The following is a 251,014-nucleotide window of genomic DNA, read 5'->3' as shown; positions in this document are numbered from 1 at the left end:
AGATGATGTAATTTTACATGCAAAACAAATTAATAATATTCATGGTTGATTCATACACTGAGAATACCAAACATTAGCAACACCTTCCTAATATTGAGTTGCACCCCCCTCCCTCAATTCATCAGGGCATGGACTCTACAAGGTGTTGAAAGCATCCTACAAGGATGCTGGCCCATGTTTACTCCATTCTTACCCATAGTTATGTAAAATTGGCTTGATGTCCTTTGGTGGATCATTATTGATACTGATGGGAAACTGTTGAGCTTGAAAAACCCAGCAGCGTTGTAGTTCTTAACACTAACTGGTGCGCCTGGCACCTACTACCATACCTCATTCAAAGGCACATAAATATTTTGTCTTGCCCATTCTCATCTGAAGATGATGCAATCTCAATCGCACTCCACACTGGCCTTTCCCACCTGGACAAAAGGAACACCTATGTGAGAATGCTGTTCATTGACTACAGCTCAGCATTCAACACCATAGTGCCCACAAAGCTCATCACTAAGCTAAGGACCCTGGGACTAAACACCTCCCTCTGCAACTGGATCCTGGACTTCCTGACGGGCCGCCCCCAGGTGGTAAGAGTAGGCAACAACATGTTTGCCACGCTGATCCTCAACACTGGGGACCCTCAGGGGTGTGTACTTAGTCCTGTCATGTACTCCCTGTTCACGCACGACTGCGTGGCCAAACACGACTCCAACACCATCATTAAGTTTGCTGACGACACAACAGTGGTAGGCCTGATCACCAACAACGATGAGACAGCCTATAGGGAGGAGGTCAGAGACCTGGCAGTGTGGTGCCAGGACAACAACCTCTCCCTCAATGTGAGCAAGACAAAGGAGCTGATCGTGGACTACAGGAAAAGGCGGGCCCAAGTCTCCAAGCCATAGACTGTTCTCTCTGTTACCGCACGGCCAGTGGTCCTGGAGCGCCAAGTCTAGGACCAAAATGCTCCTTAACAGCTTCTACCCCCAAGCCATAAGACTGCTGAATAATTAATCAAATGGCCACCGGACTATTACATTGACCCCACCCCCTCCATTTGTTTTGTACACTGCTGCTACTTGCTGTTTATTATCTATTGATAGTCACTTCACCCTTACCTAGATGTACAAATGACCTCAACTAACCTGTACCCCCGCACACTGACTCGGTATCGGTACCCCCTGTATATATCCTCGTTATTGTTATGTTATTGTGTTACTTTTTATAATTTGTATTTTTTACTTTAGTTTATTTGGTAAATATTTTCTTAACTCTTCTTGAACTGCATTGTTGGTTAAGGGCTTGTAAGTAAGCATTTCACGGTAAGGTCTACACTTGTTGTATTCGGAGCATGTGACAAAGTTTGATTTGATTTGATTTTGACATACACTATCCATGTCTCTAGGCTTAAAAATCATTCTTTAACCTGTCTCCTCCCCTTTATCAACACTGATTGAAAGGGATTTAACAAGTGACATCAGTAAGGGATCATAGCTTTCACCTGTATTCACCTGGTCAGATCTATGTCATGGAAAGATCAGGAGTTCTTAATGTTTTGTGTAGTGCATACAGACAGTACATCAATGGGGCCAAGCTTCCAGCCATCCAGGACCTCAATACCAGGAGGAAGGCCCGAAGAATTGTCAAAGATTCCAGCCACCCTAGTCATAGACTGTTCTCTCTGCTATCGCACAGTAAGCGGTACCGGAGCGCCAAGTCTAGTTCCAAGAGGCTTCTGAACAGCTTCTACCCCCAAGCCATAAGACTCCTGAACGTCTAATCAAATGGCTACCCAGACTATTTGCATTGGCCCCCCCCTTTCCCCACCCTCTTTTACGCTACTGCTACTCTCTGTTTATTATCTATGCATAGTCACTTTAATAACTCTACCTACATGTACATATTACCTCAATTACTTTGACTAACCGGTGCCCCCGCACATTGACTCTGTACCAGTACCCCCTGTTATTTGACTGCTGCTCTTTAATTCTTTGTTACTTTTATGTCTTTTTTTTGTTGTTGGTATTTTTCTATTAACTGCATTGTTGGTTGAGGGCTTGTAGTAAGCATTTCACTGTAAGGTCTACACCTGTTGTATTTGGCCATGTGACAAATAAAATTTGATTTGATACTTTTGACTTGACTTGCACCTGATATGCAAACAATCACACTGCATAGATGAGGTAAAGGAGTTAGCGCACATTCAACATATCTGATCAAACAAAGTGGATATCTGTCAAATCCATCATTATTTATGTATTATAACATGCCCACAATGTGGGTTAGTCCAATTTTGAAATATTTGGCTGTTTTTGCTGCATAACATGTAGAAGTGGCCCCTTTTAAGGTTTAGAAGAACTGACTGCTAAATGCTATCTCCCGTTTACATAAGCTAGTTAGCATAGCTAGCATGCATCCATCGGTGGTGCTAATCAGTCGTTTTTAACTGTACTAATGCAGTTTATTGGTAATGATGACATAAACATATGTTAGGGTTGACATCCATACAAGCATTATACTCAGATTTTTACCTCAACATAGTGTGAAATACACGTATAAACAACAGCCTAAATGTAGGTTAATTTTGCTGGGTGACAAGGAGGAGACTTGGGATCTTTCCCCACGAACCTTTCCCATGGCAATTCCATTTTATTGTTGTATGTTTTTATTTAACTAGACAAGTCAGTTAAGAACAACCTCCCTGGGCAAGGTGGGACGTTTGTGTGGAATCGCATGGCGCGAAATAAATTTTTACACCATTTTATATATTTTACACCATTTTAAAGACAAGACTCTCGTTAATCTAACCACATTGTCCGATTTTAAAAAGGCTTTACAGCGAAAGCAAAACATTAGATTATGTCAGGAGAGTACCCTGCCAAAAATAATCACACAGCCATTTTCAAAGCAAGCATATATGTCACAAAAACCAAAACCACAGCTAAATGCAGCACTAACCTTTGTTGATCTTCATCAGATGACACTCCTAGGACATTATGTTATAAAATACATGCATGTTTTGTTCAATCAAGTTCATATTTATATCAAAAACCAGCTTTTTACATTAGCATGTGATGTTCAGAACTAGCATACCCACCGCAAACTTCCGGTGAATTTACTAAATTACTCACGATTAATGTTCACAAAATACATAACAATTATTTTAAGAATTATAGATACAGACCTCCTTTATGCAATCGCGGTGTCAGATTTTAAAATAGCTTTTCGGCGAAAGCACATTTTGCAATATTCTGAGTACATAGCCCGGCCATCACGGCTAGCTAATTTGACACCCACCAAGTTTGGCCCTCACCAAACTCAGATTTACTATAAGAAAAATTGGATTACCTTTGCTTTTCTTCGTCAGAATGCACTCCCAGGACTTCTACTTCAACAACAAATGTTGTTTTGGTTCCAAATAATCCATAGTTATATTCAAATACCTCCGTTTTGTTCGTGCGTTCAGGTCAGTATCCATAGGGTGATGCGCGAGCGCATTTCGTGACAAAAAAATTCAAAATATTCCATTACCGTACTTCGAAGCATGTCAAACGCTGTTTAAAATCAATTTTTATGCTATTTTTCTCGTAAAATAGCGATAATATTCCAACCGGGCGACGTTGTATTCATTCAAAGGCTGAAAGAAAAAAAATAGAATTCTCATGAACCCGCATCTCTAGTGTCACTGTTCCCAGCCTGACCACTCACAAAATCTCCTGCTGTTTTTCGCCCAGAGACAGGAGAGACGTCATTCCACTTTCTGGCGCCTTCTGAGCGCCAATGGAAGCCTTAGAAAGTGTCACGTTACAGCAGAGATGCTGTATTTTCGATAGAGATGCCACAGAAGGAGAACAAATTGTCAGACAGGGCACTTCCTGTATGGAATCTTCTCAGGTTTTGGCCCGCCATATGAGTTTTGTTATACTCACAGACACCATTCAAACAGTTTTAGAAACGTTAGAGTGTTCTCTATCCAAATCTACTAATTATATGCATATTCTCGTTTCTGGGCAAGAGTAGTAACCAGTTTAAATCGGGTACGTTTTTTATCCGGCCGTGCAAATACTGCCCCCTAGCCCCAACAGGTTTTAAGAACAAATTCTTATTTACAATAACGGCCTACACTGGCCAAACCCTAACCAGGACGACGCTGGGCCAATTGTGCGCTGCCCTATGGGACTCCCGATCATGGCCGGTTGGACACAGCCCAGAATCGAACCAGGATCTGTAGTGACACTTCTAGCACTGTGATGCAGGGCCTTGGTCTGCTGCGCTACTCGGGAGCCCCATTGTTTTGGTCTTGGTCGAGTTTTATTGACCTCTACCGCATCTATAAGCAGCAGGAATTAGGGTTGCATTGAGTGAGGCAGGGATGAGTTTGTTTTGAACAAAGGTCATTTAATTATGCCTCCAGCCAGGGCCATTTAAAATTACATTCTAAATCCCTTTTAGCAATGTAGGATAATCTTACCCTCCCCAATGCATTAGGGGTGGAAATGTGCAACTGACATTGTATTACTGAGTGTCTAGGGGAGCAATTAATCCACTCCTCTGCCCATGCCCTCTTTACCACCCTCTTTCTCGTAAAACAAACTACACTGGACTGTAGACCATCAACACTTTCACTTCAAATTATTGTGATTGGATTAGTTAAAACAATCTCATGGTATCCTTGATTATGTCGCAAGTTGACAGATGAAAGTCTAAAATGAGGTAGGCTGCACAAATCACATCAACACTTTTTCCTTCAAGTGATGATAGGCAACTTTGCTCAGACTTTTCAAGAGGGCTCAACTGCCACATTTCAATGGAGGAACTGTGGGTCGTAGGCACAATTATAACCCAGAGCCCTTCTCACTATGATTCCAAATGAGGCACGCACAAGCATCACTGTAGTGGTTGTAAAAAGAGAACTTCAAAGAGTCCCGTCTCAGCTGAACTGAATCCCTTTTCGACAGCTGCACTTCGACGCCATACTGGAAAAACAAACAAGCCAATATACTGGATTTTAGATAAGACTATCAGAGAGACAAAGATCAGTGACACACAGCAGGTCATCTCTCAGGCATCATCTTGTGTTAGAGTATTTGAAAGACCAATAACAACACCCATAAATAGATGGGTGATGAGGGGATGGCATTTATTCTGTGCTTCTCAATGTCTCAATGTATTTAATATTGGGAAATGTACTTCGTCCACTACCAATGTACAGTAGAGCACTCACATAGGGGATGCATAGCAGCCATTACAGTATGTGCCAGATTGAACACCACATGTCGGGTATCACAGGGGAGAGACGAACTGTGAATTCTGTCCATTTTAAGTACAGGATAATTGGAAGAGTGCATTTTAGGTACATGATAATTGAATGGCCATTGAAGCACTGAAAGTGGGGCTAGAATGGGAATCATGTTGAGGGTTAACAGTAACACCACTATTCCTGCAATAAATGTCATGGGATCTTTATAGTGAGGGCTTGAGCTTGGTCGCTCCTGAACGACAGCATATTTCACAGGGCCGTGTCTCCATCACTAGCCTGAGCCGCTGATCCCAGCATCTGTCTGATTCAGCCAGGGGGTCTCCCATCCAAGCACCGACTAGGCCCAGCCCTGCTTTAGTTTCAGCTGTGGGATGCATGGACCAGAGTGGAATGGTTGTATTCAATGAAAACCTCATCCCACAGAGATAAACAATTTAAATGCTAATATTTGTCTTTGACTTGAGGTAATATTAGGAGTTTAAAGGTAAAACTTTCCATTGCTGATAACTGGTGCCTTATCTCCTCCTGCATACTTTTTAATTTAGTCAGTAATTGTGTTTCGACCTAAAGGCCATAAGCATTACTTCTCGCTAATTAGCCTTCATGACACCTCTAAGTGCCGCTATGACCTCTCCATCAGCTAAAGGGCTTGATGTCGTTCCTCACTGCCTGGACTGACAAGCAACCACTTACCAAAATAAAGGTATAGCTGTTTTGTTTCTTCAACCTATCCTCAAAGTTATTGGCCCTCTTATTGCAACCAAAATATACTTATTTCATAAAACTGAACACTTCTGTGTTTTAGCAAGAGGAATCATGTAAGGAAAAGGCTAAACCAGCTCAAACAAACATCAGTAGATCAATGGGCCTATTTAAAGCACACTTTCAAGATAGATCTAAGGAGAATTAAAGCTTTAATTAATCAGAACCTAGCATTGTGATTTTCTTCCTCTATGATTTAATATCTGCAGTAGGAGAAGGGGGCAGAAAGTCACACTCGCTAATTAATCATTCATACATTAAAACTTGGAGACGAACTGCAGCGCAGCTTTAAATGATTTCATAATACATTGATATTAATTTCATAATTATGTTAATTTTGTACTCGTCTCCAGTCTCTCTCTCGCCCTTTGTCCTTTTAAGTAAAATATATCCTAGTGTTCTAAAAGCTGTCACACTGTGATGCGTATCTAAATATGCACCCATTGTTCAGTAGCCTACAGGGTTATGTTATCACACAGCTAGGGCATGTTCGTATCCAAGCCCAGAGGACATCCCTAATGTGATTGTAGTCCTCTGCAATTGAGCACAAATCACATCCCTAGCCTCAGGCTCTCTCTCTCTCTCTCTCTCTCTCACACACACACACACACACAGTGTGCATCTCTCTCTCTCTCTCTCTGTGTGTGTGTGTGTGTGTGTGTGTGTGTGTGTGTGTGTGTGTGTGTGTGTGTGTGTAACGCTCAGGGGGGTCCTATACTCTTGGAGCCCAAAGTAATTATTGAGGGGGAATCATCCTGATTTGAATATGCTTAAGGAGTAAGAACCCGGGCTTGATGACGTCATAGTGGACTCTCCCTCCAGTGCTTTCCTTGTGTGTAAATCCACATTCTGATAAGCAACGTCAATGTATGATGCGAAGCTCTTCGATCCTTTTATTGCTCTCATCTTTCACAGTGTGCATCTTACTGACACTTGCCACAAGCCTTGTTTTAATGGGGAATTGCACAGGGAAGCAGTGTTTGTGGTCTAGACCCTTTGTGGGGTTAAGCAGGAAGCTCAAGCTAATGGTGTGCTTGGGGCCTCATTCTAAGTAGAGCTGAGGACGTAATTCTGCCAGGCTGCGTGCTATTAAACCAGTGAATGATAGGACAGATAAAAGATTTCCGCCTAAATAGACATAACCAAACATAATTATTTTTTATGATTTCTTTCCTCTTCAACAAAAGTGGGACAATAGCTCGGTCTTGAAATGACTGAAAGGCTTTCTAAATACAGTACAAGTCAAAAGCTTGGACACACCTAATCATTCAAGGGTTTTTCTTTATTTTTACTATTTTTACTAATAATAGTGAAGACATCAAAGCTATGAAAAAACACACATGTAATCATGTAGTAACCAACAAAGTGTTAACAAATCAAAATATATTTAATATTTGAGATTCTTCAAAGTAACCACCCTTTGCCTTGATGACAGCTTTGCACACTCTTGGCATTCTCTCAACCAGCTTCACATGGAATGCTTTTCCAACAGTTCCCACATATGCTGAGCACTTGTTGAATCCTTTTCCTTCACTGCGGTCAAACTCATCCCAAACCATCTCAATTCGGTTGAGGTTGGGTGATTGTGGAGGCCAAGTCATCTGATGCAGCATTCCATCACTCTCTATGGTCAAATAGCCCTTACACAGCCTGGAGGTGTGTTTTGGGTCATTGTCTTGTTGAGAAACAAATGATAGTCCCACTAAGTGCAAACCAGATGGGATGGCGTATTGCTGCAGAATGCTGTGGTAGCCAAGTGTGCCTTGAATTCTAAATAAATTACAGATTGTGTCACCAGCAAAGCACCCCCACAACTCCTCCTCCTTCACGGTGGGAACCACACATGCAGAGATCATCCATTCACCTACTCTGTGTCTCACAAAGACACGACGGTTGGAACCAAAAATCTCACATTTGGACTCATCAGACCAAAGGACAGATTTCCACCAGTCTAATGTTCATTGATCATGTTTCTTGGCCCAAGCAAGTCTCGTCTTCTTGTTGGTGTCCTTTAGTAGTGGTTTCTTTGCAGCAATTCGACCCTGAAGGCCTGATTTACACAGTGTCCTCTGAACAGTTGATGTTGAGCTGTATCTGTTCCTTGAACTCTGTGAAGCATTTATTTGGGCTGCAATTTCTGTGGCTGGTAACTCTAATGTACTTATCCTCTGCAACGGAGGTAACTGGGTCTTCCTTTCCTGTGGCGGTCCTCATGAGAGCCAGTTTCATCGTAGCACTTGATGGTTTTTGCAACTGGACTTGAAATTTCCAGACTGACTGACCTTCATGTCTTAAAGTAATGATGGACTGTCGTTTGTCTTTGTTATTTGAGCTGTTCTTGCCATAATATGGTCTTGGTCTTTTACCAAATAGGACTATCTTCTGTATACCACCCGTACCTTGTTACAGCACAACTGATTGGCTCAAACACATTAAGAAGGAAAGAAATTCCACAAATTAACTTTTGACAAGGCACACCTGTTAATTGAAATTCATTCCAGGTGACTACCTCATGAAGCTGGTTGAGAGAATGCCAAGAGTGTGCAAAGCTGTCATCAAGGCAAAGAGTGGCTACTTTGAAGAATCTAAAATCAACACTTTTTTGGTTACTACATGTATTATTTCATAGTTTTGATGTCTTCACTATTATTCTACAATGTAGAAAATAGTAAAAATAAAGAAAAACCCTTAAATGAGTAGGTGTGTCCAAACTTTTGACAAGTACTGTATAGTAGCAATGAAATTATAAAACACTATAAGATTTCAGATTTCTTACAACTGTAAATAAATAAATACATAGTGACAGTACAATTAACCAATATTGGCACTATTTGAGTGGCACAGAGACACCATTCAAATGTGTGCAGGCTCATTACAACTTCAGCTTTAATGACTAAGTGATTTCTTCCGTCTATGACCAAGAGAAAGTGGTATTTTTTCATGTTGAGAGCTCTAAACCCGGTTGAGAATATCACAGTGAGATGAAACCACAATGGCTGGATTCGCTAGACTGTTCCCGTTCATATGCCGTCTCGCAGGCTGGCCTCACTCGGTCTTTACTAGTTATCACAGCCATAAACCCCGCACATTTCTACAATGTATCTTCTTAAAATGTGATTTAAACCTAACCTTAACCACACTGCCTACCCCAAACCTTGAATTAAGACCAAAAAGCAACAAAAACAAAAATCCTGAATTTTTTTAACTCGTCACTTCTTATGCAAATGTAGGCTGTGAAACCTGACACTTTCCATACAGCTCCAGTAGGAGAGTGAAAGGGGAGAGCAGACAGATGATGCTTTCTGGCATTATAAGGCACAGGACCCTACGGCATTCACAGTGCGCTTTGTACACACAAATGTCAGTCAGAACCGGTCCAGAAGCGCTCAAAATCTAAGAGGTTAATTAACAGAATGGATGCCATTAGTGTTGTAGGTGATATTATTTGGCCTGTCTCTTTATAAAAGAGCTTTAAGAAGTGGTTTTGAATGTTTCCCTGCATTATTTTCGATTTAATTTCACTGCAGGCACAATATGCTCGCTATAATCCATGTAGACACCAAGTTTAATCACAGGCATAAAATAAAGCTAATAACAATGTTTCCTCCCCAGATAGCAAAGCACGCTTAGCACCAATCATTAAAGCACTGATTACCAAATCCTCTTCATCTAGAGAAATGGCCTACGGAAATTAGAGTAATATTATCCATGTGGTATTTCTTTCTCCTCATTGTTTACTGGAGCCCTCTTTCTTTCCCAAGTTGTGGAGAAACCACTGTAACAAAAGTGATAAAAGCCCATCGGTGGGACTTTGATCTTGTCTTCTTGAATATTCCCTGTGTGCCGACTCCAAAGATAGAACTACTTTTAACCATTAACGTGATAGCATCAAGTGCACCCTTCACAGATCTCTGTAAAGAGAAGGGCGCTGAATGAAGACATCAGGAGCAGCTACATTTATCAGATTTTCAGGAGAGATGCAGGCTCGTCGGGTATAGTAGGTGTGGTTTAAGAAGAGTGTTGAATAAACATCTGGTGGGAAATGAAAATATTCCCATTTGTCACCTTTCCTTGGCCTGCGTCATAGGCTACAACCAATCTATATCCTTGCTACAACACACCATGCTGGTTTCTAGTTCACATTTTTCTAAGGAGCCTGCACATCTGTGGTTTGCTATTACAAATGTTTGAGACATCAAGTAAAATTGTAAAAATTACTACAAGTAAAAAGTACTGATATGACATTGGAAATGACAAAATTACCACATAAAGCTGTATGATTACGATTTATTTCCGTTTGAAAATATACCCATAAATTTATCATATGAAAACATTTATACAACCTTTAACATTGTATCACACATTGACACGCACATCCCTGCATTTACAAAGAGTTGCCCTTAATACATCCTTTAATATATATATATATATATATATATATATATATTTTTTTTTACAGTTAAAACATTTCAACAAAAACACCACAACTTTCAAATGTCATCAATTAAGAAAGCCCTTTTAGCCCATGGGAGGCCTCGGGACATGCCAGCTTGAAGCATTGGGATAAAGAAATTAAGAGGGGATACAATACAACCCATAACTCAACGGGGCTGAGATTTGTCCTGTTCCAAGGGGGACATTGGTCAGTAAATCTTTGCTATTGTGTCTAGTCTAGTCACTGACCGTTTTTTAAAATGTTACATCAGGGGAATTTGCTGACAGGAAAATCTGCCATTGATTTATAAGGTAATAAAAGGGGATTTAACATACACATTTTATCACCTGTGGTCTTTTTCCAAGCAATAACCAACATTTTCAGCTGCTACTATTTCTTCAGCAAGAAGTTGTCTTGTGTTTTTCTAGTGATTTGAGCTGAAATCCCACTTAAAGTTGTAAATATCGTGTGTATAAATGTTCCTTGAGTTGAAGGTTGATTTGCTAACATCCATCTATGCCTATCTTGAGGTGGTACAAAGGGAAACAATGACCTAGTTGAAAATATATGCAACAGGTCTCTTGGATATTGTTTGGAGGGATTTGCATGTGCATACAAACATACGTTATTTTACTGAACAGTGACAATACTGTTGTTACAATGAATTAACAAATACAAAGGCAGATTAAACAACTTTGGACCCTATTATCCTTGATGATTACCCTTTCACACAACAAAGGCAGTACACATACACTCACGCCCGTGCACACGCACTCACACCTGCAGCTCAGATGGGTATTAGACACAATTTACTCCAGACATGGCAGAGCGATGATAGCTCCACTGTCATCTCAACTTCTCCCGTCACTCCAAGAGACTTCCTTTCTCACCTTTATGTCACGCGAGTCTACAACATCATTAGTCATTTCATCACCAACTAACACATGCCCAGTGGTGTATCACTGCATCACTGTCATATTGATATGTGGATTATATAGTATTATATCCAGTGTATTGTATGATTACATCATTTTATATAAACACATCCACAGTATCATTGATAACTTTTCTATCAACATGTCCACTGAATCACTAGATCATCTTCATATCAACACCACTACATCGGTACATCACTTCCATTTTCACGACTCCACTGTATCAAAGAAATACTTGCAAATGAGATGCACTGTATTTTGTTTGTTACTATCATATGAGTTGGTCCGTTTGTTAAATTAAATCATTTTCATGTTGACTCGTCTGGGCCCGCTTGTCTCAGTTGCCTCCGCTGCTGTCCCGTTCGATTTGCGGGGAACGTACTCCATGTCAAAGTTGCTCTTGTGCCTTCCCTTCCCACGACTCCATGCAAACAGGAGCAGGAAACAGAAGATGACCACGCCCAGGAAGGACAGGCAGCCCATTGCTGTGGAGATGATGATGGTCTTCAGGTCTATGGGGTTTGTCATATTGTACAGGACGGTGCCGTTGGCCCAGGTCCCGTTGGAGTCCGCCAGGAGTCCAATCTTGTTGGCGTAGAGCGATGTGTCGCTAATGCCCAGGCTCTTCACCGCCAGCGAGGCCGACAGGCTGGCGTTGCCCGCCGCATTGCTGGCCACACACAGGTACACGCCGCTATCGTGCAGCTCTGCAGCCTTGATCTCCAGGGTGCCGTCGGTATGGACCGTCACTCTACCGGTGCTTTTCACTGTGACATACTGTCTGTGTGGCGTCACCCAGGCCATGGAAGGCCGAGGAGCCCCGTCTGCAATGCAGTTGAGCCGAACAGGCTTCCCCTCATCTGCCAGCAGCAGCTGGGTGGTGTTGGGCCCAATCCGGGGCTTGGTGCAGATCACGTACCGTGTCACCAGCGGCTCCTTGAGGTCCAGCAGGGGTTTCCCACGGAGGCGCTCAGGGGCACTGCACTCGGGCTGGGGGTCAGGGAGCTGCAGAAAGGGTGGCTTCCGGCCACTCAGCAGCCATAGGAGCCGGCAGTCGCACACCAGTGGGTTCCCCCCCATGAGCAGCGTCTGCAGGCTGTCAGGGGACTTGAACACAGCTCGCTCCACTGAGTCCAGCTGGTTGTGGGATACGTCCAACACATGCAGTGCTGGGAGGCCCAGGAAGGCCAGGGGTTCAATGTAAACCAGTTGAGCTCCTCGCAGGTGCAACTCCTGCAGTCGCGGAAGCTGGTCTAGCACCCCTTGCTGGATGTGCTGGATGTGGCAGAAGGACAGGTTGAGGTGCGTGAGGTAGGGCAGGTTGCGTAGAGCATGGCCGGGGAAGGAAGACAAGTTGGTATTGGTGACAGAGAGCGTGGTGAGGTTGAGGCTGTGTAGTGACAGAGCGGGTAAGACTTCCAACCAGGGCCAATAGTCGATCTCCAGGTGGCGAAGACGTGGAAGTCTCTTGAAGGAATAGGGCTTTAGGGTGCCGATGCCCAAGTGGCGCAGGCGGAGTTCCACCAGGCTGTGCAGGTGCCCCAGGGCGTCAGTGGGCACCACAGTCAGGTTGCAGCGCTCCAGGGTGAGGCTCTGTAGGCCCAGCAGGCCCGTGAAGGCCCTCTGGGAGATGAACACCAGCTCATTGTCGCCTACCTCCAGGGACATCAGCCTCCGAAGGTCCTGGAAGCCATGGTCCAGCAGCACCACCAGCCTGTTGTGGCTGAGGTCCAGACTTGTGAGGTTGGCCAGGCCGGAGAGCACGCCGGCAGGGACCAGCTGAAGGAGGTTGCTGTGGAAGTTCAGCGAGCGCAGGGAGAGCTGAAATTTGAAGGAGCCCGGTTCGACCACACCAATCAGGTTATCGCTGAGGTCCAGATCCTCCAGTTGTAGGAAGGAGGAGAAGTTGTCTGGGGTGATGCTCCGCAGCTTGTTCTTGCTCAGGTCCAGAAGCCGGGTCTCGATGGGGATGCCCTCAGGGATGGTGGGCAGGCGCTTGCGATGGCAGCTGACTGACTTGGTCTGGGCGGAGCAATCGCAGCGGGCGGGGCAGCCCATGGCGCAGCTAGCCAGCAGTAGCAGCAGAGCCCCACCCAGAAGAGGGTGGCAATGGTACAGGGCGGAGCGCCGCATAACTTTTACCCACGCTGCCCTCTGTTACGACACAGCTTCGTATCCATGCAGACCACCATCACTGTATAGCCCTGCAACACAAAAACACACACAGGGAGGAGTGCATTAGAATACCTAACATTAATTATCCTGCAAAATAGCACTGTTTGTTATACAAAGCTTTACTGCCAACAAAGCTTTGCCCTGATGCTATCTTTCCCCCACCATGCATCACTCAATTTTCCATTTCTTGCTCTCTCTCCGTCCTTTCTCACCCTTTCTTTCCTATCACACTATCAACACTTTTCTTCTTTTATCAGCAGTATTTTTTTCCGCCCAAAGGAAGTAAACTGAAATTTTAATCAAATCAAACTTAATTTAAAGTGCATTAAAACACCAATACACTTTACGGAAAATGGGCAATAACATTGAGCTGCAACAGAGTGGGACAGCTGATGCAAAATGTAAATACTAATCAATGTGTAAGCAAAAGGTTGAACGGTATCTAGTGTGTTAAAAAATCAAGGAGCAAGTTGTTCTAAGGCTTGTGGCCAAGACTGACCCTGGTCACATCATAAAGACTAGGCAGAAACCCTATTGGATGCAAGGAGGTAGGAGACGGGAGTTGACCCAGGGGCAATTCTGTTCCCCCAGGAGCCACACTTTTAAATAGAGATGGATGAGAAAACCCCTCCTATAGACAACAAGTTGTTGGCATAGCAGATGGTCTGAGACGTTTACCTGAATGCATCTGTTTTGTATTCTGTTAACCTTGCCTATTATGGATCATACTCTGGCTATTCTGTCCACATTTTTTTAAAGAATAAAGCATAGGTTATATAGCAAAACACTGTAACGCAGTTTAGGATTGGTAGCAGCACACTCATTGTCAAATCATTGCAAACAAGCACAAAACACTGCAGAGGTGAGCAGTTGGTAAGCATAAATACAGATATATGTGTATATGCTGCTGCTGAGGTGAGTAACAATCCCTAAATAGATGGGCTGAGTACATACATACACACGTCATACACACACACAGCACTCACCCCTCTCCCCGACTCTGAACAGCTGCACTCTGGTGTCTTCCCTCCCATCCTTCTCCCTTTCCCACCCTATATATCTGCTGCTGCTTCTCTACTGTTCTCTCATCTTCTGGTCCTAATTTTTCACACCCCTTCCTCACTCCTTTTTTCTCTTTCTCTCGTCGTCATTGCCTGGGAGAAGCCCCATACTCTCCATTTTCCATTCCCCGCAGGCTGTGTTTTATCGATCGTGACACAGATCAGATGCCAGGAATGTATCCTTTTAACAAAGTGCAGGCCGTTGCCATAGCAACCACAAACCCTCCCTCCCATCCGCTCTTTGTGGTCTGCCAATCAAATTAATGAAAAAGAATAAAGGAAAAAACATGATTTGAATATATTTGATATAGTTGCTACATTAACTTGCAAGCATCAAGTTTACAGTCTCTCAACTGTCAGCCTGCCTGGCTATTTGTTGAGCTGTCTGATTGCCTATCCCTTTGCTGGTCTCTGGGTATCTATCTACCTTTCTTCAAGTCTGTCTGGGTCTTCTTATTGGTCTGCCTTTACCTATCGGGTACCTGTCTGTCTGTCTCTCTTGAGACTGTGTATGTGTGTGTGTCTGTGTGCCAATTAGTATTTTCGACAATCTGTCAATGAGTCTAAGTCTGTCTCTGGATCTGTCCATCTACCTGTCTCTATCAGTCTATCAAGTTACTGGTCAATACGTCTCACTGCTGGTGTATCTATTGGTCTGTACAGAATGTCTTGTCAATTAGTCAGTCTTTCTAACAGGATGCCAGTGTGCTTGGTCTGGTCTGGCACATCCTGACTCCCTTGGAGCTGTGCCATATTTGTTAGAGCCCTTTGGACCACCAGACTTGTTGGACAGTGGAAAACATACCTGAGAAGGCTGGGTAAGAAGAGAAGGGTAAGGAGTCATTCAGTAGGGCAGACCCAAAGGATATAGAGCTTTTTGGGATTATGTTTAGAATTGGATTAGAGACGCAGTGAAACTGTAGAAAATCTGACAGGCGAATGAGAGCCTAGGGGAGACGCATGAGTCACGGTGGGAGAGAGAGAGTGAGCGAGAGAGAGAGAGAGAGAAATGCAGACAAAGATAACAGGAAATATGTAAAGAAATATAGGCAAAGCCTGTGGTAGATTGGATGAAAGCTTAATTTGCTTGCTGAGTTCATTGGAGTTGTATAATGTGATTCATTCCAGCAACACAAGTGTAAAGACTTTTATAAGAACCTGCAGATACTTCTAGACTCTGAATTATATTACACACTATATATATATATATATATATATATATATATATATATATATATATATATATATATATATATATATATATATACTATATATACTGCTCAAAAAAATAAAGGGAACACTTAAACAACACAATGTAACTCCAAGTCAAGTCACACTTCTGTGAAATCAAACTGTCCACTTAGGAAGCAACACTGATTGACAATAAATTTCACATGCTGTTGTGCAAATGGAATAGACAACAGGTGGAAATTATAGGCAATTAGCAAGACACCCCCAATAAAGGAGTGGTTCTGCAGGTGAGGACCACAGACCACTTCTCAGTTCCTATGCTTCCTGGCTGATGTTTTGGTTACTTTTGAATGCTGGCGGTGCTTTCACTCTAGTGGTAGCATGAGACGGAGTCTACAACCCACACAAGTGGCTCAGGTAGTGCAGCTCATCCAGGATGGCACATCAATGCGAGCTGTGGCAAGAAGGTTTGCTGTGTCTGTCAGCGTAGTGTCCAGAGCATGGAGGCGCTACCAGGAGACAGGCCAGTACATCAGGAGACGTGGAGGAGGCCGTAGGAGGGCAACAACCCAGCAGCAGGACCGCTACCTCCGCCTTTGTGCAAGGAGTAGCAGGAGAAGCACTGCCAGAGCCCTGCAAAATGACCTCCAGCAGGACACAAATGTGCATGTGTCTGCTCAAACGGTCAGAAACAGACTCCATGAGGGTGGTATGAGGGCCCGATGTCCACAGGTGGGGGTTGTGCTTACAGTCCAACACCGTGCAAGACGTTTGGCATTTGCCAGAGAACACCAAGATTGGCAAATTCGCCACTGGCGCCCTGTGCTCTTCACAGATGAAAGCAGGTTCACACTGAGCACATGTGACAGACGTGACAGAGTCTGGAGACGCCGTGGAGAATGTTCTGCTGCCTGCAACATCCTCCAGCATGACCGGTTTGGCGGTGGGTCAGTCATGGTGTGGGGTGGCATTTCTTTGGGGGGCCGCACAGCCCTCCATGTGCTCGCCAGAGGTAGCCTGACTGCCATTAGGTACCGAGATGAGATCCTCAGACCCCTTGTGAGACCATATGCTGGTGCGGTTGGCCCTGGGTTCCTCCTAATGCAAGACAATGCTAGACCTCATGTGGCTGGAGTGTGTCAGCAGTTCCTGCAAGAGGAAGGCATTGATGCTATGGACTGGCCCGCCCGTTCCCCAGACCTGAATCCAATTGAGCACATCTGGGACATCATGTCTCGCTCCATCCACCAACGCCACGTTGCACCACAGACTGTCCAGGAGTTGGCGGATGCTTTAGTCCAGGTCTGGGAGGAGATCCCTCAGGAGACGATCCGCCACCTCATCAGGAGCATGCCCAGGCGTTGTAGGGAGGTCATACAGGCACATGGAGGCCACACACACTACTGAGCCTCATTTTGACTTGTTTTAAGGACATTACATCAAAGTTGGATCAGCCTGTAGTGTGGTTTTCCACTTTAATTTTGAGTGTGACTCCAAATCCAGATTTCCATTGATTATTTTTGTGTGATTTTGTTGTCAGCACATTCAACTATGTAAAGAAAAAAGTATTTAATAACATTATTTCTTTCATTTAGATCTAGGATGTGTTGTTTAAGTGTTCCCTTTATTTTTTTAGCAGTATATATATATATATATATATATATATATATATATATATATATACACACACACACACACACACACACACACACACACACATATACATATATATATATATATATACATATACACACACAAAAGTATGTGGACACCCCTTCAAATTGAGGGATTTGGCTATCATAGCCAAACCCGTTGCTGACAGGTGTATAACATCGAGCACACAGTCATGCAATCTCCATAGACAAACATTGGCAGCAGAATGGCCTTACTGAAGAGCTCAGTGACTTTCAACGTGGCACTGTCATAGGATGCCACCTTTCCAACAAGTCAGTTTGTCAAATTTCTGCCCTGCTAGACCTGCCCTGGTCAACTGTAAGTGCTGTTATTGTGAAGTTGAAACATCTAGGAGAAACAACGGCTCAACCGCGAAGTAGGAGGCTACACAAGCTAACAGAACGGCACCGCCGAGTGTTGAAGTACGTAAAAATCATCTGTCCTCGGTTGCAACACTCACTAACGAGTTCCAAACTGCCTCTGAAAGCAACGTCAGCACAATAAATGTTCATCGTGAGATTCATGAAATGGGTTTCCATAGCTGAGCAGATTACCCTGCGCAATGCCAAGCGTCGGCTGGAGTGGTGTAATGCTTGCCACCATTGGACTCTGGAGCAGTGGAAACACCTTCCCTGGAGTGATGAATCACACTTTTTCATGGTTCGGGCTAGGCCCCCTAGTTCCAGTAAAGGGAAATCTTAATGCTACAGCATACAATGACATTCTAGACTATTCTGTGCTTCCAACTTTGAGGTAACAGTTTGGGGAAGGCCCTTTCCTGTTTCAGCATGACAATGCCCTAGTGCACAAAGCGAGGTCCATGCAGAAATGGTTTGTCAAAATCAGCAGGGGATCAAATACTTTTTTCCCTCACTGTACATCAATGTCCGACCTCACTAATGCTCGTGGCTGAATGGAAGCAAGTCCCCGCCGCAATATTCCAACATCTAGTTGAAAGCCTTCCAAGAAGAGTAGTGGCTGTTATAGCAGCAAATAGGAGCCCGAATTTGGAATGAGATGTTCGACAAGCAGGTGTCCACATATTGTTGTTCATGTAGATTATGAGTGCACACTCACTGACTGTGTTATTGTTCAGAGACAAATCATGCCCACTATCACTACCGGTCAAAAGTTTTAGAACACCTACTCATTCAAGGGTTTTTCATTATTTTTTAAAACTATTTTCTACATTGTAGAATAATAGTGAAGACATCAAAACTATGAAATAACACATATGGAATCATGTAGTAACCAAAAAAGTGTTAAACAAATCTTAATATATTTTATATTTAAGATTCTTCAAATAGCCACCCTTTGCCTTGATGACAGCTTTGCACAAGCTTGGCATTCTCTCAACCAGCTTCACCTGGAATGCTTTTCTAACAGTCCTGAAGGAGTTCCCACATATGCTGAGCACTTGTTGGCTGCTTTTCCTTCTCTCTGCAGTCCAACTCATCCCAAACCATCTCAATTTGGTTGAGGTCGGGCCAGGTCATCTGATGCAGCACTCCATCACTCTCCTTCTTGGTAAAATAGCCCTTACACAGCCTGTTGGGTCATTGTCCTGTTGAAAAACAAATGATAGTCCCACTAAGCCCAAACCAGGTGGGATGGCTTATCGCTGCAGAATGCTGTGGTAGCCATGCTGGTTAAGTGTGCCTTGAATTCTAAATTAATCGCAGACAGTGTCACCAGCAAAGCCCCCCCCCCCCACCATAATACCTCCCCCTCCATGCTTACCGGTGGGAAATACACATGCGGAGATCATCCGTTCACCCACCCCACATCTCACAAAGACACAGCGGTTGGAACCAAAAATCTCACATTTGGACTCCAGACCATAGGACAAATTTCCACCAGTCTAATGTCCATTGCTTATGTTTCCTGGCCCAAGCAAGTCTCGTCTTCTTGTTGGTGTCCTTTAGTAGTGGTTTCTTTGCAGCAATTTGACCATGAAGGCCTGATTCACACAGTCTCCTCTGAACAGTGGATGTTGAGTTGTGTCTGTTACTGTAACTCTGTGAAGCATTTGGTTGGGCTGCAATTTCTGAGGCTGGTAACTCTAATGAACTTACAGCAGCAGAGGTAACTCTGGATCTTCCATTCCTGTGGCGGTCCTCATGAGAGCCAGTTTCATTATAGCGCTTGATGGTTTTTGCAACTGCACTTGAAGAAACTTTCAAAGTTTTTGAAATGTTCCGTATTGAATAATCTTCATGTCTTAAAGTAATGATGGACTGTCATTTCTCGTTGCTTATTTGAGCTGATCTTGCCATAATATGGACTTGGTGTTTTACCAAATAGGGCTATCTTCTGTGTACCAACCCTACCTTGTCACAACACAACTGATTGGCTCAAAACACATTAAGGAAAGAAATTCCACAAATTAACTTTTAACAATGCACACCTGTTAATTGAAATGCATTCCAGGTGACTACCTCATGAAGCTGGTTGAGAGAATGCCAAGCGTGTGCAAAGCTGTCATCAAGGCAAAGGGTGGCTATTTGAAGAATCTCAGTGAGTGTGCACTCATATAATTTACATGAACAAAAGTATTTGGACACCTGATCATCTCATTCCAAAATCAGGCATCAATATGGAGTCGGTCCCCTATTTGCTGCTACAACAGCCTCTACTCTTCTGGGAAGGCTTTCAACTAGATGTTGGAACATTGCAGCGGGGACTTGCTTCCATTCAGCCAAGAGTGGCTATTTGAAGAATCTCAAATATAAAATATATTTTGACTTGTTTAACACTTTGTTGGTTACTACATGATTCCATATGTGTTATTTATTTCATCGTTTTGATGTCTTCACTATTACTTTACAATGTAGAAAATAGTCAAAAGAAAAGAAAAAACCTTGAATGAGTAGGTGTTCTAAAACTTTTGACCGGTAGTGTAGTTTAATTTTACATTTTTGATATGTTTCACTATTATTTGTTTCAATGTTCATACAAGCAGTATACGACATAGTCTCAGAACTTCATCTCCATTTTCCATAGTCAACAATCCATATCCACTCAATTCCAGATCAGTTACATGACCAGCCAAATAGTGTTGTTGTTTTTGTTTTTTTTCTGACACAAGTGCACAATGCATGATAGCACAGGTAACCCAATTAGTTCATTAGAATGAATGTTCACCAGCCATGATTAATTATTGATTTACAAGTAATTATTTTGGAGATTATTATTCATTTTATTGATGTGCCTGGGACTTGCTGGAGGGTATTTATTAGACCCATGTTCTGCCTTGCGTGATGTAGCTACAGTTCTGGCCTCAAAGATATGCAGCAATGTGGTATCATCATACACAGTGGGGCGACTTCCTGCTTACAATAATACAATTTAAATCTGATAAGACTGACACTGTTAGCTCTTCCCATTTTGGACATGCCTCAAGAGAGGGTGCAAATCTGGAAAAGCCAATAGCAACCATCTTGGCAGATTTGAAGTTTGTTCTTGTTCATCCCATTCAGTGGTGGAAAAAGTACCCAATTGTCATACTTGAGTAAAAGTAAAGATACCTTAATAGAAAATGACTTAAGTAAAAGGGAAAGTCACCCAGTAAAATCCAACTTGAGTAAAAGTCTAAAAGTATTTGGCTTTAAATATACTTACGTATCAAAAGTTAAAGTAAAAGTATAAATCATTTCAAATTCCTTATATTAAGCAAACTAGACTGCACCATTTTCTTGTTTTGTTTAATTTACAGGGACACGCTCCAACACTCAGACATAATTTACAAACAAAGCATGTGTTTAGTGAGTCCGCCAGATCAGAGGCAGTAGGGATGACCAGGATGCTCTCTTGATAAGTATGTGAATTGGACCATTTTCCGGTCCTGCTAAGCATTCAAAATGTAACAAGTACTTTTGGGTTTCAGGGAAAATGTATGGAGTAAAAAGTACATCATTTTCTTTAGGAATGTAGTGAAATAAAAATATATATAGTTAAGTAAAGATACCCCAAAAAACTACTTAATTAGTACTTTCAAGTATTTTTACTTAAGAACTTTACGCCACTGATCCCATGAATGATGTCATATCGTTAAGTCTATCTTTGACTCAGTAAAACTGAGGTCCAATATATAGCTCTAGTCTCAATTGTAGCTATGAACAGCTTTCCTATTTGGTTACCTCTGGCTTTTGCTATAATTTAAAAAAATTAAATGTATTTGCCTTAAACAATTATTGTGGCCATGTACTGCAGAGCACACAATATTTATACAACAGTACTGTCTCTTAATATTAAGTTAAGCCCAATGGTTCCATTTAGTTAATTTCCTACCATAATAGTGGCATGTGTAATGAGATTATTGCACATGAGTGAGTTCACATGTATGCATTTTAGCGCAGCGACGTGAGCACAACCCATAACATGTTCTGCATGATAACACACATTTGCCTGGCTGACTTGGAGTGAGACATCATTGGGCTAGACATAATAATTGCTCGACATAATATTTTGTATTCACCTACTGTAGAATAGATTAAACATATGTGTGTGCAGAATAACTGCACATGTTTACTTACCAATTACTGAGTACTTAGATAGGTCATTTAACAACTGTTTAGAAGACTGGAACTTATTATTCATGCACTATACACGGAGTATACAAAACATTTCCATGTGATAGACTAACCAGGTGAATGCAGGTGAAAGCTATGATCCCTTATTGATGTCACTTGGTAAATCCACTTCAATCAGTGTAGATGACAGGTTAAAGAAGGATTTTTAAGCCTTGAGACAATTGAAACATGGATTGTGTATATGTACAATTCATTGGGTGAATGGGCCAGACAAAAGATTTAAGTGCCTTTGAACAGGGTATGTTAGTGGGTGCCAGGTGCACCTGTTTGTGTCAAGAACTGCAACAATGCTGGGTTTTTCACACTCAACAGTTTCCAGCGTGTATCAAGAATGGTCCACCACCCAAAGGACATCCAGCTAACATGACACAACTGTGGGAAGCATTGGAGTCAACATGGGCCAGCATCCCTGTGGAACGCTTTGAACACCTTGTAGAGTCCATGCTCGAAGAATCGAGGCAGTTCTAAGGGCAAAAGGGGGGGGGAGGTCCTAATGTTTGGTATACTCAGTGTATATTCTGCAGAGACAATGCAAGCATAAAAACCCTGATTTATACAGTTATATATATATACCAACTGTATGTGTGTATATATATATATATACACACATACAGTTGGTATATATATATATATATATATATATATATATATATACATATAAGTCGGATGTTTACATACACCTTAGCCAAATACATTTAAACTCAGTTTTCACCATTCCTGACATTTAATCCTAGTAAACATTCCGTCTTAGGTCAGGTAGGATCATAAAAGTGTAAATAAAAGTAGAGAGAATTATTTATTTCAGCTTTTATTTCTTTCATCACATTCCCAGTGGGTCAGAAGTTTACATACACCCAATTAGTATTTGGAAGCTTTAACTTCCTGACTGATGTCTTGAGATGTTGCTTCAATATATCCACATAAATTTCCTTCCTCATGATGCCATCTATTTTGTGAAGTGCACCAGTCCCTCCTGCAGCAAAGCACAACCCACAACATGATGCTGCCACCCCCGTGCTTCAGGTTTGGGATGGTGTTGTCCGGCTTGCAAGCCTCCCCTTTTTCCTCCAAACATAACGATGGTCATTATGGCCAAACAGTTCTATTTTTGTTTCATCAGACCAGAGGACATTTCTCCAAAAAGTACAATCTTTGTCCCCATGTGCAGTTGCAAACCCTGGTGCAAACATCGGGGTCTCACTGCGGTGGCAATCTGCGTTCTTCTTTTGGCGCGTCACGGCCTGCTGAAGGTGGACACGGACGGTTTCCCATGTCTCCTCCACGCGCCTGAGCCAGTCGTCCACCGCAGGAACCTCGGTCTGACTCTGATGCCAAGGGGCCAGAACCAGGTGGTACCCCAGAACGCACTGGATGGGAGAGAGGTTAGTGGAGGAGTGAGTTCTTGGCCATCTCGGCCCAGGGCACGAACGCCGCCCACTCCCCCGGCCGGTCCTGGCAATAGGACCACAGAAACCTACACACATCCTGGTTCACTCTCTCCACCTGCCCATTACTCTCGGGGTGAAACCCTGAAGTAAGGCTGATTGAGACCCCCAGATGTTCCATGAAAGCCTTCCGGACCCTAGACGTGAACTGGGGACCCCGATCAGACACTATATCCTCAGGCACCCCGTAGTGCCGGAAGACGTGTGTAAACAAGGCCTCCGCAGTCTGTAGGGCCGTAGGGAGACCGGGGCAGAGGGAGGAGATGACAGGACTTAGAGAAACGATCCACAACGACCAGGATCGCGGTGTTACCCTGTGAGAGTGGAAGATCTGTCAGAAAATCCACCGACAGGTGCGAACAAGGTCGCTGTGGAACGGGTAAGGGGTGTAGCTTACCTCTGGGCAGGTGCCTAGGAGCCATACACTGGGCGCACACTGAGCAGGAGGAAACATAAACCCTCACGTCCTTAGCCAAGGTAGGCCACCAGTAGCTCCCGCTCAAACAGCGAGTGACGTGTGGGCCCAATAGATCAACCGATCACGAATAGCAGACGGGACGTACAGACACCCAGCGGGACACTGGACGGGAGCGGGCTCTGCTCGTAACGCCTGCTCTATGTCCGTGTCCAGCTCACACACTACCAGCGCCACCAGGCAGGAGGCGGGGAGTATGGGAGTGGGATCCATGGGCCGCTCCTCTGTGTCATACATCCGGGACAATGCGGCTGCCTTTACGTTCTGGGAGCCTGGTCTGTAGGACAGGGTAAACACAAAACGGGTGAAAAACATGGCCCACCTTGCCTGGCGAGGGTTCAATCTCCTCGCTGTCCGGATGTACTCCAGATTGCGGTGGTCAGTCCAGATGAGAAAAGGGTGTCTAGCCCCCTCAAGCCAATGTCTCCACGCCTTCAAGGCCTTGACGACAGCCAACAGCTCCCGGTCCCCCACGTCATAGTTTCGCTCCGCCAAGCTGAGCTTCTTCGAGAAGAAGGCACAGGGGCAGAGCTTTGGTGGCGTACCCGAATGCTGAGCGAGCACCGCTCCTATCCCAGCCTCGGACGCGTCCACCTCCACTATGAACGCCAAAGAGGAATCCAGATGGGCCAGCACGGGAGCCGAGGTAAACAGAGCCCTCAGGTGACTGAAAGCCCTGTCCGCCTCAGCCGACCACTGCAAACGCACCAGGACCCCTTCAGCAGTGAGGTAATGGGAGCCGCTACCTGACCAAAACCTCGGATAAACCTCCGGTAGTAGTTGGCAAACCCTAAGAACCGCTGCACCTCCTTTACCGTGGTGGGAGTCAGCCAATTACGCACGGCTGAAATGCGGTCACTCTCCATCTCCACCCCTGAAGTGGAAATGCGATAACCTAGGAAGGAGACGGACTGCTGGAAGAACAGGCATTTCTCAGCCCTGACGTACAGGTCATGCTCCAACAGGCGACCAAGCACCTTGCGCACCAGGGACACATGCTCGGCGCGTGTAGCGGAGTACATCAGAATGTCATCAATATACACCACTACACTCTGCCCATGCAGGTCCCTGAAAATCTCATCTACAAAGGCTTGGAAGACCGATGGCGCATTCATCAACCCATATGGCATGACTAGGTACTCATAGTGCCCTGAGGTGGTACTGAAAGCCGTCTCCCTCTCGGATACGCACCAGGTTGTAAGCGCTCCTGAGATCTAGTTTGGTGAAGATGCGCGCCCAGTGCATTGACTCAATCGCTGTGGCTATGAGTGGTAGCACGTAACTATACCTCACACTGATCTAGTTCAGACCCCGATAGTCAATACACGGGCGCAGACCTCCCTCCTTCTTCTTCACAAAAAAGAAACTCGAGGAGACGGGTGAAGTGGAGGACCGAATGTTCCCCTGACGCAGGGATTCGGAGACATATGTTTCCATAGCCTCCGTCTCCGCCTGTGAGAGGGGATACACGTGACTCCTGGGAAGTGCAGCGTCTACCAGGAGATTTATCGCACAATCGCTCCGTCGATGGGTTGGTAATTGAGTCGCCTTCTTTTTAGAGAAGGCGAGAGCCAAAAAGGCATATTCAAGGGGAATGCGCACGGTGGATACCTGGTCTGGACTTTCCACCGTAGTAGCACCAACGGAAACCCCTAAACACCCCCCCGAGCACTCCCGCGACCACCCCGTGAGAGCCCTCTGTGGCCATGAAACAGTGGGGTCATGACAAACTAATCAGGGTAGGCATAGCACCACGGGAAACGCAGGAGAGTCAATAAGGAAGAGACTAATTCTCTTCTTGTGCCCCCCCTGCGTCACCATGCCCAGAGGAGCGGTGGCCTCCCAGATCAAACCTGACCCTAATGGTCGACTATCTAAGGCGTGAACGGGGAAGGGCACAGCCACGGGAACAATGGGGATCCCTAATCTATGGGCGAACGATCCATCTATAAACTTCCCAGCCGCACCTGAATCGACGAGCGCCTTATGCTGGAAATGCGGGGAAAACTCAGAAAAAGTGACATAGACAAACATATGAGCAACAGAGGGCTCTGGGTGAGAATGGTGCCGGCTCACCTGGGGTGACGCCAGAGCACCCTGCCTGCTGCCTCGATCCCCAGAGGAACCAACCCGGCACCGACCAGCAGTGTGACCTCTGCGGCCACAGATGGTGCACGAGCTGGAACCCCCTCCGGTCTCCCTGCGCACCGCCCCTCCCAGCTCCATAGGTATTGGAGAGGGGGTGCGGGGGGATGGAACCACCAGACCCCGATCTGAACGTCCGCGGGTAGCCAGCAGGTTGTCCAGCCGGATGGACAGGTCCACCAGCTGGTCAAACGTGAGGGTGGTGTCTCTGCAGGCCAACTCCCGACGGACGTCCTTGTGCAGACTGCAGCGGTAATGGTCGATCAGGGCCCTGTCGTTCCATCCCGTGCCGCCAGCCAGGGTCCTAAACTCCAGGGCGAACTCCTGGACGCTCCTCGTCTCCTGCCTCAAATGGAAGAGGCGCTCACCCGCCGCTCTACCCTCGGGCGGGTGGTCGAAGACTGTCAACATAAACGGCCTCTGCCTCAGGTGGACGAGACGTTCACCCACCGCTCTACCCTCAGGCGGGTGGTCAAAGACTGCCCGGAAGCGGCGGGTGAAATCCTCGAAGTGGTCCAACACCACTTCTTCTTCTCCCCATTCGGCGTTGGCCCACTCCAGGGCTTTCCCTGAGAGGCAGGAGATGAGGGTGGCTACGCTCTCACGGCCCGAAGGAGCCAGGTGCACGGTTGCCAGGTAGAGCTCTGGCTGGAGCAAGAACCCCTGACAACCCACCACCGTTCCATCATACTCCCTCGGGAGGGCGAGCCGAATCCCACTGGGCCCGGGTGAAGGAGGGGTGAGTGATGGTGAGACTGGTGGTGCTGATGGAGACGCTGGAGGAACTCCTCTTCTCTCCCAGCGCTCCATGGTTTGTAGAACGCGATCCATGGCGCTGCCGAGATGCTGTAGCATGGCAGCGTGCTGCTGGACTCGCTCCTCAAGCACTACTGCAGGGGCACCTGCTCCTGCTGACTCCATTCCGAGTGGGTGCGTGTTTCTGTCAAGGCTGTGTGTAACTGGTAAAAGGAGTCAGGCGCAGGAGAGCTGAGATGCGTGGACAAGGTATTTAATACAAGATAACACCAGTATAAACACAATACTACGGTGCGGGAAAAATACCGGTACCATGAAATAAACGGGCGTAATAACAAAACCCGGCAACAAAATACCAGCCGTCAGTAACAGCCTGAACAATAGCACAAACACGCACACAAACATGGGGGAAACCAGAGGGTTAAATAATGAACATGTAATGGGGGAATTGTAATGTAATGGGGGAATTGAAACCAGGTGTGTAGAAAACAAAGACAAAACAAATGGAAAATGAAAAGTGGATCGGCGATGGCTAGAAGGCCGGTGACGTCGACCGCCGAGCGCATCTCGAACAAGGAGAGGGACAAACTCCGGCAGAAGTCATGACAGTATCCCCCCCTTGATGCGCAGCTCCATCAGTGCGCCGACACCGGCCTCAGGGACGACCCGGAGGGCGAGGCGCAGGGCGATCCGGATGGAGACGGTGGAATTCCCGCAGCATCGAAGGGTCCAATACGTCCTCCACCGGCACCCAGCATCTCTCCTCCGGACCGTACCCCTCCCACTCCACGAGGTACTGAAGGCCCCTCGCCCGACGCCTCGAGTCCAGTATGGATCGGACTGCATACGCCGGGGCCCCCTCGATGTCCAGAGGGGGCGGAGGAACCTCCCGCACCTCAGTCTCCTGGAGTGGACCAGCCATCACCAGCCTGAGGAGAGACACATGGAACGAGGAGTTAATATGGTAATCTGGGGGAAGCTGTAAACTGTAACAAACCTCGTTCACTCTCCTCAGGACTTTGAATGGCCCCACAAACCGCGGGCCCAGATTCCGGCAGGGCAGGCGGAGGGGCAGGTTTCAGGTCGAGAGCCAGACCCGGTCCTCACTGCAGTGGCGGTCTGCGCTGGCTTTCAGACGCCTCACGGCCCGCTGAAGGTACACATGAGCGGCGTCCCATGTCTCCTCCGAGCGCCTAAACCAGTCGTCCACCGCAGGAGCATCAATCTGGCTCTGATGCCACGGCGCCAGAACCAGCTGGTACCCCAGTACGCACTGGAAGGGGGAGAGGTTGGTAGAGGAGTGGCGGAGCGAGTTCTGGGCCATCTCTGCCCAGGGTATGAACGCCGCCCACTCCCCCACCGGTCCTGGCAATAAGACCGCAGAAACCTACACACATCCTGGTTTACTCTCTCCACCTGCCCGTTACTCTAGGGGTGAAAACCTGAGGTGAGGCTGACCGAGACCCCCAGACGTTCCATGAACGCCCTCCAGACCCTTGACGTGAACTGGGGACCTCGATCAGATACTATGTCCTCAGGCACCCCGTAGTGCCGGAGGACGTGTGTGAATAGGGCCTCTGCAGTCTGTAGGGCCGTAGGGAGACCGGGCAATGGGAGGAGACGGCAGGACTTAGAAAACCGAAAACCTGCTCCTGCTGACTCCATAGTATTGGTCTGTAATTCTGTAATGCGATGCTACTGGCGGCAGAGAAGTCAGGCGCAGGAGAGCGGAAACTGATTTACAACGGTTGTGTTTAATAACCATAAACCATCGTCAACAGAATAATACAATAAATGCGTCAAACAAAACCCAGTAACTACCAGCATACCGTGCACAAGCACTACAACAAACAATTATGGACAAGGACATGGACATGGGGGGGAACAGAGGGTTAAATACACAACATGTCATTGATGGAATTGGAACCAGGTGTGATGGAAGACAAGACAAAACCAATGGAAAATGAAAAATGGATCGGCGATGGCTAGAAGGTTGGTGACGTCGACCGCCGAACGAACAAGGAGAGGAACCGACTTCGGCGGAAGTCGTGACACGTTTGACATTCTTAAAATAAAGTGGTGATCCTAACTGACCTGAGACAGAGAATTTTTACTAGGATTAAATGTCAGGAATTGTGAAAAACTGAGTTTAAATATATTTGGCTAAGGTGTATGTAAACTTCCGACTTAAACTATATATAGGTACTTTGCTTGTGTACATATGAGACCACATTTCAGGCATACTGTAATTTTTGCTTCGGAAATTGCAAACATCAATTTAAATGTCCTGCAGAGTGCACAATCATGTAACTAAACAAAAAAAGACTATACTATGGAACAAAGATAAATTATATAAAGAATGACAGTAAAAAGCTCTGGAGTACTTTAAATTAATTCTAGGCAAGAATGCAAACTCAGCTGCATCTTTCATTGAGGCAGATGGCTTGTTCATAACAAAACCCTTTGATATTGCCAACCACTTTAATCACTTTTTTGTTGACAAGATTAGCAAACTTAGGTATGACATGCAGAAAACAAAATGTTGAGAGTTAATATTCATGCATAATGAACCAAATAATGAAAGACAAGCACTGTAGTTTTGAGTTCCACAAAGTGGGTGTGGAAGAGGTGAATTTATTTTTGCTATATATAAATAAGGACTAATCGACAACCTGGATGGTACATTTCTGAGGTTGGTAGCGGAATACATTGTGACTCCTGTTTGCCACATCTTCAATTTAAGCCTAGAAGACATGGAGGGAGGCAAAGGTCTTTCCAGTACCCAAGAATAGCAGAGCATGTTTCATGTGGACCCCAGGAAGAGAAGCTGATGCTTTTGTAGCGGCTAATGGGGATCCTAATAAATACCAAATGTCATCCCGGTTATCATAGCGCTGCTGAGATTTTACAGTTAATCTGTACGCTTCTGTGCTAATTAGTGCTTGTGCATTCGCAACAATTAAACAGCTCCTTTCTGCAACACTGGACCTGCCTGCTCTCAAGCATTGTGTTGTAGAACAATCAACTCAACAGCCTCTCTCTCTCCTACAGCCCTGTAGAATATACAAGGTCTGTTGCAGACGGCTTATAATGCCCCTAGTTTTTCGATTCAAAAACACAAAGCAAATATTTGTCTGTTGTTGTTTTCTTGAGTGGATGGGTGAATAAGGGTTTTGAGCAAATTTCCTTAAAAGGTAACTTCGTGCTCAAAAGCAAGCAATGCATTAAACAGACATAAGAACTGCAAAAGTGCTCAGGGATGCTTAGTCTACCAGGACATGTTGACATGGGGTATACTGTGACATAACCACCTGTATTACCTGATGCAAGTAATTATGTCATGCAGTAGATCATACAGGGAGCTTGCACGATAGTTTTGCTATTTGTATTCTCTCCAGAGAGCGATTATGATAATTATAAAATAAACCAGGCTGTGTGTAATGTATGGTTGGAAAGATTGTGTTTTTTCTTAGGGTCCAGCAACAGGAAAATAAAACATTTTCCATGGTGTGTCGACTGGCATTACATTTTTCCCACCGATCTTGTCCGGATGTTCTGTTGAATGCCAGATTTATTTCCTTGTTTGTAAATCAAGTGTGACTTGAAGGACACTGCGTATTAGGTTTCGCTCTAATTTTAGTCTCAGAAGGTAGAACTCATCCATTTTTCATGGTGTATACCGCCACTGTTTCATAGAACCCACTTTCTTTCTAACCCACTTGAGGCTCTTCTTAAAAAAGACTCACACCAAAAGTTTTTCCACCTTTCTATATAAAACACAGAGTATTGATTCATACACTGTTAACAGAGCTATGTAGCATGACACAGCACTATAAAGGATGTAAAAGTCCTAACATGATGGTTAACTTTTATGAATATTGCCATTTGCAGCCTGAAACAGCAGTGAAATGTGGTAATATTTTGCCTTCTTAAAGGCTTTGTGTCTGCAACTGTCAACATAAACTGACACAGAAAGATGACAGAAAGGGACCATTTCAAAGGTTAAGTGTCAGCCTCTATCCAGAGGCCATAACAAATAAAGCAACTATTTAAAGTGCATTCTCTCCTTGTTGTAAACATTTTATGGTTCCCACAAAGCTCTGGGGAAACATTTGTAATGCCCACGTGGAAGGATGTTGCAGTTATGTGGTGCCATATACCATATTGATCCAAAACATTGACCACCCAAGTTCTCGGTTATGAGATTCAACAGTGGATTTCAGAGTAAATGAGAACAAGGGAAGCTTACCGGAGCCGTAAAACAGCGGGAAATATGTCATGGCTTGTTCATCCAATATTCATTGTTCCAACTCCTCATCCGGGTTCCTTTTTTCCCAAAATTTTATTCAAATGTTACCATGCATCTGCAAAAAAGATAGCTCAGATGTGCGAGTGCCTTTCGAATTTCCAACTCGTCATAAATGTAAAATGCCTGGCTGTGAATGTCTTGAGTGCAGTTATTCCACAAACCAAGTTATATTTGTATATCAAAATATGACTCTCTGATGGTGAATGTGTCACGACCTCCACCGGAGTCGGTTCCTTTCCTTGTTCGAGCGGCGTTCGGCGGTCGACGTCACCGGCCTTCTAGCCATCGCCGATCCACTTTTCATTTTCCATTTGTTTTGTCTTTGTTTTCTACACACCTGGTTTCAATTCCCCCATTACATGTTCATTATTTAACCCTCTGGTTTCCCCCATGTTTGTGTGCGTGTTTGTTCTATTGTTCAGGCTGTTACTGACGGCTGGTATTTTGTTGCCGGGTTTTGTTATTACGCCCGTTTATTTCGTGCTACTGGTATTTTTCCAGCACCATAGTATTGTGTTTATACTGGTGTTATCTTGTATTAAATACCTTGTCCACGCATCTCAGCTCTCCTGCGCCTGACTCCTTTCACCAGTTACCCACAGCCTTGACAGAATGTAGATTGAATGAATCTATGAATGAATAAATAATGACATCCATTAAATGCATTATTCCATGTAGTCTATTTCATTGTCACGAAGGCTTGAAAAAGCAATTTCAGCACGTCATTCATGTAAAATCCATGGATATTTACATTTACGTCATTTAGCAGGCGCTCTTCTCCAGAGCGACTTACAAATTGGTGCATTCATCTTATGATATTCATCTTTTGATCAAAATGTTGGATTGAGATTCATTGAAGTTCCAATGCAGCTGTTTTTATCTTAATATTAAATCATTTCTGGGTAACAATGAAGTACCTTACTGTAATTATTTTAAATCCAAATGGTCAAAAATAAACAAAAATAGCTTAGTAAAGAGCATGTCTGTGAGTGGCCTGAGTGGGGAGTGGAAAACTGAAAACTAGTTGTTATTGGCAGAAAGGTTTGGAACTCTCTTTCTTATTGGTCTATTAACTAATTTACTGCCTGGTGATGTCACCAGGCAGGCCAAAACCATCCTAACAAAACAGGCTGATATTTCAGGCAGTCTTTTCAAACAGCTCTAATGGCATTATCATAATTTTCACAGTATTATTCCAAACTCATAGTGTGGAAATATGTATAAAAACACAGGAAAATCACATTTTTGACTGCACTGGGCCATTCAAGCATTACTTTTCACCTGAAAGAACTACATAAGATGCTGACAACCCTCCTTTGAATTGTCACAATGGCTACCAGATAACAACAGGAAGTCCTTTGGAGCGACTGGCCCTGCTTCCCGGCATGCTCTTGTTTTATTCCTGAAGAGCCAGTTAGCATCCCTTCCTCTTCCATCAGACTCATGCCAAGGGATTAAGCAGTCCTCACTGGCACTGAATCATATCAAAGGATTAACACTCTCCCGTCATCAAATCATACCAAGGGATTAGCAGGTTATACTGTTAGTCACAGAATTTGTCCTGACTGGCTTCCATTATTCTCTGTGTGAAAACCACATTGAGTGGAGAAAGACCACCGCTTCTGTCATTTCTCTGTCACTGCTTGGCAGGGTAATACACAACTTTAAGATAAATGTTTCAGTTCCACTTCACTTGAAGTGGATGAATGCCCACAATATTCTGTTGTATGACCTGTAAAGCTGTTATGGAACTTGGCACTAGGATTTAGCCCTACTGTATGTTATTGGCCTACAGGTGTGACTGATGTAAAACTGAAGCAAGACGTTTAAATAAAGAATCCCTAAACTCTTTTCCAGAGTTGGGGAGTAACAGATTACATGTAAGGGATTACAAAAAAACGGTAGCTGTAATCCGTTACCCACAAAAATATTGTAATCAGATTACAGATACTTTTGAAAGAGTTGATTACTTCGACTATTACTTTTAAATTCAGAAAGGATGTTTGCGGGGGGAAAAAAATCAGACACTTCTCTGTTCTCAATGACATTCAAATCAGCATTGAAAAAAAGGCACAAGTTTAGATTTGTCCACCTGAGCAAGTCTGACCACAAGTCAGATAACACTATGATGACACACCAAATGTGTTTGATGGATCGCGGGAAAATAGCTTTGTAGGCTCCAGTCCAAGCTATGTCTTCCAATGGTGCGACTGCTGTCGGCATACAAAGATTATTCAACTTGAATAAACACTTGAAGTTAAGGATGACACAGTGGTGTAGTCTACGGCGATATGGCCATTACTTATTATTGATATCTACATAGAGCATTGATGTGAATCACACTGCTGCTCTCTAATTTAGCTATTTGCACTTTACGGATTGTGGATGGCTGTCCACACATCTAAATATGTATTTGAGCCCAATAGTGGTTGAATTCAAGAAGTTTAAGCTGCCTATCAATCATTGTTTTTGAAACCAGTGGACAGCCAGTGAAAAATGCACTCTTGCAACAGCTGCATAGTGCGGATGCCAACCTATGGAATAAAAGTGAGGCTTTTATTAATCAATCTAATTAATGCTGATTAAAAAATCCATAGGCCTAATGGATACATGCTAAAACTTGCACACTTTTGATGGATTTAAAAGCGGCAATCTGTAGTTGCTACATCCATTTTTGGATTCATAAATTATAAATATAGTACCAGTTAAAAGTTTAGACACAGCTACTCACTCCAGGCTTTTTCTTCATTTTTTACTATTTTCTACATTGTAGGATAATAGTGGACACATCAAAACTACGAAATAACACATATGGAATCATGTAGTAACCAAAAAAGTGTTAAACAAATACAAATATATTGTATATCTGTGATTCTTCAAAGTAGCCACCCTTTGCCTTGATGACAGCTTTGCATATGCTTGGCATTCTCTCAACCAGCTTCCTGAGGTGGTCACCTGGAATGCATTTCAATTAACAGGTGTGCATTGTTAAAAGTTAATTTGTGGAATTTCTTTCCCTAAATGTGTATGAGCCAATCACTTGTGTTGTGACAAGGTAGGGTTGGTAAACAGAAGATAGCCCTATTTAGTAAAAGACCAAGTCCATATTATGGCAAGATCAGCTCAAATAAGCAAAGAGAAATGACAGTCCATCATTACTTCAAGACATGAAGGTCAGTCAACATCAACTGTTCATCGGAGAATGGGTGAATCAGGCATTCATGGTCGAATCGCTGCAAAGAAACATATTTTTTCTTCAAGTAAAGTCGCAAAAACCCTTGAATGAGTAGGTGTCCACACTTTTGACTGATACTGTATATCCATTGATTCTTGAAGAAAATAACTTCTAAATGCCTCATGAGTTTAGTTCAACTGTCACACTCCATGAGAACCCAAAATATAAGCTTGTTTTACTCCCATGTTTGTAAACATTGTAAATGTAAACAAACACTGTATAGCCTCATAACATGGTTAAAACAATTTTGATATCATGGATGGTCAGTCCTTGCATCCATAGCTGTCTATTAATCTGAGAGTGGTTACATTTCTCCAGGCCCATCCCTCAGCTTTTACCAAAACAGAGGCGGGGTGGCCATTTTGTTATTGTTTCATCTGTGGATTTGCCCTTTAAACAGCTGCATATTATCAAGATGTCAAAGTGTCACTAACAAAAAGGTAAACAATAGGCCTATAGCAAATGCAGCATATGGCATTCATTTGTCACATGTAAATAGGACTTTTCAGTCGTGCTCAAAGCATGGCATTCCATGAGCACAGCATTTATTTTTCAACTCAATGAGACCAATCAGTCCTACATGACAACAAAATCATAAACAACAGAGTATGACTGGCTAATAAGTCCTTAGTTTTGGTGTTATGCTCAGGTAAAACATTTTGACTAATCTATACTTATATATTTCCAAGTCCTATTCTTGAAGATCAAGGGGCATAACATTTATTGGAATGACTGGAATTCTGATAGACTTTGGTTTTTAATGTAAAGATAATTTAATCATATTATTATATGTAGTAGAAAGCGATGGGTTAGAAGAAGCCTACATAACCAACCCATAAAGTAAAATGTAACATCCATATATGGCCAGCAACAGTATGTAAACGTTAACATTGATTTATCCTGCAATAGATGTTGTTTAATTGGTAACATACATTTTTGTCTTCTTCTAATGCCTCTTAAGGGGAAAGAAATTACAGAGTTTGGGTAATCCAAAGTTACATTACTGATTACAATTTTGGACAGGTAACCTGTAACTAACAGATTACATTTAGAAAGTAACCTACCCAACTCTGCCCTTTTCAACCTATTGTGCCAACCTGAATCATAACAGTTCTGGCTCAGATCTGTTGTTTTCATATTGTCCTTTCTCTTATGCTTTCATAAACTATTACTGCATCTGACTGTCACTGTAAATGTGTGCCTTAAGCTAAAGAAAAAACACCAATTACCACAGATCCAGATTTCCACCAGCAAGCCAGAAAACAAGCCTTGTTTCACTGTGCCTGAAAAATAACTGTTTGCTTTACAGTGAGTGCGTCTGTTTCATTTACTGTAATATGATCAAATTACTATGCCTTGTTGCTTGCCAAATATATCTGGTATTCACAAGATGTAGATTTGCATGGTAAATAGGATTCATAAAAATATAATAAGCATTAACTGTGGTAGCCATCTCGTTCGCCATGTACAGTATTTGTAGTCATGTTATAAAGTAATCTAGCGCCTAATTAGTTCCTCCTGATTAAGTTTTGGAAGATGGTAACTTAAGTCACCTAGTGATTATTCAAAAAGTTGGCTAGGGTCTGTTATGAGTTCTATCACGCTGGTCTTCTTTTGCAATGACTCAGTCATCTCTCTCTCTCTCCACAGAATTGTGTTTAATGCGAATGATCCAAGAATGAAAATGTTAAGAGGTGTGAAAGAAAAGGGATTGAGATGTGACAGGCACAGTTGTTATACGGCACCAGCTGCCACGACCATCATCTGTCATCTATTATGTAATTATTATGACAGTGTTATGTGGGCTTTATGACCCCCAAATAAAGTGTTTTGATACATTAAAATAAAGCGGTTTTTTCTGTTTTTCCATTTGTCTTTTTTTCTTAACCACTACCAGCCCCAAGTTAAGTATAATTTACAAGTAAAGTGAACTTTCCCTTTAAGGGTGTGCTGGGCACTATAAACCTTTAGATTGGGGAAAAGTCACACAACACTGCAGTGGATACATATTAGCATACCAGCATCTGATTAATCCCCAAAGCAGCTGACAATCCAAGTGACAAGGAATGCTAACACATTTCACAAGAATAGGGAAAAGTAACACACTTGCAACACTCCCTCTTCAAATTCTCACTGTCTCAACAGTGGCTTCCAGCTCCCTCTGCTCATTACTGCAATGCAATGCTCATAAATGTGTTCTGCCAAAACTCCCTCTCAAAGCATTCTCCCTGTACTTGCTTGTCAAATACTCACTTTCCACAGATTTACTCTACCCCACTGTCCCCAAAACTCGTTCTCTCTCCCAACAGTAACTCTGAATTCAGTCAACACTCCAAATATTTCATTTTCTCATCATTTTTTTCCTCTCATCTCTCTCCAGTATTCCATGGACCCAAATTTTACCTCAGATTAATCAGCTTGGAGAATAATGAGAAACATTGAATATTTATTCTGTTTGCAGAGAGTTTGGGGGGAAAACCTCTCTCGGGCAGCACCTATATAACAGTAAACGGTGGTGATGTGCAACAGGGACCTTGCCTCTGGGCAAAAAGTGGTCGAGTCAAATTTGTTTCCGTGTTATTACAACTTACTTTATCAACCTAATCGCATTGCATCAACGTAGCTAGTTCAGTAAATTTACGTGGAGTTTGTCTAATTTATATATCAACAACAAGTCAACAATAGGATTTCAAGGGTTGGTTTATAATGTATTCATCGTTACATACAGGTGGTTTAAAGAAACGTTATTTCCTGATATGGCCCTTGGATCAAATAAACAGCAAGTAAAATGAAATAGGTCACAGGGATTATAGGGCATGAAAAGTCTCTGGAACAGACTAATGTCGTCATTGTTTAGAAAAAAAAAACACAGAAGCTGCAGATTTGCCTGTCATCCACCCACACAGCCCATGGCAAGGACTGTGCTCTTGGACTTCATGTCATGCCAGGCCAGTGAGTTCGCTCAAAAAATGCTGTTAAGTAAAACTCGCAAGCTATGAAGGTCAAAATCTTGATTTGAAATGTAGGTTATTGCCTGTAGAGCTGTCATGAATGACATAATGCCTGTCATACTGTTGCCAAACAAGCACTTGGTATGTGTGCAACCACCACAGCACAGCAGGTAAATTCTGTTGGCACTGCAGTTAGCTTCCTGCCTCGGGAACTTAATGTTGCCGGTTGGGTAACCAACAACTTACATAATTTGCTTCAATGTGAAGTTGAATAACAACCTACACAACACTGCCTGTATAGCTAACTATGTCTTTCCTTGCCAAGCCATGCATGTTACTTAGGCGTGACAGTGAACAAATATGGCTGGGAGGAGTTCGCCAAAGCCCAAACAGATTTGGACCACCATGCTATAAAGGAATGGGTTCAAGTTGAAATTTTATGAGAAAATTCTAGAACCTGGGAAATCATGACTTCTGGAAGCACCCTCCAGAACATACAGTGCCTTCAGAAAGTATTTACACCCCTTGAGATGTCTTGTCACTGGCCTACACACAATATCCCATAATATTAAAGTTGAATTATGTTTTTTGAAATGTTTACAAATTAATTAAAATGAAAAGCTGAAATGTCTTCAGTCATTAAGTATTCAACCCCTTTGATAGGGCAAGCCTAAATAAGTAAAGGAGTAAAAATTTGCTTAACAGGTCACATAAGTTGCATGGACATTTTTTAATGACTACCTCATCTCTGTACCACTCACATACAGATAATTGTAAGTTCCCTCAGTCAAGCGTTGAATTTCAAACACAGATTACAACCACAAAGACCAGGGAGGTTTTCCAATGCCTCGCAAAGAAGGGCACCTATTGATGTATATATAAACATTTAAAAAAGCATACATTGAATATCCCTTTGAGCATGGTGAAGTTATTAATTACACTTTGGATGGTGTAATCAATACACCCAGTCACTACAAAGATACAGGCCTCCTTCCCAACTCAGTTGCCAGAGAAGAAGGAAACCGCTCAGGGATTTCACCATGAAGCCAATGGTGGCTTTAAAACCGTTAGAGTTTAATGGCTGTGATTGGAGAAAAATTAGGATGGATCAGCAACATTGTACTTAGTCCACAATACTAACCTAAATGACAGAGTGAAAAGAAAGAAGCCTGTACATAATAAAAATATTCCAAAACATGCATCCTATTTGCAACAAGGCACTAAAGTAATACTGCAAAAATGTGGCAAAGTAATACACTTTTTGTGCTGAATACAAAGTGTTATGTTTGGGTTAAATCCAAATACAACACATTACTAAGTACAACTCTCCATATTTTCAAGCAAGGTGCTGGCTGCATCATGTTATGGTCATGTTTGTAATCATTAAGGACTGGGGAGACTTTCAGGATAAAAAAATATCATAATGGAAAATCCTAGAGGAAAACCTGGTTCAGTCTGCTTTCCAACAGGCACTGGGAGATGAATTCACCTTTCAGCAGGACAATAACCTAAAACACAAGGCCAAATCTACACTGGAGTTGCTTTCCAAGAAGACAGTGAATGTTCCTGAGTGGCCGAGTTACAGTTTTGACATAAATCTGCTTGAACATCTATGGCAAGACCTGAAAATGGTTGTAGTAGCAATGATCAACAACCAATTTGACAGAGCTTTTAGAATTTTAAAAATAATAAAAATGGGCAAATGTTGCGCAATCCAGGTGTGGAAAGCTCTTACAGACTTACCCAGAAAGACTCACGGCTGTAATCACTGCCAATGGTGATTCTAACATGTATTGACTTAGGGTTGAATAATTATCTAATAAAGATACAGTACCAGCCAAAAGTTTGGACACACCTACTCATTCAGGGGTTTTTATTTATTTTTACTATTTTCTACATTGTAGAATAATAGTGAAGACATCAAAACAAAAACTTACACCTATGGAATCATGTAGTAACCAAAAAAGTGTTAAACAAATCTAAATATATTTTAGGTTCTTTGAAGTAGCCACCCTTTGCCTTGATAACAGCTTTGCACACTCTTGGCATTCTCTCAATCAGCCTTACCTGGAATGCTTTTCCTTCAGTAGTGGTTTCTTTGCAGCAATTCGACCATGAAGGCCTGATTCACGCAGTCTCCTCTGAACAGCTTATGTTGAGATGTGTGTTACTTGAACTCTGTGAAGCATTTATTTAGGCTGCAATTTCTGAGGCTGGTAACTCTAATGAACTTATCCGCTGCAGCAGAGGTAGCTCTGGGTCTTCCTTTCCTGTGGCGGTCCTCATATACTCGGAAGCAGTGGTTGGTGTGCAGGCCTTCGAAGTCCGACCAGGAGGCCGCTCCGTTTACCTCTTCTGCGGCGACGTTGTTTTGGGTCTGCTTCTGGGATTAGATCCATTGTCCTGGGTGGTGGTCTGAACAAAGGATCCGCTTTGGGAAAGTCGTATTCCTGGTCATAATGTTGGTAAGTTGACGTCGCTCTTATATCCAATAGTTCTTCCCGACTGTATGTAATAACACGTTAGATTTTCTGAGCTAACAATGTAAGAAATAATACAGAAAAAAACAAAGGATACTGCATACTTTCCTAAGGACGAAGCGAAGTGACCATCACTGTAAGCGCCATCTTGATGTCTTCACTATTATTCTACAATGTAGAAAATAGTAAAAATAAAATAAAAACCCTTGAATAAGTAACTTTTGACTGGTACTGTCTGTGTGTGTGTGTGTGTGTGTATGTATAATATATATATATATATATATAAAATACAGTTGAAGTCGGAAGTTTACATACACCTTAGCCAAATACATTTAAACTCAGTTTTTCACAATTCCTGAAATTTAATCCTAGTAAAAATTGTCTGTCTTAGGTCAGTTAGGATCACCACTTTATTTTAAGAATGTGAAATGTCAAAATAATAGTTACGAGAATGATTTATTTCAGTGGGTCAGAGCTTTGTGATGGCCACTCCAATACCTTGATTTTGTTGTCCTTAAGCCATTTTGCCACAACTTTGGAAGTATGCTTGGGGTCATTGTCCATTTGGAAGACCCATTTGCGACCAAGCTTTAACTTCCTGACTGACGTCTTGAGATGTTGCTTCAATATATCCACATAATTTTCCTACCTCATGATGCCATCTATTTTGTGAAGTGCACCAGTCTCTCCTGCAGCAAAGCACCCCCACAACATGATGCTGCCACCCCTGTGCTTCACGGTTGGGATGGTGTTCTTCGGCTTGCAAGCCTCCCCCTTTTTCCTCCAAACATAACGATGGTTATGGCCAAACAGTTCTATTTTTGTTTCATCAGACCAGAGGACATTTCTCCAAAAAGTACGATCTTTGTCCCTATGTGCAGTTGCAAACAGTAGTCTGGCTTTTTATTTACCCGTTTCCTCCAGCATCTTCACACGGTCCTTTGCTGTTGCTCTGGGATTGATTTGCACTTCTCGCACCAAAGCACGTTCATCTCTAGGAAACAGAATGCGTCTCCTTCCTGACCGGTATGATGGCTGCGTGGTCCCATGGTGTTTATATTGCATACTATTGTTTGTACAGATGAACGTGGTACCTTCAGGCGTTTGGAAATTGCTCCTAAGGATGAACCAGACTTGTGGAAGTCTACAATTTTTTTCTGATTTTCCCATGATGTCAAGCAAAGAGGCACTGAGTTTGAAGGTAGGCTTTAAAATACATCCACAGGTACTCCTCCAATTGTCTCAAATGATGTCAATTAGCCTATCAGAAGCTTCTAAAGCCATGACACCATTTTCTGGAATTTCAGTGAATTGTAAAGTGAAATAATCTGTCTGTAAACAATTGTTGGAAAAATTACTTGTGTCATTCACAAAGTAGATGTCCTAACCGACTTGCCAAAACTATAGTTTGTTAAAAGGAATTTGTGGAGTGGTTGAAAAATGAGTTTTAATGACTCCAACCTAAGTGTATGTAAACTTCCGACTTCAACTGTGTAAATATATATATATTTTTTTACAAATGCTAAAATTGTTCTTCTACTTTGACATTAAAGTATTTTGTGTACATTGTTGTTCAAAAATGTACATATAAATACATTTTAATCCCACTTTGTAAAGTCAAGGGGTATGAATACTTTCTCAAGGCACACTGTATGTCACTTCATGAGCTCTTATACCATAACAATGACAAGTTGTTCTATAGAGGAGCATGAAGAAAAGTAAAACACATATCCTGTCTCACATCTCCAATATATTGCTAGGTGATTTCAGTGTTGACAGTATTAAAATAGAACAACTCATGTACAAAAACACTAATACAAACAAGCTACAACGTGAAATCCCATTTATCCCATTCAGACCTTAGAGAGCTAAAACTACATCTCCCATAATGTAATGCTAGTATACGTCGCAGCTCAGCTAACCATCTGCATCACATAAAGACATGCTGAAAGTTACATGTTGCAATAGTCTCACTCCCTTATAACAATACCTAGAGCATTAAGCTTAGGATGCTTTATTTATTTAACGTTATGGACTTCTACACAGGAGTAATCTGCGACACATACCTTTCTCTCTCAGTGTTCTCAGACTGAGGAGACGGGAGCTACAGGTAGTACCAGGGTGTTAGTAGGTTATGTAAGCACCCAGATTAAATAAAATAAATGTAATTAAATAAAAACTGAAGATGTTAATATCATCCAGCTACTGTAGCTGCCTCCTTAACAGTAACAGGCAGTACTTGTAGCGCAACAAATTAAAATAGAAAACCAAAATTAGAGTACCTGGCGATCAGAGCGATCTGACTCCTGTCATTCCTATTCGCGGGCTTGAGCCACTGACCCTTAACCTGGATGTTCTGTTTTGCGTTGTGTACTATTCTAATAATTTGAAGTTTTATGGAAGTGAAACTGAAACTGAAAAAAAAGAGACGAAATCTGTCTCTCTATTCCTCTCTTGCTTCTTCATTTTAGAAGAAATTAATTTATTCAAGACTATTACTGTCCTTCTTGCTCTTTGAGTCAACCACTCACCACATTTTATACACTGCAGTTCTAGTTAGCTGTAGTTCATGCTTTCAGTACGAGATTAATTCTCTGATCCTTTGATTGGGTGGACAACATGTCAGTTCATGCTGCAAGAGCTCTGATAGGTTGGAGGATGTCCTCTGTAAGTTGTCATAATTACTGTGTAAGTCTATGGAGGGGGTGAGAACGATGAGCCTTCTAGGTTTTGTATTGAAGTCAATGTACCCAGAAGAAGATGGAAGCTAGCGGTCTTCCAGCTACACCATGGTTCTACCCTACAGAGTGCTGTTGAGGCTACTGTAGACCTTCATTGCAAAACAATGTGTTTTAATAAATTATTTTGGTGACGTGATTATATTAAGTATAGTTTTATCTAAAAATAATAACTTTTGAAATGTTTCACCATTTACATTTTTCATGAAATTCACTGAGGAGGATGGTCCTCCTCTGAGGAGCCTCCACTGGAACACACGTGTTGGTACATCTGACTTTTAATACAACCGGATGTAAACACCATCTGCCAAGTCCCTGACGAATGATCCATGTGGTGGGAAATATTAACATATTGAGCATAGGGAACATCTAGCAGTGGGGTTACAGCAACACCATCCTAGATGGGTTATTAAAAATGAAATAAGAGTGGGCCTCCCGAGTGGTGCAGCAGTCTAAGGCACTGCATCGCAGTGCTAAAGGCATTACTACAGACCTGGGTTTATTCCCGGGTTGTGCCACAACCGGTTGTTGGCAGGGAGTCCCATAGGACAGCGAAACATTGTCCCGGCGAGTCGTCCGGGTTAGGGAAGGGTTTGGCCGAGGATGGGGGGCTTTACTGGGCTCATCGCGCTCTAGCAACTCCTTGTGTCGGCCAGGTGCCTGCAGGCTGACCCCGGACGCCAGTTGAACGGTGATTCCTGCGACACATTGGTGCGGCTGGCTTCCAGGTTAAGCTGGCAGGCGTTAAGGAGCGCGGTTAGACGGGTCATGTTTCGGAGGACGCATGACTCCACCTTCGCCCCTCCCTAGGCCATTGTGGAGTTGCAGCGATAAGACAAGATTGAAAATTGGGGAGAAAATATAAACTTGAAATAAGAAATCTTAGTCTGTGAGCGGATTGCTCTGGTCCGCTCACGGCAGAAGATTTAGCTCACTGGAAAGTATCTTCCATATTCAGTTGTGTGTGTGTGTGTGTGTGTTTCGGGGGTGGGTATTCTGTACCAATTCAGGTTTCATGGCAGTCCAACTGATGTCAGTGGCACTATGGGTAGCGTACCTGCCGGTGAGAGACAAAATAGGCCCTTCGTGCGTACGAGTATGACCTTGCCCTTGTAAATCATCTGCACAAAAGTGTTTCTGAGTCAAACTATTTACCGCAGACAGGAGAACCTTGAGCTTGTTGAAAAGAACGTCTACGGAAGACCACATCTGCAATTCTAATTATCCCAGACTAAAGACACTACAGAGAAGCCTAGTCTCCCTGTCAGAACTACAAACCCAGTTGCCAATAACAACCAAACACCCCAGCTTCCCGCAGAGGAAGATGAGTGGCACAACTACTCCAGAGAACTGTGCTATGTAGCATGCCATCCATATTCACTGTACGAGAGAGGGAAATGCTTAAGTGTGTTGACAATCATCATTATTCTCATCGATCTGCCACTCCCTTGAATACAGCTCATATCCTTTCTCTGATGTGGCTGTCGACCTTTCTCAAAACAAATCCTTTGCGAACTGCATCTCTTGAATAAATGGCTGCAAAGAGAGGAGCATGAAAACAATGAGAGAACAATATGGACCCCCCCATCCCCCCTCACAAGAGATAGTTCTTTGCTCCTCTCTGCTCCTCTCCGTCTCAGGGGAACAAACACACCCGACAGGTTGCTGTGGTAACGCCTCACATACACTCTCACATCCCTGCGCGGGCACTGCCTCTTTACTGGAAACTGGGCTCCTCTCCCCCTCCATTAGCAGCTCCAGCAGACACACAGAATAGACAGACAGCAGGTCCAGGCTGGAGACCTCTTCAGTAGCATAGTGCATTTATAATTCAGATGGACTCCTCATGTTGAAGGTCAGGGGAGATGTGTATAAAGTTATTGGTTTCGCGAGCACTCATCCGCAGGGCTACGTCCACGATATCTTACCTTATCCACAAGCTTACAAAAGTGCGCTCATCCACTTGGAAGAAATACATACCCTCAGCTCACCTTGTCAGTACAGCTCAATAGATAAACGACAAGTCCCTGATCAATAAGTCTCATCCATTCAGTTCACCTCTTCCGCAGTTCTCATCCATGACGTGTTTCATCATGTTTCTCAACAATACAGTACACATCTACATAAGTCATCCCAGTTCCATTCATCCCATCCAGTTCATCTCATCCACAGACCACAGTCATGTCGTCAACCTGATGCATACTTTATCCATTCATTTAATTTTCAATTGTATCCCCCACTATCACACACGCATATACATACACACACATACACTACCACGGATACATATCCACAAAACTCACCTCATCCACAGAGCTATCCGCTCGGTCAACCTCATCCACACTCCTCATCCACTGATAATCTCACACAGCCTCCACCTCATCGACTAATTTCAATTCACCCAGTTTCCTCTCGCCCCTATATCGCTCATCCACATACCCTATCCACAACAGAATAAGACTACGCCTTTTCAGGGGGTTTTCAAACAAGAGAATGATGAAATCTACTACTCTCTACTACTGCCTATACAGTATGCGCAAGAGAAGACAGACTTTTAAGGGTCATGCCAGTGAAATTTTCCCTGTGTTAGAAATGTCAGTTACAGATTTGAAACAAGTGCAGTTGGTAAGAATTCTCCCCTCTGGAAAAAAAATACAATTCCTTAATAATATAGCATATTCTCAGTGACAGCTATAGTTTGTGTCTCAATTCTTACCTTAAAATGCTGCTCCTCATTTCAAAATCCATATTTCAGATTAGCTCACAGCCAAGCTGACACTTACACGCACACACAATCTAACGCACACACACAGCCTCGGAGTGCCTGCTCAATCCTCTGTGTGTCCCTTCCAATCTGCCCTTCATGGAAACAATATCCTTTTATCTCCCTCTCTCTTTGATTACTGCGCATTTCATCCCCACATTCGCACTCCTCCTGCCTCCCACTGTTCTAACGAAGCATCTCGAAAGCCCTGTATGACACTGGACCAGGCGGGCGAATCTGGGGAGATGAACTGAGATGAGGCTGAGAGAGGCTCTTCACTAGTGTGAGCTCCTTTGTTGAGAAGTGGCAGCGGTTCAGTTATCCCCTCGCTTTACTGATCCTCCCCCCCTCTTCACTCTACTCCTGCACATCACCTGTGAGCAGCCTTACCTCTGCGCTCTGAATGGGTGAAGAAAAACCTACAGTAGGGCTTTTACTCCTCCCCTCCCTCTTACATAGCCTCACTCTCTCTTAGCTTCTCTCTGACATCTGCTCAAACAGGTTTTTTACTCCTCTCCCTGGCTATCCCTTTCACCCCTTCCCATCTTGCTCTCTTCCATTCAATTTCTACTTTCGCTGACATCCTCCTCTAACTATATCTCTGGGGACAGTTGACTGGTATGTTCACAGTACAAAGAGGAGTCATGATTGCTGTGGAAATAGAGGGAGTAGGTAAGAGAGGGGTGGAAAGGCTGTGCTACTGATTCAGTTTGCTTCATTAGCATGTACAGTTGAAGTCGGAAGTTTAAATACACTTCAGCCAAAAACATTTAAACTCAGTTTTTCACAATTCCTGACATTTAATCCTAGTAAAAATTCCCTGTCTTAGGTCAGTTGGGATCAGCACTTTATTTTAAGAATGTGAAATGTCAGAATAATAGAAGTGAGAATGACTTGTTTAAGCTTTTATTTTTTATTTATGTAACCGAGTCAGGTTTGTAGGCCTCCTTGCTCGCACACGCTTTTCAGTTCTACCCACAAATGTTCTATAGGACTGAGGTCAGGGCTTTGTGATGGCCACTCCAATACCTTGATTTTGTTGTCCTTAAGCCATTTTGCCACAACTTTGGAAGTATGTTTGGGGTCATTGTCCATTTGGAAGATCCATTTGCGACCAAGCTTTAACTTCCTGACTGATGTCTTGAGATGTTGCTTCAACACAGCCACATCATATTCCAGCCTCATGATGCCATCTATTTTGTGAAGTGCACCAGTCCCTCCTGCAGCAAAGCACCCCCACAACATGATGCTGCCATCCCCGTGCTTCACGGTTGGGATGGTGTTCTTCGGCTTGCAAGCCTCCCCCTTTTTCCTCCAAACATAATGATGGTCATTATGGCCAAACAGTTCTATTTTGTTTCATCAGACCACAGGATATTTCTCAAAAAGTACGATCTTTGTCCCCATGTGCAGTTGCAAACCGTAGTCTGTCTTTTTTAATACGGTTTTGGAGCAGTGGTTTCTTCCTTGCTGAGCGGCCTTTCAGGTTATGTCGATATAAGACTTGTTTAACTGTGGATATAGATACATTTGTACCCGTTTCCTCCAGCATCTTCACAAGGTCCTTTGCTGTTGTTCTGGGATTGATTTTCGCACCAAAGTACGTTCATCTCTAGGAGACAGAACGCGTCTCCTTCCTGACCGGTATGACGGCTGCATGGTCCCATGGTGTTTATACTTGCGTACTATTGTTTGTACAGATGATCGTGGTACCTTCAGCCATTTGGAAATTGCTCCCAACGATGAACCTGACTTGTGGAGGTCTACAATTATTTTTCTGAAGTCTTGGCTGATTTCTTTTGATTTTCCCATGATGTCAAGCAAAGAGGCACTGAGTTTGAAGGTAGGCCTTGAAATACATACACAGGTATACCTCCAATTGACTCAAATGATGTCAATTAGCCTATCAGAAGCTTCTAAAGCCATGACATCATTTTCTGGAATTTTCCAAGCTGTTTAAAAGCAAAGTCAACTTAGTGTATGTAAACATCTGACCCACTGGAATTGTGATAGTGAATTATAAGTAAAATAATCTGTCTGTAATCAATTGTTGGAAAAATTACTTGTGTCATGCACAAAGTACATTGCCAAACCTACACTGCTCAAAATAAAGGGAACACTTCAAACAACACAATGCAACTCCAAGTCAATCACACTTCTGTGAAATCAAACTGTCCACTTAGGAAGCAACACTGATTGACAATACATTTCACATGCTGTTGTGCAAATGGAATAGACAACAGGTGGAAATTACAGGCAATTAGCAAGACACCCCCAATAAAGGAGTGGTTCTGCAGGTGGTGACCACATACCACTTCTCAGTTCCTATGCTTCCTGGCTGATGTTTTGGTCCCTTTTGAATGCTGGCGGTGCTTTCACTCTAGTGGTAGCATGAGACGGAGTCTACAACCCACACAAGTGGCTCAGGTAGTGCAGCTCATCCAGGATGGCACATCAATGCGAGCTGTGGCAAGAAGGTTTGCTGTGTCTGTCAGCGTAGTGTCCAGAGCATGGAGGCGCTACCAGGAGAAAGGCCAGTACATCAGGAGACGTGGAGGAGGCCGTAGGAGGGCAACAACCCAGCAGCAGGACCGCTACCTCCGCCTTTGTGCAAGGAGGAGCAGGAGGAGCACTGCCAGAGCCCTGCAAAATGATCTCCAGCGGGCCACAAATGTGCATGTGTCTGCTCAAACGGTCAGAAACAGACTCCATGAGGGTGGTATGAGGGCCCGACGTCCACAGGTGGGGGTTGTGCTTACAGCCCAACACCGTGCAGGACGTTTGGCATTTGCCAGAGAACACCAAGATTGGCAAATTCGCCACTGGCGCCCTGTGCTCTTCACAGATGAAAGCAGGTTCACACTGAGCACATGTGACAGACGTGACAGAGTCTGGAGATGCCGTGGAGAACGTTCTGCTGCCTGCAACATCCTCCAGCATGACCGGTTTGGCGGTGGGTCAGTCATGGTGTAGCATTTCTTTGGGGGGCCGCACAGCCCTCCATGTGCTCACCAGAGGTAGCCTGACTGCCATTAGGTACCGAGATGAGATCCTCAGACCCCTTGTGAGACCATATGCTGGTGCGGTTGGCCCTCGGTTCCTCCTAATGCAAGACAATGCTAGACCTCATGTGGCTGGAGTGTGTCAGCAGTTCCTGCAAGTGGAAGGCACTGATGCTATGGACCGCCCGTTCCCCAGACCTGAATCCAATTGAGCACATCTGGGACATCATGTCTCACTCCATCCACCAACGCCACGTTGCACCACAGACTGTCCAGGAGTTGGCGGATGCTTTAGTCCAGGTCTGGGAGGAGATCCCTCAGGAGACCATCCGCCACCTCATCAGGAGCGTGCCCAGGCGTTGTAGGGAGGTCATACAGGCACGTGGAGGCCCCACACACTACTGAGCCTCATTTTGACTTGTTTTAAGGACGTTACATCAAAGTTGGATCAGCCTGTAGTGTGGTTTTTCACTTTAATTTTGAGTGTGACTCCAAATCCAGACCTCCATGGGTTGATAAATTGGATTTCCATTGATTATTTTTGTGTGATTTTGTTGTCAGCACATTCAACTATGTAAAGAAAAAAAGTATTTAATAAGATTATTTCATTCATTCAGATCTAGGATGTGTTATTTTAGTGTTCCCTTTATTTTTTTGAGCAGTGTATAATTTGTTAACAAGACATTTGTGTAGTGGTTGAAAAATGAGTTTTAATGACTCCAACCTAAGTGTATGTAAACTTCTGACTTCAACTGTACCTGTGGCTTGAGCTTCTCTGTGGGTTAGCTACTCTACTGTAACTAGCTCTCTGCTTCTCCCTGAGGTGACAGACTGCCTTCGCTGCCTCCCTCCGAGCCAGCTGATACGTAGGGTTGGAAAGGGAGACCAAAATAGATGCAACATCCCACTGCCCTAGACTTAAGGAAATGGCAGAACTATGACATGACATCCATGCTGCCTTGTGAAGGAAGCATCATTTTAATTTTTTAATTACACCATAATGTGCAGTGGGAAACATCTAAGCTATTCTATAATTCAGGAAAATGCATGGCATGCATGATTTTCTATAAGTAGTGTATAACCTAAATTCTGTTCAGTAATTACATTTAAATACTTGATTTAAAAAAAGTAAACATTTTATCCCTACTGATTTGCAATTTTATACATAGCATACAATACCAATGCCGGTCTTCAATTAGCAGTTCAACAACAATGTACAGTTCCATAAAATAACATTCATGCCACAACATAATAAGCAGTATAATTATATCCAGCTTTAATCAAGTCAGAGCACAAATCATCCATACAATTACATTACTGAACACTGCCCTGGTGTTGCCAGCCCCATGCTCAAACCAACTGAGCTATGACAGTTCTGGTATTACCCACAGTGAACTAGTGTTGCAGTCTAGTAATTATTCTAATAAACCTAAATGGTGAGCTCTAATCCCGCTGGTCCCCATTAAGATGTAATTGCTCTGCAGATGTTAGGTATTTTCCCCCACACTTCTCCTCTTTTGGCTCAGCACCCTCTACCCAGAGCCATACACCTGCCTCTACCTATTGGACATAGTATATTTCCATTGTCACCTGTCTGCCCACTGTGCTGCCAGTTGGCATGAAAGATTAAATGGAAACTGTTAATCAGTCTGTTATTTAGTAGTCTGGCGAATCGTAAACTGTGTGGATCAACACAAAAATAAAGAAATGTATAGAACTATCTCTGGGGATGTGTGTCAGTCATTTACTTCCTTTGAGGAATCGTGGTCTTGTGGAGGATTGGCTAAGAGCTCTGTATGCACACATGTACAGGGCATTTGGAAAGTATTCAGACCACTTAACTTTTTTCCACATTGTTACAGCCTTATTCTAAATTTGCTCCAATTATTTTCCCCCCTACATCAATCTACCCACAATACTCAATAAATGACAAAGTGAAAACAGGTTTAGAATTTTTTGCAAATGTATAAAAACAAATGAAATACCTAATTTACATAAGTATTCAGACCCTTTGCTATGAGACTAGACATTGAGCTCAGGTGCATCCTGTTTCCATTGATTCCTTGAGATGTTTCTACAACTTGATTGGAGTCCACCTGTATTAAATTCAATTGATTGGACATGATTTGGAAAGGCACACACCTGTCTATATAAGGTCCCACAGTTGACAGTGCATGTCAGAGCAAAAACCAAGCCATGAGGTGAAAGGAATTGTCCATAGAGCGCTAAGATTGTATCGATTCACAGATCTGGGGCACGGTACCCAAGAACACAGTGGCCTCCATCATTCTTAAATGGAAGAAGTTTGGAACCACCAAGACTCTTCCTAGAGCTGGCCGCCCGGCCAAACTGAGCAATTCGGGGAGAAGGACCTTGGTCAGGGAGGTGACCAAGAACCCGATTGTCACTCTGACAGAGCTCCAGGCTTCCTCTGTGGAGATGGGGGAACCTTCCAGAAGGACAACCATCTCTGCAGCACTCCACCAATCAGGCCTTTATGGTAGAGCGGCCAGATGGAAGCCAGTCCTCAGTAAAAGGCACGACAGCCCGCTTGGAGTTTGCCAAAAAGGCATTTAATGGACTCTCAGAGCATGAGAAACAAAATTCTCTGGTCTGATGAAACCAATAGTGAATTATTTAGCCTGAATGCCAAACATCACATCTGGAGGAAACCTAGTACCATCCCTATGGTGAAGAATGGTGGTTGCAGCATCATGCTGTGGGGATGTTTTTCAGCAGCAAGGACTGGGAGACTAGTCAGGGTTGAGGGAAAGATGAATGGATCAAAGTACAGAGAGAGATCCTTGATGAAAACCTGCTCCAGAGTGCTCAGGATCTCAGACAGGAAACGACCCTAAGCACACAGCCAAGACAACGCAGGAGTTGCTTCAAGTCTCTGAATGTCCGTGAGTGGCCCAGCCAGAGCCCAAACTTGAACCCAATCTATCATCTCTGGAGAGCCCTGAAAATAGCTGTGCAGCGAAGTTGCCCATCCAACCTGATAGAGATTGAGAGGATTTGCTGAGAAGAACAGGAGAAACACCCCAAATACAGGTGTGCCAAGCTTGTAGCGTCATACCCAAGAAGACTCAAGGCTGTAATCGCTGCCAAAGGTGCTTCAACAAAGTACTGAGTCAAGGGTCTGAATACTTACGTAAATGTGATCTGTTTTTTAATTATTTTTTAATTATAAATTACAAAAAAAACAGTTATTGCCTTGTCATTATGGCGCACTGTATGTGGATTGGTGAGGGGAAAAAACGATTTATGAAGAAGGTTGTAACCTAAAATAAATGTGGAAAAAGTCCAGAGGTCTGAATACTTTGATTGCACTGTATGTGGTGAGTCAATAAAGTCATTACCTATGGCGTTAGGTAACTGCCAAAGGAAACAAGTAAATGAGGGATAAAGTATATTGAAAGCAGGTGAGTTAATTAAGCAATTAGGGTCATGGGTAAAAATGTCCCGTTGCCCATTATTTTGCTCACCATGGCTAGAAGAGATCTCAGTGAATTTGAAAGAGGGGTCTCAAAGGAGCATAGGGGGTTTAAAGTGTGTGTGTGTGTGTGTGTCAGTCACCAGATCTCAACCCAAATGAAACTTATGGGAGATTCTGGAGCGGCGTCTCAGACAGCGTTTTTTACCACCATCAACAAAACACAAAATTATGGAATTTCTCGTGGAAGAACGGTGGTGTCGCATCGCATCCCTCCAAGAGAGTTCCAGACACTTGTAGAATCTACAGTATGCCAAAGAGCATTGAAGCTGTTCTGGCAGCTCGTGGTGGCCAAACACCGTATTAAGACACTCTATGTTAGGGTTTCCTTTATTTTGGCAGTTACCTGTATTCCTAGGCGGTGTATGTGTTAACCATTTTCTCAGATGATTTCAGCTCATTAGATCTCCCTTATGTTTCATGTCTATGTCTAAGTCATTATATTAAATCCTTAAGTGCTTCTCTGATTATCCTTTCTATTCCCATAATCTCATATAACAAATCTTGCCATTAATCTTCACACTAGTGGGAGTGAAATGAAAGCTCCAACCAGACCCTCTGTAAAATGATCAGCTGTCATCCTCTCCACTATAACCTACAATACAAATACAGAATAGAATTACAGCAGCCATGAAGGTTTTAAATGATATCACTGAAGCTCTTGACAAAAAACAGCATTGTGTCTCACTTTTTAATTGATCTCTCTAAGGCTTTTGATACAGTTGATCATGCTATACTAAGGCAGAGATTGTCAAGTGTAGGTCTTTCAGAGCATGCAGTTGCATGGTTTGTTAACTATCTGTCTGATAGAACTCAGTGCACTCAATTTGATGGGCTTAGGTCTGTTAAATTGTCTGTCTTTAATGGTGTGCCCCAAGGCTCTGTACTTGGTCCTCTCTTATTCACTATTTATATAAATAATTTAGACAAAAATGTCCACTGTTGTGCCTCATCTCTTACAAAAGCTTTCCAGAACTTGCAAACTGCTTTTTATACTGTTCAACATACCTTGTGTCAATTTAAGCTTATCCTCAATACTGACAAAACTAAACTAATGGTGTTTTCTAAAGCAAGAAATAGACCTCTGAACCTTTCACCTATTACTACCTGTCAGGGCAAGGAGATTGAGGTTGTAACCTCATATAAATATCTTGGAATTTTGATTGATGATGGCCTCTCTTTTAAAATGAATGTTCAACAACTTACAAAGAAATTGAAGCTGAAATTGGGATTTTATTTTAGGAATAAGGCCTGTTTTTCTTTTGAAGCCAGGAGGCTAGTATCAGCTACATTTATGCCTTTACTAGACTATGGGGATATTTTATATATGAATTCTTCCGCTCAGTGTTTGAGATCAATTGACACCCTTTACCATGGAACTTTGAGATGTATTTTAAACTGCAAAACCCTTACGCACCACTGCACTTTGAATACCAGGGTTGGCTGGCCTTCTCTAGTCACTCGTAGGCTCAGTCACTGGTATACTTTTATTTACAAAGCCATTTTGGGTTTACTACCTTTTTATTTGGCCATTTTTATTGTTCAGAAATGTGGTGGGCACTCTCTTCGTTCGCTGGACTTTATCCTGCTAACTGTTCCAAATGTCCGAACTGAATTTGGTAAAAGGGCTTTTAAGTACTCTGCGCCATCGTCTTGGAACGCCTTACAAAATACTTTTAAACTGGAAGAACTTGAAGATTGGTATTTTTAAATCACTAATGAATGATCTTGAGACTGATTCCCTGACATGTCAATGTTTTTAATTTGCTGTTTTTGATTTTGTTATACTCTTGTGAATTCTATGGTTTTTACTAGAGTACTTGTGGTTTTTCATGTTGTTTGTCTAATTTTTGTAATGACTTGGCGCTGCCTATCTTGGCCAGGACGCTCTTGAAAAATAGATTTTAAATCTCAATGAGCCCTTCCTGGTTAAATAAAGGTTAAATAAAATAAAATAAAACTCTTTAAAAGGGAATTTTTCTTTTGCTTGTATGCTAATATCCGCAGTACTGACAGTAATGCCAAAGTACTAGGACTAATGAAATGTTTATGTACTGCTTTGGAATGAAGTATATGGTTTACTAATGGGTTTAAAAGTCCTCCTTATGTAGGTACCCTTGAAATAAAGTGTGGGTTTGTTTTTGTTGGCCTTTGTAATGTCTGTGAGTCAAATAAGTCTCCATGTCAAAATAACACCTCTGGACAAGACACCCACTGTGGGAGCAATGTTCTAAATTGTAGCCTTGCCCATTTGTGATTAGTAACCTTAGCAGAAAGCCTAAATGTTAATTGCCATCACTGGATCTGGTATACATTTTTAGGTCTAGTTTTATGTTGTGGATTTTGGTCTGTGGAGAACTGACAATCAAGGTCCCATACTGGTTGGTCAAATAAGCACCTATTACAATGACTGGCTGTGCTTCAAAATGGGGTAACAGCACCCTCTAGAGGGAAGAGATGCAACTTCAAGGTGACTTCAAAAGAGTAAATCACTGACCCTCACATTAAAGCAATTGGATAATACTTAAAACTCAAGTGTAAAACTCAGTTTATTAATGCATTGTGAATAAAATAACCAAATTCATAAAATATTGTATGAATGTTGAAGAGCGGTTATGAAAAGTAAGTAATAAGAATGAAACATGCCTGACAATGGCAACTTATTATACTTTTATGAAATGGAAAGTATTTGAAAGCTCTGATTTGGTGCCATGACAATGTTACAGTGAGGGAAAAAAGTATTTGATCCCCTGCTGATTTTGTACGTTTGCCCACTGACAAAGAAATGATCAGTCTATAATTTTAATGGTAGGTTTATTTGAACAGTGAGAGACAGAATAACAACAAAAAAATCCAGAAAAACGCATGTCAAAAATGTTATAAAATATTTTGCATTTTAATGAGGGAAATAAGTATTTGACCCCTCTCAAGCAGAAAGATCTCTGGTTCCCAGGTGTCTGAGATTAGGAGCATTCTTAAAAGGGAGTGCTCCTAATCTCAGTTTGTTACCTGTATAAAAGACACCTGTCCACAGCAGCAATCAATCAGATTCCAAACTCTCCACCATGGCCAAGACCAAAGAGCTCTCCAAGGATGTCAGGGACAAGATTGTAGACCTACACAAGGCTGGAATGGGCTACAAGACCATCGCCAAGCAGCTTGGTGAGAAAGTGACAACAGTTGGTGCGATTATTCGCAAATGGAAGAAACCCAAAAGAACTGTCAATCTCCCTCGGCCTGGGGCTCCATGCAAGATCTCACCTCGTGGAGTTGCAATGATCATGAGAACGGTGAGGAATCAGCCCAGAACTACACGGGAGGATCTTGTCAATGATCTCAAGGCAGCTGGGACCATAGTCACCAAGAAAACAATTGGTAACACACTACGCCGTGAAGGACTGAAATCCTGCAGCGCCCGCAAGGTCCCCATGCTCAAGAAAGCACATATACATGCCTGTCTGAAGTTTGCCAATGAACATCTGAATGATTCCGAGGACAACTGGGTGAAAGTGTTGTGGGTCAGATGAGACCAAAATGGAGTTCTTGGGCATCAACTCAACTCACCGTGTTTGGAGGAGGAGGAATGCTGCCTATGACCCCAAGAACACCATCCCCACCGTCAAACATGGAGGTGGAAACATTGTGCTTTGGGGGTGTTTTTCTGCTAAAGGGACAGGACAACTTCACCGCATCAAAGGGACGATGGACAGGGCCATGTACCGTCAAATCTTGGGTGAGAACCTCCTTCCCTCAGCCAGGGCATTGAAAATGGGTATTCCAGCATGACAATGACCCAAAACACACGGCCAAGGCAACAAAGGAGTGGCTGAAGAAGAAGCACATTAAGGTTCTGGAGTGGCCTAGCCAGTCTCCAGACCTTAATCCCATAGAAAATCTGTGGAGGGAGCTGAAGGTTCGAGTTGCCAAACATCAGCCTCAAAACTTTAATGACTTGGAGAAGATCTGCAAAGAGGAGTGGGACAAAATCCCTCCTGAGATGTGTGCAAACCTGGTGGCCAACTACAAGAAACGTCTGACCTCTGATTGCCAACAAGGGTTTTGCCACCAAGTACTAAATCATGTTTTGCAGAGGGGTCAAATACTTATTTCCCTCATTAAAATGCAAATCATTTTATAACATTTTTTACATGCGTTTTTCTGGATTTTTTGTTTTTTTATTCTGTCTCTCACTGTTCAAATAAACCTACTATTAAATGTATAGACTGATCATTTCTTTGTCAGTGGGCAAACGTACAAAATCAGCAGGGGATCAAATACTTTTTTCCCCCTCACTGTATAGGTTGCCATTGTTGTAGACTGTCATGATATGCTGCGACCGGTGATATACTGTAGGTGTAGCTACTACCGCTTATGGCTTTATACATTATCCAGCTCTACATGAAGTCCCTAGAGGCTACAGGATGGTTGTTACTGGATGGGCCAAAGAGCTATGGCAATTACAAGTGGCATAGAGAGAGATTATTTCCTGGTTGTTCCTGGGGTTGAAATGGCATATATTATATCATACTATATATAATATTATAAAAAATGATCCGAAGTCACAGAATAACTAAAGAATCATTAGTGCTGTTTCCATTGTAGGCAGAAGATCAAAACCAATCACTAATAAATGTATACTTTGCAAAAAAGCATCACTGTAAGTCAAATATAAAACCATTTCTAACAAGGAATGTACAAATAACAAGTTGCAAAAAGTACTCCACAATATAAAAACAGATTCTATTGAATTGCAAACCCAAAGTTTTAATCATGTTAACACAGACTAATTGATTCATGACATGATCAGAAAGTCTTGATTACATCCACTTGAAGTTTAGGGCCATAGCACAGAACAAGTTTAAAAATAGCTAAAAAGCTAATTGGTATAATAAATTAAAATGGCGTAACATAATTAAGGATAACAGCAATTACAATACTGTATAAGGGCACAGAGAAATGTTGACTTTTTAAATATCAAATTAATTCCCTGCCATTAAATAAATCAACAAAATAATTTTCTTTATAAGAGCACTCTGAACATCTTACATTTCTATGAAAGGTATTCATTTGCATTTTGAGGTTTGCATGTTCACCTGTGTGGCTATGGCAGGTGTCTTTGTGTGTGTGGGGGGGGTTTCCAGAGAAAGTAGTGTTGTGAAAGTGTTTCCTGATTTTAGGTCCAGGACGGTTCTGTTGAAGGTTTTGTATATAGTCATGAGTTTTTACAAGACTGTGTCACGCAGTCATTGCAGCTCCGTAAACAAATGCACCCACAATGAAATATAGACCCCCAAAAATTTAATAGACAAGGCACTTGGTGCATTTTCAGACCACAAACTTGTTTTTGGTGGTGGAGCCGCTCTTGGTGGCGGTGTCAGAGTGTGACTGGTAGCCAATGGTCATCTTGATGGGGATTCCCAAGCGCTCCTTATACACTCTCCTGTTGTCACACAGATTGCCATATTTGAAGGGAGGAGGTAGCAACAAACTTTTTGGTATTGGATCTTAGTAATTTAACCAAGCCCAAAATAATTTACAAATACTAAGACTATACACACTTTAGTAAGTCAGCACATTTTCCTGAGTCCTGATCAAAGTTGGAGTATTACTAACAAACATTGACTTCACATTGGTCTAACTTACCCGATGTGTGTTATGGCTTCCCTGTTGTCAAAGTCTGCCGTCCAGATGGCGATTTTGTCTCCTTTCGAGCGAATATTGACTACTGCTCCGCACACTTCGTCACTATAGTCATCAAAAGTCTCCCCAACAAGGCAGAGAAGCTGGACAGGTGAAGTGTCAGGAAAAATATGGATCCACACATTAACATTTCAGTGGCATCACAGAATTCCTTAATCCAGCCACAGGGAGAAGGTCAAGGTTGCATTTCATTCCAAATTGTCTGCGCGCCCACACACACACACACACACACACACACACACACACACACACACACTAACTCACGGTTTCTAGCCAGAAGCGGTCCAGGTCTTGTCTCCTCTGCTGCTTGCTGAGAGTGATCAGCCAGCGCCCTCCGCGCTTGTTCCGCTCATCCTCCCACATGGGCTCAATGCCATCCTGTCACACCAGAGAAGAGACACAGCTTTACTTGCATTAACAAGGCCATGGCTGAACAGTCCTGAACAACTTTCTTCCAGGTACAATTCTTAATTAAGTTGCAAAGATACCATGTAGTAACATGGAATAAAATGAGTTCCTTGTCTGCTTTTTGAAATGCAACAAACCTACCTTAAAGAGGGAGTAGTCGCATCCAGATATCAGATTGCTTGACAACTGAATATGATTATAGAGACTGAAATGACAAGATAATTTCGTAAGTACAATACACAATTGCAGTGTGTTATTGACAACTGAATGCTATCAAGATGATGAATGAAGACCAATTTTGGTATAATCGCAAATCATCCTTTTCATATTCATTCAATCCTTGTCATCACAAAACAAGAATAACTTTAGTCTTATTGATTCTTACGCCCAGAAATCTTCAACAGTGTCAAACGTGGAGATGAGGCAGAGGTTCGCCTGCCATGTTTTGGTCTTATCATTTTTGAAGAACCAAAGAGACCATCTGTTGGGGCAAAACAGAAATGGGATTTGCATAAGGTAAACACTGGCTAATTAAACGCATGCTAAACAAATGTAATCAACAGCCCATAAGCCTCAAAGCAAATCAGGACCTTATGGATGAGGGGAAAAACATTGACATGGTTCATTGCTTTGTGACATTCATTCAGTGTAAAATCCTTAGGCAGTTCAACTGCGCTTGACTGCAATATGGGCAATGCATGGTTGGTAATCACACACAGACAGCCTCAGCTTGGTGGTATAAACACTCATAAGCCAAAGTCACATCTTTAGGTTTGGGTCATGATACCACCACTGTGAATTCACCATGCCTGAGACCTGGGGGGATGCAAACTCAGAGGTAACACACAAGATTGAATTGGTGCTTTGCATTTGCAGCTGTGCAACACTGCAAACTGGTGGGATCTACGTGATACTTTACATCAGATGAATATCCACCACTCTTACAGAAAACTACTCCCCGGAGGCCTTTTGCAGGAAAAGTTTCCTTACAACGCAGCAGCAGCCTGTAATGAACAAGGATTTTTAAAGAGCAGTAGCCTGGGTCAGCTTACTTGTTCTGGAGGGGGTGTTTGATATAGCTCTCAGGGCTCACTATCTCCTGACCAGTCTCTGCTTCTTCTCCTCCTTCAGCATGTTGGGGATTTAAATTGATCTCCTAGTGGAAAACAATTTGAAAGAAGTAAGAAGCGTGATCTCGCAGGACTGTCATGCCTTGGGTCATTGGCATGTTTTTTTGTAGTTTTCTTTTATACAAAGCTGGGTTGATGGTGAGTATAGGTAACAATCAATGAAACGTGATGTTTGTATGCTTTTCCTCATGACCTCGGACGGAAGTTTCTTTTGCAACATATTGTATTTTTTCAAAACTTTATATAGACACTAATCACATAGATGGTCCAACATTATTTAACCTCTCTTGGGTAGGGGGCAGTATTTTGACGTCCGGATGAAAAGCGTGCCCGTAGTAAACTGCCTGCTACTCAGGCTCAGAAGGTAGGATATGCATATTATTAGTAGATTTGGATAGAAAACACTGACGTTTCTAAAACTGTTTGAATGATGTCTGTAAGTATAACAGAATGTATATGGCAGGCAAAAACCTGAGAAAAATCCAACCAGGAAGTGTGGAAATCTAAGGTTTGTAGTTTTTCAAGTGATTGCCTACACAGTATACAGTGACTTTGGGATCATTTTGCACTTCCTAAGGCTTCCACTAGATGTCAACAGTCTTTAGAACGTTGTTTCATGCTTCTACTGTGAATAGGGAGAGAATAAGAGCTCCTGGAAGTAGATGAGTGAGAAAATTACATGAGCTCTGTGGCATGCGCACACGTGGGAGTTAGCTGTGTTCCTTTTCGTTTTGAAGACAAAGGTCTTGTCCGGTTGGAATATTATGGAAGATTTATGATAAAAACATCCTAAAGATTGATTCTATACATCGTTTGACATGTTTCTACGAACTATAATATAACTTTTTTGACTTTTCGTCTGAACTTACTGCGCTAGCACAGCGCATTTGGAGTACTCGACCAAACAAAAAGGAGGTATTTGGACATATATATGGACTTTATCGAAACAAATGAACACAGCGGTTGCATTAAGGAGAAGTTTATCTATAATTCTGTGCATAACACTTGTATCTTTTATCAAAGTTTATGATGAGTATTTCTGTAAATTGATGTGCTCATTCACCGGACGTTTTGGGAGGCAAAACATTTCTGAACATTACACGCCAATGTAAAATGGGGTTTTTGGATATAAATATGAACTTGATCAAGCAAAACATACATGTATTGTGTAACATGAAGTCCTATTAGTGCCATCTGATGAAGATCAAAGGTTAGTGAAACCCCACCTCTTTAAGGAATATCTTTAAGGAATACCTGGGATAGGATTAAGTAATCCTTCTAACCCCCCCACCCACCAAAAAGATATAGATGTACTATTGTAAAGTGGTTGTTCCACTGGATATCATAAGGTGAATGCACCAATTTGTAAGTCGCTCTGGATAAGAGCGTCTGCTAAATGACGTAAATGTAAATGTAATTAATTTTAGCTGTATTTCTGGCTTTTGTGACGCCTCTCCTTGCTTGGAAAATGGCTGTGTGGTTTTTCTTGTCTTGGTGCTGTCCTAACATAATCTAATGCTATGCTTTCGCCGTAAAGCCTTTTTGAAATCGGACACTGGTTGGATTAACGAGAAGATTATCTTTAAAATGGTGTATAATACTTGTATGTGTGAAAAATTTAAATTATACGATTTTTGTTGTTTTGAATTTGGTGCTCTGCTATTTCACTGGCTGTTGGCGAGGTGGGACGCTACCATCCCACATGCCCTAGAGAGCTATCCACTTAAGATGAACGTGCGCAGGTAACCTACTTTTTGAAGTGATTTGTTTGACAATCAGATGAAAACATCATGACTGGTTGTGTTCATGACACATTAAAAGGTAATACATTTCCAAAGTTAAATAACCCTGCTCTAGAGGTTTAACTCTTAAGGCTCTATATGGTCAATCTGACGTCTGCAGTGGCCGTACAGCATTTACTGCAATGCGGACTCCGCAGAAGTCAGAGCAAACATACTTTTTGCTGTTGTGAAAGAAGTTGTCATGGAAGTGAGTTTGTGTTTATACAGGACCTCCTGCCCTCACATACGTCAAACAATTACAGTGCATTCGGGAAGTATTCAGACCCCTTCCCCATTTTGTTACGTTACAGCCGTATTCTAAAATGGATTCAATCTTTTTCCCCCTCAATCTACACACAATACCCCATAATGACAAAGCAAAAACAAGTTTAGAATTTTTTGCTCAATTAAAAAAAAAATGACATTCCTTATTTACATAAGTATTCAGACCCTTTGCTATTAGACTCGAAATTGAGCTCAGGTGCATCCTGTCTCCATTGATCATCCTTGATGTTTTTACAACTTGATTGAAGTCCACCTGTGGAAGATTTTATTGATTGGACATGATTTGGAAAGGAACACACCTGTCTATATAAGGTCCAACAGTTGACAGTGCATGTCAAAGCAAAAACCAAGCCATGAGGTCAAAGGAATTGTCCGTAGAGCTCAGAGACACAGATCATGGGAAGGGGTACTGGCCAACAGCAATCCCTACGTTGAATCATGGTGGTGGTAGCATGGGGATGTTTTTCGAGCGGCAGGGACTGGGAGGCTAGTTAGGATTGAGGGAACAATTTAATCAATTTCAGAATGAGACTAACGTAACAAAATGTGGGCAAAATGAAGGGGTCTGAATACTTTCCGAATGCACTGTATAATGGAAAAATAGAGTCAAAACAAATCAATAGGAAGTTGTTTTGAGAAATATGAAAGATCCGGAATGATTTTAAACCCCCCTTTTTTGGCACTAAACTACTTCCATAGCCTATATACTTCCATTCATTATTGAATTTTTTTACTGGTACTGGGCTACCTTCAGACAAACCTTGAGAATTGGGGGTGTCCTAGAGCAAAACACCTTTCCATGAAGGGGTCATATTAGTGTGTAGCCCAAACTGCTCGGATGCTACAGACAGAAGTTGGCAGATCGGTTGAACCGACTTTAGAAGCTTGTGGGGGTCGTAGAGCCAAACGGTGAACACTATCATGTTCGTGAGTCTCATCGTTCCATAGAGAGGTCGTTAATAGTTTGTTTGCCAAATTATTCGGACACAAGACGTTTGTGAGAACACTGATTTTAGGGATGTCTCCTGGTCTGACAAACACTACTGTAACTCTGCCACCCTCCACCGCTGATGTGGAAGTCTGACAATGGCGGATGCGGTGGATTGAGACGCAGCCCATGCAAATAAACATCTAGCTTAAACAGACATTTCTATGGGGATTGTTGTATTATGCTAATTATATTTCTGTGGGGACATTGACTCTAGGGGTTTTTAAATTGTCTTTAATATAAAGCCCATAAAAAATAGTATAGGTCCTATAAAAAAAAGACTCCCCGACTGTCATGGTATAATTCAGACTCTGGATGACGCTTAAGTGAATTTGCTGCTGTATGCTAATACCCTTACATAACATCCTGACCTTGAACGCAAACACTGTAACACGACTTTTGTAATTGATTTATTTGAACAGGGAAATGTACCAAACCTGAGCTGAAACATTTAAAAGAGTTGAACCATCATAATTACATTGAAAAAAATTCAACTTGCATCGATTTAAGGTTCAAAATGTTATGGCCCCCCGCCCCATTCATAATGTTCTGGGCACGTGCACAAGACGGAAGTACATGCCCGCGATTCATGCCAACCAAAGTCTTGCATGTGTTTACATGGTTTTGTGTATATATGCCAGGTGATAGAAATTTCAAAGGCTGTACTGGCACTCTAAAAAGTCTGGTAAATAATACTTTCCTGTGGATATTTTGTCTCAAATGTCAACCAGCAGAAGGACCAACCACACCGACAACCGGTAGAATAAGTTAAAATGTAATTTTTTTCAACATTCTGGCATGTAAGGGAACTTTCCATGTATTTGCAGTACTTTGTTTCCGAATGTATACCAAGAATGTACAGGTAACTGCCGAAATAAAGGAAACACCAACAAAGTTTCTTAATAGGGCGCAGGGCGACCACGAGCCAGAACAGCTTCAATGCACCTTGACATTGATTCTACAAGTGTCTGGAACTGTATTTATTTTTTTATGTAACCTTTATTTAACTAGGCAAGTCAGTTGAGAACACATTTTCTTTGTGTGTGTGTGTGTGTGTGTGTGTGTGTATATATATATATATCCATGAAAAATGATGGCAGCTGATTCATGATTTCGACTGGCTGAGAAATGCTGCCTGCCTGTCTGTCTAATCCGACATCTGACCCATACACGATCATTACTATGGGTAGGCTGGACAATAGAACGAGTCAAAATTCACCCAAGGCTGAAAAATGGCAAAAGAACATTAGCTAAACTGGAACACTAGCGTGAGCCCATTGCAAACGTTCGCAGAGCCTGTCTTGATTGGAGTGACACTTAAGATTTTTCCATTTAGCCTAAATTGCACCAAAAAAATGCATTCCTTTCTATTTTATCACCACAATTTGTTCTTAGGACGAAACTGAAAAATAACAACTTGTGTAGAAAGTAAACTTCTGCACCTCGATGGTGCCAAGTGTGCTTATGTCTGCATAACACCTTAGCTAACCTGTCTGGGGTATGTGGGACGCTAGCGTCCCACCGGCGGGACACACTGCCAACAGCCAGTGAAATAGCAGGGGGCCAAATTCAAAACAACAAAAATCTCATAATTCAAATTTCTCAAACATACAACTATTTTACACCATTTTAAAGATGAACTTCTCGTTAATCCAAACCACATTGTCTGATTTCAAAAAGGCTTTACGGCGAAAGCATAGCATTAGATTATGTTAGGATAGCACCTTGACAAGAAAAACCACACAGCCATTTTCCAAGCAAGGAGAAGCGTCACAAAAGCCAGAAATACAGCTAAAATTAATCACTAACCTTTGATGATCTTCATCAGATGGCACTCATAGGACTTCATGTTACACAATACATGTATGTTTTGCTTGATCAAGTTCATATTTATATCCTAAAACCCCATTTTACATTGGCGTGTAATGTTCAGAAATGTTTTGCCTCCCAAAACGTCCGGTGAATGAGCACATCAATTTACAGAAATACTCATCATAAACTTTGATAAAAGATACAAGTGTTATGCACTGAATTATAGATAAACTTCTCCTTAATGCAACCGCTGTGTCAGATTTCAAAAAAGCTTTATGGCGAAAGCAAACTTTGCAATAATCTGAGTACAGCGTTCAGACACGAAACCAAACCCGCCATTTTGTGGAGTCAACAAAACTCAAACATAATATTATAAATATTCACTTACCTTTGATGATCTTTGTCAGAATGCACTCCCAGGGATACCAGTTCCCCAATAAATGTTCATTTGTTTCGATAAAGTCCATATATATGTCCAAATACCTCCTTTTTGTTTGCGCGTTTGGTCGAGTACTCCAAATGCGCTGTGCTCGCGCATTAAGTAAAGACAAAGTCAAAAAAGTTATTTTACAGTTCGTAGAAACATGTCAAACGATGTATAGAATCAATCTTTAGGATGTTTTTATCATAAATCTTCCATAATATTCCAACCGGACAAGACCTTTGTCTTCAAAAAAGAAAAGGTACACAGCTAACTCCCACGTCAGCGCACGCCACTGAGCTCATGTCATTTTCTTACTCATCTACTTCCAGGAGCTCTTATTCTCCCCTATTCACAGTAGAGCATGAAACAACGTTCTAAAGACTGTTGACATCTAGTGGAAGCCTTAGGAAGTGCAAAATGATCCCAAAGTCACTGTATAGGCAATCACTTGAAAAACTACAAACCTCAGATTTCCACACTTCCTGGTTGGATTTTTCTCAGGTTTTTGCCTGCCATATGAGTTCTGTTATACTCACAGACATCATTCAAACAGTTTTAGAAACTTCAGTGTTTTCTATCCAAATCTACTAATAATATGCATATCCTACCTTCTGAGCCTGAGTAGCAGGCAGTTTACTACGGGCACGCTTTTAATCCGGACGTCAAAATACTGCCCCCTACCCTAGAGAAGTTAACACTAGAAGCCTCCTCCCTAAGTTTGTTTTATTCACTGCCCTAGCACACTCTGCCAACCCGGATGTCCTAGCCGTGTCTGAATCCTGGCTTAGGAAGACCACCAAAACCCCTGAAATTTCCATCCCTAACTATAACATTTTTCAGATAATATAGAACTGCCAAAGGGGGCAGAGTTGAAATTTACTGGAGAGTTAGCCTGCAGAGTTCTGTCTTACTATCCAGGTCTGTGCCAAACAATTTGAGATTCTACTTTTAAAAATCCACATTTCCAGAAACAAGTCTCTCACCGTTGCCGCTTGCTATAGACCACCTTCTGCCCCCAGCTGTGCCCTGGACACTATATGTGAATTGATTGCCCCCCCCCCATCTATCTTCAGAGCTCGTGCTGTTAACCTCTCTGGCGCATGTGGGACGAACTCGTCCCACCTACGTAACAGCCACTGAAATCCAGTGGCGCGATTTTTGAATCGTTAGAAATACTATTACTTCAATTTCTCAAACATATGACTATTTTACAGCTATTTAAAGACAAGAATCTCGTTAATCTAACCCCACTGTCCGATTTCAAAAAGGCTTTACAACGAAAGCAAAACATTAGATTATGTCAGCAGAGTGCCCAGCCAGAAATAATCAGACACCCATTTTTCAAGCTAGCATATCATGTCACATAAACCCAAACCACAGCTAAATGCAGCACTAACCTTTTATGATCTTCATCAGATGACACACTTAGGACATTGTGTTATACAATACATGCATGTCTGTTCAATCAAGTTCATATTTATATAAAAAAACAGCTTTTTACATTAGCATGTGACGTTCAGAAAAAGCATAACCCCCGCAAACTTCCGGGGAATTTACTAACAGTTTGCTAAATTACTCACGATAAACGTTCACAAAAAGCATAACAATTATTTTAAGAATTATAGATACATTACTCCTCTATGCACTCGATATGTCCGATTTTAAAATAGCTTTTCGGATGAAGCACATTTTGCAATAATCTAAGTACATAGCCCGGCATCACAGGGCTAGCTATTTAGATACCCACCCAGGTCAGCCTCCACCAAAATCACATTTCCTATAAGAAAAATGTTCTTACCTTGCTTGTTCTTCGTCAGAATACACTGCCAGAACTTCTACTTCAATAACAAATGTTGGTTTGGTCCCAAATAATCCATCGTTATATCCAAACCGCAACGTTTTGTTCGTGAGTTCTAGACACTATCAGAATGCTTCATCACGGTGTCGCGCATGGTGCATTGGCGTGACAAAAATGTCTAAATATTCCATTACCGTACTTCGAAGCATGTCAACCGCTGTTTAAAACCAATTTTTATGCCATTTATCTCGTAGATAAGTGATAATATTCCGACCGGGAATATGCATTGAGCCTAAACAGCCGAATTAAATTTCTCCTCAGGAGCGAATCGTGCACGCGCCTCATTCAAAGGTCCTCTGAGCCGCCACTTGCCAAAGCCGATAATGTGTTTCAGCCTGAGGCTCCCTCGTCAACCTTCAGTTATTTCCCGGGCTCTGAGAGCCTATCGGAGCCCTGGGAATTGTCACGTTACAGCTAAGATCCTTACTTTTCAATAAACAGATGCAAGACGCACGACTCCTTGTCAGACAGGGTACTTCCTGCTTAAAACCTTGTCAGGTTTTTGCCTGCCATAGGAGTTCTGTTATACTCACAGACACCATTCAAACAGTTTTAGAAAATTCAGAGTGTTTTCTATCCAAACCTGAACAATAACATGCATATTCTAGCTTCTGAGTTGGTGTAGGAGGCAGTTAAAAATGGGCACATATTTTTTCCAAAATTCTCAATACTGCCCCCTATCCCCAACAGGTTAAGTGACCTAAACTGGGACATGCTTAATTAACACCCCGGCCATCCTACAATCTAAGCTTGATGCCCTCAATCTCACACAAATGATCAATTAACCTACCAGATACAACCCCAAATCCGTAAACACAGGCACCCTCATAGATATAATCCTAACCAACCTGCCCTCCAAATACACCTCTGCTGTCTTCAACCATGATCTCAGTGATCACTGCCTCATTGCCTGTGTCTGTAATGGGTCAGCGGTCAAACGACCACCCCTCATCACTGTCAAATGCTCCCTAAAACACTTCAGCGAGCAGGCCTTTCTAATCGACCTGCCCCGGGTATCCTGGAAGGATATTGACCTCATTCTGTCAGTAGAGGATGCCTGGTTATTCTTTAAAAAGTGCGTTCCTCACCATCTTAAATAAGCATGCTCCATTCAAATTTTTTTTTAACCAGGAACAGATATAGCCCTTGATTCACTCCAGACTTGACTGCCCTTGACCAGCACAAAAACATCCTGTGGGGTACTGCATTAGCATCGAATAGCCCCCGCGATATGCAGCTTTTCAGGGAAGTTAGGAACCAATATACACAGGCAGTTAGGAAAGCAAAGGCTAGCTTTTTCAAACAGAAATTTGCATCCTGTAGCACTAACTCCAAAAAGTTCCAGGGCCACTGTAAAGTCCATGGAGAATATGAGCACCTCCTCCCAGCTGCCCACTGCACTGAGGCTAGGAAACACTATCACCACCGATAAATCCACGATAATTGAGAATTTCAATAAGCATTTTTCTACGGCTGGCCATGCTTTCCACCTGGCTACCCTTAGCCCGGTCAACAGCCCTGCATCCCCCACAGCAACTTGCCCAAGCCTCCCCATTTCTCCTTCACCCAAATCCAGATAGCTGATGATCTGAAAGAGCTGCAAAATCTGAACCCCTACAAATCAGCCGGGCTAGACAATCTGGACCCTCTCTTTCTAAAATTATCTGCCGAAATTGTTGCAACCCCTATTTCTAGCCTGTTGAACCTCTCTTTCATATCGTCTGAGATCCCCAAAGATTGGAAAGCAGTCGCGGTCATCCCCCTCTTCAAAGGGGGAGACAATCTAGACCCAAACTGTTACAGACTTGTATCCATCCTGCCCTGACTTTCTAAGGTCTTCGAAAGTCAAGTTAACAGATCACCGACCATTTCAATTCCCACCGTACCTTCTCCGTTATGCAATCTGGTTTCCGAGCTGGTCATGGATGCACCTCAGCCAAGCTCAAGGTCCTAAACAATATCGGTACAAGCTATAGGTACAATTATAGGTACAAGCTAATAACAAGGTATATATGCTATCTTATTGAACAAGCAGCTTAACTCAAATAACGATGTGTGCGCTAGGCATCTCTCTCCAGCTCGTTGTGCTGCTTGGCTGGCTAGCTGCTCAACGGTTTCCTCCAGATATTGCCACTGTTCTCGCACACACTGCAGTGCACACTGCCACCATCAGCTGTGTGTCTCCACCAGTTCCAGAAAGTCCCCTCCTTGCATACGTACTGTAAATATGATGAATCATAGATTGGCAAGGAAATCCTCTTCCTTTTCACTGTCCAACTGCATTGTCACGGAGCTGGAACCAGCAGAAGAGGATGGAGTGGCCTTAAAGCTGTATGCTGCTGTGGTGCCAAATTGCTGCAGAACTTCACTTGGTAGTTTATGCTGGTAACAGGTATCACCAGCCAGCTTCAGTCCATACCGAACCAGGAGTATGGAGTGGAGAGTGTGCAGTAACATTCTCTTTCTTAACTTTGACTTGACCACACTCATTTGGCTGAACAGCCGTTCAACCTCCACATTTGAGTGTGACAAGGAGAGGGCAGCGAGTGCAGCTTTGCACATTCCTTCAAATGGATTTGACCCGGAAGAGTCCGTGTAGTTCTTCACTTCACTCCAAAACTCGACTGTATTTTCAGTTGAGTCCCACCTAAACAGATTGATGTTTCTCCATTGGGGTGGCAGGTAACCTAGTGGTTAGAGCATTGGACTAGTAAGCGAAAGGTTGCAAGATCGAATCCCGAGCTGACAAGGTAAAAATCTGTCGTTCTGCCCCTGAACAAGGCAGTTAACACACTGTTCCTAGCCCGTCATTGAAAATAAGAATTTGTTCTTAACTGACTTGCCTAGTAAAATAAAAAAATAGATATATAAAAATGTTGGTAACAATTTTATCAATTGTTTGGGGCTGGTACCCCAGTAGCTCAGCTACTTTAATAATTTCAGTGGTGCCTTTATTGTGCTTTGGCGTTTCCTTAACACTGAACAAAGCCATGTTTTGCAAGGCGTCTAGGTTGTCTGGGAGCCTTGCCTGCAGCTCCTTGCTTAAAGCAACAATGTAGTTGATGCACTGTCTCCGAATGACCTTTTCGTCCTCTGGCGCAAGACTGAGTTGGTACACCGTGCTCTGGAAAAGGTACCCAAGGTATGGTGATGGACTGAGATGTCCATCAATGGCATCCTTCAGGACCTCAATTTTTGCCATAGGGTTGACTACTCTGCTGCAAATTGATGTTAAGAGGTGTACCAGACTGTCCAAAAGCTTGACAGGATCCGTTTACTCTCCCTCAACTGACTTCACTGCAACTTGTACTTCGGACAGGATTGATTTCAAGAATGTCAGGTAGACATAGTTTGTCTTGTCCATGTACATGGCGTGGAGTGGAGCAAATCTGCCATGTAGCAATGCTCACTGGCCTTGGTCAACTCAAAGTAGAGTTTCAGTTCTTCACACTGGCTCAATATACGAGTTACCGCAGGCTCAATCGATAGCCAACGTGTGGCACACACTTTGGTGATCTGCAGGGGTTTCTGGCCACAATTAAATGGTGGCATACACTGCTTTGTATGCCTCGCGCCATTTTGGGGAAATCGAAAACCAGTTGTAGGTTTCCCTGATTAAGTACTCAACACTCCTAGGGATGGGTTCTTTGGATGCTGCACAGACAGCCAATTGTAAAGACTGGCACACACAGCGGATGAGTACCAAATTGGGCAATGCACATTCTTCCTTTAAATCTTGTGCACCCCAGTCATCACAGACGCATTATCAGTGCCAATACCCTGAAGATTCTCTTTTTTAAGGTAATACTTCTCAAGAAAATCAACTACCGCCTTTGCTATTGATCTGGCATCACCCCTTCCAATTCAACCAACCCGAAAAATGTGGACACAGCGGTTATTTGTTTTTAGCTCTGAAATACCAAATCACCACACCCAGGAATTTCGAGACACTGACATCAGTGTACTCATCCAAAAGGAGACTGAACTTCTCATCCCCCACATCTGATGTTACCCTTTTGAGAAAATAAGGAGCCAGTACTCCCCTAATCATTTCTGTGCACTTGCTGCGGTGCATTTGGAAGTATGTTGCTGCCACAGAATCTGAAAAGGCAGCTTTGCAAGCCATACCTAAATGGTCGCATGCTAGCAGGGAATAATGCTCCGCAATGGCCATTGCCATAGTAGCTTCTGCGCTTTTGCAGTTATCCACTTTCTTAACCAACTGTGGTAATGTAGACTGCGTTGTGGAGTTGTACGGTTTTGATTTATTTATATGCTTTGCTGTTGCACAATGTTTTTTGATGTCATACATTTTTGCAAGCATATCTGATTTGCAGTACGCACAGTATGCCTGACAATCATCCCCAATTACTGGCTTCAGCCACCCTTTAAATTCAGGCACAGACTCCCACTCTTTTCTGTACTTCTGGCTGTACAATTTTGATTGAGACATGATTGATGTTGTAAGTTCTGTTCAAGATCAAACATTCGTGACCAACTATATTCATTGGGTTTGTCTCGTCGAACACATACTACTGCTGCTGCAGTCAGCCAACAAGTGTTGCAAACTCCTTTTCAGGGTAAGTTGCTAGAGGCAGGTTGATTTATTGCTAAATGACGTTGTGATGTCATTGCGTGATAACTTAAACAGTGTCATAACGTTACTCAAATTGACTGGCCATCTTAGCGAAAAATATGATTTGACATTTGTTCAGGTACAGACTCCCACTCTTTTCTGTACAACATGTTGATTGATGTTGTAAGTTCTGTTCAAGATCAAACATTTGTGACCAACTATATTCATTGGGTTTGGCTCATCGAACCCGTACTACTGCTGTTGCAGTCAGCCAACAATGATTTGCAATTTGCTGAAATTGCTGCAGGCCTGCTGCTGCCTGTGCACGAGCTGAGCGCCTGCTGCTGACGTCACTCACAATGCACTTTTGCAGCATGGCACGTGTTGTGACTGAGTGTGTGACAGAGTTAAAATCGTTTTTGTGCATTTTAGCGTTTGAGTCACTTTTCAAAAGTTGCTAAAAGTTCAAAATACATTTTTAAAAGTAGCTAAATTTGTTGCTAGGTGCTGTTTGAAAAAAAAATCCATCAACAAAATTGCTGATTTGGCGTCACTGCAGCCAACAATGATTTGCAATTTGTAGAAATTGCTGCTGTCCTGCTGCTGCCTGTGCACGAGCTGAGCGCCTGCTGCTGACGTCACTCACAATGCACTTTTGCAGCCAGGCACGTGCAAAAGTTACCAGGCTCGTCTGAAAATGGCATCACAGGACAGGTCTCATTGCCAAAAATAGCAAAGGACGCATTGTGACGTAGAACGTTCGGCGAAAATGCCCTAAAATAAGGCCTGTTTCTTTCGTGATTACTTAAACTACCGCAAGCAGCTGGGACATATGGAAATATTCTTAAACTGGGCTCCACGGCGGATGCAATGAACTAGTCAGGAAAAAAAGCATTGTTAAAAATGTCATGTGTCCAGCCTACGATGGGGCAATTGGAGATCTAATTTGACTATTGAAACAATATTGCAAATGTCGGAGAGACCGACAGCAAGGTTTATACAAATCTCTGCTGTTAAACTAAATGTTAGTCTAAAAGCAATGTGAGATAATGTCAAGATGCTTTTTATAGTGGATATCAAGTTTATAATTTGCCTGGCTGGGCTGATGAGACAGTGGATTGCCCAGTCAGATGGATCAGAGTAAATAGGCATTCTAACGTCAGAGATTTAGCCGGTGGTAACTTGTGGAATAGACACCGGCTGGAATGCGCTTTTAATCAATCAGCATTAGACCCACCCGTTGTATATTACCTGTATAGCTCAGTGTAATTTTATTAGGCAATCAGCTAGAGATAGCAAGCTAACTAGCCTGAAGTGGGATAAAAAGTCCCAAGAAAGCACAAGCTGACAACTACCTAGCGAGTTACACCATATATGATGCACTATTTATTTTATTAAAACATTTATGATCAAGCATATTTAGCAGCTGTCAACACCGTTTACCGAGCTTGGTAGCAAGCCAGATACTAGTTATTATTAAGGCTATTCACATAACCTAGCGAACATTCCCCTCTCACTTTGCCATGCTGCTTGGGTCGTGGCAGAAAAAGTTTCTACAACCGAAAATATGACCATAAACATGCATTTCATTCTAAGTGATTAGATTTGAGCTACTAATCCCATATTTGGAGTAATAGTGTATATTTTTGGGAAACGGATTCCGATAAACTTTATTAAATATTTTGGCCGGTAAGGGTACTCACCGGTTCCGTGGTCGCCATCTTATGATTCTTCGCGTAAACGTTGACATTCATTGGATTGACTTGGGGTGTAATTATTAGTCCAAACAGTTGCAAACAGTTTCGTTTTGCAACGAAAGCGATAGTTTCTATTGAACAAATTCAGGTAGTTCCCTCCCCGTTTCGTTCCGTTTGGTTCTATTTGGTTCCTAGTGAATCCACCCCTGTTCAACGTGACAGGTCTTCTTTGGGCATAGGTAAAAAAGTTTATTGAAATAAGTAATTTAAATATTGTTATTTGCCTACATTTTATTAGTGTAACTGTGACACGTAATAATAGTTATAAAAGAAGCGAATAAAAAAATAGAATATAAATATAATTGTATTGTGTAAACTAATCAGACATTTTATTACTTGTGCGCACAGTCAATACACAATCTTATTGTAAACGCCAACTATTTTGATGGTGAACACACAAATATACTTTATTTCAGCATATAAAATAGCCAGCCAAGGTCAGAACTACATGTTGATTTTCTCCTAATTATGTGCCCAGGCAGCGCTCGCGAGGTTCTCTCCAGCTGACAGATCGTCCAGTCCACTCCCCAGTCTCCACCCCTCCAGACTGCAGGCATGGCGGCTATCGAGGCTCGGGAATGCGAAACTGAAGGCTGTAGCAGCAAGGCCAAACTTCAATGTCCAACCTGCATCAAGCTCGGGATCCAAGGCTCATACTTCTGCTCTCAGGTAACATTCATTTTGTAATTCATTCAGTTAGTGAGGGGTCTGACATGATGCACAGCGGCCCAGCAATACATAATTCATCACGAGGTAACATAACGGCCCTGATTGAGTTTCCTCACACCCCTTTAGCTAGCCTAGCACATGAAGCTAACTTACAAGCAATTTTCTGCATAAAACCCTAACGTTAGCTAAAAAGTAACGCTTTGCAAATACATTATCTAGGAAGTCAATAACTAATGTTATAATCATGTATGAAAAATGCTTGTTATAAAGTTTTCTTTATGGGTTTACTAGTAAGTTTGTTACTAGCTAGCTACTAGCGTACGTTAAGTCCGTGAGTTTATCTGAGCATCAAGTTTGCGAAGTCTAACAAATGAACGTTAGCTGGCTAGATAGCCTAACTTGCTCAATGACATTGTTTGTTGCAATGAATGAAATGGTTAAATAGCTCTTCCTTGTTTGGCTAACTGAGGTATGCGTTCTACACGCTGATGTAACGTTAACTAGCCATATCCATTCATTTGATTTCTCTGCCCCTGGCCTGGCTGTAAACCACCTGTGGCTTGTTTGTGTGAAATGTTGAGCAACTTTGAACGTTGTTAAATGAATGCATACCATTACCAATGGGTAACTAAGAGTATGTTAGAATGGGATACAATCATTGAAATTGCCAAGGATGCAGGGCCAAGTGGCAGTTTAGCTGTGTACCATTAGAGATAAGGATAAAAGGCAGTGTAAGTAGTTTAAAGCTTAAACTTCTCTGGCAGGGTAGGCCTAGATTTTTTTTGTCTGATACAGATGGCTAGGTGGATCTGCTGCGACGTTCCACACAGACAGCTCTGTCAGAGCCTCTATCCCACCCAGAGCCATGAGGCTAGTTACATTCTAAGGGATATTTTAACCCCACTACTCTTTCCATATTCTATTGGTCAGCAAAGAAAATCCATTAATTGAACAACCGAGAGATTAGCCATGGCCAAATGGCCATTGACCTAGTTTTGAAAGAAAGTTATATCTTAGCCTTGTATGTCTTATTGCCAGTTCGACTAGCCTAAATGGCAGCGTTTTTCAATGACACTGTTGGAAATGAAAGTGGTTCATGTAACTTGTGAAATTCAGAGCCCATTGGATTCACTCCATCTGCCTTTAATATTGAGCAGGGATGCACAACTCCCAGTCGATATGAGGAATTGATTCCGCAATTAGGGCCAGTGAAAACCAACAACCAGCAGACACTGCTGCCATTGACACCTGTACATCCCTAGTGTACTGAGTCATGTATTTCTCTCTCCTCTCCATGTCCTCTCATTCAGGAGTGCTTCAAAGGGAGCTGGGCCACTCACAAGCAGCTGCACAAAAAAGCAAGTATGTATCCTCAGCAATATTATATCACATAGGCTTACTACCTTCCAAATCATTTTTCAAACAGACCACAATGTCCCTTCATGGCGTTTGTCATTGTTCCCTTTCTTACCTGACCTATCATCTGAAAGCCTAGAATAGGTGAAAGCCCACATAATTGCCCAAGCTTTTCCATCCTCTATTTTTTTTATGGTGGAATAGAGCAATGGTGTAGCCATTCAAAATGGATGAGACACTGCAATCAGTACAAGCCATTAGAGCAGGGGCGGACAACCCGAGAGGGCAGCAACACACCTGATTCAACGAAACAATGTCACCATTAAAGGCAATTATTTATTTTGTTAGTAGATTTGGGCATTTTACTGCTTGGTTGGAACAAAAACCTGTACCCACACTTAGTCCTCATAGGCTAAGCGTGCCCACCTGCCTTAGATGTTCACGTATACACACTAGACGATCTGTGATCTTTCACAATGGTGCCAAATCAGATGACCTAAATGACATTGTTTTTGCAGAGGAGGATAACCAGGATGAGACAAAGAACTGCGTGGAGACAGACACCAACACAGACCCATGGCCTGGCTACCGCTACACGGGCAAACTACGCCCTCACTACCCACTCGTAAAAACACCTTTCTTGTACATTTCTAAATGGTGCTGATATGAGATTTATGTAGGATATTTTTTTCTTAGCTACATAGTAGTTCAACTAATGTCACATAACATGATTAATAGACGTAAACCACACAAGCTTTGTGTAAGTTTACTCATTAGCCCCCGGGAGTTGTGTAATCATGTCTGTAATCGCTCCTCTTGTTGGTTGCTTCTGTGAGCTCCATATAATCAATCTCTGTTGTCATTGGTTCCCCCATGTAGACTCCGATGAGGACTGTCCCCAGTGACATCCAAAGACCTGACTATGCTGATCATCCACTAGGTAACGCTACTCCTCTTAGACTGAAACAGCCTCCAGTTGCTTTTAATTATTATGAAATCCTTTGGTGTCTATGTGAAAATCTTCTCAAAGCTAGTATTCTTTGTCATGAGTTGTATTGATATTGAAACATTACACTTTATCCAAGGAAAATTTACACTGTCAATACTAGAGGTCGACCGATTATGATTTTTCATACTAATTAATCGGCCATTTTTTAATTTTTATATATATATGAAATAATGACAATTACAACAATACTGAATGAACAATGAACACTTATTTTAACTCAATATAATACATAAAATCTTTAAAAATCTCAAATAAATAATGAAACATGCTCAATTTGGTTTAAATATTTCAAAAACCGTGTTGGAGAAGAAAGTAAAAGTGCAGTATATTGCCATGTAAAAAAGCTAACGTTTAAGTTCCTTGCTCAGAACATATGAAAGCTGGTGGTTCAATATTCCCAGTTCTTCAATATTCCCAGTTAAGAAATATTAGGCTGCTGTTATTATAGGAATTATGACGCGTCAACTATTTCTCTCTATACCATTTGTATTTCATATACCTTTGACTATTGGATGTTCTAATAGGCACTTTAGTATTGCCGGCCTAATCTCAGGAGTTGATAGGCTTGAAGTCATTAACAGAGCTGTGATAAAGCATTGCTAAGAGCTGCTGGCAAACGCAGTAATGTTTGAATGAATGCTTATGAGTCTGCTACTTCCTACCATCGCTCAGTCCGACTGCTCTATCAAATATAAAATCATAGAGGTAATTATAATAAACACAGAAATACGAGCCTTTGGTCATTAATATGGTCAAATCCGGAAACTATAATTTCGAAAAAGAAAACGTTTATTCTTTCAGTGAAATACGGAACCGTTCTGTATTTTATCAAACGGGTGGCAACCCGAAGTCTAAATATTGCTGTTACATTGCACAATCTTCAATGTTATGTCATAATTATGTACAATTCTGGCAAAATAGTTTGCAAAGAGCCAGGCGGCCCAAACTGTTGCATATATCCTGACTCTGCGTACAATGAACACGAGAAGTGACGCAATTTCCCTAGTTAATATTGCCTGCTAACATGAATTTCTTTTAACTAAATATGCAGGTTTAAAAAAATATATATACTTCTGTGTATTGATTTTAAGAAAGGCAAAAGATGTTTATGGTTAGGTACATTCATGCAACGATTGTGCATTTTTTGTGAAAGCGCCTTTGTTAAATCATCACCTGTTTGGCGAAGCAGGCTGTGATTCGATGAGAAATTAACAGGCACCGCATTGATTATATGCAACGCAGGACAAGCTAGTTAACCTAGTAATATCAACTATGTGTAGTTAACTAGTGATTCTGTTAAGATTATTTTTATAAGATAAGTTGCTAGCTAGCATTAAACTTACCTTGGCTCCTTGCTGCACTCACGTAGCAGGTTGTCAGCCTGCCACACAGTTTCCTCGTGGAATGCAATGTAATCGGCCATAATCGGCATCCAAAAATGCTGATTACCGATTATGAAAACTTGAAATCGGCCCTAATTAACCGACCATGCCGATTAATCGGTCGACCTCTAGTCAATACCCAGTACTATACCTAGAAATAGTGTTGTCGTGAAACCATCATATTGACTTCGATACCAGGTTTTGTATCACAATAGTCAATAACATCATGATACTCAAAACAAAAACGATGCCATGGATGACCGGGGAACAGTGGGTTTAGCTGCCTTGTTCGGGGGCAGAACGACAGATTTTTACCTTGTTAACTCAGGGATTCGATCCAGCAATCTTTCGGTTACTGGCCCAACGCTCTAACCACTGGGCTACCTGCCGCCCCAATATCATTACATTCAATGTTTATTTTTTTTATGTCGACATTTTTGACAGCCATGGAACAACTATACATTCATACAATTAATTTTACTTGGTTTTTACCAATCTAACAATATGGTATATCTCTTAAACTGGGTACATCAAGATGTAGCCTATGCCTATCCACAATACAGGTGAATGCATATTCAATAGGACTGTGTGCATGCATTGCGTTATTGCGCTTGTGCTGGCTGATTACATGGGTCTTCAGATGACAATCTGTTTCCCTTTGATTTGTGACTTATTTTATCAACAGCATTTGCCTAGAAGGAGCTTCTTTTACAAAAATGTGCGCTGTCTCATTAACAAGTAATGACTTCATGAGTCAAGAGTGGGGGTGGCCCATCGCAACACAGTCAATTCACTGAAGCAATAGATCATCTTTGGGAGAGATGTGAACAAGAGACCAAATAAGTGAATGAATAGTTTTGGTGGCAATTGGCTTTGAAATCAGCAGATTTTGCATTGTGGTTTGCACATTATCACAAAGTACAAGGATAGTGAATTTATGTTAGCTTTAGCTGTCATCTAGCAAGGAAAGTTAGCCTATAAAGCTGGAAGCTACTGATATCACTTGCATTGTAAAGTGTTCAAGCTTGTATGGACATAGTTTTGCGAACAGTAATTAACAGTTTCAACATTTCTACATGCAGTGTTGCATTATTCAAGTTTGTTAACTTCTCTAGGGTAGGGGGCAGTATTTTGACGTCCGGATGAAAGGCGTGCCCAAATTAAACTGCCTGCTACTCCGACTCAGAAGGTTGGATATGCATATTATTAGTAGATGTGGATAGAAAACACTCTGAAGTTTCTAAAACTGTTTGAATGTCTGTGAGTATAACAGAACTCATATGGCAGGCAAAACCCTGAGAAAAATCCCACCAGGAAGAAAAATCCAACCAGGAAATCTGAGGCTTGTAGTTTTTTTAATTGATTCCCTATTCAAACTATAGTGACTTAGGGGTCATTTTGCAGTTCCTAAGGCTTCCACTAGATGTCAACAGTCTTTAGAATGTTGTTACAGGCTTCTACTGTGACCTGGAAGGGAATGTCAGTCATTTCAACCAGCGTGCCATTAGATCATTCATGCGTGTGGCCGTCAGCGCGAGGTGCTTTCTTTTTCCTTTCTGAAGACAAAGGATTTGTCCGGTTGGAATATTATCGAAGATGTATGATAAAAACATCCTAAAGATTGATGCTATACATCGTTTGACATGTTTCTACAAACTGTAGTATAACTTCTTAGACTTTTCGTCTCAACAAAATGTGCGAGCATGGCGCATTTGAATAACTCGACTGAACGCGCAAACAAATGGAGGTATTTGAACATAAATATGGAGTTTAGCGAACAAAACGAACATTTCTTGTGGGAGTCCTGGGAGTGCATTCCGACGAAGATCAGCAAAGGTAAGTGAAGATTTATAATACTGTTTCTGACTTTTTTTGACTCCAGAACTTGGCGGGTAACTGTATAGCTTGCCCTTGACGGATGAGCTCTGTACTCAGAATATTGAAAAATGTGCTTTCGCCGTAAAGCTATTTTGAAATCTGACACAGCGGTTGCATTAAGGAGAAGTGTATCTATAATTCTTTCAATAACTGTTGTAAAGTTTATCAACGTTTATGATGAGTATTTTTGTAAATTGATGTGCTCATTCACCGGGAATGTTGGAGGCAATACATTTTCTGAACATCATGCGCCAATGTAAAATGGGGTTTTAGGATATAAATATGAACTTGATCGAGCAAAACATACATGTATTGTGTAACATGAAGTCCTATGAGTGCCATCTGATGATCATCAAAGGTTAGTGATTAATTTTAGCTGTATTTCAGTTTTTTGTGACGCCTCTCCTTGCTTGGAAAATGGCTGAGGTTTTTCTTGTCAAGGTGATGTGCTAACATAATCTAATATTATGCTTTCGCCGTAAAGCCTTTTTGAAATCGGACAATGTGGTTGGATTAATGAGAATCTTATCTTTAAAATGGGATATAATAGTGTTATGATTGAGAAATTTGAATTGAGGTTTTTGTCGTTTTGAATTTGCCGCCCTGCTATTTCACTGGCTGTTGAATAGTGGGACGGTCACGTTATTCTAGGTGGGACGGTCACGTTATTCTAGGTGGGACGGTCACGTTATTCTAGGTGGGACGGTCACGTCCCGCAGGTGGGACGGTCACGTCCCGCATACCCCAGAGGTTAACTTCAGTGCAGCATGATTGGGGCGCTAACATGATGCAGCCCAGACTCCCAGTGCAGGCTAGCAATGAGTAAGTGAAGGCACAGTGCGCACTATAATAAGAGGTCGGCTGCGCTGATAAACAGACTTGATCCGTGAGACACATTTGACAGAAGTGCCCAAAGTAAAGACAAATCTAGTGCCGAACCGTTTTTCATGATCTAGTATCAAAAAAGACCGGAACAACGCTTCCCAGAAAAGTATTGATGTTTCTATGTTTACATCTCACCTGACATACAGTATCAGTCATAGAAAATGGGTTACTGCCCAAGCCCTACATTCCACTAAAGCTGGTCATTCATGTTGTAACCATGGGAACCTCTAGGCTGAGCATCCATTCTGTCAGTCAGAACTGCGCGGGTAGGCTGTCTGCCTGCCTATCTCTTGGTAATCTGTATCTGCCTTGTAAATTCACCAAAAGTATATATTAGGCTATCAATGATTAATGGCTAATCTATTCTTCATAGCGCCAGTGAATTGAAGTTGAACATCAGTTTAATTAGGACTTCGTCATCAGATCAGTCTGCCATTTTAGTTGCAGCCACATCTAGGGTTGCACATTTTATTCAGAGGTAGAAACTTTCCATGGGAATTAACGGGAATATATGGCTATTAATATCATTTAAATGTAGATGTTTTTTGCATTAGATATATTTATCATATGAAGACAGAAACATAAGGTAAAAGGTTTATCATAAGTAGACATAATTGCAAATGATTAAATCCTTCCAATAGAATTTTAAAAAGCAATTTAGTTACGAATTCAACTTTAATTAAATGAGTTGGCTCTTCACATGGGAGGATTTCACTGAACAACAAAAGGGAATATTTAATGATCCATCGCATGTCCCAAAAACGTTTTCAACATCTGTAAAATCATAGTCGAGAAACTAAAGCTTTGGTTGTCTTCTTCTCAGGCTTCCATGTCTTCTCCCTGGACCTCGTCAATGTCCCCCTCTTGGACATCAAACTCTGAGGCCTCATCTTCACTGTCACTTTGCAACCCTGTTGAGGATGGCTCGTTATCAGGCTCAAAAAGCCTCAAATTTGCCCCGGATGGCCACCAATTTTTCAACCTTTGTATTGCTCAGCCTGTTGCGTGCTTTGGTGTGTGTGTGTGTTCCCAAACAAGGACCAGTTGCGCTCTGAGGCGGCTGATGTTGGTGGGATTTGGAGGATGATGGAGGCAACGGGAAAGAGCCTCAGATCCACAAAGTCTCTTCCACCAGGTGACTGATGAGATATGTTGGTACGACTGCCGTATTGCATCTTCATCCAAAAGCTCTTGCTTGGAACTGTACTTTGCCAGACTGCCAAGAACCTTGCTTTCATCCAGGAGTTTCAGGCTGCTTACCACTCTCTCAAAATGCATCGTCCAGGAGGATCCTTTTGATGGGGCTGTCCATATCAACAGACTGTGATATGACCATTTCTTGGAGATACTCCTTCCCCTCCAGGAGACTGTCAAACATGACAACACCACCCCAACGGGTGTTGCTGGGCAGCTTCAATGTGGTGCTCTTATTCTTCTCACTTTGCTTGGTGAGGTAGATTGCTGCTATAACTTGATCATGCTTCACATACTTAACCATTTCCTTGGCTCTCTTGTAGAGTGTATCCACTGTTTTCAGTGCCATGATGTCCTTGAGGTTCAGATTCAATGCATGAGCAGCACAGCCATTGGGTGTGATGTGAGGGAAGGACTCCACTTTAGACCAAGCAACCTTCATGTTCGCAGCATTGTCTGTCACCAGTGCGTCCAAGGTCATTGATGACTGCCTTCAGCTCATCTGCAATGTAGAGACCGGTGTGTCTGTTGTCCCTTGTGTATGTGCTCTTGTAGAATACTGGTTGAGGGGTGGAGATGATGTAGTTAATTATTCCTTGCCCACAAACATTTGACCACCCATCAGAGATGATTGCAATACAGTCTGCTTTCTCAGTCTGCTTGACCTTCACTTGAACTCTGAATTCTACATCCAGCAAATGAGTAGATAAAGCATGTCTGGTTGGAGGGGTGCATGCTGGGTGAAGAACATTCAGAAATCTCTTCCAATACACGCCTATGAGCATCAGAGGTGAACCAGTTGCATATATAGCTCGAGCAAGACATTCATCAGCATTTCTCTGACTACGTTCCTCCATTGAGTCAAAAAAAATCTGATTCCAGGAGGACCATGAGCTGTTGCTATCGATAAGGTGTCTGATTCATCATTTTCACCTCGAATAGAAGTTGAGGGACTTTTGTCAGAGGTTGCTTGTTGTGAGCGCTGAGGGAACTTTATGCACTTGGCCAGATGATTCTGCATCTTTGTGGCAGTCTTCACATATGATTTGGCACAGTATTTGCAAAGGTACACAGCTTTTCCTTCTACATTAGCTGCAGTGAAATGTCTCCACACATCAGATGGTGCCCATGGCATTTTCCTGTAAAGATTTGAAAAAAATGAGTTAAAATAAAAAATACAATTCCATGTACAGATAAATAGTTAAGCAGTTAGATTAAACAACTCCTTTGTAAGATCAATGTTTTAAAATGGAACATGTTTGGAAACAGGTGAATTAACACTCAGTTAGCAGGCTCAAGCAAGCTAAAACTCACATGGAAGCAAAAACTAACTAGCAGGAATTGTTAGAAATGATTTAAACACACTTTGCTGTTGGCTACTATTTACTAGTTAACAAAAAATGATGTATGTCATATAGAAGATATTCACCCCACCCAGTATTGTAATCAAAACTTACCAGAAAGCATGAGTCCTTGGCTCAGACAGTGTAGTAGTGTGGGCTCAATAGCATCTCATTAGTGTGCAAGATCTTGAGAATCAGCTGTGATGGAAGAATGCACTGTGCATGCAGAGAGTTGCAATTCCATTGAATTGGGGATAGTTTAAACAAAATATGGCAAAAGACCTAGAATTGCCTTGTGTATCCCACAAAAAAGGTTCACTGTTTAAGCTAACGTTTTTGATGAATTTAAGCAAAATTCCCAGGTTTAACTTCCCATGGAAAATTTACTCAAAATTCCTGAAATTGACCAGAAAGTTTCTGACCCTTTGCAACCCTAGCCACATCTTGTGTAAGGCCAGCCAAAAGAGCTCCATTTTGCTGGCAATTTCAATGTTGGAACATGATATGATGGGAACTCCATGCGTTAATTTGGCTATGATCCCACAACCTTTCTAAAGATGCAACAAGTACTCTCCTTTCAACTGATGTTACGATACCTGCGCTACCGTTCAAAAGTTTGGCATCACTTAGAAATGTCCTTGTTTTTGAAAGAATAGCAAAAAATGTTGTCCATTAAAATAACATCAAATTGATCAGAAATACAGTGTAGACATTGTTAATGTTGTAAATGACTTTTGCAGTTGGAAACGGTTGATTTTTATGGAATATCTTCATAGGTGTATGGAGGCCAATTATCAGCAACCTTCACTCCTGTGTTCCAATCGCATGTTCTTAGCTAATCCAAGTTTATCATTTTAAAAGGCTAGTTGATCATTAGAAAACCCTTTTGCAATTATGTTAGAACAGCTGAAAACGGTTGTACTGATTAAAGAAGCAATAAAACTGGCCTTTAGACCAAAGTTAGTCACTAACCTTTGATCGTCATCAGATGATCAAAGGTCATCTGATGATGTATGTTCCACAATACATGTATGTTTTGTTCGATAAAGTTCATATTTATATCCAAAAATCTCAGTTTACATTGGTGCGTTATGTTCAGTAAAGTTTTGCTTCCAAAACACCCGGTGATTTTGCAGAGAGCCACATCAATTTACAGAAATACTCAAACTTTGATGAAAGATACAAGTGTTATGCATAGGATTATAGATAAACTTCTCCTTAATGCAACTGCTTTGTCAGATTTCAAAAAAGCTTTACGGTGAAAGCACACCATGCGATAATCTGAGTACAGCGCTCAGCCACCAAAACAAGCCATACAGATACCCGCCATGTTGTGGAGTTAACAAAAGTCAGAAATAGTGTTCTAAATATTCACTTACCTTTGATGATCTTCATCAGAATGCACTCCTAGGAATTCCAGTTCCACAATAAATGTTCGATAAAGTTAATCTTTATGTCCAAATACCTCCTTTTTGTTTGCGCGTTCAGATCACTATTCCAAATGCACAAGGCGCGGGCACTAAGTCCAGACAAAGTCAAAAAAGTTCCATTACAGTTTGTAGAAACATGTCAAACGATGTATAGAATCAATCTTTAGGATGTTTTTATCATAAATCTTCAATAATATTCCAACCGGACAATTCCTTTTGTCTTTAGAAATGAAAGGGAACGGAGCTCGTGCTCACGGCCGCATGCGTGACTAAACTTAAGGCTTTCACCTGGGCCATCTGCTTAGTGCTCTTATTCGGTCCCCTTTCACAATAGAAGCCTGAAACAACTTCTAAGGACTGTTGCCATCTAGTGGAAGCCTTAGGAAGTGTAATCTGACCAAATGTACACTATTGGATAGGCAATCACTTGAAAAACTACAAACCTCAGATTTCCCACTTCCTGGTTGGATTTTTCTCAGGTTTTTGCCTGCCATATGAGTTCTGTTATACTCAGACATTCAAACAGTTTTAGAAACTTCAGACTGTTTTCTATCCAAATCTACTAATAATATGCATATCTTAGCTTCTGGGCCTGAGTAGCAGGCAGTTTACTCTGGGCACGCTTTTCATCCGAACGTGAAAATACTGCCCCCCAGCCCAAAGAGTTTAATAACTTTACTCATAACCCATTTCACATCAGTCACTTCCCAGTTCTGCTGATCTCTGCATTGCAGACTTGTCAAAATTAGAATGTAACCTAGATTTCTGGGCACTTCGAAATGTAAAAAATCTAGACCTCATACAGCTTGGCTGGGTTAAATATAACCATAAGCAGCACAACTGTCGATTTGCTTTGCTGTCCTTACCCATCATTAATTGCCAGACAGTCTGTTGGAGCTAGGAACAGAAGCATTAAGCTACACCTGCTAAATATGTGTATGCGACCAATAAAATGTGATTTGAGTCTGCCCACAGTGCTGTTCATTGTTAATGACATCGGATCGCTTCCTGTCGTCCTGAGTCTAGTCTACAGAGTGTGACCCTGGCTAGTGGGATCGTCTGCGCAATAGCATATTTGATCTACCCCTAGGCTTTCTCTGTTGGTTCAGAGTACAAACAACCCATTGTTGAACTGCAACTCAGTATTGTACACATTAATATTTCATCTCTGCAAACAAGTAAACGGGATGAATTCCTTTGTATATTACAGTAGATGGCTGTTGTAGCAGGTGCCTTTGTCTTTTTGCTAGCTTCTTAGCAAGGCTTTGGGTCTATAGCACTTGAACTCTGTCCAATTAAAACATTCTGTCCTTAATTGATTAAATTGAAATGAAATTGACTCCAACTCAATCCATTAAACGAGTTAACTTTACCCTAGAATAACGTTTTACCTCTGCTTAGTCTGTAGACAAACTGTAGCTTAAACAATGGCATTCCTTTATACATTTGCTACCTTCTGATAAAAGCGTATTCGTCTTGGTCGATCCCATGGTCATTCCCACTTTTTTTGTCTGGCTATGTATGCAAGTGCTTCTGAGTGTTTGTGAGTTTTAAGAGGGTGTGTTTGTGTGTGCTCGCATGTTTGAGTGGGATAGGCTGGTGTCTGAAGCTCTTTTCTACTCATCACTTCAGCAGCAGAAGTGGGTCTTATGGCAGGTACGTCCTACCCCACCCACAACAATCCCTTATCCCCCCCATCTGTGCAGCACATAACCACACACTGTCGCTGCTCTTGTTGTATACCTCTTTTGTTTCTTTTGTATGTCTCCATCTGCGAACATCAGGCAGGAAACGGAAGCATGGTCAACGATATTGTGTTTCTGCATGGCATTGTTTTCATTCATCTTTTGCTGCTGCATTAGAGCTATGGTCTGTATTTTATCATAGTGATGGGGGTTTTGTACAGTAATCATGTTGTCTCTGCTAAGTGGTTGATAAACATACTGATGTGGTTGTGGCTCATGCTTCAGTGACGTTACCTACACCGATTATGACGCTCATGTCAATGCTGTGGTCTATACATTGTATGTAAACATTGTTTGGTGTTGTGATCTGATAACCAGATAAAAACTGTACAAGAAGAATGACATGGGCCTTTTCAATGAAAATAGTCTAACCATGTGGCTCAACCAGAATAACTGTATGCCTATGTCAATAAAAAAGGCCCCCATGCCATAGATTTGTGGCTCTGAAATATTTCCATAGGAGTAAGCAATATAGAGAATTTCACTCGGCCGGAAAAGGATCCTTTCAGCGCTGCAGGTTTTTAGTGTAAGGGGCTGAGGTTGATTTGGAGCGCCGCTGAATTTAGATATGGCTTCAGGTCTGCAGATCAATATTATCATGCCCCTTGGTCGACTTGTGTAGGACTACATCCTTGTGACGTGCTGTGATATAGTGTATTCTTTTTCTTTCATATAGCCAGGTTAGGTGAGGACGTTTGGTGTCAACTTTAATTTAATGCAGTGAATCTATTCTGTTAGAATGTGGGCTTCAAAAGTTGTTTTACATAGGCAGCCCAATTCTGATCTTTTTTTGTTGTGTGTAAGTCTATGCTAGTAGATAGCGCAACGACTGGAAGTCTATGGTAACGCTAGTTAGCATTGGCTTGCAAACTACCTCGAACTTCCTTCATACTGGAGACCGAGACATAAAAATGATATCCACTAGTTCATCGGACTATGGGGAAGTAGACAAAGGGCCTCATTTGCCGAAAATGCCAAAGTATCCCTTTTAAGCTCTTTCCAGTAGCATAACAACTTTTTTGGGCAGATGCATGAAGTGGTTGAGTCAGTAGACTGGTAGTCCATTTTGTGTGAAAGTCAGACTGGACTGAGTGACGTTGTTTGACTCAGTTTAATGGAAAGCTGGTCAGGGTGAGTTGGTGTATGGATAGAATAGTGACGTTAAAATGAGGCCCGTATGCCCATTCTTTTCGCTTGTTTTTTTTTTTTTAAGGCATGTCTGAGTCGGAGCAGTCTTTGAAGGGCACTTCACAGATCAAGATCCTTCCTGCCGAAGACATCGAAGGCATGAGAGTTGTGTCTAAGGTAAATTATTCAATTGTTTTTTAACCTTTCGCTGTTGCAGTTAATAACATACTCAAACAGTTTTAAAAACAGTGGTTTTGAAATGCAAAGTCTATTTCTCTCTTTTGTAGCTGGCCCGAGAGGTGCTTGACATCGCTGCCCTGATGGTGAAACCTGGCATGACCACGGAGGAGATTGACCACACTGTGCACCTGGTAAAGACACTAGCCTCCTTTTCTCTTTCCCATCCACTCACTTTCTCCTGTCGCTCTCTTCCTTTTTCACTCATTCCTCCTCTCTCCCTCATCTTGATCGTTGACGTGTAAGTACTTCCTTCCTCCAGGCCTGCACAGAAAGAAACTGTTACCCCTCCCCTCTCAACTACTACAACTTTCCCAAGTCCTGCTGCACGTCAGTCAATGAGGTCATCTGCCACGGCATCCCAGACAGGAGACGTCTGGTGGATGGGGATATCCTCAACGGTAGGTTTCCCAAGGTTCAAAAAGTGGCTTCCTCATCTGTCCCTTCACCAGTTACTTACTTGAATTAACTGGACAGGTGAAATATAAATCCCCAGTTGGCATCCTCCATATTCTTTCACCTAATGTGTGTGTTCAGATCATTGAGTATGATGGGGTTTAAATAGGTGAGAGAGACTTTAGACTATTGAGATGCACATAGAGAACGGGCTAGTTCCCATTAGACAGACTGCCAAAGAGCTCTTGCTGACATCATGGTTTGACAAGAGAAATGGTTATTAGTATTGAGCAAGAGTCTATAGGACTTCAGCCAAAATGTAGCCTGTGTCCTACAGTGAGGGGGAAAAAAGTATTTGATCCCCTGCTGATTTTGTATATTTGCCCACTGACAAAGCAATGATCAGTCTATAATTTTAATGGTAGGTTTATTTGAACAGTGAGAGACAGAATAACAAAAAAAATCCAGAAAAACACATGTCAAAAATGTTATAAAATCATTTGCATTTTAATGACGGAAATAAGTATTTGACCCCTCAGCAAAACATGACATTAAAATTATAGACTGATAATTTCTTTGTCAGTGGGCAAATGTACAAAATCAGCATGGGATCAAATACTTTTTTCCCTCACTGTGTGTGTGTTAATATATATATATATTATCTCTGCTAATGGGACTATTCTCAAGAGAAAGATCCCATGAGACACTGACAAAAAAAACGGACTTACAGCATGGTTTGACAAGACAAGTGGTCTCATGAGCATGATGGTGCCCACTATCATGTACAGTGCATATTTTAAGTATTTATCCCTCTGTTACATAGTGTGACAAATTGTTTTTTTTTCTTCTCTTGTCTACACAAATATCCACATATGTCAAAGTGAAAATCAAATTATATGAATGCTAACAAATGAATAAAAATGAACAACTTCAATATCTTGGTTGTATAAGTATTCACCCCTTTGTTATGGCAACCCTAAATTAGTTAAGGAGTAACAAGTTGGACTCGCTCTGTGTGAAATAATAAGGGTAAACATGGTTTTTTAATGACTTCCCCTGTACCCCATTTATACAGCGTCTGTAAGGTCCCTACGTCGTGTTTTGAATTTCCAGCGGAGATTTAATATATAAGACCAGGGAGCTTTCCCAGTGCCTCATACAGATTGGTAGGTGGGTAAAACAAAAAGCAGACACTGAATATCCCTTTAAGCATGGTAAAGTTTGCACTTAATCTGTGGATGTTGTATGAAATGACCCAGACACTACAAAGATGGTCATCCTTCCTAACCCGAGCCAAGCCCTGCGTGACCCGACATTATACACAGGGCCTGTTTTTTCATCAATAACTAGGGTAGGGGCAGGGCTCTGGCATCACGAAGTGAATCACTAAAATTTAGAAACGGAGCCATTTGCTCGTGCTCTGCTGCGCAGTACACCAGACACTGGGAGAGGAATTCCCCTTTCAACAGGACAATAACCCAAAACAGAAGCTTACCAAAGAGACAGTATGTTTTCACGTAGCCTTGTTAGTTTTGACTTAAAGTTGCTTAAAAATCTATGGCAAGACTTGAAAATGACCATTTAGCAGTTATCCCGCAGCCAACTTGACAGAACTTGAAGAATTTTGTAAAGAATAATGGGAAAATAGTGCACAATCCAGGGATGCAAAGCTTTTAAATACTTACCAGAAAAGAGTCAAAAGCTCTGTCGGCCAAAGGCATTTCTTTTATATATATATATATATATAATTTTTTTTTTTTTTTATCTAATCAAGATAAAGCATTAATTTATTATAGGCACTGTATATATTTCTGCTAATGTTCAGCATCTCTTTCTCTCCCCTCGTGCAGTGGATATTACTGTGTACCACAATGGATTCCACGGAGATCTCAACGAGACCTTCTTTGTGGGAGAGGCAGATGAAGGGGCGAAAAAGCTTGTCCAGACCACCTTCGAATGCCTTATGCAAGCCATCGACTCAGGTAGGATCTCTTACCTGATGTCAGATAAAAATGAACTAGATTTATTTTTTTTAAATTGTGGCTGACCGGCTAGATTCAGTCTTATGTAGCAAAATAAAAAATTGTGTTTTTTACATTGAGTAAAAGTAGAGACTAGAAAATGGTATGTCATACACTGCAGTTGATGAACAATGGGAAAGTAATTGTACTTTTTAAAGTTGATAAACTTGTAACCTCACTTTTGAGAAAATGGCCCTTGAATGATACACCTACTGGAGAGCTCTTTGTCTACACACATTCAGAATCGTTCACAACCTTTTAAGCTTTAAGGATTCACATGTGAGGCTATGTACTAAACAACCAAAGATTTCAAGACTAAAGGTTGAAACTACGGGAGTGTTGGTAAATTTAATCTGGAGTGCCAGAGTGTGCTCTGGGTGTTTGGAAACCCAGTGTTGTCAGATTGACTGTTTGTAAATTGAGAGCATTTCTCTCTCGGAGCATTCAGAGCACACATTGGACACTCTGGATGAAAAGTAGGGTTGATCCGAGCTTTCTGACCTAACAGCAGTCAAGCACCCAAGCTAACGTTGGCTAGCTACTTTCAGCTACAAATGAGAGAACGGCTCACTCTGACCATTTTACTCGCCCTAGCAGAGCTGGTTATCCAGAGCGTTGGTGACTGCAATTGTGACGCTGGCAACTTTTTAATTACACTTTTTTTTTGCCAAAGTTTACTGACACCGGCCATATTCAACGGGTTCTGAGCATTTGTAAATTTGTCAGTTATTCTGCACTCTGGCACACTCGGGAGAGTGCTCAGAAATCGGCGTAGATGGCGAGTAAATTTACCAGCTACGTCTATCGACAGTTGTCACAGTGACATCATAAACATTCTATTGAAATAGTTTCTTGCATAGTGGAGTCTTGTTTAGACATCTAGCTAGCTAAACAATGAACCATGATCCCAACTCCTAACGTTACTACCCTGCATGATTCTGCAGGTAGCTAACCAACCAGGTTCAATGTTAGCTAGCTAACATTAGGCTATAACTAGCAATACCAATAATATTACAATACAGATCATACACGTAACGTTAGCTAGCTAGCCAGCCAGCTAACGGTAGCTAGCTAACAGTACACTTTAACTTGAAATGAAAATGCCTTTGTGACAAAATTATAAACTTGTCAAATCTGAAAATGGAGCTAGCTAGACTCACCTGTATACATGGGTGGATGCTTCTCCCTCTGTCATGGATTGCATGGTTAACCTTAGTTTGAAGATGTAATCCGAAAACAGGTGTTTTTATACAACATCCTTCTGTGTGCTCTCTTTTCGACGCCGTCTGCATATTTACAATCAAACCGCCAGAATTTCCTTAGCTATCATACTCTAATTCCACTGATTTCAAAACTCAGTCCTCCAGAAAGTGGGGAGCAACAGTTATGCAGTTCTACCTAATATCTTTCAAAAGCCCCGTTTCGAAAGGATTACCTACACATACTGGCCAGGTCATATTATAGACAGAAGCATGCTACATGGCAGGCCAATCCAAACTCATCTCTCGGCATGTTCAGCCGACTCATTGTCTCAGCCAACCATGGCTAGCAGGAAGGTTGCTGCCTTTTTCCATGGCTAAACCAACTAGGCTCGTAATTTAACAATTTTATTTGTATTTACAGATGGCATACAAGTTTGTTTTTAAGGCACATGAAAGTTCACATGTTCCAGAAGGCATTTCTGACAAAATGCATTTTGATAAATATAGTTTGCATTCAAATGTCGCTCCTGTGAAGTAGTGACACGCAACGTATGCCTAGTTTCCTGGAACGAGTCTCAATTAGGTCACTATCGCAATGTTTTTTTCCCCCCTCTTCCTTCTCTAGTAAAGCCTGGTATCCGCTACAGGGAGCTTGGTAACATCATCCAGAAACATGCCCAGGCTAACGGCTTCTCTGTGGTGCGGAGCTACTGTGGCCATGGCATCCACAAACTGTTCCACACTGCTCCTAACGTGCCCCACTATGCCAGTGAGTACCCCTCCGTCTCCTTCCACCAATACGCTTGTGAAATTGACATCCTTTTCTCAGATAACATAGTAGCCTACTTCAAATTTTATAGGTCACATACACGTTAATCCTCAAAGGATTTTGGGGGAAGATATATAAATTGGTGGGTTACCTTTCTTTGCAGAAAACAAAGCGGTCGGAGTGATGAAGCCTGGCCATGTGTTCACCATCGAGCCCATGATCTGTGAAGGTAAGGGTCCTCAGAGACATGACAGCAGATTTGGGGTGTAATTTTGTTTGTGTGTGCTTAATGTAATGGTTGGTAATTTTATACCTGTGTTTTAATACTGTACTTGTGTGCTTAATCCTGGCTACCTGTGTGTGTTCTGTGTAGGTGGTTGGCAGGACGAGACGTGGCCTGATGGCTGGACAGCTGTGACTCGGGATGGGAAGCGTTCCGCCCAGTTTGAACACACCTTGCTTGTGACTGAGACGGGCTGTGACATTCTGACACGCCGGCTGGACGACAATGGACGTCCCCACTTCCTCAACCAAATCTAAACGGGGGAGATACAGCAATGAACGGACTGTCTCCTGGGCAGCTCTCTTTGGTCCCCAATGTCATATCACACATACACACCTCTAACCTGAGGCACGCCGCCCGCCTGCCCCCCCCCTACCCCCGGCTCTCACCGTTCCACAAATTTAGTGTTGTTCTCCAAGATTTACGGGAAGTACTTGAATACATCTGATGATATCAACTGTGTGGATTGTTTTATCGAGGCTGTTTTAAAAAAGAAATGTCTCATCGGGAGATGAAAAGTAAAAAATAAAGTGTATTTATGCGCAGTAGCAGGTTTAATTTTTACCTTGATTGTGAGCTTTGATTCTGTTGACATATTTGACTGCAGAGGTGTGGAAAGGGTCATGCTTCAGTTTGACTCCTTGACCTCTAGACATGTGCCACCTTACTGTGTTGCCTAATTGACAGCAAGGCAGCTGGGTCCTATTGAGTGGCCAGATGTGGCCAGAGAGGGGAGCTATTGAGCTCAGTGTTTTGCTAAAGTGTGTAGTGCAGGTCTATTCAAACCTGGGTCCCGAGGTCTGCAGCACTGCTAGTTTTCTTTTCTCTCTTGTAGTGAACTAGTTGATTTAGGTTCATTGATTGACCACAATCTCCTTGCCAGGTGTCCCAAGTCCTGTTTGAATCGGGATGAAAGTCTGCAGTGCGACGGACCCCAAGGCCTGGTTTGGTATTGCCCTGGTGTAGCGCGTTGAGCCTTAATCTGTGTGAATTAAGAATAACCATGCCAGATAATGTCTAGGCAGCATGTCTGTTATTCTTGATATACTGTTGAGCAACACTCTTGAGTCTCCATTTTAATCCAGTCTTTCCAGTTTCTCTGCCAGCTTTTTATTTCTTCTATGATGGGAGTGATAAACAGCTGTTCTGTAGTTGTGTGTGTGTGTGCGCGTATATGCTTTTGTGTTTGAGTGTGGTGAGGACTGTATAAATGCCAAAGGCTCTATTGCAGCAGAAGTCTGGGTTTACTACAGACCTGTGAATTAATACCCTTTTTCAGAGTACTGTATTATTAAAATAGTAATAACATAATCACTGAAGTATTGATTGTTTTGCATTAGCTCAAAGTTAAGCGTTTCTTGTTTTTTACTTCCTATGATGTGCACGTTATGAGAATCTGACTGCAAATGACATGAAACTCGTTCACTAGATGCTTTCTCCCAATGCTATGCTCAATTATCCTGGCGACGAGGTTCAAATGAATTTGACCAGTAAGACAATCCTTTGAGTATCCTTTGATTTAATGTATTCAATTGAAATGGAGAAATAAGGAGTGATGTTATGGTTTTCAGAGCCGCCTCTTGAAATCTAACATTTCAGGACAACACAAATACTGCAAAGGAAACGATGAGAATGATTTACATTTAGTAAACACAAAATGGAAAGCAGGCTTTGTTGTGATTTTTGTGCAATGCCTTAAAATTTCCCAGCATGCATTATACTGAAGCCCTCTGATCCGTTCGAAGGGTGGTGTGTGGGTCACAATCATCCAGCTTCAGCTTATTGTTCATGTACTCACTGACCAGTTTAGGAACACCCTCCACACTTGTATATCCTATGGAATGCAAAGCATGACCTCAGTTCAGTCAAATGATAGACAACTGGTTAATAAATGATTGGATTATGTGGGGTAACAACTACACAGAGCTTTTGGCTCTCACTAACACATTAGACCCATCCCAGTTCCTGCCCAAGTTCATCCTGTCACCAGTTGGAATGGGTGAGAGATCTTTTGCCCTCCTGCTGACAACAGTCTGGAACAGTCACTTACACAGCTGTAACCTTGCTATCGTGCCGCTATGACCATTAGGTGTAACATAGTTAACATATGCTACAATTTTGATTACAACACTAGTGGTGGAAAAAGTACCCAATTTTCGAAAGTAAAGATACCTTTAATAGAAAATGACTGAAGTGAAAGTCACCCAGTAAAATACTACTTGAGTACAAGTCTAAAAGTATTTGGTTTGAAATATACTTAAGTATCTAAAGTAAAAGTATAAATCATTTCAAATTCCTTATATTAAGCAAACCAGTCAGCATCATTTTCTTTATTTTAGTTTACGGATAGCCAGGGGCAAGCTCCAACACTGACATCATTTACAAATGAAGCATGTGTTTAGTGAGTCTGTCAGATCAGAGGCAGTAGGGATGACCAGGAATGTTCTCTTGATAAGTGTGTGAATTTGATCATTTCCCTGTCCTGCTAAACATTCAAAATGTAACGAGTACTTTTGGGTGTCATGGAAAAAAGTATATAATCTTCTTTAGGAATGTAGTAAAGTACAGATACCCCCAAAAAACAACTTAAGTAGTACTTTCAAGTAGTTTTACTTAATTACTTTACACCCCTGCTTAGTTGAGCATTTGACGTTGTTAAAAAAAATCATAAAATTTGAGAAAAGCACTGTCCACTCTTTCTACACATTGTCAGTAAGATGGTAATTAATTCCCCAAACACTCAAGGGTGGTCTGTAAAGGTAGAATCCACTTCCTCACCATGATCCCCATGTTGCACACACATATGAAGGAATAATCCAAACTCCTTGGCCACCTTAAAACTGTGTTGAGGTCAATCCCGTGATCCTGGTCGCCTCAGCTGCTTTGCATCCCTTGATGGCTGGCAGGCCCAACGTGCCAAGGCCAAACACTGCACAGGTTGAGCCCGTCTCCACCTGTAAGGACATCGTTGGGAATGGAAATCACCAAAAGAGACTAGGTGAGAGTTTTGTCCTGCTATACACAATCAGTTGGCCAGACGTATCCCCTTATGGGAGAATTGACTGAATGAACCCAGCCTATTTCTACAATTTATTGTCTTAAAGTCTGATTTTAAACCTAACTGTAACCCTAACCTTAAACATACTGCTAACCTTAAATAAAGACCAAAAGCACATCTTTGTTTTCATGAATTATTATGATGTAGCTATTTTGACTTGGTGGCTGTGGCAACTAGTGACAACCAGATGTAGTGGCTAGAGGTTGTCTCTGATTTTGTTGGCTGTGCCCGGAACACTCACCTGATCTTTTGACCAGGTTAGTTTTGTGATTTTTACAGAACTTGCACTCTCCACACTGAGGGAGGTAGAGGAGGATCACAGTATCCCCTAAAAACACACACAATAAATAACTTGCGAAAGCCCTGTATGTATTATATCAAGATATTTAAATAAAATGATTGAAAGCTCTTGGAACGTGAGCAATAGGAGGTAATAATGTCCTTCTGTTAAGTTTTTCTGACTCACTCAGTTTTTCTGACTCACTCATACTGACTCACTCAGTATGATCAGAGATCTGTATATAATGACGAGATGCTCACATCTTCGCCCTAACAATGGGAGTCGTCGTCCCAAAGGCGGGAAGGCTGGCGACAAGCTTAGATCCAAAATAAACCCATAGAAAGTTATTGGGCTTATTTTGGTGAGAGTGAAATCTCTCGCTTCGCCTCTTCCTCTCTGGTATGACTACCTGGTTTGAATTTTGTGACGCCCTCTTCAACGCTCTCCATCGTCCCAGCACCTTCATGGCCCAACATGACAGGGGAAACCCCCTCTGGGTTCGAGCCACTCAGGGTTCAGGAATCTGTATGGCAGATCCCAGAGGCAACAATTTGCAACACATTCAGGGTATTTTAATTCAGCCAATTTAGGAGATGATTCAACTTTACCATTGTCCACTTAGGTAATTACAATAACTGCAGTGTTTTCAAGGGCAATCATGAAACCACCTCCTATAAATGTCAATGATGTTAGTAATTTAAGGGTACCTGGACTCTTGCCCTATGATTTCTGGTCACCCACTCAACTTTCCCCCCTCTCAGAACTTGTCCCATCTTCACAGTAATCTCTTACTGTAAGGAGCACTGCAACATGGCAAGCTAAATCAATCGAATCGAAAGTAAGTGAAAGAAAGCCGTTAATAATACTGTGTGCTATTGTGACCCAGGTCTAAGGTACACCAGTGGTTCCATGCTATAGTACATGACCTTGTGACCCTGTATCTTGATGCGCACTTCCTCCATGGAGAGGGGCTTTCCAGCCTAGCATGCAACTGCGGCCTGGCATCGGATCACATCAGTTCACTGTCACATGGCCAGACAAGATACATCTCCTTACTCATTTCAATCTACACATTTGATAGAAAGAAACACACATTTGACAAATCAAACCTTGTTTACTTTGTTTAAACTTGGCCACTAATTTAATGCCAAGGAATCATGTTTGGCTTAGCACTCAAAGATGGATTTACTCCCGGACACATACAGTATATCCAATTTATAAACAACAGTTTTTCCTTTGCCACAGATTGTGGGGAAATAATTGCAACAGTGGACTGTCTCCTTTCCCAAAACTACAGATTGCTCAAGCCCTGGATTTATGCCTTTCTTTTCATTTGAAAAACAATAATCATACTCTGTATAGTTTAGCAATATTCTACATGACTTTTGATACATTGGAATATCACACATGACCTCATAGTACAATTTTTGGGGGGGAGACACGGCTGCTGAGTGAGAATACAGCACACAAAATGGCACACCCTCTTATAAACACTGGCTGAGCTGGAGAGCCTAAATATCTGTCTCCCTTCTTGTGTCTGACTACACTATCCGTGGCAAAGGAAAAACTACTGTTTATATATTGGATATTCTGTACGCGCTTTGAGTGCTAAGCCAAACATGATTCCTTGGCATGAAATTGGTGGCCAAGTTTAAACTAAGTTAAAAAGGTTTGATTTGTCAAATGTGTGTTTCTTTCTATCAAATGTGTAGATTGAAATGAGTAAGGAGATGCATCTTGTCTGGCCATGTGACAGTGGATTGCTGCTGTGGGGAGGACAGCTCATAATAATGGCTGGAATGAAATGGTATGAAACAGATGAAAACCATGCATTTGATACCATTCCATTCACTCCATTCCAGCCATTATTTTGAGCCGTTCTCCCCTCAGCAGCCTCCACTGGACTACACAGATAGTTTTGTTGACATATCACATTTAGAAAAATATGGAACAATTAAAATGCCTTCAGAAAGTATTCACACCCCTTGACTTTTTCCACATTTTGTTGTGTTACAGCCTGAATTTAAAATTGAATAAATATAGATTTTCTTTTGTCGCTGGCCTGCACACAATACCACATAATGTCAAAGTAGAATAATGTTTTTCAAGTTAATAAAAAAATGTAAGCTAAAATGTTTTGAGTCAAGTATTTAACCCCAATTTCCTTAACGAGTCACATAATAATGTGCATGGACTCACTCTGTGCGCAATAAGTGTTTAACATTATTTTTGAATGACTACCTCATCTCTGTGCCCCACACATACAGTACAATTATCTGTAATGTCCCTAGGTTGAGCAGTTAACACAGATTCAACCACAAAGACCAAGGAGGTTTTCCAATGCCTCGCAAAGAAGGGCACCTATTAGTAGATGGGTAAAATAATAAATAAGAAGACATTGAATATCCCTTTGAGCATGGGATTAATTATACTTTGGATGGTGTATCAATACACCCAGTCACTACAAAGATACTGTCACGTCCTGACCAGTTAAGGGTTATTTGTTGTTGTAGTTTGGTCAGGATGTGGCAGAGGGTATTTGTTTTATATGGTTCGGGGTGGTGGTGTAGGTAGTAGGGTGTTTTATTTATGTATTCTGGGGGTTTTGGGCACTGCTCTGTGTTTATGTATTTCTATGTTAAGTTTAGTTAGTTGTGGGTATAGGTTCTAGGTTTGTTTTCTATGTATAGTTAATTGTGGTTGGACTCCCAATTGAAGGCAGGTGTGTTGAGTTGCCTTTGATTGGGAGTCCTATATAATAGGGTGTGTTTGTCTTTGTGTTTTGTGGGTAGTTGTGTTTCGCACTGCTAGTCTTCATTTAGCCTGTGAAACTGTCCTTCGTCGTTCTTGTTGTTTTCTTGTTTTCTCGTGTTCAACGTCATTTAATAAATTAAGATGATGAGCACCAACTCTGCTGCGTATTGGTCCGCGTTCTCAGACGACAATTTCTCTATATCGTCGGAAGATGAAGAAACTTGTGACAGATATAGGCATACTTCCTAACTCAGTTGCCGGAGAGGAAGGAAACCGCTCAGAGATTTCACCATGAGGCCAATGGTAACTTTAAAACAGTTACAGAATGTAATGGCTGTGATAGGAGAATATTGAGGATGGATCAATAACATTGTAGTTACTCCACAATCCTATCCTAATCGACAGAGTGAAAAGAAGGATACCTGTACAGAATAAAAATATTCCAAAACATGCATCCTGTTTGCAACAAGGCACTAAAGAAATTTTGCAAAAAATGTGGCAAAGCAATTAACTGTTTGTCCTCAATACAAAGTGTTATGTTTGAGGCAAATCCAATACAACACATTAGTGAGTACCTTCAAATTTTCAAGCATAGCGGTGGCTGCATCATGTTATGGGTATACTTGGGACTGGGGGGAGGTTCAGGATAAAAAATTTAACGGAATGGAGCTAAGCACAGGGAAAATCTTAGAGGAAAACCTGGTTGTCTGCTTTACACCAGACACTGGGAGATTAATTCACCTTTCAGAAGTACAATAACCTAAAACACAAGGCCAAATCTATACTGGAGTTGCTTACCAAGAAGACGGTGACTGTTCCTGAGTGGCCAAGTTACAGTTTGACTTAAATCTGCTTGAAAATCATTTTGAAGACCTGAAAATGGTTGTATAGCGATGATCAACAACCAATTAGACAGAAAATAATATTGGGCAAATGTTGCACAATTCAGGTATGGAATGCTCTTAGAGATTTACCCAGAAACACACACAGCTGTAATCACTGCCAAAGGCGATTCAAGCATGTATTGACTCAGGCGGTTGAATACTTACCTAATCAAGATATATTAGTGTTTCATTTTTCATATTTTTTTTCTTCCACTTTGACATTATTTTGTGTAGATTGTTGACAGAAAAATGACAATTAAATCCATTTTAATCCCACTTTGTAACACCACAACGTTTTGAAAAAGTCTAGGGTTGTGAATACTTTCTGAAGGCAATTTACATGAGAGTATAATATACACACTAACCTTTCCTGCAGTTGCCATTTTCCCTCTCATTCAGAGGTAAAAATGTTAGGGCAAAGTAGAGGTCTTATCAGCCACAGTGGGACCAATCAAAATGCAGCAACCAAGCAGACACATGCTCACCATGTTCTAATTCTCTACAGTGGTGCTGGTGCCTGAGTGCCTCTCCTCAACTCCTTTCTTTTAGGTTACTGATATAACAGTTCTGAATGGGTGAAAACAATACAGTGGATGGATACCTATGTTAACCAGGGCTTATTGCTCTCACATTACCTAATAGTTTATTACAACGTTAAGGATACAAGGGAAGGAAACCATGTAAGGCTATTGGGACACACACACACTCAGACCCTTAAGTGAATGTATACTGAACACAAACATAAATGCAACATGTAAAGTGTTGGTCCCATGTTTCATTAACTGAAAAAAAAGATCCCCAAAACGTTCCATACACACAAAAAACGTATATCTCTCAAATGTGAACAAATTTGTTTACGTCCCTGTTGGTGAGCATTTTTCCTTTGTCAAGATAAGGGCAAACAAGATGAGGTAATACTGATGTATCTGTTTATTATTCATTGACCGTAACCCTCTCTCTTTTAGATGGTTGCCGATGCCTCTGAAGAGGCAGAAGGCAGAGGAGTTGAAACAGAAGCAGCAGCAAGATGCCCAGGAGAGCGAGGAAACCGTCCACCGGGAGATGGAGACCAACCAGGAAATGGGCGGCATGGAGGAGCGCATGAGGGAGACGGTGCAGAAGGTCAGCGCCATACTGCGCCTCAAGATGAGCTGGGAAGGTGGAAGAAGATAATGAGAATGTGGGGAAGCCTCCAAACGCCTTAAACCAGAGTCAGGAAATGCACCCAGATCCACAACAGCTCGACTAGGCCCAAGGGAACCCAGAACTAGAAGTAGAGATGAGAGCCCAGGATGAGCACTCCTACCTGGAGACGGTGCTGTGGAGGTGGCAGAGGACGCTGTTGGGCCAGAGGGACGAGATGAGTAGGCTGAAGACTGACATGAAGAGGGAGACAGAGAGCATGCAGGCTCTGTTCGCTGGCCTCTTGAAGATCTGGGGGCGGAGGCAGAGAGAGATGAAAATGAAATGCAGGTTAGTTCAAGTGAGTCTTAACTGTCATGCTTCATTCACTTGAACAATTTGTTTTTTTAGTTTTTTTTTATAATAAAGGTCCTCCATTTTAGCCTTGAGCTACAAACCCAGTCTAATGTTCTGTTTCCGCTTCGCATGGTGGAGTCCTTGGTGGCCGACCTGCAGCCCCTGCTCACCACCCACCAGGTCCTTGTGGAGGACACCATGAAGGACAACTCCATTTAACACAAGATGTAAAAAGAACTCTGAAGGACTGATAAATAAAAGTTTCTGATTGTGGATCCTTTTGTGTTTGCTTAGTGTTTCTTTTGGGCTCAAACATTTTATAATGTATAATCTAATTATAACTATTAGTCTTTCCCTGCTCGTTATATGGCCTTAAGTCAATATAACTTTATTGCCCTTTATCTTTACAATAAGAGCTACAATTATCTACTAGACCATACTGAGAACCTATGTTTTCTGGGATTCAAAGTTCTCTTTATTTTAGAGGGCGTAACCGCACATAATGCAGACAGTTGCCGATCCAACTTACAAATGTTGCACTTCTCCGATTACTCCTCTATCAGAACAGTAGGGCATAACCTCACAACTGTGACCTGAGAAGCATTAGAAATGGCTTGCATAACCAATAAAATAACAATCCAAAACATTGACATTTCCATTTGCAAGAAACTTTTAAACAAGCTCAAATTAATTCAGTTTATATGTGCACGCTTGTTTGTTTTTTTGTATGATGCAAACTGGTATAAGACCTGAAAGTGGGGCGGCAGTGTAGCCTAGTGGTTAGAGTGTTGGGCCAGTAACCGAAAAGTTGCAAGATCAAATCCCCGAGCTGACAAGGTAAAAATCTGTCGTTCTGCCCCTGAACAAGGCAGTTAGCCCACTAGGCCGTCATTGAAAATAAGAATTTGTTCTTAACTGACTTGCCTGTAAAATAAAAAAGTAGTTATGTGACAATATGTAGCTGCACTGTAAATACACAATACCTGCCTATGTAATTACTTAGGTATTACATTTATTGTAAAAGGGGTCAAGTACTGCTGCTAAAATGGAAATTTGACCTAATCATCTATCCACTAACCATGAGTTAAAGGAGAAAAGCAAACGGGGTCTAATCAGAAAAGTGCTGTGACACAAAGCCATATCAGAAAGTGCTGTGACACAGTTCATCAGCACAGACAGCTGACAAATAATTATTTACAGAATATAGCAATTTTTATCATTTTGTATGTTGTCTGTAACGAGTCCTGAAATCACGTGTATAATTAAGCAATAAGACCTGAGGGGTGTAGTATATGGCCAATAAACCATGGCTTAGGGATGTTCTTAAGCACGACGCAATGCGGAGTGCCTGGATACCAACGTAATTAGATTTTTTTCTAATTAAGTATTTTTTGGGGGTGTCAACATATGGCCTACGAGTGGTTTGAGAATACATTTCTACAGTGTGACATGCGTCACCTAACTGTGATTGTGCCCAGGTATGTCTCGTTATCTGAGGGTGGGGTTTTCCCTATAAAATGACAGTGTTTCCCTGTGCCCAAAAGATTGCTATTATTTGCAAAGGTTGGAGTACCTTGGGAGGACGACAGCGGTGAACGTGCCTTAGTCCAAATTCCAGGGTGGCAGCCTGGTAGGCTAATCGTAAGTATGTCGTTGGCAAAAGTGTTCCCTTCAGCCATGATCCGCTTTCCTTCTCCCTGTGGCACGCCTCCCTCAACAATGGACGGAAATGCTTGTTTTATTTTTGCTCTCCGTGTTTTGCAGTATCCGGTAAGTCTTGAGTGTCACCGCAGTGAGAGGGTCAACCATCCAACTGCACATATTTGTTTGCTGTTCAGCTGAATAAACAGCAAAACTGTAAAATATGGTTTGATAAACCAATCCTTCACTATATAACAATAGTTATTAGTAGGGGTGAATACTCAATGGTATGCAGCATACTGTAGGCTTAATGATAGTAACCGTTGTAACAACAATGATAATCGTAAAGTTTTTATTTTGTTTGGTATCCAGGCCTTTTTTAATACCCTTTATCAGTGTAATGTCTGTGCTCAAACATACATTTTCACACAGAAACATGTTTCAACAACACTGCTTCTCACCAATTCTTCTCCAGGTTATTCTATTGTCATTTAAGTGATTGTGTTTGTCAAGGAGTGACAGACAGTGATCCAGTTGTTTCTTTCTCTGTTACTGAATCAGACAGTGTAGTCTAGTTATTAATAATATTAAGTCAGGTATCAGCTTGTTCCTACATTTGATGATATTCTGTAGTGGTATTTCTAATTCTCTATGTGACTTGAAACGGGGTACGATTGATTCCAGCATTAAACATGTTTAACACATTTCTGCTATCAGACCTGAATAAAAACCACAGAGTGATAAATCAAACTCAGTCACTAAAGTGACACAAATTACCTGAATCAAACTCACACAGATGAAAAGTTACAGAAGCATCTTGGATCAAACACACAGAGATCACAGTGATTACACAGACCGCATGTGATCCTGTGTGTGGGTTTTTTTCCACCTGGGTTTTATGGGAGATTAATTTTGAGTAGTGTATGTTTCACCTCTGCGTCACGGTTTGTTGTTTTCTGTCATTCAGTTTATTTATGTATTGCATAGTTTCACAGTATAAATAAAATGTGGAACGACACACACGCTGCACTTTGGTCCGCTCATTCCTACGACAGCCGTGACAATTGGTCCCATGTTTCATGAGCTGAAATAAAAGATCCACAAAATGTTCCATACGCACAGAAAAGCGGTTGATGTCAATGTTGTGAACACAGTGTCCTATGGTGGCGGTGGAGTTATGGTATGGGCAGGCATAAACTATAGACAAAATGTAATTGTTTTTGTTATCTATGGAAATCTGAATGCACAGAGATACCGTGATGAGGTCCTGAGGCTCATTGTCGTGCCATTCATCCACCGCTATCACCTCATGTTTCAGCATGTCACAAGGATCTATACACAATTCCTGGAAGCTGAAAATGTCCCTGTTCTTCCATGGCTTGCATGCTCACCAGACATGTCACCCATTGAGCAAGTTTGGGATGCTCTGGATCAATGTGTACGACAGCGTGTTCCAGTTCCCGTCAGTATACAGCAACTTCGCACTTGAAAAGGAGTGAGACAACATTCCACAATCAACAGCCTGATGAACTTTATGTGAAGAAGATGTGTTCCGCTGCATGAGGCAAATGGTGGTCACACCAGAAACTGACTGGTTTCTGATCCACGCCCACACCTTTTTTGTTAAGGTATTTGTGATGAACAGATGCATATCTGTATTCGAAATCCATAGGTTAGGCCCTAATGAATTTATTTCAATTGAGTGATTTCCTTATACGAACTGTAACTCAGTAAAATCTTTTAAATTGTTGCATTTTGTGTTTATTTTTGTTTAGTATAGTTTGGTCAAATCAAAATGAAATCACATTTTTCTTTGTCACATGCTTCGTAAACAACAGGTGAAGACTAACAGTGTAATTCTTACTTACAGGCCCTTCCCAACAATGCAGAGAGAAAGAAAATAGATAAATAATAGAAAAGTAAAACACGCAATAATAAAAGTAATAATAAATACACAATGAGAAAATGACACAAAGGAATGCTTTTTAAAAACATATAACTTTGATCTACATTTTTTTTATTCAAGTTCAATCATTTTGCAAGTATGCATAACATTGTAAGATCTGAATATCACTCAGAAATCTTAATGTAAAAATAAATCAATAAACTAGAAATGTAACTAGAAATGAAATATAACTAGAAATGAAAACTACTAAATGAAGCACGATTATATTAATTCATTGGTATCAGTACGGCACAATCAGTGATCCATGCTATGCCATCCCTTTCTGCCCTGAAAGATTCCTCTGTGGAAGACTTACATTTTACATTCTTAGTCATGTAGCACAGTGGGTCCCAAACTGTGGGGCGAGGGGTCGGCAGGGGGAACTCAGTCTGGCTTTCAATTTGCTCTTGAAAAGTGTAATAGTAGAATGCATAAGGTGCAAAATCGAAATTGGGTAGTGCATCATCAGTTCCTCTTGTCATGTTAGTCATTGCAGACCTTTTGAGAGCTATTTAGAACCTGTCAAAAATGTCCAGATCAACTGATCCATATCAGCTGACGTTATTTTGCCAGTTTTTTTGCCAATGCTGGAAGGGGGGGCCTGAGTGAAAAAGTACCCCTGATTTAGTAGACACTTTTATCCAGAGCAACTTACAGGAACAATTAGGGTTGAGTGCCTTGCTCAAGGGCACAGACAGATTTTTCACCTAGTCGGCTCGGGGATTTGAACCAGCAATCTTTCGGTTACTGGTCCAACGTTCTTAACCGCTAGGCTACCGGCCGCTTGGCTTGAATCTTAACTTGACATACAACATCTTATACTCATTGTACACTAATTGAGTGTAAATGCTTTGCTACTGTATTAGTGCCAAAAAGAATGAGAAAACCATATTAACATTTGTTACAAATTTCTCACACATCGTCCAGCTTTTAAATGATCAAGTCATTTACCCAAATTTCAACATTCTTATAACACACAAATTACTGTATATTCTCATTGTTAAAGGAATGCAGGATCTATGTTTACCAAACTGATCACAGACATACATACCTATAGTGAATATGATATGTCAATTCAATCCAACAAATTCCCTCTCAATTCACTCTGCAGATCCACATCTGTTTTGCTTTGTGCTCGATCATTCTTAAAAGCCTACTTTGTAGATATTAATAGACATTCCACTTTTTAAAAACATTACATATCAATATGGAACATGTCAAACACCAAAAGGCATTCCACAAAGACTATGGGCATTTTAGTTGGCCACACAAGCTTATAAAATGACAGTTTTATTCTGAAGTCGATTAATCCAAACCTGAGATATGTTTGTGCTGCCGATGGCCACTCTTTGACAGGTAGAGATTGGCCCCATGTACAGATCTAGGATCAGGTTTCCCCATCCTAACCTTAACCCTTACGTAGCAAAAACGACTTTGGATCAGCACTTATGGACAATGTTAATTTATCAGTGTGGACTAGGCTACATCCCTGGCTCTTGCACTCAACCAATAGTGCTGCTGAATATTTTCCTAGGAGTGTATGTGACGTGTATGTAGTACTCCACAAGTTAAACAATTATTCTCATGCAGTGAACACTGGGCATGCTTTGCAGTCCTCTGGCTTACAGTAGTATAAGTAGGTGGTCTATCATACATTCTGATGTCTGTTATATTGAATATTTGGACTCCCATGACTGAAAGTCATCATCATCTTCAAACAGTATGATAGTAGCAGTATCTCACAAAAGCAGTGATATATTTAGCCCTAGTCAATCTCAACATTGCAATTTGATATAGCCTTTCCTACATTAATTGACAACGAAGATCCACAAGGAAATGTGCTTGTTAGCCTTACAGCACTACCTTCTGATTACATTTGGAGTAATTTTCAGAATGACATACCACTCTCAATAGAGTACCACAGTACGCATAATACCCATAAAACCTAGCGGTCAAACAGGGAAATGTTTCAATTGTTTTTCCACCATTTATTTTCCCATAGGGGATTTTAGAAACACTTCTAATAATGTTTTGTGTAGACTTACCATGGTGTGACGTTTTGATAACTGTGTAAATCTCTCTAGGATAAGGCGACTTTTATCAATCTATTAGCCTGGATTTACCCCCAAAATTAAACGCTAATTAGCTGCTAATGTGGCTTTCATAAAGAACTACAAACGCCATGATTATCTGGACAAGAATTCCAAATCAAGACAAAGGTAACAATCTCTGGATTAACTATCTAATGTTAGCTAAATTTAGTAATTAATAAATTGGCTACATTTCTTTAAATGGACAATTCTTTGAAACGTCTTCTGCAAGTTTTAAATTGACACAATACCTGTTAGCAAAGGTGTCAACTAGAAATTACATTCAGGAGCTTGAAGGGATTTGTAGTTTTGCATGATGTCTCCTTTGATGCTAATTAGCATTTTCAAAAAATATGAGAGGAAATAGAGACGAATATATATTGATAAAAGTCACCTTGTCCGAGAGAGATTTACATGGTTACCAAAATGTCACGCCAGGGTAAGCCTACACAAAACACAGCACTTATTTTAAGTGTTTCATAAAATCCCCAATGGGAAAAATGAATGGAGGGAACACAATTGGAACATTTCCCTGTTTGACCGCTAGGATTTATGGGTATTTTGACACCTCCACTGAAGGTGCAATATGCATAAATCACATCACTATTTCCTGATTACAAAAATTCTAATAGTTCGCCCAATTTCAGTTTGTGACAAAACAAGCAATATATAGTGTAGAAAATCATTTGTCCATCTAAAAAAGATTGTATTTTCAGCTGGTGAACAAAACCGAAAGTAAACGGGAAGCATAGAAATAGCGCACAGAACAGATCTACCGCTTCTTAGACTTGCTTTCAAGTTACATATTGCATGCAACTTTAAAAAGAGTAGAATTCCTGACAATTTATGTACCATTTTCAATCAAAAGGATAGGCTTGATATAATATAACTCTCTCTACCATTCCCATTTACAAATGTGCAAGAAGTTAAACATCCATGCTAGTCATGAGCACACCTTTCTCCTTCACAGCAACCACACATTACTTTGAAGTTACATGCATATCAAAGGTATATGTTTGAATGCATATTCAAAGTAGGGGGACAACTCAAGTTACTATAGAACCTAATAAACCAGTCAGTGATATGCATTCCAGGTCCTTGTAGGCATGCAGGTGTTACAATGCTGCTCCCAACTTGCCTTAAAAAAGCAATCTGTCATATGGCCTGATGGTCATTGGTAATTAAAACTAATGCAGCAGAAACAGACCTCTAGATAACCCCCAAAATGAAGGATATTTTACTTCATTCTATTGTTTAACAAAATGGCATATAATGTAAAATGTGAAGCAAAGTAATGTTGCTCTCATGGAATGTCATTCCTTGACCACTACAAATTGTATCATAGAAATACAGTGCTACTTGTATGTGCAAATCTCATGGAATGCACATTGGAATATGACGGACCCAGTACTTGATTTAGGCTACAGGTTCTAATGATGTTACGAAATATTTGTTTTTCCCCCACATAATATAGTTCCATGAACACTATAGATATCATCTTACAGATTGCATATTTAACTGCTCAGGATACTTGAAGCACTGGCTGTATCCAAATAGTTCTGATAGACTTCCTTTCCTTGATTGCTTTCCCTCATGATCAAAAACTTCATAACACTTGAAAATGATATTTACCAGTTAAGCTATGCGACACAAAACTAGTTAAACTATTAGACATATTGCTTTCACTGATCCAGTTCTTTCAAATCAATACTCACACATGTAAGGAGATAATGAGACATTGCTTTTGAGTATTGGGCACAGCTACTGAGCAAAGTGGTCTGATTTTGAGTTTTAAAAGCTTGAAACCAGGAGACCTGTAGTTCACAGCAAGGCCTCCATTTCACCTGCCAGCACTTTAAATGTTCACTCCAGATAAAGTGTGGTTGGCCACTATGAAGCTGAGTATTGAGAAACGCTCACTGAGTCTAGGAAGCTTTAAAGTGGCAATCAGCAGCTGAAACAATAAAGCGTGCTCCCCACCACTGTTTCAGAATGAAGTGGCAGGATGGGGCTGGAGAAATTGAACCACTCTCAAATTCAAAGACAGAGCTATAGATGCAAGGACTGACCATCCATGATATTCAAATTATAGTTGTAACCAGGTTTTCTATGCTATACAGTGTTTGTTTACAAACATTAGGGTAAAACAAGCTTATATTTTGGGTTCTGATCGGGTACCACAGTTGAACTAAGCTCATGAGGCATAATATTCTTCAAGAATCAATGGGTACATATCATTAATATACAAGCCCAAAAAAGTAAGAAGTAACTGCTGCTTGCCCTTTTAATGCAAAGAGAACAGACAGCGATGGAGTTCAAGTCCTTTCATTTGGAGTTCAAGTCCTTTTTATTTGTAGACACCGGAGCTCCCAACTGCCAATCAAACAGGCTGGAGATCGAGTTACTTCTGGATGAAGATGATGACAATGCACAGAGTCCCCACCAGCCCAAGAGCTTGGATACCCAGGAACCACAGTAGGAACCAGAAAAAGATGATGATCACAGGATCCACAACCTTCTCCCCAAAGTACATCTGGGTGAAGCCCGCGCTGCGCAGGCACTTGTTTAGCTGCCCGAAAAGGGTCCCCATCCGCTCGCAGTCATCCACCTGAGGTCTTGTCGTGGGATCGTCAATGAGGGGCCACCTGGCCGTGGGGTCAACGGCTGGGCGTGGTCTGGCCCTTGGGTCACCGGAGGGGCGTAACCTGGCTCTGGGATCAACGGTGGGGCGGGGCCTGGTTCCAGGGTCACCAGAGGGGCGTGACCACCAAGTCCCAGGGTCACCAGGAGGGCCTTGCCATCTAAGTCCAGGTGGTCTGACTCTAGGGTCATCCTGAAAAGACAAGTATGGCTTTTAAATGACACCCCAATTCCCCATACAGTGTGCTGCACTACAATTATCCAGTGTTGCATAGGGATCTGGTCAAAAGAGGTACACTACATGGAATGTACCATACCTAGGATAGGCATGTGGTTGTGTCATAAGGCTGTGTGACATGCCATTAGGCTGTATGAATGGGTCTCTCATTCCAACAACACAACTTCTTATCAGCATTATACTGATACATGCTGGAGTCATAAGACTGCCCGCCAGCCTTGAAATGTAACTGTTGGTTGTTCAAGTAGCTAGGTGACAGAAACCTTGGCCAAAGCTTAATAAATGCACTAAACGTAGCTAGCTACAGTTCATTCAGAAAGTATTCAGACCCCTTGACTTTTTCCACATTGTTACATTAGACTTATTCTAAAATGTATTAAATAAAATAAAATCAACCCTCAATCTGCACACAGGTTTTTATAAAAATATTACAAATGTATTCAAAATAAAAAACAGAAATACCTTATTTACATAAGTACTCAGACCCTTTGCTATGAGACTCGAAATTGAGCTTTGGTGCATCCTATTTCCATTGGTCATCCATGAGATGTTTCTAAAGCTTGATTGGAGTCCACCTGTGGTAAATTCAATTGATTGGACATGATTTGGAAAGGCACACGTCTATATAACGTCCCACAGTTGACAGAGCATGACCAAGAACCAAGCCATGAGGTTGAAGGAATTGTCTGTAGAGATCCGAGACATGATTGTGTGAAGGCACAGATCTGGGGAAGGGTAACAAAACATGTCTGCAGCATTGATGGTCCCAAAGAACACAGTGGCCTCCATCATTCTTAAATGGAAGAAGTTTAGAACTTCCAAGACTCTTCCAAGAGCGGCCAAACTGAGCAATAGGGGGAGAAGGGCCTCGGTCAGGGAGGTGATCAAGAACCCAAGTGCCATTCTGACAGAGCTCCAAAGTTCCTCTATGGAGATGGGCGAAGCTTCCAGAAGGACAACCATCTCTGCAGCACTCCACCAATTAGGCCTTTATGGTAAAGTAGACAGACAGAAGCCACTCCTCAATAATAAGCACGACTGCCTGCTTGAAGTTTGCCAAAAGGCATCTAATGGAATCTCGCACCATGAGAAACAATATTCTCTGGTCTGATGAAACCAAGATTAAACTATTTGGCCTGAATGCCAAGTGTCACGTCTGGAGGAAACCTGGCCCCCTCCCTAAGGTGAAGCATGGTGGTGGCAGCATCATGCTGTGGGGAGATTTTTCAGCGGCAGGGACTGTGAGACTAGTCAGGATCGAGCAAAAGAAGAACGGAGCACAGTACAGAGAGATCCTTGATGAAAACCTGTTCAGGACCTTAGACGGGGGTGAAGGTTCACCTTCCAACAGGAAGGAACCCTAAGTACACAGCCAAGACAAAGCAGGAGTGGCTTCAGGACAAGTCTTTGAATGTCCTTAAGTGGCACAGCCAGAGCCCGGACATGAACCCAATCGAACATCTCTGGAGAGAACATAAATTGCTCAGAAAACCAACCTGACAGATCTTAAGTGGATCTGCAGAGAAGAATGGGAGAAACTCCCCAAATACAGGTCAAAGTAGGAGGTCAAAGCTAAAACGATGTCCTAGTTTCCGATTTGGATGACCTTTCAAAGCGATTTTTCCCCGTTGGAGCTATTTATTTTTTCCCGAGTTCCCAGCTGTCTTGAATGCACTGATGTCGGAAATCCGAGATTTCCGAGTTCCCAGTTGGTTTGAAACGGCAATAGCTGCCTTATGTCATCTAGCTTTGGAATACATCGGGAAATATAAACTTCCGAATCCAACTTTTGTCCGAACCACACCATATTCCTGCTGTGTAAACAGTGGTAGATTTCGTGTTAGGAAGTTTCGCGTGAAGTGCGTGGTCTAATCGCAGCCCCCAGTTTAACTCGGAGGGAATATGCTGACGACAAGTTAGATTCAGACGCTTATTTGATAGCGATGGACACATTTCACTTTACGTCTGGTAAGTAGAGTTCTTATATTATACATATCCTCTTATTGACAGGAAAAACTATTGTTGGGTTTTAGCCGGCTAAATTGTGGCAGGGTTATTTTCCGTCGCCACCCACCAGCACGATGCACAACTATACAGACTCCCGATGTTGTCCCAAAGCTACACGTCAGTATGACGTCAAGGGATTTAGCCTGCTAGCTAATTATCCAAGCAATTTAGTAAGCATGATATGAATCGTCAGTCACCAATTAGCTAACCCCGAAATGTATTCGCTTCGTGCCAGTTCGATGTTGTATTTTTTTTATTTAACTAGTTACAGATCCACTTGATAAATATTGCACTGCTAGCAACAGTAGCTAGTTAACTGCACCTGCTGGATAGCATTAGCTATCTAACGACGTTAGCTGGCTACCTGGAATGTTTGCCTTGGTGTGTTGGGTGGATGATGAGATTGACACCTTCTTCGACTATCTAGCTCCTCAAACTCCCGCCGATGCATTACCGGCGGATCATTCACAAATGGTGGTATGGTGGTCATGTTATTCACGCCGTTATAATGATGTTTATCCGATGAGGTTTAGGAATGAGAACAAGACTGTCAATGACACTTCCGCCCCCCTGTTGTCACGTGTGAGAATCAACGTCACGGTAAGGGGCGTGTGAACGTCAGCTGTCAGTGTCAAATAGCTGAAATGTCCATATCAAGCAACATTTACATGCAATAATTCGATATTAAATTGATTATGGCAGAAGGCCGAGTGTCAACATATTGCTGTTTATCTTAATCGGCGTAAGGTCATAATCGAAGTAAGCATACGCCGATTAAAACACCTGGTTTTCTGAGCTATCTTTCGAATTATTAGGACATGTAGCAAGCTAAACGTTTCATGCGTTCCAGGGTGTATTTGATCTGCGCATGTGCTGGAATCGGTAGCGTCATTGCTAGAAGGAATTCAGTTTGACAAATTAACGTAAAAAGTGGATTTTTATATTTTGGGGCATTTTAGCTAACCCTAACTATTTTCTTAACCTAAACCTGAGTTACCTAAACTGCTACGTTAATTATCCTAACCTGCTGCGTAAATTCTCCAAACTTTTTTTTGTTATTGTTGCCTGATTTCAGATATGTCCATGTAAACCGGTTATTAGAGAAATCCTTAGTTTATAAACGTTTACATGTTTTGCAAATAATAACTATTATATTAATCTGACTATCCGCAATAATCGTATTATTTTGTATTTTTACAGTAGCTCGACTATTTACATTTCAATTAGTATCAAGCAGTAGACACAAGGACAAAAGTATGTGGACACATCCAAAATCATGGGCCTTAATGAGTTGTCCCCTTTTTGCTGCTATAACAGCCTCTACTCTCCTGGGAAGGCTTTCCATCGGATGTTGGAACATAGCTGCTGGGACTTGCTTCCATTCAGCCGCGCGCATTAGTGAGGTTGAGCACTGATGTTGGGCGATTAGGTCCACAGTTGGCATTCCAATTCATCACAAAGGTGTTCAATGGGGTTGAGGTCAGGGATCTGTGCAGGCCAGTCAAGTTCTTCCACACCGATCTCGACAAACCATTTCTGTATGAACCTCACTTTGTGCACTGTGGCATTGTCATGCTGTAACCGGAAAGGGCATTCCCCAAACTGTTGCCACAAAGTTGGAAGCACAGAATCGTCTGGAATGTCATTGTATGCTGTAGCATTAACATTTCTCTTTGCTGGAACTGAGTGGCCTAGCCAGAACCATGATAAACAGCCCCAGACCATTATTCTTCCTCCAAATTTTACAGTTGGCACTATGCATTCGGGCAGGTAGCGTTCTCCTGGCATCCGTCAAATCCAGATTTGTCCATCGGATTGCTAGATGGTGAAGCGAGATTCCTCACTCCAGAGAACGCGTTTCCACTGCTCCAGAGTCCAATGGTGGCGAGCTTTACACCACTCCAGCTGACGCTTGGCATTGCGTATGGTGATCTTAGGCTTGTTTGCGGCTGCTCGACCATGGAAACCCATTTCATGAAGCTGCTGACAAACAGTTCTAGTTCTTGTGCAGACGTTGCTTCTAGAGGTAGTTTGGGACTCAGTAGGGAGTGTTGCAGCCGTTCTGTGATCTTGTGTGGCCTATCACTTTGCGGCTGAGCTATTGTTGCTCCTAGACCGTTTCCACCTCACAATAACAGCACTTACAGTTGACCAGGGCAGACAAACTTACTTGTTGGAAAGGTTGCATCCTATGACTGTGCCACATTGAATGTCACTGAGCTTTTCAGTACGGGCCATTCTACTGCCAATGTTTGTTTATGGAGATTGCATGACAGTGTGCTCGATTTTATACATCTGTCAGCAACGGGTGTGGCTGAAATGGCTGAATCCACTCATTTGAAGGGGTGTCCACATTTCAAGTGTTAAATGTGTGGGAATAAAGCCGCTTGAATGAAAGTTAGTAACCAAACAAATACCGGACTATGAAAACAAACACACATTTGCAGGACAGAAAAAAAACATGACACCGTTGTGTATCAAATATATATCACAAAACATACAGTACCAGTCAAGTTGACACACCTACTTATTTTGACTATTTTCTACATTGTAGAATAAAAGTGAAGACATCAAAACTAGGAAATAACACATATGGACTCATGTAGTAACAAAAGTGTTAAACAAATCAATATATATATATATATATATATATATATATATATATATATATATATATATATATATATATATACACATACATACATACATACATACATACATACATACATACATACATACATGAGATTCTTCAAAGTAGCCACCCTTTGCATTGATGGCAGCTTTGCACACTCTTGGCATTCTCTCAACCAGCTTCATGAGGTAGTCACCTGGAATGCATTTAAATTAACAGGTGTGCCTTGTTAATTTGTGGAATTTCTTTCATTAATGCGTTTGAGCCAATCAGTTGTGTTGTGACAAGGTAGGGATGTTAAACAGAAGATAGCCCTATTTGGTAAAAGACCAAGTCCATATTATGGTAAGATCAGCTCAAATAAGCAAAGGGAAACGCCAGTCCATCATTACTTTTTAAACCATGAAGGTCAGTCAATCCAGAACATTTGAAGAACTTTGAAAGTTTCTTCAAGTGCAGTCGCAAAAACCATCAAGCACTATGATGAAACTGGCTCTCATGAGGACCGCCACAGGAAAGGAATACCCAGAGTTACCTCTGCTGCAGAGGATAAGTTCATTCGAGTTAACTGCACCTCAGAAATTGCAGCCCAAATAAATGCTTCACAGTTCAACAGACACATCTCAATATCAACTGTTCAGAGGAGACTGCGTGAATCAGGCCTTCATGGTAAAATTGCTGCAAAGCAATCACTACTAAAAGACACCAATAATAAGAAGAGACTTGCTTGGGCCAAGTAACACGAGCAATGGACATTATACCGGTGGAAATCTATCCTTTGGTCTGATGTGAGATTTTTGGTTCCTACCACCGTGTCTTTGTGAGACACAGAGTAGGTGAATGGATGATCTCCGCATGTGTGGTTCCCACCGTGAAGCATGGCGGAGGCGTGATAGTGTCACAAGCAACGCACTGTCAGTGATTTATTTAGAATTCAAGGCACACTTAACCAGCATGGCTACCACAGCATTCTGGAGCGATACGCCATCAAATCTGGTTTGCGCTTAGTGGGATTATCATTTGTTTTTCAACAGGACAATGACCCAACACACCTCCAGGCTTTGTAAGGGCTATTTGTCCAAGAAGGAGAGTGATGGAGTGCTGCATCAGATGACCTGGCCTCCACAATCACCCGACCTCAACCCAATTGAGATGGTTTGGGATGAGTTGGACCTCAGAGTGAAGGAAAAGAAGTCAACAAGTGCTCAGCATATGTGGGAACTCCTTCAAGACTGTTGGAAAAGCATTCCATGTGAAACTTGTTGAGAGAATGCCAAAGAGGGTGCAAAGCTTTCATCAAGGCAAAGGGTGGCTACTTTGAAGAATCTGAAATATAATATTTTTTTATTTGTTAAACACTTTTTTTGGTTACTACATGATTCCTTGTGTTTTTTCATAGTTTTGATGTCTTCACTATTATTCTACAATGTAGAAAATAGTAAAAATAAAGAAACCCTGGAATGAGTAGGTGTCCAAACTTTTAACCGTTACCATAAATACCATAAAATCAAACTATTGGTAATAAAGTTTTTCCCAATGATCAGCATGTCAGGTCAACCAACTGGCATAATGTTAGTTTTAGACCCTGTAGGTACGGTAAGGGTGTTCCTGACCTCTGATGTGATTTACAGTAGCAGTATGCTATATAATGAAGCGCCGGATAAAGAAGACCTGGTAGGAACCTGCGTAATCCCAACTAATCTGCCTCTATTTCTCTCCACTTGTCTTGAACATAGGAGAGTTTGGAAGCGGCAGACTGGGAATGTCAGCTGGAATATGGAGCTAAACCGAGGTTTGCTTACTCTGGCCTTGCTTGGTGAACAATGTATCTACTTCTCTTGGTCCAGGTGCTAGTGTTGCTTTCCTGGTTGTCCATTTCTGCCTGCTCTGTGTACTTGTGTACTTGTCTATCAAGGAGGGATCAATGTGACAGGTGTCAGGTAGCGTTCAGTTATTTAAATTGCTTAATTTAGTGCCTTTGATTTCAGTTGCTTGATTTACCTAACATCTTGGATCACTGGTGTTCTTTAAACATATACTGTATACAGCATTTTAATTCAGTGAATCAAGTTGACTTTGACATCAACTGCAAATGTTGATAAACTATGCATCGGTATTTAAGTCCTTTGGAATAGTTGGACAAAATGTATAGAAATATGTTTGTTCAGAGATTGAGTAAAATGCTATTGTAAAAAAGTAGTTGGTAGACATATGATTTGCCATGCTTGTTTGTTGTGCAAACAGTTAAATCTTCAATTCCTTGAGTGTCCAAATAGGACTGATGGACGTATTAGCTCTAATAGCGTCTTACTAGATGGGTAGATGGGTAGAAGAAGGCTGCCCAGGGCACTCTAGAGCAGTGGTTCTTAACCTGGGTTCGATCGAACCCCAGGGGTTCGGTGAGTCAGTCTCAGGGGTTCGGCGGAGGTCAAGACACACACCCGACTCATATGATTCGTGATGACATGCCCCGCTTGGCCATCATTGGCTGCAGGTGATCACGCAACATCGCTTGGCCTATCTGTGCTGCAGGGAATTTGGCGCGCTCAGTAGTCGAATTGTGACTGTCGTGATGGTACGTCGTGTGATTTCTTTCTTAATATTTTAATCCCTTCATACTAACTATGTCGAGCAAAAAAAGAAAGTGGTCGGACGAATATGTACAATATGGATTCACATGTATAACGGAACGTGATGAGAGTCAGCGTCCTAACTGCATGATTTGCAATGCCAAGTTGAGCAATTCTAGTCTAGCACCGGCAAAACTAAGAGAACACTTCCTTAAGCTGCATGGAGATGGACAATACAAGAACACAACGCTCGCTGAATTCAAGGTGAAGAGAGCCAGATTCGATGAAAAGGCTACTCTGCCTGTTCTCGGCTTTGTACCCATCAACAAACCGATCCTCACAGCATCGTACGAAGTTGCTTACCTGATCGCAAAGCAGGGCAAACCACACACCATTGGTGAAACACTCATAAAACCAGCTGTGTTGAAGATGGCGAATATCATGCTGGGAAAAGCGGCTTAAGTTAAGTTATCCCAAATTCCTCTTATTCATTAATATTCATTATTATGTTTTTGTTTTTGTGTGAAAATCATGTTTTAATGGTTTTGTTCTTTGAACACTGATGTTGATGCACGGTTCATTTTGTGCACCAGTAAAATATATACCTATGTTTTGAATTTTATTTTTCCAATTAAGAAGGGTTCGGTGAATGCGCATATGAAACTGGTGGGGGTCAGTACCTCCAACAAGGTTAAGAACCACTGCTCTAGAGATAGAGGTCTTCTCTAGACGCAACTTGACTGTCTGCTGGAGTGTTGAGGGGGATGGCCGACATGCGGGGTCCGCTGCACAAAAACAGACCTGTCAGCGCAAATAGTGTGATATATGAATAACGTATGTGAATAATACACAGTAATACACGTTATTCATATATCACACTATTTGCGCTGACAGGTCTGTTTTTGTGCAGCGGACCCCGCATGTCGGCCATCCCCCTCAACACTCCAGCAGACAGTCAAGTTGCGTCTAGAGAAGACCTCTATCTCTAGAGTGCCCTGGGCAGCCTTCTTCTACCCATCTAAGTTCCTGTGGCTGATCTACAACTCCATCACCACCATCCACCCCAGCAGCTTCCTTAAATTGAAGGTAGGAATGGGCATATTCCCTTCTGTATTTTGAATCCTCTCTATTTAAATTAATAATACCAGTATCTGTAACTAGGGCTATGGTGGTCATTAAATATTGTCAGCTGGTGATTGTCAAGCAAATAACTGCTGGTCTCATGGTAATTGACCGTTAATTAACATAAACAAATTTAGCATCTCCTGGCTTCCACGCATGGCCTACAAGCCACTGATGCAGACCTTTGGAACATCTCCATTTTAAAGTCTAATAAATCCATGTAATCTAGTCTACACAATCACAATAAATCCATAATTTATTTTAGACAGGTCTAAAGAAACGTGAAGAAAATGTAGTCTATATTTCAGAAGAACAGAATAGCATACTCTGAGTTGTCCTTATGTTAGGGTTAGGGTTAACCCTGATCTGGCTATGCCAAATGGCTATGGGCTACACTAGTTCATTTAGCAGACAAGATTTGCTTAGAATTCTGTGCCATTATTTTATGGTATGAAGAATACAATTGAACATAGCTGAATAAAAAAGAAAGGATATGCGTCTATTCTGTGTTGAGTGGTTGACAAAGAAACCGGTACTTCTTAATTTAGAGTTATTTATGTAACTTTAGTTGTGATCCAAATGTTGGGCTATATGTTTTGATTTTGAATACATTCTAAGGCTACATGATGCAACTCTAATAATGATTTGAAAAAAGTTGAATGAAAGGCAGGAGCTCTGCTGTTTTTTTGCTCATTCTGTACACCCTTCATCAGTTTCTCATTCACAATTTGACAAGCACTTAATAATTCCTCGAATTTCCCGGCTGCATCCCCTTTGTGTGGCCGTAATGCCATAAAAAAAATCCATGCCTTTTGTGGCCGTTGTGCCCTTGGTCTGTAATATAATAATTACAATTCCCTGCTGCTTGCCGAAGCACATATGGCTCTCCGTCATGTGATCGGGTCTTTCACACAGGCTACAAGTGAAGACGGATACATCGGGGATGCAACTGCATGCATCTTTATATCATTCCGAGGTGCATATTGAAGATATTGGAAGAACTGTCCGCATTTACTTTTCGTCAGCCAACAAGATGAGTAGGCCTAACGAACAGCAAAAGCACTAGCCTATGTCAATCTACTATCCCCCATAGTACAAAAGTTGACCTATTCTGTGCAAGAAATAAATATTCCAAACATGGTCTGGGACAGTTGTGGGATGCAATAGATCCCAAATGAATACAACCACTAGCATCAAAACAGATGAGATGAGAACGTTTAGATTAAAATGTTGATAAACTATTAGGCTATTTCTTCACATTATAAGTGCAGCAATGCGCTCGTGGCAGTAGGCTATAAGTGCAAATGTTCCATTAGCGGAAAACACCATTATCAAAAGTGACCACAAATGGGATTATGCATGTATTGTTTTATTATAAAGGTGCATTTTTATGGTAAAAATTATCTTCCCCAAACTTTAAACTCAAGCGCTGCGTATGTATGCCAGTTAGGCTCTACACCCGTTGTAAAGCGACTTAATGTGCTTCATTTGAAGTTAATTAGCCACTTTGTTGTGATACAAACCTTATCAAAACATATAGGCATATGGACTAGGTACATGAGGTGTGAGACTATGATTTGAAAAAGTCGCAAAAAAAGCATGCAGTTGTTTCCTTAAGCTGGGCATCATTCACAAGTGATATGCTAATACTGTCACCCATCACACTATTCTTGATTTAATCTTGTCTTTACATATACTAAATAATATATGTGTGAAATTTGTTTTGATTTAGAATGGACCTTTATCAGGCACCTGTATCAAAACAGGGGCAGTGGGGGGAGAAAAAAAAATACATGTCATTTATGCACTTAAATGGCGAATGGAGGACGATTTCCCCATGGCTAATTTCCAATTCGAGCCAGGTAGGCTATACTCCTGTTGTAAATATAAGCAATGTGCTTAATATTAGGAAAGTTGATAAATAAATATAGTAGGCCTAGCCTATAGAAATCTGGTGGATCCTCTTTTTAATAGAGGCCGTCACTGTTTTCTCACGCAATTGTATATCCTATAGAAATGTTGTGCAACATAAGCTCATGGGCGCTCATGAAGTGTGTGATTAGCTTTGCATTGATGTCGGAGTGATTAGAGGGACAATAGAGTGCTGAGTACCAGACAGTTAGCAAGTTTGGTAGACTACTGACCATCAGCAGCATCAGAGCTTGGAGAAGCCTAATTACCGTGACTAAACGGTCACCTGGAATTTGACGGCCGTCGTTGTGGTGGTAATACGGTCACCGTAACAGCCCCATCTGCAACACTAGCCCTAGAATAACTTGATATTGTATGAAAACAACATTTGACAGTATCTTTCGCTCACCTCTCCCTGATGGTGCTGTGTGAGTTACGATTGGATGGGAACCTTCTCGCCTGGAAGGGGATTAGGGACATGCCGCATCTGCGCACTCTGGGACTGCACAATAACCGTCTCGTCAGCCTCCATGCCTACACTGCCCTCTTTCTTCCCAACGCCACCTACCTGGACCTGTCCAGCAACAACTGACCACTCTGCCCTCAGAGCTGCTGGACCTCTGGCTCATTCCCCCCGGCAAGCTGGCTGGCCGCACACAGAGAAAAGTGTTGGGTATGGTTCACTAATAGTAATGTTAGTGTTCTGTACATCCGAAATTGAGAAATGCTCAGATCTTAAACTTTAAAGTAAAACTTGCATGTCTTATAGGACATGTTCCCCATTTCACTTCTTTTCAAAACTAGGCCAAACGGCCTCGCTTTTCTCTGTGTCTCCATGACGATGTGTGGCAGTGTGATTTCCAGATCTCCATGTTGCTGGCCCATTCCAAATCCCAGGGGATCCCTGTGGTTCTGATGGACCAGCTCCTGACCTGTAGCCATAGCGGAGGGTCTGCCTCCCAGCTTGGGGCTTCCCTCATAGAGGCTGACCTGTCGCAGTGCCAGAGGCCCTCTGTTCAGCTCTCAGCCACCCCGGTCACCTCCCACTGGGCAGCAACGTGATGCCCCGCTGTGATGTCACAAGATACCCCACACCGCTTCTCACCTGGACCAAAGCAGCTGGAACCTCCATATACAACACAGGTAAGTACCCAGCAAACATTACCCTACTGGCCCCATGTGGATATTAGGTGGACATGAGAAAACCCACACCAGCCTGACATGGGCTAGCCTACAACACGCCCAAAACAGTCTAGCCTACAACAAGCCCACACCGAGCCCAACACGGGCCAGCCCACACCGAGCCCAACACGGGCCAGCCCACACCAAGCTCAGCTACGTTATAATTTAGAGGCGGTGGCTCATGTGAATATTTGGAGGCGTGGTTTGCAAATGCCCCCATGTTGTTAAGCTAAAAAGAATGCAAGAAAAAAAATTGACACCATTCAAAACAATGAGGGTTCAGAACTTTAAAGCCAGTTATCTCGAAATCATCTTTAGTTTTAAGTTCACTAGTTATTTTTGTGCAATTGTTAGTGTAATTCCAGTGTCCTGTTGTGTGATATCAACATAAATATATCTTGCCAATGATGAAGTCTGTAAAATGACTTAGATTAGATAAGTCTGTGTGATCAACTTTTAAGTTACATAAAAATATGTATAGAACCAGGTTTCCTTCTAACCATTTCAACCTGACTCATGAAAAAAGTCATGACTGGGCTGATGGAAACAGAAAATGCCGGTACAATTTTATAAATTGGCAGTGGAAATGCCTTTATGCGCAAATATTAATATAACCATCATATCAAAGTAAACTATTACATTTCATTACATTACAACGGTTTGATTTGTTTGATCTGAGCATTTTTCTTTTAGCTAGCTACATAGCCATCTTTGTATCAAAGATAATTGTGTAGTTTAGAGTAATTATCGAGGTTAGCTAGCCAGCTATTTTCGTCCTCCGCGACGCGTTCTCCAAACTCAGTCAACACTGCTAGCTAGCCAACTTCTACCGACTAGCAGCACTGTAGAAACTAATACATTACAACGGAACGATTTGATTAGTGTAGTGTTAGCTGGCTACATAGCTGTCTTTGTATCTAAGATAATTGTGTAGTTTAGAGTAATCATCGAGGTTAGCTAGCCAGCTATTTTCTTCCGCCGCGCCGCGACCCCGTACTCCAGACTTAGTCAACACACCTAGTCATCATCAAACCCACTGCTAGCTAGCCAACCTTTACCGACTAGCAGCACTGTAGAAACTAATACATTACAACGGCACGATTTGACTAGGGTAGTGTTAGCTAGCTACATAGTTGTCTTTGTCATTGTTTGATAATTGTGTAGTTTTGAGTAATTATCGAGGTTAGCTAGCCAGCTATTTTCGTCCCCCGCGACGCCATCTTCCAAACCTAGCCAACTATTACCGACGAGCAGCATTGTAGAAACTAAATACATTACAAAGGAACGTCTTGATTAGTGTTATGTTAGCTAGCTACATAGTTACCTTAGTTTCAGTACTACACCATTATGATGCAATCGAGGTTACCCAGCCAGCTACACTTTCAAACAAAGTCAACAACGCAGCCACTGCTAGCTAGCCTACTTCACCAGCCAGCAGTACTGTATCATTTTAGTCAATAAGATTTTTGCAACTTAAGCTTAACTTTCTGAACAGTCGAGACGTGTAGTCCACCTGTCATTCCAATCTCCTTTGCATTAGCGTAGCCTCTCCTGTAGCTTGTCAACTATGTGTCTGTCTATCCCTGTTCTCTCCTCTCTGCACAGGCCACACAAACGCTTCACACCGCGTGGCCGCTGCCACTCTAACCTGGTGGTCCCAGCGCGCACGACCCACGTGGAGTTCCAGGTCTCCGGCAGCCTCTGGAACTGCTGATCTGCGGCCAACAAGGCAGAGTTCATCTCAGCCTATGCTACCCTCCAGTCCCTCGACTTCTTGGCGCTGACGGAAACATGGATTACCACAGATAACACTGCTACTCCTACTGCTCTCTCCTCGTCTGCCCACGTGTTCTCGCACACCCCGAGAGCTTCTGGTCAGCGGGGTGGTGGCACTGGGATCCTCGTCTCTCCCAAGTGGACATTCTCTCTTTCTCCCCTGACCCATCTGTCTATCGCCTCCTTTGAATTCCATGCTGTCACAGTTACCAGCCCTTTCAAGCTTAACATCCTTATCATTTATCGCCCTCCAGGTTCCCTTGGAGAGTTCATCAATGAGCAGTTCTGGGTGACTTTAACCTCCCCACGTCTACCTTTGACTCATTCCTCTCTGCCTCCTTCTTTCCACTCCTCTCCTCTTTTGACCTCACCCTCTCACCTTCCCCCCCTACTCACAAGGCAGGCAATATGCTTGACCTCATCTTTACTAGATGCTGTTCTTCCACTAATCTCATTGCAACTCCCCTCCAAGTCTCCGACCACTACCTTGTATCCTTTTCCCTCTTGCTCTCATCCAACACTTCTCACTCTGCCCCTACTCGGATGGTATTGCGCCGTCCAAACCTTCGCTCTCTCTCCCCCGCTACGCTCTCCTCTTCCATCCTATCATCTCTTCCCTCTGCTCAAACCTTCTCCAACCTATCTCCTGATTCTGCCTCCTCAACCCTCCTCTCCTCCCTTTCTGCATCCTTTGACTCTCTATGTCCCCTATCCTCCAGGCCGGCTCGGTCCTCCCCTTCTGCTCCGTGGCTCGACGACTCATTGCGAGCTCACAGAACAGGGCTCCGGGCAGCCGAGCGGAAATGGAGGAAAACTCGCCTCCCTGCGGACCTGGCATCCTTTCACTCCCTCCTCTCTACATTTTCCTCTTGTCTCTGCTGCTAAAGCCACTTTCTACCACTCTAAATTCCAAGCATCTGCCTCTAACCCTAGAAAGCTCTTTGCCACCTTCTCCTCCCTCCTGAATCCTCCTCCCCCTCCCCCCCCCTCCTCCCTCTCTGCGGATGACTTCGTCAACCATTTTGAAAAGAAGGTCAACGACATCCGATCCTCGTTTGCTAAGTCAAACGACACCGCTGGTCCTGCTCACACTGCCCTACCCTGTGCTTTGACCTCTTTCTCCCCTCTCTCTCCAGATGAAATCTCCCCTTCTGCACCCCTTCTGAAAAAACCTACACTCGATCCCTCCGATGTCAACAACTACAGACCAGTATCCCTTCTTTCTTTTCTCTCCAAAACTCTTGAACGTGCCGTCCTTGGCCAGCTCTCTTGCTATCTCTCTCAGAATGACCTTCTTGACCCAAATCAGTCAGGTTTCAAGACTGGTCATTCAACTGAGACTGCTCTTCTCTGTGTCACGGAGGCTCTCCGCACTGCTAAAGCTAACTCTCTCTCCTCTGCTCTCATCCTTCTAGATAATACTGTGAACCACCAGATCCTCCTCTCCACCCTCTCCGAGCTGGGCATCTCCGGCGCGGCCCACGCTTGGATTGAATCCTACCTGATAGGTCGCTCCTACTAGGTGGCGTGGCGAGAATCTGTCTCCGCACCACGTGCTCTCACCACTGGTGTCCCCCAGGGCTCTGTTCTAGGCCCTCTCCTATTCTCGCTATACACCAAGTCACTTGGCTCTGTCATATCCTCACATGGTCTCTCCTATCATTGCTATGCAGACGACACCCAATTAATCTTCTCCTTTCCCCCTTCTGACAACCAGGTGGCGAATTGCATCTCTGCATGTCTGGCAGACATATCAGTGTGGATGACGGATCACCACCTCAAGCTGAACCCCGGCAAGATGGAGCTGCTTTTCCTCCCGGGGAAGGACTGCCCGTTCCATGATCTCACCATCACGGTTGACAACTCCATTGTGTCCTCCTCCCAGAGTGCTAAGAACCTTGGCGTGACCCTGGACAACACCCTGTCGTTCTCCACTAACATCAAGGCGGTGACCCGATCCTGTAGGTTCATGCTCTACAACATTCTCAGAGTACGACCCTGCCTCACACAGGAAGCGGCGCAGGTCCTAATCCAGGCACTTGTCATCTCCCGTCTGGATTACTGCAACTCGCTGTTGGCTGGGCTCCCTGCCTGTGCCATTAAACCCCTACAACTCATCCAGAACGCCACAGCCCGTCTGGTGTTCAACCTTCCCAAGTTCTCTCACGTCACCCCGCTCCTCCGCTCTCTCCACTGGCTTCCAGTTGAAGCTTGCATCCGCTACAAGACCATGGTGCTTGCCTACGGAGCCGTGAGGGGAACGGCACCTCCGTACCTTCAGGCTCTGATCAGTCCCTACACCCAAACGAGGGCACTGCGCTCATCCACCTCTGGCCTGCTGGCCCCCCTACCTCTGAGGAAGCACAGTTTCCGCTCAGCCCAGTCAAAACTGTTCGCTGCTCTGGCACCCCTATGGTGGAACAAGCTCCCTCACGACGCCAGGACAGCGGAGTCAATCACCACCTTCCGGAGACACCTGAAACCCCACCTCTTTAAGGAAAACCTGGGATAGGACAAAGTAATCCTTCTAACCCCCCCTCCCCCTAAAAGATTTAGATGCACTATTGTAAGTGGTTGTTCCACTGGGTATCATAAGGTGAATGCACCAATTTGTAAGTCGCTCTGGATAAGAGCGTCTGCTAAATGACTTAAATGTAAACTTGGAGTCACGCAATGATATGGTGTGTGGTCCTCCCACTACGACTTAGGAAAGCATGCAGTTTATTAGGCTACAGATTAAATAAGTTATAGATTTCACAGGGTCTGGTGACATGATCGATGCTTGATTGTCGTTTGACAAATATTATATTGTCCATAATAATCTCATGTAGACCAGCCTAACCGTACTGTATCTGCGAGCTGTTGGCTTAAAACCTGTTGAGGACAGACGTTCCGCCAGCGGAACCCCGTTCCGCCAGCAGGACCCCTCACCAACAGCGAATGGAATAGCAGGGCACGAAATACAAAACAACAAAAATCTCATAATTCAAATTTCTCAAACGATCAACTATTTTACACCATTTTAAAGATAAACTTCTCGTTAATCCAACCACATTGTCCGATTTCAAAAAGGCTTCACGGCGAAAGCATAACATTAGATTATGTTAGGACATCACCTTGACAAGAAAAACCACACAGCCATTTTCCAAGCAAGGAGAGGCATCACAAAAAACAGAAATACAGCTAAAATGAATCACTAACCTTTGACGATCTTCATCAGATGACACAACCAGGACTCAATGATACACAATACATGTATGTTTTGCTTGATCAAGTTCATATTTATATCCAAAAACCCCATTTTACATTGGCGTGTGATGTTCAGAAAATGTATTGCCTCCAAAACCACCGGTGAATGAGCACATCTATTTACAAAAATACTCATCATAAACGGTGATAAAATTTACAACAGTTATTGAAAGGATTATAGATACACTTCTCCTTAATGCAACCGCTGTGTCAGATTTCAAAACAGCTTTATGGCGAAAGCACATTGCTCAATATTCTGAGTACAGAGCTCAGCCATCAAAGCAAGCTATACAGTTACCCGCCAAGTTCTGGAGTCAACAAAACTCAGAAATAGTATTATACATCTTCACTTACCTTTGCTGATCTTCGTCGGAATGCACTCCCACTTCCACAAGAAATGTTAGTTTTGTTCGATAAACTCCATATTTATGTCCAAATACCTCCTTTTGTTTGCGCGTTCAGATCATGCGTGAGCGCAAAACCCGAGACAAAGTAAAATAGTTCCATTACCGTTCGTAGAAACATGTCCAACGATGTTCACAATCAATCCTTAGGGTCTTTTTATCATAAATATTCGATAATATTCCAACCAGACAATGGCGTATTCATTACAGAGGAAAAAGAAGGAACGATGCACCTGTGTGACCGCACAGTAAACAACTCATTGGTCTTAGGCAGTCCACTTGTTGAGTCAGCTCTTATTTTCTCCCCAGTAACAGTAGAAGCATGAACCAAGGTTCTAAAGACTGTTGACATCTAGTGGAAGCCTTAGGAAGTGCAAAATGACCCCACAGACACTGTAGTTTGGATAGGCAATCACTTGAAAAACTACAAACCTCAGATTTCCCACTTCCTGGTTGAATTTTTCTCAGGTTTTTGCCTACCGTATGAGTTCTGTTATACTCGCATCATTCAAACAGTTTTAGAAAACACTCTGAAGTTTCTATCCCAATCTAATAATAATATGCAAATATTTGACTCTGGGCCCGAGTAGCAGGCAGTTTACTCTGGGCACGCTTTTCATCCGAACGTGAAAATACTGCCCCTATCCCAAACAGGTTTTAAGCCCACGTGCCAAGACCAGAGTAGGAACATTTGCTATTTAGTGGTAGAGTTGAAAATGTGATGGCAACACATTGAACTTTAGATTTTTATTGGTATATAAAAACGACATTTTGTGTGCCCTACATCACACACTGATTTTAACTACAACTAGTCAGAAATGCACATTTTCTTTGTGGATTTTAGAATATTCACATGAAAATTTGGCGCCAATTGGATGGAAACCTAGCTACTGATGGTGAAAACTTTGGTGTTCTGATACAATGTAACAGGCAGCCGATCCCCAAAAGGGTGGGCTTAATTTCGGCGACATGAGGGCTGCCCTTGGGGACACCTGCCTTGGGGCCAATGTGGAGGCGATGAGCAAATGAGGGGAGGACAGCTCATAATGGCTTGAATGGCGTGGTATCAAACACATAAAAACCATGTGTTTGATACCATTCCGTTCCAGCCATTATGCAGGAATCTCCACGTGTTGGATTCCAATGGTCCATCATCAGCCTAAATGGACTTTCGTACAAGGATGCAGGAGGATATCGGTGCCAGGCACGGAACATGGCGGAAATAGCAGAGGTCCCCATTAGACTTAGGGTGGTGGGGGTGAAGGCTGTGCCCCCTTCCGTAAAAAAACAAGACCCGCAAAGCTATTTCTAGGTCCTCATCCAAAAGAGAACCTCTTCCACAAAAGCTGAAACGGCCACAGAATATTACTTCAATCTCCACCCCAAAGATGACTCTTCTGAACCTCAAGTGTGTTACGCCCCCCTCACTCCAACAAACAAGACCCAGAGTGTCAAAATGTACTCGGTCCCCGCCCCCCCTGCAAAAAAAAAAACTTTGTTCCTCACCACAGAAGTACATACGCAAAAAGACTTCAGCCCCAAAGTCAGAGAACCTCAGATATGTCAATAGTATTCCCACCTTGCCAGAAAAGTCTACCACTCCATCGTCTTCACCAACAATCAACCAGGACCAAGTATAGTGACCAAATAATCTGTTACTATAAGGACCTTTTCTTATTTTCTGCCTTTCTATTGGTCAACATATGAAGGAGACCATACATGGCCCTTTAAAAGAAGATGATCATTGGCCAGCAGAAGGTGCCCCAGAGACATGTAAGGTACTGTAGTGCTCTTTGAGTGACGATGATTACAATGGGGGGTGTGATGTATTCTTTCATGTTCTCATTTTTTTTCTCCAGATCTGTTTTTTACCATCTTTAGAGAGATCGAAGGTGAGAGAATCACCCACTTATCTGTGTAAACTCTGATTACAAGGACAGATTCCAAAATCTAGGAGGAGCTCAGCTTTAAGAAAACTGCAGTCATAGTGAGTGTCTATTATAATGTGGAAAACAAATAATTCCTACTGAATATGTATTGTACTTACCTGCAGTATAGTATTATTCATGTGTGTATTGGATTTGGCATTGATCGTGACCTATCCCCTTTTGATGATAAATTGGTAGTAGAATGCTGCACTACCACATGTTTAGTTGGTTATGGACACTCTCCTGTATTTTACAGTTTGTACAGCTGCACACCTTTTTGTTTGTAAGTAAAGGCGAGTAAACATTGAAATGTGTGTGGACATTCCTTGTCAAGGCACAATGTCTATAAACATCATTGATTGTCATATTTACTTGTAAAAGCTTTACTTTATGATACGCAATAATATACATTGAATCTTGAGCCAAGGAAGCTTCTTATCCTTATATGCCTCTCCCTATGCCCTTCCTCCACTCTAATACAGTCTCGTACTTTTGTAGTGCTGTAAAATGCATACAGTACACATAATGGGCAGAGGTGCACACTGTACAAATAAGTTGAACGCTGACTACATTTGACCAAATGGTAGTGTCTCTTATTCTGAAGAGTGCATATATGTTCCAACAAGGTGAAAGTTTTGAAGCTCATAACACTTCATGTACAGGGCCTTCAGAAAGTATTCACACCCTTTGACTTTTTCCACATTTAGTTGTTACAGCCTGAATTTAAAATGAATTACATTGAGATTGTGTGTCACTGGCCTACACACAATACCTCAATGTCAAAGTGGATTTATGTTTAAAAAAATGTTTTCAAATCAATTAAAAATGAAAAGCTGAAATGTCTTGAATCAATAAGTAGTCAACCCCTTTGTTATGGCAAGCCTAAATAAGGTCAGGAGTAAAAATGTGCTAAACCAGTTGCATAATAAATTGCATGGACTCACTTTGAGCACAATAAAAGTGTTTAACATGCTTTTTGACTGACTACCTCATCTCTTTACCCCACAGATACAATTATCTGTAAGGTCCTTCAGTTGCGTAGTGAATTTCACAGGTTCAACCACAAACACCAGGTTTTCCAATGCCTCGCAAAGAAGAGCACCTATTGGTAGATGGGTAAAAAAAAGAAAAAGCAGACATTGAATATCCCTTTGAGCATTATTAATTATACTTTGGATGGTGTATCAATACAGTCACTACAAATATACAGGCGTCCTTCCTAACTTCGTTGCCGGAGAGGAAGGAAACTGCTCAGGGATTCACCACGAGGCCAATGGTGACTTTCAAACAGTTATAGTTTATTGGCTGTGATAGGAGAACTTAGGGTGGATCACTCTTCATATTTTCAAACATAGTGGTGGCTACATGTTATGGGTATGCTTGTCATTGGCAAGGACTAGGGAGTTTTTTGGGGATAAAAAGAAACAGAATAGAGCTAAGCACAGGTAAACTCCTATAGCACACTTACCAAGATGACATTGAATGTTCCTGAGTGGCCGAGTTACAGTTTAAACTTAAATCGGCTTGAAAATGTCTGTCTAGCAATGATCAACAACCAACTTGTCAGAGCTTGAAGAATTTAAAAGAATAATGTTCAAAGATTGTACAATCCAGGTGTGCAAAGCTCTTAGACTTACCCTGAAAGACGACTAACATGTATTGACCAGTGCTTAATTTGAGCCGGGACCTGTCCGAAATGTATTTGGCTGGATCCGGTGCCTCTCATGGCATGAGAAATAATTGTCACTTTTTGCAAAGTAATAAAAGCGATCAAAGTTCATTTGAGTTGCCTCATGGTTAATTCTCCTGCCCCCACAAAAAGACGTTATGTGAAAAAGTAGATTCTGAGCCCGGGCCTAATAGTCTAACAGTTGATTTGGGTTGGGCCGACCCTGGTTTATGTTTTATGCAACATTGTAAGCTATGTTTGAGACCAACGCTTGTCCGTGGCTGTGTGAGATGCGTGCCAGTATCTCACATAACTAGAATGAGATTCACTTTCTATGATCTCTCGCCCTCTCTGCTCGGATAGACATGAGCTTGCAACTCATCTCTGTCACGCCCTGACCGGGTGAACTCAGGTGTTTTGGGTCAGGGTGGTTTATGTTGGGTGGTTTTCCTGTGTTTGTTTTCTGTTTTGCGTTGGAGCCTTGTGTTGGCTCTATTGGGGAGTATTTCTATGTTGGTTTCTGTCTTCCCAATCAGAGACAGCTGTCGCTAGTTGTCTCTGATTGGGATCTCATTTAAGTTCATTTTCCCCCACGCTGTTTGTGGGGAATTGTAGTTTGCACTGTGTTTCGTTTCTCCTGTGAAACTGTCACCATCTGTCGTGTTTATTGTTTTTTCGTGTACATCATATTTGAATAAAATGATGTGGAGCACGCAACCCGCTGCGTATTGGTCTGACAGTGATTTCGAGATATCTTCCGATGAGGGAGAATACGAGGAACGTTACAGAATTCCCCACCGAACCAGGACCAAGCAGCGGGAGGAAAAGGAGCGCGAGAGATGGGCTCGCGAGGGAAAGGAGTTCTGGACCTGGGAGGAGATCATGTCGGGGAAAGGACCCTGGCGGACGGACTCCCAGGTCGAGGAGGAAAAGCCAGCCGGTAGACGGAGTCGCAGGCGGCGGTCGAGGAAGCCCGGAAAACAGCCCCAAGAAAATTTTGGGGGGGGGCTAATGGGGTGGTCCGGTAGGGCAGAGGAAGAGCCCAGACCACTGCTCTCGTGGGGGATGACGGCGGAGGAAGAGACGAGGATGAGGCAGTTGAATGAGGACCTGCAGAGGGAAGATCTGGAGGAGGAGCCCTGGTATGCGGAGTTGCGCGCTGTGTCGCCAGTGCGCCCGCACAGCCCAGTGCGTCCGGTGGACAGACCCAGCACATGCCGTGCTAAGATGGGAATCCAGCCGGGACGAGTGGCTAAACCAGCTCCACGCTACAGGTCACCTATACGTGTTCACAGTCCTGTCTGGCCCGTCCCTGCTCCCCGCACCAAGCCCACGGTGCGTGTCCCCAGTCCTGTCCGGCCCGTTCCTGCTCCCCGCACCAGGTTAGTGGTGCGTGTCCCCAGTCCTGTCCGGCCCGTCCCTGCTCCCCGCACCAGGTTAGTGGTGCGTGTCCCCAGTCCTGTCCGGCCCGTCCCTGCTCCCCGCACCAAGTCAGTGGTGCGTGTCCCCAGTCCTGTCCGGCCCGTTCCTGCTCCCCGCACCAGGTTAGTGGTGCGTGTCCCCAGTCCTGTCCGGCCCGTCCCTGCTCCCCGCACCAAGTCAGTGGTGCGTGTCCCCAGTCCTGTCCGGCCCGTCCCTGCTCCCCGCACCAGGTTAGTGGTGCGTGTCCCCAGTCCTGTCCGGCCCGTCCCTGCTCCCCGCACCAGGTTAGTGGTGCGTGTCCCCAGTCCTGTCCGGCCCGTCCCTGCTCCCCGCACCAGGTTAGTGGTGCGTGTCCCCAGTCCTGTCCGGCCCGTCCCTGCTCCCCGCACCAAGTCAGTGGTGCGTGTCCCCAGTCCTGTCCGGCCCGTCCCTGCTGCCCGCACCAAACCAGTGGTGCGTGTTCCCAGTCCGGCACGGCCCGGGTCCGGTCCACCGGTGCCCAATCCTGTTCCGGGCGACGGCTCCGCTCCAGAGCCTGGGCATGCCTCTCCACAGTGGTCCAGTCCGGGCCAGAGGGGTAGGGCTAAGGGGGAGGCGGGGGGGAGAACACGCCCGGGGCCAGAGCCTCCACCGAGGGTGAGGCGCCCACCCGGATTCCCCCCCCTAATAGACTTAAGTTTGGTGCGCCGGGAGTACGCACCGTTGAGGGGGGGGTACTGTCACGCCCTGACCGGGTGAACTCAGGTGTTTTGGGTCAGGGTGGTTTATGTTGGGTGGTTTTCCTGTGTTTGTTTTCTGTTTTGCGTTGGAGCCTTGTGTTGGCTCTATTGGGGAGTATTTCTATGTTGGTTTCTGTCTTCCCAATCAGAGACAGCTGTCGCTAGTTGTCTCTGATTGGGATCTCATTTAAGTTCATTTTCCCCCACGCTGTTTGTGGGGAATTGTAGTTTGCACTGTGTTTCGTTTCTCCTGTGAAACTGTCACCATCTGTCGTGTTTATTGTTTTTTCGTGTACATCATATTTGAATAAAATGATGTGGAGCACGCAACCCGCTGCGTATTGGTCTGACAGTGATTTCGAGATATCTTCCGATGAGGGAGAATACGAGGAACGTTACAATCTCTATGGCGTTGCACTTCATAATTTATTTTCTTAGAGAAGCATAGCCGTGTGAAGGGTTCTGAAGGAACTGCAGCACCCCTGAAAAATTGTCTGTTCAGAAATAAATTAAATGATTCGGAATAGCCTACTACACTCTGAGAAGGTCTATAATTTAGCCACAGTCGATCAATAGCTTCTTTTAGAAAATAGCCTAGCTGTGGATTGTAGCCCAATAACAAGGAATAGCCAGTGGTGGAAAAGTCCCCCAATTGTCATACTTGAGTAAAAGTGAAAGTCACCCAGTAAAACTATTTGGTTTTAAATATACTTAAGTATTATAAGTAAATGTAATTGCTAAAATACACAAGGATCAGAAGTAAAAGTATAAACCATTTCAAATTCCTTATTAAGCAAACCAGACGGCACCATTTTCTTGTTTTGTTTAATTTGCGTATAGCCAGGGGCACGCCTCAACACTCGGACATCATTTACAAATTAAGCATGTGTTTAGTGAGTCCGCCAGATCAGAGGCAGTAGGGATGACCGGGATGTTGTCTTGAAGTGTGTGAATTACACAATTTTCCTGTCCTGCTATGCATTCAAAATGTAACAAGTACTTTTGGGTGTCAGGGAAAATGTATGGAGTAAAAACCATCATTTTCTTTAGGAATGTAGTGAAGTAAAAGTAGTCATTTTGGGGGGTATCTGTACTTTACTATATATATATATATATATATATATATATATATATATATATTCAAATCAAATTTATTTATATAGCCCTTCGTATATCAGCTGAAATCTCAAAGTGCCTTACAGAAACCCAGCCTAAAACCCCAAACAGCAAGCAATGCATGTGAAAGAGGCACGGTGGCTAGGAAAAACTCCCTAGGAAAAACTCCCTAGAAAGGCCAAAAACCTAGGAAGAAACCTAGAGAGGAACCAGGCTATGAGGGGTGGCCAGTCCTCTTCTGGCTGTGCCGGGTGGATATTATAACAGAACATGGTCAAGATGTTAAAATGTTCATAAATGACCAGCATGGTCAAATAATAATAATCATTGTAGTTGTCGAGGGTGCAACAAGCACGTCCGGTGAACAGGTCAGGGTTCCGTAGCCGCAGGCAGAACAGTTGAAACTGGAGCAGCAGCATGGCCAGGTGGACTGGGGACAGCAAGGAGTCATCATGCCAGGTAGTCCCGAGGCATGGTCCTAGGGCTCAGGTCCTCCGAGAGAAAGAAAGAAAGAGAGAAAGAGAGAATTAGAGAGAGCATATTTAAATTCACACAGGACACCGGATAAGACAAGAGAATACTCCAGATGAAACAGACTGACCCTAGCCCCCCGGCACATAAACTACTGCAGCATAAATACTGGAGGCTGAGACAGGAGGGATCAGAAGACACTGTGGCCCCATCCGATGATACCCCCGGACAGGGCCAAACATATATATATATATATATATACCCCCCAAAATGACTTAAGTAGTACTTTAAAGTATTTTTACTTAAGTACTTTACACCACTGGGAATAGCCTACACACGGCAAATCTGTCAGTGAAAAAACAGCATGCCAAGAAAACCAGGCCTTTCGCAATATTTCAAATACAAATCTAGGGAAAACACAGGTTTGAAAGCAAATGGCTCCTGTTGAAAAGTGAAGACTATGCAGTAGGCTACTAAAATATTTGATCAACTTCCAAATATTATTTTGCAAAAGAGGCTTTTGGCACAAGCACTTCGGCCATCAACAGTGAGTGAGCTGCTCATCATTGGGTGAGTCAGTGAAACTGGAAAGCATTTTTAGGACTATATAATTAATGTAGCCTACAATATGTGTCTCCACCCGCCTAAGCTATTGATAGATTCAAGACAAGGTCATTTGTTATTGATCTCAGTTCGTCAAAGTAGCCTGCCATTTCAAACATTTGTGCTGTATTAAAAAAGATTCTGTCAAAGTCTCCAGTCATGTAAAATGACATAGAATTGCATGAAATGCGTTTATGAAAAGGCCACGTTTTTCTCCGACCCTAGGCTACAAAAACTGTTCCCGACGTGTCTCTACCCTGTGTCTCTACTGCTGTATGCCACTACGCAAATGTAATATTTCTGTATGTCGTTTTCAAGAAATTAACCATGTTTTCACTTTGTTATTATAGGATATTGTGTGTAGATGGGTGGGGGAAAAAATTGACTTAATCCATTTTTAATTGAGGCTGTAACACAACAAAATGTGGAATAAGTCAAGGGGTATGAATACTTTCTGAAGGCACTGTGTATATATTCATGCCAACATCTATTTGTTCCAGCTAAAGCCAAATGAAACCATTAATACATCTTAGCTCAGAATGGTCTGTGAATCACACTGTGAATCATTCAAGACTGAGACACACTGGAATGTCCAGTGTGTCTCAGCATACCATAGGATCCTCTGGGGTTCATGGCAACTGAGGTCCCGGCACTGTTTATCCAGTCCGATTGAATTGTGGCCATTTTGAGACAGTAAGACCTTTGTTTTACTCCACACAAACATTTATAGTTTCACAAGTTTGCTGGGTAGCTTTGGCCATGTTTACCCAACTGTTCCTAAAGTTGAAGTATTCCATTAGGGGCTGTGGCTTGCCATTTTGTTATTGTTCTATTTATGGGTCTATGTACTGTGTGAGAGAGCAAATATGAGGAACTCAAATGTATTTATTTTAATACCTGCAAATAAACTACTTGAACATGTATTTCTCTAGTCTACAGTTGGTGTTTTTCTGCTGGAGTTCGTCCTAGCTGTTATGTGTTTTGTTTGTTTGCTGGAGTGAGCTGTTTGATTAGATTTAAACCTGTTCATTCAAAATGCCAGAGAATCACTTTATTTGTCACATTCGTCAAAAATACAAGGGGTATAGACTTGCTTACGAGCCCTTCCCAATGATGCAGAGTTAAAATTTTACCTTTTAATTATAATTTTAAGACGAGGAATAAAATACATAAGAATTTTGCTATATACAGGGAGTATCAGTACCAGATCAATTTGCAGGTATTTGAGATGCAGTGCATTAGGAAAGTATTCAGACCTGTTCAATTTTCCACATTTTGTTACGTTACAGCCCTATTCTAAAATTGATGACTTTTTTTTTTTATCTACACACGACACAGCAAAACAGGTTTTTAGAATATTTAGCAAATATATTAAAAATAAAACTGAAATATCACATTTACATAAATATTCAGACCCTTTGCATGAGACTTGAAATTGCGCTTAGATGTTTCTACAACTTGATTGGACTCCATCTGTGGTAAATTCAATTGATTGGACATGATTTGGAAAGGCACATCTGTCTATAAGGTCCCACATTTGACAGTGCATGCCAGAGAAAAAAACAAGCCATGAGGTGGAAGGAATTGTCTGAAGAGCTCTGAGAAAATCAGGGGAGAAGGGCCTTGGTCAGGGAGGTGACCAAGAACACGATATTCACTCTGTCAGAGCTCTATAGTTCCTCTGTGGAGATGAGAGAACCTTCCAGAAAGACGACATTTCTGCAGCACTCCACCAATCAGGCCTTTATGGTTGAGTGGCCAGACGGAAGCCACTTCTCAGTAAAAGGCACGTCAGCCCGCTTGGAGTTTGCCAAAAGGCACCTAATGGACTCTCAGGCCATGATAAACAAGATTCTCTGGTCTGATGAAACCAAGATTGAACTCATTGGCCTGAATGCAAAGCGTCACGTCTGAAGGAAACCTGGCACCATCCCTGCAGTGAATCATGGTGGTGGCAGCAGCATGCTGTGGGGAGGTTTTTCAGTGGCAGGGACTGGGAGACTAGTCAGGATTGAGGGAAAGATGAACAGAGCAATGTACAGAGAGATCCTTGATAAAAACCTGCTCCAGAGCACTCAGGACCTCAGACCGGGGTGAAGGTTCACCTTCCAACAGGACAATGACCCTAAGCACGCAGCCAAGACAACGCAGGAGTGGCTTCGGGATAGGTCTCTGTCCTTGAGTGGCCAAGCCAAAGCCCGGACTTGAACCTAATCGAACATCTGTGGAGAGATTTGAAAATATTTGTGCAGCGACGCTCCCATCCAACCTGACAGAGCTTGATAGGATCTGCAGAGAAGAATGGGGGGAGAAACTCCCCAAATACAGGTGTGCCAAGCTTGTAGCGTCATATACCCAAGAAGACTCGAGGCTGTAATCGCTGCTAAAGGTGCTTCAACAAAGTACTGAGTAAAGGGTCCGAATACTTAACTAAATGTATTTCATTTTTTTTATACATTCTGAAAAAAAATCTAAACCTGTTTTTGCTTTGTCATTTTATGGTATTGCGTGTAGATTGAGGGGGAAAAAAACCTATTTCATGAATCTATTTTTTTATAAGGCTGTAATGTAACAAAATGTTGAAAAAGTGAAGCGGTCTGAATACTTTCCCAATGCACTGTATGTACATGAAGGCAGGGTAAAGGTACTAGGCATCAGGATAGATAATCATTTAGTAGTTGAATGTGAGAGTGTTTGAATGTGCATAGAGTCAGTGCAAGTTAGAATCAGTGCAGATAATTGATGGTTACCCAAACTATTTAGGAGTCATGGCATGGGGGGAAGCTGTCTCAAAGCCTGTTGGTCTGAGAGCCAATGCTCTGGTACCGTTTGCTGGACAGTAGCAGAGCGAACGGTCTATGGCTTGGGTGGCCGGAGGCTTTGGCCATTTTTTGTGCCTTCCTCTGACACCGCCTGATTTAGAGGTCCTGGATGGCAGGGAGCTCAGCCCCAATGATGCACTAGGCTATCCGCGCCACTCTCTGTAGCGCTTTACGGTCGAGAGTGGTGTATTTGCCATACCAAGAGGTGATGCAGCCAGTCAAGATGCCCTCGATGGTGCAGCTATAGAACTTTGAGGATATGAGGGCCCATGCCAAATCTTTCCAGCGTCTTGAGGGGCAAGAGTTGCCGTCGTGCCTTCACGACTGTGCAGGTGTGTATGTGGACCATGTTAACTCCTTAGTGATGTGGACGCCAAGGAACTTAGAGTGCTCCACTACAGCTCCATCTATGTGGATGGGGGTGTGCTCTCCACTCTTTTCCCTGTCGTCCAGCTCCTTGGTCTTACTGACGTTGAGGGAGAGGTCATTGTCATGGCACCACACTGCCAAGTCTCTGACCTCCTCCCTGTAGGTTGTCTCACTGCCGTAGTTTTGCCAGCAAACTTGATTATGGTGTTGGAGTCGTGTGTGGCCACGTAGTCGTGGGTGAACAGGGAGTACAAGATGGTACTAAGCACACACCCTTGAGGGGCCGCTGTGTTGAGGGTTAGCTTTAGATTTCCCGTCAGGAAATCCAGGATCCAGTTATGGAGGGAGGTGTTCAGTCCCAGGTTCCCCAGGTTGGTGATGAGTTTGCAGGGGACTATTGTGTTGAACGCTGAGCTGTAGTCTATGAACAGCATTCTCACAGTTTTTTCCCCTCTTGTCCAGGTGGGAGAGGGCAGCGTGAAAAGCAATTGAGATTGCATCATCTGTGGATCTGTTCGCACAGTATGTGAATTGGAGTGGGTCCAGGGTGTCTGGGATGATGGTGTTGATGTGTGTCATGACCAGCCTTTTTTAAAGCACATTAATATTACAGATGTGAGTGCTCACAGCGATAATCATTTAGGCAGGTTACCTTGGAGTTCTTGGGAACAGGAACAATGGTGGTCAGCTTGAAACATGTTGGGATTACAGACTGTGTCAAGGAGAGATTGAAAATGTCCGTGGAGAAACTTTCCAGCTAGTATGTGCATGCTTTGAGAACGCACCCTGGTATTCCGTCTGGCCCAGCGACCTTGTGAGTGTTAACCTGTTTAAAAGTTTTACTCACATCGGCCACAGAGAGAGATCACAGCCATCCGGAACAACAGGGGCATTCACCCAAGACTCATTGTTGTATTCCTTCGCGCGAGCATAAAAGGCATTTAGCTCGTTTGGTAGTTCTGCATCACACATATGACGAGCTTCGGAGCCGGTGTAATAGGATTCCACCTTCCTACTATATTTTCCTTTTGCATGTTCGATATCTCGTCGGCGGTCGTATCAGGCTTTCTTGTATGCGTCTGTGTCCCGCCTTGTAAGCGGTAGCTCTAGCCTTTAGCCCAGCACGGATATTGAATTTGGATACGCTCTTATAGTCACTCTGGGGATGATGTCTATGCACTTATTGATGAGGCCCGTGACTGATGTGGCAAACTCCTCAATGCTATTGGATGAATCTTGGAACATATCCCAGTCTGTACTAGCAAAACACTCTTGTAGCCTCACTTCTGCTTCATCGGACCACTTCTGTATTGAGCTGGTACTTCCTGTTTGAGTTGTTTGTTTGTAAACAGGAAGCAGGAGAATCGAGTTATGATCAGATTTACAGAAGGGAGGACGAGGGAGGGCCTTTTATTCTACCCACAGAAGCATATAAAAGTGGTCTAGAGTTTTAGCACCCCTAGTGGCACAGGAGAAGTGTTTTTAAAAGTGAGGTAGAAGGATTTTTAAGTCTTCCCCCACCAGAAACGCACCCTCTGAGGGAGAGAGACAAACCCAACTGAAACATGACTTTGGCTTCCCAGTTGTTGATTTACAGGGAATGATAGATGTTTAACCCCAACAGGGTATGCATAGCGGTGCACTGAGTTTTCTGTCTAGTGTATAAGGCTTGCCTCCAGTGTGTGGGATTCCTTCTCTCTGTTGTGTTGTAGACTCCCCCTCCACAACCCTCCTCTTCACCACTCCAGTTAACCTCTCTCCACCTCCCACAGGCTGCCCTGTGCTCGTTGACAGGCAGACAGAGCTTGGATCGACTCAGACCAATAGTTTTTCCTCTTAGATATGTTTGAACTCTAGGGTCCTCTTATCAAGTTCTCCAAGAAACTGACCTGCAGTCAGTTTTAAATCAGTTTGGCTTTGTGCTCTGCTTCTGCTGCAACCCACTGGAAATCTGATCTGGAAACAGCTGTTTTCTCCCACGTTATTCCTCCCATAGGGGATTCAGAGGATATCTGAGACCACAGCGTATGGTCTTGCGCCACCAAGCCGGGCACCATGGTTGAAAGCATGGACTTTGAAAAGGAGGAGAAGCACTACTTCATCCGCGGAAAGCATGTGGCCCTCATCTGTGCGGTAGTGGTGGTGTCGGCCATTGCTGTTGGGCTGGGGGTGGGCCTCACGCGGCCGGACAATACCCTGGCTGACCCGGCCCCCACAGAGGAAACCTCCAAGCCCACCCCCAACCCCACCCCCCCACCAGCAGACAGGGGGCCCTGCAAACCCTCCAACAACACTGACGGGGACTGGAAGAATTTCCGGCTGCCAGACTACGTGAAGCCAGTGCATTATGATCTCCATCTGGAGCCTGACCTGACCACTGACCTGTACACAGGGAGTGTGTCCGTGCACCTGGAGGTGAGCCGACCCACGAGGCACCTGTGGCTCCACATCCGGGAGACGTTCATCAGTGCAGTCCCCAGGCTCGTCCTGAAAACCCCACAGGCTCAGAGGGAGGTCACCGTGGCCATCAAGGGTTGCTTTGAGTTCAAACCACAGGAGTACGTAGTAGTCGAGGCGGCAGAGGAGCTTGTGGCCACCAAGCTCAATGAGGTGTACGTTCTCAGCCTGGACTTCCAAGGCTGGCTCAATGGATCTCTGGTGGGCTTCTACAGAGTCACCTACACAGAGAACGGAGCCATCAAGTAAGTCATTGGAGGCATGAATGTTTGGTAATAGATTGGGTGTATTTCAGTTTTTGTATGACTGATGTATAATTATTATATTTTTTTAACCATCCACCAGTTAGGGGAAGACAATAATTATGAAGACAGAAATTAATAAATGCATGAGAATGGTTACAGTGTAACTAAATCCCTCATGCTCAGTGTTATGAGTGCTGCATATGCTACTTTGTACCCATTTGAATAGATCTATAACCATGACTCTGATGTAAAATGTGGGAGAGGGAAGAAAATCTGCACAACTTCAGACAGATCCTCAGCCAAATTCCTTCAAGGACAATTTCCTTTTGGGAACAAGTTTACAAGTCGTAATCTGAGTGTTGACAACTGAGTGTTGCTGAGTGTTAGTGTGTGCATGTGTGTGTCTATGCGTCCGTGCATGTGTGTGAGTGCACGAGGCCCGGCAGCTCACTGGAAAATGTCATTAATGTTGGACAGAAATATTGTTCACTCTAGTAACAACTGCTGCTACTACCATGACTACTATTAGTTGTAGTTTAACAATGTGCAGATTCTGATGGGAATGTACAACAATCCCTCATTGGGGATTTCCATCTTGGCAGATATGCTGCCCAGTATTCCAAGTAAATTCTTGGAACAGGTGGCAAGAAAAAGCAACTATTTAGAATGGTTAAGTATGCAAAATACCATCTGTAAGTACTTTATCACACAACAGACCTACTCCAAACAGCAATAACTTAAATGCATTTAATAAATAAAGATCTTTAGGGTTACGGTATATTTTGGAGTGTTATACATTTTCATAAACAATGTGGGATGTCAGTATCAAATGTATGTGAAACCTTGGTAAGGTCAGAGTGTATCTGAAAATCCATAATTACCTGTTACAGATTCTGTTAAATTGCTGTTATTCAAAGTTCAAATGATAGTGTCTGATGTGTAGTTTGTAGTGTGTCAATAAGAACCTTATACTCAAGGACTATCTGACATTTTGGTCATACATCAGGTATTCACAGAGTTGTTCTTTAGGTGGACCTTTTACATGTGAAAAGAAAGTCCATTTATGATGTAGAAAATGAAAAATCCAAAAGTTCTATCTGCGAAAACATCTTAACTTTGCTATAAGGTTCTATCTGCAATCCAATCACACAATGCTGAGTTGTCAATCAAAATAATTGTCATGGAAGACATCACAAAACAGTTCTGCGATCTGGAACTTATACTCATCTCAAAACTATACATTTTGCAGATAGTCCCTAGTCCTTGATTATTCATATCATTGGTTCTGGTCCTCTTTCAATTACTTCAAAAAAATTTCACCACTTTTTCAGAAGAATGGCCATAAAGTAAACTCTTCATGGTAAAACCAAATAAATACAGATCATTAAAGCATGTTTAAAACCTTTAGGAGAAGCATTCCTGTTTTTGTCTTGTTCTATACTAATACATAAACCTCCTTGGAAGGAGGTGCACTTACCAACTTACCACATTTTATTTAAAACTAGCAAGTAGTTTACTGACTTTGGGTGTCAGAGACCAGAAAAAATATCAGTTTACTCATCCAGAGCTAACCTTTAGATGAAATGGATAACTAGCAATATTGCTAACGTTGAACAGGAATTAATATACACTAAACAAAAATATAAACGCAACATGTAAAATGTTGGTCCCATGTTTCATGAGCTGAAATAAAAGATCTCAGAAATTTTCCATAAGCACAAAAAGCTTATTTCTCTCAAATCTTGTGCACACATTTCTTTAAATCCCTGTTGGTGAGCATTTATCCTTTGCCGAGATACTAATACTATTAAACAGCATGATCATTACACAGGTGCACCTTGTGTTGGGGACAATAAAAGGCCACTCTAATATGTGCAGTTTTGTCACACCACACAATGCCACAGATGTTTCGTTTTGAGGGAGCGTGCAATTGGCATGTTGACTGCAGGAATGTCACCAGAGCTATTGCCAGATAATTCAATGTACATTTCTCTACCATAAGCCACCTCCAACGTCATTTTAGAGAATTTCGTAGTACGTACAGCCAGCCTCACATCCACGAGTATGGCTGATGTTAATGTTGTGAACAGAGTGCCCCGTGGGGGCAGTGGGGTTATGGTATGGGCAGGAATAAGCTATGAACACAATTTGCATTTTATCGATGGCAATTTGAATGCACAGAAATACCGTGACCAGATCCTGAGGCCCATTGTCGGGCCATTTATCCGCCGCCATCACCGCATGTGTACGACAGCATATTCCAGTTCCCACCAATATCCAGCAACTTCACACAGGAGTGGTGCAACAATCCACAGGCCACAATCAATAGCCTGATCAACTCTCTGCGAAGGAGATGTGTTGCACAGTTGAGGCAAATGGTGGTCATACCAGATACTGACTGGCTTTCTGATCCATGCCCCTACCTTTTTTAAGGTATCTGTGACCAACAGATGCATATCTGTATTCCCAGTCATGTGAAATCCATAGATTATGGCCTAATTAATTAATTTAAATTGACTGATTTCCTTGTGAACTGTAACTCAGTAAAATCTTAGATTGTTGCATGTTTCCTTTATATTTTTGTTCAGTATATTTGATGTGATTAGAAAGATGTAATGGTATTCACTTTTATTTAATCATTAAATGTCTGTACTTTTCTATTGAAATTGCAATAAATGTAACATTCTGTGGCAGAACTTTATTGCGGAACCCAGATTGACATTTCAGAGCCATAAGGTTCTATTTGCGATTGCACCCCCCTAAAAACATATATTTACAAATGTCTTCGGATTTTGATACTCAGCACTTAAGGTACCTTTATGGGTTATGAAGGAAGAATTCACTACCAAACAGTTCTGAGGTCTGGGATGTGAAAACTGTGATTGCGCAAATAGAACCTTAGTCCCAAGGTCTCGTAAGTAAAACTTGAAAGGTGGACAAGTGTAGTGAGCTACAGCATTGGCCATGAAGTGTCCATTTTCTCTTTGCTTTTTTAATGTGTCAAATCGGAGGGCCTGTTGTTCGCACCTCTGGCAGTCTCTATGGGGGTACCACAAGGTTCAATTCTCGGGCCGACTCTTTTCTCTGTATACATCAATGATGTCGCTCTTGCTGCTGGTGATTCTCTGATCCACCTCCACGCAGACGACACTATTCTGTATACATCTGGCCCTTCTTTGGACACTGCTAACAAACCTCCAAACGAGCTTCAATGCTGTACAACACTCCTTCCGTGGCCTCCAACTACTTTTAAATGCTAGTAAAACTGAATGCATACTATTCAACCAATTGCTGCCCGCACCTGCCCGCCCGACTAGCATCACTACTCTGGACGGTTCTGACTTGTGGACAACAACAAATACCTAGGTGTCTGGTTAGACTGTAAACTCTCGTTCCAGACTCACATTAAGCATCTCCAATCCAAATCTAGAATCGGCTTCCTATTTCGCAACAAAGCATCCTTCACTCATGCTGCCAAATATACCCTCGTAAAACTGACTATCTTACCGATCCTTGACTTCGGCAATGTCATTTACAAAATAGCCTCCAACACTCTACTCAGCAAATTGGATGCAGTCTATCACAATGCCATGCATTTTGTCACCAAAGCCCCATATACTACCCACTACTGCGACCTGTATGCTCTCGTTGGCTGGACCTAGCTACATAATCATCGCCAATCCCACTGGCGTCTATAAGTCCAGGTCATCTATAAGTCTTTGCTAGGTAAAGCTCCGCCTTATCTCAGCTCACTGGTCACCATAGCAACACCCACCCGTAGCATGCGCTCCAGCAGGTATATTTCACTGGTCATCCCCAAAGCCAACACCTCCTTTGGCCGCCTTTCCTTCCAGTTCTCTGCTGTCAATGACTGGAACGAATTGCAAAAATCACTGAAGCTGGAGACTTATAACTCCCTCTCTAACTTTAAGCATCATCTGTCAGAGCAGCTTACCAATCACTGTACCTGTACACATCCCTGTAAATAGCACATCCAACTACCTCATCCCCATATTGTTTATTTTTTGTTGTTGCTCTTTTGCACCCCAGTATCTCTACTTGCACATTCATCTTCTGCACATCTATCACTTCAGTGTTAATACTAAATTGTAATTATTTCGACTCTATGGCTTATTTATTGCCTTACCTCCCTAATCTTACTACATTTGCACACATTGTACATAGACCTTTTCTATTGTGTTATTGACTGTACGTTTGTTTATCCCATGTGTAACTCTGTTGTTTGTGTCACACTGCTTTGCTTTATCTTGGCCAGGTCGCAGTTGTAAATGAACTTGTTCTCAACTGGCCTACCTGGTTAAATAAAGGTGAAAAAAACAACAACATTATAAATCAAATTTTATGTCACATGCGCAGTATACAACAGGTGTAGACCTTACCGTGAAATGCTTATTACAAGCCCTTAACTCTTTTCTTAAAACTGCATTGTTGGTTAAGAAAATATTTACTAAATAAAGTAAGAAAAAAATAAAAAATATATATATGTATGTATATCTCATTTTAAAAAAGTAACACAAAATAACAATGAGGCTATATACAGGGGGCACCGGAGTCAATGTGCGGGGCTACAGGTTAGGTACATTTAGTCAGCCACAATCCAGTAAACACTGCATAGTTCAACATTAATTGCAAACAACATAATAGTAAAATGGGGAGGCTCAGTTGTTCATGGAATCATGCCATGTTTCTTTTTCTCCCAAGAAAAATTGCTGCCACCGACCATGAGCCAACAGACGCCCGCAAATCTTTCCCCTGTTTTGATGAGCCGAACAAAAAAGCCACTTACAATATTTCCATCACCCACGACAAGGACTATGGAGCCCTCGCCAATATGCCAATGGAGGTACAGTCTATGCATAAAAAAATAGCAACACATAAGTACAACAAATTACTCCTTTATATAACATTCTATATTTAAGCAACAAGGCACGAGGGGGTGTGGTATATGGCCAATATACCATGGCTAAGGGCTGTTCTTATGCATGATGCAAAGCGGAGTGCCTGTATACAGCCCTTAGCCATGGTATATTTGCCATATATCACAACCCCCCGAGGTGCCTTATTGCTATTATAAACTGGTTACCAACGTAATTAGAGCACTAAAAAGAAAGGCTTTTTCATACCCGTGGTATATGGTCTGATATACCACGGCTGTCAGCCAATCAGCATTCAGGGCTCGAGCCACCCAGTTTATAAAAATGCATATAATGTATCCACAACTTATTGAATGTATCACAAAACAGGTGGCATATAGTGTTACCGGTTAGTTTTCTTGAAACTGCAATGGGAGTCACACAGAGAGAGAGGAGAGTGAGTGTCATGAATGCAAGAGCAGGAGCCATCAATCTTCAGCTCCGGGTCTTTGGTACTGAGAACACAACTATAAGAGATGCTGTCTGACATCTTTATTAAACCACAGAACCTCTTCCTTTCCAGGGCACCCCAGAAACGCTTCCTGGCAATAAGATCAAAACGTTCTTTAAGAGGTCCGTTCCAATGAGTACCTATTTGGTATGTTTTGCTGTGCACCAGTTTACGTTTGTGGAAAGGAACTCGTCTCGAGGAATTCCTGTAAGTACTTGCTGTTTTTCTCAGCAGTCATTGGTCCTTCCATACCTTAATCTAAGAAAAGACTGACTGTATAACATGTGTTGTAAATCATATTGTATAGTCTACAGTTGAGAGTAAATGTTGTAACACTTTAAGCCTGTGAAGTTCAACGTTTTAAATGGTGGAAAAGCTACACTACATATTCACAAAAGTATGTGGACACCCCTTCAAAATAGTGGATTTGGCCATTTCAGCCACACCCGTTGCTGACAGGTGTATAAAATCGAACACACAGCCATGCAATCGCCTTAGACAAACATTAGCAGTAGAATGGCCTTACTGAAGAGCTCAGTGACTTTCAACATGGCACCTTCATAGGATGCCACCTTCCCAACAAGTCAGTTTGTCAAATTTCTGGCCTGCTAGAGCTGCCCCGGTCACTGTAAGTGCTGTTATTGTGAAGTGGAAACGTCTGGGAGCAATAACAGCTCAGCCGCGAAGTGGTAGGCCACACAAGCTCACAGAACGGGACCGCCAAGTGCCTCTGGAAGCAACGTCAGCACAAGAACTGTTCGTCAGGGGCTTCATGAAAAGAGTTTCCATAGCCGAGCAGCCTCACACAAGGCATAGATCACCATGCGCAATGCCAAGCATCAGCTGGAGTGGTGGAAACGCGTTCTCTTGAGTGATGAATCACACAGTCCGACAGACAAATCTGAGTTTGGCAGATGCCAAGAGAATGCTACCTGCCCCAATGCATAGTGCCAACTGTAAAGTTTGGTAGAGGAGGAATAATGGTCTGGGCTAGGCCCCTTGGGGGAAGGGCTTTTCCTGTTTCAGCATGACAATGCCCCTGTGCACAAAACAAGGTCCATATAGAATTGGTTTGTCGAGATCGGTGTGGAAGAACTTGACTGGTCTGCACAGAGCCCTGACCTCAACCCCATCGAACACCTTTGGGATGAATTGGAATGCCGACTGCGAGCCAGGCCTAATGGCCCAACATCAGTGCCTTACCTCACTAATGCTCTTGTGGCTGAATGGAAGCAAGTCCCCGCAGCAATGTTTTTTATTTAACCTTTATTTAACTAGGCAAGTCCGTTAAGAACAAATACCCCGGCCAAACCCGGACGACAACGCTAATTGTGCACCGCCTTATGGGACTCCCAATCACGGCCGGATGTGATACAGCCTGGATTCAAACCAGGGACTGTAGTGACGCCTCTTGCAGTGCCTTAGACCACTGTGCCACTCGGGAGCCCAATGTTCCAACATCTATTGGAAAGCCTTCTCAGAAGAGTGGAGGCTGTTATAGCAGCAATGGGGGGACCAACTCCATATTAATGCCTATGATTTCAGAATGAGATGATCGACGAGCAGGTGTCCACATACTTTTGGCCATGTAGTGTAAGTACAATGTTTTAAATGGTGTAGTTTATTTAACTTTGGTCTCTGATCTGTGTCATAGCAGTTAGTGACATTTTACAATGCAAATGTTTTGGAGTTAACTGGACAATCTAAAGAATTATACTGTATTGATTAAATGTAAACACACACACGCTTACACATTTTGTAGTGTATACACACTTAATAACTCTGCTTTCAAATCCTTTTATTCCAGTTGCGAATCTATGCACAGCGTGCACAAATCAGGACTGCGGAGTATGCTGCGGACACGACCAAGGTCATTTTTGACTACTTTGAGGAATATTTCAACATGAATTACTCCATCCCAAAGCTAGGTAACTTGCGATCTCCTCTGTCTGTGAACTGTTGTGACCACTGGATAAAATTAATTAATAATGCGTTATATACACACATGGTTGCATAAAATGTTTTTCTCTTCTACCAGATAAGATTGCCATCCCTGACTTTGGCACGGGGGCCATGGAGAACTGGGGTCTGATCACCTACAGGGAGGCCAACCTCCTCTATGATGAGAACCAGTCCTCGTCGTACAACAAACAACGTGTGGCCAGTGTCATCGCTCATGAGCTGGTCCACCAGGTGAGAGACACATGTCCCCAACATTCCCACAACAGAAACACTACCACAACGAAACACTACCACTAAAGAACGCTCCAGAGTTCAGGGAGTTCTTAATTAGTCATGTTACAGTGGAAAACTACTGGAAAACATCTCATAGTGGAAAATCAAAAGTCAGATTTAATAGTTATAATCATAGAGGGACCCAAAGCTCAATCACCCAAGATTTTTATTATGGTATTGTGTCACCATGGTGAAGCCTAAATGAGGATGTAAAGTCATGAGGCAACAATAAGCGGCACAACTCAATGTTTAGAAAAGAGAACCACCATATCTTTGTTCCAATCAATAACTTGGAAAGGTTTTACACTGACCCTGAATTTGGTCATGAAAATACTAGTGTACTATTGAAGTACGTCAGCCCTCCAGTTATCCATCAAACTTTTTATGATATGCAACACAATAAGGCCTTTTTCCAAGATATCATCTCTTTATTGTTCGGCAATAAGAGGGTGATGGTGCTGTCCATAAAGTTTTATGAATTGTCCAAAGTTGAAGGACTGAGGGGCAAGTGAGAGCTGGCTGCTGTTTCCTTGTTTCCATAGTCTGTTTACAGGAAGGTGAATATCAGCACAGTTGCAACCAAGCCACAGAGTTAGAACAACCCAACCTGGTCTCAGAGCATTTCATGTTATTCTGTACGTAAATCAGACACTCCAGCTAGTACGTGGTATGGTTACATACCAAACTTCAAGGTCTAGCAACCCAAAGGTTGCGAGTTCAAATGTTATCACAGACAACTTCAGCATTTTAGCTAATTAGCAACTTTTAAACTACTTACTACTTTTTAGCTACTTAGCAACTACTTAGCATGTTAGGTTCCCCTAACCTTAACCCTTTTAGCTAACCCTTCCCCTAACCTTAACCATTTAACCTAACTCCTAAACTTAACCTTAACCCTAATCCCTAGCCTAGCTAACGTTAGCGAGCTAGCTAGAATTCATAACATATACATTTTGCAATTTCGTAACATATCATACATTTTGCAAATTCATAATATGTTTAATGTTTTGCAAATTCGTATCAAATGTTATTGGTCACATACACATGGTCAGCAGATGTTAATGCGAGTGTAGCGAAATGCTTGTGCTTCTAGTTCTGACAGTGCAGTAATATCTAACAATTCCCCAACAACTACCTAATACACACAAATCTAAAGGGATGGAAAAATATATGGATGAGCGATAGCCAAGCGGCATAGGCAAGGTGCAATAGATGGTATAAGGTACAGTATATACATATGAGATGAGTAATGTAAGATATGTTAACATTATTAAAGTGACTAGTGATCCATTTATTAAAGTGGCCAGTGATCTGAGTCTCTATGTAGGCAGCAGCCTCTCTGAGTTAGTGATTACTGTTTACCTATCTGATGGCCTTGAGATAGAAGCTGTTTTTCAGTCTCTCGGTTCCAGCATTGATGCACCTGTACTGACCTCACCTTCTAGATGTTAACGGGGTGAACAGGCAGTGGCTCGGGTGGTTGTTGTCCTTGAATATCTTTTTGGCCTTCCTGTGACATCGGGTGCTGTAGGTGTAGTTTGCCCCCGGTGATGCGTTATGCAGACCGCACCACCCTCTGGATAGCCTTGCGATTGAGGGCGGTGCAGTTGCCGTACCAGGCAATGATGCAGTCCGACAGGATGCTCTCGATTGTGCATCTGTAAAAGTTTATCTGGGTTTTAGGTGACAAGCCACATTTTTTCAGCCTCCTGAGGTCGAAGAGGCGCTGTTGCACCTTCTTCACTACACTGTGTGGGTGGACCATTTCAGTTTGTCCGTGATGTGTACGCCGAGGAACTTGAAGCTTTCCACTGCTGTCCCTTCGATGTGGATGTCGAGTGCTCCCTCTGCTGTTTCCTGAAGTCCACGATCCTCTCCTTTGTTTTGTTGACGTTGAGTGAGAGGTGTTTTTCTGACACCGCACTCCGAGGGCCCTCACCTCCTCCCTGTAGACTGTCTCGTCATTGTTGGTAATCAAGCCCACTACTGTTGTGTCGTCTGCAAACTTGATGATTGAGTTGGATGCTTGCTTGGCCACGCAGTCATGGGTGAACAGGGAGTACAGGAGGGGGCTGAGCATGCATCGTTGTGGGGCCCCAGTGTTGAGGATCAGCGACGTGAAGATGTTGTTTCCTACCTTCACCTCCTGGGGGCGGCCCGTCAGAAAGTCCAGGACCCAATTGCACAGGGCGGGGTTGAGACCCAGGGCCTCCAGCTTAATGATGAGCTTGGAGGGTACTATGGTGTTAAATGTTGAGCTGTAGACAATGAACAACATTCTTACATTGGTATTCGTCTTGTCCTGATGGGATAGGGCAGTGTGCAGTGTGATGGCGATTGCATCGTCTGTGGACCTATTGGGGCGGTATGCAAACTGAAGTGGGTCTAGGGTGGCAGGTAAGGTGGAGGTGATATGATCCTTGACTAGTCTCTCAAAGCACTTCATGATGACAGAAGTGAGTGCTATGGGTATCCTAAAAGCGGTTAAAGGTGTTTAGTTTGTCTGGAAGCGATACGTCGATGTCCGTGACGTGGCAGGTTTTCCTTTTGTAGTCCGTGATTTCCTGTAGACCCTGCCACATACGTCTCATTTCTTATTGTGACTCCACTTTGTCCCTATACCGACATTTCGCTTGTTCGATTGCCTTGCGGAGGGAATAACTACACTGTTTATATTCGTTCATATTCCCACTCCTCTTTCCATGGTTAAATGCGATGGTTCGCGCTTTCAGTTTTGCGTGAATGCCGCCATCCATCCACAGTTTCTGGTTAGGGTAGGTTTTAATAGTCACAGTGGGTACATCTCCAATGCACTTCCTCATGAACTCACTCACCGAGTCAGCGTATAGATCGATGTTATTCTCTGAGGCTGCCCGGAACATTTCCCAGTCCGCATGATCAAAACAATCTTAAACCGTGGTTTCCGATTGGTCAGACCAGCGTTGAATGGTTCTAGTCACGGGTACATCCTGTTTTACATCCTGAGTTTCTGCCTATAAGACGGTAGGAGCAAGATGAAGTCGTGGTTGGATTTCCCGAAGGGAGGGAGAGGGAGGGCCTTGTATGCATCATGGACGTTAGCGTAGCAGTGATCGAGTGTATTGCTCGCGCTAGTGCTGCAATCAATATGCTGATAGAATTTAGGTAGCCTTGTTCTCAAATTTGCTTTGTTAAAATCCCCAGCTACAATAAATGCAGCCTCAGGATATACGGTTTCCAGTTTACCAAAAGAGTCCAGTAAAGTTCCTTGAGGGCCGTTGTGATGTCTGCTTGAGGGGGTATTTATACACAGCTGTGACGATAACTGACAAGTATTCTCTTGGGAGATAATATGGCCGTAAGGAGTTCTAGGTTGGGTGACCAGAAGGACTTGATTTCCAGTATGTTGTTATGATTACACCATGAGTCGTTAATCATGATGCATACACCCCCGCCATTCTTCCCAGATAGGTGTTTATCTCTGTCAGCGTGACGCATGAAGAAGCCCGGTGGCTGAACCGACTCCGACAACGTATCCCAAGAGAGCCATGTTTCCGTGAAACAGAGAACGTTACAATCTCTGATTTCTCTCTGGAAGGCAACCCTAGCTCTAATTTCGTCTACCTTGTCAAGAGACTGGACATTGGTGAGTAGTATACTCTGAAGCGTTGGGCGGTGTGCACGCCTACGGAGCCTGACCAGGAGGCCGCTCCGTCTGCCTCTTCTGCAGCGACGTTGTTTTGGGTCGGCTTCTGGGATTAGATCCACTGTCATGGGTGGTGGTCCGAACAAAGGATCCGCTTCGGGAAAGTCGTATTCCTGGTCATAATGTTGGTAAGTTGACGTTGCTCTTGTATCCAATAGGTCTTCATGGCTGTATGTAATAATTCTTAAGATTTTCTGGAAATAATACATAAAAAACCAAAATACTACATAGTTTCCTAAGGACTCGAAGCGAGGCGACCATTTCTGTTGGCGTCACGTTTTACATATTCATAACATATTGTACGTTTTTCAAGTTCATAACATAATATGAATTGTAATTCGTAACATATCATATGAAATTGGGGATGGACATCCACAAATTAATACATACCATACGAAACTTAACATATCATACTAAATGGAGTGTCTCTGAGTTAAGTACAGAATAATACGAAATGCTCAGATACCAGGTTAAACAATCTGGATCACAATGTGCAGTTCAGACAGTGATCAAATCATAAAGTAATAAATAGTGTTGGAAGCTTTTCTGAAATCATAGTTTACCAATTACTTCACACTGGAAGAAGTTAAGCTACACTAAAGCTACCCTTAAGAAAAATAGTTTACCTAAGTAAAGCTATTTTGAAAAAAATGTTCACTACATCCAAGCCACTTAGTGAAATATTATCATATCTAAATCTGAAATGTCATAGACTACAAATTTCAAGAAAATATCAATCTGGGGTCAGATGTTAACGGAATGTGTAATTTAGCCTAATAAACACAGAAAAAATGTTTCAAGTGAGAATTAGGAAGGTCTGATACTTGCCTTATACTTCACCCATGTTTTATTTTAGCAAAACAAGTAGTGTGTAGTTCCAGTAGTTAGCTACACCACTACATGGCAAAACAAGTCATTAACTACTGAAAACACTAACAAGATTAGTATTTGGTTCAACTAGGACCGAGCTACAGTAAAATGTTGTTTAATTACTAGTTGAACTACATGTAGTTCACTACTCTCCAACACTGGAGAGTAGTGAACTACATGTAAAACACTGTCATGTTCAATCAGTAGCAATAAAACAAGCATGTAAATCCACACAAGGATATGTCATAAGATAATTGTTTAAGGTGAATGTGAAAAAGCTTGTTCGGTAGGACTTGAATTTACTAAATACCTGGTAAATACCAGTAGAAATAGTGGGTTTTATTTGTTCATATTGTGCCTGTAGCTTTGTTCTGTGTTTTATATTGTATGCAGAGCTGTAGAGTGTTACACTGAATGTTTTGATATTTTGTGTGCATGAAAATGTATTTACAGTGAACTCCAAAAGTACTTGGACAGTGACAAATTCTTTGTTTTGGCTCTGTGCTCCATCACTTTGGATAATCCTGAATGAATTGTGAATTGCTGTGAGTGAGAAAGTTAGAGGGATAAATATCATACCCTCCAAAAGTGCTATTGTAATGGTGAGAGGTTAGCATGTCTTTGGGGTATGATATTTGTTCGTCTAACATTCTCACTCATAATTATTCACGATTCATTCAAGACTATCCATAACCATGGCAGCATCCACATTAATGTAATAGTGTTTAGAAACATTATATTCTTATTTACAATATAAGTGACTCCAAAATGACACAATACATTATTTACTTAATTTCTATTGGGCACAAAATAATCTGAAGCAAAACCAAAACAAACAGCGAATGCATCCAACAAGTTTGTAGAGTCACACACTTGATGTAATCATTGCGTACTAGGAATAAGGGACCAAATAAAAAAATCTTGCCACCGTGGGTGGATGCCCTAATCGGGTTACGTACCCAATGCATATGGGTCTGGCAGATTTCTTAAATGTCCGGTAAATTAAAATGTTGCCGGTCAAATATCCGGCGCCACATTTTCCTAACCCTGTCACACTCTCACTCATACACACTTGTTTTGAAATAAATTCAGCTGTAAGAACTTTGCATGTTGTATTTTCCTGCAGTGGTTTGGGAACATTGTGACCATGGATTGGTGGGATGACCTTTGGCTAAATGAGGGCTTTGCCAGTTTCTTTGAGTACATTGGTGTAGAGAAGGCTGAGCCTCTCTGGGGAATGGTGAGTCCATCTGACAGATCCTGAATTGAGTGATTTGAAATGGAATTGTTTTAATCCCAACTCTGGTTATCAATACATTCTACATCTACTTCGGTCTCTGTCTTTACCAGCGGGACATCATGATCATCAGTGATGTACTTCCTGTCATGGTGGACGATGCCCTCGTCACCTCCCATCCAATCATTGTGGATGTGTCAACTCCGGCTGAGATTACCTCTGTGTTTGATGGTATATCCTACAACAAGGTAATCTAAAACCGCCACGTTTCACCCTATTACATGGGATGAAATAAAATGTACTTCAATTAAATTTGTCTTGAAATTTGTTCCAAACATCTTCCTGTAGGGGGCATCAATTCTCAGGATGGTGGAGGACTGGTTGGGTCGAGACAACTTCCGAGATGGTTGTCGGGTAAGAATCCATTTAATTTGACGTAAAGTGGATAGAAGTATCCCTACACCAAGTCTCTTGATCCCTATTCAGTCAATAGCAGAATAATTTGGTAATAGTGAGTGTTAGGGACATGCAATTACTTCCCTGTTGAATGAAAATTATGATTACTGTCAGATACGTAGCTTGCATTTTGTTTATCATAAAATCTATGCATGGTAACCCGTTTTTCTCTCCCTTCAACAGAAATACTTAAAAGATTTCCATTTTCAGAATGCCAAAACAGCCAACTTTTGGGCATCCCTTGCTAACGTATGTTTGTCATATCTAATTTAGTCATAGTAGTTTCAAAATATCAAAGTTGATATTATTGTTAATATTTCACTACATCTAGTGTACTTGTGTGTTACACACTAACATTTTTGGGTTGCAGGTGAGTGGGTTGCCTGTGGCAGATGTGATGGACACATGGACCAAACAGATGGGCTACCCGGTATTGGACCTGTCTACTGCCGGTACTCAGACCAAACTCACCCAGCGCAGATTCCTGTTGGACCCCAATGCTGATACCACCCAGCCACCCTCACCACTCAGGTCAGTGATTCAACGCACTATTAAGTCCCTTTGTGATCGTTGGTTGATTTCCCGATGGAAGTCAGCTATATTTCTTAGGATAAACCTGTAAATCCTTAAAAGGCTATGCTTTTCTTTTAGCTACAAGTGGACCATCCCTGTTAAGTGGCACTCAGTGGATAGTAATAAGAATATGTCCATCATGTTCAACAAGTCCAGTCCAGGTAAAAATACTTCTGTCCAAACACTTTGCTTGGCCTTTTTAAAAGTACAGTTCCAGCCTCTGGTGACATGTATTTCATTAAATTGAAGTCGTACATATTTGTCTCTCACACTAATATCTAGAGCAAGTCTTAGCTGACTATTTCCCTGCTACGGATGGACTTCTGAAGATCAATAACGACCATATCGGATTCTATAGAGTCAATCACCATGACAGCATGTGGAGCACCATTAGTCAACAGCTTCAAACAAATCACAAGGTAAATATCAATACAACTGCTACTATAGTATCAGAGGTAATATTAAGTTTTAATCTTACCAGTTCATAGGTTGCACTTATCTTAATCGGCAGGACACTTTCTTTACCAGGAGTTTGACGCTGCTGATCGATGCAGTTACATAGATGATGTCTTTGCTCTGGGAAGGTAAACCAACATTACCGACATTCACTTGAAGTACATCTGTCAATTCAGTTGCTCTGAGCTTTAGAAAACTGTGATGAAATGTCTTGTTCTTATCGGCCTCATCAGGGCAGATGTTGTCGATTATGGAAATGCATTCAACCTGACAAAATACCTGACCAATGAGACTGAGTACATCGTCTGGGAACGTGTGTCTTCTTCCATTGCCTATGTGCGAGACATGTTGTCTGATGACACCGTTCTTTACCCTAAATTCCAGGTGGGTCTGTTTTCCACTTAATTTTTGTATATATATATATTTTTTACAGGTGAATTATGCCCTCCGCTGGCCAACTAGAACACACACAAAATAATAATAATCTTGGGAGTTTGCTCATACAGGTAACTGCCAAAATAAAGGAAACACCAACATAACGTGTCTAAATAGGGCGTTGGGCACCACGAGACAGAACAGTTTCATTGTGCCTTGGCATAGATTCTACAAGTGTCTGGCACTCTGTTGAAGGGATGTAACAACATTTTTGTTGATGGTGGTGAAAAACGCTGTCTCAGACACCGCTCCAGAATCTCCCATAAGTGTTCAATTGGGTTGAGATCTGGTGACAGACGACCATGACATATGGTTAAGATAGTTTTCATGCTCATCAAACCATTCAGTGATCACTCATCCCTGTGGATGGGGGCATTGTCATCCTATGGAGGCATGGCCATGGTAGCCAAAATAAAGAGACATGTTGACCTAAACACAGTACCACATCGGCCACTATGCTTGTTGTAAATGATATTGCAAATGCCTTAGATGATAGAAAGCACTGTGCTGCGTTGTTTGTAGATTTGTCAAAAGCTTTTGACACTGTAGACCATGCTATCCTTTTGAGTAAGCTGTCATCTATAGGAGTGGGCACGGATGCCTGCCGATGGTTTTATGACTATCTTAAAGATAGAACTCAGGCCGTCATGGTCGACGGGGTCAAGTCTGACTCCTTACAGTTACTTAAAGGGGTCCCTCAGGGTTCAATAATTGGCCCACTATTGTTCTCACTTTATATAAACAACATTGGTGATGATGTCAGATATTGTAAATTCCATTTATATGCAGATGACACAGTGATGTACTCTATTGCTCCAACAGCGGACCAAGCTTTAATGCAGTTGGAGTCTGATTTTAGGATACTACAGGGGTCTCTTTTACAGCTTAAACTTGTTTTAAACGCTAAGAAAACAAATGTCATGTTTTTTTCTAGGTCTAAACTCTCAGTTAGAAACACTTTTGTAATCACTAGCTTGGATGGTACTCAAATCAAACAGGTCTCTGCATATAAATATTTAGGGGTATGGTTAGATGATAGGCTTTCTTTTAAAAAACATGTTACTGAATTGGGAAAAAGCTCAAATTCAAGATAGGGTTCCTTTATAGAAACAGGGCTTGTCTGTCCTTTGTAAATAGAAAACAAATTGTGCAGGCTACTTTTATGTCCGTTTTAGATTATGGTGATATTATCTATATGCATGCATCGGCAAACACATTAAAACCACTGGATGCTATTTACCATTGTGCACTCAGGTTTATCACGGGTGATAGTTACAAAACTCATCACTGTATCCTTTATCAACATGTGGGTTGGGCCTCTATCTGTGAGGCGAGAGCAACATGCTCTCTTGTTTATTTATAAAGCACTTCTTTTAAAACTACCTCCATATATATCATCATTAATTTCCACTAGATATACAAATTTTAAAACCAGATCACAGATGTGGATTACATTAGAGACTCCTGCGGTCTCCACAGAGTTGGGTAGGACTGCCTTTAGTTCCTTTGCGCCTTATTTATGGAACAAACTGCAGATCCAACTTAAGTTAGACACTCTGGTGTCCCTTGCCCATTTTAAAAATGTTATGGAGGATCAATATGATGTTATCTGTGATTGTTTCTGTTGAATTGTGTCTTTGTTTTGTATGTTTGAAATGTTCTTGTCTGTATGCCTAAAACTGTATATGTCAACATGTTTACACAGGGCACAGCCGTAAAACAGATCCAGGTCTCAGTCTGTTTTCCCTGTTAAAATAAAGATTAAAAAAAAAAAGGCCTGCCCATCATAGTTACAGAGCATTCTGAAAGTATTCAGACCCTATGACTTTATCCACTTTGTTACGTTACAGCCTTATTCTAAAATTGATTAAATTTAGTTTTTCCCTCAATCTACACACAATACCCTGTAATGACAAACCAAAAACAGGTTTAAGATTGTTTATGCACATTTATAAAATAAAAATAAAAAACCGGAAATATCACATTAACATAAGTATTCTGATCCTTTACTCAGTACTTTGTTGAAGCACCTTTGGCAGTGATTACAGCCTCGAGTCTTCTTGGGTATGACGCTACAAGCTTGGCACACCTGTATTTGGGGAGTTTCTCCCATTCTTCTCTGCAAATCCTCTCAAGCTCGGTCAGGTTGGATGGGGAACGTTGCTGCACAGCTATTTTCGGGACTCTCCAGAGTTGTTCGATCGGGTTCAAGTCCGGGCTCTGGCTGGGCCACTCAAGGACATTCAGAGACTTGTCCCGAAGCCACTCCTGCGTTGTCTTGGCTTTGTGCTTAGGGTCGTTGTCCTGTTGAAAGGTGAACCTTTGACCCAGTCTCAGGTCCTGAGCGCTCTGGAGCAGGTTTTCTTCAAGGATCTCACTGAAACTTTGGACTGTTCATCTTTCCCTCTATCCTGACTAGTCTCCCAGTGCCTGCCGCTGAAAAATATCCCCACAACATGATGCTGCCACCACCATGCTTCACCATAGGGATGGTGCCAGGTTTCCTTCAGATGTTAGGCTTGGCATTCATGCTAAAGAGTTCAATCTTGGTTTCATCAGACGAGAGAATCTTGTTTCTCATGGTCTGAGAGTCCTTTAGTCCAAGCGGGTTGTCATGTGCCTTTTACTGAGGAATAGCTTACGTCTGGATACTTTACCATAAAGGCCTGATTGGTGGAGTGCTGCAGAGATGGTTTTCCTTCTGGAAGGTTCTCCCATCTCCACAGAGGTACTCTGGAGCTCTGTCAGAATGACCATCGGGTTCTTGGTCACTTCACTAACCAAAGCCCTTCTCCAATGATTGCTCAGTTTAGCCGGGCGGCCAGCTCTTGGAAGAGTCTTGGTAGTTCCAAACTTCTTCCATTTAAGAATGATGGAGGCTACTGTGTTCTTGGGGACCTTGAATGTTGCAGAATTTTTATTGGTATTCTTCCCCAGGTCTGTGCCTCGACGCAAATCGTCTCTTGGAGCTCTACGGACAATTCCTTCGACCTTATGGCTTGATTTTTGCTGTGACATGCACTGCCAACTGTGGGACCTTATATAGACAGGTGTGTGCCTTTCCAAATCATGTCAAATCAATTGAATTCACCACAGGTGGACTCCATTCAAGTTTGTAGAAATATTTCAAGGATCATCAATGGAAACAGGATGCACCTGAGCTCAATTTTGTGTCTCGTAGCAAAGGGTCTGAATACTTATGTAAATAAGGTAGTTATTGATTTTATTTGTATAAATTAGGAAACATTTCTAAAAATCTGTTTTCGCTTTGTCTATATGGGGTATTGGGTGTAGATTGAAGAGGGGGAAAATGTATTTAATACATTTTAGAATAAGGCTGTAACATAACAAAATGTAGAAAAAGGAGTCTGAATACTTTCTGAATGCACTGTACATATACATATATAGCTCTGGAGACTACTGCAAAATTATCAGTTTCTCTGGTTTTACTATTTATAGGCACAGTTGAAGCTTACATACACCTTAGCCAAATACATTTATACTCAGTTTTTCACAATTCCTGACATTTAATCCCAGTAAAAATTCCCTGTCTCAGGTCAGTTAGGATCACCACTTTATTTTAAGAATGTGAAATGCCAGAATAACAGATTTATTTCAGCTTTTATTTCTTTCATCACATTCCCAGTGGGTCAGAAGTTTACATACACTAAATTAGTATTCGGTAGCATTGCCTTTTTAAATTGGTTAACTCGGGTCAAACGTTTCAGGTAGCCTTCCACAAGCTTCCCACAATAAGTTGGGTGAATTTTGGCCCATTCCTCCTGACAGAGCTGGTGTAACTGAGTCAGGTTTGTAGGCCTCCTTGCTCGCACACGCTTTTTCCAGTTCTGCCCACAAATTTTCTATAGGATTGAGGTCAGGGCTTTGTGATGGCCACTCCAATACCTTGACTTTGTTGTCCTTAAGCCATTTTGCCACAACTTTGGAAGTATGCTTGGGGTCATTGTCCATTTGGAAGACCCATTTGCAACCAAGCTTTAACTTCCTGACTGATGTCTTGAGATGTTGCTTCAATATATCCACATAACCTCATGATGCCGTCCATTTTGTGAAGTGCGCCAGTCCCTCCTGCAGCAAAGCACCCCCACAACATGATGCTGCCACCCCCATGCTTCACAGTTGGGATGATGTTCTTCGGCTTGCAAGTCTCCCCCTTTTTCCTCCAAACATAACGATGGTCATTATGGCCAAACATTTCTATTTTTGTTTCATCAGACCAGAGGACATTTCTCCAAAAAGCACCATCTTTACCCCCATATGCAGTTGCAAACCATAGTCTGGCTTTTTTATGGCGGTTTTGGAGCAGTGGCTTCTTCCTTGCTGAGCAGCCTCTTAGGTTATGTCGATGTAGGACTCGTTTTACTGTGGATAAAGATACTTTGGTACCTGTTTCCTCCAGCATCTTCACAAGGTCTTTTGCACTTTTCGCACCAAAGTACGTTCATCTCTAGGAGACAGAACGCATCTCCTTCCTGAGCGGTATGACGGCTGTGTGGTCCCATGGTGTTCATACTTGCATACTATTGTTTGTAGAGATGAACGTGGTACCTTCAGGAATTTGGAAATGGCTCCCAGGGATGAACCAGAATTGTGGAGATGTACAATTTTTTTCTGAGGTCTTGGCTGATTTTCTTTGGATTTTCCCATGATGTCAAGCAAAGAGACACTGAGTTCGTAGGTAGGCCTTGAAATACATCCACGGGTACACCTCCAATTGACTCAAATGATGTCAATTAGCCTATCAAAAGCTTCTAAAGCCATGACATCATTTTCTGGAATTTTCCAAGCTGTTTAAAAGGCACAGTCAACTTAGTGTATGTAAACTTCTGACCCACTGGAATTGTGATACAGTGAATTATAAGTAAAATAATCTGTCTGTAAACAATTGTTGGAAAATGACTTGTGTCATGCACAAAGTAGATGTCCTAATCGACTTGCCAAAACTGTAGTTTGTTAACAAGAAATTTGTGGAGTGGTTGAAAAACGAGTTTTAATGACTCCAACCTAGGTGTATCTAAACTTCTGACTTCAACTGTACATTCTAAAATATTATGGCACTGCCATAATAGAACCTTAATAACACAGCACCAACAACCCAACCTTGCTGTTTTTACAGAAAATGAAGGTTAAGTATGTAACCACGGTTGTGTGAGCTATTTGGATCACTCCAATATATTGGTATATTGGTATCACTCCACGGCGGAGGGATACAGCCGAGGTGAGGATTTACAGATTTACTCCCGTGTACACCTGTGTCACGGCTGGGGTCCGCCCCTATATATAGAACCTATGGCCGCGACATACGTAACCTTCGTTTTGTTTCACTATATTGGATCACTCCAATCTATTGGTATACCGGTACCAGACTTAGTCGGTGCTAGAGGTACCTGGCCAGCCAGCGGCGAAGTCCCAGCGCGGGACCGAGATGCAGGGGCCGTCTATGTGGAAGGGGGGTCCCAGCACAGTCCCCGGAAGGGGAGACGATGCCCAGGACCGCTGAACCAACCGCAGAGGGAGGTGCCAAATTTACCCGATACTACCTAGCAAAGGTGCAAAAGGAAACCCAGCTGGCCGCAGCACAGATATTAGCGAGGGGCACTCCTCTCAGTAGAGCCCAGGATGCAGCCACTCCTCGTGTTGAATGTGCCACCACAGATCCCAGCACTGGCCTGCCAGCCAGGCGGTGTGCTGTTGAAATCGTGTCCACGATCCAGTGAGAGAGCCTCTGCTTTGATAGCCCAGCCCCCAGGACTCTCTCACCATAGCAGACAAAGAGCTGGTCTGTTGTTCTCACTGACTGTGTCCGCTCCACATAGGCAGCCAGTGCCCTCACAGGGCACAGCATGCCGGAGGGAGGCCCAGACTCCCCCGCCACTGCCGGGGGGTCGTAAGCAGACAGGATAAAAGGGATGTTCACATGCCTGTCTGACATATCCTTCGGGAGGAATGAAGGGTTGGGGCGGAGAGATATACTCCTCCCCCCGGGGTCCATCCGGGACCACTCAAAACTTACCGAAAGAGCATGGAGCTCACCCACCCTCTTCATGGAAGTAATCGCTACTAAGAAAGCCTCCTTCATAGAGAGGTGTTTCAGGGAGGCAGTCTCCAAAGGTTCGAATGGCGGCTTTGCCAAAGCAGCCAAAACCAAATCCAGCTCGCCATTGAGCGGGTCCTAGCTGGACGCAGGCGACGAACCCCTTTCATAAACCTGGAGAACAAGGGATGGCGCCCCACTGGCCTGTCCATAGCAGCCAAATACCCTCTGTGTAGAGGCTGCTAAGCCCTCATCCAAACGAGACTGCAGGTATTGGAGGACATACTGCACCCCGCATGACTCGGGCACCACCTCAATACCAGTACACCGAGAGCAGAACAACCGCCAGCGCAACTGGTGTGCCACGGTTGTAGCAGGTGCCTTTGCGCTCTGCATGGTGTTCATTACACCCTCCTGTGATCCTAACTTGGTGCCGTTCAGTGGCCAAGCCCACAGACTGAGGCGGTGTGGCCTTGGATGCCACAGAGTTCCCCCGGCCTGAGACAGCAGGTCCTGTCTCAGGGGAAGTTGCCAAGGTGTCCCAGACAACAGGGACAGGAGAAGGCTGAACCAGGGTTGTCTGGGCCAGTATGAGGCCACCAGAAGCAGATTATGCTCTGCCATCCTGGTCCTGTCCAGCACAGCCTGGATCAGGAGAAAATGGGGGAATGCATAAAGCTCCAGGCCTGGCCAATTGTGAGCCAGAGCATCCAAGCCCAGGGGCCCTGGTGGCTCTGACATGGAGTACCACAGGGGGCAGTGTGCATTGTCCAGGGAGGCAAACAGGTCCAGCTGCGCCCCCCCGAACTTGTCCCACAGGTGCTGCACCACCTCGGGATGTAGGCTACAGTCCCAAGGTGGCGGGCTCTCCCTCGAGAGCATATCCACTGCCACATTCAGGATACCAGGTACATGCGCTGCGTGTAGAGACGCTAGACTTCCCTGAGCCTAGAGAAGGAGCTTCCGTGGTGGTTGCTGTATCAACCACCACTGTGGTGTTGTCCATTCTCACCAGGACATGTCTTCCCTTCAGATGTGGAAGGAAAGACTGCAGAGCCAGCAGTACAGCTCTGACATCTAGTGTATTGATGTGGCTGCCACTCCAAGTGCATAGCCAACAGCCGCTGGCCGACCTTCCCATGGCCACACCCCCCAGCCGATCTGGGAGGCGTCTGTGCTGACCAGCTCCCGGCAGCATATCCTCAGCATCTCCACCCGACCTGAGAGAAAGGAGTGACAGCGCCACCTCAACAATGCCCTGAGGCACTGTGTGGTCACCCGCAGCTGGCAGTGGCGCTTCGGGTGCAGCCAGTGGAAGTTGAACCACTGTTGAAGAGGCCGGAGATTGAGCAGGCCCAGGGGAATCAACAATGAGGCCGCCATCAGCAAGCCCAACAGGCGTTGGCAGGTTAGGGCAGATACCACTCACCCCTGCCGAAAGTGGTCGAGGCAAGATAAGATCGCCTAAACCCTTCTGGCGGGCAGGCGTGCTCTCATGAGGACTGAGTCCAGTTCCATGCCAATGAAGGCCACCCTCTGGGTGGGCGTCAGATGACTCTTCTTGTCGTTTACAGTAATGCCCAGCCTGCCGATGTGGGTCAGGAGCATGTCTCTGACAGGACCTGGGTCCTGTTCGGGGCACAAATCAACCAATCGTCCAGGTAATTGAGGATCAACAACCCTCGGGACGTGAGAGGTGCCAGGACAGCATCCATGCACTTTGTGAAAGTGCGGGGTGCCAAGGAGAGGCCGAAGGGAAGAACCATGAATTCGCAAGCCCTCCCTTCGAAAGCAAATCAGAGGTGCTGCCAATGAGCTGGGTGAACAGGAACATGGAAGTACACATCCATCACGTCCAGTGTCACAAACCACTGGTCCCGGGACACGGCCTGCAACACAAGGGCCGGGGACAGCATGTGGAACCTCAGTACCTTCAAGTACCCATTGAGGTTGCGGAGGTACAGAATTGGTCGAAACCCTCCATCTCTTTTTGGGACCACAAAATAAGTGGAGTAGAACCCACCTAGCCGTTCTGATGTCTCAATCCTGCGGATGGCACCCTTGTCCAGGAGTGATGAGATCTCCAGCCACAGGGTTTTCTTCTTCAGGGGGTTGTCACAGTAGTGACACAAAGGATCCTGAAGAATGGGGGGGCCGGCACTGGAATTGGAGTCGGTACCCCAATGGAGGCACACGAAGTCGTAGTGTGACGCTAACGAAACAAAAACACGACAAACCACGGGTGGAAGACACAGATCAACCGCGCGCAGCGAGTGGAGCACCCAAGAGGGGCTGGCCATGTGGCCAGCTGCTCCAGGCTGCAAACAGCCAATTAGTATACTTCCACGTAAGATATTACACTTACCAGTGACTTACGAAGCGAACTCAGAAAGATTGTACCTCAAGTCATACGGACGTCCGCCGAGAAACTGAAAGAGAACGTGTGTCGAGGCCATGGGGTCTATATATAGGGGCGGACCCCAGCCGTGACACAGGTGTACACGGCAGTAAATCCTCACCTCGGATGTATCCCTCCGCCGTGGAGTGATACCAATATATTGGAGTATCCAATATAGTGAAACATAACAACCCAACTATTGACCCAATGCCTGCAACGCAACAATTGGGTCATCAAAACAACCCAGATTTATTTTTTGTGTAACTTACATCTTAAAGCCATGCATGCAAGAAGCTTTGACCTTTCTGGTGCACACACATTTCTCCATCCTCAGTTTGATTGAAGGCCTCAATCTGTATTTTTGCCTTGTAACTGATTGCTTCTAGAATGATAGAAGTAACAACAGTATCAAGATGAGCTAGCTACCACTAGTTCAAAGCAATTCAAATCTAATTGTTACAAAGAATGAATGGGCTACATTTGAGAATACATGCATTTGTTCACCTTATCAGTCTTGTAGACAATACACTCATTTATCACTATAAAAGTTTTATTAGTGATTGCACTACAACCATATTTCCAGGGTGTTGTTGCATCCTCCTCCTAGCTTTTTCCAACACCACGGGTTGGGGAAGAGTATCTATCCATCTGCAAAAGTTAAGTTTTACTGATGTCATATCAACTCATATTGTTGCTACCTTAGCTTAGCTGTTGTGCCAGCTAACATGCTACTGAACCTGGACACTAACATATTGGCATGCGTATTGGTCTTAAGACAGCAACGTAGCTAGCTGTCACGTCCTGACCAGCAGATGGAGCTATTGTTTTAGTGTTGGGGTCAGAACGTGGCAGTTTTTGTGTATGTGAATGTTTGATTGTTGATTTGGGACTTCCAATTGAAGGCAGGTGTGTTGAGTTGCCTTTGATTGGAAGTCCTATATAGGTGTGTGTGTTTTTCTTTGGGGTTGTGGGTGGTTGTTTTTACACTGCGTGTATAGCCTGTAAAACTGCTACTGTTGTCACCGTCATTGGGTTTTTCAAGTGGATGCTCTACTCCTTTTTTGGTAATAAATAACCATGAGTATTCACATACCTGCTGCGCCTTGGTCCATTCATGAAGACAACCGTTACAGAACCACCCACCAAAGGACCAAGCAGCAGAAGAGGAGGAAGCCACGGGAGAAGAAAATGGAGGAATGGACCTGGCAAGACGAGAGACAATTCTGGGAGGACAAGTTAAGGGAGCTAAGGGAACCCGAGAGGCAGCCCCAAGATTTTTTTTGGGGGGGGCACACGGGTAGTTTGGCCAGGCCAGGGAAGAGCCGTAAGCCAGCTACCCGTGACTACAGGGAGGTGCGTATGAGGTGGAGGGCGCCATGTTACGCTGAGGTACGCACCATCTCGCCGATACGGACGCACAGCCCAGTCCGCCCGGTACCAGCCCCACGCATCAGGAGTCTGGCGCGTCAGCCCAGCCTCGCCAGTCGTGAGTCACCAGAGCTGCCCGCCAGTCAACAGTCACCAGAGCTGCCCGCCAGTCAACAGTCACCAGAGCTGCCCGCCAGTCAACAGTCACCAGACTGCCCTGAACTGCCAGAGTGGCCAGACTGCCCTGAACTGCCAGAGTGGCCAGACTGCCCTGAACTGCCAGAGTGGCCAGACTGCCCTGAACTGCCAGAGTGGCCAGACTGCCCTGTTCTGCCAGAGTGGCCAGACTGCCCTGTTCTGCCAGAGTGGTCAGACTGCCCTGTTCTGCCAGAGTGGCCAGACTGCCCTGTTCTGCCAGAGTGGCCAGACTGCCCTGTTCTGCCAGAGTGGCCAGACTGCCCTGTTCTGCCAGAGTGGCCAGACTGCCCTGTCCTGCCAGAGTGGCCAGACTGCCCGGTTCTGCCAGAGGTGCCCGCCTGCCCTGATCTGCCAGGGTGCCCGGCCTGTCAGGATCTGCCAGAGTGGTCCTCCTGCCCTCCGGTCCAGCCCGAGTGGTCCTCCTGCCCTCCGGTCCAGCCCGAGTGGCCCTCCTGCCCTCCGGTCCAGCCCGAGTGGCCCTCCTGCCCTCCGGCCCAGCCCGAGTGGCCCTCCTGCCCTCCGGCCCAGCCCGAGTGGCCCTCCTGCCCTCCGGCCCAGCCCGAGTGGCTCTCCTGCCCTACGGCCCAGCCCCAGTGGCCCTCCTGCCCCTCCTGCCCTCCGGCCCAGCCCGAGTGGCCCTCCTGCCCTCCGGCCCAGCCCGAGTGGCCCTCCTGCCCCCCGGTCCAGCCCGAGGGGCCCTCCTGCCCCCCGGCCCAGCCCGAGGGGCCCTCCTGTCCCCCGGTCCAGCCCGAGTGGTCCGTCTGCCCGGCGCAGCTATCGGCGCCATCAAGGTGGGCGACGCCGAAGGTGGAGCGAGGTCCACGGCCTGCACCTGAGCCACCTCCAGGATAGGTGGGTTGGGGAGGGAGGTGTAGCACAGTGCCGTCGGTGACGGCAGCCACCCTCCCTTCCCTCCCTTATTGTTTAGGGGCTATAGTTTATGGGGTTTTTGTTGGTGTTTTTCTGTTGGTAGGTGCATTCCGGGGTCTGCACCTTGAGGGGGGGGTACTGTCACAGTTTTTGTGTATGTGAATGTTTGATTGTTGATTTGGGACTTCCAATTGAAGGCAGGTGTGTTGAGTTGCCTTTGATTGGAAGTCCTATATAGGTGTGTGTGTTTTTCTTTGGGGTTGTGGGTGGTTGTTTTTACACTGCGTGTATAGCCTGTAAAACTGCTACTGTTGTCACCGTCATTGGGTTTTTCAAGTGGTTGCTCTACTCCTTTTTTTGGTAATAAATAACCATGAGTATTCACATACCTGCTGCGCCTTGGTCCATTCATGAAGACAACCGTTACACTAGCTAGCTATCACAATAATTGTGCAAAAATATGATAGCTAACGTTATTTAGCTAAGCGCTGACAGATTGAAACTGGTATCAACAAAATGTTTCACTCTATCCCATAAAACGTGACATTGCTAACTAGGCATAATTTAGCTAATAAAATGTTAAAGTTCATTAGAAAGTCTAATTAGTTAGACACTCACAGGACAACTGGTAGCTACCTAGCTAGATTGCTTGGTTTCCATTTTCCAACAGATGTTTCTAATCCCCCTGATTGGTCATCAACGGTTACTGGTCTTGGAACTTGTTGCCATAAATTCAAGTTGAATCTTGAGAGAATTGTCTGCCAGAAATAAACCTCTGGCGAACTGTTTGCCACTAGTGGCAATAAATATTATTGTTGCCAAAGGTTTGCAGCAGATTCACCACTAGTGACAAACATTGCAAACTTCTGGCAACATTTTGTGGCAGACTATTTAGTTTGCATCAAATTTGCCTCAACAAACATATTTTTTTAAGGGTTACTTTGTCAGTTACCTGTACGTATGAGATAATAATATAAACTAGTGAATAGGTCTAAAACATGTCCTTTGTTTAGCTCCAGGTCCCTGGTGGGGTGTTTTGGGGGATACTCCCTAAGGAAGTTTCAGGAATAGACTAGTCATGTCCAGTCGCTTATTTCCCCTACAGAAATTATTCCGTGAGCATGTGCAGACTATCTCCAGGCAGCTGGGATGGGATGACAAGGGAAGCCAGAGAGATAGGTAAAACAAGGAGAGGCAATCTACTTTATTTGATAGATCATGGGTGTTTTTGCTGGATATTGATCGTGAACTGTATTGTCTATATGGGTTTTGTATAGGCTGTTGCGTGAGACAGTCCTGGGAATTGCTTGTCAAATGGGCGACCAGGAAATGCTAAATGAGGCATCTGTTTTATTTGACCAATGGATCTCAGGAAACATCAGGTAAATATTAGTCTTGAATTAAATCATTAAATGACACATGATCTACTTACTAATCCAGCTGCAGTACATGCTAATGTTAGGCCTAAACTGATGGACACAACTAACTACTTTATTAGCATTCCTATTCCTAAAAGCATGTTTATCCCATTAAGCCCTAATGATAACATGACCTTTGACCTCCAGCAGTGTTGGGGTGAACCTGCGCCTGTTGGTGTATCGCTATGGCATGAGGAACTCAGGCACTGAGGCGAAGTGGAACTTAATGTTTGAGAGGTACAAAACAGAGACCTTGGCCCAAGAGAAGGACAAGCTCCTGTATGGATTGGCATCCGTGGAGAACATCACTCTTTTGTTCAAGTAAATAAAAAACATGAATTATCTTTATAAATTATTTTTACATGAGTTATTCAAAATTGCTTTTAAACATAATCCAGTGAAAAGTTATTACTAGAACCCCAGTACATTTGTTGGCAAGAGTGTGCAAAATTGTTTCTGGCAAACATTTAAGTTTATTTAGCTAGATATGACTTGAGATAATGCTGCTTGTTAGAATTGGGTTGTTTTTCAGCTTACTGGAGGTTTCCAAAGATGAGAGTATTGTGAGGACTCAGGATCTGTTCACTGTGGTCCAATATGTCTCTCTGAATCGCTACGGCAAGACCATGGCCTGGGACTGGGTCACTCTCAACTGGGACTACCTAGTGAACAGGTGAGCCCATTCTCTGAGTCACTTGTCTGAGTCTGAATGGAGAGTTACTGAGTCCAGAGTCATTGAAGTGATAGTGACTGAATGGAATGCTGTAAGTCAATTTACTGAATCAGTAGCAACTGAGCCTAGAGTGCATGAATCATTTAAATACTGTGACAGTTTTCAATTTCCTTTTGTTTTGTTACAGATACACTATCAATGACAGGAGCCTGGGGCGCCTGCTGACCAGAATCAGCACCACCTACAATACAGAGCTACAGCTGTGGCAGGTTAGAACAGGGACATTCTACTCATAGAATTAGAATAAGTAAATCAAACAATATACCACTTAAGTTGAGACTAACACTGGTGTGCTTGAATTTAAGATTGACTGTGATCTATGTTGTGGATTGTGTCTTTTTATGACTGACTGTGTTGACTGTGTGGTTGGGTTTTAGATGGCACACTTTTTCAAGCTGAACCCTAATGCCGGGGCTGGGGAGATGCCTAGGCAGCAAGCTCTAGAGACAGTGAGGAACAACATCGAGTGGGTCAGGAGAAACAAGGCAGAGATCAGCTCTTGGCTGGAGAGCAATGTCGCCTACTGATGACATCAGGTCAACATAAGACTAAAGAACCCATGCCTAATCCAAATAAAAAACCTTCATGCTGTTTCCATTCATTCATTAATTAATTCAACAGCAGTGAAATCACGCCACAGGACTGCCTTTCTAAATCAAGAATCAAGTCCCTCTGTCCTGGATGTCCTGCTGTGCTAATCAAACACTTCTGATGTGATTGTAACTCAGTGAGACACTTTATCTTTACTCAAGTGGAATCACTTTACAGTACTTAGTACCTTTCTTGCATTACCTACAGTATATTTGTTTTAAATTAAGGAAGGACAAATAAAAAACAACATTTTGACACAAATATTTCATTTCTTATTAAGTGCTTGGACAGAATTTGAGATGTCATATCCAAATAACCATGATTACTTTTAATCTCGGGTCAGGTATATTGATCTATATGTACAGATGTATTTCTAAATAATGTTTCAAACAATGCAAAGTTTACAAATGTATATACTTTGTAGAATGTAGAACTGTATTAGAAAAAAAGAAGTGTATATGCAGTCTGGATGAGTGTTGCCACAGGAAAGAAAATAAAGAAAGCATAATGTTGTACACAAACATACTTTATTGTTTGTTTATGCTAATATTACAGTAAAGTAAAACACATCGGGACTACAATGGCTAGAATGTCATAAAAAGAGCAATTTACATGGTAAATCCCAACATATCAAAATAAAATCCAGTTAATATAGAAGCACCTACCCACGTGGTCCAGAAACACTGGTATTGGACAGACTCTTCATTGATGTACAGCAATGTAGGGCAAAGCTGTAAGGTTGATGATGTCTAATGTGTCTCTAATTACATAAAATGACTTTCGTATATTTTGAGGTACCTATAAATAATGGGTGACTTGGGATGTGCCTCAGTACTCTTGAATTGAGTATTTTCCAGTTCTCTCATGACCACTGGTAGGGTCTAGAAAGCCTGGTAGGGTGGGATCTTTTAAACTTGCTTACACGTATCCCATCCTCTAACAGTATACTCAATGACAAGTGTAATCAAAGAGTTTGGGGGAATAAAATCATCATAGAATGTAACATCTAGCAATCCTCCCTCATTGGGTCAAAGGGAGCTGGGAAATCGTCATGGGAACCTGGTTGTTGATGGTGATCCGTTGTCGGGTTTGACATCGGAGCATTCCTGTGATCGCTCTTCTGAACCTGAATAGAAAGTCCACAAGGACAGGACGTTAATAGGTTGTAACTACTATACAGTGTGTACCTATACTGTAATTACACTTTAAATACACAGGTATTATGGTCACTTACTATAAAGTGGGATCAACAAGAAGAACGGGCGAAAGCTTACTTTTTGTTGGCAATAACGTAGATGCAGGGGTTGTAGAAGGTGGAGGACTTGGCAAAGAGAGGACCGATGATAGCCATGGGAGCAGGAATCTTTCTGGGGTCCCCAAAGGACGCCCATAGGCACACTATGGAGTACGGCGACCACGCCACCAGGAACATGACAATCATCACTATCGACATCTAGTCAGCAACGACAGATCAGAGAGAAAGATTCATGTAGATGTAATATACTGTACATAACCTTCTGCAGATTGTTATAACCATAGAATCCTGCGTGTCAGTCAAACTGTGAGGTTAAAATGGTCCATATTGAGAGGCAAAGCTGGGCTAGAAGAAGAAACATGTGAACACACAGGACTGGATGGAGAAACACTGGCTTACCTTAGTCACATCCATCTGGTCTGACCAGTCCATGTTAATGCTGTCCAAGCGGTTGCTGGCTTTGTATCTCTTCATGGTGACAGACACACTGTAGTAGCAGTAGAACATCATTGACAAAGGGATGAGGAAGTTCACAGCGATTACTGCCATGGTGTAGGAGACAAAGCCCCTGGAAAAGAGTCACTGTATATGATTAATGACATAGAATGAATATTATCTTCATGCCATATAATCCTTGAAATGACCCAAAGTTATTTTAAGTACGTCCCAACTCACGCATCATTATTTCTCCAGTTGATGGTGCAGGTGGCACCAGTTGGGTCAGGGGCATAGCCGGCCCAACCCACCACGGGCATGGACGACCAAAAAACTGCGTTGAGCCATGCAGCCAGAATGAGGAGTGTGTATGAGCGGGTGGTCATCTTCTGCCCTGGAGAACAGTAGGAAAAGCAGGGAAATGGTTTAGCGGTTATGCAGATGTTTTAGGCTCTTGTCAGTTTACAGCGATTAGCCTATCTTTTACCAAGCCAATAGTAGCTACTACCAAGAGACTACGGACAGATGAACTACAAACCTCCATGGAAAGTAATAGAAGACTGTAAATACCTATGTCAGGTCTACAGATGGTTAGATAGCGGTCAATGGCCACCACAGTCAGCAGTCCAATACTGGCCATCCCAAAGAAGATGTTCAGAGCCGCATAGATCTGGAGGGGAAAACAGTGAGCAGCATCCCTCATTTCAGAATCTGTTTAGCAGGATTAAAACATTGGTTTCACGTGGTCTGAAATCCAAGAACAGGTGAAATTGAGTGGATACTCCCACGGATTTTACTTTCTCCTGTCCAGGTCTTTCAGATCTCCTAAAGGAGATTAAGAGGAAGTCTGTTTACACTATTGAGATGCAACTTGGGAGCCCTCAACATAACCACAGACTGGACTTGGGCCTCAGTCAGCATATCTAATCAGAAGGCCATTGTCAATTTCACCAGCCCACCTCATGTCCAATATATGGTTCTCAAACTGAAGGCTTCAGCCCCAGATTAGTGTCACATGGCACCGAATTCCTGATTTCACACAGCACCTCCTAAACATCTTAATCTCAGATCATTAGAGAAGTCTAGAAAATGTTCTAAGAAATGCTATTTTTGGCTTGGCCACGTGAGGTGTTAAACACTGTTGTACTGAGGGGCAGTTCAAACCAATCCAGCAAACGTTAAGTCCGTTTTTTTGCACTTGATATAGAGTTAATATAAAGCATATGAAGTTTGCCTGATTTTATTTCGTACATTTTCATAGTGTACAAATATTTTTTTCTTCAAGTTTTACAAATGGCAGGTTCATTCAAACAGTACCATTGACTAGCACAGTGGGCTCATTACACCTACCTGACATCCAGTGTAGCCAAACTTCCAGCTCCCATGGAGGTCAGAGGCAGCAGACATGGGATAGCCGATGCCGGCCACTCCAATGTCAGTGAAGGCCAGGTTGATGATGATGGCATTGGTGGCATTTCGCAGCTCCTTGAATTTGACAAACATCACCAGTACCACAATGTTGCTGGCCAAACTGATGACACCTGGTGAAGAGAAACCTAAGCTTGAAATGTTTATGTTTTCTGATCAGGGCCGGACTGGGACAAGAATTCGGCCCTGGTATTTTATCCAAACCAGCCCACATCACTGGGCGAGCCACCAAGCTAACGACTTAGGCTATTTTGCAAATTAGGGCCTGTCATATGTGTTACCCTGTCAACATAGGACTACAGAATTTACAGATTATTTTAGTTCAATAGAGATTAATTAGATACATCTTTATGTGCACTAATTTAAATCATAGGCTAATTAATTTGGGGTTCAACAGCTGAGGAAGTAGAAACTCAAAACATATTAACTAGATTGCTAACTCTAAATATAATACCCACTGCTAGTAGCCATGTATTAATCCAACAGTAAATGTAATGTCCTAAATAAACGTTGCAGTTGTAGGCTATTACCCGTGAGACCTACTGGCCTCTGCCCTCCTAATAGCCATTGCGCATTTCGTGCACGCTTGCAGCTCCATATCTCAAAGCCAAATCAAATATCTTGGTTGTAAAATAGTTGCTATTGAGCTGAATATTGAAAGTTGAGAAGCTTCCAAAGCCATGTTTTTCCTGCAATTGCATCTAGAAATATTATACAATCAGAACGCATTTTTCTCGAGCGTATAGGAGGAGGAGAGTGCTTCACTCATCACAGCAGCAGGCCCCAGCAAAACAGGCACAGCGGCAGGGCAGACACTTTCATTACAGGAATCATGAGGATAATGCACTTTAAACAAAAATAGGACATTTTGAGTGAGGTGACAATGTAGAATGTGCTCTTTCTAAGTTCATCGGCACCAACTTTCCGTTTCTTATTATCCGTTATCTTGGCTGTCTAATTGATGACAGAGTCGGAGCAGGTCTCTTTGCTAATGTCGCGTCTAACTTTGAATGTGAGTTTGTGTGTCACGTCCTGACCAGTAAAAGAGGTTGTTTGTTATTGTAGTTTGGTCAGGGCGTGGCAGGTGGTGTTTGTTTAGAGTGTTTCAGGGTTTGTTGGGCTATGTTCTTGTTAGTCTATTTCTATGTTAGTTCTAGTATGTCTATTTCTATGTGGTGTTTATTGGGTTGACCTTCAATTGGAAGCAGCTGCTCCTCATTGCTTCTAATTGAAGGTCCTATTTAAGAGGGGTGTTTTTTCTATGGGATTTGTCGGTAGTTATTTCCTGTTTTGTGTTCGTGCACCTGACGGGACTGTTTAGTGTCGTTTGTTATTTTTGTATACGTGGTTCTTTTTGTTTTCCTTCTTTAATAAAATAAGATCAGTTTACACTTTCCCGCTGCGGTTTGGTCCAATCCCTACGACACCCGTGACATTGTGTGAGCTCAGAAAACCGATAATTCAAAGGCTCATTGTATATTATTATAACGGAGAAATTTAGCAAAAATCATAAAAAATTATCTTAACAGGCCCATGGCCTGCTGGCCGTGTCACTGTTTTCATTTTCCATTTTTTACAACCAGCCCAACCAACAAAATAATGGTCCAGCCCATCTGACATCTTGCAGAATGGCCAGATGGCCAATCCACCTCTGTTTCTGATAAATGGGTGTTAGCCTACTCAGCCTACTCAATGTAATGGCTCTGGTGTCATCTTTATTATTCCCGAAAATTGTCCCTTCTGGTCCCCCCCCATAAAAAACACATTCTGTTCTTGTGAATCAGACTAGAATATACCAGACAGAACAGCGATTCAAGTGATGCTTGCCCAACAATAGTTGAGCAAGACTGTTTCACAGGTAAATTAATGCCAACTCATGGGGAAAACTTATTTCAAAAGGCCACACTTGCTTGGTAGGCCTACTTGTTACATAATGACACCAGCCGCGTGAGCTGTAAGAGTGTGCCAGAGCTAGACTTGCCTCTTATGAATGAGAAGGACTGTGTGGGGTGGGCCTCATTGAGAAATGCTAACAGCACCCAGAGACAAGAGACAGCTTTGGCCCACACAAAATGATGAAGTGCAGAGGTCATGTCAGGTGATTTACCATACAGAGGGGAGAGAGGACGAATCTATTTGACAGCTGCACCTTTGCAAAAAAAATACAAATTTTGGTTTCCCAGTGATACCACTGCTATAGCAATCATCAATCCATGTTGAAGTATCTCTCAATCACTTTCATAGATTACAACAGTAGTATTACATTTTATGACTAACATTCCCTCATAACTTGTCACACCAAGCGAGAGACATTACAAAGGTATATTATTCTGTCAGGCATGAAGAGTGTACAGTACTGTATAAATCAATCTAAGAAGACATCAACAATCCATCATCTAAAATCTATCACAGAGGGAGCTGTTTTATCATCACAACAATGATGAATTATGTTGGAAAATAATTATAATAGCAGTTACAGTAGCTTATAAATAAATCTGAGAAACACATAAACATACAGAAAAACATGACAAACAAACGACAAAACGCCATTACCTATCCTAAAATAAATTCAGTTGATTGACAGTGTTGTGGAGGCTATGCAGTGCATTTGTACCTGCAGTGATAAGGTATGCCGCCACTATGTTGTGCTCCAATTGTGAAAAGGCACTCTTTCCTCCGTAGGGAATGACCTCCCCTGTGGTGTTGACTCCAGACTCCATTCCAGTGCTTCAGTTGCCTCAGTGACAAACACCCTATAAACTAACAGTGAAATAATAGGAATCTTCTACACCAGCAAGATACCTTCCAGATTATTTTCGAGTCCACAGTAAAAAAGTGGTCCATGCAAAAGGATGGGAGCCTGTGAATAAGAAAGCTGAAACTAACGCTACCTCTCCTCCAAATACAAAGAATGAGGGAAATTCTGGAAAGTTTTTGAGTCTCCGAATGGTGTGTGTGCATGTACGCATGTGCGTGCATGTGTGTTGGGGAGTATTAAAGGATTAGAGCGAACATTCTCCCCCTTATTACCAGATACTGGGGAGGTTGTTGTTTGTGCGTAACATGGGTAAGGGGAACACAAGAGAGGCTTACAAGTCACATGGAAGCTTTTCATAATGGAGTTGAAACCCACGTGAGTCCTGACTAAACATTAGAGCTGCATAGGGGAACAGAAATAAGGCAACAATTGCAGTTGTGAATGCAGTGGAGTGATACTGTGTCTGAAGAGCCTTGTTATGCCAAGTTACTTAAATGGATAGCTGTATGTGTGGGTTCAGTTTGGGCCCTGACCAGTTTCTGTGCTTAACAACCCCCAGTCCCTTTCTCTGTGACATATAGCAGGATTGTATTTGCAGATCAAAAATGTGTGGGGACTAAATATCATAATACTATAATGCAGAATTCACTACCATGTATCTAACACTATTGCTATGGCTATTGTTACTACTGCCACAATGATTACTGTTTGTTGTTACGACTGACTTTTCGAAGCAGGGAACCAATATTGACGTTCTGATGATACAGGGTTGAACTCACAGATACTGATTACTAAAGAACGACCATTACAATAGACAAGGTGCCCCATCAACAATACTGGCCTTGCAGTGATGGCCAAGTAGGCTTGAGGCCGCTGGATAGCTGAGTGTCCAATGAGAACAATGACAGCTGAAGAGGACTGAGACACTTTCATGATGGATGAGCATGGCAGTTTGGCAGTTTGGCTCAAACCAGTATACTGTCTGAATAGAATTGATCACCAATTACAACTGATACCGCAGCTTTAACACTTGACTTTATTGAACATGCAGTAAGCAATAATTTCAACATCAGTGACATTGTTGGTCTTTTTAACTACATCCTCCCCACAAACAACAGATCACAATTGATTTAACACACGCAAAATGTATCTTATAAGAAAATAAGTGTTTTTTGTCATTGAAATAAAAAACAAATATTGGACTAAAATTGATTTATCATTAGAAATAATACAATAATTCAAGAAAAAAAATGTTGACCACAAACTAAGAGACGAAGCCATGGAAGATGAAGGCTGGGCATCTACATGACACGTGTCATTGGATTGGCATTTTATAAAGTTTTATTTTTGAATAAGGGTTAATTACCAATAATCATATAGTTGGAGTCTCCTGCCTTAATCATATTCTCATTGGCTATTATTAGTATAGGAAGATATACAGTAGCCTACTTGAATGTTATCCAAATGTTATCAAAAAACAGCAACAACAACAAAAAATGTATAAAACATTCAGATTTTTGCCAAAGGCACAGCTAGTTTCCATAAAGCAGTTCCAGGCACTGATTTTACACAGAGAGCTCAATTCTGATATTTTTCCACTAATTGGTCTTGTGACCAATCAGATCAGCTCTTTCGCCAATAAATGGGCAAAATATCAGAATTGGGCTGCATGTATAAACACCGTCTTTAAGGCATGGGATGGGGGATTGATTAGACTCAACTCCAGAAATCTTTATTCAAACTGATCAATATCCTCGGGGTTGTTCTGGAATCCAGAGGCCACTATCTCTCGCAGTTTATTTGTTTCCTTTTCAGAAGGTGGGGGTAATACTGCATTTAGCTCATTTTCAATTTTCTCAAGTCTTGCTTTGGTCCTTGCCTTGTAAAGTTCCTTGTTCTTCAGGACAAGAGCTTTGATATCCTTTCCGGCGTCATCACAAGAGTCAGCCAATATTATGCGTTCACCTTTGAAACGTGGGTCTTTGGGATCCAAAGCCATGAGTCTTCCTAGGCTGCCGACTCTGTCCATCAAGTACTTGCTGGAGACCTCAGTGTAGGTTCCAGAGATCATATTCACCAGGTTTGCAATGTTGGAAGCTTGAAATGCCTGTTGGTATATCATATCCTTCAAGAACATATTTGAGTCATACTTCATGTCTGGTTTCCTGGCTGTTTTAACTAAATCCTGCAAGGATGTGTTCAGACAGGTGTCAATGATGTTTGACACCATCTGGAAGAATTGCACCATCTTATGCCATTTCTCCTGCAGCTCTCCCATTGCACTTAGACCTTCAGCCAGCATCTTGATGGTGGTGTCAAAGTCAATCCCCTCGACATGAAGGTTTCTCATTTTGTTGAGGGTTTCGACTAGCACTCTATTCTTTTCCTCCATTTTTTCCAGGGATTTTTCATACATCTCCCTGGCATTTGCAAGCTGGGTTTTCATCTGCTCTATGCGGAAGCGGGCATTTTCTGTCGCGGTCTGACTTGCAGATCCTGAGCTTGCGCTTCGCGCTTTGCTCATTCCGGGCGGATTAACAAAAAAGGCAGATGTTTTTGTGTCTTTTTTTCCTGAGGAATCAAACTGCTGTGCAGAGGTCATTAGCTTCCTGATTCTCTGGATCAGTTCTTTGTTCTTGGCATCATCGTCATGCTTGCCCTCAGGAGCCAATGCACTTAGGTCAGAGCAGATGGTAATGCCCTGTTCACAAATTTTCTCTGCCTGAGGTTTTGCGGGACATTGGTCTACGTCTTTTATGTTTGACAGCACATCTTCGATTTGTGTCTTCAACCAATCAGGAATCAACTGTCCTGTCTTTTCATCTAAAAACTTTGACCATTCGATTTGGTCCTTCTGAATAAGGCCAACTAAGGATTGGGCAATAGCAAGAAGTATAGAAGACTTGCTAACTATATTGTTTGATGCAAACATGTCTTTTGGACTTCCTGATGTATCATATTTTGTATGTGTATCACTACTGTCTGCTGCAATTGTGGCATTTGTTGCTCCTCCAATTAAAGAGTTAATAGAATTGGTGAATCCCTCTACAAAGTTCATTCCAATGATGTCCCATCCTGATGGCATGGAGTCGATAGCCTTTTGGAAGTTTTTATTAGCCTCTTCAAGCTGCTTGCCATGTTTCTTAAATGCCTCTTCAGCTTGTCTATTTTCCTTCTGTAGTATGGCTTTCTTGCATTTTTCGTTCTCCAGCATCTTCCTAACCTCTTTTAGGTGACTGCCATATTTCTATTACCATTGATATGTTCTAGGACATTTGAGACCTTAAGGAGCATCAAGTACTGCTGGAATGTCTACCAATGACATGTCCATCTTTTTGTGATAAATTACACTGGTCACTCAAAACATTTATAAAGTACTTTTAAAGTAATAAATAACCCTTACTTCAGATTAGGGACTGCAAAATCTTTATTAATTATTAGTAAATGGTTTATAAGGACTTACATTAAACATCTTATGAATGATCTTATGAATCATTAAAACATAATTAAACAATTGTTTACAAATGTGTGAATAACCAGCTTACTAACACTTACAAATATTGGAGTATTGATTAATACATTGTGAGCAAACTGTTTGCACATTTCCTACAAATGTTTTATTACTGGACGTTATAAAGTGTTACCACAAAATTATCTAATTGTGTTTAACATTTTCAGGGCTGGTATCATAAACTTGGAATAAAAACCATGATTAATGGAGAATGTTCTTATTCTTTGACTTAAAATGATGATAGATGGAAAAGTAAACATTGGACTGTATGAACTTAATGATAAAAGTATTAAACTTGGTCCACTAATGTTAGACATCGTTAATAAGAGTAAAAAAAATAAATAATCGAATTTCACTATCATTTTTAATGTTTTTGTACTGTCTGTGTTTTTTCTCTAAAAATATCCAAACAATTGCGAGATCGTATTATTTTAACCTTTAGATAACCAATTAAATTTACACATTTAACGGTGTAGTTCACTTTATTCACATTTTCGCTAATTTTCAACTTCCCTAGGATGTTGTTTCATACAACCCATTCTTAAATTGGTTAACGGGTTATTTATCATTATCCAGAATAACCTGGCAAGGAGTTTGGAAATATAGTAATGCTAGTGGAAAAATAATATATTAGTTATAAATTGGTCTCTCAAAAGAGACCTGGACTGTGAAGACTGCCAACAAAAGTAGTTATCATTATGTTGAAATTCTTAACAAGTTGTTTTGATAACATACGTTATATTCCTAATTTTAAGCGTTTCACAGAAGATAAAAAATAACTAAATAGCTTTGAACTGGATACACTTTGCAAATTGGCAAATTGTGTGGCAAGCAGCTTAACGGCAATAGAAAAGCACTCAATCTAAATACAGAACATGACAGTTGAAACAGCGCAAAACAAGCCAAATAGCCAACAAGATAGTCATGCTATAAATTATTGATTTATTCTGTTCCACGTGTTATTGTTTTTTGGCAATTCCATTTTACCTCTAAGCAGTTCTCTTCTCCAGAGGATTTGCGATTGTTGGTCTTTTCAGTCCACACTGATTATATACGTGCCATAGGGGGCGTTTCCTCATTTAATATGCCGAGGTAAAGCCAGTTTGAAGTTGGATATTCGACGGATATTCGCGCTTTCAAACCTCAATAGCTTTCAAATCACTTGAGCCACAGACTCCAAATAAGTGTCATGATGTTGGAAAAATTGCGCACAACATTGCACAGGTCTAATTTTCATGATTTGGACATTAATTCGCTTTCCAAAGCTAATAAACATGTGGAAAAGTGAGCAGCATTTTGTATTCCAAATTGAATTAGTTAGGGAGCGTAAACAAAGTACAAACTTTTTTTACATTCAAATTTCAATAGCTCCTTAGTCATGTGACCTACTGACTTCAAACAAGGTTCAGAATGTTCACTGACTACCCTTCTATATTGCACACCCTTTAGTTTGTCCATTTTTATCTCACATGGTTTTACATGAATTTTTCAAAATGTAGAATTTCAATAGCTCCTTGGTCATGTGACCTAGTGACTTCAAACAAGGTTCAGAATGTCCACTCAGTGGCCCTACACATTGCACACCCTTTAGTTTGTCCATTTTCATCTCACACGTTTTTACATTAATTTTTCAAAATGTAGAATTTCAATAGCTCCTTGGTCATGTGACCTAGTGACTTCAAACAAGGTTCAGAATGTCCACTGACTATACCTTCATATCGCACATTCTGGTGTTTGTCTACTTTCATCTCATGCTATTAGACTTAAATCTGTAAGCTTTGCAGGCCTTCATTTTACATGGGTGTTCAAAAAATATTTTTTAAGTCAGCAAATGTTCCATCCTTGCAATAACTATCTTTCACATGGACACTGAAAAGATCCGAATGGCTGTATGTGGTATGGATCAAGGACAGGAGAGGTGTTCAAACAGAGGTTCTCAAAGGAAGGCGCACAGGTAGGCCTCATGAAAAACAATGTTTCATATGCTCTTTTTAATCACAGTAATAGGCAGTGATTTGTCAGTCACAGTGAGCTTGATATGGGTCATTTAATAGTAAAATCATTTAAGGGATCAATACATTTCTATATTGCTTCCCCAGTATCTGCATGAACCATCAGGCCAAGTGTTTTTGGTTGACCCTGCTGGACAGAAAGAGAAGGAGGAATCGGAACACGCTGCATTCAAATTCAGGTCTTAGTTATTCCATTGTACTGGATCTAATACATATTAGCATTTTACATACATTCATAAGTGTAATACTTTTTTTATGACATACTGTGAAAAACTCTCTTGGCTGCTGGCTCTGTCACTTTCAGACATGCACAGAGCAGACTTGAACCACAGGGGTTCTCTGTACAGAGAGAGTAATCCAAAAGGCACAGACACACCCCTTGACTTTCTATTGGCACTGTTGACCTGTATGTATTCTCTCCTGGTTGGCTCTGTGGTGCACAGTCTGGCAGTCTGACTAAAGTGCCAGAGGTATGAGGAGATGTCATCCTTTGTATTTATGGGAACAAATATTTCCTAACATTTTGGATCCTATTCTTGGACAGCTAGAAGACACAATGCATCAATGCAAAAACATTTTTTTATGACTAATTACTGTCCATGAGTAACCTCAACCTTGTGGGTCTATGGGTGTTTGGGCCAATAAAGTACCAACTCAATTCTACCACTGACTAGTCTCTCATGCCCCTATGAACGGGGACACAGGGCAATAGTTTTTAATCTAAACCAGCCCTTTTTTACTGGAGTACACTAACCCCTAATTGGGGCTCTTTTCTTGACACATAGTAGCAGTTTACCAGATAAGAAGTCAAGAAGATCAAAAAGTAGATTGTTGTAAGGGTGTATTACATCCTGTGCTGGCCCATTGTCATATCAATTCTGGATTCTGGTAAAATCATAGCTGAAAAATGCCTCTATGTATGTATATACATTTTCTGCCAAGACAGAACTGCCAAAGGGGGTGGAGTTGCAATCTACTGCAGAGACAGCCTGCATAGTTCTGTCATGCTATCCAGATCTGTGCCCAAACAGTTCGAGCTTCTACTTTTAAAAATCCACCTTTCCAGAAATGTCTGTCACTGTTGCCGCTTGTTTACAGCCCCCCCTCAGCCCCCAGCTGCGCCCTGGACCCCATATGTGAATGAATTGCCCCCCATTTATCTTCAGTGTTTGTACTGTTAGGTGACCTAAACTGGGATATGCTTAACACCCCGGCCGTCCTACAATCTAAGCTTGATGCCCTCAATCTCACCCAAATTATCATGGAACCTACCAGGTACAACCCCAAATCCGTAACTCAGGCACCCTCAAAGATATCATCCTGACCAACCTGTCCTCTAAAAAGTCCTCTGCTGTCTTCAACCAGGATCTCAGCGATCACTGCCTCATTGCCTGCATCCGTAATGGGTCCGCGGTCAAACGACAACCCCTCATCACAGTCAAACGCTCCCTAAAACACTTCAGCGAGCAGGCCTTTCTAATCAACCTGGAAGGATATTGACGTCATTCCGTCAGTAGAGGGTGCTTGTTTATTCTTTAAAAGTTCCTTCCTCACCATCTTAAATAAGCATGCCCCATTCAAAAAATGTAGAACCAGGAATAGATATAGCCCTTGGTTCACTCCAGACCTGACTGCCCTTGACCAGCACAAAAACATCCTGTGGCGTACTGCATTAGCATCGAATAGCCCCCGCGATATGCAACTTTTCAGGGAAGTTAGGAACCAATACACACAGGCAGTTAGGAAAGCAAAGACTAGCTTTTTCAAACAGAAATTTGCGTCCTGTAGTACAAACTCCAAAAAGTTCTGGGACACTAAAGTCCATGGAGAATAAGAGCACCTCCTCCCAGCTGCCCACTGCACTGAGGCTAGGAAACACTGTCACCACCGATAAATCTACAATTATCGAGAATTTCAATAAGCATTTTTTTTTTACGGCTGGCCTTGCTTTCCACCTGGCTACCCCTGCCCCGGTCAACAGCTCTGCACCCCCCACAGCAACTTGCCCAAGCCTCCCCCATTTCTCCTTTACCCAAATCCAGATAGCTGATGTTCTGAAAGAACGGCAAAATCTGGACCCCTACAAATCAGCTGGGCTAGACAATCTGGACCCTCTCTTTCTAAAATTATCCGCCACAATTGTTGCAACCCCTATTACTAGCCTGTTCAACCTCTCATCTTATTGTCTGAGATCCCCAAAGATGGGAAAGCTGCCGCGGTCATCGCCCTCTTCAAAGGGGGAGACACTCTAGACCCACACTGTTACAGACCTATATCTATCCTACCCTGCCTTTCTAAGGTCTTTGAAAGCCAAGTTAACAAACAGATCACCGACTATTTCAAATCCCACTGTACCTTCTCCGCTATGCAATCTGGTTTCAGAGCTGGTCATGGGTGCACCTCAGCCACGCTCAAGGTCCTAAACGATATCATAATCGCCATTGACAAAAGACAACTCACCAACTACTTCTCTGATAGAGTTCAGTGTGTCAAATGGGAGGGCCTGTTGTCCGGACCTCTGCCAGTCTCTGTGGGTGTGCCACAAGGTTCAATTCTCAGGTCGACTCTTTTCTCTGTATACATCAATGATGTCGCTCTTGCGGCTGGTGATTCCCTGATCCACCTCAACGCAGACGAACCAATCTGTATACTTCTGGCCCTTCTTTGGACACTGTGTTACCTAACCTCCAGACGAGCTTCAGTGCCATACAACTCTCCTTCCATGGACTCCAACTGCTCTTAAATGCAAGTAAAACTAATTGCATGCTCTTCAACCAATCACTGCCCGCATCTGCATCTACTCTGGATGATTCTGACTTAGAATATGTGGACAACGGGCCTCCCAGGTGGCGCAGTGGTCTAAGGCCCTGCATTGGAGTGCTAGCTGTGCCACCAGAGATTCTGGGTTTGAGTCTAGGCTCTGTCGCAGCCGGCTGCGACCGGGAGACCCATGGGGCGGCGCACAATTGGCCCAGCGTCGTTCGGGTTAGGGAGGGTTTGGCCGGCAGGGCTATCCTTGTCTCATTGCGCACTAGCGGCTCCTGTGGCGGGCCGGGTGCACGCTGACTCGGTCGCTAGGTGTACGGTGTTTCCTCCGACACATTGGTGCGGCTGGTTTCCGGGTTGGATGGGCATTGTGTCAAGAAGCAGTGCGGTTGGGTTGGGTTTCGGAGGACGCATGGCTCTCGACCTTCGCCTCTCCTGAGTCTGTACAGGAGTTGCAGTGATGAGACAAGATTGTAACTACTACCAATTGGATACCACGAAATTGGGGTAAAAATATATTTTTTTATAATAATAATAATATGTGGACAACTACAAATACCTACAGTGAGGGAAAAAAGTATTTGATCCCCTGCTGATTTTGTACGTTTGCCCACTGACAAAGAAATTATCAGTCTATAATTTTAATGGTTGGTTTATTTGAACAGTGAGAGACAGAATAACAACAAAGAAATCCAGAAAAACGAATGTCAAAAATGTTATAAATTGATTTGCATTTAATGAGGGAAATAAGTATTGTGTATTAATTTACCTATAACTAATCATAATTCCATTATTTTTACATAAAAAAGAGAATACTTCAAAATGAGAAGATCCTGCCATGGAAAAGACTGCTGGGTGGACATAAAGTGGAAAGGAGGGGAAATAACTCACACCATGCAGCAGGTCACCTTCAGCTGCGGGGTCTTTGTAATGCAGGTTTGATAGTTATATTTTCAATAATGAATGGTTAGCTGTTATGTGACAATTAGGTCAAAACTCTATTTTATTTTTTGGTGTAGATGGCCAAGGAAGTTGCACTGAACTTCCCCAACATCCCCTCCAAAATTGATATGGAACCTTCAAAAACACATGGAGCAACTGCGAAAAGAAATGTCTGAGGATATACTAAAAATGTCTGGTAAGTAATGACATTTAATTCAAAGTCAATGTAAATTGTTTATTTTTATGTAGTTGTGTGGGACAGCCATATGTTCAGTTCATGCCTATGATTTCAGAGTTCAACAAAGCCAACAAGTGCTTCATGTGTGCCACTGATAAAGAACCTGGATGTGGCCCAAAGACTGACTGGGTTAGTAACCTTACTTAACATGCTTATAATCTTTTGACAACAGTGACAGCATGTAAGACAATTTATGATATAACACAATGGATGGCTAATTCGTCATTCGTCATACTGCATTGATATTTGATATTATTTGTAACGTGTTACGTTTTGTTTTGATTGAATGTTTTGCATGCCAACGGTGGTTCCATGTGCTGTGCCTAGGAATGAAGACAAAAGAGTTCAACAGAGTAAAGAACACAAACTGGAAGTGCAGTCTTTGTTGTTGAAATGTATGCTTTTCCCCATCCACAAGAGGCTCTGAAATGTACATCAACCAGGGATAAAGAGAAAGTTAACACTGTGAAATGCTTCATACTTAATTGAAGTTAAGTGTCTGTTGACATGTTGGAAAAGATTAAAGGTCTACAATTTCTGTTTAATTTGTCAATATTACATTTTTATTCATTGATTTACTGGCCACCATTACTGTGGTTACATGTTCAGTATATGTATTGACCAGCAAACCCACTGCAGCCTACCTCACCTGCTCACTCTCCATCCCTGCTTTGGACAATTTAATAGCATGACTCTCGTACTTTGCCCTTTTCCTTTATGGTTGATATTAACGACAAAAGGAGATGTTATCTGTCTCTTTCCTATTGTGTACCACTGTTAAATACTGTGGAAAAATAAAAAACAGGGAAAATAAGTACTTAGAACTACCAATTATTGTAGATAAATATTAAAGAAAAGGGTAAACACAACACTGGACTGAACCCCCTAATTGTCAAACTGATATTAATGTACAACAATATAGAAGATACATGACTAGAGGTTATGCAATGTGGGTGTATATCCACTGCATGCTTCTTAGGTGTGTAATTGACATGACCAAGGAGCTATTACAAATTTGAAACTATGAAAAATGTACATTACACTGTGTGATTTTACGGTACACAAACAAGAGTGTGCAATATATATATATATATATAGTCAGTGGACATTAGGTCATATGATCAAGGAGCTATTGAAATTCTACTTTTTGAAAAATTCATGTAAAACCATGTGAGATGAAAATGGACAAACTAATGGGTGTGCAATGTGTGTCTATGCCATCGGGTTAGCTACAACCAGTTTTGAAAGTGTTAGGAGTAATGGTTAAAGAGCTATTGAAATTTGAAAATTTTGATTTGTCCCTATGTTGACGGTCCCTAACTGCTGTTGGTGGAGGTAAGGAAAACTACAGGCGAATATCCGGCGAATATCCAACCTGAAACTGTCTTTACCTTGGTATTTAATATTTGCATATTTGCAGCATCAAGTCAATTCTACTTTTCTAGAATTGTTTACATTTTGCTCAATGATAGCATTAATCAATATATTTGGTCACTTGAAAAGTACAATGAAATATCCACCTGTATTTTTTTGTGTTATGTAATAAGACTGTTAAAACAGCAACAAAACAATAGCAGTATTTGACAGCAAAGTGTACATACATCAAAATAATTTCAATTCTTATTTTAAATGTATGACTTAAATATAGTATAATTTTGTCAACTATAGTTCATAAGCTTTCCACACAAAACTGTATGAGCATTTATAGATCACAACATGATTGGTTAAACTGTATTGTACATATTATAAAACAACCACCATACATGCAAAGTATAAAAGCTGTTACCTTCTGGGCAATACATCTCACACACTGTCCTCACTACAAGAAGGGAACTATCCTCTACTGACTGGTGAGTCAAAATGTTTTATTTGTCCTCTGTCTTGCCTTTTACTAATGTAAACATGTCACTTGATAAGTTTAGTACTTCTGATGTCAATACTAAACACTTTTGAATAACTCAATTTATAAGTGTTGTATAAAAGTGCATTTATCCAAAGTAAATTACAACTATTTCACTAGTCGTCATTCCTTAACAGTACCTAGTCCATGATTTCTATGATTTAATGAAAAAAGGTTTTAATGTTTGAACTGTTATCACTTTCCCTCTAAACAGACACCATGCTGTCACAAAAAAAGAAGAGAGGAGGACTTTTTGAGAGAAGTTGTCCCTAGTTTGAAAAATGGAATGGTTCATTTCAGAGCTATGGCAGATACTCTACTCAACTTTGATAAAGATCAAACCAAGGCCCTGAAGCTGCTGCTGGTCAACAACTAGCACATGTAGACAAGTACTGTGTGGAGCTGACATGTAAGAAAGGAAAGCTTGAGTCTGAGGATAGACGTCTGAAAACCTGTTTAGCTAATCTGGAGAGTCAACATCAAGCTATCAACGATTCCTTGCAGAATTACAGTCACGCCTTAGACAGAGCTAACTGGAACAAGATGTCCACCCAGAATGCTCTGGATGAGTGCAGGGACAGGGCACGTTACAACGAAGGAATACGGAATGCTGGGATTGGGATTATGTTTATTCCCATCATAGGCCTCATCGCAGGTAAAAAGGCTATTCTCTGATATATTCACACAGAGTTGATAAAAACTGTAGGTGAAAATTCATGACTAGGGTTGATTTTCAGTAACTATACTGTTCTCTTTGAAGTAGAAAGAATAATCAATATAAGCTTAAATATTAGACATGTAAACAGAATGAAGGCTGAAGCCCATGTGTGTGTACAAAGCGAGACCAACATCGAATTGACCATTGGACATGTAAAAAACAGAACATAAGCAGAATCTTTTTTTTATTTTTTATTTTTGAAATTTTATTTCACCTTTATTTAACCAGGTAGGCAAGTTGAGAACAAGTTCTCATTTTCAACTGCGACCTGGCCAAGATAAAGCAAAGCAGTTCGACAACATACAACAACACAGAGTTACACATGGAGTAAAACAACACACAATCAATAATACAGTAGAAAAATAAGACTATATATAATGTGAGCAAATGAGGTGAGATAAGGGAGGTAAAGGCAAAAAAATCTGTGTGGATGAGGCAAGTTAAACTAACAAGACGTGACTGGTCTGGGCCTTATCTGATCTTGTGAAGGCTACTGGACACGCACATGAGTAATCATACATAGACAGCCTCAGCCTGAACTTGTAAAGACCTTTGGACAGGAACATTAGCTAAGGGGTATGTATGCATGTCATGCCACCAATAGAATCTCTGCCCCAATATCTGAGCCAATAAGAGAATGGAAACTTTGTAACGAAACAAGATTTGTGAAATGGGGTGATGACGTTATGTAAGGGTAAAACTGTATAAAAGCCAATCACTAAGAATGAGGAGCCAGTTCTTCCATGGAGGTGCTCGGCTTTGTTGCTCTCTGCAATAAAGTCTAATTGAATTTACAAGCTCCGGTATCTGAGTAGTATTTGATTTAATATTTTTTCACAACAAAACACATTTGTTTATCAGATAATATGGCAACCACTAACTACCACACATAGTAGTACTAATTTTCTATATTTTTTACTAGCACTACTACTGTACTAACATCAAAATATTAGAAGTAATCATGATAAAAATACTAAAAACGACTTTCTCTCTCAGGGTCAGTGATGGTTGGTGTTGGAGAAGCAGAACTAAATAAAGCTAATAGGCAGGCACAGCAAGCACAAGAGGAAGTTAACCATTTTCAGAACTTGGTTAATTCCTTCGCCTCCCAGTTAGCTACAAAGAAGCAAGAGAAGACTGAGCAAAAAAGGATGATTGAAGAATGTCAAGACAACATCGGGAAGACCCATGTGAGTCTCAATGAGACGAAGAGTAAGCAGATAAAAATAGCTGGCTTTCAGCAGAAGTTGAGGAACGCTGTCCACTTTCTAAGTGTCCTGGCTGGCAAAGCTAATGTTGCCATGGTTGTGAGTTCTCAATCTGTCATCATCCTGGAGCCACTGTGCATTGTAATGGCAGAGATTGTGAACCTCTTTGGTCAAGCTGTAGGGGGGAAGTGTAATCAGTTCCTGCAGGACAGGGACATACAAATGGCCATTCAGAGCCTGCAGGATGTCAATCAACGAGTCTCAGCCATTACTGGCAAGCTTGGTCTGCTAGATGATCAGTTTTTTTAAGCGAAGTGTGTCTTACAATATCATTTGTAAAATTAGACATTTGCGCTTTGTGTGGAATTAAATATATTAATTTAGATTGAGATATTAATATATTAGTTTAGATCCTCTGCTAATTTGTAACAGTATTTACTGTAGGTCAACATCTTGACATTTTCCTTGCTTTTGTCCTGATGATAATGCCATTAATTATGAGAGAAAGTTAAAAAGTTCTTTGTTTCCAACCTGTCACTTACTAATCGTACATGCATACCAGTATTGTGCTGTCACAATTGTTTTAAAAGTTTAAAATCAAGAGTAAAACATTTCCTCTTTTGAAAATCATGAATATTGTTTCCATGATTCATATTATTGTATGATTGACATATTTCATAATGATTGATAATATGACATTACTGAAAGTAATTACAACTACAAGTCTGTGAATAATTATTAAAACAAAAGGGTCATGCCTGATATTGACATTCGACACAATTGTTTACTCGCTCAGTAAAGGGCGTCAATGAGTGTGTTATTACATAGCCACACATCTAGAGCAGTGGATCTCTATCTTTTGTGATTACTGTACCAACAATCACATTTTGCTCTGTCCAGAGTACCACCAATGTATCTCCTCGTGCATTTGACCAGTAGTCCTATGATCTCATGAGTTTTTACAAGTAGCCCCTGTGGATAGGCCAAATTCCCTAAAAAAAACACTGATCTAGAGGTTGTATTTTCAAGAGAAAACTGTGTTTACACAGCATTACTTGTTTTTTGTCCTAACAGTGTTTATATAGTCAGTCGCTGTGGAAAAATGTGGAATATTGAAACAATTTCACATCTGAACACATTAGTATTAAATGTGTGAATTACTGTAGTGTCAGAAATGCAGGCATACATATAACCTTAAATGCATTTCTAAAACAAATTGTATACACTAATACTAAAAGCACTCTACATTATTTTCTTAAAAGTCCAACTTCACCAACAACTGTTCATAACTTTGTGATATGGTTACAAGTTCACAGTGTCATAGTTTTTAGACCAAATGTGTCCTTCATTCACATGGCATGCTTCTCAAGCGTTCAATAACAAGTTGATACTTTTGAATAGGATATGGATACATGGGCTCATACTGAAAAGACTATCAAATCATACATAGACTATTTTCTGGGGGAGGAATTTAAGCATGAAACACTCAAGTGAGCAGATACAGTACCAGCCAACATTTTTGACACACCTACTCGTTGCAGTTTTCTTTATTTTTTTATATTTTCAACATTGTTAAACTATGAAATAACGCCTATGGAATCATGTAGTAACCAAAAAAGTGTTAAACAAATCAAAATATATTTTATATTTGAGATTCTTCAAAGTAGCCACCCTTTGCCTTGATGACAGCTTTGCACACTTTTGGCCTAATCTCAACCAGCTTCATGAGGTTGTCACCTGGAATCCATTTCAATTAATATGTGTGCCTTTTTAAAAGTTAATTTGTGGAATTTCTTTCCTTCTTAGTGCGTTTGAGCCAATCAGTTGTGTTGTGACAAGGTAGGGGTGGTATACAGAAGAATATAGAGCCCTATTTGGTAAAAGGCCAAGTCCCTATTATGGCAAGAACAGCTCAAATAAGCAAAGAGAAACGACAGTCCATCATTAAATCAAATCAAATTTTATTGGTCACATACACGTGCTTAGCAGATGTTACTGTAATTAATAATATATACATATTTGGACGAGCAATGTCAGAGCGGCATGGACTAAGATACAGTAGAATAGTATAGAATACAGTATATACATATGAGATGAGTAATGCAAGATATGTAAACATTATCAAAGTGACTAGTGTTCCATTACTTAAAGTGGCCAGTGAAGTAACCAGTGGCCAGTGAAGTAACCAAGGTAATTATTGAAACACAGGGGGGAGTTGGAGTGCAGGTCAGGGGAAGCTTGGGCGGGTTGCTGGAAACCAGGTGCGGAGGCTGAGGCTGGAGCGAGATGGTTGAGACAGGGTAGGCAGGTCCGGAGGGGAATCCAAGGGAGTAGTAGAGTGGGGAATCCAGGACAGAGTAGCAGGATGATGAGACATGGGACTGGAGACAGGGACCAGAGTTAGAGCGGGCAGAACTGTAGCGGAGAGGAAAACAGCGTCAGGCAAGGAAAACAGGCACAACAGGATCTGAATAGTAACAAACGCCTAGAGACGTAGACTGACTGAGCAGAGATTACAATCAGGCAGCGTGGAAGTGGCAGGGCTGAGTATTTATAGAGGTCTTGATTATGGAACAGGTTGCAGCTGGTGGGGATCTGTTCTGACTCCAGCACACCTGTCTCCACTCACACAATCACACACACAGAGAGAGAGGGAACTGGGGGAGTGGCGGCAGGTCAAGGAGACACAGGAGGAGCAGTAGAGGGTGTTGCAGGAACAGATGTGACATTCCTGCGTTTGACCATCCCTGGACTCTGGAAATAATTATTTTCAAATTTAACTAGGCAAGTCAGTTAAGAACAAATTCTTATTTACAATGACAGCAGGTTAACTGCCTTGTTCAGGGGTAGAATGACAGATTTTTACCTTGTCAGCTCAGGGATTCGATCCGTAACCTTTCCGTTCCTGGCCCAACACTCTAACCACTAGGCTACCTGCCATCCCGTTGTATACAATCACTCCTTTCTCCTTGAAATGTTTGGCTGCGGTTCTGAGAAATTTCTCTCTATCCTTGTACCTCAGGAACCGAACGAGGAAAGGTTGTGGGTTCTGATCAGGGGATGGACGAGGGGCGCATGACCTGTGTGCCCGTTTGATAATCAGGAGTTATGTTTCACTATATTGGATAACTAAAATATATTGGTATCACTCCGCGATGGAGGGATACATCCGAGGTGAGGATTTACATATTTACTCCCGTATACACGTGTCACGGCTGGGGTCCGCCCCTATATATAGACCCCATGGCCGCGACACCCGTTCGCTTTCATTTTCTCAGCGAACGTCCGTATGGTTTGAAGTACAAGCTGGCAAATGTAATATCTTGCGTGGACGTATACTCACTGGGTCACATGGCCAGCCCCTTCTCTTGAGTGCTCTATCCGCTGCGTGCGGTTGATTTGTATCTTCCGCCTGTGGTTTTTTGTACTTGTGTTTCGTTAGCGTTACACTACGATTCCGTGTGCATCCATTAGTATGGTGGCTCTTGCTGCCACAAACTGTAATTTATCTTACTCAACTTGCCGACTGGCTTGTTCTATGTGCGTGTTGTGAAGTGCTTTAAAATGCTGCTCCCCATGCCATAGGCGCGGGTTTTGTGCTGATTACCCTGCAGGGTGAGAGTATCATGGTGGGCTTTCTACTACGTTGAGACATTAACCTGTTAGTGCTAGGGGGCAGTATTGACACGGCCGGATAAAAAACGTACCCGATTTAAGGCTAGTGCGAGGAGCGGGAACAGGCTGAGTTGGACTGGGCTGACGTACTGGAGGCCTGGTGCGTGGTGCTGGTACTGGATATACCGGGCCGTGGAGACGCACTGGCGGTCTCGATTGCACCTCCTGCACAACCCGTCCTGGCTGGATGGAACTAGTAGCCCTACACAAGTGAAGTGCTGGCACAGGGCGAACTGGGCTGTGCAGGGGCCTGATGGTTGCCATGCGTAGAGCGGGCGTAGGGTAGCCTGCACCTAGGAGGCACACCGGTGGCCAGATGCGCTGCGCAGGCATCCTCCTACCAGGCTGGATGCCCACTCTAGCACGGCATTTGCGAGGGGCTGGGATCACTCGCACCGGACTGTGCGTGCGTATGGACGAGATCGTGCACACTTCCGCATACCTCGGCGCTCTCCACTCCATACGATCCCCATAAAAAGCACGGGGAGCTGGCTTAGGTCCACTGCCTGGCCTAGCCAACCTACCCGTGTGCCCCCCCCAAAATAATTATTGGGGCTGCCTCTCCGGCTTCCTAGCCAGCCGTGTTCCCCGGTAGCGTTCCCGGTCCTCACCAGACTTCCTCCATGGGCCTTCTCCGTCCATAATCTCCTCCCACGTCCAAAACTCCCGATAGTCCATATAATTCTCCCGTTGCTCCTTACCCCGCTGCTTGGTCCTTGGTTGGTGGGAGATTCTGTCACGGTTGTTGTAGGGTTGAGACCAAGACGCAGCATGGAAATGTATACTCATCATCTTTATTAAACGGACAAAGAAGGGAAAACCAAAACAAACACGTATACAAAAAACCACAAACGAACTTGACAGTCTTGTCAGGCAACATACACAGCTAAACAAGAACAATCTCCCACAATCCCCAAAACAAACAAACTCCTAATTATAGGACCTTCAATCAGAGAAAACGATAACCAGCTGCCTCCAATTGAAGGTCCAACCCCAATTAACTAAACATAGAACTACAATGACTAGAAAGAACATAGAATTACACTAACAAAGAACAGTGCCCAAAACCCGGAATAATAAATCAAACACCCCACTAAACACACAACCACCCCGAACCACATAAAACAAATACCCCCTGCCACGCCCTGACCAAGCTACAATAACAAATAACCCCTCTTACTGGTCAGGACGTGACAGTGACCCTAGCGTGTTGATAGCCGTTGTCAAACCTGAGTTTTTGATTTAAGCCAGCTGAGATGGAGCAGCTGAATTCAGCCATTTTCAAGATAAATTGTGTTGTGAGGGAGTCATTGCCTTCTTTGATCACTTTGAGGATGTGAGCTAGCCTAGCTTCTTCCTGAGGTGTCATGGTGCCATCTTGGGTTTCCGAGGAGGCCATGGTCAGAAGTTCTTTCTCTGTTGTTTCTTGGTCTGTTTCGGTGCTTCCCTTGCTTTTTTTTGTCTGGTAGTCATATCACCAATCTTGGCTACAGTGTAGTAATAAGTATGGGTGTAGTTATCAAGTTTTAGGATGAGTTTGTAAAACATTTATCGGGAGTTTCTTCCTAGCTTCGTTGCATCATGTGACCCCCCGCTCATTAATGTCTTAATCGAAATTACGGATTGCCTGTTATCCACTCACTGCCAAAGGTAGGGAGGCTATAAAAACCTACAAAAGCTAAAAATGGAGATGTACAAAATATGGCATATGGGGTATATGCCATATTTTGTACATCTCAATTTTTAGCTTTTGTAGGTTTTTATAGCCTCCCTACCTTGGGCAGTGAGTTCGGATATGCAAAAAACACGTTTCCAACAGGACAAATATAAGCACCCACCAAATGATGCATTATTATATTGAATTATTATTATTATTATGTTATTACCCCTGAAGAAAGGATTATGACACAAGAGAAGAGGAACACCATTCACTGGAGACAGACATTGCATATAGAGCAAAAACACGTTAACACTTGTCAGGGAAAAATGACATACTTACCTGATTTGTTTGATATTAATAGTAAACGGTTATATATTTAACTAAGAGTAAGACTGACCTGCTAATGCTGAGTTTTATGGTGTCCACTCTAGCTTACTGCAGTTAGTCTGGGCATCTGGTTAAGGAAATTGGTTTTGCTAGGGATACCTTGAGCTGACAATGACTTGGTGATACAATTCTAAAAGCTGGCATTCTATAGACAAGATGTTTGTGTGTGACCCGAGATAGAGATGGCCTAGAAGAGTTTAGAACAATGTCTCATTGTCTCATCTTCCTGACATCTGAGAAACTAAGCCTGGTTGGAAGTAAAACAACATCCCGTGCAGATAACCAGGAGATGGACCAAGGTGGCTTATGGGAACGGTAGAAATGACTGACTGAGCATTTAGGGCCTATATAAGATCGCTGTTTTTTCATGATCAGTTAAGCTCTCGGCAACACAACCTAGAGTGTGCTGTCGACGGTTTCATTATTGCAATAATTAATCGATGTTGAATAAAGATGATTGTTTGAATAATTGTCCAAGTCTCTCTCAGTACTGAAATTTCCACTACACACTTTAAACCAACCCACAGGTTGAGTTAAGAACAGTAGTCCAGCAAGGTCTCACTGTCTAAGCCTTGTGGCAGCTCTTATTGAGAACTAATTCAGTTACAGGAAAATAACTCAGCAATGGCCACGCCACAGAATACACCAACACAAATGACAGAAATAAATGAAGCATTCATTAAATGCTATCTTCTGGTTTACAGTAAGTGTGTTACGGGCAGAGGCTGTTTATGTATTTCCGTTCAGAAGTGTTTGCGAGGCCTTTCTGATGCAGTCTAGTTAAAGGTTGTTTATTAGCCAGGTGAGGTCAGAGCTTGTAACTTGACCTCAAGACAAGTCAAAAGTCTTCATGTTTTACTATGTGGTGTTGAAGAGGTTTTAAAAAGAACTTGTTAAGAATAACTGGTAAAGAATTATATTCCATTTACTTTGAGAAGAATTCAAATGTTCATGTTAGAAGTGTCTCTCCATCTTGGCCTCAGGCCTGTTAAATGTTAGGCAAACGTCACCAAAGCGGGGTTGGGTCCCTTCTCTAAAGAGAGGATGTCAAGGTGTGCGCTACTGGTGGAGAAGTCAGGTGCAGGAGAGCAGAGAGTTGTGAACAGGCGCACACTTTATTTAGGCAGAGGCAATAAAACAGACAGACGCCACTGCGTCAAAACCTCCAGCCAAAGGTAAAAGTGCAAGGCGCGAAACAGTCACAAAAATGATCAAATGTTTTACAATAAACATCCTTCGTGGAAAAACCACGGAATAACAGGGGAAAACCCAGCCTGGCGCGTACACACGAAACACGTAACAAAAAACAATTTCACACAAAGACATGGGGGGGAACAGAGGAATAAATACATGCGGTGTGATTGGGAATGTAAACCAGGTGTGCAGGGACAAGACAAAACAAATGGAACAATGAAAAATGGAGCAGCGATGGCTAGAAAGCCGGTGACATCGACCGCCGAACGCCGCCCGAACAAGGAGAGGAGCTGACTTCAGCAGAAGTCATGACAGTACCCCCCCCTTGACGCGCGGCTCCAGCGGCGCGTCGACACTGGCCTCGGGGATGACCCGGAGGGCGAAGCGCAGGGCGATCTGGCCGGCAACGGTGGAACCCCCGCAGCAGTTCAGGATCCAACATATCCGCCACTGGAACCCAGCACCTCTCCTCTGGACCGCACCCCTCCCACTCCACGAGGTACTGAAGGCCCCCCGCCCGACGCCTTGAATCCAGGATGGAACGAACGGAGTATGCCGGGGCCCCCTCGATGTCCAGAGGGGGCGGAGGAACATCCCACACCTCAGATTCCTGGAGTGGACCAACCACCACCGGCCTGAGGAGAGACACATGGAACGAGGGGTTAATACGGTAATCTGGGGGAAGCTGTAACCTGTAAAACACCTCGTTCACTCTCCTCAGGACTTTGAATGGCTCCACAAACCGCGGGCCCAGCTTCCAGCAGGGCAGGCGGAGGGGCAGGTTTCAGGGTCGAGAGCCAGACCCGGTCCCCCGGTGCGAACACTGGGGCCTTACTGTGGTGACGGTCTGCGCCCACTTTCTGGCGCAGCACGGCGCGCTGAAGGTGGACATGGGCGGTGTCCCATGTTTCCTCCGCGCGCCGGAACCAGTCGTCCACCGCAGGAGCCTCGGTCTGACTCTAATGCCAAGGAGCCAGAACCGGCTGATACCCCAATACACACTGGAAGGGGGTGAGATTAGTGGAGGAGTGGCGGAGCAAGTTCTGGGCCATCTCTACCCAGCGCACGAACGCTACCCACTCCCCCGGCCCGTCCTGGCAATAGGACCTCAGAAACCTACCCACATCATGTTTACTCTCTCCACCTGCCCGTTACTCTCGGGGTGAAAACCTGAGGTAAGGCTGACCGAGACCCCCAGACGTTCCATGAACGCCTTCCAGACCCTCGACGTGAACTGGGGACCCCGATCAGACACTATATCCTCAGGCACCTCGTAGTGCCGGAAGACGTGTGTAAATAAGGCCACAGTCTGTAGGGCTGTAGGGAGACCGGGCAAAGGGAGGAGACGACAGGACTTAGAAAAACGATCCACAACAACCAGGATTGCGGTTGGAAGGGAGGAAGATCGGTCAGGAAATCTACCGACAGGTGCGACCACGGCCGTGGTGGAACGGGTGAGGGTTGTAACTTACCTCTGGGCAGGTGCCTAGGAGCCATGCACTGGGTTCACACCGAGCAGGAGGAAACATAAACCCTCATGTCCTTGGCCAAGGTAGGCCACTAGTACCTCCCGCTCAAACAGCGCACTATCCGACCGATGCCAGGATGACCAGAGGAGGGTGACGTGTGGGCAAAATAGATCAACTGGTCACGAACAGCAGACGGGACGTACAGACGCCCAGCGGGATACTGGACGGGAGTGGGCTCTGCACGTAACACCTGCTCAATGTCCGTGTCCAGCTCCCACACTACCGGCGCCACCAGGCAGGAGGCGGGGAGTATGGGAGTGGGATCCATGGGCCGCTCCTCTGTGTCGCACAGCCAGGACAATGCATCTGCTTTCACGTTCTGGGAGCCTGGTCTGTAGGAAAGGGTGAATACAAAATGGGTGAAAAACATGGCCCACCTTGCCTGGCGAGGGATCAGTCTCCTCGCTGCCCGGATGTTCTCCAGATTGCGGTGGTCAGTCCAGATGAGAAAAGGGTGTTTAGCCCCCTCAAGCCAATGTCTCCACACCTTCAAGGCCTTGACGACAGCCAACAGCTCCCGGTCCCCCACGTCATAGTTTCGCTCTGCCAGGCTGAGCTTCTTCGAGAAGAAGGCACAGGGGCGGAGCTTCGGTGGCGTACCCGAGCGCTGAGAGAGCACAGCTCCTATCCCAGCCTCGGACGCGTCCACCTCCACTATGAACGCCAAAGAGGGATCCGGATGGGCCAGCACGGGAGCCGAGGTAAGAAGAGCCCTCAGGTGACCAAAAGCCCTGTCCGCCTCAGCTGACCACTGCAAACGTACCAGTCCCCCCTTCAGCAGTGAGGTAATGGGAGCCGCTACCTGACCAATACCCCGGATAAATCTTCGGTAGTAGTTGGCAAACCCTACAAATCGCTGCACCTCCTTTACCGTGGTGGGAGTCGGCCAATTACGCACGGCTGAAATGCGGTCACTCTCCAGCTCCACCCCTGAGGTGGAAATGCGATACCCTAGGAAGGAGACGGACTGCTGGAAGAACAGGCATTTCTCAGCCCTGACGTACAGGTCATGCTCCAACAGGCGACCAAGCACCTTGCGCACCAGGGACACATGCTCGGCGCGTGTAGCGGAGTACATCAGAATGTCATCAATATACACCACTACACCCTGCCCATGCAGGTCCCTGAAAATCTAATCTACAAAGGCTTGGAAGACCGATGGCGCATTCATCAACCCATATGGCATGACTAGGTACTCATAGTGCCCTGAGGTGGTACTGAAAGCCGTCTTCCACTCGTCTCCCTCCCGGATACGCACCAGGTTGTAAGCGCTCCTGAGATCTAGTTTGGTGAAGAAGCGCGGCCCGTGCATTGACTCAATCGCTGTGGCTATGAGCGGTAGCGGGTAACTATACCTCACAGTGATCTGGTTCAGACCCCGATAGACAATACACGGGCGCAGACCTCCCTCTTGCTTATTCACAAAAAAGAAACTCGAGGAGGCGGATGAAGTGGAGGACCGAATGTACCCCTGACGCAGGGATTCGGAGACATATGTTTCCATAGCCTCCGTCTCCGCCTGTGAGAGGGGATACACGTGACTCCTGGGAAGTGCAGCGTCTACCAGGAGATTTATTGCACAATCGCCCCGTCGATGGGGTGGTAATTGAGTCACCTTCATTTTGGAGAAGGCGAGAGCCAAATCGGCATATTCAGGGGGAATGCGCACGGTGGAGACCTGGTCTGGACTTTCCACCGTAGTAGCACCAACGGAAACCCCTAAACACCTCCCCGAGCACTCTCGCGACCACCCCGTGAGAGCCCTCTGTGGCCAAGAAACAGTGGGGTCATGACAAGCTAACCAGGGTAGGCCTAGCGCCACGAGAAACCCAGGAGAGTCAATAAGGAAGAGACTACTTCTCTCCTTGTGACCCCCCTGCGTCATCATGCCCAGAGGAGCGGTGGCCTCCCTAATCAACCCTGACCCTAATGGTCGACTATCTAAGGCATGAACAGGGAAGGGCACAGCCACGGGAACAATGGGGATCCCTAGACTATGGGCGAACGATCTATCTATGAAATTCTCAGCCGCACCTGAATCGACGAGCGCCTTATGCTGGGAATGCGGGGAAAACTCAGGAAAAGTGACAAACACAAACATATGTGCAACAGAGGGCTCTGGGTGAGAATTGTGCCGGCTCACCTGGGGTGACGCCAGAGCGCCCTGCCTGCTGCCTTGATTCCCAGAGGAACCAACCCGGCACCGACCGGCAGTGTGACCTCTGCGGCCACAGATGGTGCACGAGCTGGAACCCCCTCCGGTCTCTCTGCGCACCGCCCCTCCCAGCTCCATAGGTATTGGAGAGGGGGTGCGGGGGGATGGAACCAACAGACCCCGATCTGATCGTCCGCGGGTAGCCAGCAGGTTATACAGCCGGATGGACAGGTCCACCAGCTGGTCGAACATGAGGGTGGTGTCTCTGCAGGCCAAATGCCTGACGGACGTCCTCGCGCAGACTGCAGCGATAATGGTCGATCAGGGCCCTGTCGTTCCATCCTGCGCCGGCAGCCAGGGTCCAAAACTCCAGGGCAAACTCCTGGGCGCTCCTCGTCCCCTGCCTCAGATGGAAGAGGCGTTCACCCGCCACTCTACTCTCGGGCGGGTGGTCGAAGATTGCCCGGAATTTCCTGGTGAACTCCTCAAACTGGTCCAACACCGCATCTCCCTCTCTCCACACAGCATTGACCCACTCCAGGGCTTTCCCGGTGAGGCACGAGACGAGGGCGGAGACCCTCTCACGGCCCGAAGGAGCCGGGTGGACGGTTGCCAGGTATAAGTCCAGCTGCAACAGGAACTCCTGGCAGTTCGCAGCCGTCCCATCGTATTCCTGGGGAAGGGAGAGACGAATCTCACTGGGACCAGTAGAAGGAGGGGCGCGTAGTGGAGACCCCGGTTGTGCTGGTGGAGGCGCTGGGAGAACTCCCTGTCTCTCCCAGCGGTCCATTGTCTGGACAAAGCGGTCCATGGCGGTGCCAAGATGGTGGAGCATTGCTGCGTGCTCCCGGACGCGCTCCTCCACCCCTATACCCGGGGTACCTGCTCCTGCTGACTTCATACGTTTTGTCCGGAATTCTGTAGGGGGTGCATACTGGCGGCAGAGAAGTCAGGCGCAGGAGAGCAAAAACTGATTTACAACGGCGCAGTTTAATAAATAAAACCACCGTTAAAAGAACAATAAATCAATGGGCAAACAAAACCCGTTACACACCAGCATAACGTGCACAAGCACTACAGTAAACAATTCCGGACAAGGACATGGGGGGGAACAGAGGGTAAATACACAACATGTAATGATGGAATTGAAACCAGGTGTGTGTGAAGACAAGACAAAACAAATGGAAAATGAAAAATGGATCAATGATGGCTAGAAGACCGGCGACGCCGACCGCCGAATACCGCACGAACAAGGAGAGGAAACAACTTCGCAGAAGTCGTGACAGAAACATTATATAAGGGTTATATAGAGATTCAATCAATGTGATGTGAGGGGAGATTCTCCATATAGTCAATAAAAGGTTGCCAAATTCTGTAAAATGTCTCTAACTTATTCCTCAAGCAGTAAGGGATTTTCTCCAGTGGGATACAACTATTGCAACTGGCAGGACGGAATCTGATTTCCATTTCAAGGCAATACATTTCTTGGCAATCGCTAGCAATATTTCTGTTAGCTTTATAGTATGGCTTTGCCTAAGATTGGAGTTAGTAAAGTTACCCAGTAGACAGACCTCCGGGTCTAAAGGGAATGCAACCCCGTGAATTGAGGATTTGGTATCGCATACCCCCTGCCAGAAACCGTGTCGTTTTGAACACTGCCAAGTGGAATGGAGGAATTTTCCTTCATCTGAGCCACATCTAAAACATAGGGAGGAGATATCAGGGTTGAACTTGTGCAGTCTAGATGGGGTGATATAGAGCTGACGGAGGAAATTAAACTGGATCAGTCTGTATCTGGAGTTCAATGTGAATGTAACACCATCCCTGCATAGGTCACTCCATAGACCCTCATCAAGATCAATACCCAGATCTTTTCCTATCTAAGTCGGGGTTTATCTAGCTCAGGCAGTGTTAGTCCTGACATAAGAGCATTGTAAACATGGGAAATGGTCTTGAACAGTGGTTGGTCTGCGTGGCAGAGTTGTTCAATAGGTGACATCTTAGGTAGGTTCCATTGTCCCTTGAGAGTCACCCTAATAAAGTTTCGTAGTTGTAGGTAGCTAAAGGAGTCCCTGTTAGGCAAGTGGTATTTCTGTTTCAGCTCCCTCCTCATAACAATGTTCCAGAAGAGTGATACCCTTATCAGACCATGGTCTAAAGTTACTATTCTGGAAAAACATAGGAATCAATCTATTGTTCCATAAAGGGGTTTTAGGGGAAAGGAATCCCTCTCGTCCGAACAGCTCATGCAGTTTGCACCATGCCAGGACAGAATGTATGATTAAAGGGTTGTCTGTGATGGTTTTTATATATTTTCTGTCCCATTTGTAAAACAATTCTGCCCCAGTGTCATCATTTACCTCAAACTTTTCAATGTTCAACCATGAGGGAGAGGGACCATTGTCAAACCTCTGAGCCAGAAACCTAGACTGTGCAGTCCAGTAGTACATTCTAAAATTGGGGAGGTTTAAGCCCCCTTGACCGTAATCAAGGGTCAGTTTATCCAGGCCAACCCTAGGGGTTTTGACGTGCCAGATAAACCATCTGGTCAGCTTGTCGAGAGAGGACAATAATGCTGCGGGCACAGGGATAGGAAGAGATTGAAACAAATATAGAAATCTGGGCAGGACATTAATTTTAATTACATTTATTCTACCCAGTAGAGTGAGAGGCAAGTCCATCCATTTACAAAGTTCACCCTCCACCTTTTGCAACAAGCTGGCCAGATTGAGTTTATATAGGTTGTTCAGGTTACCATCAACCATTATGCCCAAATATGTGAAGCCCATAGGCGACCATCTAAAAAGAAACTTGTGCTTGATGGTATGGTGGTCAAAGACAGACAACGGTAAGATTTCGCTTAAATCAAAATTGACCTTATATCCAGAGAAAGAACTATAACACTGTAGTAGGATCTGCAAGTGAGAGAGGGAATGTTCTGGGTTTGTTAAAATAAGATAAGGTCGTCTGCAAAGAGTGATAACTTATGGGTCTGGGGGCCCACCTCAAAGCCATGTATGTCAGGGCACGTTTTAATAGCCTCAGCCAACGGTTCGATGGCGAGGGCAAAGAGGTGGGGGCTAATTGGGCAAACTTGTCTGTTCCCCCTATAGAGAGGGAAAGAGGAGGAAATAATCCCATTGGTAGCAATCCTAGCTTTAGGAGATTTGTAGAGTGATTTTATCAAATTTACAAACACAGTACCTAAACCAAACTTTTCCAAGACGCGAAAGAGGTACCCTATCAAAGGCCTTTTCAGCGTCGAGGGAGACTGCGACACTAGGTATTTTGTTTTTGTTAGCAAGGTGAATTATATCAAAGAACCTTCTGAGATTATTGGAGGACAATCTATTAGTTATGAAGCCAGTCTGATCTGGGTTGACCAACAGGGGAAGACATAACTCCAGTCTCTTAGATAGCATCTTGGTGACCATTTTACAATCTGTGTTAAGGAGAGAGATTGGTGACCAGTTTACAATCTGTGTTAAGGAGAGAGATTGGTCTGTAGGAGGCGCACTTTAGCGGGTTTTTCTCTTTCTTGTGAATTACAGTAATCACTGCTTGAGAGAAAGACTCTGGAAAGCAGTTGTCTTCCCCGGCTTTTTTAAGTACCTCCATAAGGTAGGGGACCAACAGCTCCCTAAATTCTTTATAGAACTCTGGAGGGAAGCCATCCTCCCCAGGAGATTTATTAGAAGGTAAGGATTTAATGGCCTCCAACAATTCAGGAACTGAGAACTGTTCACTCAGGCGCTCTCTGTCTTCCTCTGACAGGCATGGGAGATTGAGAGTGGAGAGAAAGGAGTCGATCTCTGATAGATCATCACTTGATTGGGAAGTGTAGAGGTCTTCGTAGTATTTCTTAAAAGTATCATTAATTTCAGTAGGGTCGAAAGATAACCCATTAGTAAGAGTTTCTATAGCATTAATTGTCCTCTTACTTTCCTCTGCTTTCAGTTGCCATCCCAATACTTTGTGTGCTTTCTCTCCAAGCTTGTAATAACGCTGTTTTGATTTAGTAATAGCCCTCTCAGCTTGATATGTGATCAGAATATTATATTTCAGTTTTTTATTTACCAAAAGCCTGTATAGATCTTTAGTCGGGCCTCTTTGGTAGGTTCTCTCTAGCTCCGAGATTTCAGATTCAAGGACATTCAGTTCCGCACCGTGTTTTCTCTTCAGCCCTTTAGTATAGGAAATTATCTGTCCCCTCAGATAGGCTTTCAATGTGTCCCAAAGAATGAAACTGTCAGGAGCGGAGGGTTTGATTGTCAAAGTAAAAATATTGATCTGCTCTTTGATGAATGCACAAAATTCAGGTTGCTTCAGGAATGCAGAATTTAGTCTCCATCTATATGCTCCATTTACCTTGGTAGGGATGGAGATTGATAATACCAGAGGAGAATGGTCACTAAGCAATCTGGGGAGATACTCAATATCTAACACTCTATGAAACAGTTGGATCGATAGTAAAAAGTTATCTATGCGTGTGTGTGTGTGTTGTGTGGGTGTGAATAAAAAGAGTAGTCCCTATCCTGTGGGTGCAACTGTCTCCAGATGTCTAGCAAATTAAGATCTTTCATGAATAACATGGTGAGCTTGACGGCTTTGGTAAGAAGTGAGGGTTTATCAGAGGACCTATCAAGAACTGTATCTAAACAAAAATTAAAATCTCCTCCAACCACTAGCCATCCTGGTGGTGCTTGAGCAACCTGAAGGAAGACATTCTGAATAAACATATGGTCATCGAAGTAAGGAGCATAAATATTCAACAGGGTCCAAGACTCTGAAAACATATGCCCCTGCACCAAAACAAACCTGCCCGAGGGATCAGAGATGGTGTTGTTGACGCAGAAGGGGATGTGTCTACTTATGAAAATTGCAGTTCCTCTTGCTTTGGAGTTAAAAGAAGATGCAAAACTTGTCCTACCCATTCCCTCTTCAATTTCTTGTGTTCACTGGCTGTAAGATGTGTTTCTTGTAAAAACACAATGTCAGCCTTTCATTTCTTAAGGTATGTATAGACTCTTTTCCTCTTAATCGGGCTGTTAAGACCTTTTACGTTGAATGGGACATATTTTAGTGGATTAAGCATAGGTTGGGTTTCAAATATGTAACCGAATGGAAATCTCTCAAATGTAAATAGTCAGGAAATGTTTCAACTTTAGTTTGAACACTGAAGTGACCTATGTGTCTCTTTAGGAAGGAAACAACAATAAACATAGAAAAATAAAAAAAACAGAAACCCCACCCCGATTGTCAGACTAAAACCACAATCCCAACAATCAAACATGAATACACTTGTAGAGATACGTTGATGCTCGCTTTCCATCTTGCTCTTACTAGCTAAACCTTGGCGTAAACTAAAACCTATGAGCTCTCTAAATTGAAAACAAACGTTGTGAACAGACATTTATGGCTGAATATTTATTGCTCACGGTAAGGGCTGCTTGAGTCTCTTTTCAGGAGAGGAGAAACATAAATGGGGGGGAAAGCAGTGGGCCTAAGCCCACTAATTTGCTTCGCCCAGTGGATATTGACTATACTAAAATATACTCTCCTGTAAATGTAATAGAACTCACCCCGGGGAAAAAACAGTTAGTTGAAAATGTACAAATCAATTATAGCGACCGGATAGCGGGGGAAACGGATCCAAATTCCAAGAAGATATCAGCAGTTCAGTCCCAGGACAGCACGGATAAGAAAAAACAAACAAACTGCATCTTATCCCTCAGAGAGACCATCCTGGTTCAGACGCGGTTCAGTTCTTTGAGAAAAGTGAACACTTCTCCCGGTGTGTTGAAGAGATGGCTTCGGCCTTTGTACTGAACTTTCATCTGCGCAGGGTGGATGAGGTAGCCGGTGATGTTATTCTCCTTCAGTGCTTTGGCGGCAGGTCTGAACTGCTTGCGACGTCTGGCGAGATCCGCGCTCATATCCGGGAAAAGGCTGACCCTCTTGCCATCGATGGTGATGTCCCCTTTGACTCTTGCGAGTTTCAGTATCTTCTCTCTGTCCTGGAAACGGAGGAACCTGATCAGGACGGCCCGTAGGGGCTCATCTGGCCGGTGTTTCGGCGCTGATGTTCTGTGGGCGCGTTCGATTTCCAACGGCTTGGTGAAGTTGATTATGCCTAAGACATCAGGGATCCATTGAGTTAAGAAACGGACCGGGTCACGGTCCTCGCTGTCCTCTTTCAATCCCACCACACGGATATTACTACGTCTGCTCTGGTTCTCCATCTGGTCTACCTTGTTTTTGAGGTAGGCATTGTCCTTCTGCAGTTGTATCAGAACCTGGTCATGTCGAGTGATGGTATCTTCAACTGTGCTAATGCGCAACTCAGCCTCAGTCATTCTCAAAAGGAGATCATTCATGGAGGATTTCAGGTCGTCAATGGAAGAATGGAGTTCATCCGATTTCTTGTCAATTTTCAGAGAAAGACCTTTGTTACCATCCTGAATTTCCCGAAGGAGAGTAGCCAGCGAGCCTGCCGAGAGCAACAGTCTGGAACTGTCGTCTGAGTTATGAGGGCTAATGCTAATCTTGCTAGCTGTAGCGTTATCGATATCTTGGGAATCAACAACGTTTTGGTCGTCCTTCTTGCCTCTTGGTCGGAGGTCCATGGCTCTTTGGGAAGGTAAGTATTTGACAATTTATCAGCTGATGTTAGAATATTGTTTCAACCTTGTTATTTAGGTAATAATGGAATAACTTTGAAGAGCTCGGTTTGTCAATGTCTGCTCAGCTCCGCGGCATCACGTGCTCCCCGTAAAGATATAATTTAATCGTATTATTATATGTAGCAGACAGCGATAGGTAAGAAGAAGCCTACATTACCAAACCATAAAGTAAAATTTAACATCCATATATGGCCAGCAACAGTATGTAAACGTTAACATTGATTTATCCTGCAATAGATGTTGTTCAATTGGTAACATACATGTTTGTCTTCTTTTAATGCGTTTTAAGTGGAAAGTAATCTAAACGTAACAGAATGTAATCAGATTACGTTGCTGAGTTTGGGTAATCCAAAAGTTACATTACTGATTACAAGTTTGGACAGGTAACTAGTAATTGTTACAGATTACATTTATAAAGTAACCTACCCAACCCTGCCTGTACTGACTTCGCCTTCTGGATGATAACGGGGTGAACAGGCCTTGGCTCGGGTAGTTGATGTCCTTGATGACCTTTTTGGCCTTCCTGTGACATTGGGTGCTGTAGGTGTCATGGAGGGCAGGAAGTGTGCCCCCGGGGAAGCGTTGGGCAGACCGTACCACCCTCTGAAGAGCCCTGCGGTTGCGGGCGGTGCAGTTGCCATACCAGGCGGTGACACAGCCCGACACAATTGTGTATCTGTAAAAGTTTCTCAGGGTCATAGGGGTCAAGCTGAATTTTTTCAGCCTCCTGAGGTTGAAGATGCGCTGTTGCTCCTTCTTCACCACACTGTCTGTCTGGGTGGACCACAGATGCCAAGCTTATGGTTATGTTGCAGCAGTGTGTAGGAGGGGATTCTTAGATGTGATAAGTGTGCAGGAGGGCATGTGACAAAGGAATGTGTAGTATTGGTGAAAGAAGCGGTATGTGTTGCTGGGGATCAGATGTGTCCGGAGCGAGAGAGGCAGGTTGAAGTTGCCAGAGTCAGTGAAGAAAGTAAAGGAAGACGGATCATGTGTGAGGGATCCTAAGAGGCTCCCGGTGAGTAGTAGACTTTTGCCAGCACAGTGATAGGTCTACGCATGAAATGTGCTTCAGTAAGGTTGGCTTTTTAGCGTTCATTGTCATGGTTATCAACAGTACATTTTTTACATTTTTGTCATTTAGCAGACGCTCTTATCCAGAGCGACTTACAGTAGTGATTGCATACATTTCATACATTTTTTTCTGTGCTGGCCACCCGTGGGAATCGAACCCACAACCCTGGCGTTGCAAACACCATGCTCTACCAACTGAGCTACAGAGAAGGCCGATACCACAGGAATGGAACATATGTCACAGAAAATAGGAGTAAGTCACAGAAAATAAGAGTTGTGGTGGCAGCTGCAGAGAAGGACTTGGGATTACGAGATTTACATTTACATGTACAATTTAGTAATTTAGCAGACAATCTTATCCAGAGTGACTTATAGTTAGACTGCAGAAGAGTTACAGGGTGTGTTGAATGGTAGTGTCCCATCCTCCCAGGTTGTGGGCCTGGTGTAGGATCAGATAGGGTAAAAATAGTGAAATGAGGGGTTGGTTTTTAACGAGTGTAGGGTTAGGTGGCAGGGTAAGTTTTTCCTTTTCCCTTTTGCCATTTTTGTATTACAAAGTATAATGGATTTATGGGTCAATATCACTAAAAGTGTTATTTTTTGTCCTCAAGATAAATCATTAAAAAGTGTATATAAACAATATACACTAGATCAAATTTCAAAAGGATCCTTATGTGTGTATGCCTTCATGATAATAGAAGCATAATGACGTAGACTTCAAACTATTTCAGTGGAAGGAGGCAATGTTTCAATGTCCCAAGTGCTGCTCAATCAACTTCAACGAGAATAATTAGGAATAAAATTATACATTTAAAAAAATAAAAAATCATTAAATGTTATATTTTTATGTTAAATCATGCACTTTTTTTTAAAAGAATATTGACTATTTTCTGTACGTCCTCAAAGTTGTTGTCCACCCTGTACCATTGTGGTTACTGTCATTTTAAGAAATATCTATTTTCTACAATGACATCACAAACAGGAAATAATGTCACTTCCTTGGCGGGAAAACAACTGTAGGTAACCAGGTGAGTATCTAGATTTCATACTATTACATTTTCATCATTATACTGTATGTTGGTGATGTGATGTGGGAAAGCATAACATGTCCACCCTGTTAAGCAAAAATACAAAAGACGTTAATCGAATTTCATAATTTCAAAATATATTTGTCAGACAATGCAAATTCCTTTTCAAGTGGCAGCCATTTATCCTAGCTTCATCACATCACTTGGAGCATAGTTGCTAATTTTAGCTCAAAATGTCCACCCTGTTATTGTCCACCCTGTTATCCGTGTACACGTAACAGGGTGGACATGCACTCAACTGGGTGGACAAATGGATATCTTGCAGTAATGTATTTCAAAATTTGTTTTTGTTCATAAATTGTGTTACATAATTACAGTATATATAAGAATAAATAAATATCCATTAAATCAGGTCTTTCTGAAGGAATGGCACCTCCTCTTAGTGCAGCTGAAAGACGGCGGCAATACAGAGAACGACGTAATGCTGACTCAGAAAGAAGGAGAGAGTATCTAGAGAAAGAGAGGGAGAAATGGAGGAAAGATAAAGAGACAGGGAAGAAGAAGGCAATAGCTGAACTCAGTGACAGAGTGCAGTCTGCAGAAAGGAAGAAATGGAGAGATTCAAAAAGGATACTCAGAGCCAGGGCCAAGGCTAGTGCGTTGCTGCAGTCGGCAGAGGTAACCCTCCTTCCTCCCCATACACACATACACACATTTTTCTTGTACAGTAGCTGGTTGAGTATTGAAATGTATAAGGTGTTCGTTACTCTTTATATCTTATCATATGCTATCTCTTCTCACCTCAGATGCCTGCCTTAGATGCCATTAAAGGAACTATGAAGATTCATCAGGTTATCAGTGTCTCACCAGGCCAGAATAGTGGCATGTTGGACTGTCCTTGTTTTCAGCTCAAAGAGGCAACTCTGGGTGACCCTGCAGCATCTAACCAGCTCCCTGCATCTCATGACAAGGCTGACACCACATAGCGACCTGGCACCATTGAACTTAATCACGTAGGGGAGTGGTGTGTTGTCATTTATGACCATGAAGGATACCCTGGCATCATCATGGATGTAGACGAACATGACATTAAGGTGAAGTGCATGCACTGCAATGTCGTCAACAAATTCCAAAGGAAGATATTTGTTGGTATTCTGATGGACAGATAATTTGTCTGATGCCAGAGCCACAGACTGTTAATAAACAGTCTTTGCAGATGGAAAAATCCACCTGGAAGTATGTGGAAGAGCATTTGGGGTGAAAGGGGGGAGAGATAGAAAGAGGGAGAGCGAGAGAGGGGGAGAGGAAGAGAGGGACAGGAATGTGTTTTAATGCAAATTCCAATGATTTTGTACCGGCAATGTATTTTTGTGTTGTTGTTTTTCACAATGAATATGTAACTAAACAGCAGTTCCCATGTTGTTACTATATGTATTACTATGTAGATGTCTATTCAGTTTTCAGTATTCAGTGTTTAATTTATGTTCTGTCCCTGCTATACCTTGGTCCACCCTGTTATCTTGGCATCTTTTTCAAATAAATTCAGTTACATTATCAAATATCCAGAATTTGTGTAATGTATTTTAAAGAGTAAGACACGACCAACGCCACACAATTATAAACTTGGATAAAATATAATTAATACCTGTCTCAATTCAGAAAGATAAGGTGCAAATTAGATGAAGTTCTGTATAAAACCACCCATTGTATACAATATCTGTCATTTCTTTATAATTTGACCAGAACAAATGGACAGGGTTGACAAGGGGACACAATAGCTTTATGAAATGTAAATATTATTAAAATAGTCCAATGAAAGTAATTAAAGACAATTAAGTGCATGTCCGTAACAGGGTGGCCATATCATATGGCTGATTCACTGAAAATGTGTTTAGAATTATCTAACTCTAGAATTATCTAAGTGCTGGAGCTTGGCCAACATGTTTTTCTACAAGTCTAATATTTTCTTTTTATAGTAAAACATAAAAGGAATACAAATTCTGAAATAAACATTTAAAATGTTGCATGGTCCAAATGGTACTGTTTTGTGATAGTGACACTTATTCTCCAGTCCAGTTGGTGGCGGTAATGTAACGTTAATATTGGATGTCAACTGCCGTTCTTCACCACTGAAGAAGACCAAGTAGGTGAGCCCTATTTGACAAGTTTTTCAGGTTCATAAAGTGTGCTTTTCGGGTGTAACTTTTTTTAATGAATGCCACAGCACATGCTGCTGATTATAGCAAGACGTAGCTACTGTTTTGGTTCTGTCTTGCTGCTAGCTATGTACATAGCTCATACAAGCCAAGCTAACTAGTTAGCGCATATGCTTATCCAACTGTGACGATTACATTTTATGTATGATTTGGATAGCTAGCTAGCTATATCAATTAGCATGCTCACCATAGCTGTCAGCCTTATTGGTCACTGTTAGTTCTCTCCATTCAACACCTCCAAACTGAGACTGGTGATCCTGGAAGACTATGACCTGGCCAGTGAATGGGCAGCCAAATACATCCGCAACAGAATCATCCAGTTCAAGCCCAGATACTTCACCTTGGGATTACTCACAGGTAAACTTTGGTTGATTTACAGATAAAAGAAGTGTATCTGGTAACTACTGTAAATTGCCAGGTACTTAATGTTAGTTTGTAGGTATGTAGCTAAGTATAATCTATGTCCCCTTATTTTAGGAAGCACTCCTTTTGGGTTTTACAAAAAGTTGATAGAGTAATAATATGAGAAGACCTTCAACATGGATGAGTATGTGGGTGAGTTTGAGCTTACACGTACAAATTACACTCGAAACCACAGATACAGAACCAGATGTTCTTAGCCCAAGCCAAAACCTTAGTAACAGTGAAGGGTAAATTATTAAACTGACGCTGTATGTTGTTGGGGTGTAATAGAAGTAGGGATGTAGAATCAGTGGTGTAGCCTTGCAGGAAGAAAGAATATGCCCACTCTGCTCATTTAGGACCTGAGGAAGTGGGAGGTGGCTCTGGCCACTCCTGGGAATTTAGTTGACCCAGCTAGATTTCAATAGCAGAATGATGAAACCAGCATTTTGTTTTTAAAAGCAATAATGCTAATCAAACTAACTACAAAATAAGCAAGTTATGATTCCTTCCTCATCTTGCTAATTTGTAAGGTGCAGGCAATTCAGTGGAAACATTATCCACCCTGCCCACTAATTCATCTTCTTGAATATGCCTTTTTAGTTCCTTTCGATAGGGAATTATTAGTAAATGTTCTATAACCTGTCTGTCTTATCAAAGTGTATTTGTTGTATGCACAGGAATCCTCTCAAACAGCTTTAACAATTATTCAATAACAAATAAGTAAGAAAAGAACACTCCATATAATGTTTTAAAATCACTTATTCACCACAGGCCTCCCCCGGGCCCACCCGGCAATGTCACCGACCTAGAAGCAGAGTGTGAGGCCTTTGAGAAGAAGATTGCCCAGGCTGGGGGAATCGACCTGTTTGTAGGAGGTCCGTTTTTATATTTACATACATGCTTGTGACGTAAATTGGTTTTAATGTGTTTTAACACCTCGAATACAGCATAAACATTCTAAGTCGACCCGCAGTGTGTTTGATTACATTTGGGACCAAAGTCTCAAGGGCTACCTGTCCTTTATGTTAATGCAACTGGCCCCTGGTCATTTATCAATTTGTCAATGGTCTGTGTTTATTAAAGGAGCCCAAGAGCTTAAGGAAGTGAGTAATTCTCTCTCTGTGTGTTGTACTCAAGGAATCGGACCGGACGGTCACATTGCTTTCAATGAGCCAGGCTCCAGTCTCGTCTACAGGACCCGAGTGAAGACCCTGTCGAAGGTCCCCACCATGGCCTTGACCGTGGGTGTGGGGACAGTCATGGATGCTCGAGCGGTAAAGAAGAGGTCTTAACATTATATTCCTTTATCCATTTGTCTATCATCTATTTTCATAACACAGACATTGTTACATTATGTCGACACAAAATAACTTCATTCACCTAGTAGTAGTTTTCTTTAGAAATGATGACTTTTGCAATTGTAGAGATGTAGTGTTGAATGATTTTTTAAAATGTTTCCTTGATAATGATATTGAATTGATTGTGTTTGTTTCAGGCCTTTGCCCTGTACAAAGCCATAGAGGAGGGTGTTAACCGCATGTGGACCGTCTCGGCCTTCCAGCAACACCTGCACACCATCTTTGTGTGTGACGAGGATGCCACACTGGAGCTCAGAGTCAAAACGGTCAAGTACTTCAAAGGTGAGCATGAGATAGGATGGGGTTTAGGATTACTATAAAGGAAATTGGTTACAACAAATGATGGTGCACTTCATTTGATACTGGACAGTGGTAAGTATTACCCACTTAACATGTTTCCCATGAATTGTTCATTTCCTTCCAGGTTTGATGCATGTTCACAACCGACTGGTGGACCCAGTACTCAGCATAAATGACCAATAATGGAGAATGGAGCCAAGTCAGAATTCCAGACCTCCAAATGGTGAATGGGCCTAGAGTTGTTGGTAGGCTACAGTCAGCAAAACAAAGTGCCAGGGAGATTGTCAGCACTTTAGTTGAAGGGCTATGGTTTGTCTACCATAACAACTACCCAAGCAGTAAAGTACATGAGACTTGCTGGCATTCATAACCCTTTATTCCATAGACATTAACTGTCATAGGCTGTTTTTCAGCGTGTTTACATTCAATTACGGTACTATGAAGGCTAACTTTAAATACCCCTTCAACTGATATGTTAAAGATGCCATGAATTCGCATACACCACTGTTACCGATATATTATGAGGTCAGACTCTTTGCCGTATTAGTCTCAAACATTTGTTGGGTTACAGCAGTGTCAAGGGAATTTGTTCATCACATTCTAGCATCCAACCACTCAGCTACAACTCAAGGATTTGTCTTCAAGCTATAACACTTCTCGACTCATCTGCTTTCTTCCATCAGATGGGGTGGAGGAAAGCAAAATGCTTAGACCAGCTCAGATGAAAAAAGGAGTTGTGTTATCAAGTAAAGCCACTTTGGGTTATAGAGACTTGTCACTTGGAGCCATTTAGACAGCATATGCTTCAATTGGCATTTAACAGGGAAACATACAACTCTCTCTTTTCACTGACATTCTATGTCACTTGTAGCTTTGAACATTCCATAGATTTGTTAACATAGCAGTCAGTTATACTTGCCAAGTCACCACCGCATTGATATACATTTCATTATACTGTATTTTGTTTTCCTATCCGGAATGTAATTCTTGGCCATATTCAATGTAAAGTGTTTGTCATGGCGTAATGTTGACTTTTCAAACATCTTCAGTTGTTTCTTTGACTTTTTCCTTTTTTTGTGGTTTGGTAGAACAGTATGTTTTCATTTTATTGTAAGTACATTTATTGTAAGTTACTGAGTACCTTTTAGAAATAGATTTTGCACATACTCTACTGTAACTCTCATCAATTGTTTAGTTTTATTGTGTCAATAAAGATGATTCTTGTTAAATGTCATTTTTGTTTTTCAAAGTTGTATACTCAGGAGTCAGATATAGGGGAAAATTACTGCCACTATGTCTAGGGGCAGTGTATAGTCTAGTACAAATACTGAGTTTACATTCAGGCAAATAATGTAGTTTAACTTCAATCCATGAAATACAGGAATGAAGGCAACACTGAGTGAAATATACATTTCTAGTCCCACTGTTGTACACAAGGTGTCACACTCCGCTAAGATACAAAATCAGAGAAATCAGTACCAATTGATGAGGAATAGTATACCCTTTTTTTCACACCATCTGAACTGTATGTACTGTACTGGCTCAGATATTTTCACATTGTCATTCACAGCATGGTTCCAGAAACTATAGTGGACACGCAATCAAGCAAAAACAGTATGGCTTGGTTTGGTAGACATTTTCTAAAGCTTTTCTTCACTTTGAAAGTGTGGAGTTGGTTGTGTGTAGATCTTTGTTTTTAGATGATGCTGTCTTTCTACACAGCTGTATAGTGGTCTGCATTAGTTCTAGCCAAGTGATTCTTATTACCAAGGCATCTGCTAGCAAAACAAAACGCTTCATCCATGGTGTTGTTTGAATCTTAGAAACCTGCCGCCTCTAGCATAAATTAACCAGATTCTCTCCCTCTGCCAACATTTTCAGAACTGTAACGCTACCAAACAGATTCCAAGCCCAGGTTGATATTTCCAGTTTTCTGATTGACAGAATCATTAACATTGCTATGGCTGATCTGATCGAATCTGGCCCTGTGCAAAACACTTGTTTAAAAACAAAAATAATTATGCAAATCAAAATCATAGTCCGCATTAAAGTTGTAAACTAGCTCTGTGGTAACTTTCACTTATGTAATTCTTGATGTTGCTTTATTGTTATGCAGAGCGGCTTAATTACTCAGCCCGCCGAATGACAAGAGGGAGTCAACCTCCTCTGCTCTTTGTTCGTCTGCTAATGGATTTATCTGACAATTTGTTCTGCTTGATGTTAATGGCTTTTCCCTCGGCATGTAAAATTGAGGCACTGTTAAGTTAACCAAAACCCCCAGAGAATTGATCATAGATAAGCCTTAACTTTATCCATCATCAAGCAGTGCCATCCCTCTGCTTAAAAAGTCACACCAGCGGAGTACTCTGAGATTACTATGAAGGAGTTTACTGATCCCTTGGATTTAGGCCCCTTATGCCCATAGCAACTGTACCAGAGTCAGTTTTGTGGTGCAGCTCACAACTTGTTAGATATTTTTTATTTAGGAGAGGGTATGGGTTTTAATTTGAACACAGGGAATTGGAAGAACCAACCCCAAATCCGTTTTGAAGGGCTACAAATGACTCCACCAAGTCCATGACCAAAGAGAGGATCACCTGAACCAATGCCCACCTGACAGACCTTCTCATTACCCCTCATCTGTTTGGATGTGCGGAGTGGCTCTTGTTCTAACACCCGTTTGGGCTCAAGGTCTCTGCTTTGGCTGTAAATGGAAATAAACAGCCACTAATGGAGAGGAAAATTGCCTGTCAGTCGCTAACCGTCGCTGTCAGTACAGCGAGGGAGCATGCTAAGCTACCCAACGTGGGAAGAATAGCAATGTAAGCACCAATCAATACAATCCAAAGACAAACAGTGATACATTTGCAATGTGTGACAGCTTGTCAGTAGCATGTGGACCTTTAGTCATTCCAAATGACTGAACACCATTCGGTGTATGGAACTTGCTCGTTTTTCCGTCTAATTGGCCGACAAGCGATTCAGTGCAACATTCAGTGTTTTTCTCTTGATGAACATTGACTTTGATACTTGCACGCAGCCCACACAGCTTACCTCACTTACTGGCCATCTCAAAGGTCAAATAGGGGGTGCTTATATTTGTCCTGTTTCACTGCGTGTACAAGTGGGTAACCTGTACGAGTGTGAGGTGTGTAATGAAAATGTTTTTTTTGCATATCCCACCTCCCCCTGAGACACCTTCGGAGAGTGGGGTCACAGCCAAAGATCAGCCATGATTGATGGTGACCCTGGAGCAATTAGGGTTAAGTGCCTTGCTCAAGGGCAGATTGACAGATTTTTCACCTTGTCGGTTTACAACTATTCACTTTGTCTTGTTTCGACCTAACAGCCTTTGGTTACTGGCCCAACACTCAAACCGCTATTCTACCTGCTGCCGTATCTGAAAGGTTTCCAACACGTCTAGACTGTAGTCAGCTTCAGTGCTGTGTGGGAAGAGCTGCCTTATCCATTTCTTAAGGTTCAACGCAGCTCACTCTCACCATAGAAATATTCATGCATTATCTTTGTACATAAATACAATGCAATCCCTGAGGTAACCCGTGTGTGTGTGTGTGTGTGTGTGTGTGTGTGTGTGTGTGTGTGTGTGTGTGTGTGTGTGTGTGTGTGTGTGTGTGTGTGTGTGTGTGTGTGTGTGTGTGTGTGTGTGTGTGTGTGTGTGTGTGTGTGCGTGCGCGCGCGCGCGTGCGCATGTTTATGTGTATTGGTTTATATCACCCTGTGTGTGGGTAGTCAAACTTATTCGATGTGCACTGGTTAAAAGAACCACAACAAAGAGTAGGGCAATCCTCCTGTCTGCTGCGGTGAATGAAGGCTCTGACTGCTCTGACTGCTCCAATGATGAAGGACGACCCTGACCGTATCTGGCATTGCAATAACAGTCCTCTGACCCACACTCTCCCCACTGCTACCCCAACACCACAATCAATACCTACTCCCAGGTAGATCTTTGAAGCTCCAGACCCCAATAAAAATTAAAAAACAGATCCACACTCAATGATTTGAAGTATTCAATTTAAAAAAACATTTATTCTATCTGTAGTAGAGAACAAATGGTTCAACCCTCTCAACCTTCATCAGTGTTGAGCAACATATTTCTGCAAAATTCCATTTCAATAATTAGAGCTAGGTGGTTATTGATTTGTATGATGCTGACTGGTGGTGTGAAAAGAAAAGCAAGAACTAGAAAATAAAAACATTTGGGGGTTACCAAGGTTATTGCAGTAAGTAGGAAGCCGAGAGTCAGTTTGATTTCCCTCTTAAGAACTAACTGCAACACGAGGCCTTTAAATATCTTCACAACTTTTTTTACTCTCTAACCACCCAGCTATTATAGTGACAATAAGGGACAGCAAACTTGTATCTGTTCTTAAAAGTTCACATTCTTTGTGCGTCTAGGCTTCCAGATCCTTTCATGTAACTGGTTACCAGGGTAACACAGGCTCAATAAAGCTCCTATGTGGGTGGGAGAGAAACATCTCTCACTGTCAGAAGTATTAGAGGTAAGAAAACAACAGCCATGGAGACAGATTTAGAAATATGTGGGATGGGAAAGGTCCTATGCATTTATCTGGGTGAGATTAAAGCAGGAGATAAAGCTGCTGAAACTCACATTTCATACAGGTTGTAAGCTTTTTAAAATGTATTTGCTGTCTATGTGAATTGAATTTTGATGAAATCATTGGAATGGAAGTTGCCACAATAAAGTGGGAGCTTCTGAATGTTACTGAATAGTCAACAACTAGTTTACTGAATATATAAAATCTACTTCCTGATTATCTTTGTCATTTGGATGGAACACCCTTTGTCCTTTGATAATGTACCATCAGCAAGTAGTCTCATTCTGTTGCATCTTAGAAAAGGGAATGTGCCATTTAAAAACGTACATCTGTTTGCGTTCAACAAAGGCCCAATTAACTTCAGCTACCTACCCTTATCAACTTCAACTACATGTTGAATCGATCCAGCCATCTTGGCAGGTTAAGGCCACGGTATTCTCCTGCCTAGTGGCTCCTTTCATAGACAAAGTTCACTCTTGACTGGATCTTCATTTCAGATTACCATCTATGTAAGGGATGTAAAATAGTTTCCATAGTAACATGCCTCACCTTAAGATAGTGCCACAATAATACACATGTAGCTATAATAACTGATGTCCTTCTGTGCATTGGGTATCAGTTATTGTTCTCAATGTTGTGTAGCATCATATAACAACGCGAGACGTTGCATAGCATCTCATTGCATTATGATGTCACATCGTAGGCTAGCTTTGTTGCGGATCACATCACTTGACATCACAACCTATTATGTTATTTCTCAACCCTGGCCCTGGGGACCCACAAGGGGTGCACATCTTTGTTCTGCCCCTGTACTACTTCTGTTAATCAAGGGCTTAATGATTAGTTGATTAGCTGTATAAGGACAAGGAATTCATTTGTTTACAGACAAATGAATAATCAAGCAAAAACAGTATGGCTTGGTTTGGTAGACATTTTCTAAAGCTTTTCTTCACTTTGAAAGTGTGGAGTAGGTTGTGTGTAGATACTATTCCACTATCAACGGTGGAATAGTATTGTTCACAATAAAGTGCTGCATAAAATATTCTGTCTCACATGAATTTACTTTTTGAATGGGCTAGCACCCATTCAGCACTCAAGTGACACACGGGGTACTCAAAAAATCAGTGAATATTGGAAATGCTAACAGGGGAGCCTCAATAATGTTTTAATGTTGATGTAGAGTGCCCTTATTTACTTTGGGAGTTCCTAGCAGCCCTGTAATTCGAGCCCTCTAGTGATATGTATTATTTTCAAATTTGAACAAATCCACTGAGTAGCTACTGAGGTAGCTAGCATTTTCATTCAACATTGTTATTATTGTTCTATGGTTTCATTTTCTCTCATCGCCAGAGGCTCAAGGATGTAACCAATGTCATATCCCCTTCTGTGGCGTCCCATATCCACCAAATATAGAAGATGTACCTATTTGAGATAAAGACTTGCTTCACTGAGCCATTTGAAATCCCTGGAAACTGCCTCTTCTTCTTTGAATTTGGGGGGCGGCTACCAAAGAAACAGCTACCCCCCACCCCCCCATATACAAAGAAATTGACAGAGATTGCAGAGTGTGTCTTTATTCGGCTGCTATATGATGCTGTAGCCGTTGTGACTGAAAGTACTCCAGTCTGACCCTGACGCTCCTTTCCCTAACACTCACTGCACCGGTGCATCTCAGCGTATGATTAGAATTCCCTTCGGAAATGAGGTCGGACAACCCTTTAGCAGAGTGTGGGCACTGTCGTCATGGAAACGACCAGTCTTGCCAGTGTGATGAGCCCCAGACAATGTTGTCTCACACTCCATGGCCATGTGCATCAGCCGTCATGGCAGTAGATACCTTAATCAGGGGCGTCAGTTGGCTATGGCAGGGTATGGCAGTCTCCATACCCTAGCTCAAAACCCCAAAAGTTAACATAGGCAAAAAAATATTTTTTTTACTAAAATCATTCCAATCTCGATTCAAATGCAACCGCTGTTTAGCGTGTTGATTGGCTGGCTTTAGGACAATGCGGAGCATTGCTCGCAGAGCAACTGCCAGCCTGCAGCCTTTTCTCTCACTTTTAGAAAGCAGAGACAGGGCTAGTTTGCTTTGCCAGTCAGCCGTTTAGGCAGTGTGACAATTGCTTTGAATTTGATGACGGCATTTGAACTCAAGCCTTGTTGTAATCTGATAGCCAGGGGTTAATTGAATTGGGAATTGGGAGGTGGGGGAGCCCTCCTTTTTGGTGACAGTTCAAAAGCTATTTTGTTGCTATTAAAATATAGGTTGTTAAAGGCCTAATTGATATTTTAATTCATTCGCCCAGTAGGCTAGTGCAATTTTGGTTTACTTGAATGTATTGGTATGAAAATAAACACAACTGAACAGCTTGCTATTTAGAGCATTTCCCCAAAATACATTTACATTCCTGTCTTTGGTTTCAAAGAGAGTAACACGTGTAGGCTATAACAAGTGTGCATTGTCATGCAGTGACAGAATGAGCATTGAGATAATGCAAATAATTCAGGATTACTTAGTTGGGCTAACTTTTTTTTACTTGTTGTTGGAGGCCTATTTCATCATCATCCTTTGTCTGCATCCCTAAACCCTACCTGTAGCCTACCTGCCTCTGGTATAATGCATTTCCACCTCTCACTCAGTCTTGTCCATCTTCCTGAATTAAAATGAGATATTCTAACAGATCCATCTTGCTGGCAAAACATAATTAAATATTTCTAAGTTATTTAGCTATAGTGTGGCTGTAGGGCTGTTTCTTAATATAATGAGCATCCAGATGGCCGGGAAAAGCTGGCTACTACAGTATGTGCAATATCAATATTTTCCACAAGTAAATTAGTCCATTTATGATGAGGATGAGTAGTGGTTGACATTGTACATGCCATTCCACAGACCTTTAAACCTAATATTGCGGTAATAATTCATGGCTGGGGTCATTTATATTTTCTTCCTGTTATCCAAATATAATTGTAGAATTGTTTAATTTTGTAGAAATGCAGTAAATGAGCTTGGAGGGGAGGTTTAGCTGAACTGATGTAATTAAAACGTATGCTTGGGATGGGGAAGAATCACATGGGGGAAATGGGCACTGTTAGTAAAAGTAAATAAATAAAACAAATATTACTTTTTGGTAATAATTACTGCTCTGCTTTTAATCTGTTAAATATATTTTAGGGTCTGTATATGATCGAAAGATATGCGTCATCGTTTCTGTGTCAGGTATGCGTAGATTCTGACTCAACACCCGCTGCACTTGTACGGCCTTGCCAGCCTCTCTTGTCTGCTTCCATGGAAACAAAGGAAGTTGTTTGAAATGAGTAACATGAATAGAGCAGTGGGCATGACAGGTACTGATAACAAGCAAGAGCATAATCACAAGCATAATTCATATTTCCCAGGACAATGACAGACGATAGACTGTAATTAAATGTAATTTATGAGTTATGATCCTGTCAGGCCGACTACTTCTGGTCTCAGAACAAAATAGAACTCTTTCCTAAGAAACTGAACAATGAATTGCCTCTTCAAATGGCCGCTGTGAATGCAGCTGGAGTTGAATTCCAGCTATAGCCTCAAGACAATCTCACATCAACATTGTACAGTTGAAGTCGGATGTTTACATACACCTTAGCCAAGTACATTTAAACTCAGTATTTCACAATTCCTGACATTAAATCCAAGTAAAAATTCCCTGTCTTAGGTCAGTTTGGATCACCACTTTATTTTAAGAATGTGAAATGTCAGAATAATAGTAGAGAGAATTAATTATTTCAGCTTTTATTTCTTTCACTACATTCCCAGTGGGTCAAAAGTTTACATACACTCAATTAGTATTTGGTAGCATTGCCTTTAAATTGTTTACCTTGGGTCAAACATTTCGGGTAGCCTTCCACAAGCTTCCCACAATAAGTTGGGTGAATTTTGGCCCATTCCTCCTGACAGAACTGGTGTAACTGAGTCAGGTTTTTAGACCACCTTGCTCGCACACGCTTTTTCAGTTCTGCCCACAAATGTTCTATGGGATTGATGTCAGGGCTTTGTGATGGCTACTCCAATACTTTGACTTTGTTGTCCTTAAGCCATTTTGCCACAACTTTGGAAGTATGCTTTGGGTCATTGTCCATTTGGAAGACCCATTTGCAACCAAGCTTTAACTTCCTGACTGATGTCTTGAGATGTTGCTTCAATATATCCACATAATTTTCCTTCCTCGTGAAGCCATCTATTTTGTGAAGTGCACCAGTCCCTCCTGCAGCAAAGCAACCCCACAACATGATGCTGCCACTCCCGTGCTTCACGGTTGGGATGGTGTTCTTCGGCTTGCAAGCCTCCCCCTTATTCCTCCAAACATAACGATGTTCGTTATGGCCAAACAGTTCTATTTTTGTTTCATCAGACCAGAGGACATTTCTCCAAAAACTACGATCTTTGTCCCCATGCGCAGTTGCAAACCATAGTCAGTTTCTTTTATGGTGGTTTTGGAGCAGTGGCTTCTTCCTTGCTGAGTAGCCTTTCAGGTTATGTTGATATCGGACTCGTTTTACTGTGGATATAGATACTTTTGTACCTGTTTCCTCCAGCACCTTCACAAGGTCCTTTGCTGTTGTTCTGGGATTGATTTGCACTTTTCGCACCAAAGCACGTTCATCTCTAGGAGACAGAACGCATCTCCTTCCTGAGCGGTATGACGGCTGCGTGGTCCCATGGTGTTTATACTTGCGTACTATTGTTTGTATAGATGAACCTTCAGGCATTTAGAAATTGCTCCCAAGGATGAACCAGACTTGTGGAGGTCTACAATTCTTTTCTGAGATCTTGGCTGATTTCTTTTGATTTTCCCATGATGTCAAGCAAAGAGGCACTGAGTTTGAAGGTAGGCCTGGAAATGGATCCACAGGTACACCTCCAATTGACTCAAATGATGTCAATTAGCCTATCAGAAGCTTCTAAAGCCATGGCATAATTTTCTGTCATTTTCCAAGCTGTTTAAAGGCACAGTCAACTTAGTGTATGTAAACTTCTGACCCACTGGAATTATGATAGAGTGAATTATAAGTGAAACAATCTGTCTGTAAACAATTGAGCCTGTAATCGAACCCACAAATGCTGATGCTCCAGATACTCAACTAGTCTAAAGAAGGCCACTTTTATTGCTTCTTTAATCAGGACAACAGTTTTCAGCTGTGCTAACATAATTGCAAAAGGGTTTTCTAATGGTCAATTAGCCTTTTAAAATGATAAATGTGGATTAGCTAACACAACGTGCCATTGGAAGACAAGAGTGATGGTTGCTGATAATGGGCCTCTGTCCGCCTCTGTAGATATTCCATAAAACACCTGCCGTTTCCAGCTACAATAGCCATTTACAACATTAACAATGTCTACACTGTATTTCTGATCAATTTGATGTTATTTTAATTTTTTTTGCTTTTCATTCAAAAACAAGGAAATGTCTAAGTGACCCCAAACTTTTGAATGGTATTGTATACATATTGTTTTGTAAATGTCAAGACATGTGCTATAGGTCCTTTTTTACCGCTAAGGGCAGTGAAACTGTATGGGTTGGTTTTAGACCATACTCATCCTGGTATGCCACCCTATTTCAATGCTACCTGTCACCTAGGCTATACAGGCCAGTGTCCCCATCACTACCCTTGGTAGTAGAAGAAGCAAAAGCAACAGACTGGTAATCATAGCAGTATCAGTAGTACTGGCAGAACCTCCACCTTCTCCTGTCGGCATACAGTAAAGGCCTTTCCTCTGCATTAAGTCTTCATAATCCTGACAAAAACAGTTTCTGAAAGGATCTGTCTCTCACCCCACATTCATTGGGAGGGAAGGGATCATTGTAAAAGGTTACTCATGACACCAAGGCCCAAGTGCCACGGCTTCCATTACGTTATGACTGAAAGGGGAGTGCTGCACATTGTTATTTAAATAATGAATGCATACGGCCTGCCACATCAATAAGTAATGCGCCAGCTGTTTTGGAAGGAGGACGAGTGGGATTTGATTTGTCACTCCTGCCACAGTAAGGCATTGTAATAATTGATAATTGTTATTACAGATGAATTGTACTCCAGGCAAAAAGTTTATTTTTATTTTCAGCTTCTAGTAAATTCAGTTCCTATTGTCTTATTGCCCACATTACATCCACTGACTGAGAAGCTTTGTGTTCATATTGCATTGCACCATGGGGGGTCAAAACTAAGCAGCCAGGCTTAATTCAGACTGTGGTGTGGACTCTCAAGGCCTCAATCTCATCCACATCATACATTATGATGCCACTATTTCAATAATGAAGGCTGTTTCTGGATGAGACCCCTGGCCATTCTTCTCATTAATGTTCTGCATTCTGTCCAACGTCCTCAGGTTTTTATAAGCACCCTCACCACTGCACAACAAAAACAAATACTGTTGCAGTACTAGCCTGCTATGTTTGTGAAGCTTTGTTATAGCTGCAGTTACATAGGTACAGTATGTGGCTAACAGCAGTGACAACTGGCCCTACACTACTGCTCCTTACATGTATTTTCCTTCACCGTGTGTATTTGTTCCCCTATATGTGAGTTTGTATGTGTGAGTGAGTGTTAATGTATGACTGCTGAAATAGATAAAAGGCAACCGCTTGTCTGCTCCTGCTGCAATTGTGCTTTTGCAACACCTTTTGCCCTCAGAACAGCCTCAATTCATTGGGGCATGGACTCTACAGTTAAATAAAAATAAATATAATAAATACAAGGTGTCGAAAGCATTCCACAGGGATGCTGGCCTATGTTGACTCCAATGCTTCCCACAGTTGTGCCAAGTTGGCTGGATGTTCTTTAGGTGGTGGAACATTCTTGATACACACAGGAAACTGTGGAGCATGAAAGTTGCAGTTCTTGAAACACTCAAATCAGTGCACCTGGCACCTAGTATAAATCTGTTGTCTTGCCCATTCACCCTCTGAATGACACACATACACAATCCATGTCTCAATTGCCTGAAGGCTTAAAAATCCTTCTTTAACCTGTCTCCTCCCCTTCATCTACACTGATTGAAGTGGATTTAAGGTGACATCAATAAGGGGAATCTGGAGGCGAAAGAAATGCACACCTGTTTAGGCGAGGTTCTGGCTGGCAGAGTAGAATGCTTGAAAAATTGAAGGCCAGCCGCACACTCTAGGACCTCAGATGTAATAATTCAATAACCTAATATCCAACGTTTCCACAGACAAGCTGTCTTCATCAGGGTATCAATAAGGGATCATAGCTTTCACATGGAAAGAGCAGGTGTTTCTAATGTTTTATTCACTCAGTGTATATCAAGGTTTTTCAGAAAAAGACAGCCTGGCTCAACTTAACAGAGAACCTCATCAAGAAATGCAGCCGAGATTAGGCTATTATTTATTCAAGTTGATAGATTCCGAATGTTTTCACGAAAGGCCCCGTATGGTTCTTTAGCCTTGTGTATAGAGGAGAAGCCATGCGAGCAGAGCACTCCAGGTACCATGGAAAAGGAGCATTGAGTTGGAACAGACCTCAGGACCATAGGACTTTTTCACACACTTGGGTGCATCCATTGGTCAAGAAGCAAGATTTTGCTAACGTTAAAGATTACACAATTAACGCTCCAAATGTTATTAGAATTTTATTTAAATAGAAAGTGACAGTATACTGTTCTGGTCTCACTTCGCTTTGTCAGTGTTCTTGAAGAAAGTTGTTTTTGAAGTTTAGTTTTAACTTCCATTATTAATATAACGTCACTGACAATATATGATGTTAATTTAGGTTTGAGAGGGACCATGTTTTTTTTCTCCAGTTTAAATTGGGCATCCTTTTCAACATTAAACTTTGAAGTGTTAAGCTGTTGATAACATCCACTAAATAGATAGAATAGCTAGGGACAATTTCATAATATCTGATTTGATCAATTCTGTCCAAAAGCCTAAGTAGGCCAGAGAGGTATCTTGTGTGACAAATACAGAGGAGTTAACTTTTATAATGAAAATGTTGCGGAATGATGCAACATATTCAAAATAAACACAGAGCTTATTAGAGCTGGGTTTCAACTTTAATTACAGTGCAAGGCTGAGGACACGCCATCGACCACAGCCCCCTTGGGCGGAAATAATGTGGAGGTCAGCCTGATCTCCCCCAGCAAACACGCTATTTCAGCATTTCAGCATGGCAGACCATTGAACATTCAAGCACTGAAAAGCCACACAGTCTTGCATGCTCCGAAATGAGAGTACATTTTATGTAATTCAAGTTTTTTTGAATGACCAATCAAACATTAGATTAAACATAAACACAACCTTGAAGGTGAGAACTCTTCAGTCGAGTTTCCCTGCAGTGTTCCTGTTGACAAAGTCTAGAGTTTTTATCTGTGGTTCTGTTGCTACCCTGTCAGCATATGGGTCTCTTTTCACATCTGTCACATTAAGAGACCACTGACTGATTTCTCAGAGGAGAAAAACAACAACAAACAGTGTCAGGCTCCGTTGTTTACCAGTGGGGCTATCATATGACAGCGTCAGAGCATGGATGTCCAAATGTACTCATCTGAATTAACAAACTTTGCAACACGATTTGTTTGAGTTGTTGTTTTTGTTTTAAAAATGTTTCACAGTCTTTAGGCAAGCAGATGGCTTCATTCCTGAGTTAAATCAGCCAGCTATAGTTTCCGCCTGGATGGGCCAGTCCAGAACACATGATGCTGAGACTGATTAGGCACTTTGACGGACAGGCAGTGATATCAATGTAGTCGCAGCAACACTGAGATTGCATCTGGAGGACAAACATCCCTGGGGCCTAAAGGATCATGTTATGTACAGTACCTCAGCTAGAAAAGATGCCAATCTGTGCTGTGATGATTGAAGACAGAATTGAGTAATGTGCAGGATTAGTAACTGGAAAACAGTCAGCGTGAAGAGAAACAGGGAGTTGTTGTCCTGCATGTTCACATTTCCAACAGTGGGGACTTTTTTTCCCTTCTCTGTTGCCAAGGAAACTGGGGGAGTTTGTTCTGCCAGACTTGACATCACATGAGGGCCAGCAGCTCAGGGCATACAGGCCAGGAGTTTCTCATTATCCAGAGGTATGTGCTTGAATTCCTGGATGTGCTTTTTGGCCTGGAACACTCAGGGACATTGAAAGGACAGCACAGACAAAAGTAAACAAGAATGTAAACATTTGTTTGAATCAGACACCCAATGTTTGTTGAATGTTTTTTAGGGCAGGCACTGTCTTTGCTCTGCAAAAAGAAATGGATTAGGCATCTCCTCACTTTTGTTATGTCTCTGCGGTTTTGAAAAATTCAATATATCGTGGTGCTATCATAAAAACTGATTAAAGAGATTAAAGAGATACCACATACATTTCCAGATGAGGAATCAGCTCTTATAATTAGTCAGTATGTCATTGAAAAAGGTATCATCACACTGTTCTATTGTTTCACAGTTACATACATGTTTAACACAGCATACAAGCCTCAAAACTATGTCAGTAAACAAGGATAATGTTTACAGGCTTTCCCCTCTAAAAAATCCTTGTTTTGATGATGTGAAAGCAGCATTTTAATCTCCAGTGCTAGCCTCGCCTCATTCTCGGTGTGAGTTTAGAGCCAGTAACCGCAGGGTGGATGGCAGTTGTCTCCCCCTGCAGCCCGGGCTTCCTGCCGTGAAGGCCGGGAGAACCAACACATGGCAGCTCATCTCAATGACAAACAGGAGCCTCGGCACGTTGGCCTCTTCAAAGCCTTTCACAACCTGGACATTTTGCATTTCAACTTTGTTGGGTCTAACCTGTCTAAGTATAGATGCCTTTGTTAGCACTTATGGAGACGGAAATACATTTTAATACTTGACGGATCAGAATACATTGATCAATGAACCCGTTTATCTGTTTCTGAACTGTCTGAGGGATGGTCAATCATTTACATTAAAAAATATTCCTGGCTGAGTGAATTGTACCGTAAGATAGTTGCTAAGCGACGCTAGTCAATTTCAATGACAGTGTCATCCTGAAGCGTCTCTCTGACAGCATAATGAAATGGCTTCATACTTTCTCCTGAGACTGTATTTACATAATTTGGAACAGGATACACAATCACACTGTAACATGATAATACATTTCCACTCAGTTATTATTTATGCGTACAAATAAGCCCCTTTCAGTTAGATTTAGGGGAAAAACAAACAGATTTCCCTTTGATAAATTTAAACAGAAGTTTATTCAAGAGCTCCTGTGATATAAAGGCGCTTGCACACTGCCCAGGCTTTGGCCAACAAATGCCAAACAACATCAATGTCTGATTGTTTTGCTATACTTCTCTGTGTTAGTTGGCTTTTGTAGGCAAACGTTTTGTCCGATTCAATATGCTCAATAGGCATTTGTTGGAGTAAAAAATCTGCCCAAAGACCATGATTTAGTGTGCCCCATGTGTGGAAAAACAAACCATCAGCAACTTGTTGGGTAGTGCATCTAGCTTTACAACATGCTAAAAGAAGACAGTCAAGCCACGCTAAAACGCATTGAGATGAGGGATTATAAGTGGTTGTAAATGCAGTCAAAAAATAAAATGTCCAATGCCACTCAAGATAATGATAATCACCCTCATCATCATTATCATTATTATGGTGAAAGAGCGGGTCTCCAGCTTTTAACCTAGACTGGCTAGAAAGCTCTTTATGTCTATTGCTGTCGTTAGTAAAGGTGAATCTGTAGATTAATCAATCCCCTCTCAAAACCTGGGAGAACACTCAAGCTTTAGACTCACATCTCTGTGGAGAACAAACAAATTGTCATGAGAGTAAAGGGCGAGCCAAGCAGAGCAGGCAGGGCCAACGGCAGCTATAGGGCCGAGGCCCCGATACTGCTTGGTTGTCACTAGTTACCACAGCCACAAAGTCAAAATTGTAAGGTTAGTGTTAGGCATACGGTTTGCAGCCAGTGTGCTTAACGTTAGGGGTAGGTTAAAATCAGATAAAAAAAAATTGTAGAAATAGGCGGATTAATTGTGACTTTGTGGCTGTGGTAACTAGTGACGACCCTGCTGCTCTGAACCTATCTAGCCTGAACAGAAAAATGAAGAAATATCAGAACAAGCAGAGTGTTCATTGACTCTATGTACGTACATAGGGCAGCAGTCTCTATGGTGCAGGGTAGACAGCTAGTAACAGTGACAAAGGTTCAGGGCGGAGGCCGGCTGGTGGTTTGATGCACCTGTACTGTCTCCGCCTTCTAGATGGTAGCGGGGTGAACAGGCCGTGGCTCAATTACACAGTGTGTGAAAAGTTCTCCAATCGTGTCTGTCCCAAGAATGCTGAATGTTCCTGACACAAATACACATTTTGCTGGCTTTTCAAAAGCACACTTATTTGCTGTGTTGCAGGGTGTCACAATGGGTGGCTTGTGGATTCCGAAGAGTCAGGCGCAGGAGACAGAAAGATTCCGTTAATGAATTTAATAAAAATATCCACACGGAAAATATGCAAGGTATGGAGTGCAAGGTGTGCAAAAGTAACGCACCACCCTTAAAAGAACGTAACCAGGGACGCAGCCCAAAAGGAATAGCGTAACTCCAAAATATACAGAACCACATGAAAAACACACCCTGACAAACGAACAATCCCGCACAAACAACAAACCTAACTAACTAGCCTAAATACCCCTCCCCACTAACAACTAACACAAAACAGGTGCGCAACTAACCTAGGCCTAACTAACAGAACGTGAAACATAAATCGATGGCAGCTAGTAGGCCGGCGGCGACGACCGCCGAGCGCCGCGCGGACGAGGAGGGGCGCCACCTTCCGTAGGTGTCGTGACACAGGGTCGTTTTGTCCTCAAAACAATGACATGTAATTTTTCCATCTTGCTGTGGTTGTGAGGACAGCATCTTAATCCTTTCACTTTCACAGCACCACTGTCTGTCTCTCTCTCTTTCACTTCTCTTTTTATTTCATTCTCTGCCATTTATTTGATATATTTATTGGGCTTTTAATTTAAACAGTTGTTTACAGTGTGGTCAAAAACAAACAACAATGTCATGTAATTTAAGTTGATCATGGCTTGTGCTCTTCATTTATTTTTGGTATTTTTTTGTTGGGCGACAAACTAGCCTGTTTCATTTCATTTCACTTCACTTCACGCTTATGACAGCATATTTTATGTTATATGGCATCGGGTTCAAATAGTGTTACCCTATGCTTTCACAGAGACCTGGAGGTTTTTCATGGACCATCCGTGGATCAGTGTTCAGTCTGAAAGGAGACCAACTTCATTTCCCCTAAGACCAAACTGTCAACACCTCTCCCCTGAAAGGGTTTGTGACTGTGGATAATGACCCAGGATGAATAATTTGACCGAAGAAATGAAAGAGTATAATGTTAAAAAAGTGGATTTTAACTTAAAATGTGTTTTTCTGTGTGTGTGTGTGTGTGTGTGTGTGTGTGTGTGTGAGAGAGAGAGACAGAGAGAGAGGGTGTGTGATTGGCTGTATGCATCATCAATAACAATTCCATTTGTGCTGAGTGTGCCTACCAGGGGTAAATGTAATATAGTAAAGTACATTCAGAAAACTCTTGTTTGTATAATACGTTACATTTCTTATGGTATGTATTAATTGGTGGATGTCCATCATCCATTTCGTATGATATTTTATGAATTGCAATTTTTACGATATGATACAAATTGCAATTCGTACAATATGTTGCGAATTTGCACAATGTATGATATGTTGTGAATTCCAATTTGTTGTAGTGAACATTATCTAGGTGGCTAGATGGCTAGATGGCTAACGCTAATGTTAGCTAGGTGGCTAATGTTAGCTAGGCTAGGTTTTAGGTCTAGGGTTTAAGGTTAGGTTTAAGGTTAGGGTTAAGGTTAAGATTAGGAGTTTGGTTAAATGGTTAATGTTACGATTAGGGGAAGGGTTATTTTACATGCTAAGTAGTTGCAAAGTAGCTAAAAAGTCTTAAGTAGTTGCTAACTTTGGGTTGCTAGACGTTTGCATCAGATCTTTGCAGTGTTACGAAGATGGAAAAAAACTGCTCTTTAAATATTTTTTAGATGTCCGTCAAAGGAGAGAGTAACGCAGAGATTCTTCACAATTTTATTTGAGCCGACTGTACTACCAACGAAATGTATTGTCTGATCCGACAGCAGATCCCTTTGTTTCTTGGGACCTTGAACTAGCATCTTTGTTTTGTTTGAGCATAAAAGTAAAACATTTGCCGCCATCCACTTCCTTATGTCTGAAACACAGGCTTCCAGGGTAGGCAATTTTGGAGCTTCACCATGTTTCATCGAAATGTACAGCTGTGTGTTGTCTGCATAGCAGTGAAAGTTGACATTGTGTTTCTGAATGATATCACCAAGAGGTAGCATATACACTGAGTGTACAAAACATTAAAAACATCTGCTCTTTACATGACATAGACTGACCAGGTGAATCCAGGTAAAAGCTATGATCCCTTATTGATGTCACTTGATAAAGCCACTTCAATTAGTGTAGATGAAGGGGGAGGAGACAGGGTATCCCTTTTCTGCAGTTAATGACAAAAATCGCCCTCTTTTGCTTCATGGGTAGAATATTTTAAATATTTTTCATATTTTCATAATTTATAAAGATGATTTATTTTTATAACGAAAAACTGGTGTTTGTATTTCAAACAGTTGTGTTATATTTCAGTCTTCTGTGATGTATATAAAGTGTAGTATTGCAGTAAATTAAATAATACTTTTAAGCCTTGAGAAAATTGAGATATGGATTGTGTATGTGTGCCGTTCAGAGGGTGAATGGGCAAGACAAAATATTTAAGTGCCTTTGAACAGGGCATGGTAGTAGGTGCCAGTCACACCAGTTTGTGTCAAGAATTCCAAAGCCTCCCGAGTGGTGCAGCGGTCTAAGGCACTGCATCGCAGTGCTAGAGGTGTCACTAAAGACCTGGGTTTGATCCCGGGCTGTATCCCAACCGGCCGTGATCTGGAGTCCCATAGGGTGGTGCACCATTGGCCCAACGTCGTCCGGGTTAGGGGAGGGTTTGGCCATGGGGCTTTACTGGCTCATCACTCTCTAGCGACTACTTGTGGTGGAACGGGCGCTGGCAGGCTGACCTGGTCGTCAGTTGAACGGTGTTTCCTCCGACACATTGGTGCAGCTGGCTTCCAGGTGAAGCGGGCGGGTGTTAAGAAGCATTGTTTGGCGGGTCATGTTTTGGAGGACGCATGACTCGACCTTCGCCTCCCGAGCCCATTGAGGAGCAGCAACGATGAGACAAGATCGAAATTGGGGAGAAAAAGGGGCTACATTTTTTTTTTTAATTATAAAACATTTGAATAAAAATAAAGAATTCCATAGCTGATGGGTTTTTCACGCTCAACAGTTTCCCGTGTGTATCAAGAATGGTCCATCACCCAAAGGAATTGTTGGAGTCAAAATGGGCCAGCGTCACTGTGGAACACGTTCAGCACCATGCCCTGACGAATTGAGGCTGTTCTGAGGGCAAAAGGGGGAGGCAAGAACTTGTCTGTGTAAACCAATTAAGGTTTACAATCTCTCCAAAAGAATGTGGTGATTGATCATGTCGAAAGTGGCAGTAAGGTCTAGGAGCACGAGGACATACGCAGAGCCTTTTAATGTTCTGACACCATTATAAGGTAATTTACCACCTTCACGTGTGCGGTCTCAGTACTATGATGGGGTCTAAAACCACGGCTCATTAGCCGCTCATTAGGCAGAATTAGGTGATCGCCTATGGCGCAGATTGACGAGGGCAGCATTTTCTGAACTAAACTGACCAAGACCCAACAACAATACATAAAACCTCACATAATTTTCCCCAAAAACAATGACAATTTTTCTCAACCAGTGGCATATGGGCTTTTTAGGTGAGCGCTGATGCCGCCTTGTGATAACAGTGCCCACTTAATCATGATCAGTGGTTTCAAGTTTGTATCTATCAATTTTTGACAAACTGATCATAGCAAGAAAAAAAATACTTATGCATTTCCCGCTGTGTAAACACATTGCAAATAGGCTCACGATAACTCCTGATAAAGTTGGGTAGCTGATATTCAGAGCTTAAATAGCCAAATGAATTTGTCACAGGAATCAGGACTTATAAAGACAATGCAACGGCCTGTTTTACAAATGGTGGGCTTACCACATAGATGGGCATTCATAAAATTCAATTTCAGGGAAACTGTAGGTGTCAAGAGGTGAGTGAAGCTGGTGCATCGAAGTCAGGCGCAGGAAAGCAGAGATGGGTGGACAAAGCACTTTACTAAGGCAATCATATGCACAGAACGCAACTGCGTCACAAAACAAATGCCCAACGAACCAGTGAAGCAGCACAAAGTACAAAAAACACAAGTACAAAGTACAGGCTGCCACAAAGCACGGGTAATAAAATAAACCCAGCGCAAACAAGCCGGAAGCGTGCCAACCTCAACAATAAACAATTACACACACAGACATGGGGGGAACAGAGGGTTAAATACATGACATGTAATGAGGGAATGAATACCAGGTGTGTGGAAAAACAAGACAAAACAAATGGAAAATGAAAGGTGGATCGGCGATGGCTAGAAGACTGGTGACGTCGACCGCCGAACGCCGCCCGAACAGGGAGAGGAACCGACTTCGGTAAAAGTCGTGCTAGTAGGCTCCTCAGTAAGCATTGACCGAAGCCTTTTGGACGTCTTTTCTTGTTTGCTTCAGATTTGGTCTGGACCGGACCAAAAACCAATGTCCGTGGATGTATAAATCAAGGCTGAAGTTTTACATTCTCCCAACAAATTGTGCTATTTTGTTCATTTTTTTGCATTTTGTGTACATAATGTTGCTGCTACCGTCTCTTATGATCAACAATAACTTCTGGACATCAGAACAGCGATTACTCACCACGGACTGGAATAAACTTATTCCTTTAACGAGTCCGAAGAGAAGGATATCCTGCTTTCACTGGAACAGGCCCAGATCCACCCCTTTTGCATGAAGAAAAGATACAGGAAAAGGGGCCGCAGATTGGGCAGCCTTCTGAGAATCCATAGGCGAGCGAGTAAACTCCCACTGCCATCCGTTCTTCTTGCTAACGTGCAATCATTGGAAAATAAAATTGATGACCTATGATTAAGATTATCATACCAATGGGACATCAAAAACTGTAACATCTTATGCTTCACCGAGACGTGGCTGAACGACGATAGGGACAATATAGAGCTAGATGGATTTTCCATGCACCGGCAGAACAAAGACACTACCTCTGGTAAGATGAGGGGTGGGGGTGTGTGTCTATTTGTCAATAACAGCTGGTGCGCGATGTCTAATATTAAAGAAGTCTCGAGGTATTGCTCGCCTGAGGTAGAGTACCTTATGATAAGCTGTAGACCACAATATCTACTAAGAGAGTTCTCATCTATATTATTCGTATCCATCTATTTACCACCACAGAACGAAGCTGGCACTCAGACGGCTGTCAACCAACTCTGTAAGGCCATAAGCAAAGAAGAAAATGCTCACCAAGAAGCGGCGCTCCTAGTGGCCGGGGACTTTAATGCAGGCAAACTTAAATCAGTTTAACCAAATTTTTACCAGCATGTCACATGTGCAACCAGAGAAAACAAAATCCTAGACCACCTTTACTCCACACACAGAGATGCATACAAAGCTCTCGCCCTCCATTTGGCAAATCTGACCATAATTCTATCCTCCTGATTCCTGCTTACAAGCAAAAACTAAAGCAGGAAGTACCAGCAGCTCGCTCAATACGAAAGTGGTCAGATGACGCGGATGCTACACTACAGGACTGTTTTGTTGGCACAGACTGGAATATGTTCCGGGATTCATCCAATGGCATTGAGGAGTATACCACCTCAGTCATCGGCTTCATCAATAAGTGCATCGACGACGTCGTCCACACAGTGACCGTACGTACATATCCCAACCAGAAGCCATGGATTACAGGCAACAGCTAGAGCTGTTGCTTTTAAGGAACGGGACACTAATCTGGACGCTAATAAGAAATCCCGCTATGCTCTCAGACGAACCATCAAACAAGCAAAGCGTCAATGCAGGTTTAAGATTGAATCCTACTACACCGGCTCTAACGCTCGTCGGATGTGGCAGGGCTTGAAAACTATTACGGACTACAAAAGGAAACCCAGATGCGAGCTGCCCAGTGATACGAGCCTACCAGACGAGCTAAATGCCTTTTATGCTCACTTCAAGGCAAGCAACACTGAAGCATCCACGAGAGCACCAGCTGTTCTGGGTGACTCTGTGATAATGCTCTCGGTAGCCGATGTGAACAAAACCTTTAAACAGGTCAACATTCACAAAGCCGCTGGGCCAGACAGATTACCAGGACTTGTACTCAAAGTACGCGCGGACCAACTGTCAAGTGTCTTCACTGACATTTTCAACCTCTCCCTGACCGAGTATGTAATACCTACATGTTTCAAGCAGACCAACATAGTCCCTGTGCCCAAGGAAGTAAAGGTAACCTGCCTAAATGATTACCACCCTGTAGCACTCACGTCGGTAGCCATGAAGTTCTTTGAAAGTCTGGTCATGGCTCACATCAACAGCATCCTCCCGGACACCCTAGACCCACTCCAATTTGCGTACCGCCCCAACAGATCTACAGATGACGCAATCTCAATCGCACTCCACAATGCCTTTTCTCACCTGGACAAAAGGAACACCTATGTGAGAATGCTGTTCATTGACTACAGCTCAGCGTTCAAAACCATAGTACCCACGAAGCTCAGCCCTAAGCTAAGGACTCTGGGACTAAACACCTCCCTCTGCAACTGGATCCTGGGCTTCCTGACGGGCTGCCCCCAGGTGGTAAGAGTAGGCAACAACACATTTGCCACGCTTATCCTTAACACTGGGGCCCCTCAGGGGTGTGTACTTAGTCCCCTGTATTCCCTGTTCACCCATGACTGCATGGCCAAACACGACTCCAACACCATCATTAAGTTTACTGACCACACAACAGTGGTAGGCCTGATCACCAACAATGATGAGACGGCCTATAGGGAGGAGGTCAGAGAACTGGCAGTGTGGTGCCAGGACAACAACCTCTCCCTCAATGTAACAACAAAACCTTTTCCCCCTCAGGAGACTGAAAATATTTGGCATGGGTCCCCAGATCCTCAAAAGGTTCTACAGCTGCGCTATCGAGAGCATCCTGACCGGTTGCATCACCGCCTGGTATGGCAACTGCTCTGCATCTGACCCTAAGGCGCTACAGAGGGTAGTGCGAACGGCCCAGTACATCACTGGGGCCAAGCTTCCTGCCATCCAGGACCTATACAATATTAGTTTCAGAGGAAAGCCCATAAAATTGTCAGACTCCAGTCACCCAAGTTATATACTGTTTTCTTTACTACCGCACGGCAAGCAGTACCGGAGCGCCAAGTCTAGGACCAAAAGGCTCCTCAACAGCTTCTACCCCCAAGCCATAAGACTGCTGAACAATTAATAAAATCGCCACCCCCCCTCCCTTTTTGTACACTGCTGCTACTTGCTGTTTATTATCTATGCATAGTCACTTCACCCCCACCGACATGTACAAATTACCTCAACTGACCTGTATCCCTTCACATTGACTCGGTACCGGCGCCCCCTGTATATAGCCTCGTTATTGTTGTTCTTATTGTGTTACTTTTTATTATTACTTTTTATATTAGTCTACCTGGTAAATATTTTCTTAACTCTTCTTGAACTGCACTGTTGGTTAAGGGCTTGTAAGTAAGCATTTCACGGTAAAGTCTACACTTGCTGTATTCGGCGTATGTGACAAATAACGTTTGATTTGATTTGATTTGACTGCACCAAAAAAAGACATCCAAAGGCGTCGGTCCGTTCTTACAGAGGTGCCTACAGTGTTTGCTGAAATAGATTTTTATGAATGCCCATCTATGTGGTAAGCCTATTGTTTGTAAAACACCCCCAAAAAAGGCATCCGGTCTGGACCAGCCATGATTTGGCCCAAACATAGACCTCTATAAATTACGTGTTTTCAACTTTCATTCAGAAGCCAAAATGAGCCTGATTTCAACATCTGGAAAATACCTATTTTCAATGTCTGGGAAAAAAATATTTTCAACATCCGGAAAATAACATTCAGAACTGAAAATGAACCTGATTTCCACTTCCGGAAAATACGTATTTTTCAACGTTCAGAAAATAGACTTTTCAACGTCCTGGAAAATATGTATTTTAAATGTCTGTAAAATACTTATTTTTACCTTTCATTCAGAAACTAAATTGAACCTCACTTCAAGTCTGGAAACACGTATTTTAGACGTCTTTTTAACGTCATTCTGTTTAATGGGACTATTCTAGTTCAAATCAAATCAAATCAAATTGTATTGGTCACATACACATATTTAGCAGATGTTATTGTGGGTGTAGCGTAATGCCTGTGTTCCTAGCTCCAACAGTGCAGTAGTATCTAACAATTCCCAACAAGGCAGACAAGGCAGACTAACCGCCTTCTGCCTGACCTGCATCCTATCTCATTGTGGAGCTAGAGGAGTTAGAGCCCTGTCTATGTTGATGGATAAGATGAGAGCACCCCTCCATCTAGGATGGAGTCCGTCACTCCTCAGCAGATCAGGCTTGGTCCTGTTTGTGGGTGAGTCCCAGAAAGAGGGCCATTTATCTACAAATTCAATCTGCCTGTACCCCTGCATTGGGAACACGGTAGTAAACCCTGGGAAAAGTGTCTGAATAGGAGTGTGCAGTGTTATGAAGCCTGGGCATGGATGGAAATGGAATGGTACCTGATTAGAAGAAGTGCACAGCATTGAATAAGCCTTTGAATGGGTGAAGGCATTTACAGTGACATACAGGTTTTACACTAACATTATAGTAACATGTTGTTACACAGTACTTCAGTTATTGCATGGCAATTACATAATTATACAGTTGATCAGTTTGTGATACAATGATGGCTTTAATAATGATAACGCTGTAGCCATGACTTGGAATGTGATGCCATTCTGGTTTACATGGCCTTGTTTGGGATGTCCTGCTGGCTGCTGTGACTTGGTGGCTTTGTTGTATCTCATGTAATTTTATTCAAGTCAACAACCTTCTGCATCTCCATGATTCTTTCAACTCACTGCCAAGTCGGAGCTGCACAGACAACATCACCATGGCAACATCATTTTGAAGCCTTTCCCCCCACACACACTACCAACGTTAGTCTGATAACATGCATTTATTCCCTGGTAAGGAGTTCACAGCCTTTGTTAGAGGATGCAGACACAACTGATTTGAAATGTGGGCTAAAAGATTGCAAAGTGGTGCACAACAGACGTACACTGAGTATACAAAACATTTAAAACACCTGCTCTTTCCATGACATAGACTGACCAGGTGAATCCAGGTGAAAGCTATGGTGCCTTATTGATGTCACTAGTTAAATCCCACTTCAATAGTGTAGTTGAAAGGAAGGAGACAGGTTAAAGAAGGATTTTTAAGCCTTGAGACAATTGAGACATGGATTGTGTATTTGTGCCATTCAGAGGGTGAATGGGCAAGACAAATGATTGAAGTGCCTTTGAACGTGGTATTGGTACCAGGCACACCCGTTTGTTGTCACGAACTGCAACGCTGATGGGTTTTTCAGGCTCAACAGTTTCAGTTGTGTATAAAGAATTGTCCAACACCCAAAGGACATCCAGCCAACTTGACACAACTGTGGGAAGCATTGGAGTCAACACGGGCCAGAATCCTATGGAACGCTTATGGTGGCAAAATTGCAAGATTATGTTATAATACTTTTATTGTATTAAATGGTTGTTTTATTCAACAGAATAGAGTATTCTTAACTATTGTGTGTGTGTTCTACTGAGGATGGGCCTCTGGGAGATAACGTTGACAGGAGATTTACAATGTCTTTTGGGTGATAAAACCTAAAGAGCTTTCCAGAGCATGAGTTAATGTTTCTGTTCTATACCGTACCAGGGAGAGAAGGTTCCAGTTTGGAGTCGGAAGGACAGACACTGGTCTCGATACAAAGAAAACTGTTGACACAGCAGATACTGTCTGCTATGTATTATATTGTAGGCATCTTTCATACAAATCTTAACCTTGTGACCCATTCTATATATCTGTTATTCGTCATGTAGGTTGAAAGGGGTGTATCTTGGCTATAAAATACCTTCTTACATTTGTCTCGGGGCTCTCAATGAATCATTTGACCATGAATCGTTGACCAGCCATCACTATTGCAAAGCTCTCACTAATAAAGATTCAGTTTAAGTATAACTCTGACTTGTGTGATACGTTTGTCTCTCCTCATTTGATAATACAGAAATTAACCACCACATGCTTTCAACACCTTGTAGAGTCCATGACCAGACAAATTGAGGCTGGTATACTCAGTGTACATGTAGTAGTGTCCTAGCCGTGTCTGAATCCTGGCTTAGGAAGACCACCAAAAACTCTGAAATCTTCATCCCTAACTACAACATCTTCAGACAAGATAGAACGGCCAAAGGGGGCGGTGATGCAATCTACTGCAGAGATAGCCTGCAGAGTTCTGTCCTACTATCCAGGTCTATACCCAAACAATTTGAACTTCTACTTTTAAAAATCCACCTCTCTAAAAACAAGTCTCTCACCGTTACCGCCTGCGATAGACCACCCTCTGCCCCCAGCTGTGCTCTGGACACCATATGTGAACTGATTGCCCCCCATCTATCTTCAGAGCTCATGCTGCTAGGTGATCTAAACTGGGACATGCTTAACACCCTAGCCATCCTACAATCTAAGCTTGATGCCCTCAATCTCACACAAATTATCAATGAACCTACCAGGTACCACCCCAAAGCCGTAAACAAGGGCACCCCGCGATCACTGCCTCGTTGCCTGCATCCGTAATGGGTCAGCGGTCAAACGACCTCCACTTATCACTGTCAAACGCTCCCTGAAACACTTTCTAATCGACCTGGCCCGGGTATCCTGGAAGGATATTGACCTCATCCCGTCAGTAGAGGATGCCTGGTTATTTTTTTTAAATGCCTTCCTCTCCATCTTAAAAAAGCATGCCCCATTCAATAAATTTAGAACCAGGAACAGATATAGCCCTTGGTTCTCTCCAGACCTGACTGCCCTTAACCAACACAAAAACATCCTGTGGCGTTCTGCATTAGCATCGAACAGCCCCCGTGATATGCAACTTTTCAGGGAAGTTAGAAACCAATATACACAGGCAGTTAGAAAAGCCAAGGCTAGCTTTTTCAAGCAGACATTTGCTTCCTGCAACACAAACTCAAAAAAGTTCTGGGACACTGTAAAGTCCATGGAGAATAAGAAACCTCCTCCCAGCTGCCCACTGCACTGAGGATAGGAAATTCTGTCACCACCGATAAATCCACTATAATTGAGAATCCCAATAAGCATTTTTCTACGGCTGGCCATGCTTTCCACCTGGCTGTCCCTACCGCGGTCAACAGCACTGCAACCCCTACAGCTACTCGCCCAAGCCTTCCCCATTTCTCCTTCTCCCAAATCCAGTCAGCTGATGTTCTGAAAGAGCTGCAAAATCTGGACCCCTACAAATCAGCCGGGCTAGACAATCTGGACCCTTTCTTTCTAAAATGATCTGCCAAAATTGTTGCAACCCCTATTTCTAGCCTGTTCAACCTCTCTTTCGTGTCGTCTGAGATTCCCAAAGATTGGAAAGCAGCTGCGGTCATCCCCCTCTTCAAAGGGGGGGACACTCTTGACCCAAACTGCTACAGACCTATATCTATCCTACCCTGCCTTTCTAAGGTCTTCGAAAGCCAAGTCAACAAACAGATTACCTGCCATTTCAAATCCCACCGCACCTTCTCCGCTATGCAATCTGGTTTCAGAGCTGGTCATGGGTTCACCTCAGCCACGCTCAAGGTCCTAAACGATATCGTAACCGCCATCGATAAGAAACAATACTGTGCTGCCGTATTCATTGACCTGGCCAAGGCTTTCGACTCTGTCAATCACCACATCCTCATCGGCAGACTCAGTAACCTTGGTTTCTCAAATGATTGCCTCGCCTGGTTCTCCAACTACTTCTCTGATAGAGTTCAATGTGTCAAATCGGATGGCCTGTTGTCCGGGCCTCTGGCAGTCTCTATGGGGGTGCCACAGGGTTCAATTCTTGGGCCAACTCTTTTCTCTGTATACATCAATGATGTCGCTCTTGCTGCTGGTGAGTCTCTGATCCACCTCTACGCAGACGACACCATTCTGTATACTTCTGGCCCTTCTTTGGACACTGTGTTAACAACCCTCCAGGCGAGCTTCAATGCCATACAACTCTCCTTCCATGGCCTCCAACTGCTCTTAAATACAAGTAAAACTAAATGCATGCTCTTCAACCGATCGCTGCCCGCACCTGCCCGCCCGTCCAGCATCACTACTCTGGACAGTTCTGACTTAGAATATGTGGACAACTACAAATACCTAGGTGTCTGGTTAGACTGTAAACTCTCCTTCCAGACTCACATCAACATCTCCAATCCAAAGTTAAATCTAGAATTGGCTTCCTATTTCGCAACAAAGCATCCTTCACTCATGCTGCCAAACATACCCTCGTAAAACTGACCATCCTACTGATCCTCGACTTCGGCGATGTCATTTACAAAATAGCCTCCAATACCCTACTCAATAAACTGGACGCAGTCTATCACAGTGCCATCTGTTTTGTCACCAAAGCCCCATGTACTACCCACCACTGCGACCTGTACGCTCTCGTTGGCTGGCCCTCACTTCATACTCGTCGCCAAACCCACTGGCTCCAGGTCATCTACAAGACCCTGCTAGGTAAAGTCCCCCCATATCTCAGCTCACTGGTCACCATAGCAGCACCCACCTGTAGCACGCGCTCCAGCAGGTATATCTCTCTGGTCACACCCAAAGCCAATTCCTCCTTTGGCCGTCTCTCCTTCCAGTTCTCTGCTGCCAATGACTGGAACGAACTACAAAAATCTCTGAAACTGGAAACACTTATCTCCCTCACTAGCTTCAAGCACCAGCTGTCAGAGCAGCTCACAGATCACTGCACCTGTACATAGCCCATCTATAATTTAGCCTAAACATCTACCTCTTCCCCTACTGTATTTATTTATTTATTTATTTTGCTCCTTTGCACTCCATTATTTCTATTTCTACTTTGCACTTTCTTCCACTACAAATCTACCATTCCAGTGTTTTACTTGCTATATTGTATTTACTTTGCCACCATGGCCTTTTTTGCCTTTACCTCCCTTATCTCACCTCATTTTCTCACATTGTATATAGACTTATTTTTCTACTGTATTATTGACTGTATGTTTGTTTTACTCCATGTGTAACTCTGTGTTGTTGTATGTGTAGAACTGCTTGGCTTTATCTTGGCCAGGTCGCAATTGTAAATGAGAACTTGTTCTCAACTTGCCTACCTGGTTAAATAAAGGTGAAATATATATATATATTTTTAAGTAGTCTAGGCTCTTGTACATGTAGTAGTCTAGGCTCTTGTACATGTAGTAGTCTAGGCTCTTGTACATGAAGTAGTCTAGGCTCTAGTACATGTAGTAGTCTAGGCTCTTGTACATGAAGTAGTCTAGGCTCTTGTACATGTAGTAGTCTAGGCTCTTGTACATGTAGTAGTCTAGGCTCTTGTACATGTAGTAGTCTAGGCTCTTTTAATTACTCCTCTGAATGGAATAATTAATGTCCTGAATTGGCTGAGTTCAAAAGAAAAACCCAGACTCTGCCACCCACATTACAAGACAGTAAAAACACTTCACCATGCCACCCTCACAACGTTAGACATGATTGACACTAAGACATGTAGCCACGATGACGGTAAGACTTGTGACCATGCGATGGCGGCTGCCTGGGAAGGTTTACACTTCACACCTGCAGTAATGACTGTCTGTCTGTCTCCCACTCCCGATGAGATAAGCGCAAGCAGTGGGAGGCTCATCTAAATCCTGTGAAATCCAATCAGCTCTGAAAGACACACTGAATGAAGCTTGGAAGCTAAACTGTCACCGTTAAACACGCGTTAAACAAGTCTTGGCATCCAATCTGCCAATGGAGGGATCGTCAAACCATGAGAGAGTTGTCATTGTGTGCCATAGGTCCTGGGTTTGGAGAGGCACTTATTAGTTTCCCACTAATCTGAACAGTGGAGCTGATTTATAGGGTGGAAATTCTTCTAAGTGTATTAGTCAGGTGTGTGGCATGCCTGACACTCTAGATTGTGTTCATCTCTTTGTCCATCTCTATTTCATTCTTGTCATTCTTCCTATTATGTCTAACTCTGAAGTCTTCCAAGGCGTGGAAACCCTGTTGAGCCCTGTAGATTCACAAGAACTACCATGTACTAAGTAGGCCTGTTACATACTGTAATGGCATTTTCATTATTACTTAGGTTTTGAAAGGGGCATAGACAAGATCCCTTCCAAATAAAGCAATGTTACCTTTGGGAAACAGACCTGCTGTCTCAGTCATTATCTGACCCCTGGTAAGGTTCCATTCCTATCTGATACAACAGCAGATATGTTGATATGCTGCTCAGGCACCATCTGATCCCCTGCCGATAATTCAGTCTGTCAACAAACCACTCTGAACCCAAAATGACAGCCGTCATTTGTACCGTTTGGTTGAATGTTCTCTCTCTCTCATACTTTCTGGCTTTCTCTCTCTTTCACTCGTTCTCCCTCTCCCTCTCCCATGTCATGAGTGAGTCATGTGTTCTAAAAACACTGGGATGGATAAATGGAGAGAAGAGACTGAGTGGCTGAATAGGTCTGTCATTGCCAGGATGGAGATGCATATTTTACAGGCCGGCCTCATGTTATATTCATCCCAAATTCATCCAGCTCATTGTCCTGCTGCACACATCCACTCTGGGTTGGAGTGGCTTTCCTTTCCTGTTGTCTCTGATTCATCTGTGAATGAGAGACGGAGAGATATTCAACTGTGTATTCAACACATTTAACAATGTGCCCGTCTGTGTCTAATGACTTGAGACTGATAGAAATGAAAGCAGTATTATGAAGCAATAGAACTGAATACTCTAGATGAGGTGCGGTGGGCCTGGAGTGGCTGGTAGTGAATCATTGGTATATTATGAGGTGTAATGCATGTACAAGTGCACAATTGGGGCTGGACAAAGTGCATTGCTGTTGGATGCTGTGCACCATGGGGCTCTTTATTGAGGTTGTACACAGGTCTGCTAGCCTCTTGCAGTGAGAAAGTATTCATTCTCTTTAGCTTTTAAGATATATTTTACCCCTCTGACTCTGAAGTGTGTTTTCATGAGGCTCTATGGCTCAGTTTACACCGACAGCAGAATCATCCTGACCTTTTTTTTCACTAATTGGTCTTTTGACCAATCAGAATCGCTCTGAAAAGATTTGATGTGAAAACATCTGATGTGATTGGTCAAAAGACCAATTAGTGGAAGAAATATCAGAATTAGGCTGCCTGTGTAAAAGCAGCCTATATGTGACTGACTCCCTACCCTGACATTTCGTGCAGAGATAACCACAGAATTAAAGCACATTCTCAGCTAGGAATAACATTGTCCAAGTAATAGGAATGAACAAGCCAAAATCTGACTGAATAATACATATAAAGCCATATAACCCCTACAGTCGTGGCCAAAAGTTTTGAGAATGACACAAATATTAATTTTCACAAAGTCTGCTGCCTCAGTTTGTATGATGGCAATTTGCACATACTCCAGAATGTTATGAAGAGTGATCAGATAAATTGCAATTAATTGCAAAGTCCCTCTTTGCCATGCAAATGAACTGAATCCCCAAAAACATTTCCACTGCATTTCAGCCCTGCCACAAAAGGACTAGCTGACATAATGTCAGTGATTATCTCGTTAACACAGGTGTGAGTGTTGATGAGGACAAGGCTGGAGATCACTCTGTCATGCTGATTGAGTTCAAATAACAGACTGGAAGCTTCAAAATGAGGGTGGTGCTTGGAATTATTGTTCTTCCTCTGTCAACCACGGTTACCTGCAAGGAAACACGTGCCATCATTATTGCTTTGCACAAAAAGGGCTTCACAGGCAAGGATATTGCTGCCAGTAAGATTGAACCTAAATCAACCATTTATCAGATCATCAAGAACTTCAAGGAGAGTGGTTCAATTGTTGTGAAGAAGGCTTCAGGGCGCCCAAGAAAGTCCAGCAAGTGCCAAGACCATCTCCTAAAGATTCAGCTGCGGGATCGGGGCACCACCAGTACAGAGCTTGCTCAGGAATGGCAGCAGGCAGGTGTGAGTGCATCTGCACGCACAGTGAGGCAAAGACTTTTGGAGGATGGCCTGGTGTCAAGAAGGGCCGCAAAGAAGCCACTTCTCTCCAGGAAAAACATTAAGGACAGACTGATATTCTGCATAAGGTACAGGGATTGGACTGCTGAGGACTGGGATAAAGTCATTTTCTCTGATGAATCCCCTTTCCGATTGTTTGGGGCATCCGGAAAAAAGCTTGCCCGGAGAAGACAAGGTGAGCGCTACCATCAGTCCTGTGTCATGCCAACAGTAAAGCATCCTGAGACCATTCATGTGTGGGGTTGCTTCTCAGCCAAGGGAGTGGCTTCACTCACAATTTTGCCTTAGAACACAGCCATAAATAAAGAATGGTACCAACACATCCTCCAAGAGCAACTTCTCCCAACCATCCAGGAACAGTTTGGTGACGAACAATGCCTTTTCCAGCATGATGGAGCACCTTACCATAAGGTAAAAGTGATAACTAAGTGGCTCGGGGAACAAAACATCAATATTTTGGGTCCATGGCCAGGAAACTCTCCAGACCTTAATCCCATTGAGAACTTGTGGTCAATCCTCAAGAGGCGGGTGGACAAACAAAAACCCACAAATTCTGACAAACTCCAAGCATTGATTATGCAAGAATGGGCTGCCATCAGTCAGGATGTGGCCCAGAAGTTAATTGACAGCATGCCAGGGCGGATTGCAGAGGTCTTGAAAAAGAAGGGTCAACACTGCAAATATTGACTCTTTGCATCAACTTCATGTAATTGTCAATAAAAGCCTTTGACACTTATGAAACGCTTGTAATTATACTTCAGTATTCCATAGTAACATCTGACAAAAATATTTAAAGACACTGAAGCAGCAAACTTTGTGGAAATTAATATTTGTGTCATTCTCAAAGCTTTTGGCCACGACTGTACATTAGTCATTAGGATCCTGAAAAGTACTGTTTTATTAGTGTCTGCGAATAAATCTGAAGGAAGAATGAGAAATTCCAAGCAATTTTATTCCGTTAGTTTCCGATTGCTTTTGAGAATAAAATGTTAAGTCACTTTTGAAGTGAAAACTTGAGGTGTTTTGATCTTGTTCATTATAGCTATAATGTACCGTGGGGAATTTCTATCCTCTTTCCACCCACTGCTTTGACTCTTCCTGGCACATCCATCGAAGTGTGGGAGGATGTCATGCCTGGAAACAGTCAACTTGAATACGGTTGGAAGAATCTTTTGAAAAATGTAGTTATATGCAAGTGTTTCTCAATCCGTTCCTCTGGGAACACTAGATGGTGCTCATTGTTGTTCTATCCCAGCTTTAGCACAACTGATTCAACTAATCAAGGGATTGATGATTAGTTGACAAGCTGAATCAGATGTGCTGGCGTTGGAATCATTTTACAAAAATGTGCACAGGCTGGGGGTCCACATGCATGAGCACGGACATACATTCTCAGTCTCTAAATCTCTCTTTCATTCACCTCTCTTCTGTCAGTATAAGTCTTTCCTTCTCCCCCTCTCTTCTCTTCTATACCTCTGACTTCCACCTTTACATCTCACATGCAGTGGTGATTTTAGCATGTAAACCTTGGTGGAGGAAAAAAAAGAAAATGTGGGATGCATGCCAGCAAAGCCACAACATAACACTAAACCATACATTAATTGCACTATACCACTGTTACACCTGGCTATCAGTGGATCCTTGTCTGGTTTGCGAAACAGTTCATTCAGCCTCATTTACTGCCTTTTAAAAAAACATAGCTGACATGGCTGACTTGCTAAAACATATGTCGTTTCTACTGGCAACTGAGATGTACAAATTATGGCATAAGGGGACATTAATGAGCGAGCTAGGACGGCGTAGTCAATATAGCTGTTTGTTCAGCACTTTTGAAATGTACAGCCACAGAATTCAGAACATGAACCATTCTTACAGTGTTCTCCCTGTACACCAAGTCAGAACCATTGGATAAATAAAGGGGACATATACAGTAAGCACACAATGAAAGCTCTTACAATATCCAATGATTATATTTCTCAGAAACAGGTTAAAAACAGCCCCATTATTACATGTGCATCACCAAGTCAGAACAGTAGGCGAAATTAAGAGGTGAAAATAGACCAAATTATTTCGGTGAGGCACATGGGCTACTAACGGCTTACTACACAACATGCACTTAGTATTACTTTCTTAGCTATAGAATACATATCTCCCTGGAACATTACATAATTTATGCAGCAGCATTCAATACATTTTCAATACTCACCGTTGTGATGTGCTTACTTGAACAGGAAGGTGATACTGCAGACCTTCGTGGGCAAATTTTGTCATGCTTCATTGACAGCATGGCCAATGTTGAATGTTTATCATTTTAAACTAGGAAAAGAAACACTTAATCTTAGACTTGGGACCACACAGCCACAGCCACTCCACTGAATAGCAGGCTAATGATTGCTTTGCAATGCTTGCAGTTGGCCACTGATTTCTTCCAAACCACAAATTGTTGAATTTGGATTTCCAACTTGTTGTGTAATGTTTATGTCCAATGGCCGATGAGCACCGATACATTTTATCTATAATTTATCTTCATTATTTCTCTTCATATTACAAAGATTAAAAAGGATTTGCCAGTAGATTGTCGACTTGATTCATGATGTTGACTGCTAGCTAAGATTGGTCATGGTCATCAGTCCAATCAACGCTACTGTAGATATAACGTGATTTGGCGTAATTTTATCTGTGGCCAAGGGGCTAGAAATTTCGAGGTCTACCCTTAGACTTGGCGGTGACGTAGTGTCCCCATGAGTAACAGAACACTGAGCCAATCACGGTGCAACACTCCGTATTTTCTGCTGGCTTGCCCCACCACCACAGAAAGAGCTAGGCTGAAACACCTGCATTTTGGAGGTGCCTTACTCAAGAAAACAAAAAAGAGACCATGTTTGTATGCGGCTTTATTAACTCAATGATATATATATATATTTTACATTGTTTGCAAATTGATATGTGACACGTATTTGCTAAAAATGTGGGGCTCAAAATCTGGGTTTGGTGGATGCCAGGAGAAAGCTACCTGCCCCAATGCATACTGTCAACTGTAAAGTTTGGTGGAGGAGGAATAATGATCTGGGGCTGTTTTTTATGGTTCGGGCTAGGTTCCAGTGAAGGGAAATCTTAGTGTTACGCATACAATGACATTCTAGATGATTCTGTGCTTCCAACTTTGTGGCAACAGTTTGGGGAATGTCATGTCCTGACCAGTATAAAGGTTATTTGTTATGGTAGTTTGGTTAGGACGTGGCAGAGGGTATTTGTTTTATGTGGTTCGGGGTGGTGGTTTTGTAGAAGGGTATTTGATTTATGTATTCCGGGGTTTTTGGGCACTGTTCTATGTTAATGTATTTCTATGTTTAGTCTAGTTAGTTGTGTTTCTATGTTTAGGTTAATGGGGGTTGGACTCTCAATTGGAGGCAGGTGCTTTCTCGTTGCCTCTGATTGGGAGTCCTATATATGGGTAATTGTTTGGTGTAGTGTTTGTGGGAGATTGTTTCTTGTTTTGCCTGTGTGAGCCTTACAAGACTGTTTTGTTGATCGGTCATTCTTCTTTTGTTATTTTGGTGTTTTCTTGGTTAAAAATAAATATCAAGATGAGCATCCACATTCCTGCTGCGTTTTGGTCCACCATTCCCGACGACAATCGTGACAGAATCTCCCACCACAAATGGACCAAGCAGCAGAGTAAGGAGCACGGGGATTTCGAGATGGACTGGTGGAAGAAATGGACCTGGGAGGAAGTTCTGGACGGGGCTGGACCTTGGCACCAGGCTGGGGAATACCGTCGCCCACGGGAGGAAATCGAGGCAGCCAAGGAGGAAAGGCGGAGGTAGGAGGCCTTGTACGCGCCGATAAAGCACAAGAGGCATCCCCAATAATTTTTTTTGGGGGGGCACACGGGTAGTTTGGCTGGGCCAAGGGTGAGCCCTAAGCCAGCTACCCATGCTTATAGGAAGGGTCGTATGGAGTGGAGAGCGCCGTGTTTTGCTGAAGTGCGCACAATCTCGCCCATACGCACGCACAGTCCAGTGCGAGTTATTCCAGCCCCTCGCAGATGCCGTGCTAGAGTGGGCATCCAGCCTGGTAGGGGGATGCCTGCGCAGCGCGTCTGGTCGCCGGTACGCCTCCTAGGACCAGGCTACCCTACTCCCGCTCTACGCACGGCAACCATCAGGCCCCTGCACAGCCCAGTTCGCCCTGTACTAGCACCCCGCTCGTACAGGGCTGCTAGTTCCATCCATCCAGCCAGGACAGGTTGTGCAGGAGGTGCGTTCAAGACCGCCTGTGTGCCTTCATGGCCCAGTTTTTCCAGTTCCTGCCTCTCGTGCTGACCCGGAAGTTCGAACCCCTTGTCTGGCACGTCCAGTACCAGCGCCACGCATCAAGCTTCCAGTGAGTCAACCCAGTCCGACTCGGCCTGTTCCCGCTCCCCGCACTAGCCCTGAGGTGCGTGTCCCCAGACTGGCACATCCAGTACCAGTACCACGCATCAGGCTTCCAGCCTGCCCAACCTTACCAATGCTCTTGTGAACGTAAGCAAGTCTCTGCAGCAATGTTCCAACATCTAGTGTAAAGCCTTACCAGAAGAGTGGAGGCTGTTATAGCAGCAAAAAGGGGACCAACTCCATTTTAATGCCCATGATTTTTGAATGAAATGTTCGACTAGCAGGTGCCCACATACTTTTGGTAATGTATCTCTCTGTAAGACAGATCAGGTGAAGGATGATAATGCCTGCGAGTGCTGCGCTGAAGGCCAGTTTGTTTGGTGTTTTACCTAATATTGAAAGTCGGGGTTGGGATTTGGGTATGGTTGCTTCTCCTAGATCAGCCTTTGGACATCTACCACTGAGCTTGTGTCAACAAGGACCCAGAAGAGGAAGGTGGGAGTTTATTTTGAGTTGTGTAAGCCTTTGCTCTCACACAGTATTCATATATATATATATATATATATATATATATATATATATAAGAACAACCGTATATATATATTTTCCTTCAATCGTTATCTGCCCCATTATTACGTAGCACCAGGAAATGACAATGGGCCTTTAATTAATTCCACTGAAACGGCAGTCTTTTTCTGACAGTTCTGATTTCCTTCCTATGGCAATCAGCTTAGCTTGTAATTGATAGCTGGAGAGAGAAAGGAGAAGAGTCACGTGACGAAAGGAGAAGAGTCACGTGACGACTAAGCAAAGGAAGATAAACACTGCATCTCCTATAAACAAAAGCACAACAAAAAGCTCCAACAACCCAAACAAAAAATATATTAGACACGAAATGCAAGTATATAAAATATACATGCACATTAGTCAGAAAGCATTTTAGAGACATTTAATTTCCAAAAAACAATATTGAAATAAAGGTACTTCAAGAGTAAGATACTTTTCAGGCACTGCTTTATTCTCTCACAGTGTATTAAGTTTTCACAAAACAACACAGAAAGATTTGGAGAGAACAAGTATCGTACATAGGTTAAAGATAAGATTAAATATTGCGGTTTGAATGACAAAATGTCAATAAAATCATGGATTTTCCATGTCAGTCAGTGTTATACAGAACAAACACAAAGAACATTCATGTTAACATTTTCATGTCTGAGGCTGTCTTGATTAAAAAAATATATATTATATACACTACTGTTCAAAAGGTTGGGGTCACTTAGAAATGTCCTTGTTTTTGAAAGAAAAGCTTTTTTTTTAAAGAAGAGCTTTCCTTTCAAAAACAAGGACATTTCTAAGTGACCCCAAACTTTTGAACGGTAATGTATATATACATACAGTGCATTTGGAAAGTATACAGACCCCTTTCCTTTTTCCATATTTTGTTAGATTAGACTTACATTAGACCCTATAATGACAAAGTGAAAACATGTTTTTAGATTTTTTTTTAAATGTATATATAAAAAAAAACTTATTTACAAAAGTATCCAGACCCTTTGCTATGAGACTCGACATTGAGCTCATGTGCATCTTGTTTCCATTGATCATCCTTGAGATGTTTCTACAACTTGATTGGAGTCCACCTGTGGTAAATTCAATTGATTGGACATGATTTGGAAAGGCACACACCTGTCTATTTAACGTCCCACAGTTGATACTGCATGTCAGAGCAAAAACCAAGCCATATGAGGTCAAAGGAATTGTCCGTAGAGATCAGAAACAGAATTGTGTCGAGGCACAGATCTGGGGAAGGGTGCCCAAAAATGTCTGCAGCATTGAAGGTCCCCAAGAACACAGTGGTCTTCATCATTCTTAAATGGAAGAAGTTTGGAACCACCAAGACTCTTCCTAGGGCTGGCCACCTGGCCAAACTGAGTAATTTGGGGAGAAGGACCTTGGTCAGGGAGGTGACCAAGAACCCGATGGTCACTCTGACAGAGCTCCAGAGTTCCTCTGTGGAGATGGGAGAACCTTCCAGAAGAACAACCATCTCTGCAGCACTCCACCAATCAGGCCTTTACAGTAGAGTGACCAGACGGAAGCCACTCCACTGTAAAAGCCACATGACAGCCCGTTTGGAGTTTTCCAAAAGACACATGAAGGCCTCTCAGACCATGAGAAACAAGATTCTCTGGTCTGATGAAACCAAGCTGAACTCTTTGGCCTGAATGCCAAGCTTCACGTCTGGAGGAAACCTGGCACCATCCCTACACTGAAGCATGGTGGTGGCACCAGCATGCTGCGGGGATGTTTTTCACCGGCAGGGACTGGGAGACTAGTCAGGGTCGAGGGAAAGATGAACGGAGCAAAGTACAGCCAGATCCTTGATGAAAACCTGCTCCAAAGTGCTCAGGACCTCAGACTGAGGCAAAGGTTCACCTTCCAACAGGACAATGACCCTAAGCACTCAGCCAAGACAACGCAGAAGCGGCTTCGGGACAAGTCTCTGAATGTCCTTGAGTGGCCCAGCCAGATCCTGGACTTGAACCCAATCTAACATCTCTGGAGAGACCTGAAAATAGCTGTGCAGCAACGCTCCCCAACCAAACTGACAGAGATTGATAGGATAGAGGGTAGAGAAGAATTGGAGAAACTCCCCAATTACAGGTGTGCCAAGCCTGTAGCGTCATACCCAAGAAGACTCAAGTCTGTAATCACTGCGAAAAGTGCTTCAACAAAGTCCTGACTAAAGGGCCTGAATACTTATGGAGATGTGATATTTCATATTTTTTTTATATTTGCAAAAATGTCTAAAAACCAATTTTTGCTTTGTCATTATGGGTTATTGTGTGTGGATTGTTGAGAAAATGGCTTTTAACGTAACAAAATGTGGAAAAAGTCAAGTGGTCTGAACACTTTCCTAATGTGCTGTCTATACATACATTTTTATATTTTCAAATAGAATAAGGACAATGCAACAATACTATATTATAATGAGTGGGTTAATTTCAAGCCTCTAAAGTAGTGGAATCAACTTATATCATCAAACTTCCTCAGAGCTCCAATGCAATTACTTCTTAGTGATACAGTGCTCTGAACAATATTGCTGCTGTGCGTCATCTGACCTCAAGTGCTACCACATACTTGTGGTGTATGCACTTAGTTACAACCATACAATACAAAGTTCCTTGAGAGCTGGCACTCTTTCCTATAGTCTAAATAAATATCTCCATGCCCCAAGGCAGTGATATGGGACATTGCCTTGTGTAGGGTGCCGTCTTTTGGATGGGACGTTAAATAGGTGTCCTGACCATCTGTGGTCACTAAAGATCCCATTGCACTTATCTTAAGAGTAGGGGTGTTAACCCTGGTGTCCTGGCTAAATTCTCAATCTGGCTCTCATACCATCATGCCCACCTAATCATCCGTAGCTTCCAATTGGCTCATTCATCACCCCTTCTCTCCCGTAACTATTCCCAGGTCATGACTGTAAATAAAAATGTGTTCTCCATCAACTTACTTGGTAAAATACAGCTAATAATAATAAATAAGAGTTGTTTACCTGGCCACTTATAAAATGCTAAGTTTTTAGCATTTTTTATCACAAATCCAATGCAAGTCAATGGTACCTATATTAGCATTTCTGCGCTTCATGTTCAAATAATCTATACACAACTTCCTTGAGTTACACAATACATTTTTAGATACTTTAGAATGATTTG

The 251,014-nt window shown here is 42.7% G+C and overlaps 9 protein-coding genes, 1 long non-coding RNA gene and 1 pseudogene across 16 annotated transcripts; 5 read left to right on the top strand and 6 right to left on the bottom strand.

The window, feature by feature from the left end:
• Positions 1-10,286: 10,286 nt before the first annotated feature.
• Positions 10,287-46,111, bottom strand: LOC115162197 (leucine-rich repeat and immunoglobulin-like domain-containing nogo receptor-interacting protein 2). 2 transcript variants are annotated; one of them, XM_029713261.1, is made up of 2 exons: positions 45,330-46,111; positions 10,287-13,590 (listed from the first exon to the last, which is right to left on the bottom strand). In XM_029713261.1, exon 2 carries the CDS (start codon positions 13,517-13,519, stop codon positions 11,684-11,686), a length of 1,836 nt encoding a protein of 611 aa, XP_029569121.1. In that variant the 5' UTR covers positions 13,520-13,590; positions 45,330-46,111; the 3' UTR covers positions 10,287-11,683. The 2 variants fall into 2 exon arrangements, with proteins under 2 accessions (XP_029569121.1, XP_029569122.1); XM_029713262.1 differs by lacking the exon at positions 45,330-46,111 and adding an exon at positions 14,548-14,610.
• A 10,507-nt stretch (positions 46,112-56,618) lies between these two features.
• On the bottom strand, positions 56,619-72,671 carry LOC115162196 (eukaryotic translation initiation factor 4E). Its single transcript, XM_029713260.1, has 7 exons — positions 72,541-72,671; positions 59,036-59,139; positions 58,369-58,464; positions 58,125-58,188; positions 57,840-57,953; positions 57,519-57,658; positions 56,619-57,315 (listed from the first exon to the last, which is right to left on the bottom strand). The coding sequence occupies exons 1-7, from the start codon at positions 72,589-72,591 to the stop codon at positions 57,201-57,203; spliced, it is 684 nt and encodes a 227-aa protein (XP_029569120.1). The 5' UTR covers positions 72,592-72,671; the 3' UTR covers positions 56,619-57,200.
• A 35-nt stretch (positions 72,672-72,706) lies between these two features.
• LOC115162195 (methionine aminopeptidase 1) lies at positions 72,707-92,832 on the top strand. Its single transcript, XM_029713259.1, has 12 exons — positions 72,707-72,773; positions 73,073-73,263; positions 74,574-74,625; positions 75,138-75,244; positions 75,499-75,559; positions 86,699-86,790; positions 86,901-86,984; positions 87,113-87,251; positions 89,097-89,228; positions 91,095-91,238; positions 91,402-91,467; positions 91,612-92,832. The coding sequence occupies exons 2-12, from the start codon at positions 73,150-73,152 to the stop codon at positions 91,776-91,778; spliced, it is 1,158 nt and encodes a 385-aa protein (XP_029569119.1). The 5' UTR covers positions 72,707-72,773; positions 73,073-73,149; the 3' UTR covers positions 91,779-92,832.
• A 10,781-nt stretch (positions 92,833-103,613) lies between these two features.
• LOC115162194 (uncharacterized protein FAM241A) lies at positions 103,614-111,262 on the bottom strand. Its single transcript, XM_029713258.1, has 2 exons — positions 110,902-111,262; positions 103,614-108,485 (listed from the first exon to the last, which is right to left on the bottom strand). Exons 1-2 carry the CDS (start codon positions 111,025-111,027, stop codon positions 108,054-108,056), a joined length of 558 nt encoding a protein of 185 aa, XP_029569118.1. The 5' UTR covers positions 111,028-111,262; the 3' UTR covers positions 103,614-108,053.
• A 5,397-nt stretch (positions 111,263-116,659) lies between these two features.
• LOC115162193 (leucine-rich repeat, immunoglobulin-like domain and transmembrane domain-containing protein 3) lies at positions 116,660-121,594 on the top strand (annotated as a pseudogene).
• Positions 121,595-138,174: 16,580 nt separating this feature from the next.
• enpep (glutamyl aminopeptidase) lies at positions 138,175-168,428 on the top strand. Of its 2 annotated transcripts, none has more exons than XM_029713255.1 (20): positions 138,175-139,204; positions 143,927-144,068; positions 144,662-144,796; positions 146,397-146,517; positions 146,628-146,782; positions 152,506-152,619; positions 152,730-152,864; positions 152,965-153,030; positions 153,256-153,321; positions 153,443-153,603; positions 153,724-153,806; positions 153,928-154,064; positions 154,174-154,229; positions 154,335-154,485; positions 166,531-166,604; positions 166,703-166,807; positions 166,994-167,164; positions 167,376-167,516; positions 167,704-167,785; positions 167,954-168,428. In XM_029713255.1, exons 1-20 carry the CDS (start codon positions 138,558-138,560, stop codon positions 168,101-168,103), a joined length of 2,892 nt encoding a protein of 963 aa, XP_029569115.1. In that variant the 5' UTR covers positions 138,175-138,557; the 3' UTR covers positions 168,104-168,428. The 2 variants fall into 2 exon arrangements, with proteins under 2 accessions (XP_029569115.1, XP_029569114.1); XM_029713254.1 differs by having other exon boundaries at positions 166,991-167,164.
• A 247-nt stretch (positions 168,429-168,675) lies between these two features.
• rrh (retinal pigment epithelium-derived rhodopsin homolog) lies at positions 168,676-174,978 on the bottom strand. The gene is made up of 7 exons (XM_029713257.1): positions 173,900-174,978; positions 171,208-171,398; positions 170,428-170,527; positions 170,098-170,251; positions 169,822-169,990; positions 169,442-169,620; positions 168,676-169,293 (listed from the first exon to the last, which is right to left on the bottom strand). Exons 1-7 carry the CDS (start codon positions 174,003-174,005, stop codon positions 169,188-169,190), a joined length of 1,005 nt encoding a protein of 334 aa, XP_029569117.1. The 5' UTR covers positions 174,006-174,978; the 3' UTR covers positions 168,676-169,187.
• Positions 174,979-175,062: 84 nt separating this feature from the next.
• Positions 175,063-178,881, bottom strand: LOC115162191 (uncharacterized). Its single transcript, XM_029713256.1, has one exon. It carries the CDS (start codon positions 177,255-177,257, stop codon positions 175,776-175,778), a length of 1,482 nt encoding a protein of 493 aa, XP_029569116.1. The 5' UTR covers positions 177,258-178,881; the 3' UTR covers positions 175,063-175,775.
• A 7,944-nt stretch (positions 178,882-186,825) lies between these two features.
• On the top strand, positions 186,826-188,106 carry LOC115162189 (uncharacterized). The gene is made up of 2 exons (XR_003869492.1): positions 186,826-186,933; positions 187,127-188,106. It is a non-coding gene; the product is annotated as an uncharacterized LOC115162189 (long non-coding RNA).
• Positions 188,107-189,390: 1,284 nt separating this feature from the next.
• LOC115162187 (uncharacterized) lies at positions 189,391-204,999 on the bottom strand. Its single transcript, XM_029713248.1, has 2 exons — positions 203,521-204,999; positions 189,391-189,753 (listed from the first exon to the last, which is right to left on the bottom strand). The coding sequence occupies exon 1, from the start codon at positions 204,562-204,564 to the stop codon at positions 203,689-203,691; it is 876 nt and encodes a 291-aa protein (XP_029569108.1). The 5' UTR covers positions 204,565-204,999; the 3' UTR covers positions 189,391-189,753; positions 203,521-203,688.
• Positions 204,477-212,236, top strand: LOC115162188 (glucosamine-6-phosphate isomerase 2). 5 transcript variants are annotated; one of them, XM_029713251.1, is made up of 9 exons: positions 204,499-204,578; positions 206,678-206,723; positions 207,136-207,401; positions 207,530-208,870; positions 209,158-209,296; positions 210,116-210,219; positions 210,482-210,618; positions 210,840-210,984; positions 211,127-212,236. In XM_029713251.1, exons 5-9 carry the CDS (start codon positions 209,223-209,225, stop codon positions 211,183-211,185), a joined length of 519 nt encoding a protein of 172 aa, XP_029569111.1. In that variant the 5' UTR covers positions 204,499-204,578; positions 206,678-206,723; positions 207,136-207,401; positions 207,530-208,870; positions 209,158-209,222; the 3' UTR covers positions 211,186-212,236. The 5 variants fall into 5 exon arrangements, with proteins under 5 accessions (XP_029569112.1, XP_029569111.1, XP_029569109.1 ...); XM_029713249.1 differs by having other exon boundaries at positions 207,530-209,296; XM_029713250.1 differs by having other exon boundaries at positions 204,526-204,578; positions 206,716-206,723; positions 207,530-209,296.
• Positions 212,237-251,014: the final 38,778 nt, after the last annotated feature.

The sequence above is a fragment of the Salmo trutta genome, chromosome 25 (assembly GCF_901001165.1).
Source record: "Salmo trutta chromosome 25, fSalTru1.1, whole genome shotgun sequence".
NCBI classification, from domain to species: Eukaryota; Metazoa; Chordata; class Actinopteri; order Salmoniformes; family Salmonidae; genus Salmo; species Salmo trutta.
Note: the sequence above shows the minus strand (reverse complement) of the source record. Positions and strands in the feature narration are given on the sequence as shown.

What these genes read in the sequence shown, in the direction of transcription:
- LOC115162197 (XM_029713261.1), bottom strand. Translation starts at nt 13,519, where the DNA reads ATGCGGCGCTCCGCCCTGTACCATTGCCACCCTCTTCTGGGTGGGGCT.
- LOC115162196 (XM_029713260.1), bottom strand. Translation starts at nt 72,591, where the DNA reads ATGAATGTCAACGTTTACGCGAAGAATCATAAGATGGCGACCACGGAA. An exon ending in GCGACTACTCCCTCTTTAAG is followed by an intron (nt 57,954 to 58,124) that starts GTAGGTTTGTTG and finishes CTGGTGTGACAG; the next exon opens with GATGGCATTGAGCCCATGTG. An exon ending in GAAGCCATAACACACATCGG is followed by an intron (nt 57,316 to 57,518) that starts GTAAGTTAGACC and finishes GTGTGACAACAG; the next exon opens with GAGAGTGTATAAGGAGCGCT.
- LOC115162195 (XM_029713259.1), top strand. Translation starts at nt 73,150, where the DNA reads ATGGCGGCTATCGAGGCTCGGGAATGCGAAACTGAAGGCTGTAGCAGC. An exon ending in TACGCCCTCACTACCCACTC is followed by an intron (nt 75,245 to 75,498) that starts GTAAAAACACCT and finishes TCCCCCATGTAG; the next exon opens with ACTCCGATGAGGACTGTCCC. An exon ending in TTGACCACACTGTGCACCTG is followed by an intron (nt 86,985 to 87,112) that starts GTAAAGACACTA and finishes TCCTTCCTCCAG; the next exon opens with GCCTGCACAGAAAGAAACTG.
- LOC115162194 (XM_029713258.1), bottom strand. Translation starts at nt 111,027, where the DNA reads ATGACCACCATACCACCATTTGTGAATGATCCGCCGGTAATGCATCGG. An exon ending in CACCAAGGCAAACATTCCAG is followed by an intron (nt 108,486 to 110,901) that starts GTAGCCAGCTAA and finishes TTGTCTTTTCAG; the next exon opens with GATGACCCTAGAGTCAGACC.
- enpep (XM_029713254.1), top strand. Translation starts at nt 138,558, where the DNA reads ATGGTTGAAAGCATGGACTTTGAAAAGGAGGAGAAGCACTACTTCATC. An exon ending in CTGAGCCTCTCTGGGGAATG is followed by an intron (nt 152,620 to 152,729) that starts GTGAGTCCATCT and finishes TGTCTTTACCAG; the next exon opens with CGGGACATCATGATCATCAG. An exon ending in AAGGGAAGCCAGAGAGATAG is followed by an intron (nt 166,605 to 166,702) that starts GTAAAACAAGGA and finishes GGTTTTGTATAG; the next exon opens with GCTGTTGCGTGAGACAGTCC.
- rrh (XM_029713257.1), bottom strand. Translation starts at nt 174,005, where the DNA reads ATGGAGTCTGGAGTCAACACCACAGGGGAGGTCATTCCCTACGGAGGA. An exon ending in TTGGCTACACTGGATGTCAG is followed by an intron (nt 170,528 to 171,207) that starts GTAGGTGTAATG and finishes TTTCCCCTCCAG; the next exon opens with ATCTATGCGGCTCTGAACAT. An exon ending in TACGTTATTGCCAACAAAAA is followed by an intron (nt 169,294 to 169,441) that starts GTAAGCTTTCGC and finishes CTTTCTATTCAG; the next exon opens with GTTCAGAAGAGCGATCACAG.
- LOC115162191 (XM_029713256.1), bottom strand. Translation starts at nt 177,257, where the DNA reads ATGCTGGAGAACGAAAAATGCAAGAAAGCCATACTACAGAAGGAAAAT.
- LOC115162187 (XM_029713248.1), bottom strand. Translation starts at nt 204,564, where the DNA reads ATGGACCTCCGACCAAGAGGCAAGAAGGACGACCAAAACGTTGTTGAT.
- LOC115162188 (XM_029713252.1), top strand. Translation starts at nt 209,223, where the DNA reads ATGGGCAGCCAAATACATCCGCAACAGAATCATCCAGTTCAAGCCCAG. An exon ending in CACCTTGGGATTACTCACAG is followed by an intron (nt 209,297 to 210,115) that starts GTAAACTTTGGT and finishes TATTCACCACAG; the next exon opens with GCCTCCCCCGGGCCCACCCG. An exon ending in AATCGACCTGTTTGTAGGAG is followed by an intron (nt 210,220 to 210,481) that starts GTCCGTTTTTAT and finishes GTTGTACTCAAG; the next exon opens with GAATCGGACCGGACGGTCAC.